General features: G+C 37.2%; 4 protein-coding genes, 1 long non-coding RNA gene and 1 pseudogene across 6 annotated transcripts; 3 read left to right on the top strand and 3 right to left on the bottom strand.

Moving 5' to 3' along the window:
• Positions 1-55,228: 55,228 nt before the first annotated feature.
• LOC149214488 (uncharacterized) lies at positions 55,229-55,849 on the bottom strand. The gene has a single exon (XM_089389409.1). It carries the CDS (start codon positions 55,847-55,849, stop codon positions 55,229-55,231), a length of 621 nt encoding a protein of 206 aa, XP_089245535.1.
• An 8,753-nt stretch (positions 55,850-64,602) lies between these two features.
• LOC149214487 (uncharacterized) lies at positions 64,603-65,665 on the bottom strand. 2 transcript variants are annotated; one of them, XR_016250391.1, is made up of 4 exons: positions 65,403-65,665; positions 65,223-65,303; positions 65,094-65,128; positions 64,603-64,912 (listed from the first exon to the last, which is right to left on the bottom strand). It is a non-coding gene; the product is annotated as an uncharacterized LOC149214487 (long non-coding RNA). The 2 variants fall into 2 exon arrangements; XR_016250392.1 differs by having other exon boundaries at positions 64,603-65,002; positions 65,403-65,418.
• A 68,273-nt stretch (positions 65,666-133,938) lies between these two features.
• On the top strand, positions 133,939-237,187 carry LOC149214486 (elongation factor TuB, chloroplastic-like; annotated as a pseudogene).
• Positions 237,188-247,488: 10,301 nt separating this feature from the next.
• On the bottom strand, positions 247,489-252,950 carry LOC149214485 (uncharacterized). The gene is made up of 4 exons (XM_089389408.1): positions 252,059-252,950; positions 249,999-251,450; positions 248,200-249,371; positions 247,489-247,689 (listed from the first exon to the last, which is right to left on the bottom strand). Exons 1-4 carry the CDS (start codon positions 252,948-252,950, stop codon positions 247,489-247,491), a joined length of 3,717 nt encoding a protein of 1,238 aa, XP_089245534.1.
• A 1,612-nt stretch (positions 252,951-254,562) lies between these two features.
• LOC149214484 (cytochrome P450 71AU50-like) lies at positions 254,563-256,698 on the top strand. The gene is made up of 2 exons (XM_089390915.1): positions 254,563-255,471; positions 255,816-256,698. The coding sequence occupies exons 1-2, from the start codon at positions 254,563-254,565 to the stop codon at positions 256,437-256,439; spliced, it is 1,533 nt and encodes a 510-aa protein (XP_089247041.1). The 3' UTR covers positions 256,440-256,698.
• Positions 256,699-263,438: 6,740 nt separating this feature from the next.
• On the top strand, positions 263,439-264,698 carry LOC149214483 (cytochrome P450 71AU50-like). The gene is made up of 4 exons (XM_089389407.1): positions 263,439-263,748; positions 263,931-264,077; positions 264,258-264,319; positions 264,465-264,698. Exons 1-4 carry the CDS (start codon positions 263,439-263,441, stop codon positions 264,696-264,698), a joined length of 753 nt encoding a protein of 250 aa, XP_089245533.1.
• Positions 264,699-288,358: the final 23,660 nt, after the last annotated feature.

Raw genomic sequence — 288,358 nt, 5'->3', positions numbered from 1 at the left:
CCCTTTATTCACTTGTTTTGCAGGCTGAGATTCTTGTGGAGTCGCCTTTGGTGAGGAAGTTGAAACTTGTTGCTCACTTTCATTTTCTTGATTTCTTGATCTTTTCCTCAATCTCAAGTCATATTTCTTATGTAGTTCAGCCTGCATAAAATCAAAGAATTGCTTCCAATATTCATCAATTTTATCATGAATGGCATATGCTTCATCATATTCATACTCTTCTTCTTCGATACCAAAATCATCTTCATCCACTGCATATAATGTAAAAATTTGATCTTCAAGATGCTCTTGTTTTTCAACAGGACCTGCCTCTATATATAATGGTGCTCGAATTTGATCTTGATCTTTTCTTTCTTTTTGCAAGATTTGCAAAGGTTGTCTTTTGTATTGGGGATTAAAGCTCTTATTATACTATGTTTGTTTTTGAAAATTCTTATTTTCTAACTCTAATTTAACTACCTTATCTGACAAAGTTTTAATTATATTACACATATCCTCCAATGCTTTACTTTGAGAGGATTCTATCTTTGCCTTTCCCTTGCCTTGGATAGGCTATGTTTCTGGTGCTTTCCCTGCAACCACCAGATTTTCTTCTATCTCTAATGCATCTGTTTGGATTTGATCAAGGGTTGGAGCTCTTCTTTCCCTTAATGTGAATCCAAAATTTGATTCAAAAGCCCCTGCAAAAGTTATTTTTGCACCAGCAGGAGGCTTAATCTCCATTGGGAGACTATTGTACAATTTGTTAAATCTTCTGACAAATTTGGCCACAGTTTCATTAGACTTCTTCTTTATGGCATTAAACTCTATTAATGAATACCCATGGTCTCTCTTTTCTCCCCATCTCTGAATAAATAAATGTTCCATCTTTTCCCAAGAAGGAATAGTATTATTGGGAAGTCCTTTGAACCATTTCCTTTCTTCTCCATCCAAGGACTGAACAAAAAGTCTTAGAACAACATCTACATCTTCAACATTTTTGTTTTCTACAAAATTGAAAAATAATGACACATGATTCTCTGCAGTTTGTTCATCTTCCCTTGTAAAACGAGGAATAATTTTGAGGTAATCCTATGGCATTTGATTTAATGGTTGTGGCAGTTGAAGAGGTGCATACCTATTCATCAAGAATGTAGGTGTTGCCATGTTTATTTAACTTTGATTACCAACAGATATGGAACTTGACTGAGATGTAAATAGAATATGCAGAGGTGGTAATTTGGATATTGGTTGAGGTTGAATGATTATAGCAGATAAATGAAAAGTAACGAACTCTAAATATTGCTCTTGACAGTTAGGTTCCTGAAATGAAAATGATGAAAAAGATGACTCTTTATCAGATGAATGTTCAGGTGAATTGCTACCTGATACAGACAGTGTAGGAATTGGTGTAATTGGAATCTTAGACCTTCCAACCCTCTTAGAAACTAGCCTTTCAGGATCTAAAAGAGCTTGAACCTTCTGTTGTGAAGTGTATGATCTTGTATGGGTTCTTCTTGAAGCTGGGATTATTGTTTTGATTCAAAACAGCCAAATATGTCCTCCTCATTGAACAACCAAAGGAAAATAGTGAAAACCCAGGGAAAAGTGTTCTTGTATTCTCTCCCCGACAGCGGCATAATTAATGTTGTACCTTAAGAAACCAATTTCCTGGCTGTAGAGAAATTATTCTTAAGACATTAATAAATATTATTTATTGTCACTTATTGTCTATTGTGTTCTCAAATGAAGGACCTAGAAAACTTGGTCTTTAACCCTTAATACATGTATGACCGGAACATCTCAGAATGCCATTTGTTGCTAGATATAAATGATGAGTGAAGAAAGCTTGAAGGAGAATTTAAAGGTAATATGTTGATTTTTCAGAGAAACTACTATCTATAACTTAGAAGAATTAAGAAAATGAGAACTAAATCATAGACAATATGCTGCTTAACACAGAAACTACTATCTGTGACTCTTGGAGAAGTTAAAGATAATATGTTGGTCTTTCACAGAAACTGTTATCTATAAGTTAGAAAGGAAGGTGGAAACTTCCAGTATAGGAGCGCTCTTTTAAGGAATTTTAACTTTATCTACATAAGAAAATAAAGACCTACAACTTTATTACTATGCTTGAAAGAAGAAAACATAACATGACACATGACAGAGAAGGTTACAAAATTATACCCAACAACTCATGGAAACTTTTGATTCTTTCATTAATCAACGATGATATCAGGCATATAGTGGCCTAGTCTCCGGGTTCTCCAAAATTCCAACCCTTTCTTTGTAAATTTTCCTCTTTTTATACATTGTGAAACAGTTGTTGATCTCTGAAACTGTTGAACTACTAAAATTGTTTCTCTAACTATCTGAAGTAAGAATTATTACAAAATATTACATAGAGGGTAAAGACATCTCAAAGAATTTAAAATAACAGGAACATAACTGAATTTGGAAGAGGATGATAACTGTTGGCTTGCTCTTTTAATCCGCTGTCGAGTTCCTCTGTAAACGCTTTAATAATAATTAATCTTCTTTTACCATAATGAATTGTGTTTGACTTGTATAAACCTGGGCTTACGCATGTATCGGATGTGTTTTGATTGGCCAAAATGCAATTAAACCGCACTAATTACCTTCCCTTTGAATTTTCCTTTAACACTGATCTTTCCCCTTTACACAGCGAAATCAACACAACCTTTGATTATTATGGAACTCAAAAAGAATTAATTCTGCTTCATAAACCCATTGGTTCCGCCTTTTCAACGGTCTTCTGATTCCCTTACGGAGTCGATTAGACATAAATCAGTATTTAGTATTTCATTGGGTCCAAAACCCATCGCAAATTGCAATCGGCATAAGTCATATACATATATAAGCGTTATGTGATGATCGTGGACCTATTGAAAATGGCAACAAGAAATGCTAAAAATAGAAGTGCTAAAAATAGCACTGCTAAAAATATCAGTTTGAGTACTAGTGTTGGATTGGGCAACAGGGAATGAAAAATGGAAGTATTAAAAATAGCATTCTATTTTTAGCAGTTCATGATGGATTCCTATTTTAGTCAGTCCTTGGACTAAAAATAGGAAGTAAATTTTGAATTTGATATTAACAGCAGTCTGTAAATTAATTAATTAATTCATCTTGAATTAATTAGTTAAGGAAAATCAAACTTGAAGTCTATGTGAGGACATGCAACAGTCTATCTATTAATTGAGGAATTTATCCATCAGTTAAAGAGATAAGGATGAGTTGTAATATTGAGTTATAATTAGTTGGCTCAGTTAACTGAGTCAAGTCCAGTTAGATTAATTTAACAGTTTGTTAAATTAATGAGAGTTCAGTTAGTTAATGCTTACACGCATGTAACTACTATATTTTAGATAACTAAGTATTCACTCATGGATAACTCATGCATGTCAGTTCAGACAAAGACCCAATTGAGATCAGAAAAGGGACAATATACTATCAGTTGGATGAATATTTTTCCTATAAAGGAAGCTCATCCATGATAAGGATTTATCTCCTTCAAGACTGTGTAATTGGATCAGAGGCTAGTGAGTGTGTGAAGAGGCCAATTCACACAAGTGGTTGCACTGGACCCCAATCAGAATTGCACAAAGAAATAGGAGGCTTGGAGGGCAAACCAGAGGTTAGATAGAGGCCTTTGATTGTCTATGAGCAGCAAAGGTATTACAGAGAGAGCGGGATAGCTTTTGAGCTGATTCTTTTTGTAATACTGGCTATATTTCCACTTGTATGATAATACAGAGTTAGGGTTTTAGGCTAAGACTTTCCCCGGGTTATATCTTCTGTGTTATGTGTGATTGATTCCTTCTTATCAGTTATATGTGTTCTTATTGATGTTGCTCATGTTCAATCAAGCTTCCACTAAATTGTTTGTAGAAGTAGATCAAGTGTTTTGCTTTAGTACATTGCATTACCAGATGATCTACAGTGGGAATTTCTACATGGTATCAGAGCAAGGTTTTGTAGAAAAAGTTATACATGGTATCAGAGCAAAAGTGATCAAAGGAGAGAACCGTATACTAAGAGGAGATTTCAAAGTTTTGAGTTTTGGGCCGAGAGTTTGCAGAGCATATCTGAAAATTTCTGTACAAAATTTTCAGAAAAAAATAGTGGATTTGGATTCCTTGTGGAAAAATACCCAAACTCAAAAAAAAATAAAAATCGATTGAATCGGAGTTCGGATGAGGGAGATATCGCTGATTTAAAATCAGCTCTTTTTCCATAAAATTTCGTGACGGAGGGAAAGTGGAAACAGATTGGTGTGCTAGCCAAGAACATGTATGCACTTGAGGTACAAGATGCATGTAAAGCCTTGAGGATCAAGGCAAAGGTTAGATACTTGGTGGTTGAGAGGGAGAGTAAATTACCTCTCAACATGCAGCGCCAAAAGAAGTCTTAGACAATTGTGGAGGAGCTACAATTGGTGAAGCAGCTTCAAGAGGTTGTGGAGCAGCCACAACTAGAGAAGCTAAGAGGAGATCGAGTAGAGACATCTACTCATGCAGAGACCTCTAGTAGGGGTGAACTTCGAGCCAAGTGGGTAGAGGGATCACATGTAGCCATACCTCCAGGGAGGAGGTGGGGCGATGTGGAGTGATCGTCCCAAGGAAGAGGGGTAGGATCCTTAAGGTACCCAACCCCTTTGATTCGACTTTGCTACAGGAGCCCCGATGAGGAGTAGTACGACTGACTGATTGGGTAAATACAGATGTATATGGAGTGGCAAAGAGAGCTACAGTGCAGGAATCCCAAGACGGTGCAGAGCTAGTAGGCTACAGCAATGCGAGAGGCACAAGTATGTTGCACCAGTGCAAGATGGCACAGAGAGGTGTGCAACGGTGTGAGATACATGGAGATGGTTCAATAGCGCAGAGGTTAGAGAGGGAGCACTTGTCAGCAGCAGGTAGAGCTTCAGCATCAGAGTATGTTTCTAGCCCAATAGAGAGGTCAATTGGGAGTTTTTTTTGTTCTGAAAGTTGTTGGAGCAACCACACTTGGCAGAAGTGTTGCATGCAAAACATTCTAAAGGTACAGGATCGGGTTTGAGAGGAAGCCTTTCTTGTTGAGAGGGAGTGTTGAAAATGGAAACAAGAAATGCTAAAAATAGCAGTTTGAGTACCAGTGCTAGATTAGGGAATGAAAAATGGAAGTGCTAAAAATAGCATTCTATTTTTAGCAGTTTAGGATGGATTCCTATTTTAGTCAGTCCCTGGACTAAAAATAGGAAGTAAAATTTGAATTTGATATTAACAGCAGTTTGTAAATTAATTAATTAATTCATCTTGAGTTAATTATTTAAGGAAAATCAAAATTGAAGTCTATGTGAGGACATGCAACAATTTATCTATTAATTGAGGAATTTATGCGTCAGTTAAAGAGATAAGGATGAGTTGTAATATTGAGTTGTAATTAGTTGGCTCAGTTAACTAAGTCAAGTCCAGTTAGATTAATTTAACAGTTTGTTAAATTGATGAGAGTTTAGTTAGTTAATGCTTGCATGCATGTAACTAATGTATTTCAGATAACTGAGTATTCACTCATGGATAACCCGTGCATGTCAGTTCAAACAAAGACCCAATTGAGATCAGAGAAGCGACAATGTACTATCAGTTGGATGAATATTTTTCCTATAAAGGAAGCTCATCCATGATAAGGATTTATCTCCTTCAGGACTATGTAGTTGGATCAGAGGTTAGTGAGTGTGTGAAGAGGTCAATTCACACAAGTGGTTGCATTGGACCCCAATCAGAAATAGGAGGTTTGGAGGGTAGACCAGAGGTTAGATAGAGGTCTTTGACTGTCTATGAGTAGCAGAGGTATTACAGAGAGAGCGAGACATCTTTTGAGCTGATTCTTTTTGTAATATTGGCTATATTTCCACTTGTATGATAATACAGAGTTGGGGTTTTAGGCTAAGGCTTTCCCCAGGTTATATCTTCTGTGTTATGTGTGATTTATTCCTTCTTATCAACTATATGTGTTCTTATTTATGTTGCTCATGTTTGATTAAGCTTCTTCTAAATTGTTTGTAGAAGTAGATCAAGTGTTTTGCTTTAGTACATTGCATTACCAAGTGATCTACAGTGGGAATTTCTACACGACCTGACAAGAGATTTAAAAATAATATATGTAATATCAGGTCCGGACATCGCATATAGAAATCGGCAAAACCCATACATATACATATACATATATATATAAAGGTGCTATATGTTATTGCGGACCCGTCGGCATTATAAATGTAATATATATCTTTTCGGGTTCGTCATCGCAAATCGTGATCGGCGTAACCCATATGCATATATATGAGAGACTTTACTATACAATGGACCCTCCGGAACTTTACAATATATATATATATATATATATATATATATATATATATATATATATATATATATATATATATATATATATATGTTTCGAGTCCGACTATCGCAAATCGCATCGGCGAAACCCAACGTACATAGCTCTACGGTGCAGCGGACCCGACGAACTTTATAAAGCGTAATATATATATTTCAGGTCCAGACCTTTAACTTTAACTCTTGTTTCCTTTGTGAATCTAATATATTTCTTTGTTTCTTTCTTGTTTCAATATATATATATATATATATATATATATATATATATATATATATATATATATATATATATATATATATATATATATATAGATATATATATATATAGATATATATATATATAGATATATATATATATATATATATATATATATATATATATATATTGGGTCTAGCACCATTTATATAGCGATTTGATTTGTTCTTATAGTAACCTTGGCTACTCCAGGGCCGATTCTTTTACACTTCTTCTTTTAGCGATTCTGATATATAATAAACAAAATGTTTCATTTCTTTTAGACTTTTCGGGGGGTAAAGAATATAAAGGAGTTTCATTGAGTTTGAACTCCCGATAGTGATATTACTGATAAATAAACTTCAAACACAATATCAGCTACAACACCTCCCATCAAAGAACCTGCTAGTACTTGTGAGTGTTGCATCTTGGAAAAACAACACTATGAAATTTTTCCAAAGGGAGTTGCATACATAGAAAAGCAACCTCTTGAACTAGTGCATACAAACTTGTGTGGACCTATGAGGACACAGTCGATTGGTGGAAGTTGTTACTTCTTCACTTTAATTGATGACTATAGCAGAAAGACTTGGGTTTACTTCTTGAAGCAAAAGTCTAAAACATTTTCAAAGTTCAAAGAATTCAAAACCTTAGCAAAGAACCAAAGTGATCGACAGATCAAGGTATTGAGATCAAATTATGGTCGCGAATATGATTCAAAGGAATTCCATGAATACTGCAAAAAACATGGAATTAGAAGACACTTTACAACTAGGTACACACCGCAGTAGAATGGCGTAGCAGAGAGAAAGAATAGGGCAATTATGAACATGAAAAGAAGCATGTTGAAAGGCAGAAACTTGTCTAATGAGTATTGGGCAGAAGTAGTTGCATGTGTTATTTATGTGATCAACCGATCTCCTACAAAGAGTTGATGAACAGAGTGCTAGAACAAGCATGGCCAGGTATGTATTGCAACATATCTCAACTTAGAGTATTTCGATGTGTAGCTTATGCATATGTGCCTAAGGAGTGAAGAGCAAAATTGGATGATAAAATTGAAAAATACATATTTACTGGTTGTAGTGAGCAATCAAAAGCTTACAAATTGTATAACCATGTCACCAAGGAGACCATAATTAGCAAAGATGTTCTGTTCAAAGAACAAGAAACATGGAATGGGACTGTAGACAAAAAAATTGATGCACAACTGCCACTTATAGAAGAATATGATGTAGCAGAAAAGGAATAGCAAGAATCACAGGTGAAGACACCAAACAGAGACACACCAACAAGGACTCCAAGATTTCACGAGCAGCATGGATCTTCAAGCAGATCAACAAATCGAGATTCTCCCAACAATCAATCAAGTGATGAATCAAGAAATGGTAAGAGAAAGATGATAAGTTTTAAATATATTTATGATGATTTGGATGTTAGTTCAAATTTTGCATTATTTTCATTCCAACCTTCTTCGTTTGAAGAAGCAATCAGAAATGAAAATTGGGTGCAAGCCATGGATGAAGAAATTGAAGTTTTTGAAATAATAATACATGGATTTGGTTGATTTGCCAAAAGATAAAAATCTTATAGGTGTAAAATGAGTGTACAAGACAAAGTTGAATGAGAAACGTGAAATTGACATATTTAAAGCAAGACTTGTAGCAAAAGTATTCTCGTAGCAGGTTCCAAGAATATATTTTTGAGAAACATTTGCTTAGGTAGCCATATTAGATACTATAAGAGTGGTTCTAGACACAACAACTTAGAACAAGTGGAAAGTGTATCAAATGGATATAAAATCAACATTTTTGAATGGAATTATAAAATAAGAAATTTATGTGCAGCAACCACCAAGTTATGAAGTTGAAGGTAAAGAAGATAAAGTTTACGGGGTTGAAGAAAGCTCTCTATGGACCCAAGAAAGTGCCTAGATCTTGGTATAGCATAATTGGTAGCTACATGATCAAGAATTGATTTTGTAAAAGCATCATTGAGCCTACCTTGTACACAAATGTAAATGAGCATGGACATATTTTGATTATTTGCTTATATGTTAATGACATGATTTATACAGGTGATTTTGAGTCAAATGAATTTAAAGCAGCCATGATGAAATAATTTGAGATGAAAGATCTTGTTCTCATGAAATATTTTCTTGGCATAGAAGTTGAGAAATCTGAAAAAGGAATTTTTATTTGTAAAAATAAATATGCTAGAGATTTGCTGAAAAGATTCAGGATGGAGAATCGCAAACATGTCCCTACACCAGTTGCAACATGTATAAAGTTAAACAAGGATGATGAAGGATCAGATGTCAATCCAACTCTATTCAAAACATTGGTTGGTAGCCTCATGTATCTCACAACTACAAGACCAAATATTATGTAAGGAGTGAGTTTGATTTGCAGGTTTATGGAGACTCTAAAAGACACGCATTGGAGTGCAGGAAAAATAATTCTCAGATACATAGTAGGAACTAGAGCTTGTGGCATACTGTATGCAAGCACAGAGAAGAAAGATTTGATTGGATACACAGACAGTGATTTGTAGGCAGTTTGGATGATAGGAAGAGAACTTCTAGTTATGTGTTCCATATTGGTTCAGGTGTGATTTCATGGGCATCTAAGAAGCAGCCCATTGTGACACTTTCATCAGTAGAAGCAGAATATGTAGCAGCAACATCAGCAGCATGTCAAGAAATCTGGTTAAGAAGGGTATTTGATGGACTCAAGAAGAAACAACAAGGATCAACAACAATATATTGTGACAACACCTCAGTGATTGCGCTATCCAAGAATAGTGTGTTTCATCAAAAGAGAAAGCATATTGATACTAGATATCTCTTTATTAGAGAACTTGTGAGCAATGGAGAAGTTCACTTGAAGCCTTGTAAATGTCGTGACCAATTAGTTGATATATTTACTAAGTCATTAGCAAAAAATGTGTTTGAGTTTCATAGAAGAAACTTGGGTGTTGTAAGTCTAGTTGAGATATAGACCAATGGGCATGTTTGAGTTGTCATGAGTCATGTCTTAGTTTAGCGATTGTAATTAAGGAGGGGTGTTAAAATAAGTTAATTACTCATGCATGAGGAGTTGGCTCAAATTAGAGAGTTAGTTAACTGAGTGTCAAGTCAAGCCGAGTGAAGTGATAGACGAATTGAGTGTGTGGTTGCATGTCAAGATATTTTAGGCCAGTCGCTAGTTGGAAAAGGTTAAATACCCTTCACCAGGTTCATTGTAATAATTAAGTTTTTGTGTGATCAATAGAAGAGTCACAGCTCGTGTGTTTTATGTGTGAAATTTGTGTTTAATCTCCTCTGCCTTTCCAACAATATCTTTGTATATAGAAATTGTCTTCCCAACAATATTTTTGTATACATAAATATTGAGTGAAAATTTATGTAGACTTTGTTGAATAAATAACTTAGTTTTTCTTTTAGGAACTGTAATGCATATAAACCCACATAATTATAATCAAAAACAAAAACCTAGTTTCGGGAGTTTCAGTTGAGGTATTTGTAATAACAAGAAAATTGTAGTAATGAGTCCATTTAATAAATCACACAGTATGCATATGGAAATGATGACTTATATTTTACTAATACACAAGGTAGAAGGATTTTAACATTAAAAATATATGCTTTGATACATGGAGTACAGTCATGGAAGGAACATGAATCCTATGCAACAAAATTCATGATACTTCAAACTTTAAACTAAACTATATAAAGAAGTAATATGGCCAACCCGTCCTCTGAAGGTGGCTCATAACATTTTCAATAATAAATATCAAACGTTACAGAGGCAAATAATTGTGTAACCGAGGGTGGAAATTTCCCAAACCCTCCTACACCAAATAAACCCTAGCAGTAGTTACCAAATAAAACCACAGAAGTGATGGGAATGGTATTTTTCTTCCCAACATATTCCTCTAAAAAAATGGTGTAACAACTTGCACTTGTAGAGGAAAGAGGCACAGGTCAATTGTGTAGAAAGCTGGTAGGCTCCCAGCCATCATAAGTTCCATAGCCAAAGCGAAAATTAGAGACTCACCTGCCAGGAAAAGAAAAGGGGTGATATTAGAGTTCAAAGAGGTAAACCTTGTACAAAGGGTAATTTTCACAAAAAAAAAATGTTAAAAAAAATGGAGTTGTCTTTAGTGCGACTTTTTGGACTTTTTGGCGCCGAAATCTGTCCGAAAAAATTGACGTGAAATCTTAATTTGTGTTATTTAAACTAGTCTTTTCACTGTATATATGGATTCAATGCCCTGTAAAACCCCTATGGAACTTTGATTGTGCAGGGGTTACCCATCAAACTTGTGATTTCAATAAATCCCTGCCAGATTTTAGAGAAATTACACCAAAAAAACCTATCGGAAAAGCTTCCAAAAATTCGAACTAAAGACAACTCGAAAAAAATTACTTGAGTAAAAAAACCCTGAAAATATCCTGGGGTGACACATTCCTGTAGTTGTAACCCATTAATATCACTCCAAGAAATTTCCAGTAGAATACAAAATGAAAATCGCAGCAAATACAAGAACGACTTTAGAATTTACCTACGGCCAACTAAGGTTGCAATCCCACCCCTCACCAAATCAAGTCTCAAACAAAAAACTATGGAACCAGGATGATGAGATTAAAACCCTAGAAAACTCATTATTGACCTAAGAAACCATCAACTCGAAAATTCTTATTAGTATCACGCATAGATATGTAAGGACCAGATGAAATTATTTCGTCGAAATACAAAATTGTGCGACTAACGTGATAATTCGCTTGGTGCCTAGTAGACCAAGGTAGAATAGGTTCAGTAACACAAATATTGACGAACTTGTGTAGGGTATTGCATAGCCCTAATCAAAGGAAGCATTGAGCGAATGATGCCCTTGCAGCACTCTGGAGAAAAGGTGGTTTCCTCTAACTGTCTCGATTATTCTTAGTCGCAAATCCTTGACCTAATCAATTTGAGCGATGGATTGAAAGTCACAAATCTCAAGAAACCTTGCCACTTGGTTGAATAGTAACAATAAACCTCGAGATATAAAGAGAGCCTTCCTGGACATGAATTTTATACATATATCATATACAAATGAAGCATAATAATTATTTTACTGAAATGGAATATAACTCCAATATGCATAACATTAGTAATGTCATCACCTTGAAGCATAAAACTTTAAATTGTGACAGCATAACATAGCTTAGGCAGACTTTATAATCATAAAGGTTATAAACAATTCATGATTAGTCATTGGGATTTCTTATTAGCCTGAATTTACATCATGTAAAAGTTATGAGGTGAAATATATATATATATATATATATATATATATCTGAGGTAGGTTACAATAAGCATGTATCATCAGAACAAAGGAAACATCATTAAGAAATTTATTTCAATTAATAATATAATTATAATTATAATTTTTAATATAATAGAATTTTAATTTTAACCTAATATAATTTTATTTTTAATTATAATATAATTTTAATTTTAATTTTTGCGTCGAGGAGAGAGGTGTTAGATGTAGGTGTTGTCAGGTAACATTACATTAAAAAAAAATGTGTGTGTGTGTGTGTCACCTAATATAAGTACAGAGGAGAGATGTTATGTGTAAAGTTACTTTCAAAAACAAAATGTTACTTTAAAAATCAATGTGGACCATAAATAAAATACAAGGCTTCTGAAACTGAAATTTCGACCAGGTAGAGTCGAAATCTTGGTGAAAATTTTGTACAAATTTAAGATCTTGGTTCTCTATATTTTCGTAGATATGATCCAAGGAAGTTAAGGTTTTTGCAAGCTCCAGAATTCAGTTTCAAATAGGTGAACTAGGGAAAATCGTCATAACTTTGTCTTTGACCATCGAATTTGAATTTCGTTAAAAGTGGTTGAAATCAAAGGGATTGTAGTTTTTCATGTATCATTTTCAGAGCCAAAGGTTAAAATAGTGACATGTGGAATTATGCACAAGTTCGCTTTACTGAACCAGTCTATAATCAGGTCATCGTGGAAGATTGGGTATAACTCTTTTTTGAAGAATCCAATCTCAGTTTGACTTCTGGGTTAGAAAGAATTCTTAGAGGGCTAACATAAGAAGAAATTTCAAACCTTTGAGATCTGAAATTACAGAGCTATAATATATTCAATAGCAAGCTCCTACAAAGAAAGAAAAGAGTGTGTATTTTTCTTTAAATTTGCATAAGTTTTGTTTGAAAAGTCAGTTTGAAGTGATTCAATGGACATAGTGAAGCGTAAATATCATTGTTTTTTCCAAAATGACTCGAAGCAAGAAAATGGAAACACCTAGTAAGAAACCATAAAGCTCTGCTATGACACATGGAGAAGAGGAACAAATGCAACATGATATATCAAATTATGAGACCAAGCGCAACAAATTTTTCTCTCGCAAAGAGTAACCAAAAATGAAATGGAAGTTAAGATGGATGGTTTGAAGAATAGTTTAAAATCAGATGTGGAAGATTTGAAGGATGGATTAAAAGAAGACATGAAAATTTTGAAGGATGTATTAAAAGCTGATATGGAAGGTTTGACGAAGTTGCTACAAGAAATGCTTCCTAACAGCGAAAAGGTAATAGATGGAACTCGTGATGAGAACAAAAGGAATGTTAATCATGATTTCAGAGATTCTAAATTTTAATTGAAGACCGACCATATTCTAAATATCGATATAAGGAAGTTTAATGGTAAGGATCCGGTAGCATGGATACTACAGATGGAGTAATATTGTGATCTCCATAATGTGCAACACACACAAAAGCTACGCATTGCAACTTTATATTTAGAACCCAATCAATTTGTATGGTATCGATGGATTTGTTCTTGTAAACCACTTGTCACTTGGTCAATTTTTACAGAGGAAATGATAGCACATTATGAGGATACACATAGCAACACCTTCTTTAGCCAATTGATAAATCTCAAACAAAAGGGTTCAATGGCGGAGCACATTGAGGACTTTCAAAAATTGAATATCAGGGTAAATTATATTCCAAAGGATCATAGAATTTATGTCTTCATAGAGACTTTAAAGGATAACATCCAACATGAGGTTCGCCTTTGGGAACCTGATTCATTGAATAAGGAATTCAAGGTGGCAAGAAAAATTGAAAGAAAAATTATGGCAACAAGGAATTCTACCTCTCACAACTATAAAGATGGAAGTGTTGTTGCTCCTAGCCTTCCACAACCTACAAGGTTGACACCACGACAATTGGAAGAAAAAAGAGAAAAAGGGATTTGTTACAGTTGTAATAGAAAATACACTAAAGGTCATAAGTGTGCTGAGAAGAAATTATTTTACATAGATAGTGAAAAGGAGGAAGAAAAGTAACAAGAAATACCAAGAAAAGAGGATATACACTAGGAACCAACCCCAGAGAAACAAAAATGAATCCGACCATATCTTATAATGCATTGGTAGGAATTACCACCCCCCAAACTCTCAAGATAGAAGGACATGCCACGAAGAAAAAGGTAATAGTGTTGATTGATTTAGGTAGTACCCATAATTTTAATCATTGTAAGATAGCCAAGGAATTGAATTGCTTCCTATATCCAACACCAGAGTTTCAAGTGATGGTTGCAAATGGAGGAACTATAAATTTCTCTAGAAAGTATCATAATATCAAGCTAACCATGGGGAAATATGTATTGAATAGTCCAATGCTTTCCATTCCAATGGATGGTGGTGATGTCATACTAGGAGTCTAATGGTTACAGTCAATGGGGACAATAGCTTTTAATTTTCAAGAACTTTTCTTGAAACTTTTTTGGGAAGGAAAGGAAGTTGGATTAAGGGGTATCGCAGGGAAACTAGGAAATATAATCATCTCTAATGGAATGAAAAAGCTTCTAAATAATGAACAATGGGGAGTAATTGCACAATTATGCTCACTAGAGGTTCAATCATTGAAATCATCTATTTCTCCATATCTCCAAAATGTCTTGGACAATCATTCCAATGTTTTTGAGACTCCCAAAGGCCTCTCACCTATTTGTGATCATGATCATGCCATTCATTTGGTTCCAAGAAGTGTTTCTCCAAACATCAAGCCTTACAGATATCCCTATTCCAAAAGAGTGAAATTGAACGTATGGTTACAAAAATGCTAGAGGTTTGTATAATTCAAACTAGTCAAAAAAAATTCTCTGCTCCAGCAGTATTGGTGCACAAGAAGGATGTATCATGGCATATCTGTCCAGATTATAGGGAGCTCAACAGCCTCCCTATTAAAGATAAATTTCCCCTTCCTGTCATTGATGGATTGTTGGATGAATTACATGAAAAAATTTACTTCACCAAGTTATATCTTCATTCTAGATATTATTAAATTAGAATGAAGACTGAAGACATTTTGAAAACAATATTTAGAACTCATGAAGGTCATTATGAATTTTTGGCCATGCCTTTTGGCCTTACTAATGCACCTTCCACATTTCAAGATTTGATGAACTCCATTTTCAAACATTTCCTTATAAAATTTGTGTTAGTATTTTTTGATGATATACTAATCTACATCAAGTATTGGAAGGATCATGTTCAACATTTTGACAAGGTGCTCAAACTATTATAGGAGAAACAATTATATGAAAAAATCTCCAAATATTTCTTTGGAGTAGAGGAGGTGGAATATTTGGGTTATATTTTGTCTCATGAGGGTGTTAAATTAAACCCTAACAAAATTAAAGCCATTAAGGAATGGAAAATCCCCACAACCCTAAAGCGTCTTTAAGGATTTTTTGGGTTGACAGGGTATTATCACAATTTTCTTAAGAATTATGGGAGAATAATAGCACTTCTAATAACATTACTAAAGAAAGATGCATTTTCATGGACTCCATAAGCAACTAAGGCCTTTGAACATCTTAAAGAGATAATGTGCCAAGCACCGGTCTTAGCTACACCAAACTTCACAAAAACCTTTATTATGGAATGTGATGCCTCAGGAAATGAAATTGGTGTTGTTTTAATGCAAGAAGGAAGACCCATTTCTTTTGAAAGTTGTCCAATCAAGGGAAAGTATTTACATAAACCTATTTATGAGAAGGAAATGTTGGCAATACTACATGCACTAAAGAAATGGAGACCTTACCTAATGGGAATACACTTTAAGATAAAAAAATATCATGATAATATTAAATACTTTTTGGAACAAATATTATCTTCAAAAGAGAAACAAAAATGGGTCACTAAGATCTTAGGTTATGACTTTGAAATCATCTATAAAAAAGGGAAGAAAAATGTTGTTGTAGATGCGCTCTCGAGAAAGGATGAGGATGTGGAAGCATTGCTCTGTGACATTTCTATTATCCAACCTAACTAGATAATTGAAGCGAGGGATGAATGGAAGAATGACAAAGAGGTGTGGAAACTCATTCAAAAATTGCAACAAGCTCCGAATCCGTCTAATACATTTATCTCGAAAAATGATTCATTATGGTACAAAGATCGCTTATATCTCTGTAAGAATTTGCAACTCAAACAAAAATATTATTTTGGAATTTCACACCTCCCCCTCAGAAGGGAATTTTGGATTTTTAAAAACTTACCACAAGGTCGAGAAGGAATTTTTTTGGGATGGCCTTAAATCTAATATTTAAATATTTGTGGCAGAATGTTTGGTTTTTCCAACAAAATAAAGTGGAGAGTTCTCAATGGATTTTATCATGCGTTTACCCAAGTCTAAAGGAAAGAGTTTCATCATGGTGGTAGTTGATAGACTTACCAAGTATGCACACTTTTGTGCATTAGCTCATCCTTTTAAAGCTAGTAGATTTTCTACTGCATTTATAGAAACAATTTAAAAGCTACATGGAAACCCAAAGATCATTGTAAGTGACAGAGATCCCATTTTCACTGGAAATTTTTGGATGGAATTATTTTCTTGGCTTGGTACTCAATTATCTCATAGTTCATCTTATCATCCTCAATATGACGGGAAAACTAAGATAGTCATTAAATGTTTGGAAGGATATCTTCGTTGCTTTGTATATGATAAACAAACACAATGGGTCAAGTGGTTACCTTTGTTTGAATGGTTGTATAACACATCCTTCCATACTACAGAAAAAATGATCTCATTTATGGCACTCCATGGATATCATCCACCATCCATCACATCATCTTTAAGGGAAAATTCTAAGGTTCAAGTAGTGCAAGATCACATCAAGCATCAACAACAAGTTCTCCAACTCTTGAAGGATAACCTCACTCTGGCACAGAATCAAATGAAACGGAAAATCAGCATCGCAATTAAAGAAGTTTTGATGTAGGTGACTAGCTATTTTTACGGCTACAACCATATAAAAAAAAATTCCCTCAAGCAAGCTAAGAAGGATAATAAATTATCACCCATGTACTATGGTCCTTACAAGGTGTTGGAAAACATTGGTACTATGGCATATAAATTGGAGTTGTCTACATCTTCCTGAGTACACCCAGTTTCCATGTTTCATGCTTAAAGAAGGTTATTGGTGACAAGATTCTAGTTCAAACAATATTTCCAGAACTTGACAAAGAAGGAAAAATCATATTGGAGCCAACAGAAGTCACAGAAACATGAACCCAACAGTTACGCAATTGATCAATTTCAGGGTATCTTATTAAGTGGAAGAACTTACCTGCTGAAGATTCCACATGGGAGGATGAAAATTTTATACATAAACATCTAGAACTACTCAAGTGTTGAGGAAAACATTTTTTTAAGGGAGAGGGGCATGTTAGGTGCCTATAATACTAGTGTATCCCCCTTATTGTTATTATTAGTGTAGCCTCCTATTGCTATTGTTATGCCCATGTAGCCCCCATATTGTTATCGTTGTACCCCATAGAAGCCTGTTATTGTTGTTATTGTTGTGTAGGATCTGATTAGATTATGACCCTTTAGACTCCTATATATACCAAGGAGGTATTGTCATTTGTGTCATCCAATAATTATTCATTTATGTAATGTAAAGGATGTTTCCCCCTCTAAGAGGATAATTTTTAAGTCATTGATCTATCTTTTCTTCTATTTTGTGAGATGGTTGCATAACATTATATTATTCCAGTTAATATCACTTGTTAGACTAGAGTGCAAGATAAAATAAAAAATAAAAAATAAAAAAAAAATTATATATATATATATATATATATATGTATATGTATATGTATATGTATATGTATATGTATATGTATATGTATATGTATATGTATATGTATATGTATATGTATATGTATATGTATATGTATATGTATATGTATATGTATATGTATATGTATATGTATATGTATATGTATATATATATATATATATGTATATATATATATATATATATGTATATATATATATATAGATATATAGATATATATATATATATATATATATTATTGAAAATGATGAGGACTCCAATCCTCTTACAAGCAATCAAGCTCCAACCTGTACAATAAAATTCTAACTCTTTCAAAGCTCTAACCTTGGTCTCAATGAGACTGCAACCTTTTGTGAGGACCTAATCCTCAAAAATCAATCCAAGATCCAGCCTGGTTTCTTACAAGGCTCTAACTTTGTATGAAGAATCCAATCGTTTAGGGCTCAGACCCTCTTAATTTAATTCAATCTTTCAAGGTGGTTTCAACACTGCTTCAAGACTTTGAAAATTTTCTTCAACAAGTCTTGAAATATGTCTCTAACAAAAATCCAATAATGCTTTAAGAACTGCTTCAACAATGATTCAAGGTCCAAATAATCCAAATCCACTTCTCGAAGATGTCTTCCAAAATATTTCAAATGCTGCTCAAAGTATCTCCAAATTCTCCTTCAAATATGCTCCAAGGATGTTTGAGGTCTACTTCAACAAAGGCTTCTAGAGCTACTGTAAATGGCCTCCAAGATACTTCAAAGTTTGGGTCAAGTCAAAGTCAACTTCAACAAGGGATTGAAAGTGTCTCCAAGGCTCTTCATGTCTACTCAATGAATACTTCAAATTATCTTCATAATGATTCAATTATATACATGGATGTCTTCTCCAATAAGAGACCTATATCAGCTCAACAAGTCTTCAATAAGGTTTGCACAACAATTCTTATAGAAATTGCTCCAATAAGAGTCTCATGTCTCCATAATAAGTCTACTTCAACATTGTCTTCAATTTAGCACAAAATCTACTCCAATGATGATTTTCAAGGTCTTCACCTCTATTCCAAAGAATACAAGAGGGGTTGCTACAAAAACTTGAGTATAATTTTGTCTTCAATATCTCCACAACTAGTCCTCTACAATCTACTCCAACAAGACTTCATAGTTGTCTTCAACAATGGTCTTCAACTTCAAGGATGGTCTTCAAATAAGTGTTAACAAGTATGAAAAATTAGGTCTACTCCTAAATGCCGAAATTCTAAATTTTTCCACAGCTCTGTATGCCAAATCTATCACAGGTTCAAAACTTCTGTCAAGGACCAAAGTTTGTGCCCACATATCTAAGATAGGCTAAAATTTCAGAGGTCTATTACTGTCAAAAGCCCAAAATACAGAGGTTTGTTAAAGACTCTCCACAGGTCTCAAATAACAATCTCAGGGCTGAAATTTTGCTTCAATGCTTAGAGAGGTCTACTCAAAAGTTATAGAGAGGTATTCTTCCAAAAAGGGTTGAAAATTCAACTCTAATTATTATCCAAGAATCCACGAAAATCCAAAAAAGGTATGAACAAAAACCCTAATAAGAAACCCTCATCTTATTTCTTTTTCAGGACCCAAATTCCTTCTTCTCTTATTTTTCCACAAGTTATGCACTTTTCCTTTTTTGATTTTTTCTTGCCTTATATCGATCAAATTTTGTTTCTCCCATAGATCCACGAATTTTGTGCCAAATGAGGTCAAATTGATCTTCTATTCATACTTGTTTAATTTTTGAACCATCATGTCTTTTTGGAGCCGACTTGTGATCACATATATGGGTTGTTGAAAATAGCACCACACACACAAAATGAAATAATATCGAACTCCACTTCATTTATATAGCCTATAGAGAAAAAAGTTACCAACTTAACGAGAATTATACCAAGTTATCTTTTTTTAGAGGTCGCAAAAAATCATGATTTTGATGTTGATTTTGAAAAATGATGATGCAGTATCACCTTTTTTTAGCATATTTTTGACACTTTAAAATTTCCTATGTATTAAGTATGGACAATATTTTTAAAAGTTAATGATTTTTATGCCAATTTTGAAAAGTGTTGGTGCATCATCAACCCCTTTTTTTGGGATTATTTTTCACGCTTTAAATTTTCTTATGTATTAGGTATGGATACTTTTTTTAAATGTTCGTGATTTTCATGTTAATTTTGAAAAGGGTTGATGCAACATCAACATTTTTCTTTTGGGGGGGTCATTTTTTGCCACTTTAAATTTTCTTGGTCTTAACTATGCACATTTTTATTTAAATGTTAGTTATTTAACCATTTTTCAAGTTGTATTCTTCTTCTTCTTATATTTTTTCTGAAGATATTTGTTTTTAAGGTTTTTCAAGTTTGTATTTTTTGTTTTTCTTTGAAGTGTATTTTTGTAATGAATTTTCCAATTTTTTTTGCAAAGTTCAAAAAAATAAAGATAAAATTAATATATTGAAGTTAGGATTTTTTATATGTTTATAAATCGTTAATTATTACTTCAATATGCATAAAATAATTGTCACTAAAAAAATAAAGAGTTCTTATATATATATATATATATATATATATATATTATTGAAAATGATGAGGATTCCAATCCTCTTATAAGCAATCAAGCTCCAACTTGTACAATAAAATTCTAACTCTTTCAAAGCTCTAACCTTGGTCTCAATGAGACTGCAACCTTTTGTGAGGACATAATCCTCAAAAATCAATCCAAGATCCAACCTGGTTTCTTACAAGGCTCTAACTTTGTATGAGGAATCCAATCCTTTAGAGCTCAAACCCTCTTAATTTAATTCAATATTTCAAGATGGTTTCAATACTGCTTCAAGACTTTGAAAATTTCTTCAACAAGTCTTGAAAGATGTCTCTAACAAAAATCCAATAATGCTTTAAGAATTGCTTCAACAATGATTCAAGGTCCAAATACTCCAAATCCACTTCTCCGAGATGTCTTCCAAAATATTTCAAATGCTGCTCAAAGTATCTTCAAATTCTCCTTCAAATATGTTCCAAGGATGTTTGAGGTATACTTCAACAAAGGCTTCTAGAGCTACTATAAATGGCCTCCAAGATACTTCAAAGTTTTGTTCAAGTCAAAGTCAACTTAAACAAGGAATTGAAAGTGTCCCCAAGGCTCTTCATGTCTACTCAATGAATACTTCAAATTATCTTCAATAATGATTCAATTATATACATGGATGTCTTCTCCAATAAGAGACCTATATCAGCTCAACAAGTCTTCAATAAGGTTTGCACAACAATTCTTATAGAAATTGCTCCAATAAGAGTCTCATGTCTCCATAATAAGTCTACTTCAACATTGTCTTCAATTTAGCACAAAATCTACTCCAATGATGATTTTCAAGGTCTTCACCTCTATTCCAAAGAATACAAGAGGGGTTGCTACAAAAACTTGAGTATAATTTTGTCTTCAATATCTCCACAACTAGTCCTCTACAATCTACTCCAACAAGACTTCATAGTTGTCTTCAACAATGGTCTTCAACTTCAAGGATGGTCTTCAAATAAGTGTTAACAAGTATGAAAAATTAGGTCTACTCCTAAATGCCGAAATTCTAAATTTTTCCACAGCTCTGTATGCCAAATCTATCACAGGTTCAAAACTTCTGTCAAGGACCAAAGTTTGTGCCCACATATCTAAGATAGGCTAAAATTTCAGAGGTCTATTACTGTCAAAAGCCCAAAATACAGAGGTTTGTTAAAGACTCTCCACAGGTCTCAAATAACAATCTCAGGGCTGAAATTTTGCTTCAATGCTTAGAGAGGTCTACTCAAAAGTTATAGAGAGGTATTCTTCCAAAAAGGGTTGAAAATTCAACTCTAATTATTATCCAAGAATCCACGAAAATCCAAAAAAGGTATGAACAAAAACCCTAATAAGAAACCCTCATCTTATTTCTTTTTCAGGACCCAAATTCCTTCTTCTCTTATTTTTCCACAAGTTATGCACTTTTCCTTTTTTGATTTTTTCTTGCCTTATATCGATCAAATTTTGTTTCTCCCATAGATCCACGAATTTTGTGCCAAATGAGGTCAAATTGATCTTCTATTCATACTTGTTTAATTTTTGAACCATCATGTCTTTTTGGAGCCGACTTGTGATCACATATATGGGTTGTTGAAAATAGCACCACACACACAAAATGAAATAATATCGAACTCCACTTCATTTATATAGCCTATAGAGAAAAAAGTTACCAACTTAACGAGAATTATACCAAGTTATCTTTTTTTAGAGGTCGCAAAAAATCATGATTTTGATGTTGATTTTGAAAAATGATGATGCAGTATCACCTTTTTTTAGCATATTTTTGACACTTTAAAATTTCCTATGTATTAAGTATGGACAATATTTTTAAAAGTTAATGATTTTTATGCCAATTTTGAAAAGTGTTGGTGCATCATCAACCCCTTTTTTTGGGATTATTTTTCACGCTTTAAATTTTCTTATGTATTAGGTATGGATACTTTTTTTAAATGTTCGTGATTTTCATGTTAATTTTGAAAAGGGTTGATGCAACATCAACATTTTTCTTTTGGGGGGGTCATTTTTTGCCACTTTAAATTTTCTTGGTCTTAACTATGCACATTTTTATTTAAATGTTAGTTATTTAACCATTTTTCAAGTTGTATTCTTCTTCTTCTTATATTTTTTCTGAAGATATTTGTTTTTAAGGTTTTTCAAGTTTGTATTTTTTGTTTTTCTTTGAAGTGTATTTTTGTAATGAATTTTCCAATTTTTTTTGCAAAGTTCAAAAAAATAAAGATAAAATTAATATATTGAAGTTAGGATTTTTTATATGTTTATAAATCGTTAATTATTACTTCAATATGCATAAAATAATTGTCACTAAAAAAATAAAGAGTTCTTATATATATATATATATATATATATATATATATATATATATCTATATATATATAATTGAAAATTTGCACATTTCACGAGTGTTTCACTAAAAATGATATGTCAAACAAATTATTTTTATTGAAAAAAATGAATATTAAAAGTTCAAAAAAATAGCAAAGTTTATGAAATTTTATGTGTAAAGATAATAATATTTGAAGTTTTTTTTACAAAAATAATGATTCACATAAAACTTTAATTAAATCGCCACAAGAGATAGCTCAATTGGTCAAGTTCTCGTTGCTAAGTACCTTACCAATTGGGAGGTCAATGGGCCAAATCTCCTTGACGTCCTTGGGGCTAAGCCCAACTAGATAATTCAACACGCAGATCCCTTCAGGTGGATCTATCCAAAATATTATCCATCGATGCAGTGGTCACTGAGTGACCACGAACCATAGTTGAAAAAAAAAACTTTAACTAACTAAATATAACAAAATCAAAGAAAAACGCCCATGGGGCTTTGGATTGACGGTGAATGGGTGCGCTGTTAAGGCACTCCTTGCGATAGGTCACTGGTTCAAATCCCCGTGGGTGCATAGGTTAGTCTTAGCAAAGAAAAAAAAAAAAAACAAAATCAAAGAAAAACAAAGTCTTTAATGAACCATAGTTGGAAAAAAAAAAAAAAAAAAAAAAACCTTTAACTAAATATAACAAAATCAAAGAAAAAACGAAGTCTTAAATAAATTAAAAACAACTTTAACATAAAAATAAATATATAAAATTGAAAAAAAACAAATCATGTATGAAACAAAATGGAAAGAAAAAAAAAATTAAAAAACAATATTTAGATTAAAAAACAATAATAGAGAAACATTAAAATATAAATTTATATATATAGCCATTTATTATATATATATATATATATATAGTCATTTATTATATATATATATATATATATATATATATATATAAAGATATATATATAAAGATATATATATATATATATATATATATATATATAAAGATATATATATATATATATATAGTAAATGATAATATAAATTAATTTTTAAAAATAAATAAATTTAATAAAAAATACCTGACATAAATGAGTTACTTTTAGTGCGACTTTTTGGAAGTTTTTCTAGTGGGTTGTTCCAGCCTAATTTCTCTAAAATCCGGCACGAATTTATTGAAATCACAAGTTTGATGGGTAACCTCTGCACAATCCAAGTGCCCTAGGGGTTTTTTAGGTTGTTGAATCTATATATAGAGTCAAAAACAAATTTAAATAACAAAAATCAAGATTTCACCTCCATTTCGGCACTAGAAAGTCCAAAAAATCACACTATAAACAACTTCGTTACTTTCACCAACTAAATGACCTCCAACCAAACCATATATGTTGAAAATGCAAATGGCGTGATAACTAAAAAAAAAATTCCGGAAAGAAATATTGTTGATAATTTCCATTAATATAAAAAAAACTTGTACATGTACTACATATGGCTAATATAGACAACATATGCAGTTTTTTTCCTGAAATAAATATTGTTGATAATTTCCATTAAAAAAAAAAACCTGTACATGGAATACATATGGCTAATATACACAACATATGGTCTCATGGAGATCAACAAAATGTTCTATAGTTATATACCCACTTTACACTCTATGAATAAGCAACAAAATTATCCCAAACATCTGGGAAATTTAACAAAAATCTAATATAAAAAGCATCCCAAATTGTCAAGGCTTAAACTGATCAATCTAAAAGAGATTCAAATATAGCCAATGTAGACAGATTCTGGAAAAAAAATAGGAAGCGGGTTATCCAATCAGAAGAGTGCCCTCCTCCTAGAGATCACTGTTGTAGAGCACATTGAAATGAAATAATCCTAGCACTGCACCAATTCCCCTATTGGAGAGAATTAAGATCTCTAAAAACATGTCTGGAGGTGACATAAGAAAAGGATTCCCTTGGATTCGCAATATGATGCATCCAATTCAATAGATTGAGAACACGAATATTAGCCTTACCATTCCTGACAATGTTATGAAACCAGCTCACAAAAAGATAGAAAAGATAGTTGAACGCCTTAGAATTCAGCCTCTTTGAGGGGGCAAACTCCTTTACATTACACAAAAGAACAATTCTTGGATGATACAAATGAAAGGACCTCATTTCTATATATAGGAGTCTAAGGGGTCATAATATAATCAGAGTCAACATAACAACAATAATGTAAGGGCACAATAATAACAATATTGGGCTTCTATGGGGCACAATAGTAACAATATGGGCACTACATGGGTACATCAATATAATAAGGGGGTTGTACTAATAACAATAAGGGGTTACCCAAGTAGATCTCTGGAGCAGCCATGAAACCCTAGCTGCGCCCCGGCGCCTCTGCGGCCTTGCTGCTCTGTGGCCTGTGGCTTTGGGCCCTCTGCCCTCCTTCTCAGCATTCCTGCTTGAGCTTCTACGGTTCACAGTGCCCGTCTTCTGCTGGGCAAGATGATTAAGCTGGGCTCGCCCTCATGGAGGTCTCGAGCTCACCCCAGGCAAGCTTGCCCTCATCTGCTGAAGCTTTCACTCAACTCTTGGCCAGCTTGCCGCATAAGAAGAAGAACGAAGCAGCCAAGTTTGTCAAGAGGGTGGAAGACATTCCTGAAATCTCCCTACTACCAAAGACCCCGATTCAAGTTTCCCTCTCCTTAGCTGAGTGGGCTCTTATTGGGTAGTTCACCGGTCTATGACCTTCCCCTAAGACCACTAAGTCCTGGGTTAACAGAAACTGGGCTCCTTTGATCAAGAGCAGCATCACCTCTTACTTCTTAGGACAAGGGTATTTCCTTTTCGAATTTACCTCACAGGAGGACAAGGATCTGATCTTCCAGAATGGCCCGTATTTCATGGGCCCCCAAGGCTTGTACCTCAACAGATGGACACCAAATTTCGACCCTGAAGTCGATGTCCATTCAACTGTCCCTATTTGGGTCAAACTTCCTAATCTTCCAGTCCATTGCTAGAACTAGGACTCGCTGAAACACATTGGAAATTCCCTTGGGAAATTCATAGATAGGGCAAACAGCAAAGACCAATATGATTGTGCTCGTATCTGCGGAGAAGTAGACCTAGAGGTGGGTCTCCCGGAAGCCATCAAAATCAAAGTAGGAAGCTGGTCCCATCTGCAGAAGCTGGACTATGAGCAGCTGCCTTTCAAATGCCGAAAATGCCATGTCTATGGCCACTTTGCCAGAGGTTGCCCAACCAATGTGGAACCAGAAAAGGGTAAAGAAGAAACTTGGAACCAGGTCAAGCGCGCCAGGAAAACCCAAAAGCAGGCTGGTCCAAAGGGAAGAGGTCCTCAGGCCCCCCTTCAGCAACCCCCTCCCAGAAAGGATCAAGAAAACAAATTTGCCCCTCTAAGCTCACAAATAGAGGAAACTCAGGAACCAGAAAATCAAAAATCAACCCCTCCCTCCAAAGACACCCCCAAAGGTTCTGGAAATGGAGTTGATCAAGCTGGAAGTGGTGTTCTAGCAACAGAGGCAATGCTGAAAGTGGTGTTCCAGCAATAGATTTGGAAATAGTTGAGAGCTCCAAAGGAAACAATATCACAGCAGAGGAAGAGAAGCATGAATCAGAGTGCTCAGAGGAAGAAGGGGAAATAGGATAATCCCAAGCTTCAATAAGGAGATCCACAAGAGGCTGCAAATCTGACCAAGAAATAAGAGAGCAGGAAACTTTTAAGGATAAACTTCTAGGCAGCCAGCCAACCCTTGAGAAGCTCCTAGCATCAAAAGAAAAGATGGCGAGAAACCAGCCCCAAGGCTCCAAGGGAGCCAACCAGAAATTCAAATGATGAAGATAGTCTCCTGGAACTGTGGAGGTATGGGGAGCAAAATCAAAGAAGAAGCCATCAGAAGTTTAATAAGAACAGAAACTCTTGACATACTTCTCATCCAGGAGACCAAACTGGAAGACTTTGTCTTCCTTCAAGCAAGTAAGAAACTTTGGAGCAAATGTGAGACAAAAGCTATCTCAGCTCAAGGGGCTTCCGGAGGGCTGGCCACTCTTTGGAATGCTAGCAAATTCTCATTTGTTTCTCAGACCCTCAATACTCATTGGCTGCTCTTAAAATTGCAGCACTTAGACTCAAAAGAGATTATCAGCCTCTTCAACATGTACATCCCTGTGAACGCTGTGGAAAAAAAGGCTTGCTGGGACTCCATAAGAACCCAAGAAGATCTAGTTAACCTGGAGAATATCATCATAGCAGGAGATCTCAATCTTACTCTCTTTTCAGCAGACAAGAGAGGATGCAACATTGTTCGAGATCTGACAAGGGAATGGGCAGAGGATCTTATGCAGGACTGGGACCTCTTGGACATCAAGCCAATCTCTGGTAAGTTCACTTGGACTAACAAAAGAATTGGCCCTGGTCATATTGCTGCTAGATTGGATATATTCTTAATTCAAAACTCTTTTCTTCTGCTTGGGTTAGAGGCTAGAGTTCATATTCTCCCTTGCAGCACTTTAGACCATAAACCCATCAAGCTGGAACTGGTGTCTCAGCTTGACCTCAGTCCAATCCCCTTCAGATTCAGCCCGCTCTGGACTAATGAATCAAACTTCATGCAGTTAGTTAAGGACATCTGGATGCAGCCGGTAAAAGTCTCCCCCTTTTTGGTCTAGGAGGAGAAGCTCAGAAGAGTGAAAAGGGCTTTAAAAACCTAGGTTAAAACTCTTCCCAATCCAGAAAATGAAAGAAAAAATCTTCAACGCAGTCTGGAAAATCACCACCTCCATGCTGAAACAACTGATATTACTAAAGAATTTCTAGACAAAGAAGCCCAGTTCTAGCAAAACTTCCACAAGGCTTGTCTAGCAGAAGAAGAGTACTGGAGAATTAAGTCACACAGTCTTTGGCTTAAAGTAGGAGACAGGAACTCTTCCTTCTTCCATAAACAAGTTCAGGCAAGGAAATGTACCAATGCCATTTCCAAAATCAAAGATGGCATCACTACTCATAAAGACAATGCAAGCATCAAAAAAGCTGCCTCTCTTCACTTTCAAAGCCTGTATAACGAAGATAAAAATCTGGACCAAAGCTCTAATATGATTGACGTGGTTCCCTCCTTGATTACTGTTGAAATGAATCACCTTCTTGAAGCTAAAGTCACTAAGAATGAATTCAAGGATGCCCTCTTCGCCATGGACCCAGACAAAGCCCCTGGACCAGATGGATTTACAGCTAGATTCCTCCAATCTTGCTGGCAAATTGTGGAAAAAGACCTATACAAAATGGATATCAAGTCCCAAGCTTGCTAGAAAATCGGAGGCAGCACGAACTCTGCTTTTCTTGCTCTCATTCCCAAAGAGAAAGGAACCAACACGTTCAATAGGTTTCATCCGATATCGCTATGTAACATCAGTTATAAAATGATTACTAAAGTTATTGCTAATAGGCTTAAACTCATCCTCCCCAAAGTCATTCTGGAAAACCAAGGAGGATTCATTCAAGGGAGACAGATAGTGGACAACTACTTGTTGTTCCAAGAGGCAATCCACTCAAGTATGAGTCACAATGAAAAAGGTATGGTTGTCAAGCTTGATTTAGCAAATGATTTTGATAGAGTCAAGCACACTTTTCTGCTGAAAGTCTTACACAAATTTGGATTTGGGGAGAACTTTATAAATTGGATTCAGGCCTGCATTTCAGAGCCTTAGATCGCTTCTTTAGTTAACGGCAGAGCTGCTGACTTTTTCAAAGCCACGAGAGGGCTCAGGCAGGGGTGCCCACTCTCACCCCTTCTATTTGTTCTTCAAACCTCTGTCCTCAGCTTCTATTTAGACAAAAAAAATGATGGATCAGGAAATTGTTGGGTTCTGTATAGCAAGAGGTGTTAAAAACATCAACCATGCCCTCTTTGCAGATGACACCTTGTTATTGGGAGCTACCTCTATGCTCATAGCCTCCAGTTTTAAAGGAGTCCTCGACGAGTTTTGTTTGATTTCAGGAAGCAGTTTAAACAATGGCAAATGCCATATCTATTGCTGGAACACCACTTCCAGCATGCTCAATTCCATGTCCAGAACCCTTGGTTTCGCAACCTCCTCAAACTGGACTTCCTTCAAGTATTTGGGCCTTCCTTTTTTTCTTAAAAGAGCCTTCAGCAGAGATTGGCTTCCCCAACTAGAATAATTCAAGAACACGCTGCTTGCCTGGGGCTTTTCCTGGATCAACATTGCTGGTAAGTCTGTCCTCATTAAATCTGTGCTTAATAGTCTTCCCTTATTTCAATTTTCTGTTCTTCTTGCTCCCTTCGGGATTCTCAGAAAAATGGAGGAGATTATTCAGAAATTTTTTTGGAAGGGGGGCAAGCAAAATGAGAAAAAAATTTCGTTAGTCAGCTGGGATTCCATCTCCAAACTGCTCTTTGAAGGAGGCTTGAACTTCAAAAATATTGGATACCAAAATATCACCATGGGAGCTAAGCTCATTTGGAGAATTATTGCTCCTAACCCTGGCTGGGCTCATATAGCTCTTTGGAAAAAAATATTTTAAGGGCAAGCGTTCCCGCTGTCTAGATCATCCTCTGCCACTCGTGAACTCGCCCTTCCAAAAGCTCTGTTCAAAAGCCTGTTAGCTTATAAATACTCATGCCTTCTGGGTCCCTGGCAATGGAAAAAGGATCAACCTTTGGATAGACAGAATTATGAACAATGAGCCACTGGGAGACTATCCCTCTCTCCATGTATTGCGTAGTTGGATGAACGATGCTGGATTGCGTTCCCTATGAGATATCTCAGCCTGGAAGGATTCACGCTGGGCTGGCTGGAAAATTGAAATGCCCCTAGATTTGGCTATAGAACGTAAGGAATTGCTCTCCAAGCTTCACGGATTAGCAACAACGCGGATGCGAAGCAGGGATTCTAGAGGTTGGGGTGTGCAGGCTGGTGGTTATTCCGTTGCTCAAGGATACGCCAAGCTATGCGAGCGCCCCCATGTGGCCATGAATCCAGAGCCTTGGAAAGGGATTTGGTATCATCCCTCTCTGCCTAAAATTGATTTTTTCAATTGTCTGTTATGCCACTCCAAAATCTTGACTGAAGACAATCTGCAGAAGCTTGGCTTCCACGGCCCTTCAAGGTGTAGACTTTGCAAGGTAAATCAGGAAAGCATTTCTCATTTGATGCTAGAATGCTCCTTCACTTTGCAGATCTGGTCCATGCTACTGAATCCTTTGAGTGTCAGCTTCAAGTTGCCTTCCTCCACTGCTGATTTTTTTTTACAAATGGCTACAAAGGTACCCTGGTCCTCCTCCAAAAAAAAAAATTATCAGAGCTGCTTGGTTTATCCTCCCTAATATTACCTGCTGGCAGATCTGGCTTGAGCGAAACAAAAGGATATTCAGAAACAGTGAGCAAGACGTCAAGCTAGTGGCAGTTAAAATTAAGTGCCAGTTAAAAGAGTGCTTGAGAGACCACAATGATGATTTAAATCTCTCTCAGCAAGATAAAAATTGGGGCTCTTCGCTTGATCTACAGTTCCAAAATTTGGGAAAGAGCATCTCCCTCCCAAAATCTTGGCAAATAAGGACTACAACAAATGAGCTCCAGGGATGGATTGTAAACCATCAGAGGCACTCTCTATCTTTTGATGGGGCTGCTAAGGGAAATCCTGGAAGAGCTGGTGCTGAAGGAGTAATTTTTAACCCAGCTGGATCTAGGATTTACAGTTTCACTTGGGGCTTGGGCACCGCTTCCAGCATCCAAGCAGAGGCTTTGGCTCTTTATCAAGGACTCAAGATGCTGAAAGTGTTGAACATCAGGGAGGTTAATGTTATTGGAGACTCTCAGGTTATTATTAATACTATGGTGACTTGTTCTAAGCTAAAGGACCTAAGGCTAGCAAGGCTGATTCATAGAATTTCAAACCTTGGTGATTCTTTCTAGAATTTAAAATTCTATCATGTGTTGAGAGCCAATAATAAAGAGGCAGATACTGAAGCAAACAAAGCAGCCCTTCTTACGGCTGGTGCTCTGCTCAGAGGCGGTCAAGAAATATGGGAACCAATCCATTAATTTAGAACATTGTCATGTTTTATTACTTTCTGTTAAATCAGTTTGTTTGTACCCACAAGCTTGGGAAAATCTCTTAAATTGATCACATAGTTGCAGCTAAGAAAATATGCGAGCTAACCATAAATGCCATGGTCTTGCAAGGTTGCTCAGCACTTATCGTTTTAGACTCACCCTTTGTAATCCGCTCTTTGGCATTAAGGCCAAGATTCTAATATATCCACTACCCATTTCTGTAAAAAAAAAAAAACAATAAGGGGTTACCTTAGTAGTATAGGGGCCTAACAGACAAATTATAGTTCTTATTGAGAACTTGATGATAGATATGACAAATTATAATTCTTACGGCAATCTCTCAAGTGATCCATAAACATTGTCAAGCTTTCCTTCCTTGCAGCATTCCTGCAACATGCACCATTGATGCCTGCTCTGATAAAAAACAACGAATGTGCATGAACCATTTGGAAATATTACAATCCCAACAAATTTCAATACAATGTACTCCTTGGTTAGCCAAAGAGCCCGCTACCATGTTGAGATGAAAATGCAGTCAAGTTAAATTTATCTACTACTAACTTGATTCGATGCAGAATAAAAGGGAGGAACTACTCATTGTTTCTTGAACATTTGATTATCTATTGGATCGCCCTCTTAGAGTCTCCAAAGACCGACAGAGACTTTTGGAGAAAGCCAATTCCAAACCATGCCATAACACTAAATATTCAGCTAGATTATTTATTGAAATTCTTAATCCCAAACATATTGAATCTCTCTTTTTTCATCAAGGCAAAAAATAAGCCCTCCAACTCTTACCTCCCCAATATATATTATATTTTTAATGATAATAATTTTAAAATTACAATTAAACCAAATTAAATTAACATATGCCAAATTTAATATTATAATATTTATATAAAAATTTAGTAAAAATAAAATAAAATATAATTTTTTTTAATTGTCACATTTTTTTTCTATGTAAAACTAATCTATTAATAAAAACATAATGTACAGTGAGGCACCGGCCTCTACGGGTCTAGGTCAGCCATATGACCATTTTAAACAACAAGTCTTGAAATCGAGACTGCCCTGGATGGGGAAACCAGTCCGAGAACGAGATAAAAAAAAGTTCATTCTACCCACGCAGGGGTTACAGTTCCAGAACTCAAAATTTACTACCAAAATTGACCAATGTGAAAAGACTGTAAAATTCAAAAAAACCTGCCAATATTGACCACTGTAAAAATAAAAAATGCCGGCCAAAATTAACCACTGTAAAATGAAAAAAACAAAACTCAGAACCCGAGTTGGACATGTGACCTGTTGCATGTAGCTGCAAGGTATCTTAGGATGGTGGCTTCTCTTCCACGATCGGACACCAGCCATATTCCTTGGATTTGGTTTCCGCAGCCTACCTGCCACCTGCAGTGTCCTGAGGCTCACAGTCTTCCACCTGTATACCTTTGTCTTTGCGGGTGGTGTTGCCTCCCGGAGTCTTCGTTCCACTGCTTCACAGATGGTCCATGTCTTTCGGCGTGTGGCTGGAGCTCGGCTCCCCCTGAACTTTGATGTGCGAAGGAGGAGCCTAGTACATCTCAGGGCTTTGTTCTGGAGCTTCGCACAAGCCAGTTACCTCCTTGAAGTTCACTGAGACAATAGCAATGATTATCGGTCTTCAGACGTCACATGATGTGATCCAAGACCTAGGACAAGGGCGAGTAGTTTATTACTAGTGAGAAGGTGAGGAAGACAATCATTGGCATTGTTGGAAGAAGGCACAAGACTGGCCAATTCACAACAACAATGAGTAATGGGAACCACTACTCAATCAATTGGCCCATCAGAGAATCTGCCAATCTCACCACCCGAATAAACTTAGGTGGGGATACTCAACAGTAGGTAACTTCTCTCTACATGAAGCTTATCTCATCAAAAATATGGCCCTAAATAATCCTAGAAGGAAGATATGGTAGTGAATCTAGGGTGATAGATTATGGCCTAAAGTGGCACATTTATTATGGTTGGTGGGGCACAATAAGATCCTCACCTAGGACAGATTAGTAAAGAAATTTTACTAGGGGCCTTCTAGATGTGCTATATGCCTGGCCTCGGAGGAGACAATGCAGCACCTATTGAAGGATTATCCACTTGTAAAATAAGTATGGTGGTAGATGGATGATCTCTTGAACCCATAGACTATGACTAGGAGGATATCTGGGCAACCATCGAAAAATGGAAGACACATTGTTTCTGCAACCCTGTTGTTAACAGAGCACGGAATTGTTCCCTCGAGTTTTCCTTATGGAATGTCTAGAAGGACCACAACCGAGACATCTTTCAGAATAAGCCCCCCTCTAGCTCTCTAGTATGGAATAAGGTCAAAGAAAACATTCGGGAAACCATCCTCTCAGAAAAATGGGATCCCAAAGATTAGAAGGTTAATCCAACAGAAGCTCCCATCCTCTCCTCTCTTAGCCTTGTCTAAGATATGATATTCTCGGTGAACTCCCCTTCAAAGGCTCCTGGAACAACCTCTCCATCAATTTTCTCTAGTCCCCCCTAGGGATGCATCCAAGTTAATTTTGATGGGGCTTCCAAAGGGAACCCCGACCAGGGAGGTTATGGAGGATTTCTTCAAGATCATACAAGACAACCAGTTGGTGCCTTCATAGGAGACTATGGTATTACCACTAATAATGTGGATGAGCTAACATATCTTGAACACAGGCTCACTTTGGAACAGAATCAACATCGGAAACAACTGCATATAGTTGGAGACTCAAAGTTGATTATCCAAATGACCCAAAATATCATTAATGGGTCTTCCATTCCTAAAATTTCCCAGAGCTAGCGGCTGGAAGCACAATTGGATAGGGTCAAGTAGCTCTTGTCAAGTTTCGAGTATGTTTCTACTAGCCACGTCCTTCATTTAGGAAACAAGGTGGAAGATTGGCTGACAAACTTGGGATCCAGAAAGACTTCACCTCTTCCTGGAGGGATCTGAGAAGCAAGGCAAACCTGGATCAAGGAGATCTTTAGACTATCCAAGATCTTGTAGATACAAACCTTCGGATCCCCAAAAGGGGTGCCTTAATTGTTGGGCAAGTGGTGGAGGAGGCGACGGTGAAGCCTATCTAACCTTCATGCGTGCCCCACCCCCGTTTTTAATAGATGTGATAGTAAGGGCCAGTGTGCGAGGTTTTCAGCCACGATGATGGCTATTAAATCCAATTTTTGGAGTTGGCTATGCATTGCTTGGTCGTGGTGAGAGATGGTAGGGTCGTGCAGTGTGGTAAGGGTTATGGAGCACCTGCACGCCTCGCCGAGGTTTAGGCCTTGGGGGAGAGGCAGAGAAGCCAGCAACTGGTGCACATTGCGGGGTATGTTGGAAGAACTGGATGATCCTTGGGACCCTGGAATATCCAGGGAGAATGAACCGGTTGGCATTCTCGTAGGCTTAGTTTGTTTGCATGATGCAGTGTAGGGGAGAGGAGAAGAGCCAGGGCTGATAGACCTTGGCCAAGCATTAGTGAATTATCCTCTTCTGGTTCGTGAGAAGTGGGGAACTTATTCAGGAGACTAGTGGTTTGGGACTGATTACTACCTGTGGCAAGCCTTTGGTTTCTCAGGGCCCCTGCGAGGAATTACAGTTGTGAAGGGCTCAGGTAGCTGGTGGAAATATGCAAAGGCAAGTGTAGAAGAGGTAGTGGGATGTCGCGTTCATCTTCTGAAGCCCTATGTTGAGGAACCCTCATCCTGCTTTTCCTAGGTATGGAGATCTGATTATGGTGACGACCAATGCAGGATAACCCCTCAATTTTATTTGGGGGAAGTGGTAGAAGTTACATTGTTTTCTATTGTTGTGTGGGGTTGGGAGGGTGTTTACGTCTGTCGCCCTTTCTAGTGTTTTGGGTATGCGGGGATGCCTCACCACTGAGGGAGACCATGTCATGGGGGTGGCAATCTGTGGCAAGAATATTAGCCAGAGCGAGACAATGATGCCTTGTTGAGTTTGTCAGGTAGTCGTGAGACAAAAGAGAGAGTTGATGGTTCCCTGGGGCATGTGGTTGTTCTAGAGACGTTGGATTCTATCATTACTCAAATCTGGAACATTCATGTGAACATGGACAATCTCAGGAACCAAAGGTATGATGATTGTAACAAGATGGTAGCTTTCGTCAATAACATTCAATTTAGCGAAAGTGAAATCATGGAACAATTGGATAATTTGTGACACCCAAAAAGGCGCACCAATGACCACCTTCGCAATCTAGAAGCGAGGGTGGAGCATATTTATTTTCATATGCACGAATACGCTATATATTTCACAGCTCCCCCTATAATCCCCCCAACCCCCCTCCTTAATATGTTTCTTTCAGTTATGTTTCTATTTTTGTTTACAGTATGTATGTCATGGCTCCTAGGCCACCGGAAAATAATGCATGAAGTTGGTAGCTCATGTTATCCTCTAGGTCCCAATCTCAACAAGTCTAGTCAGACTGAGAGAAAGGGGCCTGTTGAGATGCATTTTGTACTCTGCACTTTGATGTTAATATAATGATTGAACTTTGACTCACAAAAAAAATGTAATAATGTATATCATAATTATTAAAAAATTAAAATTAATATATATTTATAAAGTATAGATAGTAAATTCAAATTTAATATATTATTCCAAATAAAATAAAATTATTTTTTTCTACTTCCATAAAATGGGTCAATATATATTAATAATAGTGATATTTCACTTAACATTCTTTCATAATTTTGAATATATTCTAATTGGATTTCCCTATATTTACTACAAAATTACATATATATTCTATTTGATTTGGAAAAAAAAAAAAATGATTCATGAACACCTTCCTCAATAACGATAGTGATATTTCACTAAACATTGTCTCATAATTATGAATATATTCTAATTGGTTTTCCCTATATTTGCTACAACATTACATATATATTCTATAAACACCTTCCCCAATCACTTATGATTGTCATATCGTAGGATGGCTATATATTTAGATTGAAGAGTCATAATGGTTTTATTTTTCATTAACTATGTTGGTTTTACAAAATTGAGTCACATCCATTGTATTTTGAGATCGTGTTTTTATTATTTGCAAAATAGGAAATCACACCCCTATTAAGCACAAACAAACAATGACTGAGGAAAAATAATTTGATACTAATATAATGACATTTTTATCTCTATTCCATCAAATTAATTAATTAGAATTTGATGAAATTATACCAAAATTTAATCAACGAATCAATGAACTAGCAATTGCATCGAGACGTGCAAAGAAATGTCGATATGAGTAGAGGGGAGGATGTGGAAGGCACTAATGAAGTGAAATATATGGACAATGAAATACGGTCGAAATTTGAGTTTCTCTATATCTTCTAAAGATTGTATTAGGAGTTAAATTTATGAAGAAAGTTACACTAGCATAAATATCCTAGAATAATGGCAATGGAGAAAGAAAATATGCAACTCTTAAAAATGTAGTTAACCTATTGTTTTGATAACAATTTATAATTTTGGCTACATAACACCCATCAAGGTTTGAAGTCTCTTACATCATGTGGATGTTTGCCAAGAAAGTGGGTCTATGAACCCCCAAAAGGAGGTTATTGTTCAATGAAAGCCATCATGATCATGAATTCTGGTTAGGTGGTCAGGGACTAAATCATATTTGAACCTGCGACCTATGGCCTCCACATTGGCAACATGCCTTGGGTGGATGTCTCAACCTAAAGAGGTAAAATCCTTGATGGTAGATTGTTGTTTTGCGTAATGCATCACATAACCTACCAAAGACCTGATTTGAATACTTCCATCCTAGTGTAGCCCCCTTATTGTTATTGTTAGTGTAGCCCCCTATTGTTATTGTTGTGTCCCATAGAAGCCCATTATTGTTATTATTGTTATGTAAGCTCTAATTATATTGTGACCCCTTAAACTCCTATATATACCAAGGAGGTCTTGTCATTTGTATCATCTAAGAATTATTCATTTATGTAAAGTAAAGGAGGTTTCCCCCTCAAAGAAGATAATTTTTAAGTCGTTGATCTATCTTTTCTTCTATTTTGTGAGCCGGTTGCATAACATTTGGTATCAGAGCTTTGTATTCTATAGTTTTGCTTCTTCAAATAGGTCATATTGGAATTTTCATTATAACTTTGTTTATACAAGGCTTCTAAAACTGAAATTTGGACCACGTAGAGTTGAAATCTTGGTGAACATTTTGTACAAATTTAAGATCTTGGTTCTCTATATTTTCAAAGATATGATCTAAGGAAGTTAAGGTTTTTGCAAGCTCCAAAATTCAGTTTCAAACAGGTGACCTAGGGAAAATCGTCATAACTTTCTCTCTGACCATCGGATTTGAATTTCGTAAAAAGTGGCTGAAATCAAATGGATTGTAATTTTTCATGTATCATTTTCATAGCCATAAGTTAAAACAGTGACATGTGGAATTATGTGCAAGTTCGCTTTTTAAGAACCAGTCTATAATCAGGTCATCGTGGAAGATTAGGTATAACTCTTTCTTGACGACTCCAATCTCAGTTTGACTTGTAGGGCTAAAAAGAATACTTAGAGGGATACCATAGGAAAAAATTTCAAACCTTTTAGATATAAAATTACATAGCTATAATAGATTCAATAGCGAGCTCCTACAAAGCAAGAAAAAAGTGTGTATTTTTTTTAAATTTTCATAAGCTTTGTTTGAAAATTCAGTTTGAAGTGATTCAAGGGGCATAGTGAAGTGTAAATATCATTGTTTTGTTCCAAAATGACTTGAAGTAAGAAAATGGAAACACCTAGTAAGCAACCAAAAAGCTCTACTATGATGCGTGGAGAAGAGGAACAAATGCAACATGATATATCAAATTACGAGACCAAGTGCAACAAATTTTTCTCTCACAACGAGTAACCAAAAATGAAATGGAAGTTAAGATGGATCATTTGAAGAATTGTTTAAAATCATACATGGAAGGTTTGAAGGATGGATTAAAAGCGGACATGGAAATTTTGAAGGATGGATTAAAAGACGATATGGAAGGTTTGACAAAGTTGCTACAAGAAATGCTTCCTAATATCGAAAAGGTAATAGATGGAACTCATGATGAGAAAAAAAGGAATGCTAATCGTGATTTCAGAGATTCTAAATTTTAATTGAAGACCCACCATATTCCAAATATCGATATGAGGAAGTTTGATGTCAAGGATCCGGCAACATGGATACTATGGATGGATTAATATTTTGATCTCCATAATGTGCAACACACACAAAAGTATGCATTGCAACTTTATATTTAGAACCCAATCAAATTGTATGGTATCGATGGATTTGCACTTGTAAACCACGTGTCACTTGGTCAATTTTTACGGAGGAAATGATAGCATGTTATGAGGATACACAGAGCAACACCTTCTTTAGCCAATTGATAAATCTCAAACAAAAGGGTTCAATGGCGAAGCACATTGCGGAATTAAAACAATTGAATATCAGGGTAAATTATATTCTAGAGGATCATAGAATTTATGTCTTCATAGGGACTTTAAAGGATAACTTCCAACATGAGGTTCGCCTTTGGGAACCTAATTCATTGGAGAAGGAATTCAGGGTAGCAAGAAAAATTGAAAGCAAAATTATGGCAACAAGGAATTCTACCACTCACAACTATAAAGATGGAAGTGTTGTTGCTCCTAGTCTTCCACAACCTACAAGGTTGACACCACAAAAATTGGAAGAAAAAAGAGCAAAAGGGCCCTGTTATAGCTTTGATAGAAAATACACTAAAGGTCATCATTGTGTTGAGAATAAATTATTTTACATAGATAGTGAAGAGGAGGAATAAAAGTAACAAGAAACGCCAAAAGAAGAAGATATACAACAGGAACCAACCCCAAAGAAAGAAAAATGAATCCGACCATATCTTGTAATGCATTGGAAAGAATTACCACTCCCCAAACTCTCCAAATAGAAGGACATATCAAGAAGAAAAAGGTAATAGTGTCGATTGATTCAGGTAGCACCCATAATTTAATTCATTGTAAGATAGCCAAGGAATTGAATTTCTTCCTATATCCAGCACCAAAGTGTCAAGAAATGGTAGCAAATGGAGGAACGATAAATTGCTCTAGAAAGTGCCATAATATCAAGCTAACCATGGGGGAATATGTATTGAATAGTCCAATTCTTTATATTCCAATGGTTGGTGCTCATGTTGTACTAGGAGTCTAATGGTTACAGTATTTGGGGACAATAGCTTTTAATTTTCAAGAACTTTTCTTGAAACTTTTTTGGGAAGGAAAGGAAGTTGACTTAAGGGGTATCGCGATGAAACTAAGAAAGATAATCATCTCTAATGGAATGAAAAAGATACTAGATAATGAACAATGGGGCGAAATTTCACAATTATGCTCACTAGAGGTTCAATCATCGAAAACGTTTATTTCTCCATATCTCCAAAAAGTTTTGCACAATTATTCCAAGGTATTTGAGACTCCCAAATGCCTCCCACCTATTTGTTATCATGATCATGTTATTCATTTGATTCCAATAAGTGTTTCTCCAAACATCAGGCCCTGCAGATATACCTATTCCCAAAAGAGTGAAATTGAGCTTATGGTTACAAAAATGCTAGAGGTCGGTATGATTCAAACTAGTCAAAAAAAATCTTTGCTCTAGTAGTATTGGTGCACAAGAAGGATGGATAATGGCGTATGTTTCCATATTATAGGGAGCTCAACAAGCTCATTATTAAAGATAAATTTCCCATTCCTGTCATTGATGAATTTTTGGATCAATTACATGAAAAATTTTACTTCACCAAGTTATATCTTTGTTTAGGATATCATCAAATTATAATGAAGACTGAAGACATTCTGAAAACAATATTTAGAACTCATGAAGGTCATTATGAATTTTTGGTCATGCCTTTTGGCATTACAAATGGACCTTCCACATTTCAAGGTTTGATGAACTCCATTTTCAAACCTTTCCTTAGAAAATTTGTGTTAGTATTTTTTGATGATATACTAATCTACATCAAGTCTTCGAAGGATCATGTTCAACCTGTTGACAAGGTGCTCAAACTATTGTGGGAGAAAAACTTATATGAAAAAATCTCCAAATATTGCTTTGGAGTAGAGGAGTTGGAATATTTGGGTCATGTTGTGTCTCATGAGGGTGTTAAAGTAAACCCTAACAAAATTAAATCCATTAAGGAATGGAAAACCCCCACAACCCTAAAGCATCTTCAAGGATTTCTATGGTTGATAGGGTATTATCACAATTTCTTTAAGAATTATGGAGAATAATAGCACTTCTAACAACATTACTAAAGAAAGTTGCATTTTTATTGACTCCGGAAGCAATTAAATCCTTTTAACATCTTAAAGAGGTAATGTGCCAAGCATAGGTCTTAGCTACACAAAACTTCACAGAAACCTTTATTGTGGAATGTGATGCCTCAAGCAATGGAATTGGTGAGGTTTTAATGCAAGATGGAAGACCCATTTCTTTTCAAAGTTGTCCAAACAAGGGAAAGTATTTACACAAACCTATTTATGAGAAGGAAATGTTGGCAATACTACATGTACTAAAGAAATGGCGACCTTACCTAATGGGAAGACACTTCAAGATAAAAACTGATCAAGATAGTGTTAAATACTTTTTGGAACAAAGATTATCTTCAAAAGAGCAACAAAAATGGGTCACAAAGATCTTGGGTTATGACTAGGTATTTTCACGGTTACAACCATATAAAAAAAAAAATTCCCTCAAGCAAGTTAATAAGGATAATAAATTATCACCCATGTACTATGGTCCTTAAAAGGTGTTGGAAAAGATTGCTACTATAGCATATAAATTGGAGTTGTCTGCATCTTCTCGACTGCACCGAGTTTCCATGTGTCATGCTTAAAGAAGGTTATCCATGACAAGCTTCCAATTCAAACAATATTTCCATAACTTGACGAAGAGGGAAAAATCATATCAGAGCTAGAAAAATTCACAGAAACATGAACCCGAAAGTTGTGAAATCGATCAATTTCATAGTATCTTATCAAGTGGAAGAACTTACCTGCTGAATATTCCACATGGGAGGATGAAAATTTTATACATAAACATATAGAACTACTCAAATGTTGAGGAAAAAAAAATTTAAAGGAGAGGGGCATGTTAGGTGCCTATAATACTAGTGAATCCTCCTTATTGTTATTATTAATGTAGCCTCCTATTGTTATTGTTATGCTCATATAGCCCCCATATTGTTATTGTTGTACCCCATAGAAGCTCATTATTGTTATTATTGTTATGTAGTATTTGATTATATTATGACCCTTTAGACTCCTATATATACCAAGGAGGTATTGTCATTTTTATCATTCAAGAATTATTCATTTATATAATGTAAAGGAGGTTTCCCCCTCTAAGAGGATAAATTTTAAGTCATTGATATATCTTTTCTTCTATTTTGTGAGATGGTTGCATAACATTGTATTATTCCAGTTAATATCACTTGTTAGACTAGAGTGTAAGATGTACAATAAGAAAATACTTTTATTAATGAAAATGATGAGGACTCCAATCCTCTTACAAGCAATCAGGATCCAACATGTACAATAAAATTCTAACTCTTTGAAAGCTCCAACCTTGGTCTCAATAAGACTTCAACCTTATGTGAGGACTTAATCCTCAAAAATCAATCCAAGATCCAACCTAGTTTCTTACAAGGCTCTAACTTTGTATGAGGAATCCAATCCTTTAGGGCTCAAACCCTCTTAATTTACTTCAATCTTTCAAGGTGGTTTCAATACTGCTTCAAGACTTCCAAAAGTTTCTTCAACAAGTCTTGAAAGATGTCTCTAACAAAAATCCTATAATGCTTTAAGAACTACTTCAACAATGATTCAAGGTTCAAATACTCCAAATCCACTTCTCCAAGATGTCTTCCAAAATATTTCAAATGTTGCTCAAAGTATATTCAAATTCTCCTTCAAATATATTCCAAGAATGTTTGAGGTCTACTTCAATAAAGGCTTCTAGAGCTACTATAAATGGCCTCAAAGATACTTCAAAGTTTGTTTCAAGTCAAAAGTCAACTTCAACAAGGAATTGAAAGTGTCTCCAAGGCTCTTTATGTCTACTCAAGGGATACTTCAAATTATATTCAATTATATACACGGATGTCTTCTCCAAAAAGAGACCTATATCAACTCAACAAGTCTTCAATAAGGTTTGCACAACAATTCTTCTATAAATTGCTCCAATAAGAGTCTCATGTCTCCATAACAAGTCTACTTCAACATTGTCTTCAATTCAGCACAAAAGCTACTCCAATGATGATTTTCAAGGTCTTCACCTCTATTCCAAAGAATACAAGAGGGATTGATACAAAAATTTGAGTATAAGTTTGTCTTCAATATCTCCACAACAAGTTCTCTACAATCTACTCCAACAAGACTTCATAGTTGTCTTCAACAATGGTCTTCAACTTCAAGGAAGGTCTTCAAAGAAGTGTTAACAAGTATGAAAAATGAGGTCTACTCCTAGAGGCCAAAATTCTGAAGTTTTCCACAGCTCTGTATGCCAAATCTATCACATGTTCAAAGCTTCTTTCAAGGACCAAAGTTTGTGTCCACATATCTAAAATAGGCTAAAATTTCAAAGGTCTATTACTGTCAAAATCCCAAAATACAAAGGTTTGTTAAAGACTCTCCACGGGTTTGAAATAACAATCTCAGGGCTAAAATTTTTGCTTCAACGCACAGAGAGGTCTGCTCAAAAGGTATAGAGAGGTTTTCTTCCAAAAAGGGTTGAAAAGTCAGCTCTAATTATTATCCAAGAATCCACGAAAATCCCAAAAAAGTATGACCAAAAACCCTAATGAGAAACCCTCATCTTATTTCTTTTTCACGGACCCAAATTCCTTCTTCTCTTCTCTTTACACAAGTTATGCACTTTTCCTTTTATTGATTTTTTCTTCCCTTATATTGACCGAATTTTGCTTCTCCCATAGATCCACGAATTTTGTGCCAAATGAGGTTAAATTGATCTTCTATTTATAATTGTTTAATTTTTGAACCATCATGTATTTTCGAAGCTGACCTGTGATCACATATATGGGTTGCTGAAAATCGCACCACACACACAAAATGGAATAATATCGAACTCCACTTCATTTATATAGCCTATAGAGAACAACGTTACCAACTTAACAAAAATTGTACTCGTCTTTTAGAGGTTGCAAAAAATCATGATTTTCATGTCGATTTTGAAAAATGATAATGCAGTATCACCCTTTTTTTTAGCATATTTTTGACACTTTAAATTTTCTTATGTATTAAGTATGGACAATTTTTTTAAATGTTAGTGATTTTCATGCCAATTTTGAAAAATGTTGGTGCGTCATCAACCCCCTATTTTTGGGCTTATTTTTTACACTTAAAATTTTCTTATGTTTTAGGTATGGATAATTTTTTTAAATGTTATTGATTTTCATATTAATTTTGAAAAGGGTTGATGTAGCATCAATCTTTTTCTTTTGGGGGGTCATTTTTTCTCCACTTTAAATTTTCTTATGTCTTAAGTATGCACATTTTTATTTAAATGTTAGTTGTTTAACCATTTTTCAAGTTGTATTCTTCCTCTTCTAATATATTTCTTGTGGAGATGTTTGCTTTTAAGGTTTTTCAAGTTTGTACCTTTTTTCCCGGATCCGGGTGTTTAATTGTCTGATCAGTACGTGGGCAGCTAAATGGGTTGGCGCGTGGCTTATTACCACCGCCACTTGGCCTTGCGCAATGACGGTCTTTAATTCCTTTGCTCTCAACTTCAATGTTGCATTAATGCAGCTCGTCCCTCCTTACTAGCCTGTTAATTATTCTATCATGGCGCCCCTATATGGACTCATTTGCGCTCCTCCTTTGCGCTCGCATCACTCCCTTGATGTCGCAGAGCCGCGCTCTCGGACCAGCCTAGGGAAACGTTGGGCTCTGGATTGCTAGGTGGATTTATCGTCGAGCCTTTAGGTTTCTCACAGCCCTTTTTGCAATTTCAATAGCAACTCGTCCTCTGTCCTTCCCAGTGCCCCTCTGTGTATTGAAGCTAAGCTACTTTTAGTCCCCTTCTGCCTCCACAGTATTGCAGCCTGTTCTGAACCTCCTGTTCTTCCCACTATGCTTAGATTGCGCCAGAGAATGAGTTGTAGGAGGGGAAGCTCCCGTGGGCAAGTTATCCGCCAAGCCTCCTCCTCCACGACGGATTCCTCAGACTTCTGCTATGACCGCTATCCTATTACCAGGAGTGGTCGTCGACGGGGTCGTGGGCAGCTTAATTCGGCAGCGCGCTCTCTCAATTCTCCATCTAATACAGCTCGTTTTTAATTCCCCTGTACTCTCAGTAATTTCACCTTCTTAACCTCAGTCACCATTGAGCTTCGAGAGGTTACTTCTAGTTAGGTTGTCGTGACCCCTAGGGTGACTCTGGAGATGAGGGTGGAAGATAGGCATCGCACTTCTCAGATTGATAACAAGCAGAGTAAGGCTCCTGGTCCGAGTAAGTGCATTGCAACCCAGGTCATGGATAATCAGGTTGGTCCGAGCGTCTCTACTAGTGGCAGTTCTTCAAGAAAAGAGGGTCATCCCTCTGAGGACGAAGACCTCTACAATTATGGGTGCCGCATCATTGAAGAGCATCCTTCCACCTCTCATGAAGCTTAATTAGGTCTGCGTTCAATGGTTTTTGTTTCTCCGTGGCTCGAAGGTGCTCAAATCCCTCCTATTTTATCACCATGATATGCTAAACAGTTCTCATACTCAGTCCTTTGTTCCAAAATCAAATTGTCGGTTTCCCCTATGTGGGCGGCATTTTTTTGGCTGTGTATTTTGGTCTCGATTTCGGTCACAACTGTTTTTGAGGTCTGATTTCAGTTTTGATTTAGGCAGTACTTCTCTATTTTCTTGCCTGGGCCCAGTTATCTTGTTTTGGTCATTGAATTACCTCTAGTCAGTCTTCAGTTTCAGTTACGATAATGGGGTTTTTATGTTTCTGTGAACTAGTCATGGTCATGTTCCTAGAAGCCCTTTTGGCCGGTCTTCAACAGGTCTTTTTGGACAGTGTTCAACTTTGCAATGTGAGCATGCCGCATCTCTGGGCTAGACTTCTCAAGGCCGTGGCCTCTTTGTAAATTTATTTTGTATCAATATAGGAGTAGAGAAATCCAAAAAAAAAAAAAAATTGTATTTTTTTGTTTTTCTTTAAAGTGTATCTTTGTAATGAAATTTTCAATTTTTTTGCAAAGTTTAAAAAAAAAAAAAAAATTTGAAGTTATGATTTTTTATATATTTATAAATCGTTAATTAATACTTCAATATGCATAAAATAATTGTCACTAAAAAATAAAGAGTTTATATATATATATATATATATATATATATATATATATACTCAAAAAATTGCACATTTGACCATTTCATTAAAAATGATATGTCAAAGAAATGATTTTTATGGAAAAAATTGAATATTAAAAGTTCAAAAAAAATAGCAAAGTTTATGAAATTTTATGTGTAAAGATAATAATATTTTAAGTTTTTTTACAAAAATAATGATTCACATGAAACTTTAACTAAATAGCCCCAAGGGATAGCTCAATTGGTCTAGTTCTCGTTGCTAAGTACCTTACCAATTGGGAGGTCATTGGGTCAAATCTCCTCGACGCCCTGGAATGAAGCCCAACTAGATAAACCAAAAGGTAGATCCCTTCGGGGGTGGAAGGGAGTGACCATGAACAATAGTTGAAAAATAAAACTTTAACTAAATATAACAAAATCAAATAAAATACAAAGTCTTAAAATAAATTAAAAAAACAACTTTAACCAAAAAAAAAATGACAAACAAATCATGTATGAAACAAATTGGAAAAAAAAAAATGGAAAAAAAAAATTACAGAAAATGTCTTAAAAAAAAATAAAAATTAATTTTAAAGATGGTAATAATAGAAAATACCTATATGAGTAACTTTCACCAACGAAATGACCTCCAACCAAACCATATATGTTGCACATGCAAATGGCATGATGACTAAAAGCTTTTTTTTGGGAAAGAAAAATTGTTGATAATATCAGTCAATATGAAAAAAACCTGTACATGGAATACATATGGCTAATATAGACCACATACGGTCTCATGGAGATCAGCAACAAAATGTTCTATAGCTATATACCCACTTTACTCTCTACTAATAAGCAACAAAATTATCCCAATCATGACCTCCAACCAAACCATACAGGTTGCACATGCAAATGGCATGATGACTAAAAGCCTTTTTTTGGGGAAAGAAAAATTGTTGATAATATCAGTCAATATGAAAAAAACCTGTACATGAATACATATGGCTAATATAGACCACATATGGTCTCATGGAGATCAGCAACAAAATGTTCTATAGCTATATACCCACTTTACTCTCTACTAATAAGCAACAAAAGTATCCCAAACATTTGGGAAAGGTAACAAAAATCTAATATAAAAAACATCCCAAATTGTCAAGGCATAAACTGATCAATCTATAAGAGATGCAAATATAGCCAATCGACTACATAATAATAATATAGACAGTCTACAAAAAAAAATAGGAAGCGGGTTATCCAATCAGAAGAGTGCCCTCCTCCCGGAGATCACTGTTGTAGAGCACATTGAAAAGAAATAAGCTCGGAACTGCACCAATGCCCCTGTTGGAGAGAGAATCAGCAATTGAATTAAGATCTCTAAAAATATGTGTGAAGGTGACACAGGAAAATGATTCCCTCAAATTCGCAATACGATGCATCCAATTCGATAGATTATTCGACTAATCTATGATGACCTTTGCATCACCAAGAATGTTTGTGTGCTCCAAATTCATCCTTCTAGCAAAGAACATAAGACCTCGCAGAAATAACTTGCAGTGTAATTATTTCTGCATGAGAGTTGGTTCCTTCTCCACCGAACCAGTAACAATGAACATGGTGTTCCGAGTTTATTGCTCCACATCACACTGACCTTGTTGCGTTTCCCCATCAAAATATCAGTGGGATACACCAGATTTAGATTGTTGTCCAGATTCCTGCAAAGTTGTTTTTCTACATCATTTGAGTGTATTCATCATAATGAGCACATATGGGGGAAACTAACTTTCCAATATCTAGAGGACGTCCATGAAATATCAATCCATTTGGTGTCCGCCAAATTCCCCATATCATAAACCGGGGCAGGTATCTGAAATCCCTATTTCAATGTATCCACGAAATGAAACTTGCTTCTAGGGAAGAGAAAAATCGACCATATTGTAACCTGAAAGCATGTAAAACGCTGCACTAGTTTGTTGTAGTAAATGGACATTGTAAAAATAGATGTAGAACACTTTCAACCGCCTCCCTTCATAACATACAGCAATTTGGGCCACACATCCCACACTTTATGATATTATCCATTGTTAAAGATGTGATTTTAAGTGTGACCACTGTCGTGTTGGTTAATTATGTGTAGATATGGTCATTTCAGTATCAAATCTCTACTAAGATTAAAAATGTTGAAAATTGTAATGTGATCATGAGGAACATGTAAATAATCAATGATCTGGGAACACATGACTAATCAATCATATCAAAGATTCAAATACGAGATCATACCATGGGATTGGCCATACATATAGCTTAAGTTGTTAATCCTACCTGGCACTAGTCTCTTGTAGATAAAAGTGGTGTTCTATTGATATAAATATGTTATGGGATTGGGACTCAATCGACCAACCCTCCCTCTTTCAATCTTCTCGGTGCCCATGGAAAGTATAAACGATATTGAGCTTTACGATGATGGCCATTTGATCAAATATCACAACTTGAATCATCGACAATTATCCCCATGTTTCACTTCCTCAAAACTTCTTGTTATCAGTTCCCTCAAATCGTGCTGTCAAGGAGGTAATGGTAATGGCAATTTTGGTGCCATACCTTTGTCTCTTCAGGCCTCGTTGAAGATGTTTTATTGTGACAACATGTCTCCAAACATTTGAACCTAGGTAGCTAGGCCACAAAATGTGTGTCTTTACTACTTCTCCTAAGTTCTTTCAACAATAAATTAGTTGATGAAAATAACAAATAATATTATTGCTTCCACTTCAATCTTTGCAGAATAGACTTCATGTTCACCAACAATGTCATTATTTCTCTCTTCCATATATTTCGGTGAGCTTAAGTCGATTACAGATTCCCAGAATATTCCAGAATCGGACAGACATGGCGGGGTCAAAAAATTGACCATACTCATGTCTATCTGATCCCAAAATATTTAAGGAATCTCATATGTTTAGTGAACTTGAGCGACTCCAGGTTGTCCTCATTTACTTGGTTGTGTACCTCAACACCATTCCTTTCTTCAACCCGCACCAAATTCTCAACTTGAAATCCAAGCATTTCGCTTGCCAACTGAAGACAGTCTACCTTAAGCTCCAACAAACCCAGTCGCTAAGAAAGTAATTCATTTTGTGCCCTGGAATATACCATTACCATATCTGCATGTCGGGAGTTCACAAAGTGATTGTGAACTCCAGAGCCCCAGCCATCTGGAAAGCGATAATCCAAGCTCCTCCTCTGCTTCCCCGAGATTACACTCCACCTTAAGATTGCACCAGACTTGATGATAGATATGACAAATTATAGTTTTTATTGCATTTCTGTTGTTTCCATACTCTCGCAAGTGATCCCTAAATATTGTTGAGCCTTCCTTCCTTGCGGCATTCCTACAACATGCACCATTAATGCCTTCTTTGATCACAGATACCGAATGTGCATGAATCATTACAATCCCAACAAATTTCAATACAGTGTACATTGGAAAATTGAATTGCAATTGCAAGGAATAGAATTTCAAAAACTACTTTGGAAATCAAATCATTCATGCTCCAACCATCTGATGCCCAGCTCAATGTGGCATTGATGATCCAAGTGGCCACATTGGCAGGGCTTACCAAATCGTCTGGATGTCACCCTGATCTTACATTTAATATGAGTTGATTGAAATGTGAGGCCGAAATGAATGAAATGACTCGTCTCCTTGTTCTCCATTTGATATATCTTAATATCATATTCATATTCAATTGATTTCAAATCATTATGGAATTATCTTTTTTATGAGATCTCCATCATCAATCTTTAGCTCTCCTGGTTCTAAATGCATTCTTTGGTTAGTTAAGAGTCAGCAACCATGTTGAGATTACTTTTAACGTGATAAAATTTAATAAGTCAAATTCTTCTACAACTAACTTGATTTGATACAGAATAGAAGGGAAGATTTACTCATTATTTCCTTGACATTGGTTATTGGTTGGATCACAATCTTAGAGACTCTAACCACTATCAATTGATAGTCAATCTAAACTTTGCCATAGCTTTAGATATTCAGTCCGATTATTTGATGAAGGTCCTAATCCCCAAACATATTGAATCTCCCCTTCTTTATCAAAAGAAATGATAAACCCTCCCACTCTCATATAGCCAGTATATATTATATTTTTAATAATAATAATTTTAAAATTCGAAAATAATGATCTAACTAAATTAAATTAACATATTCCAAATAAAATAAAATATTAATTTTTTAATTGTCATATTTTTATTAAAAATTGTCACTAAATTAATTGGTCTAGGTGAGAATTAGTTCAGTTTAAGATTAGCTAATAATATTTAGCTAATTTCATATCAAATTTATATATCTCAATACTTTGTTTCTCCAAATTTCCCAAAAAAATATATTATTTTACCTAAATAATCTTGGTTGGATAATTTTCATGAACATAAATATTATATGAATTAATATATATATATACTTTGTTTCTCCAAATTTCCAAAAAAAATATATTATTTTACCTAAATAATCTTGGTTGGATAATTTTCATGAATATAAATATTATATGAATTTTATATGTATATATATATATAAACAATTATTTGTTCAACATAAGTCTAATTTAAAATTGTTTTTAATATATTGTTGATGTGTTTTTTCAAATTTTCAATTTTGTTAGTGAGATATTTTAATGTTTTTTCTTTTATTTTTATTTTAATTTTTAATTGGTTTTTTTATTTATTTATTAAAAAAAATATTTTTAGGAACTATTTTTTATTATTAAAAAAAAAAGGTTTTATGTTTGGAAATTTTTTCAATTATTCTTATTATGTTTATTTTTTGCTTCCTTAAAATTTTTAAAACTTATTTTATGTTTAATTTTTTTAATTTATTTTTATGTTTTAATTTTTATTTTTATTTTCAATTTTTTTGTTTTTTCCTTTATTTTTTTTTTTAAGGGTAGTGTTGATGCATGACTAATAAACTGATTTAACTATGCGCTAATTTGTTAGTTGATTTTTAAGTTTTCGTTACAATGGATCAAGTGTGTGTAGACTGTGTGTTAATTTCATGGTTGATTTTAAGTTCTCACCCACTATGTGTCAACCTGATGTTTAATTTTTAAGTTTTCATTGATGTGTCAAGTTGTCTTCGGCTAAGATTTTTAAAAAGCTAAAAAAATGTCTTAGTATAATCACTCTTTGATTTAGGTATTCATTTTTTATGACTATGTGTCAACTTGATGTTTAATTTTTAAGCTTTCATTGATGTGTCAAGTTATTATCCTAGAAAACTATTGGAAGATAAAGGTTTTTTGGATTCATGATATTTTATTTTTAATGCCATTGTTAAAAAATGTTGGAATTTCAACAACAACAAAAACGTTGATGTAGCATTAACACACTACCATTTCAAGGTGTTTTTTTGATGGGACCCAGCCCACTTGGCGTAGCTTTTGCGCTTTATATGATATTTGGTTTGTTGACGTGGCAGTGAACTGTTGTCTTTCCCGCGGCTCTGTAGTTGTGGTAGCTGTGCATTGAATGCAAACGTAAATGTGACAGTACCCTGCCTTGGTAAACTATACAACCCTAATCTTCACGCGCCTTCTCGACTCTTCTCTGTTTATCGTTCTGTTGGCTCCGAGGGTTTGCGAGCTCTGCGTATGAAAAAATGATGGGTGCGCTGTGCTATGGTTCCTTCGGCTTTGTAATGCAATTTTAGGGCAGTTTACGGTGTTTGAGCTGGTTCTGGTTGTTGGTAATGTTTTCTGGGTTCCTTCGCCTTCTGGTAACGCCGCCTTGTCTGTGGCTGCAAGCACAGGAATATCCGGGAAGCGACTTCAGTTTTTGATACAGGTAAAATGTTTCTCCATGCTTCAATTTTTACTTGCTCCTCGTTCTGGGTCTAACCCCAAATTGTTCCTCCTCTCTCCAGTTGCTCTATGGTGTACTTTGCTTCAAAAATATGGCTTCTCCTCTCGCGTTCTCCAAGTAAGGGTTTTCTTTCTTTTTTTTCCGTTATCAGTCTTTATGTTGATTTTAGAGGGTTTCGTCCCTCTGAGCTTTTCTGTGGCTCGAACTCATTCACGCCTGGTTCTTGCAGGTCCTCTCAGGCGACCTGGACGGCGCAAGCCCCTATGTTCAACGACATTTGGTTGCGTATCTTTTGGTAGGCCTGCAACTTGTTCTGTTCTGTTGAATATGGGTCACTGTTCGAAGGACGGCCCGTCCAATAGTTGATTGTCCGGTCACTGTGTGGTCCTCTGTTTGCCGTTGTCGTTCTGAGTTGAGTCCTATGTGTGGAAATGTGGCTTCAACGTAACCCTGTTACAAATCTGTTTCAAACCCTAACCTAGGGTTTTATGCTTGACCTGTATAATTGTAATTTCTGGTTGAATTTTCACTCGCCGTGACTATGTTGGTCTCTGTATATGTGAGGGAACTCGACCCTATCGATTCTAGCTATGAATTGCTACTCTGGACAATGTAAATGAAATTTGTTTTTAATGAAAGAAAGTTATGGTGATTGATACCTGTGATGTCTTCGCTTGTCTTTCGGTTACATTGCTGGGCATTCAATTTGTTTGCTTGTCTTTCATTTAGTGGTTGTGCGTTGAACGTATTCGCTCATCCGTAATTGTATTGCTGTGCGCTTGTATGTAAGCGTGACTGCTTGTCTTGTGGCCTAGAATTTATTTAAGATTCTCTCTGCTTGTCTACAATTTAACTGTAACTCATACTTGTACAATAGCCATGACAGTGTGCTTAGTTTATAATAATGCAAAGGTCTGTTAAATGATGAAAAACATAGGAATGAGAGATCAACAAATAATTTAGAAAGTAATTTTGATGGACAGTACTTTTCTGGTTTTGAATGCTTGACAATTCTATTAGTAAATTTACTCAACTTATTCTCTTCTGAACTGACCCCCCTTTTTCCAGTACATGTATTTTTGGCTTTATAGCCTCTGTCTTCAGTTAAGGCTTACAGTTTGTCTTTTTCTGTTACAAAGACAGTTACATAACTTCCGTTTCTATCCGTAACTATAATCATTTTGACATTACAAGACTTGTAGGACAGTTAAGAGTTATTACTCCTAATTACATAAACTACCTTTTAATCAACAATGAAACTACAGTAATCCTAAACTGGAAAAGTAAAGACATCTAACTGTTGCTGACTTGTAAAATAAAGTAAAAGAAAAATTATTCCCAATAGAATTTTAACAGTTCAGTTCCTCGCTTGTGAACCTGGTTGGAGTCCTTTCTGCCTCGTCACTGTGAGCTGGATGCTCCTGCATCAGGCTCCCGGGGTGAGAAAAGATCATGACTCCGGTTCATGAGCTCCTCCACTGATGTCCCTGTTCGTTCAATCTGCCTGGCGTCAAGCCATGAGCTGTCCTCAATCGGACGGTTCTTCCACTTGACCAGGTACTGAAAATAATTTTTCCGCCGAGTACGCCTAACTACCTGAGTTTCGAGGATGCTTTCGATCTCAGGAGGTTGGACATAAGGCATTTGTTTCTTCCAACTTTCTCCGTCTTCCTGGGTGTTCCGCGTGGATTGTCCGGGTTCATCCTTCTTCTCTTCCAACAGATCGCCTGTATACGGAAACAAATCTGCCACATTGAAGATAGGTGATATGCCTACTCCAGGTGGTAGTTGTATTTCGTAGGCATTCGCTGAAAACTTCCGCAAGATCTTACAAGGCCCTATCTTCTTGTATTTCAGTTTATTGTACGTACCTTTAGGGAACCGCTCCTTACGTAAGTGTACCAGAACTTCATCCCCTACCTCAAAATGAACTTCTCTTCTCCTCAAATCTGCATGTCCCTTATACTTCGAGCTGCTGTCCTGTAATTTTGCCTTCACCTGTTCGTGTAAATCCCTCATTGCATTTGCAAAATCTTCTCCATCCGCACTCCGTCGTTCCTGTAAACCAAGATCCCGAAGCTCATGCACTCCACGAGGGTGCATGCCATAAAGAATCTGGAAGGGACTGAGACCCGTGCTACGATTCGGCGAATCGTTGTAAGCAAACTCTGCTTGCGCTAGCACTCGGTCCCACATTCTAGAATTTTCTCCGACTAAGCTGCGTAACAGATTTCCTAGACTTCTGTTCACAACTTCTGTTTGCCCGTCGGTCTGCGGGTGGTAAGCAGAACTGTAGCTTAATTGGGTGTTCATCTTTTTCCACAAGGTACGCCAAAAATGTCCCGTGAACTTCACGTCTCTGTCTGATAGGATGGTTGTTGGTAACCCGTGTAATCTGACAATCTCATTAAAAAACAAGTGGGCCACGTAAGTGGCATCACTAGTTTTCCGACAAGGTACAAAATGTGCCATTTTCGAGAAACGATCTACCACTACCATTACCGAATCATATCCTTTCTGTGTTTTTGGCAGTCCCAACACGAAATCTAAACTCACTGAATCCCAAGGTCTGCCTGGAATAGGCAATGGCGTATACAATCCTGTGTTCTGGCTATGCCCCTTCGCTAGTTGACACACCTTACACTTAGCCACAAAACGTTGTACGTCCCGTCGCATTCTTGGCCAAAAATAGAAATGACTAAGTTGCTCCAAAGTCTTGTCAATACCAAAGTGTCCAGCCAAACCCCCACTGTGTTTTTCACGAATGATGTTCTCCCTCATAGAACAGCTGGGGATACACAGTTGTCCTCCCTTAAAAAGCAATTTCTCCTGTATGTTATAGTCCAACCAAGGACTATTCCCTCTTATCAAAGGATTTTGGCACTCCTCATAGGCTTCTCTGAAATCTGTGTCTGTCTTATAAAGATCCCGTAAATGTTCAAAGCCCAAAACCTGCACAGTGCTTTCCTGCAATAGTAAAGCTTTTCTGCTCAATGCGTCGGCTACCTTATTTGCTTGCCCGCTGATATGCTTCAGCACAAAATTAAAACTCTGTAAGTACTCCACCCATTTGGCATGTTTATGATTAAGTTTGTGTTGCTACATTACATATTGTAATGCAGAATTATCTGAAAACAGCACGAACTCGTTCCCCAACAAATAATGCCTCCAGTGCCTTAGCGCCTGTACCACTGCGTAGAATTCCTTGTCATACGAGGAGTACTTTTGCCTACTCTCATTCAGTTTTTCACTGAAAAATGCCATCGGTCTGTCCTCCTGACTGAGTACAGCCCCGATTGCCGTTCCACTAGCATCACAACGTACCTGAAATAATTTTTGAAAATCTGGTAGCCTGAGAATCGGTCTTTCTGTTATTTTCTTTTTCAATAGCTGAAAGCTCTTTTCTGCTGCTTCTGTCCATCGAAAAGGTTGGCTGGCCTTTTTGATGGTCTCCAACATAGGAGCACAAATTCCGCTGAAATTTTTAATAAACTTCCTGTAAAAACTCGCTAATCCGTGGAAACTACGTACCTCAAACAAATTCTTCGGTGACGGCCAATTTATGATTGCTGTCACTTTCTCCGGATCCATCTTTAATTCGTTCTCCGCTATCACAAATCCCAGATAAATTAACTCTTTCTGCAAAAACGTACATTTCTTCAAATTGATCAATAACTTGTTCTGTTGTAGCTTCTCCAACACTTTACGCACATGCCGGAAGTGTTCTTCTCGTGTCTTACTAAAAATAAGTATGTCGTCCAAATAAACAATTACAAACTTCCCAATATATTCCTTTAGCATCTCATTCATGAGTCTCATGAAGGTGTTGGGCGCATTGCTCAACCCGAACGGCATGACCAGCCATTCATATAAGCCCTCATTGGTTTTAAAAGCTGTCTTCCACTCATCTCCCTCACGTATCCGAATCTGGTGATATCCGCTCTTTAAATCTATCTTAGAAAAGTAAGCTGCCCCACTCAGACAGTCCATCATATCATCCATACGCGGTAACGGAAACCTGTACCGTATGGTGATTTTATTGATGGCCCTGGAATCAGTGCACATCCGCCATTCTCCTCCCTTTTTGGGGGCGAGAACTGTTGGTACAGCACATGGGCTCAAACTCTCCCTGATCAATCCTTTGTCCAATAGCTCCTGCACCTGTTTTCTGATTTCTTCATTATCCTTGGGGCTCATTCGATAAGCTGGCTCCTGGTATGAAATCAATATGGTGACTAATGCTCCGCTTGGGAGGTAACTTATCCGGCAAGTCGTCCACTACTATATCTGTAAACTCTTCCAACATCTGTTGTATTTCTATAGGCAAATCTGTGATTTCTGTGTGCAACAAAACTGTCCTTGTCTTTCTGACTACAGCATAATTCATCTCGTTGTTTTCAACCTGCTTTAAAAATTGTTTTCCGCTCATAAGCAACGCCTTAGGTTCATTTACTTCAGCTGCCTCTTTCTCTTCCCTGATAGGCACAAGGGTATGCCTAACCCCATCTTTTTCGAACTTATAACAGTTCAACACCCCATCATGTGTCACTTTTCTGTCATATTGCCAAGGTCTGCCCAACAAGATGTGGCATACGTCCATTGGCATAATGTCGCAAATAATTTTGTCCTTATAACGTCCTATCTGAAATTCCACTTCACTCTGCTCATCCACCAGCAACTGGTGTCCCTTCTGTAGCCATGAAACTCGATATGGACTGGGGTGTTTCAGACGCTTCAGTCCTAACTGCTCCACCATCTCGACTGACACCAAATTGTCAGTACTCCCGCTGTCAATTATCATTTTACAGCACTTACCTTGCGATTTACAAACTGTCCTGAACAGAGCTTTCCGTTGCGTCTGCTCAATACTCTCATCAACTGGCTTCAACAACACCTTATGCAGCACTAAAGCTTCTCCTGTCTCTGGGGCATTTTCTGCCTCTTGAGGAGGTGTTGCTTCCTCCGGTTGCACCACATATGCGCCTCGCTGTCCAGTTGAATCTGTTTGTGGGCACTCAAAAGAGCGGTGCCCCCATTTGTGGCATCGGTAGCACTGGTAACCAGCTCCCCTTCCACGGCCATTTCCTCTACCGCGCTGAAATGATCTGCCACCTCTCGTTCCATCTCCTTTTTCTACTGTTCCCGAAGTTCTCGAACTGCTGGCTTCCTCACTGTTGCTGGCAGTTCGGCCCCTGCCATAGGACTGGCCTCTTCCTCTGTTAGACCCTCATCCTCTCCGGGCATTCTATCCTCGGTTAAGTTTTTCCTCTGCTTTGACCGCGCTCTGGTATGCCTCCTTCGTATTGTTGGGAGACAAAATGCTTATTTCATCCAAAATCTCCATCCTCAGCCCATTTACATATCTGGCTGTCCTTTCTGTTGTATCCTCTGTGTATCCTGCTCGCAAATTTACTCGATAAAATTCCTCCGTATACTCTTTCACTGTCAGACCCCTCTGTCTCAAATTCTGAACCTGCCTATGTAACGCAATTTGGTAATCTCTTGGCAGAAATCTGCCCTTCAATTTAGCTACCATCCTCGTCCAAGTCTTTATCGGAGGTTTGTTCAATCTCTTCCTCTCATTCTGGACACTGTCCCACCACAGGGTTGCGTGTCCTTTCAGCTTTGTTGCTGCAAATTTGACCCTACGGTCTTCACTAATTTCCTCGCATTCAAAGTACTTGTCCATCTCGCTAATCCAATCTAATACAACATCAATCGATAAACTGCCATCGTAGGTTGGTAATTCTGGTTTTGGTTTGCTATTTGACAATAATACAGACTTCAATAACTTCACTTCTGGTGAATCACCTTCAGCCCCATCTGCCGCTACTTCCACTTCTTCTTCACTCACATCACCTAACTCTGGATCTCTCCTCCTGCCTGCCTCTACTGCTTCCAATCGGGCAGTAAGAACTCTGAGTTCTTCTCTTAATGCCTCATCTGCCATTCTACGGGCACCTCTGCCTGGTCCTCATCGACCTATATCCATTTCTCCCAAATCTCTTCAACTCAAACTGCTCTGATACCACTCTGATGGGACCCAGCCCACTTGGCGTAGCTTTTGCGCTTTATATGATATTTGGTTTGTTGACGTGGCGGTGAACTGTTGTCTTTCCCGCGGCTCTGTAGTTGTGGTAGCTGTGCATTGAATGCAAACGTAAATGTGACAGTACCCTGCCTTGGTAAACTATACAACCCTAATCTTCACGCGCCTTCTCGACTCTTCTCTGTTTATCGTTCTGTTGGCTCCGAGGGTTTGCGAGCTCTGCGTATGAAAAACAAATGATGGGTGCGCTGTGCTATGGTTCCTTCGGCTTTGTAATGCAATTTTAGGGCAGTTTACGGTGTTTGAGCTGGTTCTGGTTGTTGGTAATGTTTTCTGGGCTCCTTCGCCTTCTGGTAACGCCGCCTTGTCTGTGGCTGCAAGCACAGGAATATCCGGGAAGCGACTTTAGTTTTTGATACAGGTAAAATGTTTCTCCATGCTTCAATTTTTACTTGCTCCTCGTTCTGGGTCTAACCCCAAATTGTTCCTCCTCTCTTCAGTTGCTCTGTGGCGTACTCTGCTTCAAAAATATGGCTTCTCCTCTCGCGTTCTCCAGGTAAGGGTTTTCTTTCTTTTTTTTTCGTTATCAGTCTTTATGTTGATTTTAGAGGGTTTCGTCCCTCTGAGCTTTTTTGTGGCTCGAACTCATTCACGCCTGGTTCTTGCAGGGCCTCTCAGGCGACCTGGACGGCGCAAGCCCCTATGTTCAACGACATTTGGTTGCGTATCTTTTGGTAGGCCTGCAACTTGTTCTGTTCTGTTGAATATGGGTCACTGTTCGAAGGACGACCCATCCAATAGTTGATTGTCTGGTCACTGTGTGGTCCTCTGTTTGCCATTGTCGTTCTGAGTTGAGTCCTATGTGTGGAAATGTGGCTTCAACGTAACCCTGTTACAAATCTGTTTCAAACCCTAACCTAGGGTTTTATGCTTGACCTGTATAATTGTAATTTCTGGTTGAATTTTCACTCGCCGTGACTATGTTGGTCTCTGTATATGTGAGGGAACTCGACCCTATCGATTCTAGCTATGAATTGCTACTCTGGACAATGTAAATGAAATTCGTTTTTAATGAAAGAAAGTTATGGTGATTGATACCTGTGATGTCTTCGCTTGTCTTTCGGTTACGTTGCTGGGCATTCAATTTGTTTGCTTGTCTTTCATTTAGTGGCTGTGCGTTGAACGTATTCGCTCATCCGTAATTGTATTGTTGTGCGCTTGTATGTAAGCGTGACTGCTTGTCTTGTGGCCTGGAATTTATTTAAGATTCTCTCTGCTTGTCTACAATTTAACTGTAACTCATACTTGTACAATAGCCATGACAGTGTGCTTAGTTTATAATAATGCAAAGGTCTGTTAAATGATGAAAAACATAGGAATGAGAGATCAACAAATAATTTAGAAAGTAATTTTGATGGACAGTACTTTTCTGGTTTTGAATGCTTGACAATTCTATTAGTAAATTTACTCAACTTATTCTCTTCTGAACTGACCCCCCTTTTTCCAGTACATGTATTTTTGGCTTTATAGCCTCTGTCTTCAGTTAAGGCTTACAATTTGTCTTTTTCTGTTACAAAGACAGTTACATAACTTCCGTTTCTATCCGTAACTATAATCATTTTGACATTCCTCGCTTGTGAACCTGGTTGGAGTCCTTTCTGCCTCGTCACTGTGAGCTGGATGCTCCTACATCATTTTTCCTGTTTATTACACAAAAAATTTAGATTTTAATGTCATTGTTAAAACAAGTATGGAATTTTGACCCAAGGAAAAAAGTGTTCATGCAACATTAATGTTTTTCATTTTCGGGGTTTTTTTTCATGTTTATTGCACAAAAAAATTAGTTTTTAATGTTGTTGCTAATTTTTTTTTTGGAATTTTATGCATTAGAAAAAAATAGAATTATATAGCATCAACATTTTTAGCTTTCTTGGTATTTTTTCATGTTTTTTTTTTTTTTTTTTTTTGCCTAAAAATAAGGTTTTTTGGACTAGAATTCTAGTTTTGAAGTTACAGTTGTGGTTAAGTCAGTAACTTTGTTAGAAACAATAAAATTCATTTTACATTTGTATCAAAAATATAAATCCTTGTTCTCATAAACTCAACAACGGAATAGAATCAAAGGTGTATGGTGGCATATAAATTGTGTTCCTTCACCACAAATTTTAAAATGAGCTTTCATTGACTACGAGTATCCAACGCTATTATAGTCACAAATTCCCTTGTGTGGATCGTAATGGAGAATTATTTTGTTTACAAGGATGCATAGATGTAATCGAAGAAATGACTTCTATCACAATATCGGGTATTGATTTCTCCTCTCCTTTCTTTATCATAGATGACTGACACGTATCTAGATGTAATCTCCAAAATTCATCTATGTTTTTGCAATAGCTGTAAAACGTTAGATTCTTCTTCTTGAATGTGCTCTACCCTTCCTTCATTAGGCAACTTGGAGTTTGTCTGCTATTGTGCAGTTTTGTTCAATGGCTTGTTTCTTGTTCCATTTTTTGCAACAATTCTATTCTCAGGAATGAGGTTGACATCAACAACATTACTAGGATTACTCCAACTATTCTTTAGCCTATGTTAGCTTAACCTTTTTGCATGTGTCTTAAGGAGTGTAGATGTCATGAGATTTGCATGTGCAGCGTGTTGTGGTACTTTGCATGTTGCAATGAAGAATGGAGAATAGTGCTGATAATATTGAGAACTTTAACTATTGAGAGATTGATTTAATTTTATACTACTATCCTCATAGTGATTATGAAGTAGACGAGGAAGGCACGCCAATTTATATCGAGAGATGTAATGAGATAGAGCACAACTCTTTTTGCTTGGGCTATCACTGACAATAAAGATGACATCTCACCATAACCAATAATAAAGATAACAAAATATAAAAAATAATAATAATAAAGACAATAACATATAAAAATGAATTCATAAGGGGTATTATTGATGAAGTATTATGTAAATTACTATAATATTCAAATTTTTTTAAAAAGGAAATATATCATTTTCATTTTTTTTTAGTAAACATTAATGGGGATTTGAATCTTGAATTTCACAATTTACATTATAATTTATAAAATGAAAATCAGCAATTGAGTTGCCTCTAATGAATTTAAAAGCATATAAAATTTAAATAAAAAAAACAATTTTAGCTCTCATAGATAAAATAATAAAAAGTTGTTGTGGGCTTAAAAAACATATAAAATTAAATAAAAAACAATTTCGGCTCTAATATAGATGAAGTAATTAAAAGTTTAAAAGAATATGATATTTTCACTTTCGAGTGTATGGAAGATGTATATTTATTATACTTGAAATATTTCAATACAAAACTTACTAAATTATTTGGATATACATTTTAACTAAATTATTTCAATGACAATTTTATAACTTTTATATTTTCACATTTGAATGTATGGAAGATATGTATATTTATTTCAATACAAAACTTAAATAAACTATCTGAATATCCATGGTAATTAATTTATTTCAATATTAACTTTATATAGATTGAGGAAGTTTAATATTTATTTCAATATCAACTTTATATAAATTGAGGAAGATTAATAATAATAATGTTGACGATAATAAAATATTTTAAAATTCAAAGAGAAAAAATAATATATTAAATATTGATCATAATAAAATATTTTAAACTCCAAACAATGAAATAATTTATCTCAATATCACTTTCATATAGAGAGAAAATTATTTTAATGTTCACTATAATAAAATATTTCAAAAAAGAAATCATTTACCATTAACATTTTAAAAAATCAAAAAAATAAAATAAATTATAAAGTTAATGTAAATTAGTATTATTATTGTGCCTCCCACTTTATTCCACGGATGTTGGAGTGTCTATCATATAAATATGTGTAAACATTTAAATATCACCTAAACAAAGATATGTTGTGGTATCAATAAAATAAACCATTAGATCATAAATATTACCTTCTTTAATTAGAGATGCCGAATGTGCATAAGCATGAATCATTTGAAAATATTGCAATCCCAACAAATTTCAATACATTCCTACAACATGCACCATTAATGCCTTCTTTGATCACAGATACCGAATGTGCATGAATCATTTGGAAATATTGCAATCCCAACAAATTTCAATACAGTGTACATTGGAAAATTGAATTTCAATTGCATGGAATAGAATTTCACACACTGAAACTACTTTGGAAATCAAATCATTCATGCTCCAACTATCTGATGCCCAGCTCAATGCGGCATTGATGATCCAAGTGGGCACATTGGCACGGCTCACTAAATCGTCTAGATGTCACCGTGATCTTAAATTTAATATGAGTCGATTGAAATGTGAGGCCGAAATGAATGAAATGACTCGTCTCCTTGTTCTCCGCTTAATATATCTTAATATCATATTCATATTCCATTGATTTCAAATCATCATGTAATTATCTTTGTTATTAGATCTCCATCATCAATCTTTAGCTCTCCCGGTTCTATATGAACTCTTTGGTTAGTTAAGAGTTAGTTAAGAGTCTGGTGAGCTTAAGTCGATTGCAGATTTTCGGAATATTCTGGGATCCGACGGACATGGCCGCGGTCAAAAAATTGACCGCGCCTATGTCCGTCAGATCCCAAAATATTCCGGACATCTGCAATCGACTTAAGGATGGCTGTTAAGAGTCAGCCACTATGTTGAGATTACTTTTAACATGATAAAATTCAATAAGTCAAATTCTTCTACAACTAACTTGAAAGGGAGAGTAGAGAACGGAGTATCTACTCATTGTTTTTTTTGACATTTGATTATTTGTTGGATTATAATTTTAGAGTCTCTTACAATTATTAATTGATAGTCATTCCAAATTCTGCTATAGCTCTAGATATTCAGCGAAATTATTTATTGAAGATCTTAATCCTCAAACATATTGAATCTCTCTTTCTTCATCAAAACAAAATATAAACCCTCCCCACTCTTGCCTAGCCAATATATATTATATTTTTAATAATAATAATTATAAAATTATAATCAAACTAAATTAAATTAACATATTCCAAATTGAAAATTATAAAATTTTAATTAAAATAAAATATTATTTTTTTAATTTTCATATTTTTATTAAAAATTGTCACTAAATTAATTGGTCTAGGTGAGAATTAGTTTAGTTTAAGATCGGCTAATAATATTTACATAACTTCATATCAAACTTATAAATCTCAGTGCTTTGTTTCTCCAAATTTCCAAAAAAATATATTATTTTACCTCAATAATCTTGGCTCGATAGTTTTCATGAACATAAATATTATATGAATTAATTAATTAATTAATTTTATATATGTGTATGTGTTTTCTCAACATAAATCTAATTTTAAATTGTTTTTAATATATTGTTTTTTTCAAGTTTTCAATTTTGTTGGTGAGATATTTTATGTTTTTCTTCTATTTTTATTTTTATTTTTGATTTGGTTATTTATTTATTTTTTTCCTTCTATTTTTATTTTTATTTTTGATTTGGTTTTATTTTTGATTTGGTTTTTTATTTATTTATTAAAAAAAACTTTTTAGGAGTTATTTTTTTATTATTTTTAAAAATATTTTATGTTTGAAATTTTTTCAATAATTTTATTATTCTTATTATGGTTTTTTTTGCTTCCTTGTATTTTTTAAACTTATCTTTATGGTTAATTTTTTGGTTTTTTTTCAAATTTTTTGTTTTTTCGTTTTAAATTTATTGTTTTATTTATTTCTTTTCTTTCCTTTTTATTTTGTTTACAAGAGCGGTGTTGATGCATGATTAGTAAATCGATATAACTATGCGTTAATTTGTTAGTTGATTTTGAAGTTTTCATTACAATGGATGAAGTGTGTCCCAATTGTGTGTTAGTTTCATGGTTGATTTTAAGTTTCCATTGCAATTGGTCAAGTTCGGACCTACTATGTGTCAACTTGATGTTTAATTTTTAAGTTTTCATTGATGTGTAAGTTGTCTTAGGCTAAAATTTTAAAGAGCTAAAAAAAACTCTTGGTATAATCACTCTTTGATTTAGGTATTAATTTTTTATGACAAGTTTTCATTGATGTGTCAAGTTGTCTTAGGTTAAGATTTTTAAAGAGCTAAAACAAACTCTTGGTATAATCACTCTTTGATTTAGTTATTCATTTTTTATGACTATGCGTCAACCTCATGTTTAATTTTTAAGTTTTAATTGATGTGTCAAGTTGTCTTAAGCTAAGATTTTTAAAGAGCTAAAAAAAACTCTTGGTATAATCACTCTTTGATTTAGGTATTCATTTTTTTATGTTTTTTATGATGATATTTGGTTTTAACTTAATGGCTGAAATTTTTCAAACTTTTAAGGTTTTTTTGGAGATCTGATATCGTATTTTTAACATCATGATTAAAAAAGTCAAAATTTTAAGATTTTTTGGAGTCATGATATTTTTCTTTAATGCTATGGTTGAAAACAGTTGGAATTTTTAGGTTATTTGGAGTCGTGATAATTTATCTTTAAAGCTATGGTTGAAAATCTTTGGAATTTTTAGGTTATTTGGAGTCGTGATATTTTTCTTTAATGCTATGGTGGAAAACCGTTGGAATTTTTAGGTTATTTGAAGTCATGATATTTTTCTTTAATGCTATGGTTGAAAACCGTTGGAATTTTTAGGTTACTTGAAGTCGTGATATTTTATCTTTAATGTTATGGTCGAAAACTATTGGAATATAAAGGTTTTTTGGATTCATAATATTTTATTTTTAATGTCATTGTTAAAAAATGTTGGAATTTCAACAACAACAAAAAGGTTGATGTGACATTAACACTCTACCATTTCAAGGTGTTTTTTCGTGTTTATTGCACAAAAATTTTAGATTTTAATGTCATTGTTAAAAAAAATATGGAATTTTGACCCAGGGAAAAAAAATGTTCATGCAACATTAATGTTTTTCATTTTTAGGTGTTTTTTCATGTTTATTGCACAGAAAATTTAGTTTTTAAAAAAATTTAGTTTTTAATGTTGTTGCTAATTTTTTTTTGAAATTTTATGCTTGAGAAAAAATAGAGTTGATGTAGCATCAACACTTTTCGCTTTCATAATGTTTCTTCATGTTTTTTTCCCTAAAAATAGGGGTTTTTTTGGACTAGAGTTCTCGTTTTGAGGTTACAGTTGCTGTTAAATCAATAACTTTGCTAAAGATAGTAAATTTCATTTTACATTTGTATCAAAAATATAGATCCTTGTTCTCGTAGAATCAACAACAGAGTAGAGTCTAGGGACAACCATACACCATAATCATGTAGATATCAACATATTTGCAAATCAATAATTATAGAACCGTATCATCAAAAAAAGATCAGTAATTGTATTAATGATTCGAAACGGTAAAAACCTTTCGGAAATCAACAAAATTATATATGAATATACAGTATCATAATCGAGTCTTTATACTGAAACACTTTACTATAACGGAGTGCAGGACCTATGGAAATCATCTAGTAAAGACCAAAACCAGAACAAAAGAATAAACCCTCAATTGCTTATGAAACCCTCATGTGCATATAAACCCTCGTTTACATAACAAAACCCTCGATTGTTGTAAGAAATAACGGTCCCATGGCATTTTACTATAATTTACTAAAACTAAAGATGGAACAGACCTTCAAACTGAAGAAAAAAAACCGACTTGATAGTCAACAAATACACAGTCCTTCCAGAAAAATTTAAAGGCCAGACTCTAGCCCTAAACCCCTGCCATACGATTTATCGTAGGCATCAACCTTAACAAGCAAATTGAACAAGCTACAGTGAACAAATCCAACCTGTGCAAAGCATTGCATAGTATTAGCTCTCAGGATCTGAGGGGGCACCAAACCAATCCCACATGAACCCAGGTAGGAGCATCAAGTTACCTGCATAAAACCCAAAACCCTTATATCAGAGCCACATATCGCTTAGTATAAAAGACATTGCAAAATAAAGTAATCATTGGCACAATATTACCTGGCCTCTGAAGGTTCCTACCAGGTGTAGTCCATCTGTTTAACAGAATATGAATGATGTTATCGATATGTATAAATCATGAAAACAAATTTGATAACTGGAAGATGCCCGTTGGAGTAAAAATCTCACCTCCCGGAGCTCGCCCTCGTTTATCCTCCACTGTTGATGAACTGAGCAGTATGGTGATGCCCCTCGGATGGGGAGGTTTGCCTGTCAGACCACCACCAAACCAGAGGGAGTAAAATTCGCAGAGGAAACTGGGTTTTAGACTCCGAAAAAAATTGTATAGAAACAATTGTGTACCATTACCTCGCCGAGAAGGACTTCCAGCAAAACCCATGTTGCTTGAGCAGCAGCTTGCAGAACCGAGAAAGGATCGGGCAACTAAACCTGCTACAAAGCGACCACACCAGCACAGCCCATCGAACGCAAATGCCTCCCCATCCGGTCGAAGGCGGGAGAAGTATAGTTGGACCCAACCCAAATCCGCACCACCGTTGGATTACTCCCTGGTAGATCAACGGAGGTGAGCAGATACAGATGTCAAGCTGAGGTCTAGGCGTGGAACGAGGAGGTGATAGCAGATAGCCACATATGGCACCGCGTGGAGGAGCATACCCTGCGCATTTACACCATGGTCATATGACAGGTCCCCAAACGTGAGTGACGCCATGTGCCTCTTTAATGTGGCACCAAGGCCTTAATATAAATTGTACATATGTGTTTAATATGACATAAACTCAATCAAATCCATTGAATGTGTGGCATCGTAAATATTATATGGTTTAATATAAAAAATGGTAAGTGGGACTATGTGACAAATAATTTATTTCTTTTACCATGTATTTTCTAAGGTTTAAGTTGTTACACATCGTGGTTGGGAAACAGAAGGTTCATCCATTTAATAAAACCTTAATGGAACACCGGGTCAATATATTATTATTTTATTAATTACACACATATATACATATATAAGTTTCAACATTTAATGTGTGAGTAATAATAAAAATATTCATATAGTAGGTGGAGCTCAAATTTCTCTATCAATTTAATAATTATTAATAATTAAATTAAAATTTTGTGATTCTAAAATAAACATGCCTATCAATATAATGAATTCAACTTCAACTATATTACTTAAAATATGTATTAAAAAACTTTTTTATATTTTTATATTAAAGGTATACCATAAAAAGTTTTAATTACATAAAATGAGTTATATATATATATAGATATATATATATTCTTTTCTTTTCATATCATTAATGCTTATGATTTATAGTATTAGATAATTTTATTCAAATTTGTGATAGTTTAATTTCTCCAAAAATAGTTTTCATTCTCAATATCTTTTTATAAAATTTGAACTTAAAATTGAGTAAAAACTAAACCTCATTCAAATCAATTAGACTACATAAATATATAAAATTTTGTTTTTTCTTTTTTTTATTATATATATATATATATATATATATATATATATATATATATGCCATAAAAATATAATAATGTATATCAAAATTATTGAAAAATAATAATAAATAATAAATTTAATATATATTTATAAAGTATAAATAATAAGTTTAAATTTAATATAATATTAAAAATAAAATAAAATTATTTTGAGTTTATAGAAATATTTTCGGAAAAATCACATCAGAGGATTTTTGTCGACACATTTCGAACCAACAAGTGTGGTTCATCGTCAAGACAAGTTGAAAAAACTAGATCATGGCTACATGTTAAATAGGGATGGCAGATCTTCCAACAGTTAGGTTTGACTGGAAAAACGGCTAAATTAGATTTGACTGGACAAAGGCTATAATTGATTAAGAAATGGCTAGATTTAATTGGTTAAATTATTTAACTGTAATAATATTATCAATGTATTCATGTATAATATTAATATTTTATAATGTCATTTAATACTTTTTTGGTTGTTGTTGAGTTTTATAAAATTTGAATCATATGTTATATATTAATAGTATGGATTTGATATTATCCTTAAAAAATATAATAATACTAAATATTATTAAATTATTAATATAATATTATAATAATAGTAATATTTTTATCATTAATGGTTTTGGGAAACTTCTTAATATAAATTTATTAGTTAAGCCATCTAAAGAGAACTAAAACTTACTACCTAAATCTAAATATTAATCTTAAAATGGGTAATATTAACAAGGGCAATCTTAATTATAATAATATTATCAATGTATTAGTGTATAATATTAATATTTTATAATGTCATTTAATACTTTTTGGTTGTTATTGAGTTTTATTTTTAAATATAAAATTTGGGGACTATAATAACGAATCATATGTTGTATATTAATATTATTGATTTAATATTATCCTTAAAAAATAATAATACTAAATATTATTAAATTATTATTATAATATTATAATAGTAATATTTTTATCATTAATGGTTTTGGGAAACTTCTTAATATAAATTTATTAGTTAAGCTATCTAAAGAGAACTAAAACTTACTACCTAAATCTAAATAATAATCTTAAAATGGGTAATATTAACCCATTCAGTTAGTTAAGACAAGGGCAATCTTATACAGAAAAGGAAAAGAAAAAGAGGGAGATTTTCAAAGAGGACCAAAAAATTTTTATTTAAGAAATAAGGAGAAAGTAGATAGGTTAGTTAGAAGCTTCATTGGGGAAAAAATTAGTTCAAGTCATTAATAGGGGGGAAGGGGGGAGGAGAAGGAAGGGGGGAGAGATGACTAGGAAGATAGGGCAGGGATCCAACAACTACTGATCTTCCAACCATCGTCCCTATTGAGATTACTTGGCCTTTTTTCAATCTCAATAGCTTCCCTAAATTTCCGGTGATGAAACTGTGCAACCTTAGCAATCACTCGGGCCTCCTCAATACAAACATGATGTTTAGTCTTCTCCGCATGCTCCGCCAGTGCAGAGGACTTGGTTCTCCCATGTTTTAGGTCAGTTGTGTGCTCATTAATCCTTTAATTAATAGAGCGTCCAGTCTCACCAATGTAGGGGGTCCTGCATGAACAAGGAATAATATAGACAGGATCTTTTACTGATCAGAGGGAATTATGAATGGTTTTAAGGGGTCTGAAGGTCGAGGGAACATTATGCTTCTTAAGAATCCTAGCAATATTATCAGTGGTCCCTTGAATAAAAAGTATATGGACCCCTGGGATTCGATTTTTAGGTTCTTTTTTAACCACTGAGTTCTTGAAGGCTTTAAGGAAAGCTTTCTGACCAAGGTGTCTGCTATAACCGTTTTCAACAAAGACATTAAGGAGATGGGATTTCTCTTTATTGAAGCTCTTTTCATCAGAGATTCTCAAGACACGAGTAACGAAGACTCTTTTCAATATATCTATTAATAATAGCGATATTCTACTAAACATCCTTTCATAATTCTATATATATTCTAATTAGCTTTCCTTATATTTACTATACTATTACATATATATATTCTATTTGATTTTGAAAAAAAAAAGTCAATCATAAACACCTTCCCAATGATGATATTGATATTTCACTGAACATTCTCTCAAAATCCTCATTCTAATTAGCTTTCCCTATTTGCAACAATATTACATATAATTTCTATCTACAATATTACATATATTTTCTATCTGATTTTGGAAAAAATATTCATTCATAAACACCTTCCCCAATCATTTATGGTTATCATATCATAGGATGGCTATATATTTAGATTGAAGAGTCATATTTATGGTTTTATTTTTAGTTAACTAGGTTGGTTTTACAAAATTGAGTCACATCCATTGTATTTTGAAGCATTGTTCAATCAATTTTTGAGTGTTTTTATTATTTTGCCAAATAGGAAGTCACACCCTATTAAGCACAAACAATTATTAAGCACAAACAATGACTAAGGCAAAAGAATTTGATACTTGTAAAGTGACATTTTCAGCTCTATTCCATCAAATAAATCAATTAGAGTTGGACGAAATTCTACCAAAATTTAATTAACGAATCAGTGAATTATTGATAGAAAAGGCATTTTGCCACTGTAAAGCTGGTGAGGAACCTTCAGCTTATCTCGATTTGATTGTTGATTCGCTTGGCAATCATACGGACTGACCGCGCCCATATCCTTCTGATTGCGAAATATTCGGCCAATCGAAATAAAGATGACTGTCACAAGAAGGAAGAGAAATTTGATTAAAGTTAACCAGATTCAATATATTTTTCGTTTTGGTTTTCAATTTAATGTTTTGTTGATGTTGAAAATTGGAAGTATCCATTCCTGCCACTTCCTTATATTGACCATAGGTGGAATTTGAATTTAATTTGTAATAATAATTGACGCAGCATTAATGTTCAACTGGATCCTAAAAAGCCTATGGAAATTCAGTTATATTTAGAGAAAATCTGGCAAAGATTTTTGTAAATCTAAGTTATAGTTGTTAAACTTCAAAATTTTAGCTGTCCTAGACGTTTTTGATGGTGCTGAATCCATTTCCACCATTAAAAACACGATTCGAACACTGCCTCTACAAAAAAATTTGAAATTTTTTTGCCCAGATTCCGGCCACTTTTGACCGTCCAAGCAATTTCTCCGTCTCGTTAGACGACTCCAATCATAAAACCGTGAACAAACTGAAGAAAAAAGCTAGATACAAATAACGGAAATCTTGTTAACAGGAACTTAAACTTTGCAACAATTTGTATGAACGGCATGGAAGAATTCCTATTGAGCATCCTCTAACCCATTTAGAACCGAAATGACTCTGCCTTCCTCTCACCCATTTAGAACCGAAATGAATCTTAGCTACCTCTTCTTAAATTTTGTAGTGTAAATGGTGATTAGTGATGCATCATTCAAGTTAAAGCCAGACAATCCTGTGGAGAAACGCGTATGTATACATAAAAAGCTCCTAACCTTGGGATAATAACCCAGCCAGATATCCTTTTCCGAGAAGAAAGAAAGCAAGGGAGGGCTACTTGTTCCGGGAAGAAAGGAAAGGGCTACTTGGTTGTTCCGGGAAGAAAGCAAGCATGTTGTCCAAGCAAACCTATCTCCTACTGACTCTATTAGACCTCCTCTACGCTAGCTGGGCTGGTACTATCTCCTAAGCTCACTGACCCATGGCTTGGCCAACTCACTGACCTGTACGATTAACCTGTTCACCTAAGGCTGGGATCACCAACCCTGGAAGATAAGATTGATTGATTTACCTGTCTCACCTCCAGCAAGTCTCACCTCCTAACCCTGGGAAGATATGAGTGGCTGGCTGGAAGCTGGAAGAGTTGCAGGCTGGTCCTCCTTACCGACTAAGAGGTCTTGGGCTGATGAGCCTACCTCTCGAGGGTCCCAAGGAGGAGGTATGAGGGGGTGCCAAGGAAGGCTGATAATAATGTTTCCAAGGAGTAGGTGGATGAGGGTCCCAAGGATGAGTTTAAGGATCGAGGGCAGTGTATCCGTCCAGGTCCGGTCAGTGTCAAGTCGTTCCCGGTCAGTGGGAATCCGTTATTGTCCTGGTAATTGGTAACACTGCATGACAGAAAATTAATTTTGAGTTTATTTTGATTGTTGATTCGCTGAATATTTAATAATCCAAAAAATTAATTTTGAGTTTATTTTGATTGTTGATTCGCCGAATATTTAATAATCCGATGGATATAGACCTGGTCTAGTAATAATTTACTGTGACCTCTCAAATATTCAGCCAATTAACAATCAAGATAAAAATGCGCAATAAAGAAACCCAAAAACCAATAATAACAGGGAATTTACTTCACTGCGTTGATTTTTAAATATTGGAAATTGCCTTGAAACCTATGAAGGATTGACTTAATTGTTACTAGGAAGTAATGCCGACTTGAATTAATAAGGATTTTGGGTTCAATAAACGATAATTATATTTGTATAGACCGGTTATTCTTTTACTCGGAAGAATATTTTGAAAGATAAAAACTACATTCAACATTTACATATCCATTCAAATCTTTTCAATTATTGCCTAACATTTTCAATCTCAACATTCAAGCAAGACAATTTTATATTATCCACTGCAAAAATGAAACATTAATGAACACCAGCTATTTAAACTTTGTTAATTGTAGAACGATGGGTGAGGGAGACAACTGCTATTAAAGAAATTTTCCATTTGTATGTGTGTGATCAACGCGGAGAATATGGGTCAGAGGTCGGCCCTCCAAACCTTTGGTGCCATAACCGGTTGCAACCGCCTTCCTGACCCCCACTTCATGGGTGGTACGATCTACAGTCTGGTTGTTTATTTGTGTTTGGTGTAAAGGCCCAGCAGGTAAAGGAAAGCCGACCATAGTCAAGTCTGACCTATAGTCGGACGACCTCACTTTTTAGCGGAAGGCTCGGAGCCGAACTGTTGTGGAGCAGGACTCCCGGCTTGTCTTGCTAACCAATTGGAATTGCATATGATAATTTTGTAAATTATTTATTAAAAAAAATTAAAACTGAATTAAAATTTCAAAAAATTAGATCTCTATCTAAACCTTCAACGCTTGTTGGACAGGCATTAATGTATTGCCAGCGATAATTAATATACGTTCAGACTTGCCTAACCTTCAACGCTTGTTGTACAGGCATTATGTATTGCCAGTGATAATTAATATACGATCAGACTTGGCTAACGCATATATATATATATATATATATGCCATAATCTAACTAGATTTATGGTCATATTTTGATAAAATCTGGCAGAATTTTTCTAAATCTTAGTTATAGTTGTCCATATTCAATATTAGGGGTGTTTTAGAGGTTTTTGATAGTGCTGAATCTATTTCCACTATCAAAAACATGATTCAAACACAGCTGATTGAGTTTTTTTGCTCAGACTTTAGCCACCAACTCTTATATATACTAGCATTTGCACTTAAAGGTGCAAAGCAACGCCGATAGGAAAAGTGGGGAATATGGAAGTAAATAAAACCAACATTTGAGTAAGGAGTTGTCTTTAGTTTGACTTTTTTGACTTTGTTTTGTGTTATCTAAACTGGTTTTTTCACTGTATATATGGATTCAGCACCCTCAAAAACCTCTAGGGAACTTCAAGAACTTAGATTGTGCAAGGGTTACCCATCAAACTTGTGATTTCAATAAATTCTTGCCGAATTTTAGATAAATTAGACCAAAAAAACCCACCGGAAAAGCTTCCAAAAAATCACACTAAAGACAACTCGCAAATGTCATCAAATAAATATAATTTTCATTTCCAACTACAACACCTAAAAAAGCCCACGGGGCTTTGGATTGACGGTGAATGGGTGCGCTGTTAAGGCACTCCTTGCGATAGGTCACCGGTTCAATTCTCCGTGGGTACTTAGTTTAGTCTTAACATAGAAAAAAAAACTACAACACCTAAAAAATGTTGACGAGTTGCTTAAAACTCAGACCCATCTCTTTTCACATTCTACATATGCTTGAAATCCATTAATGTGGTACAAACTTCAAATATCTTTATGAAAGAATGCCCATGACTTCATGTAACCACCAGATCCATAACGCCATTCCTTGGACCTCGATCCAACAATCTTCATCCACAAAATCTTGAATAGGTTTCAAATATGCAAAGTATGGCATGCTTTTGCCTCAAAAAGACCTAAAAACTATATATATAGTTGAAATATTAGCACTTTCAACGCAACATTTGGTAAAGTTGAAAGCTTAGCATATAAGAAATTCGTAAATCTGATCCATAAGTAGTTCTTGTATAGGGAATGGTTTCACATTAAAATAGTCCATAGCATGTTCTTTTGATGGAAATCTTCTAGGAAAAGGGTCTACCCTAAACATTATCCTCTGCAGCATAGGCAAAGTCATGTCTTCTGAGGAACTCGAAGTCATTGTTGTTGAAAGGAGGATGAATAGCCCCGAGCTCTCGGGTCCGAGCTCTTGTAAACACGATGTGTGCTTGTTGCATCCTATGTCACCTTGTTTGATTTCAAATTTGGGTTCAATTACCTTGAAGTTCAATAAAAAATCGACAACAAAAAAAATTGGAATAAAATTCCACATTAAATTTGATATATATATATATAAAACTTTAGTAAATGTTAATTATCATAAACTTCTATAATATGTAAATTGATACAATTCTAATTCTAATTCTAATTTAAACAAATGAAAAACATATATTAAATATTTCACAATAACAAAAAAATAAAAAATAAACTAAAACTACTTTGTTTTTGTGTTACATTATTTCCCTAGTCATTCCCTTTCATTAATTTCATATATGGAAAAAAATAAAAAAGAAGTTGCATTATTTCCCAACCATTCTCTTTTATTTGCATCTAGTCTCTTTTATACTATTTTTCACTTTAAATTTAAAATCAAAATTAAAATTAATTATATATAAAAGAGATGGGAGACAAATAAAAGGAAATGGTTGGGAAATAATGTAGCTTCTCTTTTAATTTTTTCTTTACTTGATTTTAATGAAAGGGAATGATTAGGGAAATAATGTAACACAAAAGCAAAGTAGTTTTAGTTTTTTAAATTTTTTAGTTAGTGTGAAATATTTAATATATGTTTTTTATTTGTTTATGCTAAACATAGCACAAAAGTGGCGAAATTCTTCATCACAAGCTTCCAATGTCCTTTTAACATCTCCAAGCTAAGGGTTCAACTCTGACAAATTAGAAGACAACATAACTATAACTAGATTGATTAAGCGATAGACATATTACTATGTAAATTAAATAAAGTAATGAATAGAATATATATAAAATTATATGAATTGATTAAGTGATAGACATGCTATGTAAATTAAGTAATGAATAGAATATATATAAAATTAAATTTTCATATAGATTAACGAGTTTTATATTTTCATTTGAAAAATTATAAGTTTAAAATTAGAAATGGGTAGAATGTGTATATTTGTAAATTTTAATAATTAAATTTATTATCAATTTAAAATTAGAAATGGGTAGAATGTGTATATTTGTAAATTTTAATAATTAAATTTATTATCAATTTAAAATTAGAAATGGGTAGAATATGTATATCTGTAAATTTTAGTGATTAAATCTATTGTCAATTTTATAACTATAAGTATATATCCATCTCTAAATACATGTTATATAGTTGGCACATAGACATAGTAATATTAATTATTAGTTAGTATTTTTTTATATAAATAAATCGTTGAAAATGATACATGTGCACATTATTGAAGTCAATAAATATAGACTCATCAAGTGTGTGCATGAAAGCTATAACTTAGAGGCAATATCCCTTGAAGTCAATAAATATAGACTCATGAAATGTGTGCATAGAAGCTAGAACTTAAGGACACTGCCCCTTGAACCCACCTATCAACCATGGTAGGAGGATGCCAAGGGATTGGTTTAGCGCAATTAATAAATAATACTCACATCTTTTTCAAATAGAGATTTGATTTATACATTTCTCTTGAAGGATAAAGGATATCACATTTTTTTCAAATAATCTTGATAAAAAAAACATTTCAAAAGATTTTACTCTTAATTCAAATAGTTTAAAATTGAAATACAACCCTTAAATATTTTAATCCACATTCTTAATTTATTATATATATAATAGTTGAAATTGTATTTTTTAATTTATGATAAACACGACGCTAACTTTTTCAACGCTTAAGCAGAGAGGATATATTCCAAGAGACACGAGATCTTCAAGTACAATGATACTACCATAAGAAGAAGACACGATATGCTCAAATGCAATGTATGCTTTCATAAAGATAGTAAAAAATAAAATGGTAAAATTCAAGGTAACCAAAGTTATTGTCAAAGAGTTTTGTAAGAAATAGATGGAAAGCAGACAAACTTACCAGTGAAATGAAGCAATATGGTACAACTAAAAGTGGAGGTTAAGTATGGTTGTGCCATGGACAAAGAAGGATTAACCCAAACAATTTCAAGGATCGTTCTCCATGTAATGTAATTTTCTGAATTATAGAGAAAGTTGAAAATAGCAAGATCATTGCTCATAAACATATAATAAGCAGAGAGAAGATATAAGCATGTGGAAGGCAGAGTAGTATATTGGAGAATGGGAAGCATGGCAAGTTTATACATATAATTGTTTAAAAGTTCTGATATTATGTTACAGACCCGATATCGTTTATAAACCATAATTAAGTTTCAATCCAGACTATCAGGGATTTATAAATAAAAACCATCGCAAAAGTCTTCAGGTCAGGTGCAAACCTGATGTCTTAATACATGGAAGTTAAATTTCTTATTGAATCCAAATGTTAAATGGATATCGATTTTGGGAATTGTTATCGTAAAAATATCGATAATTGGCAGTGGCCTCGATCATATTATAAATCACAATTAAATTCCAAATAGAGTCCAGCCTATCAGAGTTTACAATATTATAAATCACAATTAAATTCCAAATAGAGTCCAGCTTATCAGAGTTTACAACTTGCGGAATTATTGAAACACTGATGTAATGAGTGGAAGTGATATGGATCATGAAGAATATTTAAATTCCATATCGGATCCGGGGGGTGAATAATATATGACCGGGTATGATGTGGGCCATTAGAGATTAAGAGTATAACGATATGGAAGTTTTTCGAGACATGCCATCTATAAAACTCTGATAAATGGGATTCTTCGATTTGAGACAGGGAAGCAAAATACATGGTCATACTTGGGCTAAATGGTTTAAATAATATGGGCTAAATGGTTTAAATAATATGATTCGAGACTTCGAGTTTAGGCTTTTGTTAATATGACACAAGATATCTTATGTTTTAACTCCTCTTATATGTAATAATATATATGCCAATGTCCCATTGTAATGCTTTACGTCTTAGAACCTAATTATAGATCTTGGTCTGGGGGCTATTATAAAAATAAATTATTTACACAAAAAGGATAACCTGCAAAGCAGCTAGTCCCTGTGTTCGTTTAGGTGAACGTGTTGAAAAAACACAAACAACCAAGTCAAATTGAGAGATTTAAATTTCTTCAAACAGTATTACACAGGCTATATTTTTGGGCATAAATATACTCTTCAAAGTTTTAGTGAAAAAGTTAGTGTTGAAGGTTTTGCCTCAAAATACATCCATTTCAGACGGAAACTTTCTGCAAGGATCCTGAAATACAAAAGGACCTGGAATGTCCATAAAACAAATGTATTTCAAATTTCGATCACTAATTGGCTTTCATTTGAGTGAATGTTGATATCTCGCTTATATTTCCATTCATCCTTGCGATAGTGTAATGTTTTCTAGCATATGTAGCATATTTAAGTCTCCAAGGTGTAGACCAAATGCTAAGGTGCAAATCACTTCACCAACATGAAAAGAGTTCAATCCTATGGTGATATCTGTACAGTGATACTTACACTACTAAATAACCCTTGGATATAACAGACCTTATCATAGCTCGAATTGTTTCGTTTTAATAGACTGTTGCATAGTTTTATTTTAAAATACATCTATAGTGCACATTGTCTCTATGTTTCCGACAATATATTGATACATACCCTTCCCCAATCTGCGATTATTACAATGGAATGTAGCCAGCTTACAAAACTCTTGAAATATCCCTTCCATTGAGAAGCCACCGGAGGGGGAGGGTATCTGTTCTTCTAAATTCAGCTAGGACTCACACCTACCCCACCCGCATGAACCAGCTTGCTTGCATAAGCAAAATGGTCCATGTACGAAGAATATTAGTGATGGAGTGGTATGAAACACCCATGCTTTTCTCACTGACCAAACCCCACTAATATAATTCTATATGTTATTATTTTTATTCAAAATTTTGATCCACACACCTATGAAACGGCCTACTTGCAGAAATGTCCCTCTTGGGGTTTTGAATATTAGTGAGGGAAGGGGTATGAAACACCCACACTTTGCTCACTAACCAAGACCCCATTAACATAATTACATATTTTATTATTTTTATGCAAAATTTTGATCCACACACTTATGAAACCACTACTTGCATAGACACAACCTCGTCATGTTCTTTCGTCTGAATAAATCAACCGTTACAGAAGTGACAGGAAGATGTATATAAATTATGTTTCTAGAATTCTTGTCTCAATCATTACCTGTAGTGAATAATAGGAGTTGTCTTTAGTGCAACTTTTTGGAAGTTTTTACGGTGAGTTTTTCTGGTTAAATTTTTCTAAAATCTGGCAAGAATTTATTGAAATCACAAGTTTGATGGGTAATCCTGTGCAATCAAAATGCCCTAGGAGTTTTCCAGGGTGTTAAATCCATATTTACAGTCAAAAAACTAGTTTAAATAACACAAATCAAGATTTCACCTCAAATTTTTTCGTCGTGATGCAGGAGCATCTGGCTGACAGGGCAAAGACAAAATGAAGGCGGTATGGTCTCTGAAGGGGACAGAGGAGTTAACTCACTGAATGGATAACATGCTTGTTTTTTTTTACTTTTATTTCATTAACTTGTTGTCTAAGTTAATTTAGTGAACAGTAATTAGGAACAATAGGATTAGTTAGTGTCATTGTTCTAAACAGTTAATTTACCTTTGTTGAAAATGTTGAACGACAATGAAAAGTTCTGTACAAGAAATAACTGATGTAACTGATCGAACATAACTAACAGCAGTTAGTAACAGTTTCCTAACAATGTTTTTAAAAGAGAAACAGAACACAATGTAAAAAGGTTCGACCATTAGAGAAATGAGAAAGAGAGTGTTGTAGTTTTCTGTGCATATTCTCCTATTCAACATCCCTAAGACTGTTTACATTATTTGTGTGAAATTACATTTGTTTTATGTATAGTGTAGACTATTGGTAATATCCTTACAGGTTATAATGCGACTAGAGTGATAGCAAAAACTAGAAGTAGAATGTAAGCGCACAGGTTGCAGGCAGATTCAAAGAACGTGTGGTGGAAGACCAAACAAATAGACTTTGAGACCACATATATAACCGAAAGTCAAGAAGCTGGAACTAACGAGCCAAGACAATCAATTAAATTCCAAAATTGCCAAGTATACGGATATACAGTCCATACAGTTTCATAATTGAATCAATATAAACGAGAAGATAGCATTCTAGTTCTTTATACATATATATATTTCGTTCGAAACAAAAGAGAAAGAACCCGTTCCATAAATATATTACCCATGCTTATTTCAAAGCGGGAACCAGACACAGTAACCCTTGACCCATTACAGTAACCAAACAGCAGTGTCAATCTACAGCGAAACTGTGTACAGACAGTGACTCGTAAAACATAAATACACAGACCCTAACAGTCATAGCCTGAAGCCGAACAGAAACAACTAGCAAACGAAGAACGACACTACCCGTGTCCAGTTGGAGAAGTCAAATTTTCAGACATCGAAACCCTCGAGCGCCCATACCTGCAACAACAAACAGCAAACGGAATAAGTGCCGACAGTACCAAGAAAAGAGGACTCGAAACTTAATAAAGTAAATAAATCACAGTTGGTTTGTTTACTTGGCCGCGACCGTAACAACTCCACCAGGTTCCCCTGCTCACAAGGAGCCAAAACATTAGGCAACTGAGGAAAATGGAAAAGGAATTGATAGCATGGAACAGGCAGACTTACCCTGAGAGTGGCGAAGAAACCGAAGAAGTTTGACACCATAATTCTGCCAGGCCCACAGAAAGTCCATCTTGGAACCGGAGGACCGTCACCAGAAGAAGCACAACTAGCAAACGACTGCAACAACTGTGGGAAGCACAGGCACCAGAACTGCATACCAAGTAGAAAGGAGCGCAGAGACACAACAGCTAATTACCATCACATAACAACAACCGAAACTTGGCATAAACAAGAAAAGAGCCGAACCTACCAGGTTGATATAACCCTTGCCGGACGAGTGGGAGAAATTTCCAGGTCGAAGCCTAAACCAGGGGAATGCAACCACAGAGTTCCACATCGAAACCGCGAAGAACCGCCGAGAGAGCATAGCTCACTGAACTGGGAGAATGAAAGAGTGAATGATTTGGGCGCGAGTTTGAGAACCCCCATACCAAGGCGAGCTCAGGGAATCCCAAGGAGGGACAGTTGTCAAACAACCAGAGACCAGCGTACCAATCACAAGACCCATCATTAAATTCAGCGCCGGTTAATCGATTTGTATAAATAAAAATCTTTGTTTAATTATTAATTGCCCTGTACTCCCGCATCGAAATACGTTGGAGGCGTATCACGTGGGCTGGCCCCATCAAGTGGTATCAGAGCAGGGAGTTGAAGAAATCAGGATATGGAGGTTCAAAGACGAGGACGTGGAAGAGGTGTGCGCAGAGTAGGAGATGAGGGCTTGAGGGAAGAATTAAGGGCTCTTACTGCTCGTTTGGAAGCAGTGGAGGCAGGAAGGAGAAGAGACCCAGAACTTGTGGATGACAGTGAGGAGGAGGAAGTAGCTGCGACAGACGGATCAAATGAAGAAGCCCCAGAGTTAAGACTGTTGAGATCGGTATTGCTAGCCAGCAGCAAACCCAAACCTGAGATTCCTAACTATGATGGCAGTTTGTCCGCAGATGTTCTGCTAGACTGGGTAAGTGAGTTAGATAAGTATTTTGAAAACGAAGAGATCAGTGAGGACAAAAGAGTCAGATTTTCTGCAACCAAGTTAAAGGGACACGCTGCTTTGTGGTGGGATAGTGTCCAGGCGGACAGAAGGAGAATGAACAAGCTACCGATAAAGAAGTGGCCAAGGATGGTGGCAAAGCTAAAAGGAAGATTCCTGCCTAAAGATTATCAGGTTGAGCTTTACCAACGGTATAGAATTTAAGACAAAAGGGTATGACCGTAAAGGAATACACAGAAGAGTTTTATCGTGTAAACTTGAGGGCTGGTTATACTGATGATACTCCTGAGAAGACAGCGAGATACGTGAACGGTTTGAGGCTGGAAATACTGGATGAGATCAGTATTCTCTCTCTGCGGAATATAGAAGAAGCCTTTCAGAGTGCTGTAAAGGCTGAGGAAAAGATTAATAGGAAACAGAATAACAGGAGAGGACGAGGAAATGGCAGAGGACGAGGACAGTCCTACGGCAGAGGGAGAACTGCCACTAACAACAAAGAAGGCAGCAGCTCTAGAGCTTCAGGAATAGCAGAGAAGGGAGATAGCACGAGAGGAGGTCAGCCATATCAGCGAGGAAGAGGGAATGGTCGAGGAAGGGGAGCTAATGTCCAGTGCTACAGGTGCCACAAGTGGGGGCATAGATCCTTCGCATGCCCAGAAGCAGAGCACGCTGGGCAGAGGGGAACATTTGTTGCACAGCCTGACAAAGCTGAGGCACCGCCCTAGGAGGTGGAAAATGTGGCAGAAACAGGAGAGGCTTTGGTTTTAAATAAAGTATTGTTTAAGCCAGCCAAGGAGACGAATGAGCAAACCCAACAGAAGGCATTGTTCCGAACAGTTTGTAAATCACATGGAAAGTGTTGTAAATTGATCATAGAGAGTGGGAGTACAGACAACTTGCTTGCCACCGAGATGGTGGAGAAGCTAGGATTGAAGCGACTTAAGCATCCCACACCTTACAAGGTGTCGTGGCTGCAGAAAGGCCACCAGCTATTAGTTGATGAACAGTGCGAGGTTGAATTTCACATTGGCAAATACCAGGACAAGGTTGTCTGCGATATCATGCTAATGGATGTGTGCCATATACTGCTGGGGAGACCATGGCAGTATGATCGGAAGGTGATGCACAATGGGAAGACGAATTGTTACAAATTTGTGAAAGATGGAGTCAAGCATACGCTTGTACCCATCAAAGAAGAGGATACAGTAGAAGCAAGTGGAACAAAAGCATTATTGGTAGGAGGAAAACAATTTATTAAACAGATTGAGAAAAACAAAGTGAATTATGCGGTCGTGAGGAGAACCAAGACTGTGTTGCTGAACACAGAAATGTCAGAATTGCCTGCAGAGATTGAGGAGATGTTAGAAGAATTGAAGGACATTGTATTTGATGACTTACCGGACAAGTTTCCTCCCAAGAGGAGCATCAGCCATCATATCGATTTCATACTCGGAGCAAGCCTACCAAATAAAGCAGCGTATCAATTGAGCCCAAAAGATAATGAAGAGATTCGTAAACAGGTGCAAGAGTTGTTGGACAAGGGGCTGATCAGAGAAAGCTTGAGCCCTTGTGCAGTACCAATAATACTCGCGCCTAAGAAGGGTGGAGAATGGCAGATGTGTACGGATTCGCGAGCTATCAATAAAATCACTATTCGATACAGATTTCCCTTACCCAGAAAGGATGATATGATGGATTGTCTCAGTTGGGCAGCTTATTTCACAAAGATTGATCTGAAGAGTGGCTATCATCATATCAGGATCAGAGAAGGGGACGAGTGGAAGACAGCCTTCAGGACCAATGAAGCGTTGTACGAGTGGCTAGTCATGTCGTTCGGTTTGAGCAACACTCTTAGTACTTTTATGAGGTTGATGAATGAGATGTTAAAATAATTTATTGGCAAGTTTGTGATAGTTTATCTTGACGATATTTTGATTTTCAACAGAACGAAGGGGGAGCACCTTCAACATGTTCGAAGAGTGCTAGAAAAGTTACAGCATAACAAACTGCTGATAAAATTTAAAAAATGTACTTTCCTACAGAAGGAACTGGTTTATTTGGGGTTTGTAATTGCATAAAATGAATTGAAGATGGATCCAGAAAAGATCGCAACAATCGTCAATTGGCTGTCACCAAAGAGCTTGTTTGAGGTACGTAGCTTTCACGGATTGGCGAGTTTTTATCGAAAGTTTATTAGGAATTTCAGTGAAATCTGCGTGTCGATGCTAGACACCATCAAAAAGGCTAGTCAGCCTTTTTGTTGGACTAGAGCAGCAGAGAACAACTTTCAGCTTTTGAAGCGGAAGATTACAGAGAGGCCAATTTTAAGGCTGCCCGACTTTAACAAGATTTTCCAAGTTCGATGTGATGCAAGTGGGACAGCTATTGGCACTGTGCTCAGTCAAGAAGATAGACCTGTGGCATTCTTTAGTGAGAAATTGAACGAGAGCAGGCAGAAATATTCCTCGTATGACAAGGAATTTTATGTCGTGGTCCAAGCTTTAAAGCATTGGAGACACTACATGTTGGGCAACGAGTTTGTATTATTTTCTGATAATTCAACGCTGCAATATGTAATGCAACAGCACAAATTGAACCATAAGCACGCCAAATGGGTAGAGTATCTGCAGAGTTTCACTTTCATGCTAAAACACATCAGTGGGCAAGCCAATAAAGTGGCAGATGCCTTAAACAGAAGAGCTTTTCTCTTACATGAAAGTACAATACAGGTGATGGGATTCGAACATCTAAAGTATTTGTACCAGACTGACACAGACTTCAAGGAAGCCTTTGAAGCCTGCCAAAATTATGTGCTGAGAAATACAAGTCCATGGTTGGACTACAATTTGCAGGAAGGACTATTATTTAGAGGTGGATAATTAAGTATCCCGGACTATTCGATGAGGGAAAATATTATACAGGAGAAACATAGTGGGGGTCTAGCCAGTCATTTCAGCATAGACAAAACTTTGGAGCAGCTCGGACACTTTTATTACTGGCCCAGAATGCGCAGGGATGTACAGCGATATGTGAACAGGTGTAAAGTCTGCCAACTAGCGAAAGGACATAGTCATAATACTAGACTTTACACGCCACTGCCTATTCCGAGCAGGCTGTGGGACTCAGTCAGCATTGACTTTGTCTTGGGACTGCCTAGAACGCAGCAGGGGTATGACTCAATGATGGTGGTGGTAGAAAGATTTTAAAAAATGGCGCATTTTATCCCTTGTCGAAAAACTGGTGATGCCACCCATGTAGCTCACCTGTTTTTCAGGGAGATTGTTAGATTACATGGCCTACCCAGATCTATTATTTCCGAAAGGGACGTGAAATTCACAGGACACTTTTGGCGCACCCTGTGGAAAAAGTTGGACACACAGTTGAACTTCAGTTCTGCATATCACCTGCAGACTGATGGACAAACAAAAGTGGTGAACAGGAGTTTGGGAAATTTGTTACATAGCTTGACTGGGGAAAATTCACGGTTATGGGATCGTGCTCTCGCTCAGGCGGAATTCGCTTATAACGATTCGCCAAATCGTAGCACCGGACACAGCCCATTCCAAATCTTGTACGGCATGCATCCTCGGGGAATACATGAACTGCGAGATTTGGGAAAGTTGGAACGGAGAAGTGCGGATGGAGAAGATTTTGCTGAAGCGATGAGTGAACTACACGAACGGGTAAAATTAAAGTTGCAGGACAGCGTGCAGAAATATAAGCAGCAAGCAGATTCAAAGCGGAGAGAAGTCCAATTTAATGTTGGAGACGAGGTCCTTGCACACTTGCACAAAGAACGATTTCCTAAGGGCGCATATAATAAGCTAAAATTTAAAAAGATTGGTCCCTGCAAGATTTTGCGTAAGTTCTCAGCCAATGCCTATTAAATCCAGCTGCCACCTGATATAGGCATATCACCTATTTTCAATGTGGCGGACCTGTTCCCATATATTGCCCACGCAGAGGAAGACAGTGTGGTACGGCCAGAACGAGACACCCAAGCTGGAGACAGTTCTTGGATGAGGCATATGCCTTCGGTTCAACCCCATGAGATTGAGGGGATTCTCGATAGCCAGGTAGCCAAGAAGACGCGCAGGAAGGAGTATCTATGATACCTCGTTAAGTGGAAATACAGTCCAATTGGGTATAGTTCGTGGCTTGACGCGGTGCAGATACAGAAGGCTGGCTATTCTGTGAAGGAGCTCATGGAACAAAGCCATGATTTTCTCTTACCCTCGGAGCCTGATGCAGGAGCATCTGGTTGACAGGACAAAAGAGAAAATGAATTCGGTATGGTCTCTGAAGGGGACGGAGGTGTTAACTCACTGAATGGATAATGTGCTTGTTTTTTTTTACTTTTATTTCATTAAGTCGTTTAAGTTAATTTAGTGAACAGTAATCAGAAACAGTAGGATTAGTTAGTGTCACTGTTCTAAATAGTTAATTTACCTTTGTTAAAAATTCTTAACGACAATGAAAAGTTCTGTACAAGAAATAACTGATGTAACTGATCGAACATAACTAACAGCAGTTAGTAACAATTTCCTAACAATGTTTTTAAAAGAGAAATAGAACACAATGTAAAAAGATTCGACCATCAGAGAAATGAGAAAGAGAGAATTGTAGTTTTCTATGCATATTCTCCTCTTCAACGTCCCTAAGACTATTTACATTATTTGTGTGAAATTACATTTGTTTTATGTACAGTGTAGACTGTTGGTAATATCCTTACAGGTTATAATGCGACTGGAGTGATAGCAAAAACTAGAAGTAGAACGTAAGCGCACAGGGTGCAGGCGGATTCACAGAACGTGCGGTGGAAGACCAAACAAATAGACTTTGAGACCACATATATAACCGAAAGTCAAGAAACCGGAATTAACGAGCCAAGACAATCAATTAAATTCCAAAATTGCCAGGTATGCGGATATACAGTCCATACAGTTTCATAATTGTATCAATATAAACGAGAAGATAACATTCCGGTTCTTTATACATATATATATATATATATTCCGTTCGAAACAAAAGAGAAAGAACCCGTTCCATAAATATATTACCCATGCTTATGTCAAAGCGGGAACCAGACACAGTGACCCTCAACCGATTACAATAACCAAACAACAGTGTCAATCTACAGCAAAACTGTGTACAGACAGTGACTCGTAAAACATAAATACACAGATCCTAACAGCCATAGTCTGAATCCGAACAGAAACAACTAGCAAACAGAGAACGACACTACCCGTGTCCAGTTGGAGCAGTCAAATTTCCAGACGCCGAAACCCTCGAGCGGCCATACCTGCAACAACAAACATCAAACGGAATAAGTGCCGGAAGTACCAAGAAAAGAGGACTCGAAACTTAACAAAGTAAATAAATAATTGTTGGTTTGTTTACCTGACAAGGCAAGCTGCGGCCGTAACAACTCCACCAGGTTCCCCTGCTCACGAGGAGCCAAAACATTAGGCAACTGAGGAAACGGAACAGGCACTGATAGCATGGAACATGCGGACTTACCCTGAGAGTGGCAGAGAAACCAAAGAATTTTGACACCGTAATTCTGCCAGGCCCATGGAAAGACAATCTTGGAACCGGAGAACCATCACCAGAAGCAGCACAACCAGCGAACGACTGCAACAACTGTGGGAAGCACAAGCACCAAAACTGCATACCAAGTAGGAAGGAGCACAGAGACACAACAGCTAATTACCATCACATAACAACAACCGAAACTTGGCATAAACAGGAAAAGAGCCGAACCTGCCAGGTTGGTATAACCCTTGCCGGAAGAGTGGGAGAAATTTCCAGGTCGAAGCCTGAACCAAGGGAACACAACCACAGAGTTCCACATCGAAACCGCGAAAAACCGCCGAGAGCGCATAGCTCACAGAACCGAGAAAATGACAGAGTGAATGACTTGGCCACGAGTTTGAGAACCCCCATACCAAGGCAGGCTCAGGGAATCCCAAGGGACAATTGTCAAACAACCAGAGACCATCGTACCAATCACAAGACCCATCATTAAATTCAACGCTGGTTAATCGATTTGTATAAATAAAAATCTCTGTTTAATTATTAATTGCTCTGTACTCCTGCATCGAAATACGTTGGAGGCATATCACATGGGCTGCCCCCATAACATCGGATTCTGAAACCTTAAAGTCCAAAAAGCCGCACTAAAGACATCTCCCTACTCAAACTTTAGTAGCTCAAAAATCTAGAGGGAATTTGATCCCTCCCAGGTATGTTTCTATGTTTTCTCTGCTAAGTTTAGTGGCTCATAGATCTTGATGTAATTAGATGCCTCCCAGGAATGTTTCTCTAGTATTCGAGGGTAATTTCTTCACCTATTCATTCTGCCACGAGGAGCTCCGTTAATTTGAAATGAAAATTTAAATGCTTTTGGTCTGGTTAGGGGCAATTTTTCTTCAACTTCATTTTGCCATTTAACCAGACTTGGAAACATTGGATTAGTAGAGTGAATAAAATATAATCAATAGCTTCTGTTGCAGCCACTTCAAAATGTCATCATTAATTTGTAGTTGTAAACAATTTCGATTGGGAAACCTACCATTGTCACGGCATTTGTCAAGATGTGATGTGCCATCAATACAATAGCAAAGAAATGGTTCTTAAATATTGTAACCACAAATCCCTTTACTCTTCTTGAAAATGCCACAATTTTCATATCTACTCTGGTTGAGATTCCCTGTGATTGAAAAGCAGAGAGAGGCTCCTATTAAACAATATTTGAATTTCACAAAAGGGTGGCCCTGTCAAGCTTAAAGGTGGATTCAAGGTACTCGAAAGACATTATTTTGAATCATTTTAATTCTATGTCTACCTGAATCCTGATGGCCTTTTTGGCCAGCGCTTGCCTTCATAAGTCGATTCAGTATGATGAGAAATCTAAAATTTTATGAAAATACTAACTTTAAATGCGAAGCAATTATTCATGATTTTTTAAAACCAAAACTTTAAAGGTAGCAAAATTAACAAAATATGCATAGTGTATATGTACACTCTTTAGCGTCTGCCTTCATAAATCAAGATCGCCTGTTCAAGCGGCGAAAGCTTCTGAGAATTAAAAGCTCGAGCTGATGCACAAAAAGATTATTTATTTTTTTCATTTCGTTGACTTTAAATGGCAGAAGTACTCTATTTTCGTGAAAGAAGTCCAGATTTGGCAGTTCTTTCTAATTGCAGTTATAAGGAGGAAAACAAAAGTGAGTAACGGCGGTTTAAAAAATTACAGTAACCATCTGACTTTATCAAATGCTTCAGTAGAATGTAATTGTTGCGTAAACGTTGTTCTACTCTTGTTGATATTTTCTTAGATCTTAAAAATTTCGATGTTAAATTTTCAGTTGAACTGCAAACAAAATGAATCGCTAATTTAAAGAAAATAAATATCTGTGCAAAAAGCATCTTCGTAGCATAAATTGTTAGTTGCTCGGTTCAATATTATATGATCGAAAATATTTTTCCATCGATTCTCACTCTGTGTGCACTTCTTGCATGACGTTCCATCACGGTCCTTTTAGCCCTGTGCATTGTCGATCAAATAGCTATTATTTTCCAAACTTACATGCACGTCTTTATTGAAATTTATTGTTTTTATATTTTGGTTTTTTAGCCGCTAAAATCAAACGATTTGGAAATCCTCATCAAACCTCTACCACAACTACTTTTATGTCATCTACTCTTTTCAATCAGTTGATTGTATTCAAGTTTTGGCTTGAATTATATGTTCGGGATGGATACATATAATGAAATCTTGCACTTGTTGCAAGGTATTTATAAAGTGACATATATATAGCGAGGTTTATATAAACCATAGTTACCAAATTCAGCACCAAATTCAGCCGTACTGTCCAAAAAAATTCAAAAATTATTAGTTGATTCGGTGCACTAAATATTGCGTGTACCGATTAAAAATCCACGTCTCTGACAAGAATAGGAAAGTCCAGGAATTACAGCTGACATTGCTTCTCAGAGAAGAAAATATTATACTCTTAGAGTGGTTCTTAGCCCACACTTACATAACTTCTTGAAAGGCCTCGTCCAAATAACTTTTTACATGTAATTAATGAGTGGTTTAATGAGTTAATGTTATTGTCCATTTCTAATTGAGATTCTAGTTTCCAATTTACATTTCAAAACTTTTTTCAGATTTAGGAAATAGCATAAGAATATGGTTACCAAATGATAACGTTACGTGTTAACTTATGCAATAAGAAATTTATAGTAAACTTAGCAAGTTTTTAATGAAATATGTAAAAATTTATAATTTTTACGATAATTATGTGTTTATAGAGTAAAACAAAAAATATATATGATATATATAATTTGTAAATTTGTAGATTTATTAAATTTAAACAAATATATTTTAAAAATAGAAATATTGCATGAATTATATTAGTAAAAAGCAGAAATATTGCTTGAATTATATTAGTAAATGGATTTTTTTTTTTAAAGTGGATTTTTTTAATTAAGATTTTGAGTCTATTAAAGTATACATATTAACATTTTTTATTATTTTGAGTAAATTATACAAATTAACATTTTGTATTATACTAAATAATAGATGTTGTTACTATACCTTCTAAATTAGAGGTGAGTTTGGTTTGAAAAATAAATTAGCAATTGGTAATATAAGCGTATATTTTTAGAGACTGTTTGCACACACTTAATATACCATTTCATTATGAACATAAAATACTTAATAATGTGGAATTTATGTGGTTCATTGTAATATATTATTTCTTGAAAAATCACTCTATATTAAATGTCATAATTTTTAGTGCAAATGGGTGAAAGAATCAATACAAAAATTCTTAAAACTTACCATTTTACTTGCTATTTTAAATATAAAACTAAGCTAATTGGTTCAATATATAATTTTATTTGTAATATTTATAATTGAAACAATTTTAAAAGAGTTTTTGTTTTTTTCAATGTTATAATTGTATATTTAAATTATTTAAAATATTGGAATAAGAAGTACACTGCCGAATTTTTCCCGTATTAAATTTTAAGTAACCGAATTTTTTCCATACCGAATCGAATTCGAATTCGAACTTGGTAACTATGATATAAACCATTAAGCCAAAGTCCAACCATAGCCGCAATCCAAATGCATGAATAGAATATATCACGAATACTTGGTAACTATGATATAAACCATTAAGCCAAAGTCCAACCATAGCCGCAACCCAAATGCATGAATAGAATATATCACGAATCATTTATCTGAGTTTCACATATGTAACGAGTTCAAAACTTACAATATGTAAAAATGCTAAAACTTCAGATATGGCCCACTCTATGCCACGTAACAAGTACACCTCCGTTGGACTCATTTTCCATGAATTTTTCTCCCTTGTCCCAAATGAGAGAATCCCATTTATCTGAGTTTTATATATGGTATGTATCGAAAAACTCCAATATCGTTATACTCCCAATCTTCGATAGCCTATATCACCGTGTCATATATCACAAGTTCTCTCATCGAAACTTTCCTGATATAGTTGGTTCATCCCCTAAACCTGATATAGAATTTATATCTGCTTTATGATCCATATCGCATCTGCTCATTATATTAGAGTTTTTAATAATTCTACAAGTTGTAACCTCCGATAGGCTAGACCTGATTTAGAATTTAATTGTGATTTATAATATGATCGGGTCCACTGCCATTTATTAGTATCTGTACGACGACAATTCCAAAAACAGCTTTGATATACATTTAACAAGCGGATCTGATAAGAAATTTAACTGCCACATCAGGGCCCACTTGACCTCACGACTTTTGTGATGGTTCTTGTTTATAAATGCCTAATAGCACGGATTGGATATGCAACTTAATTATGGTTTATAAACGATATCGGGTATTCTAGTGTAGGCGCAGTACGAGTGTAAATCTCACCTTGAAGATAAGGTGAATGTTGTCTCTTGTATCGACCACCATAGCATGATGAATAAAAATAGTCGCTATAATAGGAAAGTGGATTTTTTTAATTAAGATTTTGAGTGTATTAAAGTATACATATTAACATTTTTTATTATTTTGAGTAAATTATACAGATTAACATTTTGTATTATACTAAATAATAGATGTTGTTACTATACCTTCTAAATTAGAGGTGAGTTTGGTTTGAAAAATAAATAATTAGCAATTGGTAATATAAGCGTATATTTTTAGACACTGTTTGCACACACTTAGACTGGTTCTTAGCCCACACTTACATAACTTAGTGAAAGGCCTCGTCCAAATAACTTTTTACATGCAATCAATGAGTGGTTTAATGAGTTAATGTTATTGTACATTTCTAATTGAGATTCCAGTTTCCAATTTACATTTCAAAACTTTTTTCAGATTTAGGAAATAGCATAAGAATATGGTTACTAAATGATAATGTTACCTGTCAGTTTATGCAATAAGAAATTTACAGTAAATTTAGCAAGTTTTTAATGAAATATGTAAAAATTTATAATTTTTACGATAATTATGTGTTTATAGAGTAAAACAAAAAATATATATGATATATATAATTTGTAAATTTGTAGATTTATTAAATTTAAACAAATATATTTTAAAAATAGAAATATTGCATGAATTATATTAGTAAAAAGCAGAAATACTGCTTGAATTATATTAGTAAATGGATTTTTTTTTAAAGTGGATTTTTTTAATTAAGATTTTGAGTAAGTATTAAAGTATACATATTAACATTTTTTATTATTTTGAGTAAGTATTAAGTATTAAATTATACAGATTAACATTTTGTATTATACTAAATAATAGATGTTGTTACTATACCTTATAAATTATAGGTGAGTTTGGTTTGAAAAATAAATAATTAGCAATTGATAATATAAGTGTATATTTTTAAACACTGTTTGCACACACTTAATATACCATTTCATTATGAACATAAAATACTTAATAATGTGGAATTTATGTGGTTCATTGTAATATATTATTTCTTGAAAATTCACTCTATATTAAATGTCATAATTTGTGGTGCAAGTGGGTGAATGAATCAATACAAAAATTCTTAAAACTTACCATTTTACTTGCTATTTTAAATATAAAACTAAGCTAATTGGTTCAATATATAATTTTATTTGTAATATTTATAATTGAAACAATTTTAAAAGAGTTTTTGTTGTTTTCAATGTTATAATTGTATATTTAAATTATTTAAAATATTGGAATAAGAAGTATACTGCCGAATTTTTCCCGTATTAAATTTTAAGTAACCGAATTTTTTCCGTACCGAATCGAATTCGAATTCGAACTTGGTAAATATGATATAAACCATTAATCCAAAGTCCAACCATAGCCGCAATCCAAACGCATGAATAGAATATATCACGAATCATTTATCAGAGTTTCATATATGTAACGAGTTCGAAACTTACAATATTTAAAAATGCTAAAACTTCAGATATGGCCCACTTTATGCCACGTAACAAGTACACCTCCGTTGGATTCATTTTCCATGAATTTTGCTCCCTTTACCAAATCAGAGAATCCCATTTATCTGAGTTTTATATATGGTATGCATCGAAAAACTCTGATATCGTTATACTCCCAATCTTCGATAGCCCATATCACCGTGTCATATATCACAAGTTCTCTCATCGAAACTTTCCTGATATAGTTGGTTCATCCCCTAAACCTGATATAGAATTTATATCTGCTTTATGATCCATATCGCGTCTGCTCATTATATTAGAGTTTTTAATAATTCTACAAGTTGTAAACTCTGATAGGCTAGATCTGATTTAGAATTTAATTGTGATTTATAATATGATCAGGTTCACTGCCATTCATTAGTATTTTTACGACGACCATTCCAAAAAGCAGCTTTGATATACATTTAACAAGTGGATCTGATAAGAAATTTAACTGCCATGTATTAAGACATCGGGTCCGCACCTGACCTCAGGACTTTTGTGATGGTTCTTGTTTATAAATCCCTGATAGCCCAGATCCGATATGCAACTTAATTATGGTTTATAAACGATATCGGGTATTCTATTGTAGGCAGGGCATTACGAGTGTAAATCTCACCTTGAAGATAAGGTGAATGTAGTCTCTTGTATCGACCACCATAGCATGACAAATAAAAATAGTCGCGATAATAACACAGTGTACATCTTCATGTACTTCTTGAGTTGTCTAAGCAAAGTTAGGTTTCCAGGCTTTTAGAGACCCCATGGCGGAACTTAACAGCTCCAGATTCGCGAGGTCCTCTCCATCCTTGTTTTGAAACAAAACCTCACTGATCAAAACCCTCTCCCCATCTTCCTTTGCATAAGGACACACGTATGCTTGTTTCTCTTCTCCGCCAATCCTTGGAACAACTGACCGTTAGACTTTCCCCCGTGCAAACTCCCACCATACTTTTCTATCAACATCTGCTCAATCTCCTTATAAACATCCATGTCCCATGTCGGCACATAGGCCTGCCAAGACCGATGGTAAATTATTTCAAATGTCACAATGTCCTCGACCGGGCCTAAATAAGTTGCCTCCAATTTCTTAATCGTCCGCATAATGATTCCCGACCCTTAGAGCGCACAGAGAGCTTCCGAATTCAAAGCTCTGATTTTCTTCACGTCCAGGATGGCTTCTCGAGCTTGAGAGGGGGACTCTGATTTCCGGATCGAACATCAATATTCCTTGTGCTTGCCTATCCTAGGAGCAGATGAACTAATTCTTGCTCCTAATTCTTGTCTACGATATGCGAGGTTGTGCAGCTCGACTGGTTGTCGTGCTTCCGATGGTAGTCTTCGCAACCACCCGAGGTGACCATTAGATGGTTGAATCCGACCACGGCATACCCTGTGAAATGAACCCCATCATTCAAAAACTCGTCGCTAGTGATGACTCGGTTGTCCATCGATGTCATGGTCATGTTACACAACTTCTTTGCGTCTTTCGTTGCTTGAATGGTCTCGTCTGCATTCCTACAATATCAATGAAGAACTCTAAAGATATATAAAATTTGATCATTAGTATAGTGATTCTCCATGATTCAATAAATATATACAGTGTACTCTCACAGTTTGAAGTCCTTTTCTCGACATTGAAGACCGTGGTGGGCTGGTACGCGACCTTGTTAACCCCATTGCTAGGCATATCTACGGTAGCTCTATCAATTTTTCCCATGAAGGCCTTCTAATGGCCAACCTACCAATAAACATTTGCAAACTCATATCACCTGAGGAAGCTCTTGAGATGATCCTCTAATCCACCGTCATCCTTCAGGCTCAAGGAAACGAAACGCTTGAACATGGGCTACACAACGAAGGTAATCTTAGAGATGGCCCCCAGAGTTCCCAGCGCGAATCTGGCGGCCTTGAGATCTTCATCCTTCTCTGTCAGTTCAATGACCTTCGCATACCCCTCAGACACGGGCGCAGGGATAACCAGGCGCATTCCCACGACATATTCGTTAATGGCATAACACTTGCCTACAAGGCCACTGCCATGGGCACCGGTGTTCACAGACCCAACTGCTGACACTCCGTCCCAAGATGTGGCAGTCGGAAATGTCAAACTCGCGTTTCTGGCAATTAAAAGAATCGACAGTGGTTGCGTGGACGTTGTACGTATTACCCATCGGAAATTGGAGGCCCAAAGTCAATCACACCATCGAAATTGTATATTCTTGGAAGGCTAACGAATCTGCTACAGTGTCGTGAGGAGGAACCTCACGATAAAAATCCTATCGGCTTAATAATTCCTGAAAAGAATGGTCTGACCTTTATTTTCCAGTGCAACGAATTTGGATGATAATCAATGTCTAATCATCCTTAAATTTTTGTCATATTCATGCCAAGGAACTAGTGTCATTTAGCGTTCTCCCATGCATAATGACCATTTGTAACGCTAGAAAGTAATGTGAGCTTGACATGACCAAACCTTTACGAAAATCATCATTGCGAAATAAAACTCGAGGCTTTTGAACCAATAAGAACCTAAATAAATAGAAATTTTTAATTTTTTAAAAGATAAACTATTTATGTTTTGTAATGTAGACTTTGCAAAATGTTTGTCCAATTTTTAGTCAATAATAGATTAATTAAAAGTCAACACAATAACGATTTCATAATATCTTGCGAACCGATAATAAATCATATATATATATATATATAATTTACATGTTTATATTCATAATCATTATATTTCATAATTTCATATTTAATTAATAAATATATAAAAATTATTGTTTACAATTTTAAAAAAAAAATTACTCTATATATAATCATTAATCATCAATACTATTCAGATCACATTTTAAAATTGAATTAAACAAATTATAAATATATTAAACAAAAATGTAGTAGATATATAAGAGCGTAGATCAATCTTAACCATGGATCTAAGTATCAAGAGAAATCAAATCTCTCAATGTGCAAATTTTTCCTTAAGTTTTACACTAAAAGGGAATTTTGCATTTTGAGAATTTTGATCCCTTTCAATGATTCAAAGATCTAAAGTTAAGATGGATCTATGCTTTTGCATTTTGAGAAATTTATCCCTCTCGGATCTCGAGTTAAGATGGATCTATGTTAGTTAATATTATTATTATTATTATATACATATGAGTTAAACATATATACATTTATAAAAACATATTCTTAACCATGAAGATTCTTAATTTGTAAATAGGTTTTGTTCCAATACCACGGCTTAGTAATACCACGTGCCCAAAAAACCATAACTCATGTTCATATGACATTTTTTTAATTATGTCCATATGCATCAATTCATGATCATCATCAAAACGCTTCACCCCCTATACATCTCACATTTTCCATATTAAAAAAAAAAAACATAAAAATTAAGTAAATAATAATTTTATTTAAAATTATTGTAATTATTAATTATAAAAATAAATTATCTTCGTTATTGTTTTTTATAATGTCGAAGAAATCAGGTATTGACATCTATTTCCTTCGTTCTTATTTGGGTTAGGCTTATGAATCTTCCCGTGCATTTTTGGAATCTCTCAACATTGTCCTCTATTGGAAATGTGTTAAGGAAGTTTTATTGTTGTAGTCGGGTAAGAAAATTGTATTATAAAACTACTTAGGCATGAATTTGTGTGGAGATAGATTTCAGCAAGGGTTTTCCAACTGAAATTAATCTGTGAGCTCCAGATTATGTGTGGACTCATAAAATCCATTGTGAAAATGTATCATTCCGTTGTAGAGTGTGTTATGAAATTGGGCATGTACTCAAAAACTGTCTAAATCATTTACTGAACAATAATGCCCAGAAAATAACGAGAGAGATATATATGGTGGGAGGGAGCTTAGTACAAGCATTACATGGGAGCTTAGTACAAGCATTACATGGTATATAAGGCAAAATAATCTCTCGATGAAGGAGAAGCAAAGGAAATTCAGGAAGAAAATACTGATAAAGATGACTCTTCTAAGAAATCAACAAGCAGTCATGAAGAAGTGCGTGGGAACCCATCATATTCACAAGCAGTGCAAGAACAACAAATTCGAGTGAAAGATAAGGAAGATATGGAAAATAACAAGGTTCATACATCAAAGGATTCATTGGACCCAGCAGGATCTGCAGATTGGATTAAAGTGGGGAAGAAAAAGAAAAATATTTTTCCAAGAAAAACCATAAGTCTGTGTAAATTAAAGTAGCAGAAAATGGAGTGTAAGTACAAATTTATTTTAGGAGTTTTTTAGAAAAATTTCAATTGGAAAGGGTTAAAAAAATTTGTTTCATGGTGTAATCATTTGAGCGATTGGATTGAGCCTTTTTGCTCAATCTCAAACTAGCACAGAATATTGAAACTATTGAAGAAATGTAACAGTTATAGGATTATCCCAACTCTTTTTTTTAATAAAATTCTCATACCCATTTCTTTAAAAAAAATTATAAAAAGAATATATACATATATACATTCTAAAAAAGCAAAAAAAATTATAAAAAGAATATATACATATATACATTCTAAGAAAGCATGTAACAATATTCTTAACCATGAGATTCACCTTCGTTTTACCATGAAAATAGTTAACTTGTTGTCAAAGGCTTCTTATTTCAATTTAAGGTGGATGAAGATCTGTTGACTTTTTTTTTTATTGAGGGCCTAGATTGATTCTCAAGGGAATATGTTCAACATATACTCAATATTAATGCTTATCGATAGTTGTAGTGTATTAAAGAGTTTGTTAGGTTGCATTGACTTTTAATAAATTTAAAAAATTAGATTCGTGTCACGTGGCTTACGCCCACTAATTTCCTAGGGGTTTGAGATTATTGTCAATGAAATTGACAGTGGTTGTCAGACTGAAAGTCTCGACAACATCAACGAAGAAGCCAGTGGGCATCTTCATCAACCAGTGGGCGATCATCATGAGCAAATACCCCAGTGGGCGTTCATCAAATTGTCTTAGTCGACACCAGATGTTGTTTTCAAGCAAAGGACAGTTGGATCCTTTTGTGGCTTGGCACATGATGGAGTTTTCAAGCGACATTCACAGATGAATGAGTCATGCAGCTAACTCATGGTCTCTTCATATTGTAGTTTCTTCAACATCCAGTTTTCGCTGTTTTTCAAACAAATGTTTTTTGAAGATCAACTTGAGAACTTGAAACATGGTTCCTTGTTCGTTTTGGATTTATCATTAAAAAAAATGTTAACCTCACTCTCTTAAAAATTACATTATTCTTCACTCTTTATATCTCTCAAAAATCACACGATATAACCTTATTACTCATTACATAAAAAATAACTTATTACTCTAAACTCCTTATCACTCCAATAATAAAGACTTCAACTTTCTTTTTGACATCAAATTTAAAACAAACTTCAACTTTCTTTTTGACATCAAATCTTGAAGACATTTCATGATAGTTTCAAAATTACAATGTGAGCTTCGTTTTTGTCTTTATTCATTAACCCACTAACCTTGAATTTGAATTTTTTCTACATACATTACCTAATGTGTTGCCTGGATAATGAGATTTGCAGTTGATAATGTCGAAGGAAAGCCTCATCCCATTGGTGGTCTTACACGCGCAGAAGAACTACGACCACGTGGCGGTAGCTAGGGTTGATGTTTCGAAATGCATGAGGCTTAAATATGTGGAGAATCCCATCAATGCGGCAATTCAGACTATTCGAAATCTGTCAACTTCCAAAAAAAAATATGTCTCCACGTTACCCGAGTCCTTATGGCTTCCAAGGAATACTAAGCCAACTAAAATTTGTAGTGTGGTCGTTCACGGCAGCTGCTCTTAATTTTTTATTTTGTTTTGCAGATGCCTCGCAAAACAGACTCCCTTAATAGTAGCGATGGCCTGATGGTAGCGAATTGATTGACCTGCAGATGACAGGCTTGTGGGCTTGCTCACAATAGCTACAGGATGCAGCTTACAGTGGAGGCCTCTGGTGACTCTTCTCCTCATCGAGATGTTCTACGCTACAGACTGTTTAATACCACTGCTATCAATTCAAATTCACACTGTAGATCTTACGCATAGGTTTATACAATCTGGAAAATTCCAAGGCAGCTGAAAGAATAAGCTAAGGCACCGACTGCTTACCATTTTGGAGAGGCGAGATTCAGAAGGCACGATCCTATAAGGGTAGTATCAGCCTCAATCTTGTATGTCTGCAATCTTGCAGGATCACACAGACAAATAGACAAACAACGTATGCCCTGAGAAAAAAAAACATGTGTGCAGGGTGAACACCATATGATGCTATCAGAGAGCACCCGATGATTACAATAGTCGTGTTCCGGAGAAAAAATGCTTTCACTGGCCTTCAAAATATTCTCATATCTTACTTTCCAATTTCCTTTTAAATCTAAATCTACATATTTCAACAAATACCAGGGCCAATTGTCACTTGCACCTTGATTCTCCAGACACAACCTTCTTAGGTCTCTTTCATCTCTCTACTTCAGCAAAATAATAAAACAATGCGCGGCCAGCGTGCTCATCGACCGTGATGTATCCAACCTATTGTTTGAAATTTAATTTTGGCTGACCAGACAGTCTACCAATTAAATTCTCTGTGGGACCTCCACTAATTTGCACAACTATGCCAAAGAATACATACATAATCAAGAACAGCTATCGCTGCAATTTTAGTTGCAACTCCTTTTAATATGCATGCGTAACAGAACTTCAAGCACAACTAGATGTTAGAAATGAAGAATTTTAAGAGCCGGATTCTGAGTTCTTCAGTTAATTCGGATAACGGTTTTAAGAATCGTGTGATTAAGACAATTGACCGTAAGAGTTTAGCTGATATATTCGATAGTAATAAGGTTGATACGCCTAACGGTGTCTTTAATTTTGCATTGAATAATAATAGGCAGCTAGATAATAATGATATGAATGTAAATTCGAATAGTGAAATAATTAAGCATAATATGATTATTAACGATAGTGAGGAGAGTAACAAAACGATAATTGATAGTATTAAGGATAAAAATGAAATGATTAAACATAATATTATTAACTATAGTGAGGAAAGTAACAAAGCGGTTTTATTTGAAAGTAATAAGGATGAAGGCGTTGCGCTTAATTGTATTAAAGTACATAATAATAAGAGGTCTCATGATAGTAATGTATTGGATGGGGCTGATAGCCTCTATTGTAAGGCTGATATTAAAGGTATGTCGGTGGATAAATCAAGGTCCCGGCCTATGGACAATAAGGTGGTGAATATGTCCAGTTTTTCATTTCCACCTGCGGTTTTTAATCTTCTAGGGAAAGGTCTTAATTTTGCCTTAGCTCCTAGAAAAATCCCGATTGAGGACATCATTTGCGATGTGGAATATGGCATTAAGAACCTTCCTGACAAGATTAAAGACACGATTAGGCAAGATTGTGCCGTTACCCTGAGGAGGGCTAAGCCTCCCCGTAGCAATATCAGCAAGGCTGAATTTGAGGCTTTGAAGAGCCTGAACAGGAATCATGAAGTCGTGGTCTTAAAAGCTGATAAGGGTGGGGCTGCCGTTATCATGGATAGAAAAGATTACAGGGATAAGATGCTTGACCATCTTTGTAACAGTGGTAGTTATAAGAAGCTTTCGAAGAATCCCCTCAAAAAGGTTTCCAGAGCGGTCGCTCTTGCGATCAAGTCGTGCAATTCCACGATTCCTCTAGCTCAGAAACTTATTGAGGGTAACCCCATCACTCCTAGAATTTATGGTCTTCCTAAAATCCATAAGGATGGGGTCCCCCTGAGACCAATTGTCAATACCATCGGTGGTCTGACTTACCTCCTCGTCAAGTTCCTCGCCGCAAAGTTGAGACCCTTGGTTGGGAAGACTGAGTCCCTTGTCAAAGACTCAGCTTCGTTTATTGAGGATCTTAAGAAGATTACTCTTGAGCCCGAGGACATTTTGGTAAGTTTCGACGTGGTCTCTCTTTATACTTGCATTCCTATCAATGAGGCCATAAAGGTAATTAATAAGCTAACTGACCCTGATACGGCTAAGTTAGTTGAACTTTGCCTTACCTCTACCTTCTTCAGCTTCGAGGGAGAATTCTATGAGCAAACTTGCGGTGTTGCCATGGGCTCCCCTTTGTCCCCTGTCGTGGCTAATCTCTTCATGGAAGATTTTGAGTCTAAGGCTTTGGCCTCCTCTCGCCTCTTACCAAAGCTTTGGAGAAGATTCGTTGATGACACAGGTGTGGTCTGGTCTCATGGGCCTGAAGAGCTGGATCGTTTCTTCAGTCACCTCAATAGCCAGTCCGCCGCCATTAAATTCACGATGGAAAAAGAAGATAATGGTTGTCTCCCGTTCTTGGATGTTCTCATCTCTAAGAAGGTGGGTGGTTCCTTTTCTCATCAGGTGTATAGAAAGAAGACGCATACTGAGCAATACTTGCATGCTTCTTCGCATCATTTCCCCGCTCAGAAAATAGGGGTTCTTAGCACGCTTGCCACCCGTGCTGTTAGAATTTCGGATGAAGAGAGCTTGGAGTCGGAGAAGGCTCACCTCCTAGAAGTCTTTGAGAAGAATGGTTACAAGAGGCACCTCGGTCAAAAAGCCTTCCTCAAGGCCAAGAAGGAGCCTTCAATCCGAAAGGCTCCTAGTGATCATTTCTTGGGTGTGAATCTACCTTACATCCAAGGAACCACGGACAGGATTGCGAGGATTCTGAAGAAGTATAATGTTCCCGCAACTTTCAGACCTCTCAATACTATCCGTGGCTCCCTCAGGTCTGTGAAAGACCTGATTGACCCTAAGGACATGAAGGGCGTCTATGTCATTCCTTGTTCATGTGGGACCCCTTATATTGGTGAGACTGGTCGCTCTATCAATCAACGGATCAGCGAGCATTCAGCGGATTTAAGACATGGTAGGACCAAGTCCTCGGCCCTGGCTGAGCATGCTGGGAAGACTATGCATCATGTATGCATAGAGGAGGCTGAAGTCATTGCCAAAGTTGCGCAATTTCACCATCGAAAATTCAGAGAGGCCCTGGAGATCGAGAAAAGGCCAATTAATCTTAATAGGGATGATGGATGGAAGATCAGCAGTTGCTGGGTCCCAGCCCTATCTTCCTAGCCGCCTCATTCCCCTGTCTTTTGGTTTCTTTCTTCCCCTTCCTTTTATTTTCTTTTAGCAAAAATTTGGTCCGATCATTTTGGAGTTTTATTAGAGTTAGGAATCAGTCTCGGGCTTATCAGTGTATTAACCTTATCCTAATTATGGAGGCATTTATTATTATTATGTTCATAAATTTATTAATTATACCTTGATAATTATCTCTTTGATTAATGGAGTTTCCCTTTAACTAGTGTCTAAAGCGACCCCTTTTTTTATAGTATTATAACAGAATTAACCTTAATATTTTTGAATAAATAAAATTTGAATATTGACTATTAATAATCTTACCTTAGATTTTAAGGTTAAATTATGATTGACGAATGAGTTTAGTTTAAGAATAATCATTCAACCCTATAAGTAATTATTTATTTTTGAATAGATAATATTGAACTAATATGGATTTTTTGACCATTAAAGGAATAATACTCTTGGACCTTATCCTTGATTTTGGCTGTTACTTAGGATTAGAAACTGTTTAGTTAGTGAGTGGTTATAGATTATTCAATAAGCATTTATTATAGGTTTAATGACCATTATATTTAATAATAAAATACTAACCTACTAAGGGCCATTAAGAAATTATTACCAATTATCCATTGTAACTAAATTATAAATAGTAGCGCATTATTACATAATAATTAGATAGCAATTGAATAATAATAAATCAATATTATATAATGACCATGTAGATAATTGAAATAATATTAAACTAACAAAAGAATTCAATTATATATCTTTTTATTATTAATAAATATATTATTATCATAATTATTTAGTAATATAATAGTAATAAAGCAATTAAATAATATATATAATGACCGTTATAATTAAAATATTCTCTTAGTAATGTTATTAATATATCTAATTTTAAATTAATTTATTTAAATAATATTCGAATAATATTGAATATATATTATAATGACCATTGGAATTAAAATATTAATATTATCCTTGAATTAACAAATAACTCCTTCAACTATTTCTTGAAATATTAATTAGTTATTTGAGTAGTTTGACCAGGTTCATTAGGTCAAACTAGCCGTTATCCTATAGCCGTTGGAGTCTCTGCACACTCTATTTAATCGAGCTAAGCTTGATTTGATCTTCATCTTGTCCTGATGATGAACCACACTGGTTGGTTCGAAACGCGTCGACAAACGATTGATTATGTGATTTTGCCGAAGATTATCTAAACAAGTTATGGATCACAGAAGTCTAAATTCCTTAATAAATTTTAATCTCATCGGAGTTCTGATACCACATGAAGATTAATCACAAAGTCATATAACTATATGCACATCAAATCAACGCACAAATATTAAACTAGCGGAAAAGGCAGAGAGCCATCATGTGGTCTACCATGCTCATGTAATTCACATTATTCAAATAATTTAATAATACATTTAAATACATGAGTAAGTGGTCTTAAAATAGTGCGTTTATCTTAGACTCACTTGGTTGAGACAATTTCTCAACTTACACACTAATTTAGGAGAGTTACTTGGAGAGAATCTCTCATTCAAACTAGGATCTTTGGTTTGAGGAATTCTCATGATTTTATTTATTTAATTTAATAATTTTATTTATCTATGATAAGTTTCTCATTATTATTTATAACATTCATTTATATATAAACAAATTTTATTTAGCAAAATGGTCCATTACTTTTAATAAATTTAAAATATTAAATTCTTGGCATGTGGTTCCTCACCCACCAATTTCCTAAGGATTTGAGATTATTCCAATTCTAATAAGTCTCTCATTATTATTTATAACATTCATTTATAATTCTTTTTTTCTTAAGTTAAAGTTGACACATAACATTTTTATACATGGTTAATGTAAATATGTTCATTAGTAAGGCATTCTTCGTGTTACAATAGTTTTTTTGGTTATATTTATGAAGCATTTAATTATATCAACCACATTAATATTTTTAATGTGGTTGTACTAGTAAATATCTTGTGTTACAAAAACTATGAGTCAATGACAATTCCTTTAATTAATTAATTCGAGATAAATTAATTAAAAAACATTACTAGCTTGGAGATAAATATTAACCCTTGATCTCTAAATACTACTATGAATATTTTAACATATTCCATTGAAGTTAAATCTCTACCATCCACTTAATAATTAGTGATAATTAAATTAAAATTATAAAAGGCCTATACACACTTATCAAAGTAATTAATTTAATTAAAAGGGAAAAAAATGGATAATTACTTTTGAAATTTATTACCACTATTAAGAATATTTTGGAATATCTTATGGAGATGAAAAATATATTAATAACTAGAAAAATATTTTAATGTGAAAAAAATAATCCATAAAAATAAGAATAGCCTTTAAGTATTTTCTGACCTAATTTGTGTGGCAAGGATTCATTAAAATCACAAGTTTAACAAGTGAAATCTTCCCAATTGAAGTGTCCCACCGGTTTTTTAGGGTGTTGAATCTATGTATGCAGTGAAAAAAACCAATTTAAACAACACAAATCAAGATTTGAGAACAATTTTTGCATTTTAGTGGGAAACTCCAAAAAATTGCACTTAAAGACTATTCATATAAAATATTTTAATAGCCATGTTAAGTAAAATGTTTCAATGTCAACTGAGTATTTTTTATCTATGGTTAAAAACAATTGGAAAAGAAATTTGTATGGTTAAAACATTTCAAGTAATCTAATATTTTACATTTTGACTAGCAACCTTATTTGAAATCCACTAAAGAAAGTGCAAGTTTAAGTGTTTACACAATCAAAATGTCCAAGGGAATATTTAAGAAATTGAATATATTTATGCATTACAATGCAAAAATGAAAAACTAAATAATGATATGAAAAATTACACATGCTAACATATATGTGTGTGTGTGTGAAGCACTGAGAGGGGTCAAACATTTCTAGCTGCAATCTCTTTTTCAAGGTTTTCACTCTAAAAGAGATTTGCACCTCAAGATATTTGATGTTGTTGCTAAATCCTTTGTTAAGATGGATCTAAGATATTTGATGTTGTTGCTAGATCCTTGGTTAAGATGGATATATATTGGTTTTACTTAAAAGCATTATAAAACACTTAGTATCTCATTCTTGTTGTGCTCACTCAGTTGTATTATAACCTATATGAAGGAGATGTGAGAAATATTTCACTCTCACTCTCAGTCATAAAGATAATATTTCAATATCTATGCTACATAATGTAATTTTATATCAACTTTAAGGAGAGAAAGTAATTCAAAATTAAAATAAATAAATAATTCATTTTCCAAATGTATAATTCTAATGTTTTTTTTTAAACATTTCAATATAAAACATAAATAAACTATTTAATATCCATATTAAATAATATATTTCAATATCATTTCATATATATGTTGCATGTATTGAGAAATACAAAATCATATATATATATATACACACACAAAAGTGTATATATACATACATATATATAGAAGTATATATATACTTTTGTATATATACAGATAGTATATATATATCTGTATATATACAAAAGTATATATATACACTTTTGTATTTCTCAATACATGCAACATATATATGATATTTTGTAATATCTATATTAAATAATATATTTCAATACCATTTCATATATATGTTGCATATATTGAGAAATACAAAAGTTTATATATATATATAAAATAAAAAATTTAATACCCAAATGGCAAGTAATTAATTGAATGTAAAAAAATTCAAATATTTTTTATTCGTAATAAAAGGGAGAAGTGCAATTCATTATTGATATGTAGTGTTTAAAAATAATAATAACAAGGATGCATAGCTAGCATTCCCCGCGGCTAAGTTTAATTATTGAACTTTGAAAAGTATGAACTAGCTCTCACATTTGAACAAGGGCTAGTATACATATAGTTGAATTAGAGCAAAAAGAAATAAAGGCATACAACTCTATACTAATAAAAAATACGATTAAAATAATAAGATAACTCATGATTATATTATCTCGGCTAGGCAAAGATAATAAGAACTATTTGTGGATGGTTTTTTTTTATAAACTTTAATGTCATATTTGTTCATTTTAATATATTATCTGTATAGATTTGTATGGAAAACTTGTATTTTTTTCAACAAAAGGTACAACTTCTTTCTAGAAACTCTCTAACGGGAAATGACATCCTTCGTGTTAGATTAAAATATATTTAAATTAACTTAGTTTAAATATAGTTAAATTAAAATATATGTTATAATATGTTATTTCTATTATTAATTTGTACTATATATGATTAAAGTAAAAGACAATAAAACAAAATATTGCAATTGATAAATGGCTCATAAAATTCAAGGTTTTCATCATCAACCCCATTGATGAATGTGAATGGAAGATTATGGATGGATGGAAAGGAAATTTTAGAATGACACTAGTCTATTGATATTGAATGGTGATAACTAATTAAATTTTATGTTTTTACCATCATTTAATTTTAGTTACAGCTTTAATGTATTATAAATTTTCAAAAAAAATCATTAATAAAATAATGAAAATTATCTCAACATTCTCGTTATTCTATCCTTGAAATTAATAGAACTAATTCAACCAAAAAAAAAAACAAACAAACGAACAAACTAAACTTTAGAGGTTTATTAGTTGTGAAAACAAATAGTATCAACGTCCCAAGGTTATAATTGGAATTTTGTTTGAAAAAAAATTGTTATCTTGAACATAAAAAAAATAGTATTAATGTCCAAGGTTATAATGGAAATTTTGTTCCAAGTAACTTTAATCTTTACATCATTATTACAAATAACTTGAATAATTTAAAATCCATAATATTTGCTAACAAAGAAACTATGCCCGACTGAAACTATCCCCTATTACACCTATAAATAATGATTAATTACATTAAATGTTAACTCTTTCCAAAAAAATAAAATTTAAAAGATAGAATAAAAAAGTGGTGTTATTAGCTGAGATATCCCATAATTAATAATTAGATTTTTCCAATGAAATGGACAATTGCATTTTTATTTTTATTTTTTGGGGGGAAATGAAATATCAACCTCTTCAAGTTGGTATTTAAAATTGGTATTTAAAAAAGGATGATTTATGTAATGCTACAATGTTGCAAAATACTTCTTAACTTAATTAAATTCATTTGTATTCGATTTTGAAAATATAAAAAATATCGATGTTTTTTCAATAATTAATATATATATATATATATATATATATATATATATATATATATATAATTTAAAATATATGAGAAATATAGATGTTTTTTTAATATAAAAATATTATACCAAAAAAATAAAATGTGTACAAATTATTTTTAATCGTATATTTATGTATTATAGTTTATATTTAATTTTATTTACAATAAATAATTTAATAATTAATATTTTTCCTTGAGAATAAGGTAAATTATAATTGACTGATATGATTAGGGACATGAGGTAAATTATAATTGACTGATATGATTAGGGACATGATTTAGGAGAGAAAATGGTGCTTGTTTGCATTAGGGTTTCGATGTGCGGATATGCAGGAAGGAGATTGGAAACCAAGATCAGCCCCTCGGCGGATGCGAATGGAAATCACAGGTCCGAGGCAACAAGCCTCTCGTGGGCGCATAATTCTGGGTGGAAACTTGCAATTTCTCCAAAGAGGTGAGGTCATCTTGGATGTGGGTATGCAGGGGACTCGGAATTTTCAGAAGAAGGAAATCATGGTCGAGTGGAGATTCACACACATGGGGCTACAAACGTGGTTACTCTCCATCGCAAGCATTCCACATCCCCACTCAGGACTGTTGGAGTTGACACTCCCTTATTGGATTGGTTGAATAAGGTTACTTGGACATATCTCTGGCGGCGGGGATGGGAGACTTTGTGGACGGAGGCGGTTGTTGTTTTTACGGTGGCATTTGTCGATGGGATAAATCAATCCCGCTCTCCAAGTCTCCACTGCGGCCATAACATCACTTTTTTCACTGTGACCCTGAGCGTACAAACTACACTTCAGCTAGATATCTCGAATTCCCTGCAGATTGACATTGATGTGGCGGCTGGGCTTTCGAACCCACCATACCTGATCGTTGCCTCTGCACTGGAGGGGAGCACATCGGATTTGGGCGCCTAGGGTTCCGAAGTCAAAGGGGACAAATGGTCGCGGATTCATGACTACCACACCTTCCTTCGCTCTATCAAGACAGAACCGAAACAAGCGTTGTGAACTGGCTCAGAAGCGTTGATCATTGTTTCAACCTGTTATATCAATCAGAACATACAGAGCATGGGGCCAAATGGAACACCTGAAGCAGAACTGTCTCTCGGCAATAGGCAGGAGATCAGCTCCTGTCAACTTGTAAATACTTCCTATATTCAAATATTTCTAAAAACCCTTATCAGGTGTTCTTAACTAATTTGGGTGAATACATCAGACAGAGTGATGCAAATGAAGAATCGTATCACACAAAAAAAATTGGATACCCTGTTCATATGCAAAACTTGATATATGGGGGCAGAATAATGCAGGATAACTAGCTCCTGATGGATTATTACATCCTATTAGCATCCTCCATAACCCTTAACCTAAGACTTAGAGGAGGAGTTGCGGCATCCAGTAAAATCAAAGGTGTAGGAGGAGGTATTGGGAGCAGCACATCAAAAAGAACAGAATCAAAACAGAAGCATACAAATGGAGGACTATCCTTCAAGAACATTCTACAAGGAAAAAACGCAGCCACAGAACCAACAAAACAAGCAGGAACTTTACCAAGTCCATACATAGTGGAGCAACTGAACTACACTCCAGAACTAAACATAGACACTCCAAAAATAGATGAGCATTGTGCCACATTTGAAACACAAGCCATTATTTGTCGATTCAACTGCTTCTGGCCAAAACTAGTAGAACTTTTTCACTGGATTTTAACTAATTGGACATTAGATTGTGAAATACACCTCTGCTCCAAAGGGTTCTTTATTGTAAAATTCCCATCATCTGATGCAAGAGACATTATCTTACAGGAAGGACCATGGTTCTGGGGATCGACGGGCCTTTTCATCATTCCTTGGTTTCCAGAATTTGATGCAAATACCATGGTCATCTCTAGAATGTTGGTTTGGGTTCGACTGCACAATCTTCCCCTTCATTTCTGGGACAACCGGGTCCTAGCAGGCATAGGGAACAACATTAGGAAGTACATCAAGATAGATACCCAAAGAGTGGAGGAAAGGGTCTTCACATTTGCACGAATATGTGTGGAAGTAGACCTCAGCAAAGGCCTACCGGATCGCATACACTTGATCCACAACCAGCGGAATTGGACACAAATTTTAGATTATGAGAACACAACTTTCAGGTGTAGAAATTGCAGGCAAACAGGGCACCTTCATAATATGTGTCCTGAAGCCAAGAAAGACACCTGAAGAAAGAAGAAGATTGGGAAATAGCCTAAAGGTTGGAAATTTCCCCCACCTGAATCCGAAGAGGATAAAGACGATGCTGAGGATGAACCCTCACCCAATGGGAATAACCAGAGACCAAAGGAACTAGAAACACAGGGGGAACCCTCCAAGACCTAATTGAACCTCTGAAGCATCCGATGCAATCATACAAGATACCAGAAGAAAGGGATATCAGTGGGAACAAGCATATTCACTCATCAAACAATTCTAATTCAGACAAGGACAACGCAAGACATGAAGTTGGGAATCATCTTGCACTGGTCTCTTATGTGCGGTCTCAAGGGGAGTGGCGAAAGGTCAAGAAAAAGAAAGGGAGAAAAGCCTCGCTTTTCTCTTCATATGTATATTAGTTTGCTTACTGTATGTTTCTAATTATCATCAGTCATGGACATGATGATGCTATGTTTATTAGTAGATGCAACATGTAATTTTGTTTTCATTAATAAAATTACACTTTCTTCCGTGGAAAAAAAAAGTAAATTATAATTGTATATAATATTTTAATCTAATGTATAATGTTAAATTATTTTAGATATTATCTATTTTTAATTAAAATAAATTATCCATAGATAAATTGGCTAACAATTACCACTCATAAATTTAATTTATGGATTAGTTATAATATGTTTTTCTAAATTTCAATTCAAAATAAACTGTTCATCCCATTATTAAATTAAAATCTTTTAACATTATTTTAAAAATATTCAAAATAATATATTTTAATGGAATATATTTTTAAATATACAACTAAATTAAGTAAAATTGGGAGGAAAAAGGGAAAAGAAAAAAGTATTATCATTAAAAAATCTCACACTACATAGAGAAAGCATTCTTAAAAACTTCACATGTGTTAAAATGTATGCTGTAGGTCTAAATTCTGTTCCATTTTTTCCTTAATACTTTGTCAAAAATGGTTATTTTAAACCATTTTTATGTGACAAAATGGTTATTTTAAACCATTTTTATCATGTGTAGGTTATCTCACATAAAAATGTCTTGTTTGATGATTGGATTGTATGTTTACACTATTCAACAAGCGCATGGATAATCATTGTCATAGTTTTTTAAAAAAATGAATCGGTATAGATCCATCTTAAATACGGATCTAACATGAACAAAACTTCAGATTTGATGATGGACAGACAATGTTAAAGTTACACATCACACTGGATTGTAGAACCAGCATAGATCCATATTAAATACGGATTTAATATGAGCCGAGAGGGATCCAATTTCTTCACGTGTAAATTTTTTTATGAGCCGACATTATTTAAATGTTTTGTATAGTTATTTAATTTTTTTATTTTTAGATTTTATTTTGGCGGACATGAGCAAAGTTTCAATTCAATTTTGATGACACATGAAAAATGCTATACATCACACTGTGTTGTAGAATGAGTCTCTCAACTCAAAAAAAAATGTGTTATCCTATCGTGAAACTTATAACTGAATTAAAAGCACTTGTCAATGAGGAAAAGTGCAAAATCCACAAATAGTGTAACATTCCATATGACTTACAAGTTAAATATGTTGGAATTTGAATCACCTTGATTTTACTTAATAACTCTCTCTCTCTTTTTGTGTGTGTTATCTCAACTCTTTCACTTTTCTTGGTTCAATGTTGAAACTTAAACTCATTTAATAGCTTTCACTTATACTAAATATGCTCATTTTTAATAGCTTTCCCTTATTCATTATACTAAATAAGCTCATTTTAAAAAATCAAAGCCTAAAATCATAAAGCAAACAGGTAAAGTTTGACCAACACACGCACCAAAGAAAAGAGTATCTACACCTCACGCAAATCGTGAAGGTAGAAAGATTCCATACGGCAAGATAAAATTAAATAGTTTAATTTTACTAATAAAATTAAACTCGTTTAATTTAACTAATAATTTGAGGAGTCAAATGGCTAAGGTGAAAAATACCCTATCTCAATTTTAAAATTAAATAACTTAATTCAATTTTATTTTAATTGAACTTTATCAAATTAAATTATACAAAGATTTAAAAGGGCCGTTGAATCATTTAAATTATCAAATTAAATTATACAGGCAGTATGACAGTACACTAGCTTGAAAGGGCAGCGGAAAAAATCATTTCACAATAAGACCCGAGCCCCTTTAACGAATCAGAATTCAGAAAAATAAAATGAAAATAATTTTAGAAATGAATTCATTTATTTTTATAATGTTAACATTATAAACCTTCGGTTTAATTTATAGTCAAACAAAAATTAAGAGAAGTTCAACGCATTATCAAATGTGTTATACCTTGTTTTTGCAGAGATAATAATTGAAAAATTTAATATGCGTTATTAAAAAATTATTCAATATATTAGGTTAATTAATATTGATTTTAATTAAAAATATATTAATAACAATAAAACATTTTAATATATCAAATTGATTCATAAATAAAATATTTTAATTTCATATTAAGTAAAACATTTCAATGTCAATTATATATCTTATATGATTTAAAAAAGACTATGTATATATTATTTAAAGCAAGTAACACAATAAATTACTATAAATCATGTATATATTATTTAAAGCAAGTCAAAAAATAAATTATTGTGGTCATTAGAAAATAGAGAGAGATCAAAGAACGATTACACACAACACAAATCACACTCATTGTATATTGATCACATAAAACAATTACATATATGAGAATTATATCACCAACTTCTAGATGATAAGATCCAAAGAAGGTGGATCTATGACTCATAGACAACTCACACACATGGGGAAATAAATACTTCTAGAATCACACCTAGAGACTCACAATGACAACTCACAACAACACGTGGAAGCATTACTTCCAACACCCTCCCTTAATACTTACATGGAAAACATTGAAAACACATATTACAACAACAAGAATAATATTTGCCTAACTGGTCTCCATCGACATTCTCATCCACTATGGAATCTCACAAACACCACTCTTTCACCATCACATCTTTGAGTCATCACTTGAACTCCATTTAAAACACAACCGCCTTTAACCATCATTAATGAACTTTACAGGATCAACAATATTGACACATTGACTCATAAAGGCTTCTGCGATAAGAGTAATCAAGTAATGAACCATCCTATGTACCAACCACCATCTGTCGAATATTTCACTTTCGGTTATCCATTAATGCCAGGATGGAGGTCTGGATACTGAATGTGTTCAAAAGTTGATCAAACAACTTGACCTTACTAACACACAAGAATTGATGTTTCGGACACCAAGGCTTCCAATTTAAGAACCACTAGCCCTTTTTATAATCAATAAAAACACACAAGAATTGATGTTTCGGACACCGAGGCTTCCAGTTTAAGAACCACCAACCCTTTTTATAACCAATAAAAACACACAAGAATTGATGTTTTGGACACCGAGGCTTCCATTTTAAGAACCACCAACCCTTTTTATAACCAATAAAAACACAAACACCAACCACCAAAATGTACAAAGACAAAATCAATGACTTCTCTTTATTGATTTGTGCAGATCATATCAAATATAATAATAATAACTTTGCATATTGGTATTTTCCATCAAATCTGCAGCGTTTGGATCTCGATCTCTGGATAAACAATACCACAATATTTTATTAGTTCAGATCTAGAATGAGAAATGCCAACATTCCACCTACATGCCGCAGTTGTACATCTTGCACCATTTGATAATCTCAAGAACCACCATTTAAAACATGTAGACATTGCTCTCAATTGTAGATCCACACTAGATCAAACCAAATCTATGTTGATCCAGCTTCTTCACAAGCAGATCTCCTCTTCTTTTACAAATATTTGTCCACAATGGAACTTCACACAACAACAACAACACTGGATCTTCGCAATTCTCCTTTGCATGCAACTATCCACAATCCACAAACAAATCAAATATTCACACAAACAATAGATCAAGCACTCTATTAAACTAATCTATGTACAAAGGAGTATCATGGCTAAAATTGCATGATCTCAGCCCCTCTCGTGAGAGAGTAAGGGTTGAACTAGCTTTGATACCATGTTAGAAAATAAAAAGAGATCAAAGATTGATTACACACAACACAAACCACACATTGTTTATTGATCACATAAAGCATTTACATATATAAGAATTAGATCACCGACTTCTAGATGATAAGATCCGAAGAAGATGGATCTATGACTCGTAGACAACTCACAGACATAGGGAAATAACTATTTCTATAATCACACCTAGAGACTCACAATGACAACTCACAACAACACATGGAAACATTACTTCCAACAATGGCTAAAACATTTCAAGTAGTCTTAGTATTTTACATTTTACCCTTTTTTGGATTTATTTTTCAATCAATTTTGTTTAAAATCTAGTAGAGAATTATTAGAATTGCTAGTTTAAGGCATGTACTTGCACAATCTAATCCAAAAGCTATGAACCCTTCTCTTATAAGGGACTGGTATAAAGACCGGATCACTGCCCGCCCCTCTCGAAAGATTACTGCAGCCGTCAAGTTGTTCATCGTGGGAAGTTCGCAAGAAGAGGACCCGTTCAATCCATATTCGAAAAGGAGTCCATGCTGATTGTTCTGGTCCATGAATTCATTTGAAAAAGCTTCTGAGATGCTCCGATTTCCCACAGCTAATACTGATACGTACTACTTCCAAAGGACATACTAGTGCCATATTTTCTCTGTGGATACAATCTGCTCATGGTAAGACGTTATATGGTTTCGATATACTCCTATCTTCAACATAATTATCTATGCTATGACTATTTATGTCTCGAATATGACCACTTAAGAAAATGGTTTTCCAGCATAGATTCAGCGCCTGGGCAAGGATAGGATACTCGACTAGGCCACTTGGCTTTGCTACCTTCCAATAGAGAGAGATTTTGGTTGGACCGCCTTCGATACATACAGTAGCTTCCGTCCAACCGTTCAAGTAGCTCTCCCCCCGCCCCCATTCGTCATGGAATATACCGGTGGTTAATTAGGTTCTCGGCATCCTGTCAGTTACATTTGTCAGTTAATAGCTTATTCCTAGCTTCTTTTATAGTTCTAGTAAGGATAAGAAGGGCTTAGGTTTGTTAGAGGGTTACGTTGTTGAGATCAGAGTAGAGTAAGCACTTATAAAAGAAAAACCTATTAGATTTGATGCTTTTAGAGTGGAAAAAGTGGAGGAATTAACTCACAAGGTCATTTTTACTTGCAGGTCCCAGTTTCACAAATTAGGGTCTGAAACGTTCTGTAATCAATTTAACACATTCAACAATATTTTTGGGGGGTAAAATTTTACACTTAAGAAAAACCCCTTGGCACTATTCTACACACAAATACATTTGCAATGGCAGAAGAATCACCTCAATGGAAAAGGTGCTAGCTACATGATCATGATGAAAGAAGATTCTAAAAGAGTCAATATTATAATTCTAGTTAAGAGTTTAAGGTGTAAAACCTAACCACTAGTAGACTATTAGGTTGCGTTATAACTAGGCGACTAGGAGGAAAAGGGGTTTCATTTTCTTCAAGCAAATTTTGTTCCATAGATGAGCAGAGTGATTGAGAATGGATAAGGATAAATCAAATACATAGGGATTGTGCATTGTAGTAGCCCACATGCCAAAAGCCTCACTTCTTTGTACTTGCATCCATTTTCCATTAAAAAAAAAGAGAATAAAATGGTATCACCTTCCAATTTGGTTTCCTCTCGAAAGGGTTTCCAAATTAATATGTTGTGTTAGTTTATAGTTTTTGAATTTTATTTCGTTATTCTTTGTTTTCTAAAACAATATAATTTGCATGCATACACAATAGATAGTAAGTAACATATCTAGAAATTTAAAGAGAAATCTAATTATTACTGCAGAGGTGTGTTGTAGCTCACAAGTTGAAGTTGTTACGACAAGACCATAAGCATATGACCAGGAGGTCAAAAAAATTTGTACCTTGGGAATCTGATGCAAGAGCATCGACCCATCCTCCGAGAAAATCAGAAAAAACGAGTTCCGAAAGATGCAGTTGTGAAAAGGGAGGGTAATATCTATTTTGTAAAGGATTAAAAGCGTGAAAAATGATATTCGTGAGGCATCTTAGGAATTTGTTGAGGGCATTGTGGAGAAGATCATTTTGAGTGCTTTGTGGAGAGGATCATCTTGAGATCTTTATGGAGAAGATCGTGGATCTTGAAATAATTCATGATATTGAAATAATCCACAATATTGTAATTTTCTAATATAAATTGTAAACTTGTGTGTGTGTGAAGGGCGAACATTAGAATGATCTAGCCAGCCAAGGTGCCAATAGGTGCTTTGTAATAGTCTAGTGGTTAAATTAATGAAATTTGATTTATGCTTTATGCAATTCTATGTATGTGAATCGTGGTTTGATGCTTTGATGGCTTGATGCATTAATGCATTGAATTTGTTTGATTAATTAACAATGCATGTAACAATTGTGTGATCCAAGCCTAAGGAATTGATGTTGCATGCATACACATAACAAAGAGCGCAACAAAAGTGTAGTGGGGCCATAATCCACAGGTCCAGGAGTGAGACTTAAAAATGATCATGAAACAAAGAGACCTCATAATTCGTTTTCATCACTAAGGAATAATCCTCTATTATCAAATAAAATTGAAAAAAAAATGTATGAAGAAAACCATTTCTATAAAATTTTAACCCTTTCTATCCAAACCACTTCCTACTTTCTTACTTCATAAAGAATTTATTCATTCTCATTTTCAAGTTGAACTACAACTTATTTAACATATTATTCCTCCTTTATTCTATTATGCTTTCATCTGAACTTAATGCTTTCTAAACTATCTTATAATTTACCTCTTAGAAACCTCCAATATGTTTCTTCTTCAAAAATAATCACTTATATATCACATCTACATCTTTAAAATAAATGACATCTTAAAACAGGTGACTACTCATTAGTATTTAAAATTAAAAACCTTTCAAAACCATATATGCTTTATATCAACACATAACAAATCATACACAACACCTAGTTCCACTATCCAACATAAAACTTAACTTTCAGACACTCATAGTAAAAAAATAAAATAAAGGGTGAGAATTCATTTTTTATTTTTTTTCATCTAGTTGAGGCTAGCCCCTATAGAATAAGTAAGGATCACCTATAGTGGGATGCTTATCACCGATGTTGTGCTCGGCTTGCTCGTGCCTGGACGCTCATTGGGAAGTTTAATTCCCCCTAAAGTGGCTTTCATCCTCAACCCCTCCCCATAAAACTTGAACTTGTGACCTTACGGAAAATAAATCTCACCCAAACCGAGTACTCTACACCTCATGAAAATGCATCTTATTTGAAACATAAAAAATTTCACTAGATATTAACACTTCTTATTGGTACAAAATACTTCTCATTTATACAAAATAACCATTAAAATTTCTCAAAACTTGTTTGATTACAAATGGAATAATAAATTCAATTTATTCACATTGCTACATTGCTTATAAAAAAGTCTCCAAACTTATTCGATTAAGAGCAAAATGTTAAATTCAACTTCGTTCGCATGGTTTACAATATAATGATGTAATTTTACATTTAAAAAGGAAACTGCAAGTTAATTCTAATATTACACATCACCATGGTTCGGAAATATCAAATAATTACGCTGAAAGGCGTTTTCTTTGTGAGGTTGGATAAGCAAACACAGTTTGCCCCACCCAATTCGAGAGCTTTATTTTCACCTTTCAAACCAATTAGATTTTGACACGTTCGCACATATTTTGACACGTTTGGGCAAGTTTCAGCATATTTTGACAGGTTCCGGCAAGTTTTGCAGAATTTTGGGCGAGAATCCTTCGTCCTAACCGACATTTATGAACCCATAGTCCTGGTTCCTCCCACGGATTCAGACCTGGATGCAATGAAAACCTGCACAGCGCCTGATCGGCAAGGTATTACTCTTCGATACCTGAGCTTTTGAGCACACCTTTATTGCCAGATGTAATTAAAATTAAGCTGCGTAGATTATTGGTGTCTTTGAGTGGTGCACATAATGCATCGAGTTGATCAATATGATCAACATCATCTAGAACGATAAGCGCTCGTTGAGAAATTTTTTTGAGCTTCCCTATGCCTTCATTAATGTTGTTTATTTGTACATTCCATTCAACCAGATCCTTAAGAAGGCTACTCTGCAGGGAATGTAAACAATTGGATCTGACATCGAATAAGAAGCAAGATTGTTTGTAATTTCATCTCTCATGGTTGAACAATTGTTTAGTGAGGGTAGTTTTTGCGATCCCGCCAAGACCTACAATTCCCAAAACCGTTTTCAAAACTTGTTGGACGAGTTGCGCCTCCTCACTGAATAATACTCACAATCAAAGTCAATTGCATAATGGAAAACGTCTATATAAGTTAACTGTGATGGATTTAACTTGAGAGGGTTTTCCTAATTACCTTAAACCCCAACCAAGATCTACTCCTTTGTAAGAAATTGAAATTAATGCACAGCGGAACTTACTTTCCATCCTCAAAGGCTCCTGGTCTTGACTTGAGTTATTGGCTCTTGAATCCTTCCAAGAGCTTGCAATCCTTCCAGTCTTCAATGGAGCAGACAATCTTTATGAGTGATTGCAAGCCTTGGAGACTCAGCCCTTTTATAGCAGTGCAAAACCCCAATCCTAGGGCAGCCTAAAATTTAGCTGAAACAAGTCTGTCTGAAATTTCAGATTGATTGAAATCAATCAATCAATCAATCAATCAGAATAGATTCTGATTTCCTTATTCAGCTCAAATTTATTACTGCTATTATTTTTAATCAATTATAATCGGTCCATTAACAATTGTAATTGATTAACATTATTCTATATGTATTTGTATCCAAATCCTTATTTTAAATACGTTTAATGCCATGACTTAATTAATCACATTATTTGGCATATAAATGTAATCTTGCTGACAGTATTTGACATCATAATCATAATGCACGCATGTCCAACTCAATTATTGTAATTAGACGTCTCTAAATCCAACAATCTCCCACATGGACAAGTGCAACCTTTTGATTATATATCCTTAACTTTATTGCATGCAACTTTTCTGTCTTTACTTATCGTATTTCTTAAACAATTATGTCCATCAATTATGCTAACAAAGGACTTAAGCGGCATTTGTCACATTTATTCGCAACTAAACTGACATAAATCACGCTGCCAACATAACTGAATGACATGAACCTGATTTGGACATATAGTTTAGAAATTACACGCAAGTGTGATTAGATGTGCCTATTTCTAATTGAGTCACCTTTACTTTACTGTATGAGGCCAAAAACGTAAACTTTAAAGAAAGAAATAATGAAACTGAAACTGAATGCAACTTGTATATATCGTCAAAATTGTTTACAATTGCATTACATAGAACATCAAAAAACAGAACTTAAAACATATTCAGACTCCCACATTTTTCTAATTATCCTAAACAGATATTACACCCATACAAGCAACATGTTGGTGAAACTTCTTGGGTGGTAATCCTTTAGTAAGAGGATCCGCAATCATGGAGTCTGTACCTATGTGTTTTATACATAATTCATTATTTTGCACTCTCTCTTTTACAACCAAAAACTTAATGTCAATGTACTTCGACTTTGACGAACTTCGGTTGTTGGATGCGTATAACACTGCTGAATTGTTGTCACATAATAATTTGAGTGGTTTCTGAATAGAATCCACAATTTTCAGACTTGTGACGAAGTTCTTCAGCCATACGCCATGATTAGATGCTTCAAAACATGCAACAAATTCAGCTGCCATAGTGGAGGAGGCTACCAATGACTGTTTAGCGCTCTTCCATGACACAGCACCACCTGCCATCATGAAGATGTATCCTGATGTTGATTTCATGCTGTCGACACATCCTCCAAAATCAGAATCGGTGTATCCAATGACCTCGAGCTGTTCCGATCTCCGATACGTGAGCATATAGTCCCTTGTTCTCTTTAGGTATCTCAACACTCGCTTGGCTGCCTTCCAGTGTTCCATACCTGGGTTACTCAAATATCTCCCTAGCATTCCGGTAATGAACGCAATATCCGGACGCGTGCATACTTGTGCATACATGATGCTACCCATGGCTGAGGCATAGGGAATATCTTTCATGAGGTTTTTATCTAAGTCAGTTTGGGGACATTGTTTCAGACTAAACTTATCTCCTTTTGATATAGGGGTATCTCCTGGTTTGCTGTTTTGCATGCCAAATCTTGTTAGAATCTTATCGATATAGTTCCTCTGGGATAACCTCAGAATACCTTGAGATCTATCTCTAAGTATTTCAATCCCTAGAACAAATGATGCATCACCAAGATCTTTCATTTCAAAGTTCTTAAATAAAAAATTCTTAGTTTGATGCAACATGTTCTTATCGTTACTGGCAAGAAATATGTCATCTACATATAAAACCAAGAAAATAAATTTACTCCCACAGAACTTAAGGTATATACATTCATCTACTATGTTAGACTCAAAACCAAATGAGCTAATAACTTGGTGAAACTTATAATACCATTGCCGAGATGCTTGTTTTAGCCCATAGATAGATTTCTTAAGTCTGCAAACCATAGACCCTGCATCACCTAATACAAAGTTTTCTGGCTGCTTCATATAGATCGTTTCATCAATGTCACCATTGAGAAACGCCGTCTTTACATCCATCTGATGAAGTTCTAAATCATAATGTGCTACAAGCGCCAATATAATCCTTAAAGAGTCTTTCGCTGAAACTGGAGAGAAAGTCTCTTTATAATCAATGCCTTCTTTCTGTGTGAAACCTTTCGCAACAAGACGTGCCTTGTATTTTTCAACATTGCCTTTAGAATCTCGCTTAGTCTTAAATATCCATTTGCAACCAACGGGTTTCTTGTCTTTAGGCAACGGAACGATATCCCAAACGTCATTGTCATACATAGATTTCATCTCTTCATTCATGGCATTAATCCACATTTGAGAGTTAGAGCTTTCCACAGCTTGTTTGATATTAACAGGATCATTTTCAAACATGCCAATGTCAAACTCATGTTCTTGAAGATATGCATAATCCTTTGATTGTGTAGATCTTTTCTCTCTAGTAGATCTCCTAATTGGCACAGGCTCTAGATTTTCTTGAGGTTCATTTACAACTTGATCTTCAACAAGAGGAAGAACATCATTACCAACTTCTGACTCTCCCACAGGCCCTAGGCCATCAACATTTGTCATGTCAATGTGAGGGTTTGGGTTGGGTTCAGGTCCATTTGTGTTCTCTATTCCATGTTGAGTTTCTAACTGAGTTGTTTGGGATGATGAAGTTTGCACATTGTCAAAAGATGTATTTCTAAACGCAATCGGAATTTGAACAAAACTAGGACTTTGGTCCATAGTCTCATTCGCATTCGTCTCTTCTTCTTCAAAAATACTATCTTTTGTCATATCTCCCCCCACAAACTCATTATCCTCAAAAAAAATTGCACTTCCTGACTCGAAAACTGTATGTTCTGTTGGATTATAGAATTTGAACCCCCTAGATCGTTCAGAATAGCCTATAAAGTAACAACTAACGGTTCTTTCGTCCAGTTTCTTTTTGCTTGGCTTATAAGGCCTAGCTTCACATGGACATCCCCAAACTCTCAAATGATTCAAGCTAGGCTTGCGCCCAACCCATAACTCGTAAGGGGTCTTGTTAGCTGCTTTAGTAGGCACTCTATTAAGTATGTATGCTGCAGTCTTTAAGGCGTCTCCCCACAAATTCTCAGGTAGAGTTGTACGAGCAATCATACTTCTCACCATGTCTTTAAGGGTGCGATTTCGTCGCTCAGCAACACCATTCATTGCAGGCGAACCTGGCAACGTATACTGAGGCACAATTCCGCATTCCTCTAAGTATTTTGCAAAGGGACCTTGACGTTGTTCTCCTGATCCATCATAACGACCGTAGTATTCACCACCACGATCAGAACGAATGGACTTTATACGTTTGTTAAGTTGTAACTCAACTTCAGTTTTGAACTTTATGAACACGTCTAATGCTTCCGCCTTTTCTTTTATTAAGTAAATATGACCATATCTTGAATAATCATCTATGAATGTGATAAAGTAACGGTCACCATTTCTTGTAGCCTTTGAAAAAGGTCCACAGATATCCGTATGAATCAATTCTAAGACATCATTACACCTTTTTGCATCATACTTACGTTTATTAGTTTGTTTTCCCTTTATACAATTTACACAATCACTTAAGTTTGTAAAATCTAAAGGTTGGAGAATTTCATTAGACACAAGACGTTCTATCCTTTTCATAGAGATATGTCCTAATCGCTTGTGCCATAATGTTGCAGATTTCTCGCAAGTTAATTTACGTTTTCTATTATCTATATGCAGTGCCTCTGAATGTGAAGTGTCTATATCTAGAAAATAAAGATGATCATAAGAAGACAGGATACCAGAAGCAAGAAGCTTAGAATCTTGACACAAACTGAAATTTCCATTACCAAATGAACATACATAACCATTTTTGTCCAAATAAGATATAGAAATTAGGTTCCTTTTGAAAGATGGAACCACTAAAGCATCAAAACTTAAATAAAATCCTGTCTTACATAATAATCTAAATTTTCCTATGCTTTCCACTTCTACTTTATTGCCATTTCCTACGTAAACGTAGCGCTCTGCCTCACTTGGCTTGCGATGGCTTAGGCAACCCTGCATTGACATACTGATGTTAGTCGTTGCACCTGAATCTATCCACCAAGTATATCTAGATACAGAACTTAAATTAACTTCAGAACAAACCAAAGCAAGAGACATACCTTTCTTTGCCAACCATGCATGATAGTTGGTGCAGAATTTCTTTGTATGTCCTGGCGCTTTGCAGAAAAAACAGTTCCTTTCTCCTGCTTTCGCAGAAGTATCTTCCTTCTTGCTTTTCTGCGCGGCATTGTTTGAAGCTACCTTGGTAGGTCCCTTTTCCTTGGCAGTAAACTTGTGCTTCTTGCCTTTACCCTTAGGATTAGATGTTACTACATGAGCACTTTCTCCCTTAGTCATTTTCTGTCTCTCTTCCTCCTGCACCAACCGAGCCTCAAACTCAGGTAATGTCCACGTCTCTTTTTGACAATTATAAGTCATCTTGAATTGACTAAAGTTAGACGGGAGAGACAGAAAAATGAACTCAATGAGAACCTCATCAGAGATGTCATAATTATGCCCTTTCAAGGCACGTTGAAGTCTTGTCATCTCAATAACATGCTCTCTAACCCCTTCTTTTCCCTTGTATTTTATTGTTGCCAACTTCACAAAGAGTGTACTCACATCAGTCTTTTTACTCTCTGTGAATTTTTCTTCAAGGGCCTTAAGGTATTCAATAGCGCCTGTCTCTGTATCAGGTATGATGCCTCGAAAAGTCTCATGGATCGTTTGCTTCATCACCATTATGCACATGCGATCTGAATGCTCCCATCTAGCAATATCAGCCTTCTCTTGAGGAGTTACCTCACTCTCTTTATTAGGCTTGGGGCGATCAAATCTCAGTGCTGTGTCCAATTGCATGATCCCTAAGACTAATTTCAGCTTTTCCTCCCACTGTTTGAAATTGTTCCCCATGAGGGGCTTAATCTGACTTAGACTTAACATTATGTTTGGATCTGACAAATTCAAGAACAAGGAAATAATTTAGATACGATGCGTCACGATTTAATCATAATTCTAAAATCTATCTAAAGGCATGTGTAAAACTATTTGCTCAATTAAAACTTTAGCCAAAACACCATTCAGTAATGAAACACCTTTGGGTGCAATCATTACCTTCAGGCAACCCTTATGCACCAAACAACTTAGCAGGCGCCAACCCTCCTTTGGGAAAGCTAACACCCACGTCCATTGCCAGCACGTTACTTCAACTTGTCATGAGTCATCCTTGCAATCGTCTTACAGAGAGCGGTTCGTTTGCGAACATCAATGCTTGACTCATGCGAAAACAACACATGTATACCAAACACCATCTTTAGTTAGATTCCAAAATTATGTCTAAAACCTAATCTAGGACGTACCTATAGAATCCACTCGTCCTATATAGAATACAGTATCTCATAACTCTTTTAAATTTAATATGTCAACTATATTCATCAAAATAATTATTAGGTTTTAGTAAAACTTTAACAGTTTCTACAATGATTACCTTTTAGAAATGCTTCAATAATTTATTTAGAGAATACTAAATAATTTTATGGTTGCCATGATTAGCATCATTGTGATAAAATCCGAATTTAGTATTATATTAATAATTAACGTTAATACAAATTTTATGCCATAATTAGCATTATTGTGATAAAATCCGAATTTGGTATTATATCAGTAATTAACGTTAATACAAATTTTTATGCCATAATTGTGATCAATTTAGAATTCAGTATTATACCCTTTAATTGGTGTTAATACCAATTTTAAATAATATCTAAATCCTAATAATTAGCCTAAATATAGCATAGTATATATAGTAATTATAGTAATTATAATTATTATAACCTAAATTACAATCACTTACAATTACTTACAATTACTCTACCATATTTTCGCCCTTATAGCCAAAAGTTTTTAAACATTTATGGAATCTCCATCAATTAAATAATTAGTCTGTAAACAGACCCCATTTGTGTATTTGATGTCTTTAGTTCTTATCGTTTGTTCCAACATACAAGTCACATTGATGGAGATTCAATCATTGCAACGTAAAGTCAACATTCTAGTGTAATTTTTTTATTTTTATTTTTATTTTTGTGCGCATATTTTTGGGTCAAACTTGCCAGCAATTAGGCAAGATTTTGTTGGCATTACAAGTTATTTTGGTAAACTTTGCATACTTATCAAATCATGCGTCTCAAAGATTTTCTTAGGGCACTGAATCTAAATGTTGCATCTGTCTCAAAGATTTTTAGAGCACTGCATTTATTTATACATTAAAAACAATTTTTAAATAATTAAAAATAAAAATTGTTCCACCATATTCTAACCAAAAACTTCAAAATCTAAAATAGTTAAACGACTTCAAATTCAACAAGTTAAACAACTTCAAATTCAACAGCCCTGGACTTGCTTGTCATGGAAGCCTCTTAATAGATTTACCAAAAAATCTCAATTTTCCATCATCACACCACCGGCCGATAGCTGCAGCAGCCACCGGAATCTCAAACGATAACTCGCTATAAAAAAAGATATTACATTACCCTACCCAAAATAATTCCACAAACTATAATTCGCTATAAAATAAATATTAAATTACCCTGGCCAAGGCTAATTCCACAGTTGAGAAAAATCCGCAGACAGGAGGATGGAAAAGGTTGTTCAGAAATCATATGGCACCCTTGGATATTAATATTTACTGTTCTCGTTGTAGTTTCCGGTAACATTTTGCAAGTTGTTTTCTTAAAAATATACCCAGATAAGAGCTAAAAGTTTAACTTATCGACAGAAACAACGTAAATATTTCTTGCTAAGGGGAATAAAATGTCTAAATCAGTTCAATCGGCCACAACTGCTTCGGAACAAAAGTAAAGCTCAAAAAATTCATGAAATCGAAATCCGATCTCCGATCTGCCTTTGTAAACAGATCAATCATGGTTCAGTGAACGGATAAAGATGGCCCTCATAAAGGGAAGCTGCAGGTTCTCTGTGGTGGCGAAATCCAAGACGTGGCAGAATTTTTCCATGGAGTTACAGTCAAAAGGAGCAAGAATTGGAATAAAATAGACTCATCGTGTCAGTCAGAAAATAAAATACCAAATCCTTTTCAAAACATTAGACTGTTATACAAAACCGAAAAAAAAAAAATCAGTTTGGCTTCATTCGTAACGATTATATCAGGATTTGATAAAAATCAAGATTAACTCAGAAAACATGACGGGAGATGACAGTTCTTACATAAGGGTGGCTCTGATACCAATTGATGGATTTAACTTGAGAGGGTTTTCCTAATTACCTTAAACCCCAACCAAGATCTACTCCTTTGTAAGAAATTGAAATTAATGCACAGCGGAACTTACTTTCCATCCTCAAAGGCTCCTGGTCTTGACTTGAGTTATTGGCTCTTGAATCCTTCCAAGAGCTTGCAATCCTTCCAGTCTTCAATGGAGCAGACAATCTTTATGAGTGATTGCAAGCCTTGGAGACTCAGCCCTTTTATAGCAGTGCAAAACCCCAATCCTAGGGCAGCCTAAAATTTAGCTGAAACAAGTCTGTCTGAAATTTCAGATTGATTGAAATCAATCAATCAATCAATCAATCAGAATAGATTCTGATTTCCTTATTCAGCTCAAATTTATTACTGCTATTATTTTTAATCAATTATAATCGGTCCATTAACAATTGTAATTGATTAACATTATTCTATATGTATTTGTATCCAAATCCTTATTTTAGATACGTTTAATGCCATGACTTAATTAATCACATTATTTGGCATATAAATGTAATCTTGCTGACAGTATTTGACATCATAATCATAATGCACGCATGTCCAACTCAATTATTGTAATTAGACGTCTCTAAATCCAACAAACTGTGATATACTTATGAAGCCAACAATAGGTAGAGGTGGAGGTCCTTACTCGTTACATGCCTTCAGCTCAAAACCCACTTATATATGCCACAACAGATAGATCATTCCTCCATTTTTCTATGGTGTTAGGATCGTTTCGTGGTTGAGAATCAAATCTTCTCTTCCTTTCGAGCACTCCCAGATGTCGAACATAAACTCGATCTCCACCCCTCGTCCACCGAAGATCCGCGAGCTCGACTTTGTAGAAGATCAAAATTATTGTCGACCCCGAATCCAACATCTGTACGAGCTCGTGGAGACACCAAGTTGATTGAGCACAATTTGGAGAGAATATCGCTACATGAACAGAGGTTGTTCCAATAGCCCCTTCGATTTGGGGATCCAAATTTTCTCCTCCCTGCAATTCTTTTTGGTCAAGAAAACTGTTAATCCAAGATTTTCAAGGCGATGGTAGATATGGCTAGTGAGTCCTTTCTTGAATTGTTTTGGCATCCCTATAATCAAATTCCCTTTCCTTTGGAGTGAGAATCTTCTTGTACGTGATTCGAATTGTTTCGGCGTCCCTGTAATCAAATTTCGTGTTATTATGGGAAAACGTCTAATTTTCCTGTGGAGCGAGGACTTCTGTGTAAGATGCACATTTCCATTTTACTCCCATAGCTCGGGTCCTGTGACAACGATAGAACCAATAGATATGTCCTTGACAAATTGAAAAATAAGCTAAAATTGTGAAATTAAACAATATCGTATTATATTAATTTCAGTCTTCAAACCTTTTTAAACAGAAAGCAACAAAATAAAGTATTTAGATTTTGTAGGAAGTGAGTATTTGCAGGCAGTGAGAGAAGTGCACACAAAAAATGAAAGACTATTGAGCTTTACAGACCTGCACAGCTATGGAAGGCCCAAATTCCTCAAGACGAGCTCCATCGTCATCAAGCAAAGCCCATACATGCTCTTCATTGAAGAACGAATTTCATATACTCAAAAATATGTGTTTATTGAATATCATTCAATAAAAATTGTCTTCATTTTCATTATTGATATATGTTATGATTATAACTTAGTTATAGTGGCACAATGCCAACAAATTTTGAATTACACTGGCACAATAAATCAAATCCCTTACCTCCTCATATGGTACATTTAAAACAAGACAAAACCTAAAGTTGAAGAAATGAATAACATTTCAAGAAAGCCTTTAGAATGGTCTAAAAGGTAAAAGGTATTGGAACCTCCTAAATCTGAAATATTCACTAAAACCAAACTAGTTACCTTCCCAAATGTTTCATCACATACCACCACATCACCAATTTTTTTAAGTACCATTATACACAAAAAAAAGTTGCTACTGGTCCTCTTGAGTTGGGAAGACATGCTTCAATGACAATGCCTTTTGCATTTAAATATGGATTGGCCTTTAACCCTTGCAACTGTATTACGATAAAATTCAACCTAAATAAGCACATAAATCAAATCAAAAAGGCAAAAAGATACCTGAAAGAATGTAGACCATGCAAGAATGTTTTTTAAACAACATTCCATTTATTCTCACATCATGTATCCTTAAAGACTCGTTTACTTTTAGAGTTGTAAGCTTTGGAAAATTTGCAGTTAAAACCTACATCTCCACTTCACCATCTAAAACAGTTGAAAATAATTAATATTATTTTGTATTAATGGAGAAATGGTTACATAAGTTGTAACGTATCTCCTTAGTTTAGAATTTGTTCCTAGAGTTTAGGAGTTTGTTTGCAACCACCTGATTTCTAGTGATGTACTTAATAATGTAATCATTCATTTGATGAATAGTAGAGTGTATGGAGAGATTTCTCTTTGTATGAGTGCAGTCTTCAGGTGCAGTACTCACCTGTGAGCTGTAACTCCTTTTTAATTCAAATCTGATTTCTACCTTGGTATCAGAGCATAGAGTAGGGATAGCCTTAATTTTTTTTTAGGATGCATCATTGATTACAGAACTGTAGTGGCGGCATTTGTAGAATCAGGTGGACTACAGCAACACCTGAAGACAGGTCTCAGATGACTGATCATCTCTGAGCGCAAGAAAGTGTTGGCGCGGTTTCGTCGCGAACGGTCGCGTCATTTTTGAGAGGAAAGAAGAGATGGCGCGGGTTTTTAAGGAACAGTCGCACCACTTGGCGCAGTTTTGAGGGTGATAAGTGCGCCAGCGTGCCAGAAAGTACAATTGGCGCGGAAAATCAAGGATTAATCGCGCCAATTTCGTGCCTTGCATCGATTTTGTTTCTGGTGCGGGTACTTCACTCTTGAAGAGCGCCAACCTCTTTCTCTTTGAAAAATATGCAATTTTTTGCAGATCGAAGTTGCCTGGTGGTGGCACTTTGAAGTTTCGGATCTGTTCAGTGGCAGAAGATCGAAGTAGCCTGGTGGTGGCATATTGGAGTTCTTGATCTACTCGGTGGTAGAAGATTGAACTTGACCAGTGGTGGCGCGTTGAAGTTCCTGATCTACTCGGTGGTAGCAAATCGGACTTTCCCGGTGGTGGCGCATTGGAGTTCCGGATCTGTTCGGTGGCAGCAGATCGGACTTGCCCGGTGGTGGTGCATTGGAGTTCCGGATCTGTTCGGTGGTAGTAGATCGGAGTTGCCTTGTGGTGGCGCATTGAAGGTACAATTTTTTTTTTCCAGCAAAACAGAGGTTCGGATCTGGTATAAGTCAACATGAATAATTTTTAGAATCGTATCTCCACAAGTCTAACAAACTTGATGGATCAAATTTCAACAACTGGAAATTCAAGATGCAAACTTTACTTGAAAGTGCAAATGCGTGGTCGATCGTGACAGTAAATGAGCTGAGATCGGGATCAGCCACACAAGAACAAGATTGGGATAAAAGGGAGACAAAATCAAAGGTCATATTGAAGATGTCCATCAAGGACAATGTTATCCCACATATTAGAGACTGTAAATCGACCGCTGACATTTGGACGACCATTAGAAACATATACCAGACGCAGAATTCAAACCGTGTCTTGTCACTCAAATGCAATATGTTTGCATTGAAGATTGAGGAGAATGAATCCGCTGCTGGATTCATTGCGAGAGTCAAAGACCTAAAGGACAGATTGGGAGATATCAGAGAGAAAGTTTCTGATTCAGATCTGGTCACGATCACGTTGAATGGAATGATTGATGATTAACATACATTTATCACAGGGCTATCAGCAAGGGAGAAAGCCCCTTCATTTGAAGAGCTGACAGGGATTCTGATACAAGAAGAAGAGCGACGACAAAATTTGAAATCTCAGAGCAATGACCTTGCTCTGATGGCAAAAAGGAGATAGTTTAAAGGGAAGTTGCATCAGCAACCGCAACAGCAGTAGCAGAGAGGAGCCAACACATTTCAGAAGAGACCGTTTAAAGGTATGTCTGCTAATAATTTTCCCATCAAGAAATCTTTTTACTGTGGAAAACCTGGACATGAGATTAGAGATTGTTATAAGAGGCATGCATACAAAGGAAGAAACAAACAGAGAAAACATAAGGGTTACTTCGTTAAGGAAGAGGAGGATCATAGCCACAAACTTCGACTATTTATAGTCGATTGTGCTCTTTCAGCTTCAAAGGAAGATGAGGACGACATATGGTATGTCGACTCTGGCGCATCCTCACATATGACTCGTAAGAAGGATTGGTTTGAATTTCTTGAAGAAACTTCATGTGGGTCGAAAATCTATTTAGGAGATGATAGTGGACATGAGATCAAAGGATATGGTGACATTCCTATAAAATTACCTAGCGGAGACATTAGACACCTTAAAAATGTATTGTATGTTCTAGGAATTAAGAAAAAATTGGTCTTTTTCTCAATGATTACTGATCAGGACATGCAAGTTCAATTCTTTAAGACTAACTGTGTCATTAAGGATAGCCAGATGGAAACAATTGCAACAGGAGTGCGCGTGGGGAATTTGTACAGACTAGATGTGAAGAGTATGCCACAGCAAGCAATGGTTGCAGCTGGATCGACAGTCGAAGATCTCTGGCATCAGAGATTCAGCCATCTTAATCTGCAAGACCTCATTCTACTTCAGAGAAAAGGTATGGTCGATGGACTCCTTATTTTCCATAATGTTAAGCTGGATTGTGATGGATGTGCATTAGGGAAAATGCATAGAGAAGAGTTCCCTTTGCATGTTAAAAGAAAGGAAAGAGATATTTTAGAACTGGTGCATACATACATCTGTGGACCCATGCAAACCAGGTAATTAGGAGGAGCATATTACTTTCTCTTATTTACAGATGATTGCACTAGATTTTCATGGGTATACTTTCTAACTAAAAAGATTCAAGCTTTTTAGTATTTTAAAGAGTTTAAATCCATGGTAGAAAACCAGACAGGAAAATGGATAAAAATTCTCCACTCATATCAAGGGGGAGAATACAGGTTGGGAGAGTTCATGGATTTCTGCAAGCATCATGGGATTGTGCAATAGTTTACAGTGCCTCACACTCCACAACAGAATGGAGTGGCAGAACGAAAGAACAAAACTCTTGTGGAGTGCACAAGGAGCATGCTTCAAGGTAAGGGTCTATCAAATGGTCTTTGGGCAGAAGCTATTAACACTGTTGTATATTTAAAGAATAGGAGTCCTACTAGATGTCTAGGCTTCAAAACCCCTTTTGAAGCATTGTTTGGATTCAAACCAGCAGTGAGTCATTTAAGAATATTTGGGTCAAAAGCTTATGCTCATATACCTAAGGCAGATAGGAAGAAGTTAGATCCTAAAGCCCTGAAATGTATATTTGTTGGATATGGCACTGAGTTCAAGGCATATAAGTTATTTAATCCTGTGACTCACAAGGTTTTTGCAAGCAGAGATGTCATATTTCATGAATAGGTAGAAGAAGGAAAGAATGACTCTAACAGTTATTGGCACATTCCATTGCTATTGGAAGAAAACAGTGAGGAGGATGAAGAGCTGGAGGAGAAACAAGAAGAAGAAGAAGTAACAGATGAAGTAATCAATGAAGATGCAAGCCTAGAAAAGGTTGAAATAGACAGAATTGAGGTAAGTCCCCTACCAAGGAGATCAGGTAGGAAGACTCGATTATCTTCTAAATTGAAAGGATATGCATTAATGTCAGAGATTTTAAACATTGTAGAACCTGTAAATTATGAGGAAGCAAGTAAATATGATGCATGGAGGGCTGCAATGTATGAGGAAATTGAATCAATAAACAGAAAACATACTTGGGATTTGGTTGAATTGCCTAAAGGTAAAACCTCCATAGGATGTAAATCGCTGTATAAACCAAAAAAAATGCAGATGGGAGTATAGAGAAACTTAAAGCTAGACTGGTAGCAAAGGGTTACTCACAGAAAGAGGGAATAGATTTCGATGACACCTTTGCTCATGTAGCCAAATTAAACACCATTAGAATGCTAATTTCCTTAGCAACAAAACACAAATGGAAGATACACCAGCTAGATGTCAAGTCTGCATTTCTGAATGGTGACTTGAAAGAAGAAATTTATTTAGTACAGCTTGAAGCTTTTGTGAAAAAGGGACAGGAACATCTTGTGTGTAAATTGAAAAAGGCACTTTATGGTTTAAAACAAGCACCCAGGTCGTGGTATGAGAAAAATGACTCATTTTTTGTACAGCATGGCTTTCATAGGAGCTTGAATGATCCAAATTTGTATGCCAAGTTTAATAAACAGAGGCAAATTATTTTGATTTCATTGTATGTAGATGATATGATCATAACAGGGAATGCTAACAATCTGATCAAAGAAATCAAACAACAGATGTCACAAGTGTTTGAGATGAAAGATCTCGGAAACCTTCATTATTGTTTGGGATTGGAGGTATGGAGAGATTCTGGACAAACTTTTCTTACTCAAGGGAAGTATGCCAGAAGCTTGTTGGAAAGGTTCAGAATGGAGTAGTGCAGATCAGCAGCAACACCATTACAGCAGAACTTAAAGTTGAGCAGTAACAATGGTACTAAACAGGTGGATGCTACCATGTACAGACAGCTAGTTGACAGTTTGATATATCTGACTACAACTATACCAGATTTGGCATATTTTGTTAGTGTGTTGAGCCAGTTCATGTCAAAACCACTCGAAAGTCACTAGGTCGCAGCAAAAAGTGTGTTGAGGTATCTTAGTGGTACTAGTAATTATGGCATTTTGTACACTGACACTTCTGATGTTATTCTAGCAGGTTTTTCAAATTCCAATTGGGCAGGTAACTTGGATGATCGAAGATCTATCACAGGTTATGCATTCAACATTGGATCCGGGGTCATATAAATGTGTAAGATTGGAAGCTGAAATGACAAGTTTCAGTGAGCCAACATGGTGAGCTATAATAAGTTTCTCAAGAGATGGGAAATGAGAAGTAAGCAAGACAAAGAGTCATCTGTGAATTAGATATCTTCAAAGGAGCAGGTAATGAGATGGTTGAACCCAGGGAATTAGGTTGGAGTTGTGTGAGAACATGGTTGGAGAGTCTGGTAGTAGCAAGACTAGTACGTGAGAAAAGGGTAGGTGGTGGTATATCCTTCAAAGTGAGGTGTTAGAGAATTCTTATAGGCAACGTAATGCACCCATTTCCACACACTTTGATGACTAAACTGCCACTTGTTGTGTCTTTGAAATGGAATACTTTGAATGTTGTGTCCCATGCCATGTGATGGTGGTGGCAACTTGGATTCATGGCACACTAATCACCTCCTTTGTAATTACAATGTGTAACTTCTTATTAAACGAATAAAATTATAATTATAGCTCCTAAGTGACTTGACAAAGTAAATCAATATATTGTTAATTGAAAGTCCACATTTTTCCTTACCACAAATTTGCTCAGAGTGAAAGATCTGTTTTCAAAGTTAATAATTTGATAAAATGCTGCCATTAATATGGGAGCAGAGCATTGTTTTTCAAATTTTGGTGGAAGATTTATCTTTTAAGTGAAGAATGTGATAAGAAGTTGTCATTAGTTTGAGCTAAGAATAGTTGTTGTTTTTTTCAATTTTATATTACTTAAATTATATTTTAAATATATAAATTTATTTAATTATTTCAAAAGAAATTAAAATATTTTAATTTTAATAATTAGAATTTACAATTCTAATTATTATCATAAAATTTTGCACTAGAGTTTACATAAAATAAATGAGAAAAACATACTTTAATAAATCAATAAATAAAACAAACATTAATATTGCATGTGTTAAGTTTTTCTCTCATTAGATTACATTTTTCCCACCCAAATTTTTTTTTTTTTTTCATTTGTGTTTCTCTTTCCCTCTTCATCTCCTTTTCTTAGTCTCCTCCAATGTTGGAAAATTTATTTGATTTATCAAATTGATTTATAATTTTTATAATGATGTTCCCTCTAACTTAAAACAATAACTTTATTTTACTTACTTTGCACATGACTCGAAAGAGGGAATTATTGAATAATTATTCTTTGATAAAACTTAATTGATAACATAATTTTACAATTTTACAATTTTCATTCAAAGTAAAATTTTGGATGAATAGACAGAGTAATAGACTAACTAAGCTTTTTCATCATTAATATAATGTGAAAAAGTTAAATAGATATAAATAACTTTTCAAAAAAAGTGCACAAATGAACTGCTAAGTAAGGCAAGGAATTGAACCAATTATTTAACATCTAACAATCTATCCAAGACCCATGGACATAAAGTAGATGCTTCTTGAATTTCTATTAATTGCTAATTTTTTGAAACATTTTTTTTTAAGTTTTGTCAAATTATATATTAATCTCATTTTTATGTAAAGAAAAAATAATTATTGAATATTTTAAATTTATATAGTTAATTTTTTATTGGTTTAATTATTATGATGGGGTTTAATTTTCACATTAACACAGATCACATATTGCAACATTTTGAATACTCTATGCAACTTTAAATGATTTGTTGCCCAAGTAGGTCGTTTGTATTTATTACTATTTAAAGTGATCACACTAAACAATGGGGTAATACAAACTCTAACGGCACTACTACCTCACCACTTGTTCTTATATTAGATTGAATATCTTCCATATCTGATGACCATCATTTTTTGTCACCTTTTACTATCTATCTTTATTTCCTTTCTTAACATTGGAAGAGACGACATGACACAATGACATCCCCCATAGTCAGACCCCTCGACACTCTAGACCTTTGAAGAGATACCCGACGACATGACATAATGACATCCCCCATAGTCAGACCCCTCGACACTCTAGACCTTTAAAGAGATACCTGACCTCTGAGCTCGTTCGACCAGTGAATCATTGACCTCTAGTGAGACACTAGAAACTCTTCTATTTCAAATGTTATTGTATATATTCAAAGGGTAAAACAAGCCAAAACACTATTTGCATACCCTTTGCACCTCTTGGTGCAAATGCTAGTTTACACACTCTCATTCAACCATGTTATATATATACCCTCTCTATCTCTTTTTTGGAACAACGTAGAAAAAATTTCTCCTTCTTTAAAAAAAATAAAAATAAATAAATAAATTACAAGAGAAATATCAAATAATTTACAGCCTCATTCAACTATGTTATATATACCCTCTCTATCTATTTTTTTGGGAACCACGTGGAAACAATTTCTTTTTTTTTCAAATAAATAAAATAATTATAATCTTTGTTATGTTTTTTTCATTAATAATTTTTCTGACAATAGGAAAACTTATCATAACTCAGTTGGGATTATTGAATAATATTAATATTAAACTTATAATAATCTAAAAAAGCAATGATTTCATTAAATTAGATTTTTATTTTTATGTTCTTCTCAACCAATTTTAAAATATGATTTAAAATTATTTATATTTGGTTAAAAACTAGTCTCAATGGTTAAACATTCCTAGATTTGATATGAGTGGAAGTCTATCCCTTACAAACTACTAACAAGTCATTCTAGTCTAATATGTTTTTTCTTAAATAATAGTAATGACTCTTTATAATAGTCAATCATAACTGTCCACACCACTAATTTATCAATAAATTATAATAAATTTTCGGGCAAAATAGATACCCTATCCTCCACTAAGTCAAAGATATTTCATTGTTGTTAATAAATAAAATAATTAAAATCATCACCATTAACACTAAATTTTAGAATTGATATGAATAATTATGTTGATGTGCATTTTATTGTGAGGTTGTTGTTGGCCACACTGTTGAGATTCACTGTCTTCAATAGTTGGTGCGAATCTCAACAGTGTCCCGTACAAAAGCTCGTTTTCACAAGGGATTATCATTTAATTTTGCTTAGACTACATCTATTGAAACAAGGGATAAGGGTTCTCCTTACACTCATTCAGATAGCATTCAAATTGTTGTGGAAACAACTCAAGAGGGAACACCCAAAGCTCTCGAGCAATTCAGGCGATGGCAATCACGACGTGGTTAGCTCAAGAGGGAACACATAGAGCTCTCGGGAAATTCAAACGATGACAATAACGCTGAGGTTATTCATGGGAGCAACGACAGTTCCTTCATCTTGGTCATCACTAGCAAAACCCAGAGGGGAGCTTTGACGAGGTACATTCTCAGTCTCTCTAAAACCCAATTTCATATAAAAATGCTTTCAGAGACCATTTCCATTCCTCTTCCTCTATGAATACCATCAAGTCATTCTGGTTCACAATCTGGGCAGCTCGGGGAAAATATTAGAAAAAAAAAAAACCATGTAAATATTGGCACTATTGGCCATGATGATCATGGGAAAGCCATCTCGCCCACTACCCTCACCATGGTCTTCGCCTCCATGGGCACTAGTACCCCTAAAAAATATGATGAAATCGACGCAGTGCCTAAAGGGAGGGAAAAGTTATTACAATCAATACTACTATTGTCGAATATGAGACCAAGAATAGACATTATGCCCATGTGGATTTCCCTGGTCATGTTGATTATGTGAAGAATATGATTACTGGGCTGCTCAAATGGATGGTGCAATCCTAGTTGTGTTAGGAGCGGACGACCTTATGCCATAGACGAAGGAGCACATCATGTTGGCCAAGTAGGTGGGTGTGCCCAACGTGGTGGTGTTCTTGAATAAACAGGATCAGGTTGAAGACGAGGAGTTGCTTCAGTTGGTTGAGCTTGAGGTTAGGGAGCCCTTGAGTTCTTATGAGTTTCCAGGGGATAAAGTGTCGATTATTTCAAGGTCAGCGCTCCTCACTCTGGAGGCTCTTATGGCAAATCCAAACATATCAAGTTAGGTTAGAATAGGTGGGTGGATAAGATTTATGATATCATGGTTGCAGTGAATGAATATATTCCAATTCTTGTGCTTCTTGATGGTTGTAGAGGATGTTTTTTCTATCACTGGTCATGGTACTGTTGCAACTAGACAAGTCGAGAGAGGGTCTATTAAAAGAGTCTTCATTAATAACTTTGAAAAACAAAGCAAAAAATCCCATCATGTTTCCTTCTTAAGTCTTCATCCTCTTATCCTACTTGCTGAAATCATATTAATCCAAAGACATCAATCAACTTTCAGAATATATACATGCCTCAACATACATTAAGAATTTAGTAATGACAATTTGTTGTGGAAGTTGTCTCAAATTGACCATCCCTGAGTGGCACTATCGATCTCTCTAGCATAACTAGACTAGCATATTGATAGCCTTTGCGAACTGAGGGGACCTAAGAAGATGACCTTTGCGTCTATGCATTGATGATGCTTGACATGTCATCCACTGCTCCTTGCAAAGATATTCTCCTTCTAGATGGCATTGTATTCCTTTCATAAGAAGTTGGTTGATGCTTAGGAGTGTTGTGAGAATGACCCTTAGCTTTTGAAGATTATGTGTTAGCCATGTAGTTAGGAAAGGAAAAGTAACCCTCAAAAAAACTCTCTACATATTCACTTCTATGAGTAAATGGACCCCTTTTGCCTCCAAATTTTGTTGAACTGAATTGAGGACTACTTTTTGCAGTTGAAAACACATTATCTTCTTCGTAATCACAATCTGCATACACAGTTCCAGGGCTGAAATCTTGGGAAACTAGTGCAGTCAACATATCTCCTCCTACCCTAAAGATAGACAATTGATTTAGTTCAGAAGTCATCCTGTGCAAAGATTATGTTGAAGTAAAGCCTTTGTAATGTGGCTGAGAGTGAGCTTGTTGTGAAGATTGAAGATGACAATTATCATGTGGAGGGTATTGGGTTGCATAGTTGGAAGATATGCTCCGCTCTATAGAAAGAGAATCTGTCATTAATCCAATCCACTTCTTTGAACTTGATTTGTTTGTGTCCATCTCAATGATTTTCGAGCTTCCATCCAAGTCGTTATTCTCCATTTCCTACTCATTCAAATGAAAACGATAAGAACTCTTCCATGAAGAGGAAATACGACTCAATGTTAGTGGCAGTTAGATTGTCTAAAGAAAACAAAAATATAATTATGGATCTTTTATGTTCTCTTCAGTTTTAAATCCAAGACCAACAATAGCAGAAATGGATTCTAACTCAGAAACAAAGAATAGGTTGTAAGAGAGTCCTCGAGATATATGAATTTTTTGATATGTTCACGTGTAACACCCTCCTCCCATGTCTACCCAAGTAACCGACCAACTGGGGTAAATATGCAATGAGAGGCCACTATAATGGGATTCAACCTCCTCAATCACCTTAAGGAAGTGGAATCAATGGAAACACACCACACAGACCTTTCACATCAGCAACAGAACTCCCAGGATCCATCCCAACCACTCAGGTAACCAACCATTGAGACCAACTGAAGTTTTAATGTATCAAACCCCTAAACGCTCCCATGATATGGACAAGCGTGCATTCAAGAGCCTCCAGATGCTCCCACAGCAAGGGCAAGGAAGCACCTGGGGATTTTTTTACCCAGTGTTATACCTATGACTTCAGGATTTGTGCTACTTTTTCAGGCCCAAAGACCAGGTCACTGCCCAGAACTCAATGACACCTTCAGAAATGGAATTTCACATCGGAACAAAAATACATTTTTAAAAACATCAATGAGGACTAGGTTGGACCCCTAATAGCCATGACAGACATTTTGTCAAACATGTCACAAATATGTAATCTATAGGTTTAAGCAACATATATGAGCATAGGGGTCTCATACTTATCTGAGAATCATTAAGAATCATTGTTCCCTTATGTCATTAGATGCATTATCATCTATTAGTTCATAGATACATTGTTCATTCATTTACAAATCAAAACATGAGGAGAGCCATACATCATCACTATCATAATACATGCTTATAACCAACATAATAACAACATGAATATCAAGGATACATAAGCCATATAATCCACATATAAATCAATACATTTACACATAAGATATCAAGGAAAGAACCTCTTATTAATGAATGCAAAAGACAACCCAGTATGGGACTACCACGTTCCCCCCGACCATAGATTGGTGGAGCCAAATCTCTCTTCAGCTAATCACCCCTGTTCCATAGTCCAAGCATGAATGTGGGACTCAAACCAAAATAACCGACGAGGGCATCCTGAGGTTAAACCACCTTGCCCTCATCAATGGAAACCAAGCTTTACCGCAATCCACGTCGAATCACTAGGCCAAAACAATAAACATGTAATAATAGGCTTTACCATGATCTCCATCGGATCACTAGGCCAAAACAAGCATGGATGCCACCGGATTCCTCCACCTACATCGTGAGGAATTTTCCTGTCTCCTAGTCTCTAGGATTTACTGCAACCCACACCAGATCACTATGCCCTAAACCAAGAATCCACCCTATCCTGTCATTCACTGGCAAGGATTCCTAGGCCTAATAAAGGGAAACCACCTATAGGCTTTATCGTATATCCTACTATTAATCGATTGAGGATTCCTAGGCCCACCGAGGCACACAATACCTGGCTTTACCGTAACCCACAGTCCGATTCAGGGGTCACTAGGCCAATGACTTTACCGCAATCCACAATCTGGTTCAAGGATCACTAGGCCATGTGTTCTTTCTTTTGATGATCCACCTCACTCATCTTTGAATCCATCTAGAAATCCGGCTCAACCAAAACATGAGAACCCCATCACACCATAGCTATCTAGAAATGGCAAGGCTAGGCTGAAAACACTATCACACTTGGAAAAACCCATTCCATGACAACAAAGAACCACATGCAATAACATGCATGCCAAATGTAGCAAGGAAATCACACATGCAAATCGATACCTACAAAGAATCATGTTGTAGCTACTTGATCCTACTCTTCCTTACTTTCTCCTTCTTTCCTCTTGCCTTCTTTTATTTCTTGATCTAATGCCAATGTGCTCCAAGAAAACTCTAAGTGTCCAAGAGTGAGAGAGAGAGAGAGAATAATGAGAGAGCTCCAAATCTGAATTGAACAAAGGGTTACAATGACCAAGTCTAAGAAAAAATCTTACCAATTTATCCTCATAAGGCTCTTTATCATTGAGGCCTCTATTTTCTTCATTTTCCATTATTTTCATTCATTTTCCTCCGCACATTCAATTTGTGACCTTTCACCTTCCTCTTTTCCTAATTTCCGTTATTTTCATAAATAAATGTGCCAAAAATGTCATTTTTCCTTTCCAAAGCCTTTGTCATTGCCTTTGTCAATTTCCTTAGCCATAATAAATCGAAGCGACACCCACTGGGATGTTTTTCCCACCATTCAGCTTGGAATACGTGTCCCATGACCATGTTCTTATATATTTTTACATGGATTTTTAACCAGGCTTGTTACAAAATCCTCCCCCTTGGGGGAACACCATCCTCAGTGTTCAACGACACTTATAACCAACAAGACTGCTAAAAACAAAACATACTACCCATGGTGCTTTATAACACAGCTCATTGCAGTATTTACAATGACCATTGTTGAAACATGACAATCATATAGTTTATTGGAGCTTTATAACACAACTCATTACGGTATTTACAATAACAACCACATATACTTAAGCACACTTGTTTCAACCAGCAAATAACCTTGCTCTCTGTGGAGCTTTATAAACCAGCTCAATACAATATTTATAATAATATACACATATGCACATTTGCTCGACCAACAAATAAAAGGATATGATGCATACATCTACAACAAACGGATCCAGAGGCTCACACCTCCACCCTTAAAGTAATACCAGGATTCACCTCCTTCCCAAGAAGTCCAGAATCCAGTGCAAGGTCAAATCTGCATCCAATATCCAACTTTATAATCCTACGCCACTTGTCCTCTCAGTGAACAACTACCGACTCATTGTTCGAGGGCACACTCCCAATGTGAATTTGATTTCATCTGGCAATGCTAATGAACAAAACAAATCCATCCCTGACCTTCCCTTCTCTGCTACACAGTCCCTCGGGCAATCTGGTCACGCCCTTCCATGTCATCACTCACCTTCTAAGTTCCGTGGCATCCCCTATCCTAGGCAATCCATCCCTTGGAAATGCTTCCTCGCATCGAAAGGTCAACAACCAAGGCATATAAATACCTCAAAATCATGATATTGGTCATAGCATGCTCATGACAATCAATGGACACTATTGTTGGAAATAATACTGAGAGAGGGGGGGGGTGGGTGGGTGAATCAGTATTAACAAGTCAATAATATTTTATTTCCATAATCAGATTCATATACGCTACTTCAGTTAATGAAACTTGTGTGTATACGCAACTTTATTTAAGGAAACTAGAGTATATCCTGCAAACTTATGATTCAGTTAATTTATCATATGTTGGTCTTTAATCAATGCATAAGAACCATATAAACAATAATCAGATGCAGTAAAACAGAACAAAGAATCACACACACATGAACACAAGATATAAGGTGGAAACCCAATGTGGGTGAAAACCACCTGCTGCAATCGTCTCTATCTTTTTTTTAATAAGAAACTTCTTTTTACAATTTTTGTACTGGTGCAGTCTTATACCAGTGTGCAGGCTTCTACATACAGAAGGCTACAACCTTCTCTCATTCTCCAGCTTCTCCTGGAAGGGAGCTACAACCCCCTAGCTCTTGTACTAACTGATATGTTTACTAGTACGTAGGTGCTGGCCTACAGAAGGCTACAACCTTCTCTTTTCTTCCAGGACCACGTTTCATAAATTTTCAGACTAGATCCATCAATAGCATCTTTCAAACATCAAATACATCTGCATCAATCAATCTCCTTTGCACCAACCACAACTGAATCAATCAATCACTTTTCAGAATGCTGTAACCAAAATACAGTAACCAGAACCCAAAACACTGTAACAGCAACCAGAAGTAGCTAAAGCATATTTTATGAGGTATACGCTACTTCAATGTGTCGAAACTGCGTGGATACGCACTTTTCTCAAGGCGAACCTGGGTACAGATCTACAAATCAAATTTAAGATGTATACATTGTTTTGATATGCAGAACCAGCGTGTATACGTGCCTTTTCTAAGGTGAACCTGCGTACAGATCTAAAAATGATGATTTAATCTTTACAACAATTCCAGACTTCAGTTATACCCAGGTCATCATATTTATAGTTTACAACATGCGCCAGTTATTCAGATAAAAGATCAAAAACACACAAAGGTACTTCACTTCAAGTTTTAAGATCTTGACCCATCATTAGATCTTATCCTTCATCAAGCGCTAAGTTTCATCCTTGATTCAGATCCAGTTGTGCACCATAACCTAATAACCTTTATTCTAGATGTTGCTCTTCATTAGATATTCGATGCATGAGTGCCTTTGCATAATGATCTTCTCCTCCTTTTATGGTCTTAGGCCTTACTCAATACCATTGACCAAAACCACTTAGAACCAATACCTTGGACCAAATACCTGGGGTCCAACATGTACGCGCCTTTCTTTCTGTGAAGGTGCGTGTGTATGCTATACGTGCCTTTTGGTCTGTGAACTCGCGTGTACACGCGGCTTGATTAATGGGGAACCTACATATACCTCACTTTCTTCATTCTGTGAGTCTGAACTGTGATCTGTCATCTGAGTGAGTTGCCATCAAGGACAATACCTGTGTCATAGTGCCAAATCTGTGTCATAATGCCAAAAATCTCCCCCTTTGGACTTGATGGCAACCCCAAGTCACTCTCCCCCTTTGTCATCAAGGGCAAAGGGTTATGTTCCCTCTGAGTATATGCTGAATGCTCTGATATGTTGAAGAGTGTTGATTGAGCGCCATGCTCGAGTCCATGCTCCCCCTGAATATAAGCAAGGTCTGCAAAAAGATGTTCTAAAAGAAGAACATGACTCTATACATCATAAATTACCTTCCTATCACCAATGACTCATACATACATCCATCTCCCATCCAGGTGGGGATATACCAAGTTTGACTCATCCACCCAACCAAGTGGGGATATACCGAATGTTTATACATGTCAAAACAAGAACATATCATCCATCCCATGCATAGTGGGGAAACAAAATAGGTTGTTTCATGACCTTGACATTAAAAGATATATATGACATATAGACAAAATATTTGAAACAAGACCATGATAGTTATCAGCAACTATCATCAGCAACATCTGTCAATCACCATCCAAACCAGCAACCATGATCTCCCCCTGAACATGTTCCACCTAAATAAAAAACAACTGTGAATTTGTACCAATATCTTCTAAGATAATGCCAACAATGCATTATTATAAGTATATGCTCCCCCTGTGCCAGATGATCATTGTTAGACCCATATCAGACTCCTTTCATCCTGAGTATGGCCCACTGTTTCTCTTCAAACCAACATATACGCAATTGTATCCACAGAAACCGGCGTATGTACGTGGATAGGCTTCATGGAACTCACGCATAATAACTTTTCTCTTAAACAGATAAGTTTTAACCACAAGATGATGCATCAACTACTCCCAACTTCTGTCTGAGATATTCAAATGTCTCTCTGGGTAGTGGTTTGGTGAATATATCAGCAACCTGTTCTTTGGAGGGAACATACTCCAATTTGACCTCTTGTTCATCTAGAAAATGATATTTGATGGGTATGTGCTTGGTCTTGGAATGCATGACTGGATTCTTTGAAATACTGATTGCACTTGTATTATCACATAGGATGGGGATGGGTGGAGTACATGTGATCTAAATGTCTTGCAATGTTTGCATCATCCAAAGGAGTTGTGTGCAGCAAGATGCAGCAGCCACATATTCTGCTTTAGCTGTAGATAATGCAATTGAACTTTGCTTCTTGCGGAACCAAGATACTAATTTGGAACCCATATAGAATGCACCACCACTAGTGTTTTATCTGTCATCAACGCTTCCTACCCAATTTGCATCTGTATATGCATGAAGTGTAAGATCTGTATCTCTAGGATACCATAAACCAAAATTCTATGTTCCTTGAAGATATTTGAAAATCTTTTTGACTGCCTGAAGGTGTGATTCCTTTGGATTGGCTTGGAATCTTCCAACTATTCCCACTGCGTGCATGATATCTAGTCAGGTACCTGTTAGATAAAGTAGACTGTCAATCATGGATCTATAGGTTGGTTGATGTACTGTTGTTGATTCATCATTTGAGCTGAGACTGCATCCTGTTACCATAGGGGTACATACTGGTTTAGAATCTTCCATGCCGTATTTTTTCAAGATCTGCTTGAGATACTTGGTTTGTGACAGAAAGATACCATCTTTCTTTTGTTGAACATGTAGACCAAGAAAATATGTGAGCTCACCAAGCAGGGACATTTCAAATTCTTGCTACATTACCAAAGCAAAGTTTTGACTCATGGCTTCTTCATTGCTACCAAAAATGATATCATCAACATACACAACAAGTATTAGCAATTTATTATTGTCAATATTTGTATATATATTTCTATCAGCTGATCCTTTTGAAAAACCTTGTTGATGGAGATATTTGTCAAGACGGTAATATCAGGCCCTTGGAGCTTGTTTTAGACCATAGAGAGCCTTTCTAAGTCTGCATACAAGTTTTGGATCATTTCCAAGGATGAATTTGTCTGGGTTCTCAATATATACTTCTTCTTCTAAGTCCGCATTAAGAAAGGTAGATTTTACATCCATTTGGTATACTTTGAATTTCTGAAAACTAGAAAGAGCAAGGAACATTCTTATGGCTTTAAGTCTAGCAACAGGTGCAAAAGTTTCTTCAAAATCTATACCTTCTTGTTGAGCATACCCTTTACAAACAAGTTTGGCCTTGTTTCTAATAACTTCTCCATTTTCATTCAGCTTGTTTTTGAATATCCATTTGGTTCCTATCATGAGGTCTAGGAACTAATTCCCAAGTATTATTCTTTTCATTCTGCTCAAGCTCTTCATTCATGGCCTTGACCCAACATTCATCTTTGCATGGTTCATTTACATTTTGAGGTTCGATGGAGGAAAGTAATGCTAGATAGCTTGAAGCTTCTGTAATAGTTCTTCTTGTCTGCACACCTGCCTCTTTTTGTCCCAAAATTTGAGTCTCTGGATGATTTTTCTTAACATACCTGGATGGAGTCTTTTCTTCTGCCATTATCTGTTCTTCTGGTGCTTCATTGGTTTCTTCTTCAGAATTAGTCTGATTTGATGTGGAAGGATAATCGTCATCTTCTCCACAATCTTCGCTTTTTACCTACTTTGGATTTTTGCATGCTTCATCAACCACAACATCAACACTTTCAATAATTTTCCGAAGTCCTTTATTATAACACTTATATCATTTGCTTCGGGAAGAGTAACCAAGGAGAATGCCTTCATCTGCTCTGGGTTCAAACTTGCCAAGTTTTTCATCAGTCCTTTTGATGTAACATTTGCTTCCAAAAACTTTGAAGTATTTTACGATAGGAGTCTTACCATACCAAAGTTCATGTGGAGTTTGAGTGTTGTTTACTCGAACATTTGCTTTGTTGAGAATAGTGAGGGCAACGAATGCAGCTTCACCCCAGAAGGTTGCAGGAGTTCTAGACTCATCTAGCATAGCATGAGCCATTTGTTGAATAGTTTTGTTCATCCTTTCTACCTATCCGTTTTGCTGAGGAGTCCTTGCAGTGGAGAATTGCCTTTTTATTCCATGTTCTTCACAAAAGTCAAAGAATTCATCCAAGGTAAATTCCCCTCCTCGATCAGATCTAAGACATTTGATTTTACGATCTAATTCATTTTCAACCAGGGCTTTGAAGGCTTTGAATTTTTCAAATGCTTCATCTTTATGCTTTAGAAGCCCTATCCAACACATTCTGGAAAAATCATCAATGAACAATATAAAGTATCCCTCTCCACGAGGTGACTTTTTCCTTGATGGACCACATAAATCAGTATGAACAAGTTCAATAGGCTTACTAGTTGATCCTTGCTTTTCAGGGAATTTCGACCTGGTTTGCTTACCAAATTGATATTATTTACATATTGTATTTTCTGGAATGCTGATATCAGGAAGATCACAAACAGCGTGGAATTTGCTTGCTTTTCTTATTTGAGAGAAGCTTAGATGCTCCAATCTTCTATGCCATAGCCAGTGTTCATCATTTTTGCTTAGATAGCACTGTTGTCGTCCTCCCTTGAGTATATATAAGTTGTTTGGAGTTCTTATACCTTTGATCGTAGTTTCTCCTATATCAAGCTCACGAACAACACATTCATTTGATCGAAATACTACTTCATTTCCTTGATCACACATTTGACTGACACTCAACAGGTTATTCTTTATACCATCAACATACATAACATTCCCAGCTTTAACTTTTTCTTTTAAAAGAACAGAACCTTTACCTTTTATGACAACAGGAGTGTCATTTCCAAATGAGAGCTTCTTTTCTTTTCTAGGGCATTATATGACTGAATTTTTTCTTTATCACCTGTCATGTGTTTCGAGCATCCACTGTCGATGTACCACTGATTTTCTTGTCCTTCTGCATACAAGGCTATACCACATCTTTCTTTTTGTGGTTCTTTCTTTCTCCATATTTTGGGATTTAATGAAGTTTGCTCCTTCTGAGATGTTTATTGAAATTTACTCCTGCATTCAGATTCTTCATGACCAAAGTTGTTGCAGATAGGGCATTATGTTTCATTTTCAAGAAGAGAAAAGTTATTGTAGGTCTATTTCATGATCCCCGTCACATTCCTTTGATTTCGTGCTTCTCTAGTCATGATGGTCTTGTAAACAACACATTGAGCAGCTTTGTGTCCGAATTTATGACATGAAAAACATTGGCCATTAAAGAAGTTCCTGCGATTATCGAATCTATTGACCTAGTGATTGTAGTTGCTATTGATATTCATTCTTGAAGCAAATTAACTATTATTTACCTGAGGTTTGTAGCTTTTGTTCATCCTTGAAGTAAAGTGAGCCTGATTTACCTAGTGATCTGCTTTATGCCTTTGCTATCGATTGTCAAACTGTTCACTGCTCTTTGCTGCATCAAGATAACTTTTAGTGGAGGTTGACGGCTTCTGTGCTTGGGATGCTTCTTCAGTATATCCAAGACCTGTCTTTATTAGAGGAGAACGATGCACTTTGATAATTTCATTTAAGCTTTTTGATCCTTTAGTAAATCTAAGATTGAGAGCTTTTGTTTTCTCAATATCCTTTCTTAGACCCACAATTTCACATTCTAGTTTTTCATTGTGTTTTTCTCTTTCAGCAAGTTGGAATGTCAGATTATCTATAATCATATTCTTTTCTTCTAAACAGATTTTGAGTTTAGAGATTTCTTCATAAAGATCATCTTCATCTAAAGCATCCAAGAAATCATCATCTTCAAAAGCCATCAGAAGTCTATAGTCATTACTATTTTCATCTTCATCACTATTTGATAAACCATCGCTATCTTCATGAGTATAGTAGCTCTTCTTACTTACACTTTGTTTTCTATTCCATTTTGTTGATTCCTTTATTTTATCAAGCTTATCTTTACAAGGACATTTGGCAGCATAATGACCGACTCTTCCACAAGCAAAACATTTGAAAGGTAGTTTACCCCTGAATCTCCCGGAACCCCGTTGAAGGTTCTTGACAAAGTTTGCTTCTTCCTCTCCTTCCGAAATATGTCCTGATTCATTGAGTTCTTCTCATCCTGAAGCTTTGAATGCGGCTTCTCTCATATTTGATGGACCTCCTTTTCTAATTTCGAAAGCAATTAAGATTTCGTGCAATTGTGTCATAGTAATAGTCTGAAGATCTTGTTTTTCTTCTATGGCAAATACTTTTGATTCAAACTTAGTAGATAAGGATCTTAAAACCTTTTCAACTAAAGTAACTTCTTTTATCTCTTCACCCAAGTTCTTCATGCAATTAACAATCTCATCTATATGTAAGAAGTAACTAGCGATACTTTCATCATTATGCATTTTGAGAGTTTCATATTGAATTCTAAGAGATTGCAGTTTTTCATGTTTTACTTGATTGTCTCCATCATAGCTTAAAATGATCTTGTCCCATATTTCTTTGGCGGTTTTGAGCTGCATAAATTTGACAAATTCTGATTGTGATAGACTCCCCAGTAATGTATTGACAACCTTGGCATTGGTTTCATATTGCTTTTTACCTGCCGTATCTGTAGGAATTGCTGATGGAAATGTATATCCTCCTTCCACAATTTCCCAGACATCTGTTCCAAGAGATCGAAGATAGGCTGTGGTTCTTACCTTCCAATAAACGAAGTTGCTACCATAAAATATTGGTGGTCTAATGGATCCCTCTCTTTCGTAGTTACTCGTGATGATAGATCTTCCTTCAAGAGATCAAGCTTCTTCTGAAGGACCTACTTTGATACCAATTGTTTGAAATAATATTGAGAGGGGAGGGGGGTGAATCAGTATTAGTAAGTCAATAATATTTCATTTCCATAATCAAATTCATATACGCTACTTCAGTTAATGGAACTTGCATGTATACGCAATTGTATTTAAGGCAACTAGCGTATATCCTGCAAACTTATGATTCAGTTAAATTATCATATGTTGATCTTTAATTAGTGCATCAGAACCATATAAACAGTAAACAGGTGCAGTAAAACAGAACAGACAATCACACACACATGAACACAAGATATAACATGGAAACCCAATGTGGGTGAAAACCACCTACTGCAATCATCTCTATCTTATTTTTAATAAGAAAATTCTTTTTCCAATTTTTGTACGTAGGTGTCGGCCTACAGAAGGCTACAACCTTCTCTTTTCTTCCAGGGACCACGTTTCATAAATTTTCAGACTAGATCCATCAATAGTATCATTCAAACATCAAATACATCTACATCAATCAATCTCCTTTGCACCAACCACAACTAAATCAATCAATCACTTCTTAGAATGTTGTAACCAGAATACAGTAACCAGAACCCAAAACACTGTAACAGCAACCAGAGGTAGCTAAAGCATATTTTATGAGGTATACGATACTTCAACGTGTCGAACCTGCATGCATACGCACTTTTCTCAAGGGGAACCTGCGTACAGATCTACAAATCAAATTTAAGATGTATACATTGTTTTGATATGCAGAACCAGCATGTACACGTGCCTTTTCTAAGGTGAACCTGCGTATAGATCTATAAATGATGATTTAATCTTTACAACAATTCCAGACTTCAGTTATACCCAGATCATCATGTATATAGTCTACAACATGCGTCAGTTATTCAGATAAAAGATCAAAAACACACAAAGATACTTCACTTCAAGCTTTAAGATCTTGACCCATCATTAGATCTTATCCTTCATCAAGTGCTAAGCTTCATCCTTGATTTAGATCCAGCAGTGCACCATAACCCAATAACCTGTATTCTAGATCTTACTCTTCATTAGATATTCAATACATGAGTTCCTTTGCCTAATGATCTTCTCCTCCTTTTATAGTCTTAGGCCTTACTCAATACCATGGACCAAAACCACTTAGAACCAATACCTTGGACCAAATACCTGGGGTCAACACTTCGGACAGGATACCTTGGACCAATACTATGGATCAAAAGACCATGGACCAAATACCACAGACCAAAACTAAGTTTTCCAACATGTGCGCGCCTTTCCTTCGTGAAAGTGCGTGTGTACGCTATACATGCCTTTTGGTTTGCGAACTCGCATGTACACGCGACTTAGTTAATGGGGAACTTGCGTATACCTCTCTTTCTTCATTCTGTGAGTCTGAACTGTGATATGTCATCTGAGTGAGTTGCCATCAAGGACAATACCTATATCATAGTGCCAAATCTATGTCATAATGCCAACAACTATTGGGTACCAGTGTCCCAAAATTGCCCTGCTCCTGAATGCTTTACCAGCATACTACTGCCTGTTCTAATTTATTTCGTTGTTGTTGCTAATGCTTGTTGTCAGTTTCGACCACCCAACGGGCGTTTCATGTTTTCTTGTACCAAGCACATAATTTCCATTAGATTCAAAATAAATTGAAATAACTTCAAATCATACCTCATTCGTGGCCCATCAATAAGGTACACTTTCAATTCTCTTCACTTCTTACTAGCATCTTTAACCAAATCATCATGTATAAACATATCACATCAGGTTAGCTCAAAACACAACCATCATAGATTCAAATCATAACTCACATGTAACAATCATAAACCAGAACCATAGATCACATGTAATCATCATAGACTAGAATCATAAATCACATACATAATAAAACTAAAATAAAATATTGATACTTATCGTTTAATCAATCCTTAGCTTCTACCTTTTTCCTTATTCTGTAAGCACTCTGGATCGATTTCCACAAGCGACAAACACCCAGTTCCTTTGCTTCTCTTCAATCACGTACACATACACAATGTACATCACAACACATACATCCACACACAACGTATATCATCACACAATGCATACACCTACACCTGATATACATCATGACACGTACGCCTACAACTGATGTATGACATAACACATATATGTACACATAGTACAACATGTTAGGGTCCTATAATAATAGGATTCATAATTTTGAATTGGCTATGGTTAGTCTTGTAATATTGTACATACTTTTGCTTTCTGAAAAATGTTTTGCATAGTAAAAATTAAAAAATGTAAAGAGGGTATGTCCTAAAAGAATAATCAAAGGACAAAAAGAAAGAAAAAGATCAAAAAAGGTGAAAAATATGAACCGCAAAAAGAAATAAAACAGATCATGAAAGTGTGCAAATTCAAATGCCACTACCATTGCTTTACTTTGTAAAATAAGATTGTGTGCAGCTTGTCAAAAATGCCATGATCCATGATGGTCAAATAGCTTAATCTTGACTCATTCATGTTTTAAATTTCATGTTGATACATATAGAATAAAGATCTAGCCAAACTATTTAACCTTGGCAGATCAGTAGTTAGGTAGAGAATAAAAATGATCTCATCAGTTTAATCTAAGCCATTGGAAGTTATAAGGTTAGAATTAGATAGTTTTCTTGTAAAAAGAAAAGAAAATAAGGGGTCAGCAAGCTCAAATGCACCCAATGAAATGAAGAAAAAATGTTAGGATAAATAAAGGGTAGGTAGAAGAAAGGTTGCAAATGCACAAGGTTGTTGAGTCAAAAGCACATTTGTCATGCTTAATCCTATGTTTCATGTGCATGAGGAAATTTGAGAAAGAAAGGATATTCACAAGCTTGTTTACTAATTTCCCCTCAGTTCACTGCACCCCCACATCCTTATTTGCTAATTTCCCCATTATCCCTTCATCACTTATAAATCCCCTTTTCCCCTCATTTTGACCTTTAGCCCTTGGTTTGACACATTCCCCTAGAAATTACCCTTCAAAAATTACCCCCCCCCCTTCCCAAAACCCTTTTCCCTAGTGTGAAACCCATTCCCCATTACAAATATCACCTTCCCCCCCTTATTAATTTCCCTATTTCCCTTCAAAACCCACAAAAACCCCCTTATCCTAAGTTTTTATGCCCCCACTTTATCTAATTAACTTCCCCTCTTCATATTTCCCTGATACCCTTTTAACCCACCAACCATTGGTGTAGTTAAAAAACCCCCGCCACACAAACCATGGTCCCACCTTAATTAACGATATGTTTATATTGAAAATCCCGACCTTATTGGTTAAATAATTATAATTAACTGTAATTAAATCCAGGGCCCTGCAAATCCCTTTCTCGATTCCCTCCATGCAACTCCACTCTATGATAGCCCCCAAATCCGACGGTGTACATCCATATCGCGCGGGTTCATTGTTCGATCAAAAATAGCCCGAGAGCACGTAAGATTCGCGGTTTTTCCTGAGCATTCTTCTGCTACGTGGTGGCACCAGGCTAAATCACCTGCTTGCAAAAAATATCGACTGCCCTCCAAAAGCGATGTGATGGCCCAGAAAACTACCTCCCTGCCCAAACCAAAAATTGCCCACTGTTCATTGATTATTTTCTTGCCAAAATGTGATGTTTCCCGTTAAAAGGCCAAAAAAGCCCCAATTCGCTCTTTTCTTGCATTTTTCACTACAAACTGCTGCTTAGCCATTTGCGACACCCTAAAACCTTTGTGACCAATTTGACCACCGTTTTCCGCTTGAAGAAGCTCCGGATACCCAATTGAAGCAACTAGTTGACAGTTGAAGCCACAATACCCTCTGCATTCACCACTGTACCTAGTTTACAAGCCAAACCATTGATTTCTAAGTATTCTTGGGAAAAACTAGAACAACCCTTCAATTTGAAAACACACAGTTTAATTGAAATATTTAATTAATTGAATTAATTAAAGAAACTTTCCTAAATTGAAAAGAAGCCTGCTATACACCCCAAACCCTGTTTACAGACTGTAATTACCTTCTCACTGTACCAAAAAGCTTCTAAATCTCACTTCTGAAACCACTACAAGCCTGATTCAAATTTGTAAACCCAATTATGGCTTCCCAAACCTCTCTGGACGTGAGACCTCTGTAAGCCCCTCACCTGGACATCGACCACCTTGCATTAGCAGACATAGACTTCCAAATAAAGGATACTACTTCCCCTGCCTACCTTCTAAAGCTCCACTGCTGGAGTAAGGACAAATTCTTTAACCAGAACGATGACATTCACCTTTGGGAGTCTAACTTTCCAAAATATTTGTTTCCAGAAGTATACCCATTCCCATAAATCATCCACTTCTGTCATGCTTGCTACATTCCTAGCCAAAAAGGCATTGTCACCCCTGACCAACAAGTGTTGTTTACCATCACTGCAGAATCCATTAACCAAATGTTGCAGGTCCAACCAAGCCCAAATGAGACCCTACTATCTATTGTAGACTTGCTGGACCTCTATACTAAGTTAGACCTTCCCAGAATAGCCCAAATTTTCAAAACTTTCATCATAGAGGAGTGTCATACCACTACAGAAAGTCCTCCATATGCTGCCACCATTTTTTCTAAGAGAGGCAGACAAATCATAACCATGCTCTCCTGCATTTTAGGATACACCACAGATGAGCATGTGGATGAGGTTGTCCTAGCTTTCCTTTCCATGTTTAGCCCAGGAAAACCTCCTAATGTAATTTACAACTATGCTCAGTTCATGGCAAATAGGATGCATGAGAAATTCACCAGACTACCTATTGAAAGAGTCTTCAAGTACTCATCTGTCTTGTTCCACATGTTTTCATATTATCAGTCAACAAATTCCTTGTCAGCATTTAGAAATTGGACACCAAAGGCAATCCAAGATCAGTCATATATTGGAAACCCTTGATCCAAAAGTACTCCACTGCATTTACTTAAGAGGTGGTTTGGCCTCTGGAAGCCATTGTTTTGTTTTCTTTTGTTTACTCCATGAGATCCCACATTCATGCTTGGATTATAGCACATGGTTGATTGGATGAAAGAGAGATTTAGTTCAACCTAATATATGGTTGGGTGGTACTTGGAAGTCACTGACTTGGTTAGTAATTTCCTATGTTAATAAGAGCCATTAGTCTATTATGATTCATGTATATTTACTAGAAATGTGATTATGGTTGAGATACCATGGTTTATATGTTGGTTATTTTATTATTATATGTTGTTATGTAATGTGTATATTCTATGGCTCATGTCATGAATTGTTTAATTATTGATTGGTTGATGGATGAATGGAATAATAAGTGTTATTGTAGCTATGTTGAGAGGGCATAGGGACTTCTTAGTGATTCTTAGAAAAATATCAAACTTATATGATTAGATATGCATTTATGACCTGTAGCTTATTTTTTTGCAATATGTTTGACAAAAAAACTGTCATGTCCTAGGAAGTATAGGTTAAGGCCTTCCTTCAAACATGTGGGTCTAGCATTGTTTACATGTCATTATTGATTTTCATAATTTATAGGAAGTTCTAAGCACTGGTATGGAGCCTGGCCTTGAATCTAGGCTCAGATCTGGGGACTGGATGCTCCTTTCTAAAAAATGTTGATTGCAACCACATGGATGGATGCTTGTGCATGCGGTTGGAGGCTTCCAACCACCTGGAGGGATTGATGTGGGTGCATTTGAGGACCCGATTTAAAGAAAAGGGTGTCCAACTCAATTTTTGGCCACCTGGTGTGGTTAATCTACCTCGAGTGACCTGTAGCCTTATTGAATGGTATGAGCTGTCAGAGTGTATTCTATGGTTGACCCCACTTCCTTAACAAAACCTAAGAGGTCGAGTCATGTCATAGTAGCTCTTCCTCTCACGTTTAGCCCAATAAGTTGGTGAAATGAGGTAAATGTGGGAGGGGTGGTTACATAATGGTATCATATCTCCCAGGTCCAATAGTTAGACTAGATTGGCATAATGTGTTTGTCATGTATGCATTTTAGTTGTCTATGTGTTGTTATGCATGCATTATGATGGTCATTGTTGTAGTGGTCTCGTCATGTAGAGGTTGATGGCGGTTATGTTCAGATGATTGATATATGGATTTCATTATAATATATATATATATATTGTGCTAACCTAGATTGATTTTGCAGACAAGATAGTCTGTCCAGACTTCACTGAGGTATGTTGATTATGCTTATGTTTGGTTCATCTAACATGATATGTTTGGAGGAAGTAGAGGATCAAAGATGACAAGAAAAATGGTGGACTATCGTTCACGTGATTCTCCATACTAATTAGAGGAGAAACATGGAAATGAGTACTCCCCTAACATAGCAGATACATTGAGAATTTTTAAAGAATAGATTAAAAGTTGTAAGGTGGATAATGACAAGATAATTCAGTCACAAGAAATACTTGATAGAGCATAAGAAAAAAAAGAAAAGTTTATTGCAGTCATCCTTCAAAGTGTCATATTTGTAGAGACAGGGACCACCTAGGATTAGTCATGGACAAGAGGAAAGGACTAACGGGACGTATGGCAGTAGGTCTATGTCAAGATGGAGGTTTTCCAAGGATGGTACATTCAAACGTAGTAGATTCTTGGATACACCTGGCGGGAGGGGTAATAACTATGGGTTCCATTCTAGTTTTGTATTAAATAGACAACATCGTCATCACTGTCACCATCCGTATAGGATGATTAAGAAGCAGTGCTCGCTAGAGGAGTTCAAAAAATCAAAGCCTCCTACATTCGATGGAGAAATGAAGAAGTCAGAGGATGCAAAAGCTTGGTTTCTTGGGATGAATAAGTTTTTAATATTGCATGATTACTTAGAGAATATGAAATCTAGGATAACTACTTTTAGTCTTAATGGAAAAGCAGACATTTGGTGGAAAAATGTGGAGAATTTCAAAGGAATTCAAGAAGAGGAGTTGACTTGGTGTGAGTTTGAGGGAATTTTTAGGAAGAAGTATCTATATGAGAGATAGTATGATGGAATGGAAAACAAGTTATATGATATGAAGATTGGATCGATGACCGATGAGGAGTACACTGGTAGATTCTTGGAGTTGTTGAGATATGTTCTGTACCTTAAAGAGGATAAGCATAAAATTTAGATACTCATCAATGTGTTTTTGGTATCATTCAAAGATATAATTGAGTTTGATGAGCCTAGGTCACTGGAGGAAGCCATCAGAAAACTAGAGAATTGTTATGAGAAATCAAAGCATAATAATGAGTCTAAGAAAGATTGGAAGGGTAATGATAAGAATAAGGGAATGTGGGCTAAGAAGAGAGGAAAACCACAAGATTTAGATGATAAGGAGAATGCAGAACCACACAAGAAGTTCAATGCAACTAAAAGAGGACAAAGATTTCATCCTGAGGAGCAAAAAAAGGGTGATGGCATGAAGCCTTTACATTTTTGGACCTGTAGCAAGGATCATCACAAAAGATATTTTCAAAACAACAGGGTCATGGCAAACCACAGATTTATAGTGCTTAGGAGGCATAGAAAGTCAGGGATGTTGGACATAGTATTCGGCTCATATTTATGTAACGTTTGATAATAGGCAAGTTGATCATCGGGCATCTATTATCGGGATGGAAGGTAACCTCTGTTGTCAAGTTGTTTCTATTTTTATTGACCCTAGATCTAACTATAGTTATATCCGTCCTTATCTAGTGGACAAGTGTGGTTTGAAGAAAGAAGTGCATGAAGAGTCTTGGTTGGTGTAGTTGGCTACATGTACCTAGAAAAGAGTTTATTTAGGTAATAGCTTGTGCATTTGAGTTGAGTGGTATGTCTACATCAGATCTAAATGTGCTTATGTTGGGATCACATAGTATGTTGTTGGGTATGGATTGGTCATACAGTCATAGAACTAAGGTGGATTTCTATGATAAGGCTATTCAGTGCTTGGATGTTGATAGAGAGAAGACAATCTTATAGCGTAAGAAGAAGCCTACATTAGTGAGAATGGTTATAACTACACAGGCCAAGCATAGTAGCCAGAAAGGATGTGTATTTTTTGTAGTTTATATTTCGAGTGATAAAGGGAAGGATGTTGAGCATGACGAGATCTTGAAGAGGTATTCGATTTTTCAGTAGTTTGATGACGTATATCCAACAGATATTTCATAGTTACTACCTCATAGGGAAGTGGAATTTTCTATTTAGTTGATGTTGGGAGCAACACCAACATCAAATGAACCATACAATATGAGCAATCTAGAGTTAGTGGAACTAAAGTTGCAATTGAAGGACATAATTGACAAGGGATACATTAGGCCAAGTGTGTTGCCTTGAGGTGCACTGATATTATTTGTGAAGAATAAATATCGTACTCTTAGGAAGTAAATTTATTACAGGAAGTTGAACAATGTGACGATTAAGAATAGGTACGTTTTACCACAGATTGATGAAATTTTTGATCAGTTGAAGGGAGAAACAATGTTCTCAAAGATTGAATTGGGTTTAGGATATCATTAGGTACACATCAAAGAAGAGGACATCTACATGATATATCTCTAGACCAAGTATCGGAATTATGAGTTTATTTTGGTTCTGTTTGGTTTAACTAATGCTCTTGCTACTTTCATGTGTTTGACGAATAATGTGTTGCATCCTTATTTGGACAATTTTTTTATTATATTCATTTAGTGACATATTGATATATTCTAAGAATGAGGAAGATCATGCCAAACAATTAGCAGTAGTATTGAGATTGCTATGAGAGCATCATTTATATGCCAAGATTAGTACGTGAAGTTTCTTTCAAACAGAGGTTCATTACTTGAGGCATGTGGTTTCCAAGGAACATATAACAGTGGATTCAGAAAAGATCATAGCTATCATAGAATGGGAAATTCCAAGAAATGTGGATGAGGTAAGATAATTTATGGTATTAGAAGGTTATTGCAAGTCGTTCATTGGGAAATTTTTGTGGAATTCCTATCCTATTACATCTTTGCATCGAAAAAGGGAAGAAATTTGATTGGACAGAAGAATGTGCAATGAGCAGTTGAAGTAGTTCCTTACAAATGATCCAGTTCTAAAGATTGTAGATACACATAATGAGTTTGTGGTATGTACGAATGATTGTGAGAGGACTTGGTGGAATCTTGATGTAGAAAGGACAGGTGGTATGCTATGGTTCACAAAACTAAATGAGCATGAGAATAATTATATAACGCATGATCATGAGTTGGCATCGATCATCAATGCATTAAATATGTGGAGACACTACAATGCATTAAATATGTGGAGACATTATCTTCTTGGTAGGAGGTTCATGTTGATGATTGATGACATTGAATTGAGATACTTATTCGACCATCCAAATCTGAATTCCAGGAAAGCTAGGTGGGTGGCTACGATCGGTGGGTTTGACTTCGAGATCAGGGACATTAAGGGTAATGAGAACAAGGTTGCAGATGCTCTTAGTAGAAAGGTGCAGGTAAATCACATAGAAGCTATGAGTTCATATGGGATAGATTTACCGGATCAGATCTTATAGGTAGGACAACAGGATGATAGGTACCAACAACTTAAGCATATGTTACATTAGCAGGGCACAGGTGAACAAGATGTGGATTATCATGTAACAACAGATGGTTTCATCATATTTAGGGACAAGATCTATGTGCTAGACAACAATGATATCAAGAAGCTTATCTTGAGGGAATTTCATGTTAAGCCGTATTCAGGTCACCTGGGATATCATAAGCCATTGACAATGGTTAAGAAGTTATACCATTGGTTGAACTTTAAGAAATAGGTGGTTGAGTTTATTGCGATATTTTTGGACTGTCAATAGGTAAAAGTAGAGTGAAAGCTTCTAGGTGGTTTATTTCAATTGGTTTTGATTGCAGAGTGGAAATCGGAGGTCATTTCCATGGAATTCATTACAGGTTTTCGAGGACATATAGACAACATGATTATATTATGGATGTGGTTAACAAGTTGACATAGGTAGCTCACTTCATTTCAGTGAAGTCTATGAATTCATCTAGCTAGTTATATTAGGTTTTCATCAGGGAGATAGTGATGTTACATGGTATTCCTAGGAAAATTGTGTCAGAGAGAGAAGAAAATTTCACATCAAGGTTCTGGAAAGAGTTATTTGCAATTTTTGGTATAGATTTGTCCTTTAGTACAATTTATCATCTGCAGACAGATGGACAAAAAAAGAGGGTCAAAAGGATTTTCAAAGACATGTTGAGAATGTATGCTATGCATCAACACCATATGTGGCAAGATTATCTTCCACTAGTGGAGTTTGCATACAACAATGGGCATTAGGTATCTTTGAACATGAGTTTGTTTGAGGCACTTTATGGAAAAAGTTGCAATACTCCCATTAGTTGGAGTGATATAGTGATTATAGTATTGATTGGAAAGGACATGTTGGTGAAGATGGAACAAGAAATGAAAGTTATTAATAAGAATCTAAAGGTGGCACAGGACAAATAAAAGAGTTATGTAGATCAGCACAAGGTACTTAAGGAGATTCGTGTTGGGGAACATGTGTACTTACTTATCAAGTCTGGGAAGAGCTCCTTGGGGATTAGATCATATGCCAAGTTAGCACCTTGGTATTGTAGGCCTTTCAAGATCCATGAGAGGATTGGACCGATGGCCTAGCGACTTTCACTACCTTCGACAGTGAAATTCCATGATGTTTTCCATGTGTCATTAGTTAAGAAGTATGTGAAATATTTTTATCATGTGGTTGACTGTTTTGTATTGTAGGTGGAGCCAGAAGGAGAATTCCAGTTGAAACCTTAGTGCATTTTGTCGCAAAAGATGCTCATGCTCTAGAATTTTGCAATCGAGCAAGTTAAAGTGTAGTGGAAGCACTTTGGGCCTAATGAAGCTATATGGGAGATGGATTATCAGATGTGGGCTATGTATCCTTCTCTATTAGGTGGTTGAGAGGATGAATTTTGATATATGTTTTGATGTTGTGTTTTGGTTATGTTTTCTTATGCATATGTATGTAAATACCACATCAAGCTATGTTATAAATCTCCATTAAGCGGTATGGTGTTCATGGTATGTTGGTTATGTTTTCAGCAGGTCGACATGATGTAAATTCTACAATGAGTTGTCTTATAAATATCTAAGGGAAACATATATTTTGCTAGTTTATAAGTGTCTGAACACCGAGGATGGTGTTCCCCCAAGGGGGAGGGATTTGTAATTGCCCCTTCCTGATTTCCTAAATAAATAAAAATAATAACCAAGGTCATGGGACACTTATTCCAAGCTAAATCTTGGGCAGAACATAGTGATGGGAAACACTGGTGATTAATAAATGGCCATGGAAATTGGAAAATGCATTGACAAAGGCAAAGCAATAATTGCCATTTTATTTATGAAATAATGGAAAATAGGAGAAAATGGAGATGAAATGTCACATAATTGCATGAGGAGGAAATTGAAGGAAAATTAAGAAAAAATGAAGAAAATAGAGGCCTCAATGATAAAAAGGCTTCTGAGGATAAGTTCACAACCTTTTGTCAATTTTAGCTTGGAGCTCTCTCTCTATTATCTCTCTCTCATACTCTTGCACACTTAGAGAAATCTTGGAGAATTTTTGGAGAATTCTTGGAGCACTCTTGGAGAACTTGAGTTTTCATTGGATTTGGAAAAAGAAGGAACATGAAAGTGGGAAAGCGCAATGGAATAGGTGGATCAACAACTACAGCTGGATTACTTTACAGGTAACTAGTTGCATGTATGATTTCCATGATGCAAGGTAGATGCATGTGGTTTTCTAGTTATGAACTTTCATTGGCATGGAGGATTACCTGGATTTGTTAGCAATTCGTAATTCCTCCAGGCTGAGGAGAGGAACCGAAGGTAACCACAAACCAAACTTTAGGGATGGAAGCTAGCCCTTCCAAACCCAATGAGGGCTCTCTCTTATGAAATATTTTGGATATTAAGATAGGTCTGTAGATCAAGGTAGAATAGTTTTAATAGTTCGATGGCAGGGAGAGGGGAAATCCACTGGGCATGGAGTCAAATCAGGCTAATGATTTTTAGTCTATGATGGGAAATGAAGAATCCTTAGATAAGGGCAACGTAGGAAATCTTGATGGTGTCTTTGTTAAATTTCGTTGTAGAGAAGTAGTAGAGGAATATGGAAATTGATAATACCCAAAGAATCTAATTGAGGATGAATTTTAGATATTATGGTGTAGGAAAACAATTACCGAAATGTTTAGTTACTTATAAGAGAGAACCTGAAAGTGAATTTTGAAATGAATTTATTTAACTAAACACCAAAGACATAACATTTAAGCATGACTATAGCAAAGGATAAAGATGAATAAAAAGGATATAAACATCACCAAAAATTATTGACACAGGAATCCCTGAACAAGTAGACTTTGACCTTCATCATCCACAGAAATATTCAAATTAAATTGTACAATGCGAAATGTATTTTCTCTATCACACACTAACCAAACAACCCTTTCTCATATAAATTTAAAAAATATATTGGAAAAACTCTTTCTCGATATAAGGAGGTCGAGTTCAACCATTTCCCCAAAGATAAAATCCATTACATTAATATTTGGAACTACCTGCTAGGAAATAGGGATCATATTTATGGAAAATAGGCATCAAATATTAGATCATATATCTTGAATCATGACAGAAGTCACTAAACGAAAGGAGGTTTTTGTATATGTGCTTGTCCTTGAGAAAAATCTCTCTTTGTTTTCGAAAATTATTCTCCACCTCCTCAAAATCTTCACCCAAAGAGCATGACTAAAATAGGAAATGACGAAATCTAAAAAATAGGCTATAAAGATTCATTCGAATCTTCCAATCTATGAAACCTGTGAAGAAAATAAAGGAGTTTTTTGTTATTTAGATTGTTTTTGAAAAAAATGCTAGTTTTTTAATATTCTTTTCCATTTTTTCATAAACTAATCTTGAAGTTAACTGCTAAAATAGTAAAAAATGCAGCAACACACTTCTTCAAAAAAAATGCAGTAAAAACACAATGAATTCATCATTCTCATACTTCTAATCATATCTTGGACTTATAAATGTGTCAAACATGTGGAAGAAAACTCCTAAAACATTATATACATATTATAAATCATATTTCCAAACTTTAAACCTACCTTATTGAAATAATCACCTACAACAAAAGCGCAACAACTAAACACAAAAAATTTCATTTACATGAATTTGACCAAGTGTCGAAGTCTCTCACTGAGAAAGATGGTTGATGGATGATGTTTATAATCTTAAATTCCTTCTTAAAATTAAATACATAGGAAATAATTCCCAAAAACCCTGATATTCTATCAAATCTCAATGCCTTTGATAGTAGCACACCAAATTTCCAAAACAAAGGAGCAACACAAAAAGCGGAGTGAGTTAAAGTTTTTGAGGGTTGAAATTCCATTTAGGTGATCCCCTCAATTGTTAAAGATGAATTAGACTACACAAAATATGAATTATTCCATAAAATATAGATTTGAAGCCTGAATGCAGTCATGGTGGCGAAAAAACCCTCAATTTGTGGAGGCATAGTGAATCCCCTGCAACCAAAATGCAACAAATCTCATTTGATATCCAGGGAAACTGAGAAGGATAAGTAACGTTATAAATGGATTTTTGAATTATATAATATGTATTTGTAATCATCCATGCAATACAAGACTCCCTTTAACTTTAATGTTGACTTTTCAAATCAAAATGTTCAAGCGCAACACAAAGGAGAAGCAGAACAATAACTCGTGATTACAAGGAATGATGTACTGCCTGATTTGACCATGCAACTGATTGAAAAGACACCACTAACTATCCCAATGATGAGAAACCAAACCCATTATTTACCTTTATCCATGATTGGAGGATAATTTAACCATAGACTTACTAAACCTAGACCTTTTAAGAAATTAATGACTTGATTTCTTTCACCACTCAAAACTTCATTATATCCTATCCTAAATTGACACTAAGACTTGATATCTATGATATCATAGAAACACTTTTCAAATTGACCAAAATAATAAAAATACTAAACTTGACTTTGATTACTAGAACAGTTTACACTAACAGGATTAACATTGGTTTTATCCTAGCCTTATCATTTCCTGGATATCCATGGTGTTGTCGATTTTTCCATATATTTTTTTGTTGGTGCTTGTAATTAGTTATGGATATGAGTTGGAACAAACACTATAGAAGCCTTGTAATAGCTTGGGTTGAGTTACTAGTCCTAGAGCCTAGGTTGGAAAAACGCTCTGGAGCCCTTGGTGGGTTGATTTACTATTCTTGGAGCCAGGTTGGAAAAACACTCTAGAGCCCTGGAACATTTTGGGTGACTTACTAGTTCCTAGAGCCCTAGACAACTTGAGTAGAGACTGATATTGTTGGTGTTAGTGATGTATGACCGTGAGGTGGAAGAACTGGTTGATGGTTGAGGTGGTTTGGCCTTTGGAAGCTCTCGTTTGGTTTTCTTTCGTTTAGTCCATGAGATCCACATTCATGCTTGGAATATGGCACGAGGATGATTGGTTGAAAGAGATATTTGGTTAAGCCCAATCTATGGTCGAGTTGTATGTGGAAGTCCCTGACTTGCTTGGTAATTTCCTATGTTAATAAGAGTTATTGTTCTATTATGATTCATGTATATTTATTGGCAATGTGTTGGTGATATTATGGATGAGATACCATGGCTTATATGGTGGTTATTTTCTCATTGTATGCTATTATGTCATGTGTATCTTTTATGGCTCATGTCATGAATTTTTTTAACTATTGATAAGTTGATGGATGAATGGACTAATAAGTGTTATTGTAACTATGTAGAGAGGGCATAGGGCCTTCTTGGTGATTCTCATTTAAATCTCAAACTTGTATGATCAGATATGAATTTATGAAATGTAGCTTCCTTGTTTGCAATATGTTTGACAAAATGCAAGTCATGTCCTAGGCATTCTGGGTCAAGGTATACCTTCAAACTTGTGGGTGTAGCATTTTTTCCATTTCATTATTGATTATTATAAGTTACATGAAGTTATAGGCAGTGGTCTGGAGGTTGACCTAGAATTTAGGCTCAGATCTCAAGAGCGCATGATCCTAACTAGGAAATTTTGGTTGCAACTGCATGGATGGAGGATTTTGCATGTGGTTGGAGTCTGCCAACCACGTGGAGGGATTTTTTTGGGTGCAGTTGAGGACGCGGGTCAGAGAAAAGGCTGTCAAACTCAGGCTTTGGCTACCTCGGGTGGTTACTCAGCCTACGAGTAACCTGTAGCCCCTGTAGAATGTTATGAGTTGTCAATTTGTCTTTCGTGGTCTGCCTCACTTCCTTAATAGAACCTGGGAGGTTGGGTCATGTCATAGTATCTATTCCTCTCAAGTTTACCCCATCAAGATGGTGAAATTGGGTAAATGTGGGAGGGGTGGTTATAAATATCCCCCTAACCCGAACTAGGGTTGTTTCAAACTCGTGACCTTTGGCTCTAATACCAATTGTAGAATTATTGTTTATACTAGGGGGGTGAATCAATATAAATATAATTTGATCACCAATTAAACTTTAACACCTCCTTTTAGAAAAAATACTTATTAAATCATAACAATTACCATGTATGACATCAATATATAAAGAACCATAAGAAAAATCAAATGAGCAGCACATAAGAGACATAGATTTTTAAGGTGGAAAGCCAACATTTTTCTTCTTCTCTACTTAAATATATATTTATATATGTTCACTAGAACCAACCAATAGGAAGCACCCACTCCCTTGCCAAGATTCAATGGCACCCACCAATAGGAAGAACCTACTCCCTTACAATGATTCATTGGCAACAACTAGCAGGAAGCACCCAATCCCTTGCAGGTTTCATTGGCACCCACCAGGATGAAGTACCTACACCCTCATATCAACTTTTTAGCCCCAACCAGTTGGAGGTAATGACCCCCAAAATCAATTTGGACCTTAATTTTAAATCCATTTTCAAGCTAGATCAACTCCTTTTAGCAAAATGTTGAAATAACATAAAAAAAATCATTCAACAAATTTCTTCTTTGATCAACAACACAATAGTAACTTCGTACTCTCACTCTTCCATCATAAAAACCTTCATCAATAATGATTATACCAATACTTGTCCTCTTGTCATTGGCATGCACACATGCCTACAACATAAACTCTAAAAAACAGAATCCTCAACATATCTTGCAATATGGTCCCTAGCAAAAACTATATAGTTTCAAAACTAACTCTGAGCAATAGAACATTATCCACACCATTTCTTAGTAGCATTCAAAGAACATTGATCTCATTCACACTCAAAAATAATAACAACAGGTGATCATATAATTAGAGAATGGAAATAGACTATGTTCATAAAATTAGAAATTGAAGCTCAAACCATAATTTTGTTCTAAGCACCAAGTGATTTATCAATATTTTAATACAAATACTATCAATCAATTCTAACTCTCTACTAAATAAGAAGCTAAGAAATGACCTAAAATACAAAAACAAACACTCTCATAGAAAACCCCTGAAATCATACAAACAAGAGCACCCCTAACATGCTTCAATAACAACAAACCTCATAAACAACCCAAAAATCATATAAACAACAATACCTTTGACATGTCCCAATAGTAGTCAACCTCATATACAACCCACACAAGAGTATCCCTGACAACCAACATAAGGAATTATTTGTTCCACAACATACTATGTCACATCACTCATTAAGGTAAAATTTTGAACTTGTATAAGTGCCACAATAGATTGGTCTCTAGCCCTATTTCATGAACTATAAGTAAAAAACAAATTCTAATAATTACCAGGCCTACAACAATGATAGACAATCTTTGGCCCTTTTGCATTACTAAGCAACTTCTATAAGCACACCAATGTTATCACCAGGTCGACATGAGCACCAAACCAACACCAACATGCACAAGCTTGTACTCCTAACTGGTTACATTCTCAAAAAATGCATATAAACTAGATCAACAACTCCACTCCTTGTTATGGGCACTAAATCACATGATGTGTCACACCATCGAATCAACACAGAAAAGGAAATGCCATAATTATCAAACATGCAATCAACGAGCTTATAGTATGCGATCATCATCAATGCATCAGAATGAGGGAGAATACAAAAACAAAATCATAATCAGCACACTAAAGTAGATAACCAACCCTCATTAACACAATAGAACAAGATATATTATTATGTGATCATTAAAACAATGTAAACTCATATAAACTAAACCATATCACACCAGAAATTGATCTAGAATAGGGAATATACGCCATGACGCTTGATTAATGCAAACTAAGGGCCTTTATGCCTAGATTTATATGAACTAGATGACTAGACGCAAACACTTAAAATCACACATTGCATGCTCACGTATCAATAGAATTTTCTTCTACATGTTGACACCTCAGTGCTTCATTTACCAATCATAATACAATCATAAGATATAAAACATTCACACTCTTATCACACTAGAATAGATTAGTTCATTACTATGGGATCACCATCAATATGCCACTCTAGATTGACCAATCATATACCTATTCCAAAAAATAAAAAATACCACAAAATTGAAACATATATTGATCTTCATAGCCATTTCATTGACGTGCAGATCAATAATAATGTAATCCCCACATTAATCAACTTGGGTGCCACCCTTAATGTTATGATGTGGAAAACCATTAAAACCTTATGAATCTCTAGCCTTGGGTGCAACCCTTAATGTTATGACATGGAAAACCATGAAAGCCTTATGACTATCTAGCTTTAAAAAAAAAAACCATTGTGCTTCATCTAGTGAATAGGTCAACTTCTTGGTTCTCTAGGTGAAATCCTATCTCGTGGGTAGCCTGTAATCCTTTGGTGGCCATGGATGACCATTGCATATTCATATACATGTCACGGATCTGAGAACATGGCAATCTCCCATGGCATCTCCACTTTAAACTTTCAACTTCATCCAATGGGAATTCCTTCTATGGATTTGTTTTCTACATTTTGTGAAAATCACTCATGTTAAATTTTCCTCTTCCTTCTTTTTCTTTTCTACAAAGTGTCTAGCTAGGAGCCCAGTGTGTTCAATATATTAGTTTTAAAAATTTCCAACATGTTGCAAATTTCTACTCGCATGATTCCTCTACTACTAATCCTATCAATCATGGCCAACATGTCTCACGGTCCTCTATCACTTATGTAAGTTCCTAAATGGTTATCTTGGATCTTAAAGATTTCACCATTATTAGGTATCCAAAATACAATCAAGTAAATGAATTTCTGGCCTCGTCTCTGGTCATGAAAGTACATATAATTGTGGAAAACATATGTCTCTAGAACTTTATACCTAGCATTCATCACAATGCATTGTCTCTTTAAACATATTAACATTTCTCACCCTTTGTTCAGCCATAATAATACGATATTTGTCATTGTTAAGTAAATAAATATAGTAATATGATATTTTTCATTATTAGGTAAATATTAATATTTTTAAACCAATCATGGTCAACCATGGTCCAATGTCGAATAATGACAAATATTTTCTCAATATGTTAATCATGGTTAGCCATGGTGTTGACGGTGCTGGACCTTCCAACATGTCAAGGGGATCTCCCCAATAAGAAGTCCCAATTAGACCTCAGACCATTTGGTCTAGGAGTCCCAACAGTGGTTCATAAGGTAATGCCTTGACCGCGATGTCACACAAAGGCAAGTAAGATAACTCTGTCAGTAGTAAGGGTGTGACTGATGCAGTGAGTCAAGGAAAGTTTATGGGAGGTTCTAACACTTTGAAGGGAGAAGAAGGTGAAGGTGAGTTCAAGTCTGAAAGGGATGAGTCCCAACTCGACTAGGAACACACAACACAAAAGGACATGCACAACGTCCAGTGGAGTAGTCCACTTGGATGCGGCAGTCACATCATACAAGGTAAGATAACACATACAACACTCACGGATTGGTCCAAGATGAGTGCGATGGTTGTTACATCAAGATTCATGTGAAAGGTTTGTCTGATGTCCGACAGAGCAGTCAACACGGACGGTGAAAACATTAACAACATATACAACACATTAACAACAAGATTCATATAATTTCATACAAATCAGTTCATACACAAATACGTAAGTTAAACAACATCTATCATTAAGGCAACCGGAACAATCCAACTATAATAACAACATATGCATGAAAATGTGTTGGCTTTTATTATATAAAGAAGTGTAAGTCACAATCATACAATACATCCATGTAAACTTGTTAGCCCCAACAGTGGAATGTTACAACCACATCTGCATGATCCTCCAAAGAGATGTACTAGCTTTGTGCAGTGGAGAAGCCAAGGTGCATTACAATACTGTCCAAGCCTTCTTCAAGATAGTCTTAGTAGAAGCTTGGCTAACTAAAAGCCTCTACAATGAGTTATAAGGGACTATTTATAGCAAAGGGTGGGGTAACCCTTGACATTACCCTGTGTGATAGTTCAGCTACCCTCATAACTCTTCACCTACTCTATGACTGTTATATCCAACTTTTGACACTTGACTTACACTTGACATTACTCAACATTACAATGCACATGTACCCATGTGAGACAACATGACTTGAGCAAGCCTTGAAAGACATCACTGACACTCAATCCGTTGTGGTGAGACCAACTCTTTAACATGCTTGTGATAGTGAAGCTGGTGAGCTGATGCTAAGCTTGGTCATCCGTGATGGTGTGTATGCACCTCATGGTGACATTTCGCTGAAGCGAATTCTTGCCTCCTTTCCAACCGATGCGTTAGTTCGGCCTCTTTATCCAACTCATCTACTAACATGCACATGGTCTTCTTGGGTGCAGTTGAACCGGAAACACACTGGTGCATAATGTTCATGCCAATCTTCAAGTGTGTGTTGGTGGTCATGCGCATCAACTTGAGGAAGTACATGTTCAACTCCAATTGGAATTGTTTCTTCTCTTCACCTTGGTGAGAGTGTTGAATGGGTTGGATTGCATGTGTGCGCGCAATGACATGCATGTTGTTGAATCCCTTGCATGCGATCACCAACACAGCTCACCATGTTTGCTCTGTGTTAGCTGCTGGGATGGATATTTAACTTGTACAGGCGCAGTTTCATCCATGAGTGCATGTTGCGCTCATTGTTGTTCATGTTCCTGCTGCAACTCATTCATCTGTATGTGAAGCTTAATGTTCTTCCTAAGTTGCTGCCTTAGCACATGCAACTCCTTCTTTTTTCCATATTTTTCCTTCGCATGATTGATCCAGGTGGATATTGGTGGCCACCCACCAATTCCACTTGGACCCCCACCATTGCTTCTTTTAGTTTTTCAGTTTCCTTAATTATAACACAGTTTACTATTTTTAGCAGCTTTTTGGCTCCTAAACTTCCAGAGCCGTTTTGAGGCCCTAAATGATGTTTTTGGGAAATCTACCTGCCAGAGATTTTTTGTCTAAAATCATCTTTTCTGTCATAGTCCTCGAAGAGATCTTTCCAATGGGATATCATGCACGTAAACATGCACGTAAAACGTGGATAATATGACCAAGTCGCGACCCTGGGAAGTTGGCTGTCCAACTCACCCCAACAGGGCCAATAAACTCTTGGTGTTACATCTCCTCGAGTTAGGGTTTTGGTTGTTTAGGGTTTGATCTTATTGTTCAGTAATAAAAAGTCCCTTGAGCCTCATTGTAAGACAGTTTAGAGGCATGTAGCCACCACATATCTTCTCAGAGATAAGCTACCATTGCCCTAGCTGGTTTATTTCCATTCCTATTTGTAAGCATATTTCAGTATTTTACATTAATGAAATGAAGTATTATTTCCGCTACATATCTATGTTTATGGTTATCTCTATAATTTGTTGTGTTCTTGTTTAAATCTGAATCAGTGGTATCAGAGCGGTCTACTTTTCTTCTCTATTTTTCTTTGCATGTCCCCAACGAGGTCGGGATATAAGGAGTTAGGGCTTGAACTGGTCGAACCTTTACAAGACAAACCTCGCAAATCCCAACGACCTCCCATGGTGGATGGAAAGAAAGATGAGGGGGTAGGAGATCCTATCAAATTCTTGCTCGAAGAAGCCCTTGAGAGACAAAGGAACGCAATGATGGACAACTTTGCCCAGATCCTTCAGCGACTACCCAGGGGCGATGCATCAGCTTCCAACAGAAACTCTGAAAATGCCACACTGTTTAAGGTACAATTTGTTGGGTTGTGTTATATTCTTTCCATGACTAACCTACGTAGTTAAACGGGGGGTTAGAGGGGGGCGGTAACCCCCCTTCGTTGCGCCGATTGCGCAGCGGGGGGGTCCCAGGGGGGGCGGCAGCCCCCCTCTACGGGGTCCGGGTAGCGCCCCGGGAAAATTTTTTTTGGACCCTATATTAGGTTGGGCGAACCTACCTATGGTTTTGTGCATGATTTTGGCACATGGTATTGGACGCGATGGTTTTTCGGTCCATGGTATTGGATGCTTCGGCATGTATAAATATGTATTGTAACATTGAAAGGAACATAATGAAAAATCAAGCTGGTAGTCCCGGTTTTGGGATCCAGGGAAAAAATCTCTGTGCATATGTGTTTTATGGGTTATGCTTTCGCATTGTTTATTTTCTTTGTTTAAGAATTCGTATGCAGGTAATTTCTGTACAGGGTTAAAACCTACACAATTTAATTTTTAAATCGCCATATTCGAGGGTTAGATAGACACAGATGCCGTCGATAAATGGCTAAATGTGCTAGAGGGTTATTTTTCTGTTCATGATTTTTCGAGTCAGGAAAAGATTATTTTCGCTCTTCTCAAAGCAGCCCCCCACGTCAAGGATTCGTGGGAAACCTACTGGGAGCAGAAGGATGAAAGTATAGGCTCACTATTTTCAGCCACACCCACTTGGAATTCATTCCGGGATGCCATCAAGGAGCAATACTACCCTATCGGAAGCTATGAGGATCAATACATAAAGTGGACCACACTGCGGTAGGGAAGGCACCAAGACGTGCCAAAGTTTACCAATATTTGCCATACCCTTCGCACAAAGTTGGGTATCAAGGATACAAAGTAGCATTTGGTACTCAAATATTGTGGCTACCTGCACAAGTAAATCCAGGAAGAAATAGAATTCCTGAACATCTCCTCTCTCGGCACGACATACCATATGCCGTCAAGGTCGAGCAAAAGTTTAAACAAAAGAAGTGAGACTTTGGATCTGCGAATCCGAAAAAAGGGAAAGGTGCCCCCAAACTGCAGAACAAAGGACAAAGCCATGGTAGGGCGGCCCAAGACAACCCACCGAAGCTGCAAGCAAAGAACAACGCTGCGAAGCCGAAAAAGGACACGGAAAAGTGGTGTGAGTTCCATAAGAGCTCCACTCACAACACAAGTGAGTGTCGGGCCAAGCAATCACTGGTGGCTGAGCTAAAGGTTTCAGAATCATATGCATGTTCCGACTCTGAGTCAGAACTCGATAACAGGAATGACAAAGGGAAGCAGATTATTGATGCGAAGCCTAATGCCACCGTTGCCACAACGAAGATCTAGAAGGAGGAACCCGAAGATCTATAGGAGGAGGAGCGTCTCTTCCACTCCCAAATGTGGGTAAAGGGCTCCCTACTACAGTTCATTGTCGACAGCGGGAGCCAAAAGAACCTCATTTCAGCAGAGGTCATGAAGTGGCTAGGCTTACCGACCACAACACATCCACAACTGTACACCATCGGGTGGCTTCACCAAGGACGGGATCTTCGCGTGAGCCAACAGTGTCGCCTTCCATACAACATCAAGCCCTTCGTGAATGAGGTATTGTGTGACATTGCTACCCTTGAAGTTTGTGATGTATTATTAGGACAACCATACTTGTGGAAGTGACATGCTGTGTATGAATCAAGGCCTCGTGTTGTTATTGTTACTTTGGAAAATACGTTGTACAAGATACCAGAGGTAGCACCACCTACCGCCATCTCTTTGGTTACTGCAAAGAAATGCAGTAACCTCATTTCCAAAACCGGAAAATTTGTTTTCCTGATGATATGCCCTCAAGGAAAGAAAAAGACGGTGGCCACGACCTCCAGACAGGGCCCCTCCGCACGCAAATACAGATGGACAAGGTCGTGGAGGAGTATGAGGACATCTTCACCTCTCCCGTAGGGGTTCCTCTGCACTATCAGGTTAAGCACTCAATTGATCTGACCCTAGGTGCATCGCTTCCCAATGGACCAATCTATCGGTGCTCCATTCTGGAGAACGATGAAATCAAGAGGCAGATTCAAGAGATGATGCAGAAAGGTCACATCCATCTGAGTTCATCGCCCTGTGGGAGCTCGATCGTGTTGGTATAGAAGAAGGATGGGACTTGGAGACTCTATATTGACTATAGGGCATTAAACAAGATCACTGTCCATAATAGGTACCCAATCCCACGGATTGATGACCTCCTGGACCAATTGAAGGGGGCAAAATATTTCAGCAAGATCGATTTGAAGTCAAGATATCACCAAGTACTAATTGAACCCTCTGATGTGTGGAAGACTACCTTCAAAGTCAAGGAGGGCCTTTTCGAATGGTTGGTTATGCCTTTCGGATTGATGAATGCTCTTGCAACCTTCATGAGGCTAATGGATGACATCTTGCGACCATTCACCAACTCATTTGTAGTGGTATACTTGGATGATATCCTGATCTTCAACCAGATTTGGGAAGAGCACCTCCACAACATCCGACAGGTTCTCCAAACACTACGGCAACACAAGTTATGTGCCAAATTGGAGAAATGCACTTGTGGAATGACCCAGGTTTAGTATCTGGGATACATTATTGATGAACAAGGGGTGCATGTGGATCTAGCAAAGATCCAAGTCATTTGGGATCGGCCATCTCCAACCACTCTAACAGAGCTTCGCAGCTTTCTAGGCCTTGCCAACTTATACCGTAGGTTCGTGTTGGGATTTTCTCATATCACTTGGCCCTTAAGTCAAGTCACCAAGGGAGGAGCGAAAGAAAAATTATTTTGGTTTGAATATCAACAAAAGGCATTCATAGAGTTGAAATATCGCCTCTACTCGGCACCAGTTCTTGCATTACCAGACTTGCAACAACCATTTGAGGTTGAGACATATGCCTTTGACTATGTTATTGGGGCAGTCCTTACTCAACATGAGCATCCAGTGGCATATCACAATGAGACACTTTCAGACACAGTCCGGAAGTATCCCACTTATGACAAAGAGATGTATTCCATTATGCAGGCCTACCGAAAATGGAAGCATTACATTTTGGGGAAGGAAACGGTCATCCACACAGACAACCGACCCCTGTAGTTCATACAGAGCCAAGGGAAATTGCAGAATGATAGCCATCAGAAGTGGTCCATATACCTGCAACAGTTCCGTTTGAATATCAAGTATAAGAAGGGCAGCACCAATAATGTTGTAGATTGCCTCAGTCGACCACCGATCATGGTGTTAACCACCGTGCTCAACTCTTGTGGGCATGAGACTTCTGATTGGCCACTTCTCTACAAAAGCAACCTGGAATTCGGCCACACATATCATACACTCTTAGAGGGTCAGCATGTTCCATATTTTCACCTCCATGATGCCCTACTATGCCACCTGGGTCACCTTTTTGTTCCTTCAAGCGAGCATGCTAAGATGATTTGGGAAGCACACTACAGTCGGGCTGCTGGGCATTTCAGGGTCAAAAAAATGGTGGCAGTACTACAAAAGTATTTCTATTGGCCGAATCTTCGACAGGATGTCAGGAAGTACATTAGATCATGCACTACCTGTGCCATTGCCAAACCGAGCATCAAGAAGCAAGGCCTCTATACCCCACTGCCTACCTCTAGTCGACCTTGGGAATCCATCTCCATGGATTACATGTAAGGTCTTCCTTCCACTAAGTATGGAAATGACTGTGTTTTTGTGGTCGTCGACAGGTTCTCGAAGATGGCCATTATGGTGGCCTACAAGAAGAATATCACAACAAAAGCCACTGCTAAACTCTTCTTTGAATGAGTGTGGGTACACTTTGGGATCCCACAGTCTATCATCTCAGATCGAGACAACAGGTTCCTCAGTACATTTTGGTCCAGTATCTGGTCGATGTTGGACACCAAACTCACTAAGTCCACAACCTTCCATCCTCAAACTGATGGTCAGACATAGGTTGTCAACAGGATGATCGTACACATTCTACGCATGTACAACTCAAAGCATCCACGCACATGGGACGAGAGCCTCCCCTATGTTCAGCATAGCTACAACTGGGCTCTCCACAACTCGACTGGCCACAACCCTTTTCAGGTGGGCTTGGGATTCCAGCCACTATGTCCCATTGATGTGGCCATGCCATTTGCAGCTACTCATGCAGATTCGGCTCATGTCCAGTCCGAAACAGATAAGGCAAAAAGATTCATTGAGCACATACAACATATTCACCAGCATTTCCATGACATTCTGGAGAATCAAATGCCAAGTACAAGCAGTGACATGATCAACATCTAGTGCCACACAAGTTTCAGGTGGGTGACAAAGTCTGGTTGCATTTTCAAAAGGAACGCCTTACCGAGCCTATCGAAAACTCAGATCACCCCAATATGGTCCTTACACCATTACCAAAGCTATGGGAGACAATGCATTTGAGCTCAACATTCCCCCATTCCTTGGCCTACACCCAGTGTTCAATGTGGACCGCCTTCGGCCATACTTTCCACCATTACTAGACACATCCAACATTGCAGAGCAACTCACACCCACAGAGTTAAATCCAAATTGCATGGAACAAGATGCAACTGATCGGATCATGGACACACATATCAAGCACACTCACCAACGGAATTTCCAACTGTATCGAGTTGTCAAAGCAAGCCAACTCCTTCACCAGGGCAAGTGGCTCACCAGGGACCAAGTTTAGCAAAAGTTCCCTCATCTCATGGAGGAACTCAACGCAATGGGGACCATTGCTTCCTAATGGGGGAGGAATGATCCGGGTGGATATTGGTGGCCTCCCACCAATTCCACTTGGACCCCCACCATTGTTTCTTTCAGTTTTTCAGTTTCCTTAATTATAGCGCAGTTTACTATTTTTAGTAGTTTCTCAGGTCCTAAACTTTCGGAGCCATTTTGAGACCCTAAACGACATTTTTGGGAAATCCATTGCTAGCGATATTCTGTCTTAAATCATCTTTATCGTCGTAGTCCTCGGAGAGATCTTTCCAACGGGTTATCGTCCACATCAAATGGAGATAATATGACCAAGTAACGACCCCTGGAATTGGTTGTCCAACTCACCCCAACGAGGCCCATAAACTCTTAGTGTTACATCTCCTCGGGTTAGGATTTTGGTTGTTTAGGGTTTTCTCTTATTTTTTAGTAATAAAAAGGCCCTTGAGCCTCATTGTAAGACAATTCAGAGGCATGTAGCCGCCACATCTCTTCTCAGAGATAATGATGCGGGAGCACCAGCACCAAAGCAAGAAAATGTGGACCAGAGGATCAGAACAGAGGAAAGTCTGCCTTAAAGCAGAAAATTAGATTTAAAGTGGATAAAGCAGATTTAAAGCGGCTTTAAAGCGGATAAAGGATACTTATCTGTCATGCATGCAGAAAAACAAGGATAGGATCGATTCTTTCAATCTAACACTTCTTGTATATATATGTGTAGTGTGATAGGGTGTGAGATATCTGTTCTGTGAGGTAATTTGTGAGTGGCAAGATGTAGCCGAGCGTGAGCTCGTTCTTAAGGCTGAAATGCCTTAATTTTGTAACCGTGTTGTTTAATATATAAACCTGGGTTTAGTGTTGTTGCGTACATGTGTGTTTTATAATTTCATTCATTCCGTATCGTGAGCTTGTTTAATTATTATATGTGATTGTTCTGAGTATTATGAATATCATCGTATGGAGTGGTAGTGCCGTAGTTTAAAAACTTGAATATATAGAGGAACACAATCAGATCGGCCAAAGGATGTTCATATCACGACATACGACCATGAACCAGACGCAGAGGTGTTGTGTAAGGTTTCATATATTATGCTGGTGTGCATGTCATGTCGTGGTGTCTTTAATTATTAAAGCTTTATTCGGTTTACGCTGCCGAGGCGAATCAATCGCTGACAAAGAATATTAGATAAGTCTGTATAGAAGCCATCATCGTTGTTCGTTGTTGGTGTAAGCAGATAAGTTTGTATGAAAGCCATTGTCGTTGTTCGTTTTGAGAGTCTCTTGTGTTGCCGCGTGGAGAATGGCTCAGGGAAACCAAAGGAAAAGGATCGTGAACAATCAGATCATCAGATCGGAGGTGCTGTCATATGTATGGAACATTGTTTTAATAGATTATGAGGACGACTCAAATGTTAATAAAGATCCGCATAAACAATATCTATGTTTTAAATCGCTTCCGACGGGACTTAGTGGGCCATAACCCATAGGTCCAGGATCGAGTTTTTAAAGGAATTGGGATTTTGGGCAACCCCCAATTTCTCATTTTCATCAGTTGGTATCAGAGCGAGAAAAAGATTCTGCGAAAGGAGGTACAGTTCTCGATAAAGTGTGAATAGGTATGGTCTTTATATTTTGTGTAGGTAGCAGCAGAGGAAGGTGAGAAGATTGCAATAGCCTAGAGCGTTTACCAAAAGACCAAGTCTAGAGGAGAGCTTGGTGAGGTAAGAGGCAACAGGGAGGACTATTGTTGCAGAGGTAAATTGCAGCTCACAAGTTAATGATATTACGAAGACCAGGAGAAGCATATGACCAGGAGGTCATAAATTTTTGTGCCTCGGGAGTATGATGCAGGAGCACCAGCACCAAAGCAAGCAAATGTGGACCAGAGGATCAGAACAGAGGAAAGTCTTCCTTAAAGCAGAAAATTAGATTTAAAGCGGATAAAGCAGATTTAAAGCGGCTTTAAAGCAGATAAAGGATACTTATCTGTCATGCATGCAGAAAAACAAGGATAGGATCGATGCTTTCAATCTAACACTTCTTGTATATATACGTGTAGTGTGATAGGGTGTGAGATATATGTTCTGTGAGGTAATTTGTGAGTGGCAAGATGTAGCCGAGCATGAGCTCATTCTTAAGGCTGAAATGCCTTAATTTTGTAACCGTGTTGTTTAATATATAAACCTGGGTTTAGTGTTGTTGCGTACATGTGTGTTTTATAATTTCATTCATTCCGTGTTGTGAGCTTGTTTAATTATTATATGTGATTGTTCTGAGTATTATGAATATCATCGTATGGAGTGGTAGTGCCGTAGTTTAAAACCTGAATATATAGAGGAACGCAATCGGATCGGCCAAAGGATGTTCATATCACGACATACGACCATGAACCAGACGCAGAGGTGTTGTGTAAGGTTTCATATATTATGCTGGTGTGCATGTCACGTCGTGGTGTCTTTAATTATTAAAGCTTTATTCAGTTTACGCTACCGAGGCGAATCAATCGCTGACAAAGAATATTAGATAAGTCTGTATAGAAGCCATCATCGTTGTTCGTTGTTGGCGTAAGAAGATAAGTTTGTATGAAAGCCATTGTCGTTGTTCGTTTTGAGAGTCTCTTGTGTTGCCTCGTGGAGAATGGCTCGGGGAAACCAAAGGAAAAGGATCGTGAATGATCAAATCATCAGATCGGAGGTGCTGTCATATGTATGGAACGCTGTTTTAATAGATTATGAGGACGACTCAAATGTTAATAAAGATCTGCATAAACAATATCTATGTTTTAAATCGCTTCCGACGGGACTTAGTGGGCCATAACCCACAGGTCTAGGATCGAGTTTTTAAAGGAATTGGGATTTTGGGCAACCCCCAATTTCTCATTTTCATCAGATAAGCTACCATCGCCCTAGCTGGTTTATTTCCATTCCTGTTTGTAAGCATATTTCAGTATTTTACATTAATGAAATGAAGTATTATTTCCACTGCATCTCTTTGTTTACAGTTATCTCTATAATTTGTTGTGTTCCTGTTGAAATCGGATCAGTGATCTTCATGTCGCTCCGTCACTTCATAGCGGGAGTCTCCAAAGTTTCTTTCATCATCAATGGACCTGCTTGAGCTTGCAACTTTGTTCCACCTCCATGATGTCAACAACCCTCCTCTTGTATTCATTGTATTTGGTATGCTATCTTCAGCTACTATTCATGATGTTGCTCGCTGTGACAGTGCGAATGTCATATCTTGATGTCCTTATCTGCAAACAACTTGATTTCTTCGTGGGTAGGCAAGTCCATGGACACTTGATCGACCGCATCCCCAAGTGTGCTCTGGACGGTGGCTTCATCTCTGCTCTCCCAGAAACCATTGTACCTGTACTGATGAGAGGTAGATGAACACCTGGGATACCTGAAGATATGGAAATGCTCATGGCAAGCAATATGTCAGTCGACAACCAAAATGAACATGAGAACTAACTTGCAACATACTTGGGTGCATGATCATGAAGGTTGCGCAATTTCAGCCAGAAGGTCAGGAGACCGACTGCCAACACTGCACAAGTCACAGTCTGGGCTGTTGGGAGACTGAATGACTGCTAGAACTACGCAATGCATAATCCATTCTGGCTGCTGACTTCTAGGATTGCGCAATGCGCAATTCCAGCTGGGAAGGACTACTGGCATATTGACAGATTTGCACAATTTCTTGGGCCAAGCAACCACTATCCTCCAGAAATGTGCAAAATAGTCCTGGAGGCCAGTGTTGGGTAGGAATGCACAAATCTGGAGAGGAATGTGAGCCTTCCTTTCCCATATTGTGCAATGCAGCCTTGGTGAAGGCAGAGCTTGGACCAAGGTTGGTCTGACTCTCCGATGGGCAACTGAAAGCAGGTAAGTTAGTGAATGTATGGAGACACTAAGTGATAGAATAAGTGATTAACAGTGCATGAAAAACATGAATGAAAGATTCAGCAAACATTTCAACATGCATGTGGGTGAGGCAATTCGCCGGTTGGGTGAACGTCTGTGCAAAATAGTTTCATGCATGCCACAGCAGTGAGATAGCAACAAAAACTGAAATAGAGCTAGGAAAAGCTAGTATATATGTAAATGATAGCAAGCATTCAAAGAAATCAAGCAAACAATACTCCCAGAAGTGAAAACACAAAAAACGACAGAAATGCAGCACCAGGCATGGGAATCAGGCTTACCTCAAAAGAACCGAGCTGAATGTGCCGATTGCTCCTATATGTGATGTGGGATGTCAGAGCTACAAGGTTGATGTCAGGAATGAGCTCTGCAGCATTCGGTTGATGATTTTTGATAACATCGAGGTTGTGATGCGCATGCCACAAATCTAGGGGAAGCGACACTTCATGGGAGGTTTTGGAATTTCTCCTTACATGTAACCTCCGACTGCTAAACATAGATCTCTGAAACAAGGGATGCCTTTGCATGTTGCCTTGGGAGAAACAAACCATGTATGCAAGTCTCTTTTTCTCAGTCCCGGAGGGAACCAATCAACTCAGCTGCACATGCAAGAGACTACTTGACTGCTGGAGAAAAAATTGCATTTCTCGCTAGGAGCTGGGCTGACTGTTTAGGAGGTTTACGCGATTTCTGGGCAGAGCAGCTGACTGCTTCCCAAACTTGCACAAATCCTAGGCTGAGCAACCTGCTGCTGGGAAAATTTGTGCAAATACTGCTGGGAGGGTTGGCTGGCAGGATTCTGCAATCCTAGAGCCCAGCAGGCCATCTGAGAGGATTGCGCAATTCCTGGATGGAAGTTTGGTTTCCCTCCAGAAATTGACAGTTTTCAAGGGGAAGTTGCACAGCCTGCAGCTCGACAAAGTCCGGGTGAACAACCTATGAGGGAAATGGATCAAGTTGTGACCGACAGGCTGCCTTTGTGCAAGAAAGACATTGAAGCTTGTAAACTTGATGAAGCGAGGAAAGCTGTTGTGAAGGTTGGAAGGGAGGCTCCAAATTGAGGCTAAGGAAAAATTTTGGAGGGTAGTTGTAGCCACTACAACACATGGTCAAGCATGGACAATCATGGTCAACCTTGGTCAACCATGTTTCATAAAATCAAACATGGTCATCCATGGTCAATCATGGTTAACCATGCTTGAACTTCGCATTGTGACAAAGATTGTCTTGATATGAAAATCAACCATGTTTAAGCATGGTCAACCATGGTCCAAAGTTGCGTTGTGACAAAGTTTGTCTTGATAAGAAAATCCACCATGGTCAACCATGGTCCAATGTCACATTCTGACAAGGATTGTCTCAATATGAAATTTAACCATGGTCAACCATGTTTATTTTAGTGTTTATAAACCATCATCAACCAGGGTCATACTGACTAATTATGCTTGAATTTAGTCGACCATGGTCAATGTATTTATGGTCAACCACAATCAACCATGGTAAACCATTAGCCATGGTCAACAATGGTCAACCATGATTAACCATGATTGAATTTCATCAGCCATGATCAACATTTATTAAAGTCTCTTTGATCATGATCATTGATGATGGTGAACCATGGACAACAATGGTCAACCATAGTCAATCATTGTCAACTATGGTCAATCTTTGTCAACCATGGTCAAACGTCACATTTTTGACAAAGAATGTCTCGATATGGAAATCACCCATGCTCAATCATTTTTATTTTAGTGTTTATAATTTTTATCTTAGGGTTTATATCTTATTCCCTTGGGGTTTTAGTATTAATCCCTTAGTTTTATTATTTCCTTGGGGTTTTAGTCTTAATCCTTTGGGTTTATTATTCTCTAGGGTTTATAATATCAATCCATTGGGTTTATTATTCCCTTGGGTTTATAATATCAATCATGGTCAACCATGGTCAATCATAGCCAACCATGGTCAACCATCGTCAATGATGGTCGAATGTCGCATTGTCTCAAGGATTGCCTCGATATGAAAATCAACCATGGTCAACCATGGTTCCTTGGGTTTAATATTATTTCTTAATAGTCTACAATCATACTTAATTTACTGTTTAATTATAATAATAATATAATATCCATTTTTAAGGTCACAGCCAAGCCAGACACCAAATTGGTGTATGAGACCCCCTTGTTTGTGGGACAAGGGACCCACCTCCGCGCAGCGATTTGACTGCTAAGTCTACGAAGGCATACATACTCTACCCCCCTTTGGTTTTGAACCTGTGACCTCTTAGGAGGAAACACATGCTCTTTAACCATTAGGCCCACTCAAGCTGTATAATTATTTTTAAATAGAAAATGAAATAATTTAGAAATAATTAAAAATTAATTATTTCTTATTAATTAATTACTTTTATTATTATTATTATTATTATTAATTTATTTTTATTAATTAATAATATTATTCTATAAATAAATAATTAATAAATTATATATTATTAATTAATTTTTTAATTAATATTATTATTTTATAAATAAATGGTAATAAATGTGGTTGATATATGTTTATGGACATTTATCAATCACATTTTTTTATGTAGTTGTGTTAATAAAATATTTGTTATTACATAAATAAATATAAATATAATAATATGATATTATAAATATTATTATTTTTATAGAGAAAATATTAAATGGTAACGAGAAGAGTGTATCATGCCATAAGTTAATGATTAATTTATTATTCTTATATTGGATTTGTTATATAACAATGAAGGCATATTTAAAAACTAGATGTAAAGAGTAAATTAATGGTATTTAATATTTAATCCCAACTATTTATATGCATGAAAGCAGACTTCAACAAACCTGACATGTGACATCTATTTAATTATGAAAAAAATTTATTATTTGCTAAACCTACCATCCATTTGACACGTATTTAATTATGCAGAAGAAATATATTAGAGATACCTTATTTCCCCTGTTGCTTTTGGTTTGGTTACAACATATTCGTGTGTTCGCTGACAAATGCGAATGTGGCTTTTTCTTCAGTTGGGGGCAAGGAAATTGAAATAAGTGCTTTTACTTTTCTACGAAGACAGCTAGTATTAATATTATAATACCATTATTTGAAGAATCTTTTGATTGTGCTGTTCACAAATCAAATCCGAAAGGAAATAAGTGCTTTAACATTGTTATTAAAAATAATATTAATATTATTTTAAAACAAATGTTAAGTGTTCATTTTTTTATTATATTAGAATATTATTATAAATTATTAAGATTAGGATTCTTAAACATATATATAATTATTTGGGATAATGATAATGGTTGATTTGTGTATTTTACATAAAGTTGATATAGAATTAAGGTAAGAATTGAATTCGATCAGGGAATTAAGGTAAGAATTGAATTCGATCAGGGTGTGAGTCGGTTTTAGTGGATTTATCTGGGTTCAGAGATTAATGTGGATCTTAAAGATCGTTATGACCACTCTCTGCATGCAGTTGACACTTGGAGCGGTGGCGGCAAGCATGTGATATTTAATGCTTGAAGGTGGCAGAGTTTTAAGGACATTTGGAGTGGGAAACATTATGTTTAGCTTGTTGAGGAAGGTAGTTTGGGCACTCACGCTCCTATGGGGAATACTAGGCAAACGATGATCGCCAACTTCTTTAGTTATTGGCAGTTATTTCTCATATGTGATCGGCCTTTGGTCCGAATTTAAATAAGAATGCAAAAAATTACAGAGATAACCATCAACACAGAGATGCAGCGGAAATAATACTTTATTTCATTAATGTAAAATACTTAAATATGCTTACAAATAAAATTGGAAATAAACTAGCTAGGGCGATGGTAGCTTATCTCTGAGAAGAGATGTGGTGGCTACATGCCTTTGAACTGTGTTACAATGAGGCTCGAAGGCCTATTTATTGTTGAGAAACAATGGAAAACCCTTAACATCCCAAAACCTAACCCTAGAAGATGAAATGCCAAACTATGGGCCCTGTTTGGGTAAATTGGTACATCAACTTCCCAGGGTCGTAACTTTGGCATACGATCTCTGTTTGACGCGCACAGTATCTCGTTAGAAAGATCTATCTGAAAAATACAACTTTGAGAAGAACAACATCAATCCATGGACCCATGTTTCTCCCAGTTTTCAAAAAAACCGTTGTTTAGGGCCTCAAAATGGCTCCAGAAGTTCAGGACCCGAAAAACTGCTAAAAATAGTAAACTGGGCTACAATTAAGGAAACTGAAAAGCTGAAAGAAACAATGGTGGGGGTCCAAGTGGACTTGGTAGGTGGCCACCAATATCCACCTGGATCATTCCTCCCCCCTTAGGAAGCAATGGTCCCCATTGCGTTGAGTTCCTCCATGAGATGAGGAAACTTCTGTTGAACTTGGTCCCTGGTGAGCCACTTGCCCTAGTGAAGGAGTTGGCCTGCTTTGACAACTCAATACAATTGGATATTCTGCTGGCGAGTGTGCTTGATCTGTGTGTCCATGATCTGATCAATTGCAGCTTGTTCCATGCAATTTGGATTTAACTCTGTGGGTGTGAGTTGTTCTACAATGTCGGATGTGTCTAGTAATGGTGGAAAGTATGGCCGAAGGCGGTCCACATTGAACACTGGGTGCAGGACAAGGAATGGGGGAATGCTGAGCTCAAATGCATTGTCTCCCACATCCTTGGTAATGGTGTAAGGACCATATCAGAGTGGTCTGAGTTTCCGATAGGCTCCGGTAAGGCGTTCCTTTTGCAAATGCAACCAGACTTTGTCGCCCACCTAAAACTTGTGTGGCACCTAATGTTGATCATGTCGCTACTTGTACTTGGCATTTGATTTCTCCAGAATGTCATGGACCTGCTGGCAAATATGTTGGATCTACTCAATGAAGCTGTTTTCCTTATCTATTTCGGACTGGACATGAGCCGAATCTATGTGAGTAGCTGCAAATGGCATAGCCACATCAATGGGACATAGTGGCTGGAATCCCAAGTCCACTTGAAAAGGGTTGTGGGCGGTCGAGCTATGGAGAGCTCAGTTGTAGCTGTGCTGAACATAGGGGGGACTCTCATCCCATGTGCGTGGATGCTTTGAGTTGTACATGCGCAGAATGTGTACGATCATCCTGTTGACAACCTCTGTCTGGCCATCAGTTTGAGGATGGAAGGTTGTGGACTTAGTGAGTTTGGTGTCGAGCATTGACTAGAGACTGGACAAAAATGTACTGAGGAACCTTCTGTCCCGATCTGAGATGATAGACTATGGGAACCCAAAGTGTACCCACACTCGTTCAAAGAAGAGTTTAGCAGTGGCTTCTGCTGCTATATTCTTCTTGCAGCCAGCCAGAATAGCCATCTTCTAGAACCTGTCGACGACCACAAAAACACAGTCATTTCCATGCTTAGTGGAAGGAATGCCTAACATGTAATCCATGGAGATGGATTCCCAAGGTCGACTAGGGGTAGGTAGTGGGCTACAGAGGCCTTGCTCCTTGATGGTCGATTTAGCAATGGTGTAGGCAGTGCATGATCTAATGCACTTCCCGACATCTTGTCGAGGATTCGGCCAATAGAAATACTTCTGCAGTACTGCCACCATTTTCTCGACCACAAAATGTCCGGTAGCCCGACTGTAGTGCGCTTCCCAAATCATATTGGCACGCTCGTTTGAAGGAGCACAAAGTTGACCCAAGTGGCATAACAGGGCATCCTGGAGGTGAAAATCTGGAACATGCTGACCCTCCAAGAGTGTCTGGTATGTGTGGCCGAATTCTGGGTCACTTTTGTAGAGAAGTGGCCAATCAAAAGTCTCGTGCCCATAAGAGTTGAGCACAATGGTTAACGCCATGATCAATGGTCGACTGAGGAAATCTGCAACATTATTGGTGCTATCCTTCTTATACTTGATATTCAAATGGAACTGTTGCAGGTATGTGGACCACTTCTGATGGAGATCATTCTGCAATTTCCCTTGGGTCTGTATGAACTGGAAGGGTCAGTGGTCTGTGTGGACGACCGTTTCCTTCCCCAAAATATAATGCTTCGATTGTCGGCAAGCTTGCACAATGGAATACATCTCTTTGTCATAAGTGGGATACTTCCGGACTTTGTCTAAAAGTGTCTCACTATGATATGCCAATGGATGCCCATGTTTAGTGAGGACTACCCCAATAGCATAGTCAGAGGCATCTGTCTCGACCTCAAATGGTTGTTGCAAGTCTGGTAATGCGAGCACTGATGCCATGTAGAGGTGATCTTTCAACTCTGTGAATGCCTTCCATTGAGATTCAGACCAAAAGAATTTTTCTTTCGCTCCTCCCTTGGTGAATTGACTCAAGGGCCAAGTGATATGAGAAAATCCCAACATGAACCTACGGTAGAAGTTGGAAAGACCTAGAAAGCTGCGGAGCTTTATTAGAGTGGTTGGAGGTGGCTAATCTCAAATGACTTGGATCTTGGATGGATCCACATGTACCCCTTGTTCATCAATAATGTATCCCAAATACTGAACCTGGGTCATGCCGAAAGTGCATTTCTCCAAATTGGCACATAACTTGTGTTGCCGCGGTGTTTGGAGAACCTGTCGGATGTGGTGGAGGTGCTCTTCCCAACTCTGGCTGAAGATCAAGATGTTATCCAAGTATAACACTACAAATGAGTTGGTGAATGGCCGCAAGATATCATCCATTAGCCTCATGAAGGTTGCAGGAGCATTCGTCAATCCAAAAGGCATAACCAACTATTTGAAAAGGCCCTCCTTCGCTTTGAACGCAGTCTTCCACACATTGGAGGGTTCGATTGGTACCTAGTGATATCCTGACTTCAAATCGATCTTGCTGAAGTATTCCCCCCCTTCAGTTGGTCCAAGAGGTCATCAATCTGTGGGCTCGGGTACCTATTACAGACAGTGATCTTGTTCAGCGCCCGATAGTCAATACAGAGTCTCCAAGTCCCATCCTTCTTCTGTACCAACACGATTGGGCTCCCATAGGGTGATGAACTTGGACAGATGTGACCTTTCTGTAGCAGCTCCTGAATCTGCCTCTTGATTTCATCATTCTCCAGAACAGAGTGCCGATAGATTGGTCCATTGGGTAGCGGCGCACCTGGGGTCAGATCCATGGAGTGCTTGACCTGACAGTGCAGAGGAACCCCTGCGAGGGAGGTGAAGATATCCTTGTACTCCTCCACGACCTTGTCCATCTGTAGTTGTCATACGGAGGGGCCTGTCTGGAGGTCGTGGTCACCATCTTCTTCTTTCCTTGAGGGCGTATCATTAGGAAAACAAATTTCCTGATTTTGGAAACGAGCTTACTACATTGTTTTGCAGTAATCAAGGAGATGGCAGTAGTCGGTGCTACCTCTGGTATCCTGTACAACTTATTTCCCAAAGTAGCAATAACAGCATGGGGCCTTGATTCATACACAACATGTTGCTTCCACAAGTAAGGTTGTCCTAATAATACATCACAAACTTCAAGGGGAGCAATGTCACACAATACCTCATCGTGAAGGGCTTGATGTTGTATGGAAGGTGACACTGTTGGCTCACACGAAGATCCTGTCCTTGATGAAGACACCCGATGGTGTACGATTGTGGATGTGTTGTGGTTGGTAAGCCCAGACGCTTCACGACCTCTACTGAAATTAGGTTCTTTTGGCTCCTACTATCAACAATGAACTATAGCGGGGAGCCCTTTACCCACATCTGGGAGTGGAAGAAACACTCCTCCTCCTATGGATCTTGGGGTTCCTCCTTTTGGATCTTTGTGGTGGCAACGGTGGCGTTGGGCTCCACATCGATAATATGCTTCACTTTGTCATTCCCCTTGTCAGGTTCTGACTCAAAGGCGGAACATGCATCTGATTCTAAAACCTTTAGCTCGACCACCAGTGACCGTTTGGCTCGACACTCACTTGTGTTGTGAGTGGAGCTCTTATGGAACTCACACCACTTTCCTGTGTCCCTTTTCGGCTTCACGGCATTGTTCTTTGCTTGTAGTTTTGGCAGGTTGTCTTGAGCCGCCCCGCCTTGGCTTTGTCCTTTATTATACGGTTTGGGGGCACCTTTCCCTTGCTTCGGATTCACAGATCTAAATTCTCGCTTCTTTTGTTTAAACTTTTACTCGACCTTGACGGCATATCGATATGTCGTGTCGAGCGAGGGGATGTTCAGGAATTATATTTCTTCTTGGATGTACTTGTGCAGGAAGTCGCAGTATTTGAGTATCAAATGCTACTCTGAATCCTTGATACCCAACTTTGAGCGAAGGGTATGGAAAATATTGGTAAACTTCGGCACGTCTTGGTCCCTTCCCTGCCGCAACGTGGTCCACTTTATGTATTGATCCTCATAGCTTCCGACAGGGCAGTACTGCCCCTTAATGGAATCTCAGAATGAATCCCAAGTGGGTGCGGCTGAAAACAGTGAGCATGTACTTTCATCCTTCTGATCGCAGTAGGTTTCCCACCAGTCCTTGATGTGGGGGGCTGCTTTGAGAAAAGCGAAAATAATATTTTCTCGACTGGAAAAATCATGAATAGAAAAATAACCCTCTAGCAGATTTAACCATTTATCGACGTCATCTGTGTCTATTTGACACTCAAATATGGGGATTTCAAAATTAACTTGTACCTTAAATGGTGTGGCATTTCTAGAGTAGCTATTCGAAGCCGATGCGTCGCCCCTGGGTAGCCGCTGAAGGATCTGGGAAAATTTCTCCATCATCGCGTTCCTTTTTCACTCGAGGGCTTCTTCGAGCAATATTTGGTAGGATCTCCTACCCCCTCATCTTTCTTTTCATCCGCCATGGGAGGTCGTCGGGATTTGCAAGGCAGGTCTTGCAAAGGTTCGACCAGTTCAAGCCCTAACTCCTTATATCTCGACCACGTTGGGGACATGCTAATAAAAACAGAGAAAAATCAGATCGCTCTGATACCACTTATTCAGATTTAAACAGGAATGCAAAAAATTATAGAGATAACCACAAACATAGAGATGTAGCGGAAATAATACTTCATTTCACTAATGTAAAATGCTGAAATATGCTTACAAATAGAATTGGAAATAAATCAGCTAAGGCAATGGTAGCTTATCTCTGAGAAGAGATGTGGCGACTACATGCCTCTAAATTGTGTTACAATGAGGCTTGAAGGCCTATTTATTGTTGAGAAATAATGGAAAACCCTTAACATCCCAAAACCTAACCCTAGAAGATGAAACGCCAAACTGTGGGCCCCGTTTGGGTAAATTGGTACATCAACTTCCCGGGGTCGTAACTTTGGCATATGATCTCCATTTGACACGCACAGTGTTAGAAAGATATATCCGAGAACTACAACTTTGGGAAGAGCAACATCGGTCCATGGACCCATGTTCCTTCCAGTTTTCCCAAAAAATGTCATTTACGGCCTCAAAACGGCTCCGAAAGTTCAGGACCCGAAAAACTGCTAAAAATAGTAAACTGGGCTACAATTAAGGAAACTGAAAAGCTGAAAGAAACAATGGTGGGGGTCCAAGTGGACTTGGCAGGTGGCCACCAATATCCACCTGGATCAGCCTTAACCCTGCAAAATTTGTTAGAATGGATCAATTTCTTCAACCTCAGGTTGGGAAATTGGATGTGTTTGAGCTATGGGGTGACGAGGACTGGAAGTGCCAAAAGCTGAGCATCACTGGGTTATAGGTCGAGTCTCTGTCCATTGTTCTGCTCATCCCAATGTCAGTAGAGTTTTGGATATGTCTATCTTGCATGGGTGCATGTAAGGCCAAAGTGGTAGAGAGTGTTGGAAATAATACTGAGAGGGGGGGGGTGAATCAGTATTATCAAGTAATTTACCAAATCTTCCTTATTTGATCTTTTGAATTATTCTTGCATATCAGTACCATAAAATAATGAGCATGAATAAAGAAAATAGACAGTCACACCAAAGAACACAAGATGTAAGGTGGAAACCCAATGCGGGAGAAAACCACCTGCTGCAATATGTCTCTATCTTCTTTCAAGAAATTCTTTTTACAATGATTTTGTACTCGTGCAGTCCTTTACCAGCACGCAGGCTGCAACCTGCAGAGAGCTACAACTCTCTCTCGTTTTCCAGTCTCTCCTGGAAGGGAGCTACAACCCCCTACTTCTTTTCATGAAGAATCAAATGATCAACAAGTATACAACAGATACAGTCCACTACAGATATCAGATCAGTAATTACAGAAATAACCCAGAACACCTTATGAACAGAAATATACAGTTAACAGATCATCTTAAGACAGGGACGCATATTTTCTTTCTGTGACCTGCGACTGGACGCAGTCTACCTTCCACTGTTCTGCGTGCCGACGCACTGTTCCTCTATGCCTTGCTGCGACCGGCGCACTCAGAAACACTATCGCGCCGCGTCTTTTGCTTCAGAGACGCACCCAATAACACTGTCGCGCCGCGTCCTTTGCCTCAGAGACGCACCTGAGCCTTTACTGTACTGCGTCCCGGCGCACTTTCCCTTCACTGAACCTGCGTCCCTTCAGATATAAAAGATATGAGGACTTCAGAACCAACCCAAACACTCAGATCCACAGATCTGATCATGCGCCATAGAGATCACAGTCCATTAGAAGATTCGCCTTCATAGATCTGGACTAGATCTCACCAAAAGATGTTCAACCAAGATGATGCATAATCCAAATGAACTCCTTTGCTTTATATAGGCAAGCTTCTCCCCAAAACATGGAACAAAACCACGAGCCGACACCATAGAAACACAAAACCGTCGGCTAGATACCACACAAGAAACCCCCACGTGCTTTTCTCTGCCTTGAAATGTGTGCACTGGGCGGACGCACCTCCTGAACGGCTGGCCTGCGTTCCTGGACGCGGGTTCTGTATGGTATACCTGCGGGGACGCACTTTCTGAACATATTTCCTGCGTCCTTCTTGATTTATCACCTGAATGGGTTTGCCATCAAGGACAACACCTGAATCATGCCATCAAGGACAACACCTGAATCATAAAGCCAACAATCTCCCCCTTTGGACTTGATGGCAACCACATAATCTTCAGCTTCATTCTCCCCCTTTGACATCAAGGGCAAAGGGTATGCTCCCCCTATGCTCATGCATCTCCAGATCTGTAACCAGAAAACCATCATGAAGGAGATAGAGACATATTGCAGCTATTTCCAAGATCTCCTTCTCCATAATGCCAACAATGCATTATGTGCTCCCCCTGAGCCTATACCACCAATAGGAAGATGATCAACAGTAAGATGATGCATCAACAACCCCCAGCTTTTGCCTGAGGTATTCAAAAGTGTCCCTGGGCAATGGTTTGGTGAAAATATCAGCAACTTGTTCCTTAGAAGGAACATACTCCAACTTGACCTTCTGTTCAAGTACTTGTTCCCGGAGAAAATGGTACTTGATTGGTATGTGCTTGGTTTTTGAATGCATAACCGGATTCTTTGAGATGCTGATTGCACTTGTGTTGTCACATAAGATAGGGATTGGAGGAGTACAAGTGATTTGATAATCCTGCAAATTCTGCATCATCCAGAGGAGTTGGGTGCAACAAGATGCAGCAGCAACATATTCCGCTTCAGCTGTAGACAAGGCAATTGAACTCTGTTTCTTGCTGAACCAAGATACCAGTCTGGGACCCATAAAGAATGCACCACCACTTGTGCTTTTCCTGTCATCCACGCTTCCGGCCCAATCTGCATCTGTATAAGCATGAAGAGTGAGATCTGTATCTCTAGGATACCATAGGCCATAATTTTGAGTCCCTTGAAGATATTTGAAGATTCTCTTCACTGCTTGAAGATGAGTCTCCTTTGGATTTGCCTGAAACCTTCCAACTATTCCAACTGCATGCATGATGTCTGGTCGGGTACCTGTCAAATATAGTAGGCTTCCAATCATAGATCTGTAGGTTGGTTGATGTACTGCTGCAGATTCGTCATTTGCACTGAGACTACATCCTGTGACCATGGGTGTACATACTGGTTTTGCATCTTCCATGCCATATTTCTTCAAAATCTGCTTGAGATACTTGGTTTGAGATAAAAGGATTCCTCCTTTCTTTTGTTGGATTTGCAAACCAAGGAAGTATGTCAGTTCTCCTAGCAAGGACATCTCAAATTCTTTCTGCATGACCGAGGCAAAGCTTTGACTCATAGCTTCTTCATTACTGCCAAAAATAATGTCATCTACATACACAACAAGTATTAGTAATTTGTCATTTTCAACTTTTATATAAAGATTGCTATCTGCTGAACCTTTTGAAAAACCTTGTTGATGAAGATATTTGTCCAACCGGTAGTACCAAGCCCTTGGAGCTTGTTTGAGACCATAGAGAGCCTTTTTTAATCGGCATACAAGATTTGGATCGTTTCCAAGAATGAAACCATCTAGCTGTTCAATGTACACTTCTTCATCCAAGTCTCCATTCAGAAAGGCTGATTTCACATCCATTTGAAATACTTTGAAGTTCTGACAACTTGAGAGAGCAAGAAACATTCGGATGGCCTCAAGTCTTGCAACAGGAGCAAAAGTTTCTTCAAAGTCTATTCCTTCTTGCTGTGCATACCCTTTACAAACAAGTCTGGCTTTGTTTCTAATTACTTCTCCATTTTCATTCAATTTATTTTTGAAAACCCATTTTGTTCCGATAACATTCTTATCCTTTGGTCTAGGAACCAGCTCCCAAGTGTTGTTCTTTTCGATTTGCTCAAGTTCTTCATCCATTGCTTTCACCCAACATTCATCTTTGCATGCCTCTTTCACATTTTGTGGTTCAGTAGAGGAGAGTAATGCCAAATAACTTGAAGCTTCTGCAACTGTTCTTCTAGTTTGTATACCTGCTTCTTTTTGTCCCATGATCTGAGATTCTGGATGATTCTTTTGAACATATCTGGATGGAGTCTTTTCTTCTATTCTTGTTCTTTCTTCTGCTTCTTCGTGAGGTCCTTCTTGAGATTGTTCTTGCGGTTCTTCTTCTTCATCATTCTGTCTTTGAGGGTAGCTTTCATCTTCTTCAATGTCTTCACGATGTATTTGCCTAGGAATGTATCCCTTCTCATCAACCACTACATCAATGCTGTCAACAATTCTGCCAAGTCTTTTATTGTAGCATTTGTATGCTTTGCTATGTGGAGAGTAGCCAAGAAGAATTCCTTCATCTGCTCTAGGATCAAGTTTGCCAAGCTGCTCCTCAGTATTCTTGATATAGCATTTGCTCCCAAAGATTTTGAAGTGCTTTACCGAAGGAGTTTTACCACTCCAGAGCTCATGAGGAGTTTCAGTGCTGTTCACTCGGACATTTGTCTTGTTGAGAATAATAACTGCCGCATGTGCAGCTTCACCCCAGAAGGTTGCAGGAGTTCCTGATTCATCAAGCATAGCACGAGCCATTTGCTGGATTGTTCTGTTCATTCTTTCCACTACTCCATTTTGCTGAGGAGTTCTAGCTGTAGAAAATTCTCTCCTTATCCCATGTTCATAACAGAAATCGAAAAATTCATTTGAAGTAAATTCCCCACCTCTGTCAGATCTGAGGCACTTAATTTTGTGACCTGATTCATTTTCAGCCAAGGCTTTGAAGGTTTTGAATTTTTCGAATGCTTCATCTTTGTGCTTCATAAGACCTAACCAAACAAACCTGGAGAAATCGTCAATAAATAATATCAAGTATTCCTCTCCTCTAGGTGTTCTTTTTCTGAATGGTCCACATACATCTGTATGTACTAGCTCAAGAGGCATGCTGGCTGATCCTTCTTTCTCTGGAAAGTTAGTTCTGGTTTGTTTTCCAAACTGACATGATCTGCATATGGTGTTGTCAGGAATTTTGATATCTGGAAGATCGCGAACTGCCTGATATTTGCAAGCTTTCCTTATTTGTGAGAAGCTTAGATGTCCCAACCTTCGATGCCATAACCAGTGCTCTTCATCCTTGCTTAGATAGCATTGTTGTTGTCCTTCATCAAATATGTATAGATTATTTGGAGTTCTTTTACCTTTGAGAACTGTTTTACCTGTATCAAGATCACGAACAAGACACCCATTTGATCTGAATATAACCTCGGTTCTTTGATCACACATCTGGCTTACACTTAGAAGATTATGCTTTAGTCCATCAACAAACAAAACATTTCCAGCCTTAACATCTTCTTTTAAAGGAGCAATACCTTTTCCTTTTATAGTTGCAGGAGTATCATTTCCAAAAGAGACTTTCTTTCCCTTTTCTAAATTAGAATAAGATTCAAGTTTTTCTTTATCACCTGTCATATGCTTTGAACATCCACTGTCAATGTACCATAGATTTTCTTGTCCTTCTGCATAGAATGCTATCCCACATCTTTCTGTTTGAGGTTCCTTTATTTTCCATGTTTTGGTGCCTGAGGTTTGTTCCCTTTTTTGTTCTTGTACCTTTCTTTCCGGAAACCTGCTTCTGCATTCAAAATCTTCATGTCCAAAATTATTGCAAATAGAGCATTCAACTTCATTTTCAAGAGCTGAAAAATTGTTGTAGGTCCTTTTTGTAATCCCTGTCATACTTCTTTGCTTTTGAGCTTCCCTAGTCATGATTGTTTTATACGCAACACATTGAGCTGCTTTGTGACCAAAGTTATGGCAAGAAAAGCATTGTCCATTGAAGAAGTTTCTGCGATTATTGAATCTACCAGCCAACTGATTGTAATTTCTATTTTCATCTATTCTTGAACCAAATTGGGAAGATTTTACCTGTGGCTGGTTGTGGCTTTTGTTCACCCTTAAGCTGGATTGCCCCTGATAGTTTCTGTTTGACGTTTGTCCCTGCTTTACCTGATGATCTTCCTTGTGCTCTTGCTCATTTCTTCTTGCTGCATCAAGATAACTTTTTGAAGTGGATGCTTGAGAAGTTTCTCCATTATAGCCCAGACCTGTCTTATTTAGTGGAGACCGCTGCACACTGATAATCTCATTCAACGTTTCAGATCCTTTGACAAACTTGAGATTAATAGTTTTTGTTTTCTCAATTTCTTTTCTAAGACCAACAATTTCACCTTCTAATTTTTCAAGATGTTTTTCCTTTTCATCAATCTGAAATTGTAGAGTATCAATAATCATGTTCTTTTCTTCTATACATCTCTTGAGTCTAGTAATTTCATCATAAAGGTTATCCACATCTACAGCATCCTCATAATCATCATCTTCAAATGCCATTAACAATCTATATTTGTTACCTTGTTCATCTTCATCACTGTTTGATAAGCCATCACTATCTTCATGGGTGTAGTAGCTTTTCTTATTTGCACTTTGTTTCTTGTTCCATCTAACTGGTTCCTTTCCTTTATCCTTATAAGAGCATTTTGCAGCATAATGACCTACTCTTCCACAAGCAAAACATTTGAAAGGTAGCTTACCTCTGAACCTTCCAGAACCTCTTTGAAGATTTCTGACAAAATTTGATTCTTCTTCCTCTTCTTCTGGAACATGACTTGCTTCATAGTGATCTTCTTTGCCTGATGCTTTAAAAGCAGCTTCTCTTCTGTCTGATGGACCTCCCTTTCTCATTTCATAAGCAGTTAGAATTCCATGCAGCTGAGACATAGTGAGAACACGGAGATTTTCCTTTTCTTCTACTGCAGATACTTTAGATTCAAACTTGGGGGATAAAGATCTTAGAATCTTTTGAACTACTATAGTCTCTTTTATTTCTTCACCCAAATTTTTCATACAATTAACAATCTCATCTACCCGAAGAAAATAATTAGCCACACTTTCATCATTATACATCTTGAGAGTCTCATATTGAATCCTGAGAGTTTGAAGTTTAGCTTCTTTTACCTGTTCATCTCCTTCATAGCTAGTGATCATTTTGTCCCATATCTCTTTTGCTGATTTGAAGTGCATGACCTTCATGAACTCTGTTTGAGATATACTTCCTAATAGAGTACTGACTGCTTTTGCATTTGTTTCATACTGCTTTTTCTCAGCTGGATCTGTAGGAGTAGCTGAAGGAAAGGCATAGCCTGATTCTACAATGTTCCAAACTTCTGTACCAAGAGATTGAAGATATGCAGTAACTCTTACCTTCCAATAATTGAAGTTTGTCCCATCGAAGACGGGTGGCCTGATTGATGCTTCTCTCTCGTAGTTGCTCATGATGAACGATCTACCTTCAAGCGATCAAGCTTTTCTGAAGGACCTGCTCTGATACCAATTGTTGGAAATAATACTGAGAGGGGGGGGGTGAATCAGTATTATCAAGTAATTTACCAAATCTTCCTTATTTGATCTTTTGAATTATTCTTGCATATCAGTACCATAAAATAATGAGCATGAATAAAGAAAATAGACAGTCACACCAAAGAACACAAGATGTAAGGTGGAAACCCAATGCGGGAGAAAACCACCTGCTGCAATATGTCTCTATCTTCTTTCAAGAAATTCTTTTTACAATGATTTTGTACTGGTGCAGTCCTTTACCAGCACGCAGGCTGCAACCTGCAGAGAGCTACAACTCTCTCTCGTTTTCCAGTCTCTCCTGGAAGGGAGCTACAACCCCCTACTTCTTTTCATGAAGAATCAAATGATCAACAAGTATACAACAGATACAGTCCACTACAGATATCAGATCAGTAATTACAGAAATAACCCAAAACACCTTATGAACAGAAATATACAGTTAACAGATCATCTTAAGACAGGGACGCATATTTTCTTTCTGTGACCTGCGACTGGACGCAGTCTACCTTCCACTGTTCTGCGTGCCGACGCACTGTTCCTCTATGCCTTGCTGCGACCGGCGCACTCAGAAACACTATCGCGCCGCGTCTTTTGCTTCAGAGACGCACCCAATAACACTGTCGCGCCGCGTCCTTTGCCTCAGAGACGCACCTGAGCCTTTACTGTACTGCGTCCCGACGCACTTTCCCTTCACTGAACCTGCGTCCCTTCAGATATAAAAGATATGAGGACTTCAGAACCAACCCAAACACTCAGATCCACAGATCTGATCATGCGCCATAGAGATCACAGTCCATTAGAAGATTCGCCTTCATAGATCTGGACTAGATCTCACCAAAAGATGTTCAACCAAGATGATGCATAATCCAAATGAACTCCTTTGCTTTATATAGGCAAGCTTCTCCCCAAAACATGGAACAAAACCACGAGCCGACACCATAGAAACACAAAACCGTCGGCTAGATACCACACAAGAAACCCCCACGTGCTTTTCTCTGCCTTGAAATGTGTGCACTGGGCGGACGCACCTCCTGAACGGCTGGCCTGCGTTCCTGGACGCGGGTTCTGTATGGTATACCTGCGGGGACGCACTTTCTGAACATATTTCCTGCATCCTTCTTGATTTATCACCTGAATGGGTTTGCCATCAAGGACAACACCTGAATCATGACATCAAGGACAACACCTGAATCATAAAGCCAACAGAGAGTGGTGAATGTGTACATTCCTGTCACAAGGGTTTGGAAGAGCTGAAAGGGGGTTGGGTCTGCAACGAATTAGGGGTGGATCCAGATAACCTCGACATAAAGAGAGCCAAGATTATAGGGAACCCCATATACACCCTCTGGTGGCAGAGGGGCAAAGGTGGAGAAGCCCTGTTGGCCAGTTTATGGGTCAATCTGGTCCTGTGGACTCGAATATCGTGGGTTTGGAACCTGTTTTTGGACATATATCAACTTTGGTTTCACTGTTGGGTATAAATTAAATTAAAGTCAGTCATTGTGTATAGGGTGTCTATTCCCACAACCTAGGAATTCTGTATGGGTTTGTGTAGGAAGGGGTTTGTTGGGCTATGGGTTCAGTTCCACGGCTGGCTTGAATCCCCTTTCATTTCTTGGTACTATGTTTGGTTGATGAAGTTAATTACTGGTGGAAATTGTTTCTATAATATGAAGGCCTTGAAAATGGTTGGCACGACCAGTTCACTTAGGCTCTCCACTATGCGGAGGAAGGAAATTATAAACAGTGTCACTATAATCTTCTGTTGGCATCTAATTAGTCACAATAAGTGGAGTGGGTTCCTTACTTGGTTGGTTTCGTTTGAATTTGAAGCAAGTTTGCAGTGTGGGCGCGACCTCTGGAAGCGTCGAGCACCCAAACTTTGGCCCTAGGTTTGTGGAAATCCAGTGGTGGGAAAAGATCAGTATTTGATAGGAAACAACCACAAAATAGCTCGAACAAAGGGTACCAAGAAAAATGGTGGTGGAAGCTGAGGATGGAGAAAATAGAGAAAGGAAGCCTCGTCGCCGGGAAGTCAACCTAGCTCTTCCTGTGGGGTGGTTGGGGCAGGTCGAGGGCACAAGCTGACCTCGCGTATAATTTGAGAAGTGACCCAAGCTTACCATGCCAAAAACTCTAACCCGGTTAGGCAGCTGATTCCAGAATGGGAAGATTAAATCCATCAGACCATGGAAGACTTTGATTTGGACATGGATGAGTGGCAAGTAGTGGCCCCAGATCTAGGCCATATTTGTGGAAGAGTAACCCAATACAAGCAGACAATACACCTATTTTGGATGATGAAGAGCATTCTCGCAAAATATCTATAATAATTTCCTCCTAACGTGCATGTAGCCCCCCTAGGGCAATTAGATTACACCAAATAATTGCAAAAAATTTAGTTCCAACTGCAACAATAGAGTGGTTAGCTAAGCCGAATTGAGCAGCACATCCCTTGCATAGGCCACACGGAACTTCCAGGTTCCACTATGAAGGACTCTGCTCTGGTGGATTCAGCTAATGATGAGCAGTGACAGTGCACCCATATTTTTACATTTTGAATGCTTTAGTCCCATAGTTTTAGACTTATTATTATTTATCTTTATAGTTATTTAGAGAATAGGAAGTATAAAGACTCTCAGGTTTATATAGCATGACTGGACAGACTTATTATTTTTTTCTTATGGATGGCATATTTTGCATTTAGGTGGCCAATAGACCTGGTTTCCCTCTGGAAGGTTGAGGCCACCTAACTCTCAAACATATGGATGTAACCTGCTTTATTTTTGAAAATTAATAGAAAGGTACCACCAAGCTTACAAAAAAAAAAGGTAAGAATTGAAGATTTTTTTCCCAATGAAAAATCGTAACTTTCATTGTATATAATATTGAAAATTACATGTTGTATATGCTTCAAAGGAGCATATATCAAAAGGGCGACCATGGATGATCACACCACTGTAAACATACCCAAATTTTTTTTATGATGGAACTAGTATTAGTCCATAAGCGGAGACATAGAGAAAAATACATAACCGAAACATGATCTTAGCATCATTTGTAGAATTATAAATATACAAAAAAGTGTACATATTATGTTGTTATGCCTTAAGTAGATTCTGCCTCCTCAGATTTACTTTCAATAAATGATTTGTGATAATATTGATAGAAATCATGTCCATTATGTTCAGAGATCATCCAAGTACCAAATACTTTTTGCAGTGCTTCTTTGGATAAACCATTGGAAAATTGATCTCTCTCCCTACAAATATGATGACAGATCACTAAGTCAAATTGTGATTTTAATGTTAAATCCTCTTCTAGCAGATTTCTAAGTGTGTGCACATGAAAATTTGACAGCTGATTGAACCAGTATATATTGATTTTGGAATCACCAAAGGTTTTAGGTTTCTGACAGCCTTTCTCAAGAGAAAAAAGGAGCAAAATGCTAAGAATGTTTAGCTATACATAATTTTTTGTACCCCTAATAAGTTACATTTTCATTTTGAAGGAATGATCCTCACTATGGAATAGAACAACCCCTCCACCACAACCATCTTGTTGTGCAAAACCATAAAAAAAATCCCATGGGATTTATTTTTCTATATATTTTGAGTGGATATTTCGAGCCTTTTGTATTATTCATCCTCAGGGATCATATTATGGATGGTCACCGATTGAGAACCAATAATGGTCCAGGGCTTGTGAATCTCTTGAAAAATTATTTGATTCCTAGTTAACCATATTCATGAGCAGATTAGAAGAGGGAGATTCATGAGTTTTATAGGTTGAGCCACATCCCATCATGATTTCCATGCTTCATTGAGAGAGTTCCTTTCCATCTAATAGTAATAGCCAAAGTTTGATATACCAGGTTCCAAACTTGTGCAGAGAAAGCACAATGAAGAAATAAGTGATCTACCAATTCTTCATTACTTTGGCACATCACACACCATGATGAACCCTGGAAAGCTCCATGCCTCAAATTCTCTCCTGTTGGGATTTTATTTTTCAAAAGGCACCACATGAAAAGCTTTTATTTTGTAGGGGCTTTGAGCTTCCATAATGGGTGCCACCACCATGAGAAGTTTTCAGGCTCATGATCTGCATATATAAATGGATAACCCAATTTTGGGACGTATCTACCATGGGGAGACAAGGACCAAATGAGATCATCATCGCAATCATGTATTTGAACATGCATTCCTTGTAGAGAATTCATAAATTGAACCCAAGCCTGATGTCAATGATCTGGAATTCAAAGCTCTTGTGCGGATAACCATTTTTTCCCAAATATTGTTGAGTTGACTTGATCTGCAATCTAATCAATGGTCCTTTTCCCCTTATTCGCCATAAATTGTACCAATTTTGGAGAAATAATATGTGCATTGCCACTTCCATACCATGCATTTACTCCAATATGAACCTTTACTCCATATCCTACTGTCCAGGCCAAACTAGCTCCAATGTAACCAAAAGAATTTAATTATGCCCTCCAAATCGACAAAGAAATAGAACTGCTCCATGCTAGTAAGAGGATCCATTACTCAATAGATAGAGAGCCAATATATTTCGTCGTCACTACTTATGTCCATAAACTATCTAAGGTAATCAGCTTCCACCCTCGCCAATGCTTTGGAAAAACAAAAGAGATTTTTCATCCCCCATCCCCCCCATTTTTTGGGGAGTCCAATGTGATCCCATTTGACCCATGAAAATAGTTGACCCTCCTACTTACCTCTCCATAGGAATCAACAGTTTACTTGTTTTATTTTATGAAGAATTCCTTTCGGGACCCAAGCTAAAGAAATCTAATAAACCACGATAGCCTCCAATACTTATTTGACAAGTACCAATCGACCTGCTCTTGACAACCATCTGTGAAACCACACATTTATCCGACTTCTATTTTTGCCATGAGCCACATCCAATTAGTTTATTTATAATTGTTAGGCTTAAGCCCTACTCCCAAATATTTTAAGCCTTCCTCAATCTCCAAAATCTGAAAAGGAAAATGATTCTGAGCATTTACCAGTTCATTATGAGAGCATCCTATTGTAGATAGCGTATAGTTGTCTTGATTTGGATGCATACTTGTGGCTTTACAAGATATTTGAATGATTATATTAAGGGAATATTCATTGATAGCTCCATTCAGAAATATAAGAACATCATCTAAAAATAATAGATGAGTCAAAATAATATTATCCACAATTTTTACACCTTTTAATCTCTGCTGAATCCTCGCATCAACACTCAATCTGCTAAGGCCTTCCATAACTAACAAAATAAGAGTGGAGATAAAGGGAAAACTTTCCTGTTGGGTGTGGAGCCTGATTATCTTCTTTTTTAGAGGTATCGATGCATTGGACCCCAGTTCGTAATGGGGCGGCATAATATTTGCGCTGCAGGGGGGGTGGCTGTGACCTTTGGGAGTCCCCCCCCCCCCTGGCGGGGGGATCAGGGGCAGTGCCCCTAAAGCTAAAAATAGATGTAAAATTGCCTTGTAAAATGTTGTAATTTCGTAGTCAATCTAGGTCGTTCATTAGACAGAGATTTGACGGTAGAAGTTATGTTTAATTTAGGGCTTTTTGCCCTAGAAGGCAACCTCTCGCTAGATATGAGGGAATTGTATTGTGTTTATGTAGATTTGTATTCTGAGTGAGGAAGAGAGAGGAGATTAAGAGCGAAGAGGGAATTACAACAGATCTGTTGTAGGTTGTATCTCTTCAATTTGTTGGATAATATAAAAGGAAGGCCTGGTTGTTTCTCCGTGGACGTAGCCCAAACTAGGTGAACCACGTATATATGTGTCTCTCTTGTTTTATGCATTTTCTGTGTTTATATTTCTGCAATATTTTATGTGTTCCATTGCTTTGTAATATATAATTTTATAACAACCGGTATCAAAGCTGAAGGTCTATTTGGATGATAAACTCGTAGGAGAGAAGGTTTCCTGGTTCGAGTGGGAGCCATGGCGGAAGATGGTAGGTTTAGGGTCAGAAAATTTAACGACCAAAACTACCAGCTATGGAAGATGTAGATGGAAGATTATCTGTATCAGAGAGATCTATACCAACCATTGAGCGGAAAGGCAAAGAAGCTGACGAGTATGACAGACACAGAATGGGATATTCTCAATAGAAAGGCACTTGTAACAGTCCGGTTGTGCCTAGTGGCATTGATAGCATTTAATATTTCAAAGGAAACAACAACAGAGGGTTTAATGTTGACATTGGCCAAACTATATGAAAAACCCTCGGCCTCTAATAAGGTATTTCTTATGAATCATTTATTTAATATGAAAATATCAGAAGGTGGATCTGTTGCTGATAATTTAAATGAATTTAATACTGTAGGTTTTAACCCCGTACAGAAATTACCTGCATACGAATTCTTAAACACATAAAATAAACAATGCAAGAGCATAACACATAAAACACATATACACAAACATTTTCCCCTGGATCCCAAAATCGGGACTACCAGCTTGATTTTTTTCATTATGTTCCTTTCAATGTTACAATACATATTTATACATGCCAAAGCATCCAATACCATGGACCGAAAAACCATCGCATCCAAAACCATGGACCGAAAACCATCACATCCAAAAATATGTGTGAAAATCATGCAGAAAACCATAGGTGGGTCCGCGCAACCTAACATAGGGTCCAAAACCAAAATTTTGTTACGGGTGCCCCTCAAAACCCCTGTGACCTCCCCCCCTCTAACCCTCGGTTAACTATGTGGGCTAGTCGTGGAAAGAATATAACACAACCCAACATTCCCCCACTTGTTGTTTTTTTTCCATAGGGGGCCACAAGAGAGCTTAGTCATTTATCCAGCCCTGCAATGGCCATTGTTTCTCTACACCAAGAGAACTTCTCAGAGCTCACAGATTTTGTCAATGCATATGCAGTATTCTTCAAAGTGTCCACCTTTACCAGCAACACCTTTTTTTCTTCTATCATATCCCTCACAAAGTGATACTGAACATCAATGTGCTTTGTCTTTGAATGATATGCAGGGTTATTTGCCAAGAAATTGCACTTTGGTTGTCAGAGTCTATCCATATAGCTTCTTCTACTAATCCCATACTTGAACACAGTCTCTGCAACCAAACTGCTTCCTTTCTTGCATGAGTGGCTGCCATGTATTTTTCCTCTGTAGTTAATAGTGCCACTATAGATTGTTTCTTACTCATCCAACTGACTGCACCTCCAAATAGGTTAAACACATACCCACTTGCAGATCTTCTCTGATCCAGATCTCCAACCCAGTCTGCATCAACAAAGCCATGAATATCCAACACTTTGTCCAATCCTGGTCTTCCTTGGTAGCACAAACCATAATCACTAGTGCCACGCAAATACCTGAAAACCCACTTCACTGCTATCCAATGCTCCTTTCCTAGTTTTGACATAAACCTGCTTAATACTCCCACTGCATGTGCAATGTCTGGTCTAGTAAAGACCATTGCATACATCAAGTTACCGTCTGCACTTGCATATGGAACATGGGACATGTCCTCTTCCTCTTCTCATGTCTTGGCACATTGTTCAACAGATAACCTCACACCTACATGAATAGGAACCTTCACCGGTTTACTATCCTGACCTCTGCAATATTGTCTCGACATACTTCCTCTGGTTTAACCAGAGCTTCCTCTTTGCCCGATCTCTTTTAATTTCCATGCCCAAAATATAGTTTGCAGCACCAAGATCTTTCATGTCGAATTTGGAGGACAATTGGGTCTTCAAATCCTGCAATAACTTCTTTGTCATTTCCAACGAGCAACATATCATCCACATACAAGACTAGATAAATAACACGATCACCATTTAATTTAAAATACACACAGTGATCTACTTTACTTCTGGTGAAGCCAAGTCCCCGTATAAATGTATCAAATTTCTGATACCACATCCTTGGTGACTGTTTTAACTCATACAGAGACTTATTTAACTTGCATACCAGTTCTTTCTTACCCTTCACCGCAAAGCCTTCAGGTTTCTTCATGTAGATCTCCTCTTCCAGATCCCCGTGAAGAAATGTTGTCTTCACATCCATCTGTTCTACCTCAAAATCAAAAGAAGCAGCAACAGATAAAAGTAATCTAATAGAAGTTACCTTGGCAACAGGAGAAAAAATATCACCAAAATCAATTCCCGACACCTAGGAATAACCTTTTTCTACCAACCGAGCTTTGTATTTCTCCACTTTTCCTTCTGCATTTGTCTTGTTTTTGAACACCCATTTGCTACCAATGGGTTTCCTTCCAGCCGATAACTCCACCAGATCCCAAGCCTCATTTTTGTGCAAAGATTCCATTTCATCAACCATGGCCTCTTTCCAGAGTTTTCCATCCTCTGAATCCATTGCTTCCTTCACAGTTCTGGGGTCATCATCAGTAACAGACAAAGAAAAATTTGAACAGAAAGTAGATGGACTATGCCTCTTTGGCTGCCTTCCTTCTCGAACTGATCCTCTCATAGTCAGAGTTTTTGGCTCTTCATCTTCTGATTCCTCCTTTGTTGTAGAGTCTGATTCTTCCTCCTTTAGCTCAAACTCTATCTTCTCAGGTTCCTTTGGTTGGACTTCATGTTTAATAACATCTTTCACCTCTCTGAACACCACATCATGGCTGTACACAACCTTTCTTGTAACTGGGTTCCAAAGCTTATAACCCTTTAAACCATCCTTATACCCAATAAAGATGCACTTTTCAGATTTACTATCCAACTTGGTTCATTTCGCCTTTGGAACATGTACATATGCATCACATCCAAATACCCTTAGATGTGAAAGAGAGGGTTTCTTACCAGTCCATACCTCTTGTGGAGTCTTATCCTCCAACGCTGATGAAGGTGACCTGTTGACCAGGTAACATGCAGTAACCACCACCTCTGCTAAGAATTCTTGTCCTAACCCGGCATCGCTGAGCATGCTTCTTGCCCTTTCCATCAACGTCTTGTTCATTCTTTATGCAACTCCATTTTGCTAAGTTGTATATGGAGTAGTCTTCTGCCATGCTATACCACACTTCTTACAGAATTCTTCAAATTCCTTGCTGCAAAACTCTCCACCATTATCTGTCCTCGGCACCTTTATCTTCTTCTTTGTCTGATTTTCGACGAGAGCCTTAAATTCTTTAAACCTGTCAAAGACTTCTAATTTCTTCTTAAGGAAATATATCCATGTATTCCTTGAGAAGTCATCTATAAATGACACATATTACACAGACTTACCCAGTGATGGAACCTTCATAGGTCCAAACACATCACTGTGCACAAGCTCTAATATTTGTTTCGCCCTCTTACTACTAGAGGGGAAACTCACTCGATTTTGCTTCCCATATACAAAATTTTCATAGAAATCAAAATCCAGAGAGCTATTACTCATACCTTCTACCATACCTTTACCATGAAGTACTCAAAGGCTCTTCTCTCCAATATGTCCAAGCCTTTGATGCCACAGCATGGTCTTTTCTCCAGAGACCACTAGATTTTCTGCTCCAGTTTCAGGAACCACAAAACTATTGCACCCATCAATAATAGTGCTACCTTGCAGCTTGTACAGAGTTCCAATCCAAACTCCTTGCATCAATACCAGTGCTCCCTGAACCATTTTGCAGGTATCCTTCTCGAACACTATTTTTACACCTACATCATCCAACTTGCTTACAGAAATGAGATTTCTAGATAATGCGGGAATATACAGAACACCTGGAAGTGTTCTAACCCTTCCACCTTGCAACTTCAACTTTACTTTTCCGCGACCAATGATTCTAGCCTTCCTATCATCCCCCAAGAAGACATCACCACCATCATATTTCTCATACTCGCAGAACCACTCTCTATGGGGAGTGAAGTGAAAGGATGCACCTGAGTCAATCAACCATGCCTCATGATCTACATGTGTACTTGAAGAAGCTAAGTACACATCCCCACCTTCATCTGAGGTGGTTTTCACCTCTGCAGAAGGAGAATCATCAGATCCCTTTCTTTTATTGGGAGCTTTAGATTTACAATCCCTTTTGTAGTGCCCTTCCTTTCCGCATTCCCAGCACACCACCTTTACAGGTTTTCCTAGAGATTTATATCTCCCTCTAGATTTAGATCTCCCACTCAATGACTTATTTTTGTTACTGTTCTGGGACCGTCCTTGGACAGGCAAGGCATCACCATTCTAGCTTTCCATATTTTTCCGTCTCATCTCCTTCGTCAACAAGGATGAGACTATTTCATCAAACTGCAAGGCAGTTGCATTGCTACCTATTGCAATAACCAGACTATCCCACGAATTCGGTAGAGAACACAACAAACTGATTCACTTATCATCATTTGAAATTTTAATATCAACAGATGCTAACTGACTTACCATAGTATTGAATGAATTCAGATGCTCTGTCACCGAGTCTCCATCTCTCATCCTCAGGTTATACAGCTTTTTCCACAAGAATAGTTTATTCACTAGAGACTTAGATTGGTACAAAGTCCCTAACTTGTCCCACAAAGCCTTCGTCGTAGCTTCCCCTGATACATTCAGCAATACTGAATCTGAGACACACAATCGTATTGTGCTCTTTGCCTTCCGATCCAACTTCATTCATTCTTCATCGGACACTCCCTTTGGTTTAGTACCCGGATCTACTACAATCCAATGATATTTATCCACCAACATATCCTCCATCTTAAGTTTCCACAACTCAAAACTTTGACCATTAAATTTCTCAATCTCTATCTATCCACTGCTCGCCATCTTCTCTCACCACTAGAATCGATCTCGCAGATCTCCCACTGAACAGGGTCTATCACAGGCCCAAGCGAAACCCCTCAACAACAAAGGCATCCCCTTGAAGCCAAAACAGCTCTGATCCCAAATGTAGGTTTTAACCCCGTACAGAAATCACCTGCATACGAATTCTAAAACACAAAATAAACAATGCGAGAGCATAACACATAAAACACATATACACAGAGATTTTCCCCTAGATCCCAAAACCGGGACTACCAACTTGATTTTTTTCATTATGTTCCTATCAGTGTTACAATACATATTTATACATGCCGAAGCATCCAATACCATACACCGAAAAACCATCACGTCCAAAAACATGTGCGAAAATCATGCACAAAACCATAGGTGGGTCCGCCCAACCTAACATAGGGACCCCATAAAGTGGGGTTACGAGTGCCCCTCAAACCCCCTGTGACCTCCCCCCCTCTAACACCTGGTTAACTACGTGGGCTAGTCATGGAAAGAATATAACACAACCCAACAAATACAGTTACCAACCAGTTAAGCTATATAGGGGTAACTTTTGATGATGAAGTTAGGGCTCTGTTATTTCTATGCTCATTGTCAGAAAGTTGGAATGGTTTAGTTATGGCCATTAGTAACTCTGTCTCTGGAACTATTACTTTAAAGTTTGATGATGTTGTCGGTGAAATCCTTAGCGAGGAAATGGAACGGAAAAGCTCCAGTGAGACATCAGGTAATGCTTTGACTGCAGAGACTAGGGAAAGAAAAATGGAAAGGGGAAAGAGCCCTAGATATCGCAGTAACTCAAGAAAAGGAAGATCCAAGTCCAGATCGGGGATAGTGTGTTGGAAATGCGGGAAGAAAGGACACCCGAAGAAAGACTACAAGTCTCGGAAGGGAAAATAAGGAGACGCGCAGCAAGAAAATAATCATGAAGCGAATGTAACAGGTGATGTGTTGCAAGATGCTTTGATTCTTTCTTTAGAAAATATTATTGATGCCCGGGTGGTAGATTTAGGGGCCTCATTCCATGCCACACCTAATATGAAACATTTTCATGATTATGTTCAAGGAGATTTTGGACAGGTTCGATTGGGTGATGATAAACCATGTAAGATCATTGGAATGGGTACAGTTTTCATAAAACATCAGAATGGAAATCATTGGCTATTGAAGGAGGTAAGGCATGTTCCAGATCTGAAGAAAAATCTTATTTCAACAGGGCAATTGGGAGGTGAAGGCTGTGTGACTACTTTTACAGATAAAACCTGGAAGGTCACTAAAGGATCCCTGGTAATAGAAAAAGGAGAAAAGGTTGGTACATTGTGTTTATGCAATGGTATTTCTAATTATTTTACTGCTTTAACCTCTACATGAGAAGATACTGCATTGTGGCATCATAGACTCGGGCACATGAGTGAGAAGGGGATGCAGATTCTTCACTCAAGAATTTTTTTGCCAGGTTTGAAGCATGTTGATTTAAAATTCTGTGAGAATTGTGTTTATGGGAAACAAAAGAGAGTCAAATTCCTCAGAGTTGGGAAAGAAAAGAAGAGCAAAAAATTAGAGCTTGTGCATACAGATGTATGGGACCTACTCAGGTATCATCTCTTGGTGGCTCTCATTATTATGTTACTTCTATTGATGATGCAACCAGAAAAACATAGACTTATTGTATTCGAAATAAATCTGATGTATTTGATAATTTCAAGAAATGGAAAACTTTGGTTGAAAATGAGACAGGAAAAAGGTTGAAGTGTCTCAGATTAGACAATGGAGGTGAATATTGCAGCAAAGAGTTTGATAGGTACTGTTCAGAGAATGGAATTCGCAGAGAGAAGACAGTTCCAGGAACACCACAAGAAAATGGTGTGTTAGAAAGGATGAACAGGACAATCATGGAGCATGCAAGGTGCATGAGATTGCATGTAGGATTGCATTTACAATTTTGGGCAGATGCTGTAGATATTGTTGTTTATCTAATAAAAAAAGGGCCTTCAAGTTCCTTAGATGGTGATATTCCAAAGGAGGCATGGACAGGTAAAAAGGTAAACTACTCATTTTTAAAAACTTTTGGTTGTGAAGCCTTTGTCGACATTAATAAAGAAAATAGAACAAATATTGAGGAAAAATAAAAGAAATGTACCTTTATTGGATATGGTGTTAATGAGTTTGGTTATCGCTTTTATGATTATGAAAAACACAAAATCATTAGGAGCAGAGATGTCATATTCAATAAAAAGGTTTTGTATAAGGATCAGTTGCAGGAAAAGAAACAGGAAAACGAAAATAGAGAATACACAGTGCTTGACGAGATCACAAAAAAAGTGATGGTGCCTAAAAATCATAATGATCAACATCCATAACAACAACCACAACAACAAAAAGAACCTCAAACACCTGAACATGGTGTTAGAAGATCTACCAGGATAAGTAGACCCCCTGAACGATACTCTCCTTCATTATATTATGTATTGTTGACTAATTCTGGTGAACCAGAATTTTATGAAGAAGCAATACAAGTAGAAACCAGGAAGAAGTGGGAGAAATTCATGAAAGAAGATATGGACTCCTTAGCACATAACCAGACTTGGGACTTAGTCAAGTTGCCTGCAGGTAAAACAACATTGCAGAATAAATGGGTTTACAAGTTGAAGGAAGAAGATGGAGGTAGAAAAAGGTATAAAGCTAGACTTGTGGTGAAAGGGTTTGCAGAGAAAAAGGGTATAGACTTTGATGAGATATTTTCTCTTGTTGTTAAAATGACTTCAATCAGAACTATTTTAAGTCTAGTAGCAGCTGAAGATTTGCATCTTGAGCAGTTACATGTAAAGACAATCTTTCTCCATGGGGATTTGGAGGAAGAGATATATATACAGCAGCCACAAGGATATGAGGTAAAAGGGAAGGAGAAACTAGTGTGTAGGTTGAAGAAGAGCTTGTATGGCTTAAAACAGGCTCCAAGGCAGTGGTATCTAAAATTTGACAGGTTTATGTGTGAACAAGGTTATACTAGATGTCACTCTGATCATTGTGTTTATCTCAAAAGGAAAAAAGAAGGAAACTATATTATATTGTTATTGTATGTAGATGACATGCTTGTTGCAGGTTCTAACATGCAAGAAATAAATGTGCTCAAAAGAAAATTGGTGAACTCATTTGCAATGAAGGATTTGGGTGCTGCAAAACAAATCCTTGGTATGAGAATAACTAGAGATAGGAAGAATCACAAATTAACATTGTCTCAAAGTGAGTACATAGAAAAGGTGTTGAAAAGGTTTAATATGCAGAATGCAAAACCAATTAGTATACCTTTGGCTAGCCATTTCAAATTAAGTAAGGAGGAGTGTCCCAAGACTCAGGAAGAAATGGCTCATATGTCTAAAAAACCATATGCATCAGCAGTTGGAAGCTTAATGTATGCAACGGTTTTCACAAGGCCTGATATTGCACATGCAGCCAGAGTTGTAAGCAGGTACATGAACAAATCAGGAAAATAACATTGAATGGCAGGGAAGTGGATTCTCAGGTATTTGAGAGGTACCACAAATCAAGAATTATGCGTTGGTGGTTGAAACATTGCTCTACAGGGATTTGTTGATGCAGATATGGTGAGTGATAGAGATAACAGGAGGAGCACAACAGGGTCTATGTTTACTATAGGTGGAACAACTGTCAGTTGGGTCTCAAAACTACAAAGTTTTGTTGCACTCTCAACAATAGAAGTAGAGTATGTTGCTGCTACAGAGGCTAGTAAAGAAATGACTTGGTTACAAAGGTTTCTGGATGAATTAGGTAAGAAGTAGGAGTTGGGTAGGTTATACAGTGACATCCAGAGTGACATACATCTTGCAAAGAACTCTGCATTTCATTTTGAGACTAAAAATATATAGCTCAAGTACCATTTCATACGGTCAACGTTGGAATATGGACAACTGAAGCTAGAAAAGGTACACACTAGCCAGAATCCTGCAGATATGTTAACAAAAGTTGTAACTAGGGAGAAACTGAGAATCTGCTCAGTTTCAATTGGTCTTCAAGTATGATGAAGAATATGAGAAACAACCAGGTCCAAAGTGGAGTCATTGTCCAGCAAATGAAGCAGCAGTGGAGTTACTATAAGAAGTCTCTAAGTGGGAGATTGTTGGGTGTGGAGCCTGATTATCTTCTTTGTTAAGAGGTACTGTGTATTGGACCCCAGTTCGTAATGGGGCGGCAACGCCGCCCGTAATATTTGCATTGCAGGGGGGGTCTAGCGGGGGCGGCTGTGACCTTTGGCACGCCCCCGGCGGGGGGATCGGGGGTAGCGCCCCTGAAGTTATGTTTAATTTAGGATTTTTTGCCCTAGAAGGCAACTTCTCGCTATATATGAGGGAATTGTATTGCGTCTATGTAGATTTGTATTCTGAGTGAGGAAGAGAGAGGATATTGAGAGTGAAGAGGGAACTACAACGGATCTGGTGTAGGTTGTATCTCTTCAGTTTGTTGGATAATATAAAAGGAAGGACTGGATGTTTCTCCGTGGACGTAGACCAAACTGGGTGAACCACGTATATCTATGTCTCTCCTCTTTTATGCTTTTTCTGTGATTATATTTCTACAATATTTTATGTATTTCATTGCTTTGTAATATATAATTTTCTAACATTTCCCTAAACCACGTTCAATATGAAAGAAATATTTGGTCGATCAGTTAATGAGAATGTTGAGAGGAACAACTGATATACAACACATAATCCAGTTAATGAAAGCATTTTAGAATACTAAATGTGTTAGTAACATTTGAATATACAATCAGATGGTCATGTCATAGGCCTTTGATAAGTCTATCTTAAGGATCATGCCTTTCAACTTTTTAACTTTTAAGGAGTGGAGGCCCTTCTACGCAATGCCTATGGCTTCGTGAATTTGATGATTCTCCAAAAACATAATTTTTTCTTTGGAGATATGCTGAGATAGGATAGGTTGATACGATTTGCAATAATTTTGGCAATAATCTTGTATATGCAATTACAGAGGGAGATAGGATAGAAATCATTAAAATTATTTGGATTATCATATGTTGGGATTAATGCAATAAATGTGTCATTGAAATCTTCATACATTCTTCTGGTTGATATGCATTATTCAACCATTTTAAGGATGTCCTAGCTAATGAGATTAAAAAATGCAAGAAAGAATTCTACTAGCCACCCATTTGGGCCTAGGATCTTGTCCTTTTTGAACCACTTTAGAACAAACTCTAGTTCACCCATAGTAACCAACATATTCAATTATTTGTTTACTTCATCTTCTACGAATCAAGGAAATAGACTAGAAATCCTGATGATTACAGCCAGGGATGCTTCTCCTGGATATTTAAACAAGGAACCAAAATGCTTAAGTCCCAAAATTTTCAAAATCCATAAAAGTGTGAACATGTGAACCTATCTTTTCATCCAAAGACCAAGCAATGTTAATTTCTTTTCGGCCCCTTGAAAATTGTTGGATATTTTTTTTTATCATCTCCTTCATGTAACCATATAGCCCTACTTCTTAGTCACCATGTCTCCTCTCTTTCCTCTAGAAATCTTCTCTTTTCAACCTCCAATTGGGTAATGTGTAATTTGAATTCTAGATTGATGTATCTACTATTGTTGGGATCTTCTAATGAAGTCAATTCTACCTTAATTGTCCGAAGGACTACATCCTCTTTTCTTCTTTTATTTTTAACCCACTTAATAGTCTTATGTTTCAACCTTGAAAAATTGATGGCCAATTTTTTTACTACTAATCAATCCTCAATGAGTGCACATGGCTACCAAACTTCCTTTACAATCCCCTGAAACTCCACATATTTCATCCACGTAGCATTAAATTTAAAGGGTTCTCGAGGTTTCAGAGGGATACCAGTTACTTCTAAGAATATAGGTGAATGATACTATATATATCACCCGATCCAACCCATTATATGATTGATGTAACTTTATCCATCATTACTTATCTAATTAAAAACCTATCAAGTCTCATGGCTAACATAGCATCACCGATCCTCTGATTCCTCCAGGTGGGATTGAGACACATGACTTCAATCTCAATAAATCTGTTGGCTTACAATAAATGCTCTAAAAAACTAGTGATTGAATCCACTTGGGCATGACTCCCCCAAGATTTTTCACTACCCAAAGAAAAATTTAAATCTCCACCCAATATTATGTTATTAGGCATCATGACCGACAACCTCATGATTTCTTCCTAGAAATTCATTCAATTCTGACATGTCCATAAACATTTACCAACCTAAATTCCATACCTAATTCTTCAAAGACCACATCTGCCTCAATCAATCCATCTCTTCCCCACGCATTTAAGATATTAATAGTTCTGCATTTGATGCTTATGGCGATACCCTTAGATCTGCTTATAGCGTAAAGTGCATAAAAGAACCACCGCTTCACTACAGACTCCAAAAAAGAAACTACATCCAAATTATTCCCCAATGTTTCTTGTTAAAATATGACATCCAACCTTTCATAATCGATAAGATGCCTAAGGGATATTTTTTTAGTGGGTCTAACCGTCCCCTACAATTAGAAGATAGCCACTTCATCGAGAGACGGTGTCGGGGGCGCATTTTTGTCTAAGAACCCCATTTATATATAATTGTCTTCCCTCTGCGATATCCATAATGGCTTTATGAATATCTTTCAAGATATAGGATTATTGACCTCTAGGCAATTTAGTACATTTAGGAGGTGATGAAGGATCTATTACCCCCCTCACGCCCCTCGACACAAAATATTTTTGGATAACAATCTCATATTATATCTGTGACTCACATAGGATTTTGACGAATCTTCAGATAACGAAGCACCCACATCAGGGGCCACAAAGGGTATGATAGGGAAAGGTGTCAGGAAACATACATGGAAAGATGGAATAAGGAAAGTGATAGAATTAAAATTGCTCGATGATAGAACCATCCCATGACTAATAGCAGGACCAAATATTACAGAGAAAATAGAAGGATTCACTAAATTTATTAGATTAGTAGATGGGAGAGAGATAGCGGTACTCGAGAGGGGCACAGATGGAGATGCCCTTGCACGAGTGACCATTGGAGCGGAAATATGATGATCAATTCCACATTTTCCATTAGCCCTGCCAACCAACTTAGTCCTCTAAACCAAACTTTGTTGAGGTGTAGGTGTCGATGCACCATTATCTTCTTTGACCCCCTGTACACCATCATCTTCCACAAGCTCTACTCTACCAAGTTTTTCTTTGGAAACCATGGGGAACTCCTTATAAATGTGTCCCACTTCATGACACCACATACACCTAAAGGACACTCCCTCATAATCCAAATTCTGCAATCTAGTATGACCTCGACACTGAAGCATCAGGCTTTCCACTAAACCATCCTTGGTGTCAAGATGAATCAGAATTTGGGCGAAAGCCATTTTTCCGTTCTCTTGAAAAGTCATATCATAATCCAGAAAAACCCCCAAATCATCCCCAATCCTTTTGAAGGAATCTTTCGTCAAAAAATGAAGAGGTGAACCAGGCAGTGTAACCCATATCAAACCCACCCCTAATTTCTCTTTCTCATGATAGAAGAGAGGATACCATATTTCCAACATGATGGGTGCCAATTCAATGTGCTAGCATTTGGATAGGACCCAAGATGCATGTTCGACCATGTTGAAATGAATGGAAAACCAACCCCTGGTCATCGTAACCACCGACGATAGAGCATCTAAAACCTAGCCCCAGAGTTCCATAACCCACTTTTTTAGCCAAGCCAATGTATAATTCCACCCCCAGACTCTCCCCACCAATACTTGATCTATCGTATCCATTACTTCATCCAGCTTAATACCTTCTCCAATAACCACTGTTAAGGGATAAATTCCCCTAGGGTCTTGGGTTGATACCCTAGCAGATCAGAGGTTATCTACAAAGAGAAACACACATTCCACACATCCATGATGCTAATATAAACAAACTATGCAAAAAGGGGTGCACCTGGGGGTCCTTCGTTCGAGAAGATCCAGTTAGGGTCCAAACCCTCTTGGAGTTCCTTTTAGTCCTTCAACCTGCAAAACAAACAATTCCAAAAAGTACAGCAGTATATTGACCAAGCATCATAAAGAAATCATCTTCATAGCATATTGAAAGGTAGTTAGTTATGCAAAAAACAATCATTCATATATGAATCATAACATTTATATCATAAACATGGAGAAGATTTATATCAGGAACAAGACAAGTGTTTCTTTTATTATAGATAACTAAAGTATAGAAAGGAATAATTTCACCTGAGTCTTCCTTTCATAGGCTCCAAGCGAGACCGTCCTCTGGATTCATCCAGTCTCAAGCCTTCAACAAACTCCTTCCAAGACTTACTCCAAGATATCTCAGGTAGTAGAAAGACATCATAACACAAGGAAACAAGGGTTTCCTGCAAATGGGGGAAGTGCTGGAAGCACAAGGATCTTCAGACCTGGTCAGGGATAATCTCAATAGAGTGATCTTTCTCTATATTCTCTCCTCCCTTAGGCCTTCCCATTGAAGCCTTTTATACTTCTCCCAAAGTATTTTTTTAGTTGGGAATTCGTTGGGAATAGTTGGGCCACGGGCACTAATAGCTAATCAGCAGGTAAAACCCACGATCTCCGCCCAAAATTAAGGAGTTCTAATTTTTTTAAGTGTTTTAAGACATATACATGGGTTGGGTATACACAGACCCGCGTACACACGGGTTTATCTCAGGGAAATGTCGCGTATAGGGAGTAAAACATTGTTTTTTGAATATTTGGACCAGGTTTGGAAGGAGGGGTTGCCCTAGGCCATGAATGCAGCATCATAAACATCAAGAGTGAGATTTGGAGTTATAACAAATGCCCCCTAGTATATGAGTTCAGAAGGGGTACATGATGGTCGAAATGTATTAAGCAAGTATATGGAAAAGAAATCTGCCAAAAATTGAGAAGGACTTCACCAGAGTTCAGCCTGCCAAGCCACAAAAGGAGATCAGAAAGAAACACTATCTGAGGCGGGCATACCCATGCTCAGAGAAAGTAAAGCATGTATGCATATCAAGTACAAGCGGATCCACTAAGTATACAAGTATAAAGAACTGGAAAATACATAATGGATCATCTGATCATGATCGAACAAACATGTCTGAATATCACATATATGAACATCAATGATGCTGAAGAATGAACCGGATCACTGATATCAAAGACTGATCCCAAAAGGTACCAAATGAACATGATGGAGTAAGATGGTACTACACTACAAACTCAGGTGCCAGCATAATGACTGCAACATATAAGGTAGAGTGGTATCAACTAGCAGCAACAGGAACAACTATCAAGTGACCCAATGAATGCTGATGCAACCTGAGGTCTTCACCGACCACCGTGGTACATTTCTACACCATGGGAATAAATGATCTGGAGTCGACCATGTGAGAAATCGTTTGATTATCGGTCATTGATGTATACCATTAACAAACACGAGACTACTTACCGATAATGATAATGAGTGTCAAGGTACCCAGTACAATCTAACAAGTGTGAATAGATGAGCTGGAGTTGAACACCTGTAAGAATCTATCAATCAGGAGACAATGATGGTTTCCCACTATCGATAGCGAACGATCTGCCACTAATGACTGCAAACCCCAAGGTACTACCAAATGGACTCGAGATCCTTGCCCCAAAGCAATGAGTCGTAGTCGATAGGGGAAGATTCGCTAGAAGGAAGGCATTAAGGCATCCTTCATCAATCTAGCGCAAGTGTAACCCGTAGGCCAATAATGTGGAAGGAATTAGACGAAAAAAGATGTAGTAACCCAACCGAGGCAAGTTTCCGGCGTACACAAGATGTGGCTAGTGCACGACAGAAACCCTATGAACCAACCAATAATGAAAGCTGATATAGAGGCGAGGTATCCACCAATAGGGTAAAATGGAAACCAAGGTACTGCACAAATCCCAATGTGTGATAATGTAAGCTGATGTCGAACACAAGGGAAACCACTCAGTCAAAGACCCATGATACTGATCGATGTTGAGCACAAGGTGACCTATCAATAATGAAAATAGGGCCAAGGTGCATCTCTAGGCCTGTCCTCAGAGCAAGATGCCGTCGTCGATAAGAACAAGACCCGCCAGCAAGAAGTCAATGGGGACTTTCTCAAACCGGCACGAGTAAAGGACCAATATAGCTGATGTGATGATAGACAAGACACTGACAACCAGGGATGGCCAACTGAAAAATGAGTCAAGAGACACCGCAGAGAGGCCGACTCAGGTTAACTTCCCTTGAACAAAAGCACGACTCAATGTGACTATGTGGCAGCATATGATGACTCTGTATAAGTTCGTGATGTAGGAGGCACGAACGAACCCTCCATATGATTGGAAGAGATAACCAATCAGGGGAGAACTGACTCAGTAACAAGGTTAAGGCATACCTAAGTCAAACTAAATCCTGCCCAAATGGAGGAGACTTTATTTAGAGTGCTTTGTTGAAGGGCGACATGGCTGACTCTAGCTAACAATAAGTGGAAATATTGTCTCGTTCCCGCTCTTTTTGGAATATATAATTTTTTTGTCCTTTTCTTTAAGTTGGAAAAAGAATAAAAGAATGCTATAGTACAGTGAAAAGAACGAGTGTCGGTGAAACAGATGATCTGGTTCCTGGGATTGGAACATTCCTATGCTCAATGCAGAGAGGTGAAAACTGGTCAAAGACACTCAAAGGTGTGTTCCTTCCATGGATCAAGGTGTGTCAAGTTGCAGAAGGTAAGGGCATGCAAGTTTGATTTCTCAGTAGTCATGGTCAAAATTAGGCTTAAACACGAGTCCAAGTGAAGCCGGCTTAAGGCCAAAAGGGTGCAAATGGTCAAAATTCAATGCAGTAGTACAACTCAACACAAAGGAGCCTCTAGGGTATAAGGCCAGAACGAAGCGAAGAAGCAAAGAAGAATGAGTCTTCATCGCATAAGTCATGGCGGGACTACAGAGGAATCCCGAGCCTACTCAGATCGGAGCAGCATGGGCAACAAATGTCAGTGAGGTGCTAACTACGATGACCATGAAAAGGATGGCTCTACCATCGTGTCATGATTTCAAAAAAATCGGGGAGTGAAGGTGGTTTACTAACCATAACACGATGGGATCGATCCTATGGCAGGTATATCGAAAAATGGAGGTTAGTATGCATAATGCAATGGAAAAATGGCTTTCCTAACCTATATGCTAGTGAGGAAACAATACCTTCCATGACGGGTCAATAGTCATGGAACCGTCTCGAAACTATCAAAAAAGCATCCAAAATGTCCTGAAAATCAAACCATTCTCAACATTCCAAGCTCCCAAGTTAAAAGTTACATGAGACCAAACAAAATCAAGTTTTGAAAAAATTTTGCATTTTCAAAGCCTATAAAATAGTTTTTGGACTCACCATTTTCACCATTTGGTTTTGAGAGCAAAGGAGTGGAGCAAAAGGAGCAAACTTTTCCATACGCCAAATTCAACCGTTCAGATCCTTTCAAAATCACCAGGTAACCCTTAAACATGTCTTGCATTCAATTGTGACTAGTTTTAGAATTTTTAATTTAAGTTTTACCGTTGAATTTTTGCCAAAAATTTCATCGCAGCATATACGCGGGTTGGATATATGAAACCTACGTATACGCAGGCCCTACACGTGACTATGTGTAAAATGCACCTGCGTATAAGCCGCGAACATTTCAAACAAAAAATACTAACGGTCTAAAATCATTTTTTCTTCAGGATGTTAGTCACTTGGTGAGAAAGAGAGCATACCTCAGTGGATGATGAGGTTATGAATGATCCTAATGCTTTGGATGCGTTACGGGGATGCGGTTTGCTAAAATTCTTTAAATTTCCAAATATGAAAGCAAACACGTGCCTGCTCGAAATTCTCATTCACTACTGGAGCATCGAGGATGATTCGTTTATGATTGACCAGATGCCACTCAGAATAGAAGTTGAAGATATTTATTTCATCACTGGCCTTTCTCGGAGGGGAGAGGTGGTACATTCCACGGGCAGGTCTCGAGGCAGTCTCTCGATCGAGGACTACGTTCATATCTATTGCCCGGGACATCCTGAAAAGGTTGGAAGTCAAATTCCAATCAAACATGTGGAGAGTCTATCATTGAGAATAATCCTGTTCACCATAGCTAGAGTGAACGGATCAGCTTCTTTGCATCAGGCATCACGGCTAGCCATGAGCTTGGCAGTTGACTGTCTCACCACCGTATTCGATTGGTGTACTCCTCTTCTCACCAACCTGAAGAGCCAGCTTACTTCTATTAAGAAGGGACAGACCAAAAACTTCGGATATGGAACTATCTTGTGCTCTTTCTTCTTTGAGAGGGTCCCAGCACTTCGTCCTAGAGTACCAGTTTCGATCAGCACCCCACGAGATCCACGAATGGGTAGGTGGGCTGACTTGATGAAACATCTAGGAGGTGGGGACATCCCACAGACTGCATTTGACGATGACTTCTTCTCCTGGTGGGAGTAACAGATCATTTCCATAGATGACTACCCTTATGTTGGGTTGGACTTCTGAGGAGATCCAGATCTAGTATTACCACCGACCGGAGCATGGGGCAACATAGGTAAGTGTTTTTTGATTTTGTGACTTTTTTGTGATTTTTCAAATATAATAATAAATTTTGAAAAAAAAATATTTTTGATAGGATTCAAATGATTAATATGATGATCATGTTCCAGATATTGGGCCGGTACGACTAGATGGGTTCCCACGGCATGGATGTCGTGGCCGAGGGGCCGAAGAGGCGGCTGCAGATACAGAGCGACTGCTACACACAGTTCAGCGGAACTTGGTGAGACTAACTCACCGAGTACCGATGGCGGCCGTAGAGGACCTCCCTGTAGATATGCAGTGTCATGTGGTTGGCATGCCACGAGACTGGGTTCGCACTCTTAGGCGTGTGGCCAATGCAATAGTTGCCTACTTAGCCGCTCATCCTGAGCTGGGGCATTAGATGTACTGGACATGATTATGGGCATTTGAGTCCCAATTTTGTATATTATTTTGGACACACTTATGTACACTCGAGATGTTTTATGATATATATACAGTTTGACTTTTTGATGTTTACTTTTATTATGATGAATGATTGATGTGCCAGTCTAATGCTTGATTAGCGATAGAATCAGCTAACCAATTATGAGATCTTGGAATGTGCAAATAATTAATGTAAGTGAATGATCTTTGCAACAACCTCACCCTTAAATACTGGCGATATAAACATGGATCCCTTACCTGATAAATGTTATTCAATTGTGACACTATCAATTGTGAATCAAGATAGACTACCAACGAATCGATTTCATGAGAAATTGCTTTGGATAGTAAATTAATGACGGTAGTATACTCAACCTTATTATTTGAAGCGGGACCAATGCATACTCCCCTTGACACTATCAATTGACCAGTTGGATAGTAGAGTACCCAAGCTGCGGAAGCGAGGTTCCGAGTGTGCCGACTAGCACCATCGGCGAATCCAAAATAGACCAAGTCATCCATCAACACCTGCCACAACAGACCAAAAAGGGTCGATATCAAAAACTCTCAATGAGATATGTACAAATATACAGAATGTACAAAGAAGTCATTGCCTAGCTACTACTTAAGCAAAGTACTTCTTGAGGTAGAGCCCGTTTCGGGGCTCCACCAACTTGTTTCCTTCAAAATCGATTAACTCATACGCCCCTTTTTCTAAAACTCGTTTAATTATGAAGGGACCATACCACATAGGCTTGAACTTGCCTGCCCCCAAGGCATCCTTATCTTGGTCATAGACCAATACAAGGTCGCCTTCAGAAAAGACTCGAGGATGGACAGCCTTATCATACTGCGTTTTAACCCTTTTCTTATGAGCCTCATTGACTGTGGCTGCATCTCGACGCTGCTCATCGAGATGTTCCAAATGAAGGAGGTGCTCTTCGAGACTAGAAGTCTCTGGAAGGAGCTCAACAGCTAACTTAAGAGATGGAATTTCACATTCAACAGGAAATATAGATTCCATCCCATAAACTAACTGAAAAGGTGTAAAACTAGTAGCAGTCTTTACGAAGGTTCGGTATGCCCAAAGAGCCAGATACAACATAAGATGCCAATTGGATCGATTTTTGTCGATTGTCCTTTGCAGGATCATCTTAAGAGTTTTGTTCACTGCCTCGACCTGTCCATTGGCTTGAGGATAATAAGGAGACGAATGTTCTTGCCGGAAACCCAATTTGAGAGCCAATTTAGACATTAGTTGATTCTGGAAATGACTGCCATGGTCAGTGACAATCTCTCTCGGGATACCGAATCTTGAGATAATCTGATTAAAAAGGAACAATACCACCGTTTCACTATCGTTTTTATAAGTGGGCATGGCCTCAGCCCACTTCGTAAAGTAGTCTACAGCCACGATAATGTACTTGTGATTCGCTGGTGAAGGCGGATTACAAGCTGTAAAATCAATACCCCACTTAGTAAAAGGACCGATAGTGACAATGAGAAAAAGAGGAGCTGGATGTGTGCGCATCTTCCGAGTATAGATTTGACAGGGGTGATAGTGTTTGACCGCTTCAACACAATCTTTGAAGAGTGAAGGCCAAAAATAGACAGCACGTAAGATACGCTGGGCTGTAGCAAGCCCTGAAAGATGACCACCACAAGCTCTACTGTGGCAGTCATTGAGCACTAACTCTACTTCCTCTAGGGTTAAACAGCGCCGAAGGATTGAATCAACCCCTCGATGATATAATGTATCACCGATGATAACATAATTCTTGGCCAGGTGACGTAATTTTCGGCATTCATCCTTAGAGAAAGGAGAGGGAAACTTCGAAGTCTGGAGATAGACAATGATATCTCTGTACCAAGGGTTGAGTAAAGAGATGAGGAATAAATGTTCATCGGGAAAACTTTCCTCATAAATAGTATCCTCTCCACAAGGCAGCTCAGAAATTAACTCAGCAAAAACCATGGATTTCTTAGACTTGGCGGACAAGAACTCGAGATCAAATTCTTGTAAAATGACTATCCATCGATTATATTTGCCCCCAATCACTCACCTACTGAGGACAAATTGAAATGGATTGACCGCCGCTAAGACAAAAGTTTTGCGTAGCAAGATATAATGACGGAGCTGTTGGATAGCATGAACAGCTGCCAAAGCCAACTTCTCAATAGGAGAATAGCGAATTTCAGGACCTATCAAGCCTCGGCTCAAATAATAAATCACATGCTCCATGAGAGCATCGTCTTCCTAAACGAGAACCATACCTATGGTTGATTCTGCTGTAGCGAGATATAAAAGGAAGTCCCTACCATAATCCGGTGGACTCAAAAGCGGGGCAGAGGCTAATGCCTTTTTCAAGGCATCGAATGATCGCTGCGCAAAGTCGTCCCATACAAATGGAACTCCCTTACGTAGCAAATGCATAAATCATTTAGTGATCTTGGCATAGTTCGCTATAAACCTTCTTAAGAAATTAGCTTTCCCTTGAAGACTTTGAAGTTGTCGAATTAAAGACAGGGGAGGCAACTGAATTATTGCCTCAACCTCAAAGGGATCAACCTGAATCCCTTCATTTGACACGATGAACCCTAATAACCGACTAGATGTAACCGTGAAAACACACTTATTGGGATTCAACCGGATCTTGTAAAAATGACATCGCTCAAAAACCAATTGAAGATGACTAGGATGATCAATTCTCTTTCGAGAATGAGCAGCTAGATCGTCCAAGTATGCCTCGATGATATGTTTAATGTCATGGAAAGCATATGACATGGCCTGCTGGAAAGTAGCTCTAGCATTTTTAAGACCAAAAGGCATCTTTCTGTATGCAAAGGCACCCCGTGGACATATAAAAGTTGTCTTATGCTGATCTTTAAGATGGATAGAGATTTGATTATAACCGAAGAAACCGTCCATGAAGGAGAAAATCTCATTGCCCGCACACTCATCAATAATCTGATCAATAAATGGTGTGGGGTAATTATCTTTGGGACAAGCTTTATTTAGGTCCCTAAAGTCAATGCATACTTGGATTGTTCCTTGCTTTTTATCCACAGGGACTGGATTAGAAACCCAATCGGTAAGAGGAACAGGGTATATGAAACCCGCCTTGAGCAGCTTCTCTACTTCAGCTTCAATGGCTACTGCTTTCCTAGGATTAACCAGTCGAAGCCTTTGACGAACCGGCTTAGCATTTTCATACGTCTTGATCTCATGTTGAACTATGGATTGATCAATGTTGGGAATTTCTTCGTAAGAGCAAGTGAATACATCTCGAAATTCCTTAAACAAGTCTGTGTAAATTTGAATTTCCTCAGGGGAACACTCGGCTCTGATGAAGAGATTCTTGATCACACTAGGGTTCCTAGAGATGTTTATAGATATCATTTTTGAAATCACCGACATATTACCTTCGGCACAAAAGTGTGCTGGAGCCAAAGGATTTGATATATTACAAACATCACTAGTAAAGAGCTCGGAGAACCAGATTCTACTTCCTGCAATGGAGGAAGAAAGTATGAACGATGGTGTAAGTCTTCCCAAGGTCGATCTACACCCATCATTACTTCTAGGATTGCTTCTTCGGATGGTAAAACCGTATCTAAGAAGTCCATAGCGGAGGTAGAATCAAGGGTCCAGGCCAGGGCCACATCACCATCTAGCTCCTCCTCTAAGAAAGGAGTAGCATGGCTGTCTGCAGAGTTGACGATAGACTGATATCTAAGCTCTGCTATAGACATATGGAATGCCATTCCACCGACTTGTCCTTTAGTAATGTAGTTGTAGGTGAAGGCAAGGTCCAAGGATCTAAAAAGTAATGAGTTCGAAAGAACCCTTCTCGTGAGGACTCCTTGGTTGATGAAACAACATTGATTCTAGCGATAGGAGAGGGAAGATCAAAGGTACCCATCAATGACAAATACATCCCAACTCCTAGATTCTCAGTAGGCAGACAAGGGTTATCCACTAAAGGAATAGTAGAGTCCGAAGTTGCTCGAGGATCAACTGGAGAATAATCCAATTGATCAACCTTAACGATTTTCCCTTCATGAGGAAAGAAAATGACACGAAACAGAGTCGAAACAACGACATCCATTTCGTATACCCAGTTCCTTCCTAAGAGGAGATTGTAGTCTAGGTTAGCATCAATGACTTCTACTTCAATATTAACGACCTTCCCCCCAACACATATGGGAAGGGCCGAGATAATCCCATGTGGCTTATGATAATGTCCATCAAATGCAATCAGGAGGGTAGGTGAAGGAACAGTCGAAGGCGATCCAATAGCCTTCCAGCATGACATTGACATGACGCACGTGGAAGCTCCTTCATCAATAGTGGTATGAAAAATGTTAATTTTCCGGTATGTAGACTTTATTTGAAAAGCCATATGATGAGGGAGTCGCTTTTTGACATTTAACATGAGTCGCTTTTTGACATTTAACATGTCGAAAGTGAGCACCAAAGAGTTAGTTGGATCAACTGCCCCAATCGCCGAAAGTAAAGCACTTCGTTGAGCTGGACAGAACTGGAGAACCTCTAAAGCGGACATGGCGCATGGACTCTGAGCCAGATCCTCAATAATGGAGTAATTTTGGGCGGCCCTAGCACTAGGATTAATAGTCACGCGTTTAGTGGAACCTCTCGGTATCCATGGTATAGTCTCGACAAGGGGTCACTCAATATGAAGGTCAGTATTTCCGGGAGTAGTTTTGTCCTTGGAAGTTTCAGCTTCACTGTAATCATGTGACCGAGTGGCCACATGGACATTAGAACCCATCATGAAAATATTTGACGATTTCTCCCCTTCCTGATTGCCCCCTGTGGAGGTACCAGGGTTTGAATTCGCACCAGCAAGAAGTTGTTGCCCTTGGGGAAAAGGGTTGGTTAACACAGCTTGAGAGCTAGAAGTCCCTCGCTGCCCTAACAAGCACTAAGCGTCTTGAATCTTTGGGCAGAGATGAGTTAAATGGTCTCCACTGCATAACTTGCATGGAAACTTGACTTTATTTTTAGACTCATTTCTACCACCACCAGCATTACTGCCAAGATTAATTGCGTCAGTCTTCCCATCTTGACTCTTTTTCTTACCTCGTCCTTTCTTCTTCCCATTGGAATTTTGATTTCCTTTGGGGTTGGCAGATTGGATAGCATTAACTAAAGAGGGTTGGGAAGACGAAGGGTTAGATGATGTGACCTGGTTGTTAGAAGCAGTTTGTAAAGACAACTGCTACAGTTGGCTCAACAGGTTCACTGCATTTGTGTCTACCGATCCAACAATACCATCGGCATGGGGACCTGGCTTCGACTTGGCTATATCAACCTTAGTCCCGGGAGCATCAGGCAAGATTTTTTGTAGAATCCCAGACTGAGAATAAATCAACTCTAATTGTTGGGCCCTAAAAATAGCTTGCTCCTCAGAATAGACTCCGGACAGGGAGACATCCTTAGAGATTTCAGGTTGTAAAGATTTCAAAAACCATTCGAGACGGTATTCCGAAGGAATTTCGGCTTTAATGAGCCTCTTTCTACATCTCCATTCCTGAATGTGATCAGAAATGTGAGTTGCCATATCCTGACGGATATTGGCCAGAAGTCCAGTTCTGGCATCATAACGGACGGGCAACTGGAAATGATTTAAGAAAATATTAGCTAAGTCGGCGAAAGATGTAAATTTGCCCCTGGCAACTCTATATACCACTTGGCCACATTACCAGTCAAGGTGCGTTGAAAAAGTCTCAACCTAATCGAATCATCAATAAGGGAGTTTGATGAGCACCACAAATGGAACGTGGTTAATGTGGTCACCCAGGTCTTCACCGCCCTTTCCCTCGAACTTTGGAATGTCTAAAGGGAGTTTGGTTAGGACCGGAGGCCAGGCCGAATTGTATTTGATTGGATCGTTTATTAATTTCGTGAGATCTGGCAAGTTCAACGTTGCCAAAAAAGGAAGCCTATGAGGACCTTGGGGATTCCACCCAGAGTGGGTGGAGTTTCAAAAGTTCTAAAAAGATTGGCCTGGATTTTGGAAGGCACTAGGCTGCCCGAAGTAACCCGCAGAACCAGCTGAACCAAAAGGCAGACCTTGTGATCTAGCAAAACTCAGAGTTTGACCAACTCCGGCCGAAATACCTCCATAACCAGCGAAGCTCCCTCCTAAAGGATTATAAGGAGTTGATAACACCTGATAAGAATTCCAAGTAGAAGCTAAGGGAGGAATACTTTGAAACGCATTAACTGTGGAGTATGGCCTATTCCCTTATTGGCCGAAAAACAGATTCCCAGTTCCCATGCCACTAACTACAGGGTTAGTCCAACCTTGAAAGGGATTATTGCTTTGTCCTGTAGCGGAAAAAGGCATAGATCCTATTGTCAGGTTGGAATGTGGTATATGACCACTTCCAAAAGGAAAACCCTGAAATGAAGCCGACCCACCCATTATGGATGTGGAGGCACTAAATGGAATTGACGGAATACCCTGTGAATAGGTACCAAACGGGAAGAATCCAATACTAAAAGCATTGGCTTGGGAATTTCCACTTGTAGAAGGAATGGAGGTAGACCCAACTAAAGATGTGCTAGAAAAAGACCCAAATAAAGATGCAGAGGGGATGGAAATAGTTCCTCCCCCTTGTACTGATGTTGGAGTCTACATAGTTGTAGCACTTGTGGTAGAAGCCATGCTTCCAGTAGTAGCCATCGATGGCAAGTGCGTAATATGACTTGGACTTGACGGTCTATGTGTCGGAGACCCAACGTATTGTAATACTTCTAGATAGCTAGAAGGTAGGGGAGAATTTGGAGCCGCTAGCGACTCTTGAAATTCTTCTACCTCTATGTTATCTTCCGATTGAAAGAGAACTCGAGAAAGAACTAGAGTGTTCCTCTCTTGTTCTGCGGAAGTACCAGGGTTTCTTGAACACTAATGTCCCTAAGAGGAGGATCAATCCCTGATGCATCAACTGCCACGGGATGAAACCCAGTGGCAGTATTACCTCTGCGCCTTCTAGGAGAAAGCTCTAAACTTGGTGGTGAAAGACCACGAAGTCTTCGAGACCGTCTAGGTGATCAGTCAACCACTTTGAATTTTTTATTAAGTTCTAGCTAAAGAATCAAGAAAAAATGAAAACTAGGCCAACTAAGAGCACAGAGAACACACTAAAAATTCCCTAAAATATATCATCCAGTCAAACAACTTTCGAGTATTTCCGCTCCAGGTGATGAGGACTGGACACCAAAATACAAGAAAGTGAAGTAAGGGGCCTTCTGAAGATAGTCTGGGATAATGACGGCCCAGTCCTACTAGTGAAGGTAACAAAGGAAGTTACGCTAACCTCCTAACAACAGCTTGTGCCGGTGCAAGACCCCAAGCTTCGCAATGGTGCCCTCCAGTAGTACTATTGAGAGTGATACAACATCAACCTTAGGTGCCACAGGATTCCTATCTGCAGCCACCTATGTAGATCCCTAGGAGAAGCAACTAAGGTTACCAACTCATATCAGAAGCCAGGCAAAACAGTCTTGAGGTAAGATCCAACAAGTAGGAGAGGGGGTATCTCTCTTCCTTATCTTCAAAAACCCTCATGCTTAACTCCCAGATCCAGAGCTTTCCTGGTCTCCCTAACGCTATTGGATTTTCACTCACTATTCAGACTCCTATGTTTAACAGTTTAAATGGCCTTGGAGAGTTTTCTCTCCACTCGCCTAATCCAAGGCCCTAAAATATACTAAAACTTGTTGGTGTGTCTAACTTGGCAATTATAAAAAAGTTTTAGTGTATTTTAATTAGCGCTTGTTTTTTAAATGGGTTGTTCTTTAAGTCAAGGGATATACGGAAATGAAACTTGTGGTGTTTTGATGCAAAAGAAATTAATAAAAACCAAACTATATGCAAATGCACTCGTTTTGTTCTTCGATGAAAGAAATTTCTACTAGGTTCAGAGGAACTTCAAAGAAAGCAACAAATTTTTCTTTTTTTTTCTTTTACTCAAGCTTCACACTCACAAAAGTTAACAAAACTATGGATGTCCTAAAAAGATGCACAAATTTATCCTAATGCAATGAGTACATGCTGATGCAAGACTTAAGACTACTCTAAATCAAGAAATGAAAGTAACTTGTTTATCAATATTAATTTTCCACTTAAAATGTTTAGATGGAATATGAGTTACTAATGCTCATTTTCATCTCTACACTAAAAGCAAGTTTCAAGACAAACAAAAAATGCACTTTCATTCACAAAAAGAAACTAAATCAAAACAAAGTTCAAGAAAGAAAAACCAAGTTTTCAAGGAGTTTTCTTCAAAAGAAAAAACAAAAACATCTTTTCAAAAGTTCTCTCAACAAGACTGAAACTTTATGATTGAAGAATAGGCAAAAAAACACTTTGCAAGTTGACAACACAAAATGGATGAAAACTCAACAAAAAAAATGTGTTTCAAGATGCTCTTAACAATCAAAAGCAGCGATAAGAGCTTGGCAACAAAGACCAAAAGATCAAAAAGACAACTTTCAAGAAAGTGTCAATCAACAACTTTCGGAAAGCAAGAAAAGTAGATGGTCACAAAGATGTAGTTTTGACACGCAAACAAAAAGGTCACCTAAACAAGATTTGACACAAAGATTGAGATCAACCTCCCTGCCCTGAAGAATCAGAGCAACCAAGATTCCCAGCAAGAAATCTTGTGTGCTTAAACAAAAACGATGACGCTTGCAACAAAACAAAACAAGACCCACACTTCTCACAACCGAAGAGAGTTTGAAATCACGTACTCGTTGTAAAAATAAAGACTGACATAGAAAAGTAACTTTTCAGGACATATTTAGACCAGCAGACAGATCTTCAGAAAAAACATTTGAAAAATCTTGAAAATTTTAGGATATACGTGACTGTGTTAGTGCACAGCGGTGTGTATACGCAATTAAGGTCAAGGAAAAACGTGTATACGCGAGTTAGCTTGACGAAACATGCATACATATGCTTCTGTAAACAAGAAAAATAGCGTATATAACAGACTTCAAGAAAAAAAAACAGTCTAAAGAAACTGATCAAGCTTACAATTCAAGTTCCTACAGGAACAGACTACACAGTGACAGCAAGCAAATAAAAAGCTGAGCCCTGATTGGCTTGAACAAACCCAAACTAAGAACAACAATACTGTTTTCCCCAGTGGAGTCGCCAATTCTGTTAAGGGGTAAATTCCCCTAGTGTCTTGGGTTGATACCCTAGCAGATCGGAGGTTATCTACAAAGAGAAACACACATTCCACGCAGCCATGATGCTAATATAAACAAACTACGCGAAAAGGGGTGCACCTGGGGGTCCTTCGTTCAAGAAGATCCAGTTAGGTTCCAAACCCTCTTGGAGTTCCTTTTAGTCCTTCAACCTGCAAAACAAAAAATTCCAGAAAGTACAACAGTATATTGACCAAGCATCATAAAGAAATCATCTTCATAGCATACTGAAAGGTAGTTAGTTATGCAAAAAACAATCATTCATATATGAATCATAACATTGATATCATAAACATGAAGAAGATTTATATCAGGAACAAGACAAGTGTTTCTTTTATTATAGATAACTAAAGTACAGAAAGGAATAATTTCACTTGAGTCTTCCTTTCGCAGGCTCCAAGTGGAACCGTCCTCCGGATTCATCCAGTCTCAAGACTTCAACAAACTCCTTCCAAGACTTACTCCAAGATATCTCAAGTAGTAGAAAGACATCATAGCACAAGGAAACAAGGGTTTCCTGCAAATGGGGGAAGTGCTGGAAGCACAAGGATCTTCAGACCTGGTCAGGGATAATCTCAGCAGAGTGATCTTTCTCTATATTCTCTCCTCCTTTAGGCCTTCCCATTGAAGCCTTTTATACTTCTCCCAAAGTAGTTTTTTAGTTGGGAATTCGTTGGGAACAGTTGGGCCACGGGCACTAATAGCTAATCAACAGGTAAAACCCGCGATCTCCGCCTGAAATTAAGAAGTTTTATTTTTTTTAAGTGTTTTAAGACATATACACGGTTTGGGTATACAGAGACCCGCATACACACGCGTTTATCACCTGGGAAATGTCGCGTATAGGGAGTAAAACACTGTTTTTTGAATATTTGGACCAAGTATGGAAGGAGGGGTTTTCCCTAGGCCATGAATGCAACATCACAAACATCAAGAGTGAGATTTGGAGCTATAACAACCACCAAGCTCCCTCATGCTTTTACCTTACTATACTTTTATCTTTTCTTATTTTTCTTATGAAAACCCTCATCCACAAACTCCAGGGGAGGGTTAGGGTTTCCTTAAACTTCACTAACCCTAATCTCGTCCCAACAAGTTGAAGGAACACCCGCAGTGATTCTAACAAAAAATCCAGAGTGTAGAGCCGTAGCTATACCCTCATGGGTTTTCGCAGACTCCTCCAGATTTCTACCATTCTGTTCTACACCGCACCTCGAATTTTGAATTCTATCTTGCAAATTTTTATCTATAGATAAGTCAAGACCTAAAATCTACTCGGTTATCTCCACTATTTTGATCCGCTTAGGGTCCTTTGCTACCAGTCCAAATGATAAACTAGGGTTTAAACATTGTTCAAGGAAGCAGTGTGTCATCGGGGAGGGTATCATGTTCTCATCTAGGAGAGGCTTCACATAATCCCAAATTTGTTTCTCTAAACCCCCATAATGATGAAGCCCTAGAGAGCTTTGCCCTTCGGATGGCAAAATTTCTTCTATAAAATCATGAGATGAAGAATCACTAAAAAATTCCACTGTAGATGACATTAGGGATCAAAAATTCAACTCGAATGATGATCCAAATGGATTTTGGTAGCCACGCACCTATTCCACTTGGACCCCCACCACGGTCTCTTTCAATATTTCAATTTCCTTAATTATAGCACAATTTACTATTTTTGGCAGTTTTTCGGGTACTCAACTTCTAGAGCCATTTTGAGGCCCTAAACGATGTATTTTTAAGGAAAAATGGGGCAAATATTGGATATAGTTTAAGGTGTGATAGTCGAAAGTTGTAGTTCTCATATAGATATTTCTAATGAGGTATTATGTGCATGAAATGGAGATTGTGTGCCAAAGTTACGACCTGAGGAAGTTGATGTACCAATTTACCCAAACGGAGCCCATAGTTTTAGCGCACCGTCTCCTAGGGTCAGGTTTTTGAATGTTTGAGGTTTCCCATTGTTTATGGATAATAAACAACCTTTGAGCCTCATTGTAACACAGTTAAGAGACATGTTACCGCCACATCTCTTCTTAGAGATAAGATACCATTGTTCGAGCTAGTCTTATTTCCATTCTGTTTGTAAGCATATTTCATCATTTGATATTAATGAAATGAAGTGTTATTTCTACTACATCTCTATATTTATGGTTATATATATAATTTTTTGTGTTCCCATCTAAGTTCGGATTAGTGGTACCAGAGCAGTCTGCTCTTTCTATGTTTTCCTTTGCATGTCCCCAACGAGGTCGAGATATAAGGAGTTAGGGCTCAAACTGGTCAAACCTTTGCAAGAACAACCTCGCAAATCCTGACAACCTCACATGGTGAAAGAGAAGAAAGATGAGGGGGCAGGAGATCCTTTCAAAATATTTCTTGAAGAAGCCCTCAAGCAATAGGGGAATGTGATGATAGACAACTTTGCCCAGATCCTTTAATGGCTACATAAGGGCAACGCCTCTCCTTCCAGTAGCTACTCTAGAAGTGCCACACCCTTTAAGGTACAAGTTAACTTTGATATACCCATATCTGAGGGTCAGACAGATGCAAACGCCATAGATAAATGGTTAAATCTGATAGAAGGATATTTTTGTGATCATGATTTTTCGAGTCGAGAGAAGATTACTTTTGCACTTCTCAAAGTCGTCCCCCACATCAATGACTGGTGGGAAACCTATTCTAAGAAGAAGGATGAAAGTACACCCTCATTATTATTGGCTGCACCCACTTGGAATTCATTCTAGGACACCATCAAAGAGCAGTAATACCTTGTCGGGAGCTATGAGGATAAATACATAAAGTGGACCACGTTGCAGTAGGGAAGGGACCAAGACATGTCAGATTTTACCAATTTTTTTCATACCCTTCACACAAAGTTGGGTATCAAGGATTCTGAGAAACATTTAGTACTCTAGTTATAATGGTATGGATAATGTTTTGCTGCTAAGAGTTAGTGCATTGAAGAACTTTTGAAACTATAGACTTGTTGCCATGGATCGTATTATAAGATATGTTGAGGATTCTACTTTTTAGACTTTATGTTGTAGGGATGTGTGCATGCCAATTACAAGAGGACCAACATTGGTCTAATAATTATTGATGAAGGTTTTTCTGATGAAAGAGTGAGATTATGAAGTTACTATTGTGTTTCTGATTAAAGAAGAAATTTTCTAAAGGATTTTTTTGTTATTTAAAAGTTATGCTAAAAGAAGTGGATCTAGTTTGAAAATGGATGAAACAGAGGTCCACATTAATTTTGGTCGTCGGTGCCTCTAGCTAGTTGGTGTGAGCAAACCGATATGAGGGAGTAGGTGCTTCATGCTAGTGGGTGGTAATGAAACTATGCAAGAGAGTGGGTGCTTCCTGCTAGTGGGTGCCAATGAAACTTTGTAAGGGAATAGGTGCTTCCTACTAGTGCATGCCAACACAAATTTTCAAGGGAATGGGTGCTTCCTACTAATTAGTTCCAGTGAACATATGTAAAGAAATATTTAAGTAGAGAAGAAGAAGAAGGATGGTGGTTTTCTCCCTTTATGGATTTCCACCTTAAAAATATGTGTCTTATGTGTTTCTCATGTGATTTGTCTTATGGTTCTTGATTTATTTATGTCATGCATAATATTTTTAATAATTTAATAAATATTGTTTCTAAAAAAATATTAAAATTTAATCGGAAATAAAAATAGCTTTACAGTGATCCACCCCTCACAGCAGAAACAATATTTTTATAAATAAATTATATATATAATTTAAAAACATCAATTACAAAATAATTTTAAAATATATTAAAAAAATATGTAGTAAGGAAATATCTTTTATAAAGTAATAACTTAACATATATAAAAAAAAATTCAATATCATAAAAAGTAATTAAAACCTAAGAAATTATATAAAAATAACTTTAAAAATTAATTGTAAAATAATTGAATATCATAAAAGGTAATTAAAACCTAAAAAAGTGTATAAAAATAACTTTAGAAAATAATTTTAAAATATGAAATGGAAAATGAGTTTTCTTAATTGGAATATATACATTCATAAACAAGTAAAATGTCCCTAAAGCTATAGGAAATATTATTTATAAAATAGTTTTTTTTTTAATTTACAAGTTAATGTTTATAATAGTTTATATATTGTATTTTAATATATATATATATATGTATGAGAAAAAAAAGAAATATATGATTGAATAAATTTTAGTGGAAACATTGAAATAAATATAAAAAATAAAATTAAGATTGATTTAATTTTGTTTTTTTTTTTTGCTAAAGCAAGAGTCGTACTTTCTATTTCATTATATCAGAAAATGAATTACATAAAATACAACAGTTCGCAAGGAATTGTGGACCAAGGAAAAACTATTCTCTTATTGCCAAGGGCAACGAGCTAAAGGCAAAAACCCCATACCCTACAAACAGAACCTCAATACCCTCAAAAGACAGACAATGTTGAGGTCGTACGATCTGTAGAACATGCAAAAATCATCGGTTTCTGCCATGAAATAAAACCAGCACTAAATATAATCCTCATCCGGACTTGCCTCCTTAATCTCAACCGTCGAATCTCCTCGCCCTATCCAACGGTAGTGGAGGATTTCGCAATACTTAGAAGCATGGCGCTTAATGACCTGGACCCACCAACATGCTCGTTCGTTCCTCACCATAGATCCGCCTTGCTTAATCTGACGGTTGAGGATCATATCACACGGGTCTATAGCACCAAACATTAGTGCGTGATGAGAGTGGTAATCTATCCCTCCCTATGCCACGTGTAGCTTGGTGACTGGAATCGCTTCCATTTTGTAAAAACCGCATCCCGCTTGGAAGGCTTGCGATAAACCATATACCACCACGAGAGCGGTTTTGCGTCCATAGAAAGAAAACCGAGGGTATTAAGGCTGTCGAGAAAGCCAGGATTCCAGCCCCTCACACCATCTCCTCTACGCCTGTACATGAACCAATGTAAGATGATACTCCATCCATTAGGTCGACCATCCGATAAACAGATTCTGTCGTGTAGCTTCCACCTGGAGCCTCTATGTTTGTACTTACCAGGGTTGTGGAGGCCGACCGTGGCCTACATCCCACAAAAGACCAGACTGTGAAAAAATAGCAATTCATAATGAATCCAAGTCATCTAGACCCCGCCTCCATGGCTCTGTTTCGAAACACCATCCTATCTTCATCCGCCTGGTCGTGACAATGCGCCTTTAGTCTATTATGAGGCATCTCTTGCCAACCCATCGCAACCCTGCTTTCGGTACAGATCACACCTTGATTAGCCAGAATATCTGCCAGTTTATTAGCCGTTCTTCACACATGGTTAAAACTTACTGTACGAAGGCACTGGAGGTGAAGCTGAATCCGTTGGAAAACTTGGATCAGCCTCAGTGTTGGGAGACTTTTTTCAGTGCCGTGCCACAATTGATTCTCTTAACCGAGTTAATGATTAACTCAGAATCAGCTTCGACAATCACATTTTGGCAATTATCCTGCTCCAGGAAATCTAAACATTGCTCCAGAGCCATTAATTCTGCCATATTGTTAGTGGCTCTTCCTAAATGGAAATGGAAGATGAAAAGAATACTTCCGTCTTCATCCCTTAACACCCCTCCAAAGCCAGCAGTACCCAGGTTGCCTTTTGAAGCCCCATCAATGTTGTATTTCAAAAAACCCTGAGGGGGAGGATGCCAAAAATCCTGCTCAGTATCCATTTTCATTACCTTCCTATCCAGGCCCTGAGGAATAAGCCCCTGCATACCCAGCTGATGGAGAATCCACATTTCAGCTTCTGAAGGTGGATTCTTAGGGGGATTTCACACTGTAGTTCCAACCGTCTCCTTAAGCTGTTTTAAGATCTGCTCAAAAAAGATTTGGGAGGGTCTCTTTTCATTTTTTAAGATTCTATTGTTCCTTTCTTTCCAGACATTCCATATAATGAAGCTTGGTGTAAGAGCCCAAGCTGAGCCAAGAAATTCATAATCAGAAAAGTTTCGTCTCCAATTGTTTAGGGTATTGATAATACTCCCTTTGTCCCTGTCAGTCTGTTGGAAAATGGTGGCAAAAGTATCCCACAACCTAGAGGTGAAAATGAAACTATTGAGAAGGTGCTCCATTATTTCCTCCTTGGCTTCACAGAGCTGGCATCTGGAAGGCCCTAGAACACCCCTCTTCCGAATGTTATCCCAAGTCAAAATTTTCTTATGATGAACCAGCCACATGAAGAGTTTAATCTTCATCCAACCTTGATGCCTCCATAGGTTCTGCCAAATCCTATCCAGAACATGGGAATCCAGCTCAAGGAGAATGCATTTTGCCTCCTTAAGATTAAAGGTACCCTCATTATTGTTGCCCCATCTAAGTTGGTCATGCCCCCCTATCACTAAAATCTTCCTTTGTTCCAACATTTTCTTAAGTGCCTCTACTTTTGCTTTCAGGGGGCTGTCATCCCTGTAATCAATGTTCCTCCAGGTTCTCCATTTTCCTGCATTGTTGGTTTGATCCCAAAAATCTTTTACCTTAGATAACCCTTTGGTATCTGTCTCTTTCTTGAGGTCCAAGAAGTCCTCTTTTAACAGTATAGGTTCTTGTTGCCATTTATCCTCCAAAAATAAAGCGAGATCTCCCTCTCTAATTTCCCAAAAGTTGTTTTTTTGTACTAAGCCTCTATTCTCCCAGGCCTTATTCCAGATGTGAGAGCCCTTTATACTTCCAGACATCCTTATGTGATCATTATTTTGCCAAGTGCTGGCATATTTTTCTTTCAAGATACTAGCCCACTGAGCCTTTGGGTCTTTTACCCATTGCCACCATAATTTTGCCCCTAAAACCTTGCGTAGAATCTCCGGATCATCCAATCCAAGACCCCCATGGTTTTTAGGTTTGCAGATTTTTTCCCAGGCTACCAAGGCCCATTTCTTTCTTTCCTCCCCCTTACCCCAAAGAAAGTCTCTTTGGATGGTTCTGAGTTGTTACAAGACTCCTTTTGGTGCTGGGAGTGCTAATAGCATGAAAACTGGGATTGATTGAAGAACAGCGTTTGTAAGCACCGACCTACCAGCCAAGTTTAAAGATCTAATAGTCCATTTCCTGATTTTATCCTGCATCTTATTAATCACCGGCTCCCAAATGTTCTTGTGCAAAGGTTTAGCAACTAGAGGAACTCCCAAATATTTTGAAGGGAGGACATCCCTTTGAAAGCCTAGAATTATGGAGATATTCCTCTGAATAGCAATATTGGTGTTAAAGAAAAAAATCTTAGATTTTGAGAGATTAACTTCCATACCTGTAGCCATGGCAAAGTCACTCAGGATTTGTTTATATGCAAGAGATTCTTTGATCATGGGGATTCCCTGTAGCATTGTATCATCAACAAATTGTTGATGAGTCAAGGCCTGTCCATTCTCAGAAAGTTGGAGACCCTTAATCTTACCAACTTCTTTTGCATGCTTGATAGGCCGACCAAGTCCTTCCATCATGAGGATGAAGAGAAAGGTCTCCCTGCTTGAGGCCTCTTGAAGGAATAAAAGTCTCAGAGGGAGAGCCATTAACCAATATTGAAAAGCTAGAAGAAGTAACCAGGGCCATAACCCATCTAACCTAGTTATGATCAAACCCAAAAGCAATAAGAACTTTCCTGATATAGGTCCAATTCAACTTATCATAAGCTTTGGCTAGGTCCAATTGCAAATGATCATTCCAACCTTCCTATTGCTATTCAATGAGTGCACTACCTCATGCGCTTGAATGATGTTATTGAGAATTTGTCTGCCTTCCACATAACCAGATTGTTCCATAGAAACTAGTGTAGGAAGAAGAGGTTTGAGTCCATTGGCCACAACCTTGGATATTATCTTGTATACCACATTACACAAAGCTATGGGTCTAAACATGTCTATAGTTTGGGCATTCTCCTGTTTAGGGATCAGGGAGATGAAGGAGGTATTGAGCACCTTTAAAATAGTTTTGTTCATCCTGGAATCTTCCACTACATTCAGAATATCCTGTTTAACAATATTCCAGCAAGCTTTAAAGAAATCCACATTGAAACCATCAGGGCCTGGTGCTTTACCATTCTGCATTTCTTTGAGGACCTCACTAACCTCCTCTTCAGTCACTGGCCTATTAAACTTGAAATTATCCTCTCTAGACACCAACCTAGGTATATTTCTTGTTAAGTCCCTGATGAAATGCTCTCTATCTGAAATGGTTTCCTTTGCTATACCTCGAAAGTGCTGAACTAACACCGCTTTTATTTCCGCATGGGAATTTAGAAGATTCACTCCCTCGTCCTTGATCGAAAAGATCCTGTTATGAGCTCTGTTCGCCATGGTGGATCTATGGAAAAATCTACTGTTTCGCTCTCCTTCTTTGAGCCATTGAACTCTAGATTTTTGTCTCCAAAATATTTCCTCTTGTTTACATAAATTCTCCCAGTCTTGATGATTTTTGGCAACTTGATCACTTCTGACTTTATCAAAGCCATCCATGATAAGGGCTTGATTGAGTTCCTGCATTTTATCTTCAACAAATCTTTTTGCTTCAAAAATATTGCCAAATCCATTCTTGTTCCATTCTTTGAGCCTGAGCTTGATGTGCTTTAATCTTTTGTGTAGAAGGAACATTATTTTACCCTGAATATCCAAATCTTCTGACCACCAATTTGCAATATTGCTGATGAAGTCTAGGTGGGTGAGCCAGATATTCTCAAATCTAAAAGGTCTATTCCTAGGGGTACCAATGCCCTGAACCTCTAGTTGAACTGACCAGTGATTTGAGCCTCCAAAGGGGAGAACTCTCACTATCATTTCCTTGTCAATGAGCATAAGGTCCTCTGAGATTATTAATCTGTCTAACTTTGAGGCTACTTGAGACTCTCCTCCTCTTTTATTGTTCCAAGTAAAGAGACCAGTACTTGTATCAGTGTCAACTAGCTTCATATTGTCTATAAATGTTTGAAATGCTAAAGAGTCTTTGCTTAGGGTTCTGGTTCCCCCTTTTTTCTCCGAAAGTGATTTGATCATGTTGAAGTCCCCCCCCCCCCGATGATCCATGGTATTCCTGCATGTCTGTCTCTGAGATCCACAAGAGAATCTAGAAACCTAAGTTTATCATCCAGTCTTTGAGGGCCATAAACATTCGTGACTAGATAGGTCTCCCTATCTCCCACATGCTGAATAACCACTGATAAATAATTCCTAGATGCCTCAGCATCTATTATGCCAATATTTTGGGGGTTCTAAAGAGTGAGTATACCTCCTGTTGTATTCTCTGCTTTGAATTCTAGAAACTCAAATCGATTGAGCCATTTTCTATGTATTTCTTTTATTTTTTGAATGGAACATTTAGTTTCCTGGATGAAGATCATATCCGGAGCTGCTTGTTTCATTCTATTACTAAGTAATCTTTGTTTTCTTTTACTACCTAGACCCCTGATATTCCAAGATGTGAACTTCATTATTAAAGATTTGTAAAGGAGTAGTTGGTTAGGTCTTTCATCTTACCTGAATCTATCATTAGCTTTCCACATTCCATCAATAGCTTGTTCTACTTTTTCCTACCTCTTTTCTTTCCTGGGTTTCTAGGTGCTAATCCTGGTGTGGTTTTCATAGTTTTCACACCTTCGTTACCCTGCCTTTCATTGTTTCTTTGCCTCTCCAGCCCTTTAGCCTGAGTTTTCCATATGAACAGTTGTTGTACTCTATTGAACTCTTCTTGAGGTAACAAGTCTACCCCTCCCATGGTTCCCTATTTCAAGAACCCTTCCAGATCTAGGTGTTCTCTATCAAGAATCTCCTGTAGTTCGTGGTCCTCCATTTCCATCTCACTCTGGGTCATTTCCTGGTCCATCTCTAGTTTTGCACCGCTCATCATAGTCTCTTTCTGTTTATTAATATCCTGTGTTTGTTCACGGTCTTCTTCTTTCTCCTTCTCCACTGGACTTCCTCCCATTGCCTGATCTACTTTTGTTATCACTTCTTCTTCTTCAAGTACTTGGAACCTATTCTGACTGGCCTGTTTCCCTTCTGTTTGATGTTTCTTTGGCCCCCTTTTGCCCCATTTTCCTCTATGTACCACTTTGTGAAAGCTTTCAGTATCTTTCATTGTGTTAGCTTTACTCTTATTCTCTATTTTACTGAGAGGGCAGTCTCTGAATAGGTGCCCATGCTCATGGCATCTGCGACATCTGAATGGAATATGCTCATAATCTATTGTTTTCACCCATTCTTCATCAAAAACTTCCAAGATTACCTCATCCGGTAGAGCTCCAGAGAGATCCATCTCCACACATATTCTTGCAAAGGAAGTGTATTTTCCCCTTTTGGTGGCCTCAGAAGCTTTGACAAAATGCCCTAATTTATTTCCTATGGTAGATAACGATTCTGTTTGCCAGTAATCAAGAGGTAGAGAGTAGAGTCTTACCCAGACCGGGACTGAAGTAAAAGTCTCACGCTCTGGGACAAAATTCATAATCCATGGCCGCATATAGAGGCCTGCTACTGCATAGAAGTAGGGCCCTCCTTCAAACACTCTGTCTTTATCTTCAATATTTGTAAAGACCACAGTGAAGAATCCCTTTGACCCAAGATGTAGGTCTATGCTTCCTTTTGGTTTCCAGTGGTATTTAATCCATGTTTGTAAAGCTTTTTTAGTGGGCCATAATCCCATGAATTTACAAATGATTGCATATGTTCGCATGTGGTCCCTATGCGCCTGCAGAGCATGATCATTTAAAACTACTCTGGGTGTGATCTCAGCTTTGGGTTTACATGGTCCCTTTTGTGCTTTGTATTTTGTTCCCTGTTCCTTGTCTTCTTCCTCATTTTCTTTTGTGCTATTATTCTCCCTTGATTTGGTACAATCTTGCTCCTCTTCAATGTTCCTTTTCCTTTCTTCTGAAAGAACTCTGTCATTTTCTATTGGTTTCTTACCTCTGTTGGCCATAGCCTGCTTGTAGGAGGGAGTGGAGCTCCCTCCTTTGCACCCTTCCATGGCGATCAAGACCGGTAGAAGCCTGGAAACCTAGAAACCCTAGCTATTCGCCCACAACATCCGAACACTCGATATCAAAAATCCCTTTTCAACCAACTTGAAATCAGAATTGTTTTGCAAATATTTGACAAATTCTGATTTTTTTTTTTTTTTGAAATCACTAATATTATGAAATTGTTTAATATAATTATATAAAATTAACATATTTGTTAGTGACTATTTTTATTCGATTGAATAGAAAGAAAAAACATTGCATAAGTATATATTAATACATAAGAAGAAAAAGAAATATAGATGGAATTTTAAGTTAGGTTTAAAATAAAAAGATAAAATTTATTAGAAATATTAAAATGCATATTAAAAAAATAAAATTAAAAGTGATAAAATTTTGTTTTTGAAATTGCTAATGTTATGGAATTATTTAATATAATCATATAATATTAACTTATTTGTTAGTCATTATTTTTATTTAATTGAACAGAAAACAAAAACAATGCATTAAGTTTACAACAATACACTAGAACAAACAAAATATGTGATTGAAATTTAAGTCATGTTTAAAATTAAAAGATAAAATTCACTAGAAATGTTACATGTAAAAAAATAAAATTAAGATTATTTAAATTTTGTTTTTGAAATTACTAATGTTATGATATTATTCAATATAATTATATAAGATTAACTTATTTTTTAGTATTACAATCAATACTGAGTCTTTTTCGAGCGATCGCTCTGCTAGGGTTTCTGAGACTGTGTCGGCGGCCTCGGCCCTCTGGGCGTCTGAGCGGGCTCCCTTCCCGTGTCCCGTTTTGCTTTGCTGCGCTGCGCCTCCGGCTGGGCGATTAACTGCGCTGTGTTCTGGCTCTAGGCTTGGATTCTCGGATTTGCAGGGGCGCTGGGGGAATGAGCTGAGTTCCCTTGTTGCGCTCCTTTGCTGCAGTCATGGGTGATCCTGGGGGTGGGGAATCCTCTCCCACCCCTCCGCTTTCCTCTGAAGAAGCCTTCCGGCGATTATTAACGCAGAAAGGAAAGAAACGTCCTGCCCCAGATATCCCAAAATTCATTAAAAAACTTGAGGAAGTGCCTGAGATAGCCCTGCAAGAAGATCAGCCGATCAAAATTGCTCTTGCCCTTGCTGATAGAGGACTGGTCGGGCAATTTATGGGGCGTTGGCCCTCTACAAAAACCACGGACGATTGGATTCAACGCAACTGGAGGCCTCAGCTGAAGAACAGTGTGATCTGTTATGCGGTAGGTAGAGGTTTCTTCATTTTCGAGTTCACCACCAAAGAAGACCGAGATCTGGTTTTCAGGAATGGACCATATTTCATGGGAAATCAGGGTCTGTATCTCAATAAATGGACCCCGGACTTCGATCCCTCAGTAGATGTTCCGAAGGAAGTTCCAGTCTGGGTTAGGCTCCCCAACCTTCCGATCCACTGCTGGAGCTATCAGTCATTGCAAAGGATTGGGAACGGTCTGGGCAGATTCATTGACAAAGCAGACAATAAAGGCCAATACACTTGTGCAAGAATCTGCGTGGAAGTTGACTTAGAGGCTGGTCTCCCCGAAGCGATTAAAATCACAGTGGGAGAATGGCATCACTATCAAAAGCTGGACTACGAACAACTACCGTTCAAATGCAGAACGTGTCATGAACACGGACACTTCCAACGGAATTGCCCCAAATCCCAGGCCGGGACTAAGGAGGACGAGGAAGGATGGAAAGAAATCAAAAGAGGCAAGGCTATCCCAAGACCATCAGAGAAGAAAAATTCTGGTTCAGGGGAGAAGCCGCAGTCCAATCTGAAGACCAATGAAGATCCAAAAGTTGGAACCTCCTCCGGAGGGAACGCAGAAACCATCGAGACTCAAGAAGCACCTGAAAACTCAATGAAGGAAGCAAAAGAAACGGGTACTGAAATAATCACCCCCCCAACCTCAGGAGGTAATGAAGGAAATAAAGATAATGAAGAACACATAAGCCTGGCCTCCGAATCGGATGAAGACTCAGAAGGAAGAACCTATGAATCAGACAGCTCACAAGTCACCCCTATCAAGTCAGCCAGGGGTCAAAAATCCAAGAAGAAACTGAGAGAGGAGAAAACCTATCGGGATGTTCTCCAAGGATCCCAAAAAACTCTCAAGGGAATGATGAATACAAGGTCTGGGCGCAAGCAGGGCTCGGCTCCAAAAGGAGCCACAATCCCCCAAGCCAATAAATAATGAAGTACGTCTCCTGGAATTGCAGAGGATTAGGCAGCAAGCTAAAATAAGATGCCCTCAAAGATATAGTCAGAATGTACTCGCCTGAAATCCTCCTAATCCAGGAGATAAAGTTGGAGGAAAATCTCCTCCTCAATGCTAGCAAATCCTTCTGGCGTAAAGGTATTGGATGTGCTGTCAGTGCAAGAGGCGCCTCCGGTGGAATCGCTACCTTCTGGGACAGCTCTATCTATGACCTGATTCAAAAAGATAGCTCCTCCCATTGGATTCTCACGAAGCTCCTCCATAAAGACTTCGGCCATCAAGTAAGTTTGTTCAATATTTATGCTCCTGTTCTTCCTTTTGAGAAAAAATTCTACTGGGACTCGATTTTGTCCTATCTCTCGTTGAACAACCCTGAAAACATTATTATAGCTGGTGATATGAATGTCACTCTTGCTGCAAATGAGAAAAGGGGAGGATCCCCGGTCAGGGACCCAGCAATAGAATGGGTTGAAGATCTCATGTTGGGATTGGAGCTGGAGGATATCAAGCCCTCATTTGGGAAGTTCACCTGGTCCAACAAAAGGGTGGGCCCAAATCATATCGCAGCTCGGTTAGACCGATTTCTGGTTCAATCCTCTTTCCTAACTTGTGGTCTTATGGCTTCATCCAAAATTCTGCCAAACAGCACCTCAGATCACAATCCCATTATTCTTGAGCTCTCCACGGATGAAAATCTTGGCCCCATTCCCTTCAGGTTCAGTTCATTATGGCTTCAGCATGAGGGGTTCCAAGAGATGGTTTCAGAAGCTTGGAACAGACCGGTTCAAGGTTCCCCCTTCTATGTGTGGGAAGAAAAGCTGAGGGGGCTCAAAAGAAGACTCAAGGAGTGGGCAAGAACGCTGAAATCTCCCTCCTCCAAAAGGAAGATGGCCCTGGACAATCTTGCTGACCATCAATTATCTTTGGAAAATTCTGTTGTCACCCAAGACCTTCTTCAGAGAGAAATTGACCTGCAAAAAGAATTTCACAAAGCAAGCAGGGAAGAAGAAGAACTCTGGAGGCAGAAATCCAGAGCTCTCTGGTTACAAGCTGGGGACAAAAATACCAGCTTCTTCCACAAGCAAGCTGAAGCCCGCAAGCAATTCAAATCCGTTAAAGAAATTCATCACCAAAATGTAGTGGTTAAGGACTTCGAAGAAATCAAGCGGGCAGCTCACACTCACTTCAAAGATCTTTACTCCGCCCCTGATGAACCACCATTGGATCCCCAGGTCTACTCGATGAATTTGATCCCTCAATGTGCCCAAGATCCTATCAACGCTATGCTGACGGCTCCGATCAACATGAATGAGCTTAGAAATGCATTGGACAGTATGGAACCGGACAAAGCTCCGGGTCCGGATGGGTTCCCTGTTAGATTCTATCTTTCCTGTTGGGCCATAATCAAAACTGACCTTCTGAGAATGGTTAAGAAATCTCAAACTTGTGCAAAGATCGGAGGCGGCATCAATTCAGCGTTTCTGGCCTTGATTCCAAAAGAGAAAGGAGCAGCTAATTTCAGCAGATTCAGGCCAATCTCGTTGTGTAACTCCAGTTACAAGCTAATAACCAAAATTATAGCCAATCGCCTCAAGAAAATCTTACCTGCCATTATTCCTGAAAATCAAGGTGGATTCATCAAAGGGAGAAAGATTCTTGACAATATAGTGCTGGTGCAAGAAGCTGTTCATTCAAGCTATCATCGAAAGGAGAAAGGTATGGTGATTAAGCTTGACTTGGCAAATGCGTTTGACAGGGTAAAGCATGAATTCCTGTTTATGGTTATGAAGAAAATGGGCTTTTCTTCAGCCATCATTAACTGGATAAAAGCCTGCATTGCCTCTCCTTGGATTGCGCCTTTAGTAAATGGGCGTCCTTCAGATTTCTTCCAAGCCTCTAGGGGCCTCAGACAAGGTTGCCCATTGTCCCCGCTTCTTTACGCGATTCAAGCCTCAGTTCTTAGCTTTCAACTGGACCATAACCTTCAGACTCAAATCCTTCCTGGACTCCGCATGGTTCACCAGGTCAAAGACATAAATCATGCCCAATTTGCTGATGATACGCTATTTTTGGCTGGGGAAAGCATAAACTCTGCTAAATCCTTCAAGAAGGAGCTAGACAGCTACAGAGAAGTCTCGGGCAGCAAGATCAACTTTACAAAAAGCACAGTCTATAGCTGGAACTGCTCGGTCAAGGAATTATCAGATATTGCAAGGATTCTCCATATGGAAGGGTCCTGGGCCTGGGACTCCTTCAAATACCTGGGGATCCCAATCTTCAGGACCATTCCCAAAGTTGCCCATTGGATGCCCTTGCTGGACAAGATTAAAAACAGAATTCATGCATGGGGAGCTTCATGGCTAAATAATGTGGGGAAGATCATTTTGATGAAAGCAGTCCTCTCAAGTCTTCCGTTATATCAGCACTCCATCCTCCTGGCCCCTAAAACCTTCATCAACAAAATGGAAGTTCTTCTCAAGCGCTTCCTGTGGGAAGGGGGAAAAAACAACGAAAGAAGGCTGCACCTTGTTAAATGGGATACTATTAAAAAGCCATTTATGGAAGGAGGATTACAAATCCGCGATCTAGCTGCTCAAAATCTGGCTTTGAGAACCAAGCTGCTCTGGGACATTGTCTCTGGAAAACTTAGTTGGAGCAAGAAGGTCCTGTGGAGAAAATATTTCCATGGGAAGCCCCTCAGATGCCTGGACCATCCTCCTCGTTCCTCCAAAGGTTCCCCTGTTCTTAAACTCTGCATCAAAGCTTTGGAACATTTTAGTCATAAGCTGTATTGGATTCCAGGTAATGGGCAAAAAATAAGAATTTGGGATGATCCTATTCTAGGTGACCAACCGATGAATCAGGTGGAAGAAATCACCAATATTAGAGACTGGCTCCAAGATCGCAATCTGAACACTCTATGGGATATCTCCTCCTGGTCGGAGGATAGTCTCTAGGAAAGTTGGCATCTGGGGGAGGTCCCTCAGTGGCTGGAGGGGGAAGCCTCTGTTCTTTTGGATAATCTACAAGGGAAAGCTCCAGTAAAAGCTTCTGTAAAAGACAAACGCGGGTGGGGATCTGTCACAGGTTCGTATTCTGCTTCCGAAGGATACAAAAGTATTATGGCCATCCTGAATGTTCCCCCAAATCCGGCTCAATGGAAATTTATTTGGGATTCCCCCTCTCTTCCCAAAATTGATTTCTTCTGCTGGAAATTAGCCCACAATAGTATTCTCATTCGAGATAATCTCCGCAAGCGTGGAATGGAAGGACCATCTTGGTGCAATCTTTGCAAGTCAGAGGAAGAAACAGCTGATCACTTGTTCTTAACCTGCCCTTTTGCATCAGAAGTCTGGAAGGGGGTCCTTATGCTAAATTCTGATAATTTCGAGCTCCCCAGGAACATCCAAAACCTTTTCCAATCCTGGAGCAAATTATCTCTGTTTGGTCTTTCCAAAAATATCCACCTCAAAAATTGCTGGCTGTGGATCCCCAAGTTCGTATGCTGGAAGCTGTGGCTGGAAAGGAATAACAGACTATTCAGAAACGAAAGCTGCAATCCGATCAAAGTCATCACCAAAGTTAAAGCTCTTTTAGGAGAAACTCTGGATGCCAACTCTGCCAAAAAAACTGGGAAAGCTCTGAACAGAGAAGAGGAACTCTGGTTGAATGGTTTGGTCCCAAACCATAAAGATTGTGCTACCATCGCTACCAGCGTCCTCTCCAATTGGGAAATCAGGCTGGAGGAGCAAGAGTTCATTAAATGGAGGTCGGCTCTGAATGAACACTGCCTGTTTTTTGATGGGGCCTCCAAAGGCAACCCTGGTTTCGCAGGAGGCGGCGGAGTTCTATTGAGTCCGGATGGCTCTGAGGTGTTAAGGTTTGCTTGGGGTTTAGGCAAGGAATCCAACAACAGAGCGGAGGCTCTGGCTTTGTGGCAGGGGCTCTCTCAAGCGATCAAAGGCAACTTCCTTTCCATTTCAGTCTTCGGGGACTCCAGGATTATTATCCAGGCACTGCAATCCAAAAAGAACCCTTCTCAGCTCCACTTATCAACCATCCTCAGGAAAATTAGACTTATATTGCCCAAATTCCACAAGATCTCTTTCTATCACATCCCCAGGAAATTAAACTCCCAAGCAGATATGGAAGCCAACCAAGGCGTTCTGCGAAGCAAAAGTTCGCTGTCAGTTAACCAGGTCGATTTCTTCTGTAATATCCCCTCAAAAGTGTGTTCCCTGGACCTTTTGCTGCTGACTTATCGCCCTGAGTTTATTCTCTGTTGTAAGTGCAACCAAAGGATTAAAAAGAAGAGCGCATATCGTGGTGTTCTGGGAAATCTAATGATGAATCCGTTAGCTGCTCTGGAGGGATCTATTGCCTTTGGCCCCTTTCAGCTCCCAGCGTACTGCTACAGGTCTGTAGATACAGCGCTGATGTTTTCCAATGCCTTCTGCTGATCATTAGTTTCCAGCAGTGGGATATTTTCTATCTCCGGTTAACAGCATTTTGTAATAGCAGGAAAATCAGGCCCTCTGCTAGTTACCAGAAAAGCTCTGTATTCGCTCTATGCCTTAGCGTTGGCGCTTTTTAATAAATTTAACCGTTTATGTCTAAAAAAAAAAACTTATTTGTTAGTCATTATTTTTTATAATCGAATAGAAAGTAAAAACACCGCATTAAGTATACAACAATACAGGACAACAAACAAAATATGTGATTTAAATTTAATTTAGGTTTAAAATTAAAAGATAAAATTCACTAGAAATATTGCATATTAAAAATAAAATTAAGATTAATTCAATTTTGTTTTTAAAATCACCAATATCATAGAATCATTTAATATAATCATATAAAAATAACTTATTTGTTAATCATTATTTTTATTTAATTAAACAGAGAAAAAAAACACATCATCAAGTATATATCAATAATTTAGTTTTTATCTCTTTATATATGACTTCACCAATAGTGATATTATTTAAAACAATAATATAGAATGGAATTTCATATATATATATTCTTCATCTCAAAACGAAGGTCTTCAAAATGTCATTTAACAAATTTTTTTTTGGATACATCATATCACTCATTTCTAATTTTCTCAATTACAAAACCTATCTTAGACATAATGGAATAATAACTAGGATTCCAATTGCACAGTGATAGAAATTAATATTGTCCATAATAAAAATATATTTTCCAAGTGCTGTAGTAATTTCATACTATTGGATTTTCTATGAAATAGCATTTATTTCTTGCTGAACTATCTTATCAACCAGATAAGATTTTTCAAATGTTATAATAATTTCATACCACTTTTTTTTTTACAAAATACCCTTTCTTTTGTGCCAAAAAATTATCTCTAATTAGAATTGAAGTTTGGCATAACCCTTTCCTTTCTCCAATAGCTTAAAATTTAAATAGCAATTAAAACAAATTTCACACAGAGCAGCAAATTTTAAACAATGTAGCTTTTTCAATTCCATAATCAACACCACGCTAGCCTTTATCTAGCATTATAGTTAATAAAAAATCACAATGGCATCATCAAGGGTTTATAAAATACAACTAGTTAGCCTAAATATCTACTTATAAGATTGGAAAATCAAAATGTAGAGAAAATTTGTTTTTCCCTCAATCTATATGAAAAAATATAAATGTCTTTAAATGATAGTAAAACTTCATATTTTTGCACTCAGCCATCATTGCACCAGCATCAACATCTATGGAGATTCTCAGATTGTCGTTAATTGGGTCAATAGAGTTACTACATGTCACTCACACACTCTAAATATACTGCTTGATGAAGTCTTTATACTAATGGAGGCTTTTAACTCATTTCACATATCTCATATATACAGAGAACATAACCAGACTGCTGACAAGCTTTCCAAGGAGGCCGCGGTGATGGAAAATGGCTTATGGGAAATCACTGAATCTTTGGAACAGCAGGAGCAGAAATACCACCATCGGCCATATATAGACCCGTCATATCCTACTGCGGGTCTACAAGCGACTTAACAATCAGTCTTTTTTGTTATTTGACTGCACAATATGATATATATGTAAATAGATCGAGGTTTGCCTTAAATGGCACTATTTTTGCACAATTTTTGTAAATGTAACAGACAGATATACAGCACTGATCTGCAAATATCTTGAAAATGCACTGAACAGTTTGGCATATGCGACAAAGCATCTACATATGTAATCTTTCATATTTATAATGAAATATTACGGATTTTTCCAGTGGAAAAAAGATAGTAAAACTTCATATAAATTAAATTGTTGGTAAATGTTGATACACATCAATCCATAAAGCATGAAACCACTTACTTCATCATACATATAGAGTTGTTAAAATAAAAATAATCATGGGAATTAGCTAAATTAAAACTTTATTTAAAATTATTATTATTATTATTATTATTATTATTATATCTAGAGGAATCCTGAATTGGGATGGTTTCATCCATCCCATACTGATTCCAAACACTACCACTATAACCTCGAGAACTGGGATAGTTTCATCCATCCCATACTGATTCCCATACTAATTCCAAACATTACCAGTATAACCTTGAGAATTGGGATGGTTTCATCCATACCATACTGATTCCCATACTGATTCCAAACACTACTAGTATAACCTCGAGAATTGGGATGGTTTCATCCATCCCATACTGATTCCAAACACTACCACTATAACCTCGAGAACTAGGATGGTTTCATCCATCCCATATTGATTCCAAACTCTACCACTATAACCTCTAGGTACATGTGTATGTCCACGTGGGTCAATTACAACCACTACAATTATAACCTTTAGGTGCATTTGTATGCCCCTTCCACAAGCACAGTTGAATCACAAGGGGTTTGAACCTCGAACCTCCTTGCACATAACATTTCATTTTCACATATATCGCCAATTGAGCTACCCTAGGGCTTATTATTATTATTATTATTATTAATGATAAAAAATAAATATATAAGTTAAGCATATATACATTTTAAGAGAACATGTACACGATTCTTAACTATGGATATTCACATCCACTTTATCATGGATATTTTTAATGTGTAAATAGACTTTGTCACAATACCATGGGTTATCAATACCACCTGTCCAAAAAAACCATAACTCATGTCATATGGCACTTGTTAATTTGATATTTTGAAATGAGTGAATTTAATTAAAAGCGAAAAAATAACATAACTATTATGGAAATACATCTCAACCTTTGATTTGCCTATACTATTAATAGTATTTTATGGATATTAAATCCCTCTCATCCACTTATAGTTATTGATAATTAAGTTAAAATTCTAGAAGCTCTATTCTAAAATTGACATGCCTATTGGCATAATTATACCAATGAGCTTAATAAAACCTTGTAATGTGTGTTTAAGTAACCCCTACTAACAAATTAGCTGAGGAAAACCTTAAAACTCCATTTCTAGCCCTAATTCATATAATTTACACAATGTGAAAGAAAACCAAAAATACCTATAAGAAATATTATCATAAAAATGCATGGTAAAGAGAATCAAATAAACTATTGGACAATAGTAAAGTCACAACAACTTCACTAAAAGGAGAGTGTTTAAGTGGATATAAAGTAGTTCCTTTAGGGATTGATCTAGTTCCATTGGGGGAAGATGAACCTTCACAACATTTTATCAATGCCTTTAGTTACATCTCTAATTTCAAAAATGATGGTCAAGCTTAAACTTTCTCATCTTCTTAATCTTTGCTAAGGGGTGACAATCTTACTTGTGGAGATCTAGCCATTTCAATCAAACTATGCTTGGAAACATGGTTACACCATCACAAGAGGTTATTTTAGTGAGGAATAACTCTCTATTGTCGAACAAAATTTCCATATAAATTACCCATATTTAATTCATTCTAGTTCCATTTAGTGACTCAACTCTTGTATATCCATGCAAGGGTTCACAATGGTAAGGAATATACTTCTTTATAGATAATATGAGCAACTTAGAAAAAAATCCCACGGGAGTTATGCATTTGTATGGTTCTACCAAATAGATCACAAGAGTAAGGATTTACCTATTTGTTTCTAAATGGAAAAAGCATATGAAGCACTATTCTAATTCCAAAAGGGCAAAGCATATGAAACAATATGATAATCACAAAGGAAGCCTAGTTAGTGTTACATATCCACATATATATGGTAGAATTTGTCTTTAGAGAAAACTAATCCTAAAATCCCATGCAATGCAAGGTGTTTTTCCCTAAATAAAGCCCCAGAGGTTTATTAATACACAAAAAAACAAATAATGTTAAAAGGCAATAACATAAAAATTAAAAAAGAAAAGAAAAGAGAAGAAAAAAAAAAAAAAACTTAGGAAATAAAAAATCTCTTTATATAATATAAATGAAATATAATTCTTTTCAAAGATTCTAACAACACAAACACATATTTTTTTCTTATCTCTCAATACTTATATTTTTTTTTCCCGTAGAAAAAGTCGTAATTTCTATTAAGTCAAAGAAATTACATTCTGTAGATGCTGAGCATATGCATACTGAGGCTGAGTGCCTTTCAAAACTATCAAAAATGATTTTTTGACGTTTGTTCCAGAACTGAACAGGTGAGCTAAGAGAGATCAATCCTTTCCCTTTGTGTTTGTCACCACACAGGGAGTGTACAACCTCCAGGGAGGTTTATGTCCAAAAACAAAAATATAAAGTACAGCTAAAAGATATGCTGTATTGTGCATCTGTATCTTGCTGTCCCAAAAATGATATAACAGACAAACTATTTATCCGCTCCGAGACGGTGCATACATATATAACAGATTGTGTATATAGAAAACATAGTGTAACCAACAAAACTGTGAAAGTTGAGACCCCTTTCAGTGTTGAGCGTCCCTTTGTGGTTGTTGATCATCAAAGGGTCTGTGATAGTGCTGAAAGAAAGTCCCATCCAGCTACTCCTGAATTAGCCAGCCCGCTTCTTGCCTCTGCGCTGCTTGTTTGGACAGGTAGTCCGCCCGAACGTTACGCTCCCTGTATATATGGTGACATTCAAATTTTTCAAAAGCATCTGTTAGTCTGAGGGCCTCTTCCAGAATATGTCTTAAAGAGTAAGCATTACAGATTGATTTTCTGTTGAGCCAATTACAGACAATCTGTGAATCCCCAAACAATTGTAGATGAGTGCATCCTTTCTCAAGCGCAAAAAAGATAATGTGTTTTGCAGTTGTAAGCTCAGCAAAATTGTTTGTGCCCCGACCCAGAGGGATTTGTAGCATGAAGTGATGGTTTTCTCTGAGGAAGAGGAGGGCTCCCCCTCCACAGCCCTCCTCTTGGGCTGAGCCATCAAAGTAGGCCCAAGGGATGGACTTGTCTATGAGCTCGGGGGTAATGGTTCTAGGAGGAGCAGGTGGAGGATCGTCAGGGATGAGTGCAAGATCAGCAAAGATATGGGTTTAAATGATAGGCCAGTGAGGGAGCTTTTGGTCAAAAATTGCTCTGTTCCTAGCTGTCCATATGGACCAGCACATGAGGAGAGGGATGTTTTTGTCCTTCCCAGAGTGTTGATCCAACCAGCATTTCCATGCTTCAAGGATAGAGGGGCCCTACCATTGCTGGAGGGTGGGGGAGCGAGCAGAAAGGAGGGACCATTGTTCCTGTACTACCGGGCATGAGAGGAAAAGATGCTCTGTGTCTTCTTCGTTTCTTCTGCATAAATGGCACCAGAACGGTCCATGGAAGGAGCGTTTTTTTAAGTTTGCTCCAGTAGGGATTTTATTGTTCAGGATTGCCCACATTAGCATTCTCGTTCTGGGAGCTGCCTTTAAATGCCAAATAGATCTCCACCATTGTTGTATATTGTCTGGCTGATATGGTTGCATGAGGTGCAGGTATCCTTCCTTTGGTGTGAATGACCCACTCTTGGCTAGAGCCCAAACAATCTCATCTTCCTCCTCCGTTATTCTGATATGTGCTTGTGTGAGAGCCTCTATATAGGATTCCCACTCTGGTCTCCATTGTTCCAGAATGAGGAGTTCTGGTGCTGTCTTCCAAGCCTGATGAAGAAAGCAGGTGTTTTCATGGTTGGCTATGTGAGCAATGTGAGTGACCCCATGGTCCTGAGGGTGAGCCATGAGCTGACCAGATAGTCTATGCATATTGCCACATCCAATCCAGGGATCTATGCCAATGCGGACTGTATTACCTTTATGGATTCTCCAGGTGAGTCCCTCCCGAATAAGGGGGAGGGAGTTTAGGACTGCCTTCCAGATTATAGAGTGTCTTCCATTACCTCTGTGATCCCTACATATCCAGCTATAGATGCTCTCCGGGGCAATATATTTTTCCTTTACTACCTTACTCCAAAGACTGTGAGAAGTGAGAAGCTGCCATCCCATCTTTGCTGCCAGAGCATTTGCGAATAGGTCTAGTCTCTTTATTCCCCAGCCCCCCCACTTTTTAGGTCTTGCAATTGAGTCCCATTTCACCCAGGCGAAGAGGTTTCCCTGTTTATTTCCCTTCCAAAGGAATCTGCAGCAAATTTTTTGAAGCCTGGTTAATATCCCTCTTGGTATCCATGCCAGTGACATCCAATACACCGGCGTGGCTTCCAACACTGCTTTGATAAGAGTGAGTCTACCAGCCCTTGTAAGGTATCTGTTATACCATACATTAACTCTCTTCTCCACCTTTGTGATTAGCCAAATCCAGTCAGCTATCTTGTATCCACCATGTTTCACTCGGAAGCCCAGATACTTCAGCCCTTCCTCCATAGGATGAATTTGAAAGGGGAAGCGATTTTTTGTGTAGATGATTTCTTGTGGAGTACAGCCAAGAGCTGTAATAGTAGATTTTTGAACATTTATAACCATACCTGTGGCTTTCTGGAAGAGATCGAAGATGTGTTGTAAAGTGGAGGAGTCAGCCATACTTCCATTTAAGAAAATGAGTACATCATCCACAAACAAGAGATGAGTAAGAGAGCAGTTGTCCGCAATTTTGATTCCTTTTAAACGACCTCTCCTATGTTCAGAAGCAATCAGCCTACTTAGCCCTTCCATAATGAGTAGGAACAGGAGGGGCGATAGGGGACAGCCCTGTCTGAGGCCTCTTTCAGCTGTGAAAAAAGGGGTGGGGGAGCCATTGAGGAGGACACTGAATGGGACATCAGATATACAGCTCATGAGACTTTTGATGAAAGGGAAAGGGAAACCCAGGTGAGTAAGAAGCATTCTGATGTATAGTAGATTAACCCTGTCAAAAGCTTTTGAGAGGTCTACTTTGAGGATCATGCCCTTCAGCTTCTTGCTCTGCATTGAGTGGAGGAGCTCTTGTGCAGTGCCTATGGCTTCATGGATTTGGCGACGGTGGAGGAAAGCAAATTGTTCAGAGGATATATTGTCCGAGAGGATGGGCTTCAGCCTGTTCGCTAGGATTTTGGCTAAAATTTTGTAAAGACAGTTACAGAGCGAGATAGGCCTAAAGTCATTGAAAGATTCCGGCTTGTCAGATTTAGGTATGAGAGCTATGAAAGTGGCCTTGATGCTTGAAGGGACTGATCCAGAGAGGCTACAATGAATTATAGCTTTGAGGATATCCTGGCCTAGCAGCTCAAAGAAGGCTGAGTAGAACTCAATGGTCCAGCCATCAGGTCCCGGGCTTTTGTCTTTTTGGAAACCCTTTATGGTGGCTTCCAGCTCCTCCAAAGTGATCTCTTTAGTGAGTTCCTCTGCATCTTCATCATCCACAAATCTAGGAAAGAGTTCTGCCACTCTCATGATTTCAAGTAGACTTGCTTGTTCCGGCGCTTTGTAAATGTTCCTGAAATGTGCGGAGGCCAGGTAGGCAAGTTCTCCAGGATTGCTGACTTGATGCCCTTGATCATCTTTGAGCTCCCAAATGGTGTTGATCGCCTTCCGGCCATTTGCAAAACGATGGAAGAACTTTGTGTTCTCATCCCCCTCCTTGAGCCAGATGGCTCTGCTTCTAAGTCTCCAAGAGTCCTCCCTGTCTCTGAGGACCTGTGTTCTCCTTTTGATGAGACTTTCATACATGGATTTCTGGTCTATGGTCCTATAAGTTCCATCTGAGTCGGATTCAAGTGCCTCAATAGCTTGTTCTGCCAGAGATAGTGTGTGATCATCCTGTATTCTCTTTAATTTTGCCCATTCTCTTGAAATCCTTTTGATCTCGGAGAGGTTTCTGACAAAACCAGAGGCTGGGTCCACATTCTCAGGGATCGGATGTGCCTTCCAGAAATCAGTAATAAGTTTGATGTAACTGGGGTCCCTGAGCCAAGTGGAGTTAAATTTAAAGGGGGCCTTTTGGGTCTGTTGTCTAGTCCCCATCTCCAGGAATATGGGACGATGGTCTGAGATCCCACCACTTCCCACCCACTGCCGAGATCTGGGGTGTAGATTGCCTAGCCCTTCCTTGATGAGGAAACGATCCAGCCTTCTGGCTAGGCTCTGTTCCCCTGCTCGGTTGTTCTTCCATGTGAATTGGACTTTTGCTGAGGGGAGATCAATCCAGTGGTGATCCTCAAGCAGTTGCCCAAAGTAGTCAGAGAGGGGATCAATTTGAGCCTGATGACCCCAAGATTCAGAGAAACCCAGAGAGAAATTTAAATCTCCACCCAAAATAATATTATCCAATTGGAGAAGAGGGGAGTTGAAGAGCTTTTGCCAGTAAAGTTCTCTGTTTATGCATGGACCATAGATATTGATGATTCTATAGTTTTCCTCCATATCCTTTGAGAAAATGTCTGCCCCCAAGAAACCTCCTCCACCCCAGATATTCTTTAACAGAATGGTTTTATCCTTGAAACCAATTGCAATGCCACCAGAACGGCCAGAGACGTCGATGGCTGAGAAAGTCCATCCAGGAAGCCACAGACTTAGGATAGAGGACGCAGAGTCTGCGTTACACAGGGTTTCTTGTAAAAAGATTATGTCCACCGGATTTGATAGTAAGAGGCGCTTCAGGGCCGATTTTTTTTCCGGGCTGGCCAACCCTCTGCAGTTGAAGGACATAATTTTCATGGAGGGGGGTGGGGGAGGGTGTCCAGCGCTCTAAGGGCCCTTTGTATAGTGTTCTGTTTTCCCAGGAGGACTTCATCCTCCGCTTGTTTTTGTGCTATCGACATAGAGGAGGGTCGACCACGACCCTGCTTGGGAGAGAGGATAAGGTTGTCCAGCGACAGCCCAATGGAGTCTGATACTTGCAGCTTGGTGGATGAGCGGGTAGGGTATCTCGGAGTAGAGTTCACCGAGGGAGAGGGCGAGGGGAAAGAGGGGAGGGGGAAAGAAGGAGTAGTGGAGGAGTGAGGTAAGCCCGATGGCTGAGGGATAGGGCAGGTCACATAATGTGATCGGGGAGGGGGAGGGGGAGGGCGGTCCTTCTTGACCAAGTCCTGTGCAGACGGGGAAGAGGGAGGGGGGATCCTGATGGGGGGGGGATTGCCAGGAGCAGATAAATTCATAGAAACAAGTAGAGATGCAGAGTCAGACATAGAAGAGGACATACCCGACGAGAAGACCGCTCCCTTTGCTGCTCTTGAGCGAGTCAGAGGTGGAGATGGCTGTCGATTACTGTTTGATGCAGGCTTCTTTCGGCGAGATGCTGGAGGAGCTTCCACAGTGTCAGATGTAATTATGTGGGCCGCTCTTGGTGCCTCTGCTACAGGTGGATCAGTGTGGCCTTCCGAAATGGGCGGATCGTCTCCTGTTGTCGCCTGCTGGGTCTTCTGGAGAAGGGGGCAGTCCTTATAGAGATGCCCCACCTGGTGGCATCTTCTGCAGCGGTAGGGAATGCCCTCATAATCTAGCTTCTGCATCCTAGAGGTAGATTTCCACTGAATATTGATGTTTGCCGGCACTCCTCCTCTGGTATCCATGTGCACTAGTATTCTAGCATATGCCAATGCACCCGTCGAGATGTAGGACTTGTCAGTTTCCATAAAAGTGCCAAGCGCGTTCCCAATTCTTTTGAATATGGCATCGGACCAGTACTGAAGGGGCAGGCCCGGCAGTCTGACCCAGATCGGCCCAATGCCCAGCAGCTCCGTCTCAGGATCAAATAGGGGCGTCCACCGTTTGAGTAGTACCGGGGCTTTTTCAAAGTGCCAAAATGATGAGAGAACCCAGCTCGTGTGATCCGCCCTAGCAAATCTGAGTGCAAACCATCCTCGCACGAATGTCTGTACAGATGGGATCTCCGCTAGGTATTGACCCCAAATCTCTGAGGCCCATTGCTTGATTTTCTCCGCCGATGCATGTCTGCCGCGAATCCTTCCCACAAGTACACGGTCCGCCATATCCATGGCGTCTTCCCACTGAATGTCCTCTTCCAACCTCAGGAAAGTGTCCTCGGCCGTGGATTTAAAGCAGCGTTGCTTCTTTGAGGGACGAGAGGACATACGGCCCTGGTTTGAAGGAGCTTTTGAGCCTTCCGGGGGAGGAATGGGAGGGGGGGGAGCGGGTTTGATCCCAGGGCGGGGATGGCTTCAGGGAGGGGGGGAACCGCGTGGTAACTGCCAGAGGGAGCCGAATGGACCAGGGGAGGGTTAGAAATCGACAGGGGAGGGTTTTCCACCGGGTTGGTTGGGATCGCCGGTGGGTTTTCAGGGAGAGGGGGGATGGAGGGAATCTCCGGCATATGGGGAGCGATGCCAATCGGGGAGGACTGTAGACAGTCCGAGAGGAAACCAAGCGAAGCCGGGGAGGGTACGGCGAAGGAATTCCAAGAGGAAGGCTCACCAGGGTAAAGGGAGGAGGGGAGAGGCGGGTCAAAACGGGAAGGGGAAGGGTGTTCGTAACTAGCAGACAAGTTTCCACTGTGCAGACCCCCAGATGAGGAGAACGTTGTGCGCCAGATGGAGGACTCCGCCAGCGGGGAATCCGAATAATCAAGCTCCTCTGTGTCCATGTCGACAGCTGCAAGCCTTCCTCGAGAAAATGGTAACCGCTTGTTTGTGCCTGCCTCGTGAGCTGGTAACCGTCGGCACCGACCTCGGGGGACCGTTTTGTAATGCAGGTTCGCAGGTCGCTCTCGCCGGAAGGAAACTGTAGGCGACCGAAAACCCCCGTGCTCACTCTGGATGCTCCGTTCCGATGCGGTTAGTGCTGCCAGGTGAAAACCCTAGGGTAAAAAACGGGAGCAGAGGAGATAGGGTTAAAAAATGGTATGGGGCCGCGCGTCGCGAGGTAAAAAAAAGGTGAAAGCGGCTTGGGAAAATGGAGTACGGGGAGAGGTACGTGTGGGGGAGGGGCTTACAGGGCCGTGGGACAGCCTGTAAACCCCTGTCAAGTAGGGTTCAGCCTATGATGCAGAGCCGACTCCATTTTCCGATCCTGTTTGCATTGGTGATCAATACTTATATGAAGTTATATTGAAATATTTTTTAAATATTAAAAAATTACATTTTCTTTAAATATAATATTTTTATTTTCCTAATTTTTCTTATTTTATTTCTCAAATTAATATAAAATTATATTACTTAATATATACATTTAAGTATTTTATTTCTCACTAAATGTAAAAATAAAATATTTACCACATGCACTATAGACAATAAACTAAAAACAAATCATGAATATTTTATAATACTTTTACTTAAAATTAATCTCCTTGGGAGGAAGCTGACTCCTCGGATCATTGTCAAGAAGCCATGACTCCTCGGATTTTATACAAAGAAATCGTATTAAAATTGAAAGCACTCGTTCCAATGCGTTGACAGCGTTTAGTCACCATTCAGTTGCGTATTCTCGCTTAATATTTTATAACTCTGTATCATCACCGAATTTTAATTAAACATATGACAAATCCTCTAGTGGAGGCAGGAGAAGGTCGGTTGCAACGTCGGTTTGCAAATGTTTGACGAGAAGGGTTTCTCAGGACATACGTTGACGAGACGCTGGCTTGTCATGACTGTTAGGTAATAAATAGGATTCCAATAACATACGCCTTCAACATGTATATATTTTCGTGCGACCTGAAACAAGACCACACTGTATTTTGGATAAATAAGAATGGTGAACGAGTTAGGATCGGAGAGGCCCCTTCTGGTATGCCTTGAGTTTTATATGAAACTCGCTATTGCTCTAGTTGCCTTGGTGGTGGCATGGAGCTTCTTCGTCAAGGGAAGAAATAGGAAGCTGCCCCCGGGACCGTTCCCTTTGCCCATTATCGGAAATCTCCACCTGCTGGGACAGCTTCCACACCGAGCACTGGCAGCTCTTTCTCTCAAATTCGGGCCTCTTATGTCGCTTCGCCTCGGCTCTGCTCTTACATTAGTAGTCTCTTCACCCGATATGGCCAAGGAGTTTCTGAAGACACATGATCTGCTTTTTGCTAGCAGACCTCCCACCGCAGCCACTAATTATTTTTGGTATAATTGCACTGATATCGGTTTTGCTCCGTATGGCGCTTACTGGAGGCAAGTGCGTAAGGTGTGCGTTTTTCAGTTGCTGAACTCCAGACGCTTGGATTACTTCCGCTTTACAAGAGAAGAGGAGGTCTCTGCTATGATTCATTCTATTGCTCATTCAGATCATCCTGTAAACATTAGCAAAATCGTGTCAACCCTAGTGACTGACATAATGTGCAGGATGACCTTCGGTACAAAGTATTCTGACCAAGACTCTATTGGCGGTAAAGGAATCAATTCAGTGATCCAGGAAAGTTTTGTGCTAGCTGGTGCCTTTAATGTTGGCGATTATATACCACTCGTGGCCTGGATGGATCTACAAGGTCTCAACAGACGCTTCAAGGAAATACATCGAATACAAGACGAGTTGCTAGAGAAAGTAATAGAGGAACACGTTGCCCGGAATGACCCCAACGTCACGCGAGATCTGGTAGATGTTTTGCTTGCAGCTTCTGCAGATAAAGAAATGGAGCCACAAATTACACGAGATAATATAAAGGCCATCCTCTATGTACGTAAAAATTGCACGTATTATGAATTGCAGTTTTTAAAGGTTAGAAAGGTAATTACTTTAGTATGTTAGAGTGGGTTAAAATGAGGGATAATTATTTTTTAGTCAAGTTTTACTTAGGGTATTAAAGTTAAGTCTAGTCCAGTCATCTTTTGAGTAGAGTTGAATTTAGAATTTAGGGTATAAGTAAATAGTTACTCAAAAAAAAGTCAAATACTTTTAATAATCAAATTTGTGTCATCAATCTTATATTTCTTCTCTCTGCCTTTCCAATATGATGCAGTGTAGTGATTCATATAACCTTTTGAAAAAGAATAGTCATTATGATCACGTTTTGATGGCAGGATATGTTGGGCGCTGGCGCGGATACTTCATCCACCGCCATAGAGTGGGCAATGTCCGAATTATTGAGGAACCCGCAGCTGTTAAAGAAGGTTCAGGACGAGCTGGAACGTGTTGTCGGAATGGAGCGCATGGTACTTGAATCCGATCTTCCTTCTCTCCCTTATTTACAAGCTGTCGTGAGAGAAACGCTTAGGCTCCATCCATCGGGGGTGCTTGGCCTTCCCCACTTATCCGTTGAAGCCTGCAATGTGTTGGGCTATGAAATTCCCAAAAACACTCAGGTTTTGGTGAATTTTTGGGCGATCGGAAGGAACCCAACGTCGTGGGAGGATGCTGAAAGGTTCGTGCCTGAGAGATTCATGAATGGCTGCTCCCTCGATGAAAAGGTACGTAACTGCGAGTGGATTCCGTTTGGAGCAGGGAGGAGAATGTGCCCCGGAGAGCAACTGGCAATGCTTCTTGTTCAATTTCCGTTGGCGCAGCTATTGCACTGTTTTGACTGGACACTTCCCGATGAGATGAATGGGCAGGAACTGGACATGTCCGAAAAGTTTGGAATCACAGTGGGCAGAGAACATGATCTCTCAGCTGTTCCAACCCCTCGCCTGACGGTTGTACTGTAATTTGTATGGCAGACTGTCTACCTTAATTTAGGCTCCGATCACGGAGAAACGGTATAAATAAAAGTTCTAATATCAGTATTGGTCTGGACTGGTATTGCATTCAAACTAACGATTGCAATAGCGTAAAATAATTCGGAAGTGTGCCTCTTGTGGTTGAAGAAATAACCATCCTACGTACAAAAGAGGGGAAATGCGTACTATGAATCTTTATTGTATGTAAAGTTCGTAAATGTTTGTATATTTAGTGTAGGGGTGTGTATTTTGGTTTATTGATAAAAAAAAGGTGTGTACTTTGGAATTTGAAATTGGGGTTTTAGAATTTTAGATACCGCCATTATGATTTTTATTGAATGAAAAGTTTGGTAGAGAATGCGGGGAGAAGGTCGATTGGAACGTCAGTTTGCAATTGTCTGAGGAGAAGGTGGATTGTGATGAACGGTACGTGATAGGGTTTTTCATGACACACGTCGACAAGTGGCTTGTGACTGGTAGGTAATAAATAGGGTTCCAATGGCATACGCCATCTACAAGCATAGAGTGGGCAGTGTATGGTAAGGGTGTAAATTTTTATTGTATAGAGAGTTTGTAAATATTTGTATATTTACGCAGGGTAGGGGTGTGTATTTTGGTTTATTGAAAAAAAAGGGCGTGTATTTTGGAATTTGAAATTGGGGTTTTAGAATTTACAAATGGGTATTATGAATTTTTATTTAATGAGAAGTTTTGGTAGAGAATGGAGATTTGAGAATATTTAAAGTGGTGGACATTTGAGAATATTCAGAGTGCTTAAAAAATAAAGATGGGAATGGATATTTGAAAATATTTATAGCGGGGTAAGGCAAGGTGTAAGATTATTTCTTATTTTAGAATTAGTGAAGAATTTTGAAAAAATTATTTAGAAATTTTAATTAAAGAAAATTTGACTTTTTTCTTGTACAATTCAATTTAGTTGACTTAATCTCTCGTTTCGTTTTTTTTTAAGCTAAATTGCATCCAAAACTAAGTTCATATTAGGTATGTTTAGCCTGTTGAGCCTGGTGGAGGTTAAACTAATTTGGGGGAGGTTAAACTAATTTTCTTTCTTTCTCAGCGAGTTTTGATAACTTAGCTCATGTGTTTACTGAGTGAGTTTCACCTCTATAACTTGTGTGCTCTGTTACTATGTCTAACTTTGGCGTTGTCTATCTACAGTCAATTTCATCTAGATAACTCAAAATTATTTCTAAAACTTCATATTTTTTTCAAATTTTTTAACAATAAAGTGTTTCAGAATTAGAGTGAGCACTATTAAAAATTGAACAATACAACTGTAACTCAGATTTTCAAAAAAAAAAATCCATCAAATTTTATCCATATCAAAATTAATCTGAAATTTAATCTGAAAACTGTCACTTAGATTTCCAAAGAGATTTTATCAATATCAGGTGTGAGAGAATGTCTACCCTCTTTTCATTGTCTATGCAACCATTCTCCAGCAGGTCCTGTACTCGACCACTCGCACGGGCTTCTCCTATATTCTGATAGAGAAGTGGCAAGAGGTGCGTCTGATACCTGCCTCTTATATTTTCAACTCTGATTTGCATATAAGTCAAAGGACTTTTTCCAAGATTAAAGCCACTGCACTGGAACTTGTTTTAAATTCAACATATTACTGGAGCAATATCTCGCAATCCAAACCCTAAATTCTGGCTTAGAATCATCGTGGCCAGGATTTTACCAAAATCTCCAAATTTAATCAAGACTAAAATTCAGTCATTAAAATCAATCAATCAACGGATGGTAGATGTGTCCTTTAAATTGAATGGGTATGGGTATTTAAATTGAATGGGTATTTTTATTTTGGCAAATTTCATGTCCATTCGATTGTGGAATATTTAGGGAATCTGCACTCGAGATAACCTAGTTCGATTGTGGAATATTTAGGGAATCTGCAATCGAGATAATCTAGTTCGATGGCGTAGAGTAATTGATATATTCTTTCTTTGTTTCTGACTCAAGGATGAACTGGTGTATTCTTTCTTTGTTTCTAGGTATCTTTTGGCATGTGTAGTTTCGATTCATCCCGTCTCCAGTTATTCATATGATTTGTGTCTGATTGAAACCCTCTGCAGTTTCAAGGGGTTATTTTAGGTATATGTCTTTTATCAGAATTATACATCAGCGTCATTTATTTAGTTTCATTCACTTTGTTGATTTTTTTCATTTATATGAACTCAAAAAAGGTACATTATTTTAAGTGTTTATGCACCATGATTTCAAAAAAGGCACATTATCTTAAGTGTTTATGTACCATGATTACATATTCATCTTCATTCAAAAAAGGCACATTATCCTAAGTGTTTATGCACCATGATTACATATTCATCTTCACTCGAATTGATCCAATCCTTCTTTGCCACTACCATGTTGTCTTATTTTCCTTTACCATCCTCATTGATCTTATGTCGAATTGAATTATGGAACCAATTAATCCTCTACACTAATCCTCCCACTTAGTTTCACTACAAATTTTGAGCTCTAATGTGACCATTCTAAATTGCTACCTCAAACTAAAACTCACACTAAAAAATCCTCCATCTACTCTAATTTATTGTGTTAGATCACTTGATCCCTACATTATCCCACCCATGTGAATTGTAATCATGGAGGAGGGTGGATATATTGTCCTACACAATAATTGACTCTATGTGTGGCTTGTCCCATTCATTAATTCCATAATTTGAAGAAGTGAAGATTTGTGCAATTTATAATGTGAATCAATTGGCATGCATGCTAATTACATACCATGACATTAATGATTGATATGAAATTGGGTCAATATGGCCCCAAGACATTTTTCTTAAAAAACTTTATTAAAATACCCAACCATTTTATTGATGAAAGCTATGAGACCCAAACTAGGGATTTTTTATGTTTGTCTTGAAACACACATTGGTGTATGCTTTTCCTTTTCATTTGAATTTAGTTTCCATACTCTAAGAATGGATAGAACTTCATGTCCTCAAACTTGGCTTGTTCTTTTAGTATTTTGATGTATTTTTTGTTCTTTACCTTACCAACATGACTTTGGTTTTTAATTAGAGCTTTTATTATACTATTTTGTATTTCTAATGACAATGATTTTATGACATTTTCATTCATCAATGATACCATCTAAAGGAATTTTCATTCATTCCTTTAAGTTTTAAAATGTATCCACCGAGTTATGCCATGTCTAACTAATAATCTTTTTAGAAAAATAAAAATTGAAAAAAATTGTGTATAAAGAAAACGACTTTAGAAATTATTAATTTTTTCTATCCAACCTACTTCATACACTCTTAATTCTTTGAAATTTTTAACATTTTCTATCCAAACTACTTCATACTTACTTATTAAGAAAAAAACAACAACAATAAATTATCCAACACTTTGTTTTTTGTTTTCTTTTTTAATTTAATACTTTCTCAACTATCTTGTAATGAACTCTCCTACATATTTCTTCTTTAAAAAAATCAATTGTATATCACATCTACCTATGTAAAATAAATATCATCTTAAAATAAGTAACCACTATTGAAATAACTATATTATTCAAGATTAAAATCCCTTCTAAACCATATATGCTTCTATATCAACGCACTAAAGTCATACACTATATTTAACACCTTGTTTACCATCCAACATAAAACTTAACCGCTTTCACCGCAAAATGAAAGTTTCTTAAAGATTGAGAATTCAAGTTATTTAAAACTTAATATATTTTAGGAATTCATGGTTGGTAGATGTGTCTATTTTAGAATAGATATTTTATAATTTGAATTTAATTATCAATAATTATTAAGTGGATGGTAAAGATTTTTTATTCACAAATCTAAATTGAATAAATTTTTTTTATTTGAACAAGTATCATATAAAATGAGTTCTAGTTTTTTTAAACATATAGCATTGATAAACTATAATCTTGGACCATAAAATTGTAATAAAACTTATTTATAAATTAAGAATATTTATGAATATATATATATATATATAACTCAAAATAGTAATAATAAAATCAGCTATAAGTCTTAAAACTTATTTGATTACATGTAAAATAACTAGTATAGATCCATCTTAAGTACAAATCTAACATAACCAAATTTCTTCACGTGTAAACTTCTTTGAGAGTGCAAAATACAATGTGTAATTTTTCATTACTTAAGTAGTGCTTTTGAATGCTATATAGAGTACTTAACGTAAACTTGTGAGTCTAGGTTTACCTAAAAAAGACCAAATTGTAAAACACTCACACAACTTGAAATATTTTAACCATAAAAACCTTTATATATATATACAATTTTTTTAAAATAATATATTATATATATCTAGTTTACATTAAAATATTTTACATAGTTGATTTTTTTGTTATTAATATATTTTGAAGTATACATCAATATTTGTTGGTATTAAAATATTTTATTGATAACTTTCATTGAATATTTTTATTATATACAATGTTAAATATTTTTTTAACATTTTTGTTTGCTTTTAATTACTTTACATGAAATTATATTACATCATATGGAGATTTGACATATTCATTTTTTTTAATTGAGCATGGACATACTTACACATTTCCCATACCAGGTTGTAGAATGAGTCTCTCCTGTCAATAGATTCAATTTTATTTTCATTGTTTACACAATAAGGATTCAACTTTATTTGATACCAATAAGACCAAAATAATGATTTTCTCTAATAAAAGGAAGATTTCTCTAATAAGTTTACACTATAAGGATTCAACTTTATTAGATACCAATAAGACTAAAATAATGATTTTCTCTAATCAAAGGAAGATTTCTCTAATAAAAGAAAGCAGCGCCAACATACATTCTTCTTTGAGGGTAACATTCTTGAAGAAGTAAAGGAGTACAAGAAATTCGGGATTGATTTCAACAAGTTTAATTGGGAGCACTACAAAAAGAAGAGGATTTTAGGAGGGTGGAAAACATTATATGCTCTCCAAAATAGGTATAGAGAGGCATTGTTATGGGATTGGAAAACAATAAAAGTGCTTATTTGGACTTGGTTTTTCCAGTGATGTTATATGGGTGTGAATTATGGGCTAGCTGTATCGTAATCTCAAACAAAATGGAAACAAACTGAGAAGATCCAAAAAATTGCTAAGCTGGATCTGTTTCTTCAACTTGTCCTGAAGATGAACCACAATGGTTGGTTCGAAACCTGCGGACAAATGGTTTCTCATGTGATTTTGGCCGAAAAATCTCTGGCAAGATCCAAAAATGCTTGATCATTAGCAAATTCAAAATAAAATAAAAAAATTCATTCCTTACGAGATAATGTTGAATGAAACATGAGCACCTCCCATCGAAACAAAAAAAGAATTGAGATGGCTTAAAGTTATCTTCAACAAAGGCATGAGTGAAAAAAAATTCATGGATAAGACAAAACAAAAAATGGATGCAAAAAATGAATATTAACTCAATGTATGTCCAACAAATAGCAAGGAGTTAAAGGATTTGGATATGGAGAAGATTTGTAAGCATATATGGGGAAATGAGTTGGGTAGAGAGAAGAAGTACTATGTTGAAGAATTGAACACCACTTGTGATCTGCAACAAAACAATACATTTGAGCTGGCATTATGTGGAAAGAACAAGTTCTTATTGCTCAATTAAAAACTAACTCACATCAACTTCTGCCTGACAGGAGATGATGGAAAATGATGGAAAATACCTAAAGAAGCAAGAACAGTTGTGTACTTTTTGCAATTCTGAAACAATGGAATCAAAAAAACATTTGATTTTGGAATATGATGCTCTAAGAAACAACACTTATACCAATATGCTAGCATCTATTTCTTGACATTATCTTTGAGTTAGAAAACTATTAGAAAATTAAGCTAACTCAATTAATTTGACTATACATTGAATTACAAAAAGCAAAAATTAAAAATACTCGTACTTCCATAAACTATTTTTGATCTTATAAACATTAAAATATCATTATAAATATATTTTTCCAATTATAAAAAATTCCAAGTTAATTATAATCCTACACAATATAATGAAGAAATATCGAATAGTTTTATATATACCCTATATTTGCTTTTCTCAACCACCATGTGGAGACAATTTCTCGTTGTTTTCAAATTAAAACAAAATAATTACCATAGTCACCATTTAAGTTTATTTTTTATTAATATTAGTCAAACTTCACCATAATTGAGGAAAGACAATAATTTGATTTAATTGGGTTTTCAAATATTTTTTTTTGCCTAGAGTGAGTTTTAGAAAATGGTTTAAAATTGCTTAGAAAATGGTTTAAAATTGCTTATATTGGATCGTTGAGGGTTTTCAAATAAATTTTTGCTGGGTGAGTTTTAGAATTTTGTTTATTTTTATTAATATTAGTCAAACTTCACCATAATTGAGAAAAGACAATACTTGGATTTAATTGGGTTTTCAAATATTTTTTTTCCCTAAAGTGAGTTTTAGAAAATGGTTTAAAATTGCTTATATTGGATCGGTTGAGAGATAGTTTTAATAGTTTAAAATATTCAAGTATTTAATTGAAGTGAAAGTCTATTCTCTTCAGCCTTCCTCAACAAATTATTAAAATATCAATATGGCTCAAAAATTATTAAAATAACATAATTTTTAATAGTGATGATTTTTTTATAATAGACCACCCTTACTATCCACACTAGAAATTTAACTCTAAATTATAATATTTCACTGTTGTTAATAAATAAAATAATTAAAGTCTGACCATTGATATTTTGAATTGGTCATTAATAAAGTAAAATGTCATTATAATCGAGTAATAACAATTATATTGTGAGAAGAGGGCGGCGGCATAACTTGCCCTGTAAGTCATCGACATACGACTGAATGAAAGTTCATTTGGCCTTCACTTGTAGGAAAAATAATTCTGTTAACTAACTATCATCAACTTCAACGCGGATTATATGTATTTGTGCTCTGCGAGACCAGACCAAAGGGCGGAGCTGTAACAATGGTGACTGGGTTGGGATATGTGTGCCCACTTCCTGACTACGTTGAGTTTTGTCTGAGACTCACAACGGCGCTGGTTGCTTTGATTGTGGCATGGAGTTTCTTTGTCAGGGTAAATCATAGGAAATATGCTTTATATTCTGGGAGGCCTTCCGCACCAAGCACTGGCAGCACTGTCTCTGAAATTCGGGCCCTCATGTCTCTCTACTTTGGCTCCACACTCGTCTTAGTCATCTCTTCTCCTGAGATGGCAAGGGAGTTTATGAAGACTCATGATCTGCTTTTTGCGAGCAGACCTCCATCAATTGCAGGTAATTAATTGTTGTATAATTATTCGCCGTTCGGACGTCGGCTCTGCTCCATATGGCCCTTACTGGAGGCAAATGCGTAAGGTCTGTGTTTTACAAATGCTAAGCTCCAAAAGATTGGATTATTTTCGCTTTATAAGAGGAGGAAGTCTCTGCTATGATTCGCTCTGTTACTATTAATTCAGACCGTCCGGTAAACATTGGCCAAACTGTGTGGACCGTTACCAACGATATAATTTGCAGAATGACTTTCGGCAGAAAGTATTCTGACCATGACTTCATTGGCAATAGAGGAGTCAAGGCAATGATCAAGGAAACCATTCTGCTACTGGGTGATTTTAATATCGGAGATTACATACCATACTTTGGCCTGGATGGATTTGCAAGGCCTCAACCGCCGCCTCAAAAGCATCCACAACACTCAAGACAAGTTGCTAGAGAAAAAAATAGAAGAACACATTGCGCAGAATGACCCAATGTCCCGCGAGATCTGGTAGATGTTTTACTTGCAGCGTCTGCAGATAAAGATATGGAGTTACAAATTACACGAGACAATATAAAGGCCGTCCTCTATGTATGTAAAAGATTATTAAATCTACACTGCAATTTTCTTTTAAATACTAAATGTTTCTAAAAACCTCTTAACCATCCGTAATTTTAAATCTGAAAACCTATTCCAATAATATGATGTTGTATTGATATCATGATGATGGTGACAGGATATGTTGGCCGCTGGCACGGACACATCGTCTGCAGGGATAGAGTGGGCAATGTCCGAATTGTTGAGGAACCCAATAGTGCTCAACAAGCTTCAGGACGAGCTGCAACGTGTTGTTGGATTGGAGCGCATGGTGCGTGAATCTGATCTCCCTCGCCTCCCTTGTTTACAAGCTGTGGTGAAACTCTTAGACTCCACCCACCAGGGCCGCTTGCCATTCCCCACAATTCTATAGACGCCTGCAAAGTGCTGGGCTATGAAATCCCCCAAAACACCCAAGTTTTGGTGAATCTTTGGGCAATCGGAAGGAACCCAAAGTCATGGGAGGATCCGGAGCGGTTCGTACCGGAGAGATTCATGCATGGTGACTGCCTGGATGAAAAAATTAAGAACTTCGAGTGGATGCCATTCGGAGCAGGAAGGAGACGATGCCCGGGAGAGCTGCTGGGAACGCTTCTTGTCGAATTTGCAGTGGCGCAGCTAGTGCACTGCTTCAACTGGAGGCTTCTTGATGAGATGATTGGGCAGGAATTGGGTATGCCTAAAAAGTTTACTGGACTCACGGTACCGAGGGCACATGAACTCATGGCTGTTCCGACTTCTCGCCTTGCGTTCAAAAATAAAATAGTTTCTAGTAAATTTTCAGTTGGTCGGTTTTCCTGCTTGCTCCGGAATTACCACTGTTACGTTTTTATTGAGAAATCTTTGCCACGGATTTTAAAGCATGAAATGTTGGTATTTGACTATATATATATATACTGACACACTTCGTCAGATACCTACTTTCGTCAGATACCTACTTTTTATTCTTCGGCGAATGAAGGCATGAAAAGTTCCGTGAGAGAACTAACGTAAGTTTGTAAATATTGGTTTACTACTGTTAAAAGACATTCTTTTGGGAAAGACCAAATTAGTATTTGATATGTAGATATATTTCTATTTACTAATTTGTTAAAAGACCTTCTTTTGGGAAAGACCAACTTAATATTTGATATATAGATATATTTCTATTTACTAATTTCATAATGTTGATGTGATGACCATGAAATTATAAATGGAAAACAATGCTAAAGAGGCTCAGCAAAGTTGTTACCTGCGAAAGAGGAAATGGGAAACGATGCTAAAGAGGTTCACACAAGGTTGTTACCTGTTGAAGTTCTTCTTTAGAAATAAAACTTTCAAAAAGAAAGTGAAGGGTAATGATGACTGTAAGAAGAGAGAAGACTGAAATTTTGAAAGATCACTGTTGTTATTAAAGGATTTCAGAGCTGGTTGTCCAATGGAGTCCATTTGAAGCGGGATTTCAGAGCTGGTTGTCCAATGGAGTCCATTTGAAGCGGGATTTCAGAGCTGGTTGTCCAATGGAGTCCATTTGAAGCTTGAATGTTTACATTATGGAATTTTAACTAATTCTGGCAGGGGTCAAATGATCATTGAAAGATCAGCTTAAACTGATCACTATTCTAAAATTATTTTCGATGTAAAGAAGGGGGAGAAACAGTACTAAGATTGATCTAGTTGGTTGGAAGGAATGTTGCATTCCCAATGATTTTGTGGATTAACAAATAAGTGAACACGAACAAAGAAAACAAATAAGTGCTATTTAATTTCATTTTTTGTATTGACTACTCAACAGGTTTGTAGTTAATTAATGAGCAATTGTGATAGTTTTTGGTAAAGAGAGGGAGACTCTTTGTTTTTCTTTCCTTAAAAAAGAGAACGCAATGATTATGGTTGCCCTTATATAACATTGGATGTAATAAGGGTTTTTTTACTTTTATTTTCTTTTTAAGCAAAGGCCTAGGGTTATTCCCCAATCCAAGTCAAATGAGTCAACAACTTGGGTACAGCCTCTATTTACTCATAAAGTAAACAAGAATAGGTTATAATCTGTGAAATTTAAAACAAAATTGTGTGCTCATAAATAACTATATATGACTCTGAATCTTGTAGAGGATTAGTATCAAACTAACTGAATAAAAATCCAAAAATATTAAGATTGCACTATAATATCTACATCATGGTTATCTAAGTTATTTTGCATACTATTATAATTTGTAGACTAAACAATCTTGAAGATATAAATCCAAAAGTAGCATATGCTTCTTTAGTGATTACTTTACCTACAAACGAATAATTAAATTTCATAACAGAAAAGAAATCTTTTGAAACGGTGATAACTAGGAAAGGAAATTTAGTAAACTGTAAATATTCTAGAACTCTAACAATTCCAACTCATACCCATTTCCCTATAATAGGGAAAATAATGGCAAGCACAAATAGTGAGGTCTCTAACAATTCCAACTCATACCCATTTTGCTATACTAGGGAAATAATGGCAAGCACAAATAGTGAGGTCTCTAACAATTCCAACTCATACCCATTTTGCTATAATAGGGAAAATAATGGCAAGCACAAATAGTGAGGTGTACAGAGGTACTGCCACTAACGATGATAAATTCAAAAGGAAATGAATATATATATTTCAACAAATGTTCTTAAATATGTGGTCTCTTATAATACAATTATAACAAAAAGTATAGCCAAATTTCTAAGTACAAAAACCTGAGCTAGGGTATTCAATTTTTCTTTCACTTTTGTAACCTAAAAACTTGAACAGAACGCTAAGGTTATAATTACCCTTAATGTCACGGTATCACATTAACTCAAAACAAATACAGGGTCAGCTTCCCGAATAGGAGTACTCAAGACCTCTGCTTGTGAACCCTAGGGTTCCAACACCATTGTAAATCTCAAAGGAAACTAATTGTATTTTAGATAAGACAAGAACCCATCACGTCGAGAGTGGCCTGGAAATCCTTTGCTAGGTAAAGGGTTTGATTGCACCTGTAAATGAAAAAAGGGAAGTAGACTATCAAAGAGAGAATCTGGAGCTAAGAGCATAGGTCGAAGATGAACCTCGTAAATGTAACATCAAGTCAATACCGTAAGGTCCACACTGAGAGAAGCTCAAAATTAGAATAATCACCTATGTATAGGAAAATCCCTTGGGAAAAATAATGAAAAAAATATAAATGTGTTTACCTAAGAAACCATCGACTACTATTCATATTCTAGACTTGTCAATTTACAAAGGTTAGAATCTTGTGAATCAAATACCCAAAAAGAATGCAAAGAATGAAAACCATGTTAATGAATATCTAAGAAAATTTTCCTACCTTTCCAGATGCATTGGGCTGCAAGTGAGTAAAGAATCCGAACCCCCATAAGGCTGGTAAAACTCTGGTCCATTCTAAAAAAAAATTTGGCAGTGACGGACGAGCAAATTAACAAGCAAACAACACAATTTTTTTTACAAGAGACACCTCTGGCCTGCAAAGAAAACACAGACAATAAGCCCATACCTGGTAGGAGGTGTAGAGCCATCGAGAGTTTTTGTTGTTGTTGGTGGAATTTCTCAAAGATTTCAAAGTGGGATGTGCAGGAGGTCAGAGGAGGAATGAGCACCAAAACGTCCGGAAGGGGCAGGTAGTTACCCTGTAACTACTATCTTATTATCCCAACGTCCAATCAACCCTAACAATCCTTATCCATGGATCTCATCCCACTTCCTTACGTGAGGATCAAATCATCAAGTGGCGTGGATCGATTCAGACTCTCAAAAGTTCGCCTGAATTGACATTCGATAACCAAAGTTTGATGGCTAGAGCAGAATATAAGGTGGAGAAACTTTTTAATAAAATATACCATAGTCAACCTGAATCATAAACCATTCTTAATTAATTCAATGGGTGAGCACAATATTAAGTGTTTTGCACAATCCTCAACCAAGTATAATAGCTCATATTCCGACATAAAAAAATAGAACAATAATAATAATTATCAACTACGATGAGAACATCAACCAACCATCTCTAAAGTGTATAGTACTGAATTCATATTATACCATAAATTAATAAAAATGTTTGGTAGTGTGTTAAAGTACTTAGCTATGTTACATAAGACCAATTGGGTCTATGATACCTTAAAAGGTAAGTGATTAACTATGTCTCTTTAATATTTTATTTCTATGATAAAAAATGAGGGAAAGAAGCACTCCAAGATCACTACAGTTTTTCTCACTTATCAAGCCATGAAGGTTGCAGTTGTGGAAAATGAGAATGAATGTGAGTAAGAGCCGAGAAATATAATAGAAAGTGTTTTTCATCTTCAACCTTCTTTGTATCACAAAAGTGTCCCAGGGTGTTTTGGGAATAGATCAAGGTCCAATTCTACTTTGAAGCTCATGAGAATTAGTTCTAATCTTTACAATGTTCATTTTCTTCTTAGTACTGGTCAAGGCAGAGAGGTAATTATGGTTATCAGGGGTAGGATTGATCTCTTCATTGTAATACCTTAATTTCCTTTTCCTCTCTAACTCCTTATCATCCTACAATTTATCATTAAATTTGGAGGTAATAGTATTTTTAATACTTTCCTTATTCCCTCATATTATATCTTCCTTTATCCCCCAAGGGTCGAGCCAAGACTGGGCATCCTTATGCCATCCTTGCTTGATATGGAGGTGGGACTTTTGGCTAGAGTTGGAAGCAATTTTTGGAAACAGGTGAAAGCATGAAGATGGGTAACACTTTTGGGTCAAATGTGGCAATGAAATTTCAAGTTTTTCCTCTTTTATCGAATTTCACCCATCAAACTTCATATAAGAATTATGAGTTTTGATTCAATGTAAAAAAATAATATGTGGAGAAGTATGCTTGTGTCTTAATGATATTTTTTTCAAAATAATTTAGTGTCATATAATCTCTCAATTTTCCATTAAATGCAATATATGTCCTTGCAAATTTTTGCAAAACTTAAGAGGGATGTGTGTATTCATGTAGCATAAATTAGTCTAAAAAGTGTAATTAATATATATATGATCTGCGTGGAGAGAACTAAGTTTTTCATATTAATTTTTTTTTATGCAAAATTATATCTTTTATTATTTTTCGAAGTTGGTGAAGTAATATATCAATTCAATTTTCGAGACACATGTGTTCACGTAAGATTTTTTCACTCTTTAAATAAATTTAAAAACCAAGAGTCCCATTTTGAAGAGAACTCATAAGCAAAAATAGTGGTATTTTTTGAAATTTTTCCGTTAGTTATATTTTATGTTATTGATTATTTATTCAGCCCCTTTGAAACTGTCCAAAAAAATGTCAAGTGTTATGTTTAAAAGAAATTAGAAGAAAAATATCATATGAATTTGGAAGTGTCAAATTCATATGCCATTAGATAGAGGATTCTTTCACGAATCCAATGTGATCAACTCTACTACTTATGGATAATTTTTGCCCTAAATCTGATAAGGTACAAAATGGGGTTGTAGAGAAATCTACAAAAGAGGTGTTGAAACTATAATTTTTAGGACTTCAAAAGCTTGATTTAGTGTTTAATGCTCGATCGAGCACTTTAATTAAAAACTAAAATTGCTTGATCAAGTGGCATACATGGTTAACCAACAGCTCAATTGAGCTTGGACATTGACAAGTATGATTATGAAATTGTTTATAAGAAAATAATTCATCTCAGATGAATCTATTGAAGATTTTCATGATCATTTCATTCACTTTTGTTATGAGTTTCCTAAGGATCATATAGAATGGAATTTTATGAAAGATAATTTTGAGTATCTTATTCAGATTTCTTTGAATCTGTTTAAATATGAATCTTTTGAAAGTCTCCCAATTTCTTGGTTATGAAGCTCTCGAATCTGCGAAAGGAGAAATTATTGTTCCATGTGACTCTTCATCTTATTCTCTTTCTTTGTTCAATAAAACAGCTCCATGCACACAAGTTGAAGTTAGACAATTTGAAAGTCAATCTGTTGATTTTCCACGATCTTCTCCCACTCCACATATTCAAAATTTGAATGCAAGTTCTAATCAATCTGATTTAATGAGTGATACCATTTATTCTCATTCTCCATCGTTTATTTCTTTTGATCCTCGTGATCTTGAGTCGTCACATTAATCTGCTATAAAAGAAATTCGGATTCTCAAGCGGATCAAGTTCAAGATAGAGTCAGCAATGACCAAGAAACTTTAGATATCTTTCATAATGATTATGTTTGGGATTATAATTTTGGACAAGACTCTGTGATGAAATATAACCTCCCATATAATCCTGTAAATCCTCCCTCGCCTCTCGCCCGTTACACTGACATATTCCATGAGCTTATCGCAACTGTTGCATCCTTCAGCTAGTCCATTTTTTAGAATGTCAATTTTGATTCTAGTCAGGAATGGTGCAATGTTAGATTTACATCAAAGTCGGGTGAGGAAAAATCCTCTCTTCATGATCTATATCATCCTTTATTTTCTCAATCTAAAGAAGCAGAGAATGAAATCTTTGGTTTTCAATCCACCCCTCTCTATGATTCATCAAATCATGAGGATTCCTCTATTTTTGAAAAAAAATATTTCCATGATCCTGTTCTCATTATGACTAGATGTCGCATGATTGTCGTTGTTGTCAATTGGTTCGATGGGTGGTGGTAGTGGAATGATTCGTTGAATTGAAAGATAGTGGTAGTGACAAGGGAAATTACATATATCTTTGCATGTAGGCTTTTTGTTGGTACTGAGATAGGTTAATGGGAGTATCAATGAAAGAATTTAAATATAAGGCTAGAGGGAGAGCATAACACAATTTGCAAGTGGGAGTTTGTAGTGGAAGATATGGCGCCAGTTAGATTTGAACCACGGTCAAGTGGTGAATTTAAGAAGATACCCTAATATAAAAGTGGCTTCCAAATATGAATACAATGGGATGGTTACCGTTTCTCAAGAAGTTCGATGGGTGTGATTTGAAAGTCGCATAGGTATTTGCTGAAAATTTTGACGGTAAGAGAGAAACATCAGGTCTTTAGTATTTAATGTTTCTGATAAATTTATGGTTGAGGTATCCTATCTTCCCCTCGAGGGGGAGAATTGGTTCAAAAAGGGAGAATTTCATATGAATGCATGGTGGAGGTTCATGACAGATCCTAATCACAGGGTTCATTAGAGACACGAGATTCATTAGAAATGTTTGATAGAGAAGGGGAGAAGCTTGTTGTTGATACTAGAAAATTTTCTAACCTATGAAGGTCGGTTCTTAAGTGTACTGCTTTTCCATATCCGACTCTTGCTACATTTTGAATCAGGTCAGACTTTGAACCTTCCTTATTTTCTTCTTAGAAACTTGACAAGAATGTCAAATGGAGTTAGAAGCAGTCCTATTAATAGGAGGGAGAAGCGACTATATCATGTTGGACTAATCAAGATATTAGATTATGAGGAATTAAGTCAACGAGGGCTTGAATGGGACCAATTTTTAGTACAAATTAAGGTCGTGGCTTAAGATAGCATGTCAATTTAGAATAACAGTCTTTAGGAGGGTTTGTTATGTAGGTGTGTAAACATGTTGCCAAAAGAAAACAGAGTAAACCCTTGGAGGGGTATGAGAATGTAAGGGTTAAGCCATCTTTTGCGTCCATGGTTGGTACTAGAAGAATGACTAGAGAAAGGGCTCATGAAGAGATTTCCCCTTCATCCCTAGAAAATAAAGATGCTCCAACTGAAAACATTCTTATGACAAAATTAGAATATGATCAAGACCCTATGTGAGAAATAAAGGTTGTAAGTCACAGTCCTCAGGTGTCAAATTGGGATGGTGAAATCCCTATGGAATCTATTATGGAAATAGATGCTTGCACTATGGTCTAGGAAAGTACTGATAAGGAAGGAAAGAAAATTAAAATCAATGCTAAGGAGTTGCGAGTAGATGACGAGCCTGAAAGGATTGTTGGAGGAGCCACGATAGAACTAGGAAATAATCATGAGAATGTGCCAATTGAAGATTCAGAAGATCTGGTTCCTCTTAAAACCTTTCTTAAACAAAATAAATATGCAAAGAGAATTTCCTTTTTTCATAATGAATTGAGGGAAACCGAAGCATTGAACCAGTATATTCAAACTCATAATTCAACTTTGAAAAAAATTGTGGCTAGATTGAATGTGGAGATAGGAGAACTCAAGAAAAATAATAAATAGTTTGAGGATGATTTGAACATTTTCAAGGAGAAGAACAGACAGTTGAAAGAAGAACTAAGCACGTGGAAGGATAAGGGTAATAGAGTAAGGAAAAGGAAGAAGGAAACCCAAGTCTTAGATATGGTGATCAACATCAAGGTTAACAAGTGATTGAAGGGGTTCCAAGATTTTTTTTTTTCATAGGTTGGCAATTTTGTGTGAGGACACACAAGGAGATAGGGTTGGGGGAGTGTTGGGTGTTGAAAATGTCGTATTTTTCAACCTTACCCATCTCTTTTTTACTTGATTTTGGCCTTAACCTATGGTGCTTATCCTTCATTTTGATGTATTTTTGAAGAGAAGTATCACAAACAAAATATTTTACAAAGCTAGGTGGGAATATTTATGTTTAATGTTAGATTGATTCAATTTGTGTGATTTTCTGAACTTTTGTGATCAATATAATCCTCCAACCCTAATTTACGTAGCACCTATACCTAGGAGGTTTCCTTTACTATGGTTTTCAGTCAACGTTTTAGGGTGTGAGTTGGAAGTCAAGTTGTTCGATGAGATCTAGAAACATCACTTGTTTTCCTCCATCAATGGTAATAGTCAGAGGAAGCAGGGATGAAGACTCTAATGGTCGAGTTTTACAAATAGATCTAGTTTCTATTGTCTAAGTCTAGGTTATTTGGTTTCATGTTGAAAAAAGTTGGATCTCTAATCCAATTTTTTCTAATATGAGTTAGCTAATAGTGCCTCTTTGATATTTAGAAATATGTATAAATTGTATAACTCGGCTTTGAGCCAAAATAGTGAGAACAAGGAGATGTTGTTGGAAATTCTCTCTCCTTAATTGGGAAAACTTATGATGTAAATATTGTTTGAATTAATACAACCTCTATGCCACCATTTTATTTAATTTGTGAGTTATATTTTTATACATGATTAATGTTTCATCTATGTAAGTTATCTCTTTAATTCGGGTGTGAGAGTTGGTCTGGTTAAGGCCCACTAGCCTAGCTCCACAACCCATTGTATATCATTTGTAAATTTATTTTGTTTGTGCGTTGTGATTGAATAATTACTGTGATTTTGATTTTAAACATGGTTTGGATTTGTTTATTAATCCTTTGGTCTTGCATTGCTTTCATATTGAGGATTTTTATTCCATGTTTGCAATAGCATTGTGAATCTACAAGTTGGAACTTGAATATTTATTTTCCTAGTAAAATGCGCAATCATTTCCTTTTGAATAGTTGGATAGGTTCTAGATCTGTTATGTCTTTTCACAAGGGCTTTGATTTCAACTTAAATCTATTATATCTAGTTCTATTTTGATAGTTATTCATCGATTTGGGTGTTTTATCTTGCAAATTCCCCTCTCTATTAATGATCTCAAACTAAATGCTTATTTGGGTTGATTACTTAATGTCTTAGATGTTCCATTACAGAAATGATTGGTTCTTTTATCGATGACTTGAGATACCTTGGGCTAAGGTTGATTGGTTGTGACATGCCTAACCTTGTTGCATGAACTGTTGTGAATTAATAACTACTATGAGTCTTGATGATTTGTTCATATCATTGATCTATGATATATTGTTATGCTCCTGACCTGTGAGAAATTCCAAAATACCATAAATGCGAAGAAATATAGCGCAAAACACAGAATAAAATGAGAAAAACAACAATTATTTTATTATTCAGTAATAGATTCAATGTTCACGTGCCTATTCGAGGGGGAAACCTCCAGTAGAGTAGAGCTTGATTACAATAAGGCTCGATGATCTTTCCTTTACTAACTAAAAATATTTATATCTAAATGAAATCCAAAACCCTAACTACTAGTTGTCCCTTACATAACACGGGTTAACCACTTTATTTGTTAACTATGACTCGTTCACAACTAATTATGGTCCTTTTTCTTTAATGCAAGTCAACTGTTGTGTGTGGAGCATGATTGTTCAGAGGTCTTTGTTTCAGTCGGATGTATACCCCAGGAATTTTTGTACACCCCTCCACGCGGGGGGGTGCGGGGGGGACTTGTCCCCCCGCGGGGGTCCGGGGGGCCCATCCCCCCCGGCTGGGGGGTCCGGGGGCCAGCGGTCCCCCGGCGGGGGCTCGGGGGCAGTGCCCCCGAAGCCAAAAATAAATGTAAAATTGCCTTGTAAAAGTATAGTAATTTCTAGTCAATCTGGGCCGTTCATTAGGCAGATGATCTGACGGTAGAACTTATGTTTAGTTTAGGGTTTTTTGCCCTAGAAGGCAACCCCTCTCTTTGTATGAGGGCATTGTATTTGAGGCTGTGTGATAGATGTGTATTCTATGAGCGAGAAACAAAGAGGTGAGACTGTGAGAGAAAACAGAGGATATTACAACGGATTTGTTGTAGGTTGTGTCTCTTCATTTTGCTGGATAATAGAAAGGAAGGACTGCCTGTTCGGGGTGGACGTAGCCCAAACTGGGTGAACCACGTATATCTGTGTCTCTCTTGTTTTGTGCGTTTTCTCTGTTTATATTTCTGCAATATTTTATGTGTTCCATTGCTCAGTTATATATAATTTTCTAACATCAACCAATTACAATTATTAATGCAGGGTTTAATTACTCTCTAACTAACTATGACTATGAATCGGCCCATTGGGATTATTACATAAATAAAGGGGTTAGGGTTGGACCCTAACATGCCCTCCCCCATCAAAAGTAGCCTTGTCCTCATGGCTAAAGCTGCAGAAACTACTGAAGAATAGTGGTTGGTTCCCATGTCACATCTTCTCGAGAGGTGTCTTTCCACTTGACGAGGACTTCCTTGATTGTAGCCAAATTGATCCTTCCTCATCCAATTCAGTTAGACTTGTTTGAATTCTCCAATTGTTCCCCACCACATTCTTAAGGCATGATGTATGGAAGACTGGATGGATTTTTGAAGTTAGTGGCATGGCCATTTTGTAGGCGACCGCTCCAATGCGTTTAAGTATCTGATAAGGTCTATAGAATTTTGGTGCTAGTTTCTAGCAACCCTTTTCTTTTAGAGATGTTTTCTTATATAGTTTCAGTCACATGAACACCTGATCCCCTTCTTGAAATGTGCGCTCAGAATGATGTTGGTCTACCTGTTGCTTCAGTCAATTATGAGCTTGATGTAGATTATCTTTGAGATGAGCTATTATGGCGGCATGGTTCTGTAGGAGTTGATCAGCTATCTGCACCTTAGAACATCCAAGGATATAAGAAATAGGTGAAGGTGGGAGTTGGACATACATTGCCTTGTATGGAGTCATCTTGGTGGCTTCATGATAGTTAGTATTATACCACCATTCAGCTAAAGGTAGCCACTATACCCATTGATGCTTCTTTTTTGAAGTGAAGCACCTTAGATATGTCTCCAAACATTTTTTGAATACTTCTGTTTGACCATCGGTTTGGGGATGATATGCGGTACTTAGTTGGAGTTGCGTGCCTTGTAGCTTAAAAAGTTCTTGCCAAAATTTGTTGGTGAAAGTGGGGTTGCAATCAGACACAAGGGAAGTCGGCATGCCATGCAGTTTGAAGATTTCGTCCATGAAATATTGAGCCACCAAAGAGGGGATAAATGGGTGGGGTCGAGCGCAAAAATGAGCATATTTAGAAATTTTGTCCACAACCACCATGATGACAGATTTGTTGCCCTACTTTGGGAGACTAGTGATGAAATCCATTGAAACATTTGTCCGGACAGAGGCAAGTAGTGGCAATGGTTATAAGGTTCCCGGTAACTTGATTGTTTCTCATTTGTTTCATTGACACACATCACATTCAACTACAAAAGTAAGAATGTCATTTTTCATGCTAATACAAAAGAAAGAACGACAAGAACAAGCATAAGTCTTCTGAAAACCTGAATGCCCTGCAGTTGGAGATGAGTGCAACTCTTCCAAAATGTGGGTTTTGAGGGTAGATGCCATAAATATAACTACTCGATCCTTGTAGCAAAGAATATCATCCTTCCAAGACTATTCAACTAAAGAATTAGGATCTTCTCTCAAGTTATTAATAATTTGGGAGAGAGGGGGGTGTGTGAACCATTCCTTGTGGGCCTCTTTAATCCAATCTGGTATGGGAAGAGAGATTGAAAGCAGGGTGCTTTCATCCTCAAATTAGTGCGATAAAGCATCAGCTACTACATTTTCATTCCCTTTCTTGTAAATTATCTCATAATCATATCCTAACATTTTGGCTAGCCATTTATTTTGTTGTGGAGATGATAGACGTTTCTCCAAAAAATATTTTAGGCTTCGATGGTCTATGCAGATTTGGAAACGTCGCCTCAACAAGTATGGTCGCCATTTGTCTACTGCATGTAATATGGCCATCATTTCTTTCTCATATGTAGATTGACCCAGATGTTTCCACTCAATTGTTGGCTAGTGAAGGTTAATGGTCGACCCTCCTACATTAATACAACACCAATACTAGTACTGGAAGCATCACATTCAATCACAAAAGATTTAGTGAATTCTAGTAGGACCAATACGAGAGTGGAGCACATGGCCTGTTTGAAAGCCACGAATGCCTGCTGAGCTGCATCAGTCTAGAGAAATGAATTTTTCTTGAGAATATTAGTGAGGGGTCTATAAATGCGACCATAATTGCGGAAAAAATTACAATAGTAGCCAGTGAGACCCAAGAATCCCCTCAAACTCTACAAGGTTTTTGGTTGGGGTCAATCTTTCGTTTCCTGTATCTTTTTTGGATCAAACCTCACTCCTTCACGACCCAAAATGTGTCCCAAACAGTTGACTTCTTCCATGCCAAAAGAGCACTTGGACAATTTGACAAATAATTTATGATTTTGAAGTAGGTGAAAGATCAGGTTTACATGTTAAAGATGTTTGTCCCAGGTTATGTTGTAGATGAGAATTTCATCAAAGAAGACAAAGAAATATTTTCGAGATATGGTTTCAGTAGGTGGTTCATGAGTATTTGAAAAGTAGATGGAGCATTACAGAGACAAAATGGCATGACTAAGAATTCATAATGACCTTCATGAGTTCAAAAGGTAGTCTTGGGAATGTCTACTTCCTTCATGCGTATTTGGTGATAGCCAGAGCAAAGATCTAGCTTGGTAAAGAATTGAGCACCATGTATTTCACCAAGAAGATCATCAACAACTGGAATAGGAAATTTTTCTTTGACAGTGAGCTTGTTAAGGGCCCAAAAGTTCGGACACATGCACCATTCTCCATCTTTCTTTAGCACCATGACCACTGGTGATGAATGAGGACTGATGAGGGGACAAATGACACTGGCTTCGAGGAGTTCCTTGATGATTTTTCCAATTTCATTCTTTTGGGCAGAAGGATATTAGTATGGGTGCACATTAGGTGGTTGGGTCCCCCGGACCAAAGGGATGTTATGATCATGTTCACCCCTAGAGGGTGGAACCTCTTCAGGTTTGTCAAATACCTTTTGGTGGCATCCTACGACCAGTTGCATATCAGAATGAATATGAGGAGTAGTGGATTCAATGGCCTGGATGGCATTAAATTGGGTGATGACTCCTTGATGTCCCTTTTTCAAAAGATTGTCCATTCGATGCGAGATGATGATAGTAGGAGCACCTGCCTGGAGTCCACATAATGTATGAATGTGGTCATTCTGCTTAAATCTCATATATAAATCCTAAAAATCCATTGTGATCGGGCCTCGTGTGCGAAGCCATTCAGCACCCAAGACAATGTCACAACCACCCATTTCAATAGAAAATATGTGGGTCTTTAGGTGGTAATCTCCCATCTGAAGTTTAATATTTTCACAGTGGCCTTCACATTTCATGGTCCCCCCATCGGCGATAAGGACTTGGAAATTAGAGACTTCCCACACAGAACAATGAATAGCTTCAATGACTCACTTATGGATAAAGTTATGAGTGTTGCCACTATCAATCAATAGCACTACTGGTCGATGTTTAAGAAAGCCTTGGATTTTGAGAGTTTGAGCCAAAGAAATGCCCGCCAAATCATGTAGTGAGATAATTGGCTCATCTGGCATAACTATGAGATCATTGTCAGGTTGGGTTACCTCAACTTCATCCTTAGGCCCCCCAAGAGGTGGGGCTTCCTCAGATGATTTGTTATTAGTAGCATAAATTTGAAATAATTTTGTTCCTTGCATTTATGCCCCGAGGAGTATTTGTCATCAAAGTAGTAACACAATCCTTATTTTCTTCTTTCATTTATTTATGCTGGAGACACCTTTTTAACCTTAAGTTTTTGGGTAGGGCCTTGAGAATGGGTGGGCCGCCACTTGGATATGAAATTTGGACGAGTAGACTAGGTAGCTAAGGCGAGTTCCACCTCAACGGAATTTTTACGGGCATCCATCAACATAGTTGGGTGGTGCATCCGAACATGGGCTTGGATGGCTTCTTTGAGACCAATAATGAAACACTCCAAGTAAAAGTCATCTCCTAGACAGTCAATTCTGACGACCAATGTCTCAAAGGCTGCAATGTAGTCTTTTACTGTGCATGTCTGTCGAAGCTTAGTCAGACAGCCCAAAAATTAGATTCCTTATCAAAGCGGTCACATAGGGCTTTTGAGAACATGTGCCAAGTTATGTTTCTGGGATAAAATTTCTAATGCCACTGCCACCATTGCCATCTCTCTTGGTCCAAGTAAAGGGCTCCCACACATAGTTTAGATTGATCTTCACGTATATCATTAAGGGAAAAATATTTTTCCTTTTGTCCTTCCCATACTGCAGGATTAAAGCCATCAAATTTGTACATGTCAATATTGGGTGGCTGAGGGTGGGAATGTTGGTGATTTCCATGTAAGTGAATGTGATAGCTAGATTCTCCTTCAATGTGTTCATCAACACTATACTCCTCCCGATGAGACCTCTGCATCATGTTAGTGAAACGTGAAAGCTATGAATTAGTTTGGTCCATATTTCCTTGGAACTCATCCAAATTTTTTTCAAGGCTCTCGACCCTCTCATAGGCCATAACTTGAGATCAGGTACTTACCATACGCAAATCTCGGTCAATTACTTAAGATTAGTCTTCTTGGAAAGAGGGCGAGCTCAGGAATCTATTGGTGGGGGTCACTTGAGGTCACTTCGAAAAATTTTGGGACTATTGGAAAAATGAGGGTGACAAGTGAATGGTACCACTAAAATCAGCTCGTCGTCTTGAAGATTATGGGTTAAGTCTCTTGCAAGCATCCCAGGATGGTATCAAACTTTAGCAATGCCTCCCACTTAAGCATCACCCTAACTTCATAACATCTTCCTCTGCGTTGTTGATGTCTTACATGTTGTCCAGCAACTACTATGTTGTTGCTACAACTGTACTGTCGCTGACACTACCACTATCAACACTACATCTGTACTACAACTCTTTCTGAAATTCTGCATCCTTGTTACTGTCACTGCCAACTGCCCCTACACTACAAACTGATGTTCCTACTTCATCAACAATGGAAAAACATCCCAAATTTTTGAACAAGTGTTCAACATAGATGCATCTCGATGTTGAAGATATGATTGTTGCTAGTCCCACGTTGTCCCTCTGAAGCCACTACGTTGTTGTTGCTACTGCACTGTGCCTCCCTGTACTACGTTTCTCAGACTTGGCATTCTGGCCACTGCATTTGTCGCTCCAACACTCCTCTACACCAACTAACATTGATCTGTCTTGCTACTTTTGATATGGGCTTCTGTAGTGAGGAAGTGATCTGAGAGGTGGGCTTGTCAAGGATCTTTCCCATTTGTAGCTCTTTCGAACTACAACTCTAAATCAACCCACCTCCCTCCTAGAGGTATCTCAGATGTCATGGAAAACTACTCCTCCTCAATCTTCGTGTGTGTAGCCTTCGAATCATGCTGCTCATCTCAGAATTAACTCAAATGATCAAAGACATGCAGTCTAGTCAAGTAAAACTAATAGCAAATCATGCCTAAGAAATGACTTCCATGGGAAATAGGTTACAAGCAATGGAAGTTGCTCAATATAATCAAAGGATTAACTTTCAGAACATGGTGGATACCATAAAAGACGAACATGTTGAGGAGCTAAGTTCCATAAAATAAAATCTTAAGAAATAAATGAATTATATTCAATAAGATCATAATAGAGTGATAAAGGATAAGGAATCTAATCAAATATCTCTTTAGAAAGGGTTATTAGCTAGAGAAGAAAAGCATACTGAGGAGCTGAAAATCATGGAAACTAATCATTCTAATCAGATGATCACCATGCAAGACCATTTGATCACCATGGAGGAAAATCATGCTAAGGAAATTAGTGTTATTAAGCATCATCATTACAATTAAATGAAATCCATTGAGGATACACTGGAGAGCGTGATTAACGCCATCGAGGTTGAACATGTACAACAAATGAAAATTATGGAATTAGTACATGTTGATGAAATAAATACCATAATAATTGAACAGGTCACTCTTCAAAGTAAGCTACAAATGTTGCAAAAGTCACAACTCCAGCCGAGACCAAAGGATGAACCTCCCAGCCCACCCAAACAGCCTTCATATTATTATGGATAATTCATTGATTCCATTAAGAAATGGTGAAACAAGGATGATCCACGCGAGAAGGAAACTAAAGGAAATCAAATCATTGGTTGCAACACCGATCCAACAGCTTTGAGAGAACAGTGTCATGAAAATAAGGAAGAGCAGGGGAAAAAAATCAGTGGCATTCCAAAATTCCAGATGAACATTATCTGAATCATATAGAAAGTTGCATGTAAATTGTGTCAACATCAACATGGAATCCTACCGAGAGAAAGCATAAAAGGAAAAAGAGAAAAAGGAAAACGTTTGTTGCATCTAATGATCAGGACCATCTTGATTTTTGGATAAGACAGAGTCTTAACATTGTCAGAATTCAACATGGCACATCCGAGAAGAAACCAACAGAGTTGCCGAAAAATAGGAAAATGCTTAGTATGCACCATGTTGATGAAATATGATGCCATAGGGAATTTTTTTGTATAGTATCTCTCACCCTATTACCTTTTTATTTCATGTCTTTAGATAGTTTATTTCACGCATTTATATTATCTCTTTTAAATATTTTAGTTTGTTATAGTAGATTTCTTATTCCAATGACATTTTCTATATATGCATGATGATTTCCATGTTGAATGGGTAACTATTTGATGTACTTTTGTTTCCTTAGATGCAAGATTCTGGGTTTCTCACGTTACTTCTTGGAAGGAATGTGTCCCCATATGGAGCTAGATGTTGCACTCAAATTATCAAAGTTCGAGGGAAGCGGAAGTGCCAACTTCTTTCAAAAAGGATCAGATCACATATTAGCATTCCATGTATCATATTCATCCCATTCTACAAGTTATATATTGTAAATGATCTTAGTAAAACCTTGAGTCTATGTATCAACCTAGGTAAGCCTATAATTTGATGATGAATTCCATCCTAGGATGTTTTTTAACCTCATTGATTATCTATGTTTTTCGACACAGCTAATGAGAGGAGTTTTGTCCCTCCAGCTTAAACCCCAAAGATAGGGTGAAATTTATTGTCGAATTATTAGGTGAGTCCTAGTGTTTTAGTCGAGTCTGATGTAAAAAATTTGGGACCGCCAGAAAATTGAAGCTGATAAGTGAATGGTACCACTACGATCAGCTTGTTTTCCTAAAGCTTATGGGCTAAGCCTCTTGCAAGCATCCTGGGATGGTCTCAAACTCGTATTTTTTTTTACTCTTAAAGGATTTTTACTCCCCACTGATTAATACTACAGTGGCTGAATTCCAGAAAACTTGATAATGTCTAATGTCCTGTGAAAATAGGGCCCGAAATGTAGTAGCAACAAGCCTCACTGCACAAAGAGTTTAATTGGCACTGTGAAACCCCAACTGCTGAATGTGAGTTGCACAGTGGTGGCAGAACCCGGACTGTTGGATCTAATTTGTACGACAGTGGAAAAACCCCAACTGTTGGATCTGATTTTCACTGCGGTGGAAGAACCCCAGCTACTAGATCTGATCTAGAAGATAAGGTAGTGGGCGATCTTCAGATAGTAGAGGGAAATATGGTCACAAAGGAGTGCCAGGTGCTACAAATCGCAATAGACACAGAGATCCAACAATACTACTTGACCAAATATTTTAAGGTGTTAACTAAAGAGGATCAACCCTACCCTTAGCCATACTACCCGACTAGCCTATCGTATGCACAAGTAATCTCCCCGAGTGTTGTTCTTAGTGTACTGTAGCAGCAAGATGGATGACGACTTATCTGAGGCTAGGTTTCAGGTGAGCCTTGGGGGCTTCTGATATATCCAAGGGTATGTGGAAGTGCAGTCTGTGCACGATTCTGTCTAATGTGCTACTACTCAAAGGGGTACCCACAGGGGTTACAAGGGAGTCCAACAAGCGTGACCACATCTTGTAGTTCTTTCGTGCATGCCTCCCCAAATCCACAAGTTTATGCGCTCAACAACAGATCTCGTGGTTTAAAGATGTTGGAACATGTCTCTAGCCTAAAAATATTTCTACAAAAATTGGAGGTATAACAGACCCTAGGAAGTGCTCCGACACCACTTGTTATGCTCTTGACCTACAAGAAATCCTAGAATACCAGAAATGTGAAGAAATATAGCCCAGAACACAGAAAAAATGAGAAAAACAACAAGTATTTTACTATTCAGTGATAGATTCAATGTTCACTTGCCTCTTCGAGGGGGCAACCTCCAACAGAGCAGAGCTTGATTACAATAAGACTTGATGATGTTTCCTTTACTAAATAAGACTATCTATAGCTAAATGACATCCAACACCCTAACTACCAATGGTCCCTTGCATAACACAAGTTAACCACTTTATTTATTAACTATGGCCAGTTTACAACTAATTGTGGTCCTTTTTATCTAATGCGGATCAACCACTTACAATTATTAATGAGGGATTTATTTACTCTCTAACTAACTATGACTATGACTCGGCCCATTGGGCTTATTACATAAATAAAGGGGTTACGATTAGACCCTAACATATATACTCAACTTTTAATCCCTTGTTATCATGTAAAATTTTAGGGGCTAATGTTCGCCCAGTGGGCTAATTTTCCATGATTTTTCCACAAAAAAGATTCGCCAATTTCCAATTTTATAAAAGACAATTCGCCCAAATTTTAGAATATAAAATTATTTTACCTTAAAAATCGCCAACATTATATAGAGACTATATACAAAATAATTATAAATTTGAATAATTTTAAAAATATATCAATAAACATTTATAATTTGCATATTAGGGATTAGTGAGATTCGCCAATGTTTTAAACTTCAAGAAAATTTTCCATCCTTAAAATTTTCCTTGCTTGTTATTTGCTTCCTATGCTCCATGGAGAATTTTCTTGACTCTTTATTGAGTGATTATGATCCATATGACAAGCTGAAATAGAGAACATCTCTTTTTCTGATCAAATAGAGGTGTTCTCGCTCAAGATTTGTTCTTACAGTTCTCGATTTTGTTTATATGGTTTAAGTTTAGGAATAGGGTTATTTTCCAATACATGAATCATACTGAGTATAGGAATTACACTGAGTGTAGGCATTAAAGTAGAACAATGTATTATTTAGAAATAGCTTTTTAAGGGAATGAGATTGTGAACTTTGCATTCAATACTGGGTGTTAGATTTCATTTACTGAGATTTGTCAGAACATTCTTGTAAGTGTGAGTTATTATATGAGTGTGCTCGCAGTTATATTGATTGATGTTTAACCAGAACTTGAAACAATATTGTTGATTTCAATTTGTTGGGCTTTCCATACATAGGAATCTGCAGATATAGGGTCAAGGATAATTTTAGGGGTGAATGTTCGCCCTTTGGCGAAATTAAGGGGTTTTAACTTTTTAGTGGGCGAATATTTTGTATCATAGTACATTTTTACAAATCACCTCAAATAGCCCACCTTATTTTAAGGGAGAGGGTAAAAAAGGTAAATTTAGCCCTTGAAATTAGGACTTACAACCTTCCATTCGCCCATTTTCAAGAATAGGTTTTATTTAAGTGAATCCATTCGCCCATTTTCAAGAATAGGTTTTATTTAAGTGAATCCATTCGCCCATTTTCAAGAATAGGTTTTATTTAAGTGAATCTTATGGGCCAAATACCATATTTATAAAAGAGGTATGGTAAATTAATAAAAATATAACTAAATGAGAGGTATGGTAAATAAATAAAACATTTTTTATATTTACTCCATAAGTCACCTTATATACATGTAAGGGTGTAAACAAATAAAAATATAAGTAAAGTGGAGGTATGGTAAATAAATAAAACGTCTTTTTATACTTACTCAAAAGGTATGGTAAATAAATACAAATATAAATAAACTAGACGTATCGTAAATAAATAAAACCTCTTTTTATATTTAGTCCATAACTCTTGTTCTATTTATGAAGGCTCAAGAAAGAGGTTTTATTTAAGTGAATCCTATGGGCTAAATACCATATTTGTAAAAGAGGTATGGTAAATTAATAAAAATATAAATAAACGAGAGGTATGGTAAATTAATAAAAATATAAATAAACGAGAGGTATGGTAAACTGATAAAACATTTTTTTATATTTACTCCATAAGTCACCTTATATTTACGAACACTCAAAAAATGGGTTATATTTAGGTGAAACCTATGGCCAAAATACTATGGGACAAATACCATGGACTAGATTGTTATTAATACCATGCAAAAAACCATTATTAACCCTAATATTAGAATTAATAAAAATAAAAATGGCACATGGTATTGACCCATGGTATTCACCAAAATGGCACATGGTATTGACCCATGGTATTCACCTGGAATGTAGCCTATTTAAATGGGGAATTAAACCAGCATGTAGCCTATGCTAAGATTCACTAGGACTTTACAAATTTTTATTATTTAGTGAAAGACTGGCCAAGATCTTACAAGATTTTATAATTGAGTAAAATATTCGCCATGCCTAAGATTCACTAGGACTTTACAAAGTTTTATTATTTAGTGAAAGACTCGCAAAGATCTTAAAAGATTTTATAATTGAGTAAAATATTCGCCATGCCTGGTGAGAGATTCGCCAAAAAAATATATATACATATTATATTATTGATAAAATCGCCTTCCATTTTTCCTATATACCATGGAGATTCGCCCATTTATTATATTTATAAATTTAGGGGGGGTTCTTAAAATTTTCCCTGTATAGGGTTATGCATGGTTTGAAGATTGATGATATGTATTTGCAGGAAAACGTTTAATCAATGAATGTGACGAATTGAACCGCACAGTTAGATGTATGAGTGAATACAGTTAATTTATTTTTTTTGACTGGCGAGGTTGTGCCTTTGATAGTTTTTTCCAGATTGAATGTTATTGGTAAGTTGGTTATTTTTTAATAAGTTTCCCTCTTTTAATAGACGAAATTGATTAAAGGAGTGAAATTTTGAGTAGAGATCTTTTTTTAATTTTGCAGGGTGAAGTAATTGCTCATGATTTGATTTGATACAATGAGGTTAGATAGGGTATACAGAGTCTCTATGGTAAATATAGTACTACGCCTCAAAGTTGATGATTCCATATTGACAAAACAAATGTTGAGTTAAATACAAACCACTAATGCAACCAACACTCTTGTCTTTGGCTCCCTAATTATCCAAATTTCTTCACCAAGATGCTTTGCAAAAATAGAAAAACGTAGGTTATGAAACAAATTTTTATCATGAAAGTAATTCACATTATGTTTCAACATACACTGATGGGAATACAATAGAAAAGACACCTAAATTGATAAGTGTCAAATATATTATACAAATATTACCTGGTTGTTCATATTTACATAGCCATTTACTAAGAAAATACCAAGGTGAAGAATCTCAATGTAACAACAACAAACCCAGACTCAAGTGAGGGCACATCATCAAACTAAGATGGAATTTAATCGTAGGAAATAGATACCACTCAAATATGCAATCTTTCAACAACCTATATAAAAACAGGGAGGGTTGAATAAATAAGCTCAATTTTAGCCTTCAATCATAGCCTTCTAATAATTACATTCATGGAGGAGGGGGGAAACATTTTTTTAGAATATGGGCCCATTAGAAAGTGCACCCTCTAAGGATAAAAACATTACATGAACTCATTTTCTCTGGGAACTAAGAATAGTTCACCTCTTCCTTCATGGGGGAAAGGTTGGTTTCAAAAATATCAATTTGGTGGCACCCAATAAGAGAAAATTACATTAAGAATATTCCTTGTGGGGTGCTTAATAATGCACTTCCCTTTATCTTGATTGTCATATGTTACATGAAATGTGTGGTTCCCATGAGGCCAACATCTATTCTCCTATATTAAGTTTTTTCAAGCATATATTTGCATGAATATGGTGGGGCCATTAAAAATTGTGCACATTAGATCTATATGCAAAACATTAAAATATTTTTTGGATCCCATGACCACTGCAACCCAACCCCCCCCCCCGCCTACACAACCAAACACCCTATGGCTGAAATAAACCTTACAATAGACATCATGTAAGGAACGAGGAGGGGTTCCCCTTTCTTTTACTTCGTGAACATATCCCACATATGATGGATTTCCCATGTCGACCTAATGCTAAGTGCATAATAATAGTCCTTAAGTTGTAGAAATTGATAATGTGAAATGAGAGATCTATTCATTTCGGCAAAAGGGACATCGAGCACCATTTCCATGCACATTATGCAAATGGAAAGAATGCTAAGTGAATATCAAAATAAGAGGAGCATTGTTAAGGAAATTCATTTTAGAGGTGTCAAGAAAAGTCCTATTGTTTATACAAGGTTGAAAGAAATTATAGGTGGAATCCAAAAACATTTCAATAGGAACTAGATCACAACCATCCATAGTGTCTATGATCTAGAATCCACAAGGATGTGAGACAAGGAGAAATGATTTTTCTCAAGGATGTTTACTAGTTCATGAAAGGTAAGATCCATGCTAAAATAGGGATGGGTATTTGTGCTAATGAAGTTAGTGAATTCCATAATCAAATCCAGTGGGAAAGAGATGGAAATCATTGTTAATGTATACCATGCATCCATTCCATATAATTCCAATGCCAATTCCTGCATTTGGTAAGTATTGCTAATTTATCTCTTAGAGAGTATCAATTTTTCTTCTAATGGAGATATGGGATTTCACAATGTCAAATGATTCCTCATTTAACATAGGAGGATGTAGTAAACTTTTACATTTACATACCAAAAGAAATCATAATCCACAAGTCACTAAATGCCACTAAGGAATATAATTCCCCAAAAGAGTCTTAAACATCAAAATAATTTTTAAAGGTGAGTAATACAAGATAAAATGAATGTCATAAAACAATTGGCTTTCAACCATGCATCTATGAGATCTAGATAGAATAATGGATCACCTAATGCAACATGGGAAACTATAATATTTATCCTTCAAATAAAAAATAAAAACACTTATGGAATGAACTCCTCATACACAACCCTTGAGAACTGTAATTAAACTGCAATAACATAATTTAATTAATCAAAATAAATTAATAAATACCAAACATGTCGTATATGGGATTTCTAAAATAACATACCATTAATTAGAGCTTACAATCAATATTAGGCAAAGTCTATCCAAACAACTAGATAGATAATAGGCTACTACAATATGAAAATACCACTTTGTGGAGATTTTGTAACATCTCTTTGGGGATCAATTTCTTGATTGATTCTTTCAGTTGTCCCACTAACCTAAAAAGTGAACATAAAATGTATGAGCGACACCATAAAATTTATGTGACCTTAATTCATTCACATTCGTAGAAAAAAAATCTATATACATGGTAATAACTG

Source organism: Pinus tabuliformis, chromosome 1_1, assembly GCF_031772625.1.
Source record: "Pinus tabuliformis cultivar Carrire ecotype Pingquan chromosome 1_1, CPIR1, whole genome shotgun sequence".
NCBI lineage: Eukaryota > Viridiplantae > Streptophyta > Pinopsida > Pinales > Pinaceae > Pinus > Pinus tabuliformis.
Note: the sequence above shows the minus strand (reverse complement) of the source record. Positions and strands in the feature narration are given on the sequence as shown.

Bases quoted from the DNA above. Each gene is read 5' to 3' on its own strand.
- LOC149214484 (XM_089390915.1), top strand. From the start codon at position 254,563: ATGGTGAACGAGTTAGGATCGGAGAGGCCCCTTCTGGTATGCCTTGAG. The intron at 255,472-255,815 runs GTACGTAAAAAT...TTTTGATGGCAG, and splicing joins ATATAAAGGCCATCCTCTAT to GATATGTTGGGCGCTGGCGC.
- LOC149214483 (XM_089389407.1), top strand. From the start codon at position 263,439: ATGGTGACTGGGTTGGGATATGTGTGCCCACTTCCTGACTACGTTGAG. The intron at 263,749-263,930 runs GTAATTAATTGT...CTATTAATTCAG, and splicing joins CAGACCTCCATCAATTGCAG to ACCGTCCGGTAAACATTGGC. The intron at 264,078-264,257 runs GTGATTTTAATA...TTTTACTTGCAG, and splicing joins GGAAACCATTCTGCTACTGG to CGTCTGCAGATAAAGATATG.
- LOC149214485 (XM_089389408.1), bottom strand. From the start codon at position 252,950: ATGTCCTCTCGTCCCTCAAAGAAGCAACGCTGCTTTAAATCCACGGCC. The intron at 251,451-252,058 runs GTATGTCCTCTT...TGTGTAACGCAG, and splicing joins GGGAGCGGTCTTCTCGTCGG to ACTCTGCGTCCTCTATCCTA. The intron at 249,372-249,998 runs GTAACTGTCTTT...CTACTATTACAG, and splicing joins CTTTAGGCCTATCTCGCTCT to CTCTTGGCTGTACTCCACAA.
- LOC149214488 (XM_089389409.1), bottom strand. From the start codon at position 55,849: ATGATAATTGACAGCGGGAGTACTGACAATTTGGTGTCAGTCGAGATG.